At 38.4% G+C, this 246614-nt stretch overlaps 1 protein-coding gene and 1 long non-coding RNA gene across 3 annotated transcripts; one reads left to right on the top strand and one right to left on the bottom strand.

The window, feature by feature from the left end:
* Positions 1 to 84789: 84789 nt before the first annotated feature.
* Positions 84790 to 160267, bottom strand: LOC308609011. 2 transcript variants are annotated; one of them, XR_014014259.1, is made up of 3 exons: positions 160139 to 160267; positions 157082 to 157244; positions 84790 to 85120 (listed from the first exon to the last, which is right to left on the bottom strand). It is a non-coding gene; the product is annotated as an uncharacterized lncRNA (long non-coding RNA). The 2 variants fall into 2 exon arrangements; XR_014014260.1 differs by lacking the exon at positions 84790 to 85120 and adding an exon at positions 119206 to 119374.
* A 2192-nt stretch (positions 160268 to 162459) lies between these two features.
* On the top strand, positions 162460 to 245973 carry WDR44 (WD repeat domain 44). The gene is made up of 20 exons (XM_081222889.1): positions 162460 to 162906; positions 185666 to 185699; positions 190804 to 190878; positions 195207 to 195837; positions 196326 to 196456; positions 198071 to 198166; positions 200346 to 200482; positions 201591 to 201674; positions 207588 to 207694; positions 208451 to 208602; positions 211602 to 211740; positions 213022 to 213086; positions 224014 to 224127; positions 232608 to 232730; positions 235538 to 235729; positions 235928 to 236029; positions 236246 to 236361; positions 237218 to 237345; positions 241517 to 241651; positions 244875 to 245973. The coding sequence occupies exons 1-20, from the start codon at positions 162830 to 162832 to the stop codon at positions 244967 to 244969; spliced, it is 2733 nt and encodes a 910-aa protein (XP_081079015.1). The 5' UTR covers positions 162460 to 162829; the 3' UTR covers positions 244970 to 245973.
* The last annotated feature ends 641 nt before the right edge of the window (positions 245974 to 246614 follow it).

Below are 246614 nucleotides of genomic sequence, written 5' to 3'. Positions count from 1 at the left end.
CAAAGTTGTGAACTCAACTTCCCCTTGCTTCTTCAAACTCCTCCCTCAAACCCCATTCCCTGCCAACATGTGACTGAGGTCATATGGATTAGTTACCCCTAAATTTTACAAATAATTTTTTTAAAGTAGTTATGTATTCAGTATTTTATTTATTTATTTTTGGCTGTGTTGGGTCTTCGTTTCTGTGCGAGGGCTTTCTCTAGCTGCGGCAAGCGGGGGCCACTCCTCATCGCCGTGCGCGGGCCTCTCACTGTTGCGGCCTCTCTCGTTGCGGAGCACAGGCTCCAGACGCGCAGGCTCAGCAGTTGTGGTGCACGGGCCCAGTTGCTCCGTGGCATTGTGGGATCCTCCCAGACCAGGGCCCGAACCCGTGTCCCCTGCATTGGCAGGCAGACTCTCAACCACCGCGCCACCAGGGAAGCCCACCCCTAAATTTGAAAACAAATAATAAAAATGTTCCTCAGCATTACTACCTTTTTTGTTATGCTAGATTTTTTTTTTTAGGGCTGAGCTTTAATTTTTGTTTTGTTGACTTGGGAATTTTATTTTCTCCATTGCCTGATACCTAAGGCCTTGTCTGTCCTAAGCAGTGTACATGCAAGGAGTCATCTGAGTTTCAGCAATCCTTCCCTCCAACCTCTGCCTTGACTTGCACTATGTGGTTTATAAGCAGGATGCTAGTTTAAGCGCAGGGCTTTGGCAGCAGCTAAGATGTGGTTTCAACTCCTAGGTCTATCCCTTACTTCCCAGCTCTGTGCCTTTAAGCAAGTTACTTCACCTCTTTGTGCCTAAGATTACTAATCTGTAAGATAAGAATAAAAATACCTACCAGTGGTACAATAAAAAATATATTTGAACTTTGTCCCTGATTCCTGTCACAAAGCTCCTAAAACCCTTGGAATTTTGTGAGGGACAGGAGTGTCTTTGTTTTTCCTAATGAGCCCTTTTCAACACCTGAGTTTATGCAAATGACTGACTCCAGGTGGGGGCCCCTGAATAGCTTCAGGATGGAGGCTGGTCACCAGAAAAACCAAAGTGATTGGAGGGTTGGAACTTCCAGCCCTACTACCTGGCCTCCAGAGATGGGGGGAGGGACTGAAGATTGAGTTCTATAAAAACTCTTGGAATAACCAACAAGGACCTACTGTGTAGCACAGGGAACCATACTCAATGCCATGTAATAACCTGTAATGGAAGAGAATGTAAAAAAGAAAAAAATATATATATACACACACACACATATATATATATGAAACTGAATGACCTTGCTGTACACCTGAAACTAATACAACATTGTAAATCGACTATATTTCAGTAAAATTTTTAAAAGATAAAGTGTTGATAGAAAAAAAAAAAACTCTTGGGAAAGGAAACTCAGAGAGCTTCCACACTGGTGAACACATTGATGTGCTTGGAAAGTGGCACACCCAGAGAGGACATAGATGCTCTGTGCTCCCCCATCCAGCCCTTGCCCTATGCATCTCTTCCATTTGGCTCTTCCTGAGTTCCATCCACTATGATAAACCATAATCATAAGTAAGGTGCTTATGTAAAGTAAGGGGCTTAAGGTAAGTAAAGAGTTCTGTGAGTCATTTTAGTGAACTATCAAACCTGAAGGGGGAAGTTGTGGGAACACCTGAATTGGGTAGTCAACCAGGCAAAAGGGCCGATCACCTATGGACCCCATCTGCAGCTGGCTTCTGAAGTGAAGGCAGTCTTGTGGAACTGAGCCCTTAACCAGTGAAGTCTGGGCTGATTCTGGGTAGTGACTGTCAAAATTGAATCCAATAGTTGGACACCCAGTTGCTGTCAGAGGATTAGAAGAATGGTTGGTGTTGGAAAAGATACCACATATTTGATGTCAAAAGAAAAAACCACATAGAGTCGTTGTGAGGATTAAATAAAATGGTCTGTGACATACAGTGCGTGATTAATAAAAAGCAGCTCTTACTATTACTTGCATGTCTGTGCTTCTTCAATAGGTCCTAAATACCACTCGATGTCTTCTGCTGGACCTGGAATCCCACCTGGAACACCAGCCAGCTTGGCTAGGTCCCTCAGTCCCCATCTAACTCTAGCAACTCCTTTTCCTCTTGGACTAGACCTGTCCCTCTCTCCCTAGTTAGTAGCTGAAGTCCTGCTGAAACTGGACAGACATCTCTACCCACTCATCTATAGCCATGTGCCTACCTCTTAGTTCTATCTGTGCTACTAAGCCCAAACCAGCAGATGAGACCCTCTGGACATAAATAACTGCCCAATTCAAGATGAAATTTGCCCCATCTTCTTGGACGCTGGGACTTGGATAGCTGGCCGCCCTCCTTGGATGAGAGTCTTAACCCTGCTTCAGCTCAGCCTTGGCCTCCTCCCCATTCCTGCTGAGTCTCAGCATGCCTCACAGCTGAGTACATATGGGTTTGACTTAAAAGGCAGAACAAGACAGTAAGGTAAGGATGGTCTCATGACTTTCAGAGCTACTTACACTCCAAAGGGTCTTAAAATTGACTTCAAAAAGAATCTAAGATCATGTACTAATCTTCCTGGGATGTTCAAGAAGATCAGCTTTTGTCTAAAAAATCACAGATCTTTTCCATATGATTCACATATTACCAGAATTTTCTGACTCCTTTTGAAAGTCTAGATATTCCAGCTAAAAATTTAAAATACCACACTTTCTGCTAACACCCCCAGGGAAGAAGTGCATAGAAAGGACCATTGAGACCATTATGACTCCCCTGCAACAAGAATCTGCTTGTCTGAGACCCCACCACAGGAGGCAGGATGAATGGTACTTCTCTGTTGATTTTTTTAAAGAATCCTAATCCAATTACCTTCAGCTTCCAAAGTCAAAATAAGACTTTCCTGGACAAAGACAGAAGTGAATTCATTTGGACAAGTGAAGTCTGTTCAATTCGAAACCAAACCTCAAACCGTCATGCATATGTATCTTTCTTTATATAACAGACTTGTTTCTAAATGTGCTGCACGTGAAAAGTCTTTTTAAAAATAAATTGACCCATATTTAAAGCACACCAGAGGACCTTGCTATTTAAAGGAATTTCTGTGAGTCATTTTGTAGAGCAAATAACCACCCATTAATTTATTTGTGAAATCTGATGTCCACACATCGCTTTCACTTTAAGAGAAAAAATGGTAACATATTTTCTACTGATTCCCAGAAGCACAAGATCATGACCAATAGATTATGCCAGAATTTTGCCATATCCACATTGTAACTATAATCAGCTGAAAGATCTGTCTCAGTTCCTGGTCACTGACTCATAGTGCCAGAGAGTCTGAAAGGGCCTTGGAGATCAGAATCCCACCTGCGACGTATCAAAATAAGCTTCCATCCCATGGTCAAGATCATGAAAAATGACCGAGCTGGCCACAAAGATATTTTTATGTCTAATTATGAGCACAGAGATTACAGATCACATACCAGATAAAGGTATATATTCTAATCCAGGAGATAAAATGCCAGGCACCTGCGCCAAAGGTGGCATCCAAGATGGCTTCGGGACACTCAGGTGCCAGTGTAATCAACAACGTGTGAGCAGGCAAACACACCAGAGTCCACAGGAAACTGCAGCCAAGGTATCTAGAGGAGGTGTCCTAGAGCCAGTAGGGAGAGAGCTGCAAGCTAATTTAGGGTTGCTGAGCTGGAGGGCATTTAGAAGGGGTAAGATGGGGGGAGAGTTTTTGCCCCGCTTTCCCAGGAAGCCAGTACCCTGCCACATTCACAGCCCTAAGCTTTTCTGTTTCTCACAACTTCTTTGTACTTTTTGACACTTCAGAAGCCACAGGTATCCAAAAGTCCCTTATTTCCCTACAACTCTCTCCCAGCCTGCTCCCAGCCTACCCAGTAATCAAACACTGCAATTTCCTCATCTTCATTAACATATACTACAAAACTCGAATTATGGGAATGATTTTGCCCACTCTAAACAGGATTTATGTATACGCTCCCTCCTTCCATCATGGATTTAGGATAACTTTCACTTTAGAAACACGATACAACAAAAGGAAAATATAAACACAAACTAACATTTGTGATGAAACACAATTTTATAATGGCAATTTTAAGGGGTGAGGAAGAGACCAAAGCAATATGGCTCCTTATATAGCTTATCTACAGTTACAGTTGTAACTATATATATCCTTATATAGTTATTCAGTTATGTAGCTTATCTGGTGATCTGGGTACAGGGATGTAGCTGAGAGGATCCTGGGGAATAAATGGTTAACTTATAGCTGGGACTCTCCCTCTCAAATATCAACTGTCTCCTGTGGCTTTTGCCTGGAGAACAGGGGCACTCTGGATTGGGCCTGTAATTGGGGAGGGGAGATTTCCCCTTAGGCGGTATATAATGAAGTGCCAGACTGAGTGGCAGTCAGTGCTAGCAGGTGATCAGAGGCAGAACCATCAGAGGGAGCTGGGTTTCCTGGTGCAGCCACAGAAGAGGCTGGGATTCTGCAAGTCTCAGTTGCCCTCTGACAATGAAGGGGGAGCTTCTCTTACTTATTTTCCACCACTCTTAGTGATCACGCTTACCCTCCCAGAGCCTTTGCAAAAGGGAGGCCTGCTTCCCATCCAGTCACCCAGGAAATGAATGAACATCCGCTGTCATGAAAATTTCAGAAAATTAAATATAAATCTTTACACATGAAGATTGCAAACATTTGGCCCTTTTGGGTCCAGAGGAGCATTGCTCTATCATGTCTTCAGTGATTAGAATTACACGTTGTTCACTGGGAGGGAATCAACTGCTCCTAAAAGGAGCTACTGTTGTCTGTGGCCCAGGTAAACTACACCTGTAACTTGCTCAGGTGCACTGAGTCTTGGCAGAACTGATATTCAAGAGTCCTGAAGTGCATATGGAGTCATAGGCTGGTTTCCCTGCATAATCCATGTATCCGCCTAAAGGTACCATTTCTCACCCTACCTGTGACCCTACCTGAGACCACTAGCACATGTATCCAACACAGTTCTCTCCAAAAAGACATATCATAATACAATACTGCCAATAATAAAAAAGTAACACTTCTGTAGCACTTCCTATATGCCAAGAACTGCCTAAGCTCTTTACATACATTAAATCATTTAATCCTTACATGAGGTAAATACTGCTATTATTGCCCATTTCATAGATGAGGAAGCTGAGGCACAGAAATAAACAAATTGCACTGGGTTTCACAATTAGTACATGGCAAAGCTGAAATTCCAACCCAAGCTATCTGGCTCCAGAGTCTCTGCTTCTAATATCTATGCTATACTCTCCAATCTGTACAGCAAGAGGCAAAGGACTAACCTGTGTCACTCACATTGCCCCAGGTAGCGTGGAATATACAGCCCAGATAGCAGGGCTATTCTCAGGAGAAGACAGACCAGGACACCAACTACATGGTATGATTTGAAAAGAACTGGGCAGAATCTCCTGCCCCAAAGTATCTCCCAACTCTTGCAAAAATATCACAAGTTTCCACCATTAGAAAGTCACTTCACTACTTCTTAAAGGCTTTTCCATTTTTAAGAAACCCCTATGAAAAGGTAAATATCACTGGGCAAGGTATCCCTTAAATCATTATCAGGCATCTACAGTATGATTTTTTAAAAGTTCATTGAACTTACACTCATAAGTGTTGGGTTCTAGTTCTGACTGCCAATTTCTACCTGTGTGACCTTGGGTACGGCACATAAATTCTCTGGGTCTTGGTTTCTTTATCTGTTAAATGGCAATGCTAACATCTGATACAACTCCCTCATAGGATTGTTGCAGGAATTTAATGGATGCAAAAGAGTTTAATGAATGCAAAAGGACAACACAACTGTAAGGTATTAATGTGATCAGCTAAACTTCTGGAAGGATTAGATAAATTAGTTGACAACCAGAGAAATGTATGCAGCCAGTTTAAGATGGACAGACAGAAAAGGCATGGTGCAAAAAGAATTCTGGCCCAGGCAATTCAAAACTATCCACCTGGGCAGAAATGACTGCCACCTGACTGGGTCTCTTTCAGGCATGCTCATACCTTCCCATGAGTCTCCACTGCCTTGGCCTTGGCTCTTCTTGTCTTTGACTCCTGTAACTGGACACTCTTTGGCTCGGTATTTCAGGCCCCGGGGCCCCCGGGCTTGGCTGTAGCTCTGGCCCTAGTGCTATTTCTTGACTTTCTCTGCTCATGTGTTGCTCCTGACAGCAGATGTACTCCACTCCATCCGCACCTGTGACCTAGCATGCCTTCCCGCTGACTGACTTCTTCAACTCAAGGAGACCGCAGTTATACCAGGACCCTCGAAGCTTGCTTCTCTGCCTCAACCGATAAGAATCTATTAAGTGCCTACTATCTTAAAGGCACAGTGCCCTTTCTACCAGGCAAGTGGATCCTATAGCTACAACAGCAGGGAGCTGGAAGTGATAGGTAGGGCAAAGGGGCACCAAGATGGAGGACAGGAACATGGAAAAGTATGACAGCAAGTAAAAAAAGTAAAAGATAGTCTTTGGGGTTTCCCTGGTGGCGCAGTGGGTGAGAGTCCGCCTGCCGATGCAGGGGACACGGGTTCGTGCCCTGGTCCGGGAAGATCCCACATGCCATGGAGTGGCTGGGCCCGTGAGCCATAGCCGCTGAGCCTGCGCGTCCAGAGCCTGTGTTCCGCAACGGGAGAGGCCACAACAGTGAGAGGCCCACATATCGCAAAAAAAAAAAAAAAAAAAAAAAAGATAGTCTTTGTCTGCTTTACTCTTTTTCAGAAAACACTATAACTGTTGTAGAGGTAACTATTAATTAAGCACCTACTCTGTGCTACACACTTGGAATATACAGATGAAAGGCATGTTTCCTGACCTCAAAAGGTTTGCAATACAATGGGGGAGGTGGGCAAGCAAAGAGACAAGAGTCTCCGCAGGGGCCCAAGCACCTCTAAGGAAATACTGTTTTGAAAGAAATCTCTCTTTGGTCACTGGTTTGTCCTATAAAGGCCTTAAGTAAAACATGATTATAATATATCAGTTTAAATTTATGTGCCAATGCTTTGTTTGAAATATAAATTGTGATGGGCTACTTTTTTTCTGCTATGTACATTTTCCCCTCATTTTTAAAAACTTTTTAATTGGGATATAGCACGCATACAGTAAAGTGCACAAATCTTAAGTGAATGGCTCAGTAGACTTTTACTTATATGTATACCAAAGTAACTACCACCCAGATCAAGTTATAAAATATAGTAACACACCAGAAGCTTCCCTTGTGCCACAAGATCAATCACAACTCTATCACAATGAGGTAAACCACTATTTTGATTTTCATGTAGTAGGCTTTCTTTAAGCACTGGTGAGTTATATTTGTTTGGAGAGCTCTACCTTCTAAATCCTGGATCTCCCTTGGTATACTTCGACAGCCCAGTCACTAAATATTGGGTTGGCCCAAAAATTCTTTCGGGTTTTTCATACGCTGTTATGGGAAAACCCGAACGAACTTTTTGGTCAGCCCAATATTGTGTCACCCTTGATGTGCTTAGGCTACCCAGACCCTAATTCTCTGGTTATGCCTCCTCCCCATAACCATTAGGACAATATCCAGTATTCACCAAAAGGAGGAACATCCCAAGCAACAGAACATAAATAGGGCCTGTACCATTATTGGAACCCACTGACAAAGAGTTATTACTTTGCTAGATGGCCACGAAAGGACGCATCTTCATTGACAGTCCATGGGCTATTATTAGGACTACTCCACTTAATCTGTTACTCTGCTAACAGCATGCCTTACTTGGAGCAGAAATAAAATGTCGCCCTTACTCCCCATCTTGGTTAGGGAATGTACCCTTGTTTTCCCTGCTGGAACTCAGGAAAATGGAAGGTATCATCAAAGCCTGCTTGTCCTCTATCCATAGGCTGGGAATCTGTGCCTTACTCTAAAGGTACACTCACCTAACAGGAAAGACTTCTCCTTGCTTCATCTCTAAAACTAGGAAGTGAGTACTTAATCAAACCCAATACACAACAGAGGCAATCATTGCTATAATGAAGGTCCATATATGGCACAATGGGAAACTAAAGGAAGGAGAATCGGAGTTATGGAAGACTTCCCAGAGGAAGCTAGGCTTAAGTTGACTTAAAAAAGGGAACAGCCACAGCAAAGGCTTGGATATATCAAAGGACATGGTATTATCAGGCCATTCATGTAGCTCAGTGCTGCTGATTAAAAGGATGGACAGGCAGAGAGATGAACCTAGAGAAGAAGGTAAAGATCATGAAGGGACTTATATGCTCTAAAAGAAGTTTAGATTTATACAATAAGCAATGAAGAATCACTAACTCTTTTTGAGCTGGAGAGGGACCCAATCAGATTTATATTTTTAAAAAAATTATTCTGCCAGCAGTATGGAAAACTTAATAGGATAGGGGTGAGATTGAGGACTACTGGAATGATCCATGTGGGACATGGTGAGGTACCTATAGGATATCCAGGCAGAGAGATTACAGAGGCAGTTGAAAATGTAGAACTAGAACTTAAAAGAGCGATCTTGGCTGAAGGTAGGGTTGGGAGGGGGGGTCATCTGTATATAAATGATAGTGGTTTAGACTGCCTAGGAAGAGAATACAGGACAGAGTACATGGTCAAGTACAAAGTTGCCTTGGGAAACAGCAACAATGAAAATTCCAGCCAAAGAAGAGGAGCCAGAGAATGAGATAAGAGGTAAAAGAAAAAAAACAAGGACAGAGAAGATTGTCACAGTAGTCAAAGGAGGGAAGATTTTCAAGGAGGGAGTGGTTGATATTTCATATGCTGTAAAGTGTTGCAAGACAAGAGAAGTATACATTGGTCTGGCAGTATGAAGGTCACCGGTGACCTCAATGAGAACAGTATCAGTGCTAGATCACACCACACTGAGGAGTGAATAGGGAGCAAGGAAGCAGAGGCAGCCAGTTTAGAAGCTTAGCCAGAGTTAGGAAGAAAAGAAATAGAATAACTGGAGGGTGAATTTGCTACAGACTAAATGTTTGCGCCTCCTCGCAAATTCCTATGTTGAAATCCTCACCCCTAAGGTGATGGTATTTTGAGGTGGGGCCTTTGGTAGGTGATTAATCCATGAGGGCAGCCCTCATGAATTGGATTAGTGCCTTTCTCATAAAAGAGGCCCTAGAGAGCTCCCTTGACCCTTCTGCCATGTGAGGACACAGCGAGAAGACAGCCATGTATGAACCACAAAGCAAGATCAACATAAAGGTTTCTCTCAGGTTCTAAGGAGCTCCCTGAACTCTCTAGGTGGAAGAGAAAAAGTAAATATATAAATAATGCATTTATCATTTGTTATAAATGTAGAGAAATGGATGGAAAGTTAGAATGCTACAGAAATCATTTGTGTAGGCCTTTGTTTTATATATCCATAAAGTTAAACAAAAACACACAACCTATGCTAAGGTAAGTTACAAATTATTGCTGTCCCTAGGATTTTACCTAATTGATATATAGATAACATTTTAAAAATCCCTCGTGGTAGTAATTTACTAACAGAGAAAAATCAAGTCAATTGTAATAGCCTATAAATTAACACATTACTTATTAAGCAAATTTTGCCTCCAAGTATATCAAAACATCTCAAACATCTGCACAATGCGGGTTGGGAAGTTTGGTAATTAAAATTGAGAACTAAAACACTCATGGAACAGTCATATGGTTGGCCAATAAATGTTTATTGAGCATCTACTATGAGCCAGCCATTGCTCTAGTCACTGGACACTGACAAAAAATAGATGTGTCGATTTGTGTAATTCCTTCTGGAACCTGATCAACACGGTTAGAAGAACTGCTGCCATTTCCAAACTATTTGGATTTGTGGCCATGTCTATTTTAAGGCCATATTTACCTTACTATACTAAAGACATGGAATATTAGAGCTGAAGGGACCTTAAAGAATCACCAGCCTATCCTATCCCATTTCACAGATGGCAAACTTGAAGGGTTGAGAAGTCTAAAATAAATTTTTAGAGCCAGGACTAGAACCCAGAACCACAATTCTGATTCAGTGCTTGCTCTACCAATGAAAATCAATCAATAAAACCACATGTCTCCCCCAACACCCCCACTTGCCTCCATCTCTTTTGATCAGTTTTTCGGTGATCAGTTCTGCATTTTTCTCTAAAATAAACAGCAAAGTTTCTATGACCCATGGGCACTTGGCCCAGATTTAAAACATGGAGCTTAACAATTGCAAGCATCTCTCGTCAGTGGATGGGGCGGGGCGGGGCGGGGCGGGGCGGGGCGGGGGTGGGAGACACTTGGCAAAGATCGCCTAGCTTTGGGCATTTAGCTGAAACGTCTAAAATTCCAGGAAGATGCTGGGGATGTTTTGTCTCTGTTGTCTGGCTGCTAGAAAGGAGAATGTGTCGTCTTAAAATTTCTATTCAGAATTTTAATTAAATTGTGTCCTGTGGCAAAATAGAAAGACATTAAAATCAAACGCTAGTATTTCTTTGTTTATTTTATGGCTCTCATCTCTAACTAGTTCTCACTGAAATAATTAAATGTCTTTTCAGCAAATGGACTGTTCAGGCTGTTTAGTTTAATGTTTCTTATAACCTGGCAAGTAAGTGCTTTATAATTCAGTTGATTTCTGCTCTTCCCCGCACTGCGCCCCCCCCCACCATATATGTTCTTTTCTCCTCTCTCCCCACACAGGCAGACTTGAAGGTTTCTGCAGATCAGAGCAGCATTAATGCACCTATGGGCCAAAGCATCCTCAGACAGACTGGAGGAGATTGTAGAAGGCTGAGCACATTGCATTTGACATTAATGGGTCAGAGATGCTTCTAGATTGAAATTGGGGAAGGTGGTGAGGACATACAATGTAGTCAATGAGGCCTCTTGGTCCGAGATTGATGCCTGAAATCTCTTATTTACTGACCCACTGTATTGCACGAAGGGAAAGCTGCTTTTTAAAAAGTATAGGATCCATATGGGGAAGGAGACAATTTACCTGGAGAGTGTGTGCGTGTGGTGGGATGCTGTTTTTCTCTTTAGTAAAACACTATTATGGACACTTTGGGGATAAAAGACAAAGCCCCAGGGCACAGGCTGAAATGGGGATATTTAGCCAAAGGAGGTCTAATTGCCTACATTATAAAGTTAAAGTAGGTCTTTTAGGGGTAAAGAGATTGTTCTTAGGCACAATTATTTTATCCTTTCCCTGAACAGAGCCCCACCCCAGGAAAAAGAGATGGAAAGGGGGAACAAGAAGAGAGGTCAGAGATGGTAGAAAACTAACTTTGTAATTCTGATGGCTAACTTCTAATGAGTGTTTACTGTGTTCTTCCAGGCACTGGGCTAAGTGCCTTTCCCCATTATCTCATGGAATATTCCCAACAGTCTTATAAAATAGGGACCATTAGTCTCCTCACTTTACAGATCTGAAAATTGTGGTTTAACAATATTAAATGACTTACTGAAGATCTCATAACTACTAAGTGGTAGAGTTGGCGTTCATATTTGTCATCCACGTCCTCCTACAAATGAAAAGGGAAAATGGTGTGAATATTTAAAATCTGGGCCTACAAACAGTTAGGCTCACTTAATCTGAATAATAATGATGGTGATAATGATGGTGATAATGCTGGCAAAAGGTGACAGACAGTGGGTACTTATTATGTGCCACCCATTGTGCTAAGCACTTTATACAGCCAGTTCATTTAATCCTCATAACAACTTTTTGGGGAAAATATTTATATTCACTCCACTGTGCAAATTAAAAAAACAAAATCTTCGAGGCTAAATAACTTGCCCAGTTTTACATAGCTAGGTAGTAGAAAAGCTGGAGAGTAAAAGCAGACTCCTACTGCGTGGTAGGACTCCAGGGCCTAAGGAGAGATGGAATTACCAGTATGGCACTCCCTCTAGTGAGATGTGGCTCAGAATCTTTTGGAATCCTGATACTTAATTGACAAATTTTACACTGCTCCCCATTCTATGCTATGATCTTTTCTGAAAAAAGTAAGTCTTGGGACACTTATGCCTCACACAGTAGAGACTTAAAGTCAAGAAATATTAGGTGAATAAATGGATGAAGGAATGAATGGAGTCTAATCAGTAGTTTTCAGGTTTTTCATTCTGTGGCCCTGTAAGCTCCCTGTCTCTATGATGAGTCGAAACCTTGCACTTGAGTTTTGCATGCACCAAAGATTTGAATAATAAAAGTTAATGAATAAGAGAAAGGACTTATTTGTCCTTAGATAAACGAAATGTGGAAAAACCGAAAAGGAAATAGCTCTCCCAAGGCCCTCATTGCCTTGGGAGGGAGAAATCTGCTGTGGGGACCAGGCATCTAGGGAAGGAAGAATACAAAGAGGAAGCATAGTATGGGAGCTAATAGGGAACTAACATTTTCTATATCTACTAGGTACTGGGTCTTTTTATATACCATAACTCATTTAATCCTCACAACTATCCTGGGAGGCAGGTGATGTTATCTCCATTTTATAAATTAGAAGATCAAGGCTCATAAATTAAGTAACTTCCACAAAATCTCACATGTAGGAAGGGGTGGAGTCGAGGTTCCATCTCTGTTCTGACTCTTTCTAGAACACTCACTGCCTCTTCAAGTAGAGAGCTGAAAATACAAGGGCATTTTAATTGACTGAGGAAAATAAAATGCTTCAGGTTTAGAAAGACAAAAGATATGGTGAAGAACTTGTGGAAAGGCCCAAACCCAGAAAAATGAGATTTTGGGAAGCTGGAAGACAGACCTTGACTGAATGAGGTAATCTTTAGGAAAGAGGTAAAACCTCGATTCCAAATTCTCTACTGTGTTACCCGTATTTCCTCACCTGGTAATTGTAGCAACTCAGTGTGGAGCAAAAGAGTGACAACTGTACCCAGGTAGACAAACTAGAGGCAGCAATGCAAGATGGTGGGAAGTAAAGATACTAGTGTCCCCAAGACCCCTTGCTCAGAGACCTTTCCCCAGCCTTTGGATGGCAGAAGGCAATGGCAGGGCCCGCTGCCAGCCCCCAACATCTTCCTCCTCACCCCTCTTGACTTCATTCCTGATAATCTGGTCTTGCACATACAGCTACCAACAATTCAGTTTTTTGAAGCCTCACAGCTTTTGGTTTTCTTATCAAGTCACGTGAGTCAAATCTAGGCCTAGGAAGTAAACACTGTTCCCTGCATCTCAAATAGCTACTCTACTTACATTATTCCATGTCTCCAAGAAGCACGTGTCAAGACAAGATTAAATGTGGAAAGCTTTTATTAGGAGAAATGACTGTGTGAAAGAAAATAGAGAGGGAGCTGTGAGGGAAGCCTGACCCTGAGGGAGAGAGATAGGAGAGGTTGGATGGAAGCAGTCAAGACTATCAGGCAGTCTAAGGAAGCTTCTGCAAGACCTTGAACCAAAGTCTGCCTTAGTACCCCACTGTATTCAGTCATGGGAGGGAACAGCCCAAGGGAAAGTGCCAGAACACAGCAGCTGAGGCCCTCAGTCAATTTTGCTCCCTATTATAGATAGTCTGCCAGGCACACTCTAATGGGCCCCCAACAAAACCCCTGCCTCCTCAATTCATAAGTACTCCTGCAAATCCCAGCTCCAACTTCTTTTTTTAAGGGAAGCCTTTCCTGATTCCAACCCCACCCCTAGGTGAGGTAAACTTACTTTTTGATACGCTCTCATAAAAATATGTTTCCTTCACAGAACTTGGATCAGTTTGTACTTATATATTCATTACTATGATTATTAATGACTATCTCTCTTGCTGAATTTTAAACACCATGAGAGCAGGGACCATGACTGCCTTGTTCACTGCTTTATCCTTAGTACCTACCATAGTGACTAGCAGTAGATACTCAATGAATATATTTTGAACGAATGGATGTGAGTGAAGAAATGTCAAAGAATAGATAAGAGTCATATAATCAATTCTAATCCCAAACCTACTGGAAACTATATAAGGCCCAGGACTAGGATAAAGGGAACATAGCTTGAAATGGTGAGAGTGAATAGGTAGGTTCAAGGTGAGGATGGTAACAGAAGATTCTTAGGTTGACATAAGCAAATACCAGCTGTGGCTGGTGCCTGCTAGGCCAAACTAACTGAGACTCATGACTCATGTCAGGTAAATCAAGGTAAAAAAGAAAGAGTGAATGTGCTTGGGGGAGGTGAGACAGATCATGAATGTAAACCAAATGAACAACACCCCCTTACTTGATAAAACAGGCTGGTCCAGGAAATGTGGATTGGGGCTGTAGCAGACACACAAAGAGCCAGGATAGCAGAAACCATGGCAAGGCAGGAGCCCAGTCACACACAATAGCCTCGAGGAGTTCTCCTGAGAACTGAGGTTGTATCAACAAAGTCTGTAGATCTTGGCCAGGTTTTTAGCTCAGTTCTTCCCTTGTGGCCTCTCCTAGCCTTAGAGGGCCTATCTTCTCTGATGACTAGGGCTGGGATTATGTGGTGTTAGTCACTGTCTAACAACTGCATCTGTTGACAGCCCTACAGTTGCCCAGGACCACTTGGAATTTTACCTTTCTAAGCCTCGGCTTTTTCCTTTCAAAAAGGGGGATAAAATTTAATCTTGAAGGATGAGTAGATTAGGATTAGAAAGAATAATATTAGATTACTTATAATAATATGTAATGGGGTCTAATGTGGTTCCATACAAACTCTCATTATTTTTATACCAAAATATAAAATTAAATTTAAACCGAGCAAAATTTTCCCTATGACTCCACTGCTGAAGAAAAATGGCTTTGGATACACAATATACACAAAATCTTTAGAAAATCTTGTTAAAACTGACAATCCCTGATCTAGTTGACTCAGTATTGGCCTGTATGTCAGAAGATGTAGAAAATCATAGAATTCTAGGATCTCTCAGCTGAGGGAGTCCTTCAAGATTAGTCCTGTTTGCATTAGTGAGCTGTGAGAAAGCTGGGGAAAATCATTGATTGTCAAGATCCTGTGTGTCTGGGATTCCTCACAGAATTAAGTGGGACATTGGAAGACCATTGCTAGAATTCACTGTCTTCTCACTAGCTAGAGCAAAATGTGAATTTATTCCACAGCCAGTGTAACAGGGATAAAGCTAATTTCAATCTGGGACTAAGGTATAAACTCATTTATATTTGTTAGAAGAGTCATGCTGTATCATTAGGGTAATGAGTCAGCCAAAGCTACTGAAAATCACATAGTTAATCTGCTCTAATTTTTGATTGTAGTTGAGTGGTTATATGGTCCTAAAAGTCCAGAGTCTTGTTCTATTCTTATCTATTTTACTGACTCACTGAGTTGAGGGCGCTAACTCAACCTTTCTGTGTCTCTTTCATCATCCGTAAAATCTGAGCTACAAATATTTAACTGTTTACAAAGCCATTTTTACTTCATCAGTGTCATTCACAGCATAATATACCACCTCCTCAGTCAAAACAATAATGCTTTTGTTCAAATGCATTAACTCCAAGGGTAGACTTCAATTGAATTTGATGATTATTTCTTGGAACCTAGCACAGTGGGAACACGAGTCAGAATAAAATACAGAATAAAATTCCCATCCTAAAATGGTGATTCACAAACACCAGTCCACAGACTTTGACTAGTCTGTGACAATGTTTCCACAAGGCAAGATGTTAAAAAAAAAAAAGCCCAAAGAAAGTTTCATGACTCTAAATTTATATTCAATTTAAAAGAATTTCCTTTACTACAAATTTCTTATATTTCTGTTCCAGTTTTTTTTCCCTTGGCACTGGAATGTTCCTTATTTTATGGTGCCAGCTTGTCTCTTTTTAACACCCTCACTTAGCAAAACAAAAAAGTGGCAACTCTAGGTCATTCAGTTTTTTTCTTTCAGTTTTGTTGGCCCATTAACTCAAAATGCATGAGAACCAGGCTTACCACCTACTTAAGGAATGTGATTAATCCGGTTTACAGTTTAGTCAAGAAAATTGCTTAAATTTGTTATGTAAAAGTTGCTGTTCTGGGAATTGTTTGTGTTTATAGTTAGAAGCTCCAAAAAAGGAAAACAGATTTTGAGCTCAAGCTACTGCTAAAAACAAGACAACAATAAAAGGAGCAAAGCCAATAATGACCAAATAGTGCCTGGCACATAGAAGACCTTCAATAAATATTTGTTGAATAAGTAAATAAAGTATCAAATGAAACAAACATAGTTTCAAGCAATACCTAGCCAGCAGCTACTGGGGAGAAAAAAAAAAAAAGAAGACTGATAAGCAAGAGGAGGATTTTCACTCTTTGGTGAGAACAACATGGAAAATTTTCTTTTTAATTTTTCACTTCATTTAGTGGTAATTCCTGAGTATTATGCCCTCAGCCTAGGAAAGGCCTGTATCTCATTTTTCTCTCTCGCCAAGAGGAAATAAAAGAGGTGGTCAGAGGAAACTGAAAACATTTAGGAAATTATTTAAACTCATAGTAGTTAGAGACAGAGACTTTAGAAATCACCCAACCCATTCCCTTCTATTTACAGATCAGGAAACTGGCTCAGAGAAACTCGCCCAAGTTGCCCAGGGTTGGACCATGAGAACAAAACTAAGATACTTCTGCCACCTAGCAGTAGTATACACCCTAACTGCAGGGGGAAGATAAGCATCCTTTCAAAGGCCTCTTGAATATATAAACTAAAAACTTAAAAGTTCTACAATAGTTTCAAAGATCAGAGGAAACAGGCATAAAGATAGTAAATGTTCAAATTAGAATCCCTGAAGGAGAGATAGTATTCTGGGGCTAGAGTGTTGTGGAAGAGCAAAGGTCCAGAGACTGGAGAGGGTATGATGTGTTTGGGGAATGTTGAGGGGCAGTGAGTTAGAAATGACTTGTGAATACATCTGCCATCTTCAGGATTTCTCCTTTTATAGCACACATCAACTAGATTAAGCAAGGAGCTCTTACTATTGACCAGCCACTAGCATGTGGAACTAGTCTTGCTCAACTGAAGCTCACATTAAAAATTATATCCATGCTATTACCGACAAAGATACACTGACAAAATATAAAATAGCATATTGATTCAATGGAGTGTTGTTATTTGTACTGCAAAGGACTGGAAACAAAACAAATGTCCATAAATCAGGGACTGCTTGAATAAACTATGGTACATCCACACAATGGGTACCATACAGCTGTTTAAGAAAATAAAAGAATGAGGAAGACTTCTATATACTGACATGGTTTATCTCTACAAGTGATTATTATGAGAAAAATCAAGGGTAAAACAATGCTTGTAATATGCCACCTTTTGAGTAGCCAACTCTGAAGGGAAACACACATCCACACATCCACTTATATTTTCAAAGAGAAACAAAGGTTGGACTAAAACAGTAACTAATAAAGATGCTTATCTATAGGGGGAGGGAGGGGCCAGGGTAGAAGAGGCAGGGTGGCCTTGAGACTTCCTTGAATATACCTTGTTATATACTTTGACTTTGGAACAAAAATAATCAAAAAAAACCCCCACAAACCTTAAAAGTAGAAAGCAAATTGAGACAAGCTTAATTTTATACTAAATTGGTAACAAACCCGTATAGAGAAAATAATTATTTCAACTTGACTTTGAAATACAGAATTTTGACTGCACACCCCTAACTGGATATATTCCCAGGACTACAAACAAATGCTAAACTGCATTCAGTAGTTTTATTGTTAAAGGTAATATTGTTATTTTTATTTCAGAACAATTATAGGTAACTATGTCAATTCTAAGAACCAAGATGTTTAAAATAAGAGAAAGGAGACTGAGTATAAATTCAAAGAAGTAAAAATTGTTATCTTAAATTTGAATTGGAAATACCACTATAACTAATTTTTTTTAAAACAAAAAGGTAATTTCTAGCCTGACCACTGAAAAGACCTAGAAAGCAATGGCCATCTAATAGCAATAAGCACCCTGGCACACAACTGTAATCTCTGAATATCATTCCCCACTAAATAAAACCAAGATTCCTTAGAGAAATGGCTGGCTCCAGGTCTGGGGCAGGAGCTGTACTAGAATGAGCTTGGGATGTCTCCTTGTGCTAGAAAGCAAGTAAGTTATCAGCAACTACTATGGTCACGTCAAAAGGCCTCAGAAGCCAACTTTAATGGGGCTCCCATTGGCTTAATATGGAACAATTTGGGTATCAAAGTGAAAAATCACTATGATTTGTTGAAGCACAACAAATATATAAAAATCCATGAATTCATAATAAAAACACATTAGATAATAAAAAACACATTAGTCACCAGTGGAGCTTACTAGGACACCAAATCATTCTGAAAATTGATAAGTAAAAGGGAAGAGCCAGGTAGCTGTCCTACCTTTCCTATAAGAACTGTACTTCAGGGTAGCTACATAGTTGATGAGGGAAATTTCTTCATTAGTATATTTCTAGCGTAAAAATTCAGAAGGGAATTCCCTGGTGGTCCAGTGGTTAGGACTCTGCACTTTCACTGCCGAGCGTCCATGTTCAATCCCTGGTCAGGGAACTAAAATCCCACAAGCTGCACGGTGCAGTGCAGCCAAAAAAAAACCAAAACAAAACAAAATGCAGAAGAAATGACAGCATTGGAAAATCACCAATCTCCTACTTCTAATGAAATAATGGATCTAGGCAATGAGCATCAGTTGATGCTGAAATCATTAGGTTAAAGGTTGATGGGTCACTTCATAATTCAGGAATCAGGCTGACACTACCTGACCCGAACTGATCAATCTTAATATTATAAAAAGTGAGATAACCAGACACTATATGCCTCCTGATGTGCTCCAATAAGGGATAAACAACACCACCCATGAGGGATTCTAAACTTAAAAAGTAAACCCGAATCAAATCAAATCTTTAGGGGGAAGAAAATAATAGTCATGAAAACAGAGTTTTATTGGTATTTGATTAAGGAGTGAAAGAACAAAACAATTCTCACAGCTGGGGACACTTCACTGCCCCCAACACCACTCCTGTAGACTCAGTCTGCTCCAAGCTCTGGAACAAATCCTGTTTACTCATTAAGGGGAAATTAAGGAGCCCGAGTTCCATAAGTCAAAATGACTGCATGCAGTCAATCTGGCTGTTGACCCTGCTATAACATTATGCCTTGTACCCCGAACTGAACTATGGCTGCTTGCCTTAGTTGCTATGCCCAAGTTTCTAACTGGTTAATTTTACTTCTGCCTCAGTTGCTTTGAAATAGGGGATCTGCTTTGCTCTTACCAATATTACTAAAGACTAGAGCCTTGACCTTGAATCCCAACCCACGCCCTGTTGCTGACCACCTACTAGTACCCTCTGTCTTGCCCACTCCCAGGCTGCCTGATTTGAACTGCTTCCCAGCTTACTAAGTGTTTCTTGACTTAAAAATCTTGTGTAAAATTGACCTATACTGTTAAAATTCAGATTAAATATTACACCATGTATTGTTAACTCAAAACATCTTGAGGGAGGTTGGTGATATTATTCTGGTTTTTGTTTTGTTTTGTTTTTCTTTTTAGCTCTTAGCTTTTATTTAAAAAAATTTTTTTTACATCTATATTGGAGTATAACTGCTTTACATTGCTGTGTTAGTTGCTGCTGTTTAACAAAGTGAATCAGCTATACATATACATACATCCCCATATCTCCTCCCTCTTGCATCTCCCTCCCACACTCCCTAGCTCACCCCTTTAGGTGGTCACAAAGGACCAAGCTGATCTCCCTGTGCTATGCGGCTGCTTCCCACTAGCTATCTATTTTACATTTGGTAGTGTATATATATGTCCATGCCACTCCCTCACTTTGTCCCAGCATACACTTCCCCCTCCCCACGTCCCCAAGTCCATGCTCTACGTCTGTGTCTTTATTCCTGTCCTACATTTAGGTTCTTCAGAAACATTTTTTTTATTCCATATATATGTGTTAGCATACGGTATTTCTTTTTCTCTTTCTGACTTACTACACTCTGTATGACAGACTCTAGGTCCATCCACCTCACTACAAATAACTCATTTTCGTTTCTTCTTATGCCTGAGTAATATTCCATTGTATATATGTGCCACATCTTCTTTACCCGTTCATCTGTCAATGGACACTAAGGTAGCTTCCATGTCCTGGTTATTGTAAATAGTGCTACAATGAACATTGTGGTACATGACTCTTTTTGACTTATGGATTTCTCAGGGTATATGCCAAGTAGTGGGATTGCTGGGTTGTATGGTAGTTCTATTTTTAGTTTTTTAAGGAACCTCCATACTGTTCTCCATAGGGCTGTATCAATTTACATTCCCACCAACAGTGCAAGAGGGTTCCCTTTTCTCCACACCCTCTCCAGCATTTATTGCTTGTAGACTTTTTGATGATGGCCATTCTGACTGGTGTGAGGTGATACCGCCTTGCAGTTCTGATTTGCATTTCTCTAATGATTAGTGATGATGCGCATCCTTTCATGTGTTTGTTGGCAATCTGTATATCTTCTTTGGAGAAATGTCTATTTAGGTCTTCTGCCCAATTTTGGATTGGGTTGTTTGTTTTTTTGATATTGAGCTGCATGAGCTGCTTGTATATTTTGGAGATTAATCCTTTGTCAGTTGCTTCATTTGAAAATATTTTCTCCCATTCTGAGGGTTGTCTTTTTGTCTTGTTTATGGTTTCCTTTGCTGTGCAAAAGCTTTTAAGTTTCATTAGGTCCCATTTGTTTATTTATTTTTTTAATTTCCATTTCTCTAGGAGGTGGGTAAAAAAGGATCTTGCTGTGATTTATGTCATAGACTGTTCTGCCTATGTTTTCCTCTAAGAGTTTTATGCTGTCTGGCCTTACATTTAGATCTTTAATCCATTTTGAGTTTATTTTTGTGTATGGTGTTAGGGAGTGTTCTAATTTCATTCTTTTACTGGTAGCTGTCCAGTTTTCCCAGTACCACTTATTGAAGAGGCTGTCTTTTCTCCATTGTATATTCTTCCCTCCTTTATCAAAGATAAGATGACCGTATGTGCGTGGGTTTATCTCTGGGTTTTCTATCCTGTTCCACTATATTTCTGTTTTTGTGCCAGAAGCATACTGTCTTGATTACTGTAGCTTTGTAGTATAGTCTGAAGTCCAAGAGACAGATTCCTCCAGCTCTGTTTTTCTTTCTCAAGATTGTTTTGGCTATTCGGGTTTTTTTGTGTTTCCATACAAATTGTGAACTTTTTTGTTCTAGTTCTGTGAAAAATGCCACTGGTAGTTTGATAGGGATTGCACTGAATCTGTAGATTGCTTTGGGTAGTATAGTCATTTCCACAATGTTGATTCTTCCAATCCAAGAAAATGGTGTATCTCTCCATCTGTTTATATCATCTTTAATTACTTTCATCAGTGTCTTATAGTTTTCTGCATACTGGTCTTTTGTCTCCTTAGGTAGGTTTATTCCTAGGTATTTTATTCTTTTTGTTGCAGTGGTAAATGGGAGTGTTTCCTTAATTTCTCTTTCAGATTTTTCATCGTTAGTGTTTAGGAATACAAGAGATTTCTGTGGATTAATTTTGTAACCTGGTACTTTACCAAATTCATTGATTAGCTCTATTAGTTTTCTGGTAGTATCTTTAGGATTCTCTATGTGTACTATCAATCATGTCATCTGCAAACAGTGACAGTTTTACTTCTTCTTTTCCAATTTGGATTCCTTTTATTTCTTTTTCTTCTCTAATTGCTGTGGTGAAAACTTCCAAAACTATGTTGAATAATAATGGTGAGAGTGGGCAACCTTGTCTTGTTCCTGATCTTAGAGGAAATGGTTTCAGTTTTTCACCACTGAGAATGATGTTGGCTGTGGGTTTGTTGTATATGGGCTATATTATGTTGAGGTAAGTACCCGCTATGCCTACCTTTTGGAGAGTTTTTATCATAAATGGGTGTTGAATTTTGTCAAAAGCATTTTCTGCATCTATTGAGATGATCATATGGTTTTTCTCCCTCAATTTGTTAATATGGTGCATCACATTGATTGATTTGCATATACTGAAGAATCCTTGCATTCCTGGGATAAACCTCACTTGATCATGGTGTATGATCCTTCTAATGTGCTGCTGGATTCCATTTGCTAGTATTTTGTTGAGAATTTTTGCATCTATGTTCATGAGTGATATTGGCCTGTAGTTTTCTTTTTCTGTAATATCTTTGGCTTTGGCATCAGGGTGATGGTGGCCTCGTAGAATGAGTTTGAGAGTGTTCCTCCCTCTGCTATATTTTGGAAGAGTTTGAGAAGGATAGGTGTTAGCTCTTCTCTAAATGTTTGATAGAATTTGCCTGTGAAGCCATCTGGTCCTGGGCTTTGTTTGTTGGAAGATTTTTAATCACAGTTTCAATTTCAGTGCTTGTGATTGGTCTGTTTATATTTTCTATTTCTTCCTGGTTCAGTCTCAGAAGGTTTTGCTTTTCTAAGAATTTATCCATTTCTTCCAGGTTGTCCATTTTATTGGCATATATTTGCTTGTAGTAATCTCTCATGAACATTTGTATTTCTGCAGGGTCAGTTGTTACTTCTTTTTCATTTCTAATTCTAGTGATTTGAGTCTTCTCCCTTTTTTCCTTGATGAGTCTGGCTAATGTTTTATCAATTTTGTTTATCTTCTCAAAAAAACAGCTTTTAGTTTATTGATCTTTGCTATCATTTCCTTCATTTCTTTTTCATTTATTTCTGATCTGATCTTTATGATTTCTTTCTGTTTGCTAACTTTGCGGGTTTTTTGTTCTTCTTTCTCTAATTGCTTTAGGTATAAGTTAGGTTGTTTATTGAGATTTTTCTTGTTTCTTGAGGTAGGATTGTATTGCTATAAACGTCCCTCTTAGAAGTGCTTTTGCCACATCCCATAGGTTTTGGGTCATCGTGTTCTCATTGTCATTTGTTTCTAGGTATTTTTTGATTTCCTGTTTGATTTCTTCAGTGATCTCTTGGTTACTTAGTAGTGTATTGTTCAGCCTCCATGTGTTTGTATTTTTTACAGCTTTTTTCCTGTAATTGATATCTAGTTTCATAGCATTGTTGTCAGAAAAGATACTTGATATAATTTCAGTTTTCTTAAATTTACCAAGGCTTGATTTGTGTCCCAAGATATGGTCTATCCTGGAGAATATCCCATGAGCGCTTGAGAAGAAAGTGTATTCTGTTGGTTTTGGATGGAATGTCCTATAAATATCAATTAAATCCATCTTGTTTAATGTTTCATTTAAAGCTTGTGTTTCCTTATTTATTTTCATTTTGGATGATCTGTCCACTGCTGAATGTGGGGTGTTAAAGTCCCCTATTACTGTGTTACTGTCGATTTCCCCTTTTATGGCTGTTAGCATTTGCCTTATGTATTGAGGTGCTCCTATGTTGGGTGCATAAATATTTATAATTGTTATATCTTCTTCTTGGATCGATCCCTTGATCATCATGTAGTGTCCTTCTTTGTCTCTTGTAATAGTCTTTATTTTAAAGTCTATTTTGTCTGATATGAGAATTGTTACTCCAGCTTTCTTTTGATTTCCATTTGCATGGAATATCTTTTTCCATCCCCTCACTTTCAGTCTGTATGTGTCTCTAGGTCTGAAATGGGTCTCTTGTAGACAGCATATATATGGGTCTTGTTTTTGTATCCATTCAGCCAGTCTGTGTCTTTTGGTGGGAGCATTTAATCCATTTACATTTAAGGTAATTATCGATATGTATGTTCCTATTACCATTTTCTTATTGTTTTGGGTTTGTTATTGTAGGTCTTTTCCTTTTCTTGTGTTTCCTGCCTAGAGAAGTTCCTTTAGCATTTGTTGTAAAGCTGGTTTGGTGGTGCTGAATTCTCTTAGCTTTTCTTGTCTGTAAAGGTTTTAATTTCTCCGTCAAATCTGAATGAGATCCTTGCTGGGTAGAGTAATCTTGGTTGTACATTTTTCCCTTTCATCACTTTAAATATATCTTGCCACTCCCTTCTGGCTTGCAGAGTTTCTGCTGAAAGATCAGCTGTTAACCTTACAGGGATTCCTTTGTATGTTATTTGTTGCTTTTCCCTTGCTGCTGTTAATATTTTTTCTTTGTATTTAATTTCTGATAGTTTGATTAATATGTGTCTTGGCATGTTTCTCCTTGGATTTATCCTGTATGGGACTCTCTGTGCTTCCTGGACTTGATTATTTCCTTTCCCATATTAGGGAAGTTTACAACTATAATCTCTTCAAATATTTTCAGTCCCTTTCTTTTTTTCTTCTTCTTCTGGGACCCCTATATTTCAAATGTTGGTGCATTTAACACTGTCCCAGAGGCGTCTGAGACAGTCCTCAAGTCTTTTCATTCTTTTTTCTTTATTCTGCTCTGTGGTAGTTATTTCCACTATTCTAGCTTCCAGGTCCCTTATCCGTTCTTCTGTCTCAGTTATTCTGCTACTGATTCCTTCTAGAGAATTTTTAATTTCATTTACTGTGTTGTTCATCAATGTTTGTTTGCTCTTTAGTTCTTCTAGTTCCTTATTAAATGTTTCTTATATTTTCTCCATTCTATTTCCAAGATTTGGGATCATCTTTACTATCATTACTCTGAATTTTTTTTCAGGTAGACTGCCTATTTCCTTTTCTTGTGTTTGGTCTGTTGGGTTTTTACCTTGCTCCTTCATGTGCTGTGTATTTCTCTGTCTTCTCATTTTGCTTAACTTACTGTGTTTGGGGTCTCCTTTTCGCAGGCTGCAGGTTCATAGGTCCCGTTGTTTTTGGTGTCTGCCCCCAGTGGCTAAGGTTGGTTCAGTGGGTTGTGTAGGCTTCCTGTTGGAGGGGACTGGTGACTGTGTTCTGATGGATGAGGTTGGATATTGTGTTTCTGGTGGGCAGGACCACGTCTGGTGGTGTGTTTTCAGGTGTCTGTGACCTTATTATGATTTTAGGTAACCTCTCTGCTAATGGGTGTGTTTGTGTTCCTGTCTTGCTAGTTGTTTGGCATAGGGTGTCCAGCACTGTAGCTTGCTGGTCGTTGAGTGGAGCTGGGTCTTAGCGTTGAAATGGAGATCTCTGGGAAAGCATTTGCCATTTAATATTACGTGGGGCTGGGAGATCTCTGGTGGACATATATCCTGAACTCGGCTCTTCTACCTCAGAGGCACAGGCCTGACACTCAGCTGGAGCACCAAGACCCTGTTAGCCATACGGCTCAGAAGAAAAGTGAGAAAAAAAGAAGAAAGAAAGAAAGAAAGAAAGAAAGAAAGAAAGAAAGAAAGAAAGAAAGAAAGAAAGAAAGAAAGAAAGAAAGAAAGAAAGGAAGGAAGGAAGGAAGGAAGGAGGGAAGGAAGGAGGAAAGAAAGAAGGAAAGAAAATAAAATAAAGTTATTAAAATAAAAAATAATTATTAAAAATTAAAAAGTAATAAAAAAGAAAAAAGAAAGAAGAGAGCAATCCACGAATGATAACAAGCGCTAAAAACTATACTAAAACAAAACAAAGCAAAACTAAAAATGGGCAGACAGAACCCTAGGAGAAATTATAAAAGCAAAGCTATACAGACAAAATCATACAAAGAAGCATACACATACACACTCACAAAAAGAGAAAAAGGAACAAAATATATATATCGTTGCTCCCAAAGTCCACCTCCTGAATTTGGGATGATTCGGTGTCTATTCAGGTATTCCACAGATGCAGGGTACAACAAATTGATTGTGGAGATTTAATCCGCTGCTTCTGAGGCTGCTGGGAGAGATTTCCCTTTCTCTTCTTTGTTCCTACAGCTCGTAGGGTTCAGCTTTGGATTTGGCTCCGCCCTTGCATGTAGGTTGCCTGCAGGCGTCTGTTCTTCGCTCAGAGAGGACGGGGTTAAAGGAGCAGCTGATTCGGGGGCTCTGGCTCACTCAGGCCGTGGGGAGGGAGGGGTACGGATGTGGGGCGAGCCTGCAGCGGCAGAAGCTGGCGTGATGTTGCACCAGCCTGAGGCGCGCCGTGCGTTCTCCTGGGGAAGTTGTCCCTGGATCACGGGACACTAGCAGTGGTGGACTGCACAGGCTCCCAGGAGGGCAGGTGTGGAGAGTGACCTGTGCTTGCACACAGGCTTCTTGATGGCGTAGCAGCAGCCTTAGCGTCTCATGACCGTCTCTCAGGTCCACGCTGATAGCCGCCGCTCGCGCCCGTCTCTGGAGCTCCTTTAAGCGGCGCTCTGAATCCCCTCTCCTCGTGCACCAGGAAACAAAATGGCAAGAAAAAGTCTCTTGCCTCTTCGGCAGCTCCTGACTTTTTCCCGGACTCCCTACCGGCTAGCCATGGCGCACTAGCCCCCTTCAGGCTGTGTTCACGCAGCCAACCCCAGTCCTCTCCCTGGGATCCGACCTCCGAAGCCCAAGCCTCAGCTCCCAGCCCCGCCCGCCCCGGCGGGTGAGCAGACAAGCCTCTCGGGCTGGTGAGTGCTGGTTGGCACTGATCCTCTGTGCAGGAATCTCTCCGCTTTGCCCTCCGCACCCCTGTCACTGTGCTCTCCTCTGTGGCTCCAAAGCTTCCCCCCTCCGCCACCCGCAGTCTCCGCCCGCGAAGGAGCTTCCTAGTGTGTGGAAACCTTTCCTCCTTCACAACTCCCTCCCAGAGGTGCAGGTCCCGTCCCTATCCTTTTGTCTCTTTTTTCTTTTGCCCTACCCAGGTACGTGGGGAGTTTCTTGCCTTTTGGGAAGTCTGAGGTCTTCTGCCAGCGTTCAGTAGGTGTTCTGTAGGAGTTGTTCCACGTGTAGATGTATTTCTGATGTATCTGTGGGGAGGAAGGTGATCTCCATGTCTTACTCCTCCACCATCTTGAAGGTCCTCTATTCTGGTTTTGAAATGGAACAAAAACAATATGTGAAACACTTGTTTTGGCCCCAGATCATATTTGGGGCAGCACTGCCACAGGCATCCTTAATCTATGTTCCTTAGGTGAGGAATAGTAGCCTCATCCCAGAATTCTGCTGCAAGCTACTTAGCACGTGTTGCCATTCTCTCCAAACCTTGAGTCCTTCCCTTTTTCTTTTGTCACTGCTATAGCTTCCCTTCCATCTCTTGCTTCTCCAGTCCCTTCTACCCATGCTCTGATGGGAATGCTTTTTCCTCTTTCTGCCTTTAAAAGCTTCAGCAACCATGTCAGTCTCCCAGCAGTTGCTTAGTGCTTTGACTCCATGGGTATGCCCTTCTTTTATTTATTTTTATGATTTTTATTGTAAAGTAAAACAAATAAGGAAGCTACGCAGATGTGTGGCTTAACGGATTCACATAAAGCAACACTTATAAATATTATCAGTTCAAGAAATATGTAGATCTTTATCAGTTACCCCAGAAGCCCCTCCATGTGCACTGCCCAGATTACAAGCCTCTTCCTTTACCCATAATATGTAACTATTCACTTTTATAGTAATCACTTCCTTGTCTTAAAAAAATAGTTTTATCATCCAAATGTGCATCCCTATATTTTAGTCTTCCCTGTTTTAAAAATTAGATATACTTTTAAGTCTTTTTAACCTATAGGTTCTCCCCCCATTCGTCTCTTTTCCTTATCATTTATCTGTTGAAACATCCAGGCTATTTGACTAATAGTGTTTCTCAGTCTGGATTTTGCTGGTGGTGTGCCAATCAGTTGGTATCTTAATGAACTTAACTTTGCCTTCCTCACTTCCCTCCCATCTTGCTGGGGCTCCTATGCAGCTGCAGGAGCTCTGTGGGAGCTTTCCTCAGTCCACACTCCAGCATGACTGATTGAAAAGCCAGCTCCCCTGCTCCCAGCTGCTCCCAGCTAGGGCTCCATCTGGCTGTTTAAGTGGCTAGCTGATATCTGGAGCTCATCGACGTGCCTCCAGTGTCCACCTCGTTCTTTCCATTAATTTTCATGGGAGGCACATTTTGACTCCTGAGACAGGGAAAAGTAGAAACTGAAGAATTCAGAGTTTCACTGCACCTTAAGGTTCAGGGAACTCCATTCCCTCCCATTGCTGGCCAATTTCTAGTGGTGCATTTGGGGGATTAAGCAATGTACAAAGCCTCAGCTGAGTTCCTAAATATGGGCTAGGCTGGTTAGAATCCTGTTTGGTATCTTTTAAAGGTATTTTGTATGTTTAAATATACTTTGTAAAGCTTAAAAGAAAAAATCATAAATGTAACCGTATTTCAGTCACACTCTGAGTTAAGTTGGGGTTTTGTAGGCCCACCTGATGCCTAATCAAATATAGCATTGTTTGTGTGAGAAACCAAATGCCAAATTCCAAACATGCCACTTACAAAATGTGGGAATAAATCCCTTTTATAAATTTGAAGGTTGCCTGAATGGTCAATTATAACATTTTAGATTCCGGTTGATGCAAAGCTGGAACCTGAAATTATCTTCCTGAGGCTTACATAGTCTTATCCCTAAGCATCTCCTCAAATGACTTAAAGTATCATTTCTTTGTCTATATCCAAATAACAGAAAATAATGATTCTCTTTCTGTGATGTAAAAGGAAGGCCAAGAAGATTATTGCTTCAGGAAACTAATGTCCAAAATTTTGACCACCACAGAGAAGGTCACAGTACTCACCAACTCCCTAAAAACTAGAAGCCAGCACTGTTATTATACAAACCGAGCAGCTCTCTGGGGGAAACAACCCCTCCCTGCAAACGTTCTAAATTTCAGAGCAATACTACATGGAATTATTTAGGACTTAAATGTCAATCAGTGGCAGCTGGGAAATTTTTAGATTTTGAAATGTGATAGTCTCCATTTGCTTGCATCCGGTTAATAGTCTCTGTTCCACTTTAAAAGCATCACATCAAAGATAGAGGCAAAATGTAATAATAACAGAAAAAGATTGATTTCATTCTGGAGCTTCATGGTAATAATTCTTTAGTTTCTTAGACTCGTTACAAATTAAATTGGGTCCAAGAACACCAACTCATTTTTTAAGGCCTTTCAAATAAGCCAAATAAGGGTATTCAGCCAAGACTCATTCATATTCACACTTCTAGGACACTCTGATTTGATAATACATGTTCCATACAATGCAGTAATGGTTAAATCAGAGGTCTACAGAGGCTTGAGCCTCATGTAACAGAGCTGCAATTTAAAGCAGCATGGCCTTTGAGCACTATAGCAATAGCACCTGCTATCTTATTTTAATAAGACCCAGGAGATGTTCTGGAGGTTTCTATCTTACTAAATTTTCACTTCAAGTTCTAGCTCTGTTTAATATTCTTGTAATGTGAGAAGGGAGCAAAAGACTTTAGCAAAGCTAGGAAGATTCAAAATTTGCTACGGAAATACCAGACAGTCCAGGAGAAAATGTTAGGATGGAAATATAAATATGTTATGCTCTCCCTATCTTAGTGTGTTATTTTAAGAAATAATACAAAGTGTAGATAGTTAAAAGACCACTTGGCATGTGTACTTAATTATCTCTTGCATTCATTAAAAGAAAAACATTTAGTAACTTAAATAAATTACATACTTTGTGATCAACAGAAGTGACATGATGTTTATATCAAAATATAAAGAAGGCTTCAAAACTAGAGTTTTATAATTTAGTAATTATACAGAAGTTGAACAAAAAAATACAGTTTTTCTAATAGATATTTACAAATTTTGCACATAATTAAAAATACACACTTATTTCAAGTACAAATGGAATTATTTAAAAATTGATGCTGCAGTAGGTAATAAAGCAAGTATCAGAACACACCAAAGAATCAATGTCCTACTGACCTCATTAGAAAAGAATAATAAAAATAACTTTAAAAGTACAATGGAGGGCTTCCCTGGTGGTGCAGTGGTTGAGAGTCTGCCTGCCGATGCAGGGGACACTGGTTCGTGCCCTGGTCCGGGAAGATCCCACATGCCACGGAGCGGCTGGGCCCGTGAGCCATGGCCGCTGAGCCTGCGCGTCCGGAGCCTGTGCTCCGCAACGGGAGAGGCCACAACAGTGAGAGGCCCGCGTACCACAAAAAAAAAAAAAGTACAATGGAAATGAAGAACACTTGTAAATGACTTATTGGCCAAAAGGAAGAAATCATAATGGAGATTAGTCAATGCACAAAACTGAAAGTGAAAGCACTATGAATCACAAACCAGGGGGATATAGCTAAAGCAGTAGTTATAAGTAAATTTATTCCTCAGATACTAATCTCTGAAAGAAAGATTTAAAATAATTAGTGAACACGTACAACTCAAAACGTTAGAAAGATTAGAAATTAATAAAGATTGCAGAAGTTAATAAAATAGTTTTTATTTAAATATAGTAAAGATATACAACAAAACTAAAAGCTTATACTCTGGAAAGACTAATAAACTTTAGGAAGAGACTTGGCAGAAACTTTGACCTCCTCAAGCTGATTTTGTCCTCAGGACATTTTATGGTATCTGTTAAGCCTGTGAAAGGTAATATAAAACTCACTATATAAAGATTAGTTTGGGACCCGCCCAGGAGAGTGTCCCAAGAATATCTGTCATGAATACATTTAATAAGATAGGGGAAAAGATGGAGAAAACAGATGAAAAGAAGGAGAATTTCACCAGAGTCAAAACACACACACACCTTTAAATGACAATTATAAGATTGAAAAATATAGTATCTGAAATTAAAATATATAATGGTAGGGAAAAAATATTGTCATTATATTCAAATGACATGATTGGATTGTCTGCATATAAGGAGCTAAGAAGAGATATCAGCAAGTTGTTGGAAAAATGTTTAAAATAAAAATATCTGTTGCATTCCTATACACAAAAAGCAGATAGAATATATGAATTAAAATGAAGTTTAAACTTTAAAAATAGCAACAAAATTATAATATATGGTTAATTTTATATGTCACCTTGACTGGTCCAAGGGATGACCAGATAGCTGGTAAAACATTATTTCTGGGTCAGTGTATGAGGGTGCTGCCAGAAGAGATTAGCATTTGAATCAGTAGACTGAGTAAAGAGATCTGCCCTCACCCAATGTGGGTGGGAATTTTCCAATCTGTTGAGGGCCCAAACAGAATAAAAAAGGAAAAGAAAGACAAATTACCTTTCCTCTTGAGCTGGGATGTCCATTTTTTTTCCTGCCCTTGGACTTCAGAGCTCCTAGATCTTGGGACTTCAGACTCTGGGACTTACACCAGCAGCCACCCCATTCTCAGGCCTTTGGCCTCAGATTGGGAGTTAAACCATCAGTTCCCCTGGTTCTCAGGCCTTTGTACTCAGACTGAATTATACCACTGGCTGTCCTGGCTCTTCAGTTTGCAGACAGCAGACTGGGGGACTTCTCAGCCTCCATAACCATGAGAGCCAATTCCTATAACAAATCTCCTTTTATCTACATATATTTATGCATATGTATATCTATATCAACATAGATACAGATATAGATATATCCTATTATTTCTGTTTCTTTGGAGAGCCCTAATACAGTATCTAGGAATAAATCAAACAAAATATGTACAAGACCTTGGTGGGGGGGGAATAATAAAACTTTACTGAAAAACAAAAGAAGAACTTTAAAAAGAGAATACTATACCATGTCCGTGAATGAGATGACTCAATGTCATAAAGATGTCAATGCAATCTTTATCAAAATACCAATGGCATTTTTCAAAGAACTAGAACAAATAATTCTAAAATTTGTGTAGAAATAGAGAAGACCCCAAATAGCCAAAACAATCTTGAGAAAGAAGAACAGAGCTGGAGGTATCATACTCTCTGACTTCAGACTATACTACAAAGCTACAGCAATCAAAACAGTATGGTACTGTCACAATAACAGACACATAGATCAATGCAAGAGAACAGAGAGCCCAGAAATAAACCCACACACTTATGGTCAATTAATCTACAACAAAGGAGGCAAGACTATACAACAGAGAAAAGACAGTCTCTTCAATAAGTGGTGTTGGGAAAACTGGACAGCTACATGTAAAAGAATGAAATTAGAACATTCTCTAACATCATATGCAAAAATAAATTGGATTAAAGACCTAAATGTAAGACCAGAAACCATAAAAATCCTAGAAGAAAACATAAGCAGAACACTCTTTGACATAAATCGCAGCAATATTGTTTTGGATCTGTCTCCTAAGACAAAGGAAACAAAAGCAAAAATAAATAAATGGGACCTAATTAAACTTAAAAGCCTTTGCATAGCAAAGGCTACCATTGACAAAATGAAAAGACAAGCTAACGAATGGGAGAAAATATTTGCAAATGACATGACCAATAAGAGATTAATATCCAACATATATAAATAACTCATACAACTCAATATCAAAAAAAAAACCCAATTAAAAAATGGACAGAAGACCTGAATAGACATTTTTCCAAAAAAGACATACAGATGGCCAACAGGCACATGAAAATATGCTCAACATCGCTAATCATCAGAGAAATGCAAATCAAAACCACAATGAGATATCACTTCACATCAGTCAGAATGATTATCATCAAAAAGATCACAAATAACAAATGTTGGCTAGGATGTGGAGAAAAAGGAACCCATGTACACTGTTGGTGGTAATGTAAATTGGTGCAGCCACTGTGGAAAACAGTATGGAGGTTCCTCAAAAAAATAAAAATAGAACTGCCATATGAACCTGTAATTCCATTGCTGGGTATATATCTGAAAAGAACCCACTAATTTGAAAAGATACATACACCCCAATGTTCACAGCAGCATGATTTACAATTGCCAAGATATGGAAACAACCTAAGTGTCCATCAACAGATGAATGGATAAAGAAGATGTGGTACATATATATACAATGGAATATTACTCAGCCATAAAATGAATGAAATAACGCCATTTGCAACAACATGGATGGACTTGGAGAGTAATATGCTTAGTGAAATAAGTCAGACAGAGGAAGACAAATACTGCATATAATCACTTATATGTGGAATCTAAAAAGTAAAACAAACTATGAATATAACAAAAAAGAAACAGACTCAGATACAAAAAACAAATTAGTAGTTATCACTGGGGAGAGGGAAGTGGGGAGGGTCAAGATAAGGGTAGGGGATTAAGAGGTACAAACTACTATGTATAAAATAAGTAAGTTACAAGGATATACTGTACAGCACAGGAAATACAGCCAATATTTTATAATAACTATAAATGGAGTATAATCTATAAAATTTTTGAATCATTATGCTGTACACCTGAAACTAATACAATAATGTAAATCAACTGTATCTTAATAAAAACTGAAAAAATGATAAAAGACTGGGATTGGCAGAGTGGTTTAAAAAAAACTTAACCCAGCTATTGGCTGTCTACAAGAAACTCACCAAAAATAGTAAAAAAAAAAAAAACAAAAATAAAACTAAATGTCCATCAACAGGAGAAAAGATCAACTGTGGCATATTATATCGTACAATGGAATTTCATTTAACACTAGTGACATGAATGAATAAAGCTCAATGTATCTGCATGGATGAATTTAATAACAGTGTGGTGATTTATAAAAAAATAGCAAGTTGCAGAAGGTTAAATATAGGGTGGTACCATTGGTAATGTTTGAAACCTGCAAAAGAATATTGTTTATGGATACAGTCATAGGTGTTAAAACTATGACAGCATACATAAGAATGATAAACACTGAATTCAGGGTCCTGGGCTGCTGTTGCACAACTCCAGGGAGCCTAATCCACATTATATGCCAGAGAATTGTATTCCACGGAGAGGCATTCATAGACTGGAAAGGAGGAAGAAGTATCCAGGGGGCTTCAGTTGTACCTATAATGTATAATTTCTTAAAAATAATAAATAAAAAGAAATGAAGAAAGCAAGGCAGAATGTTAAGATTTGATAGAACTGGGTGGTGGGCACATAGGTGTTTATGAGGTTTTTCTGTATGCTTTTCTGCATTCTTGCAATTTGTCAGAACAAAACATAAATGGGCATGGAGAAGGCACTCACTCAGCAGCACAATTGCTAAAAACAGAGCCAAACTGTGAGACACACAGAAAGAAAGAGCAACAGTGAGATGGGAGCACTCATCATTGATTGAATTAATTAAAAGAGATGATTTTCCCTTGATTTTCTTCCAGGAACTTTGTTCATTTCATTCTTCCTACAGACTTACCCTTACTTCCAAGAGCAACCCAGATGTTTCCAGCCCGGGTGTTCCCAAGACCTCCCTCCTTCTGGCCTAGTCCTTCCTTTCAATTGTTAGAAAAAAAGTGTTTTGAGCCCCCATTCCAAGTACTGCTGGAAGTCCCTTGGTCCCTCCCACAGCTAATATTTATCTCGCACTTAATTATGTGTCTGGCATTGTTCCAAACATTTCACAAACATTGTCTCATTTAATCTGCACACATAGCAACCTTATGAGATGGGTTCCATTTTTTTTCATTTTTAAAATAAATATTTATTGAAAATAATATACACTATGAGAGGAGTACAAAGGTTCAATATTTGTCCCCACTTTCACAATGAGGAAATTGAGGCTTAAGAGGTTAGTTGACTTCCTCAAGGCTACACTGCTAATAAGTAGTGGTCCCCACTTGGCCTAATTCCAGAACTCTGAGACTTCAATTTCTTTTTTTAAAAATTAATTAATTTATTTTTGGCTGTGTTGGGTCTTCGTTTCTGTGCGAGGGCTTTCTCTAGTTGTGGCAAGCGGGGGCCACTCTTCATCGCGGTGTGTGGGCCTCTCACTATCGCAGCCTCTCATTGTGGAGCACAGGCTCCAGACGCGCAGGCTCAGTAGTTGTGGCTCACGGGGCATGTGGGATCTTCCCAGACCAGGGCTCGAACCCGTGTCCCCTGCATTAGCAGGCAGATTCTCAACCACTGTGCCACCAGGGAAGCCCGACTTCAATTTCTTGTTTCCACTAAGCTCTTGTCTCAGGAACATCTTGTCTTCTGTAGTCATTCTTTTCTTTTTACCATGTACACCTAACTGAAGCATTCAGCTCTTTTTTCCATTAATCTCCCCTAAACATCACTATCAAAAGGATCTTACATGTAGAAGCCTTTTGAAAGTAGGGCAGCACATTACTCAAATATAATAAACAACTTAAAATTGAATATTATACATCCCTGTCCACTCCCATCATATCGAATTGTCCAACTTTATTCCTCATGTTTCCTACTGTCCTGTTTTACTTCTCCTTCCTCTTCCCTCCCCCCACCCACTTTCCTTTCTCCTTACATAATCACCACCCGATTCCCATTTTTCAAAGTCAACCTTTAGTATAATGAGAAATTTAATCCTTCCTTTGTTTTATTCTCCCATTTCCAACAATGCCCAGGGCTGTGGTGAGGGATATGGGGTTCACCATTCAAACTCAAATATGCCATCAAGACATTTTCCTAAACAAAGAGGCATCTCCCTGGACATGAATAATGCCCTTTTTCTTGACGTAAAAATGTCTGAGTTCGGTTCTTGTTTTAAATAGAAAGATTTTCTTTATCTTCTCACCACCCTGATGCCTCTGAAATGTATTACCCTCTTTGTTTCATATGATTTATATCACTTGATTTTATGTACCCAATTTGAAAGTCTGACATTAAACAACAGTTTTCTCAAAATAGACTCCTTAAAACCACTGAACCATCTGCCTGACTAGTGTTATAGGTTGAATTGTGTGCCCCACCCACTACAATTCATATGTTGAAGTCTTAACCCCTAGTACCTCAGGATGTGACGTTATTTGGAGATATGGTCTTTTTAAAAAAAATTATTTTATTGAAGTATACTTGATTTACAATGTTGTGTTAATTTCTACTGTACAGCACAGTGATTCAGTTATACATATATATATGTATATACATTCTTTTTCATATTCTTTTCCATTATGGTTTATTACAGGATATTGAATATAGTTCCCTGTGCTATACAGTAGGACTTTGTTGCTTATCCATTCTCTATATAATAGTTTGCATCTGCTAATCCCAAACTCTCACTCCATCCCTCCCCCACCCTCCTCCCCCTTGGCAACCACAAGTCTGTTCTCTATGTCTGTGAATCTGTTTGTTTTGTATATAAGTTCATTTGTGTCATATTATAGATTCCAAATATAAGTGATATCATATGGTACTTGTCTTTCTCTTTCTGACTTACTTCACTTAGTATGATAATCTCTAGGTCTATCCACGTTGCTGCAAATGGCATTATTTCACTCTTTTTATGGCTGCGTAGTATTCTATTGTATATATGTACCACATCTTTAACCATTCATCTGTCGATGGACATTTAGGTTGCTTCCATGTCTTGGCTCTTGTAAATAGTACTGCTATGAACATTGGGGTGCATGTATCTTTTTGAATTATAGTTCAAAAGTATATGCCCAGGCTTGGGATTGCTGGATCATATGGTAACTCTACTTACAGTTTTTTGAGGAACCTCCAAACTGTTTTCCATAGTGGCTGCACCAATTTACATTCTCACCAACAGTTTAGGAGGGTTCCCTTTTGGAGATAGGGTATTTATAGAGGTCATTAGGGTGGGCTCTAATCCAATCTGACTTGTATCCTTATAAGAAGAAGAGATTTGGACAAAGACACAGACAAAAGAAAGACAATGTGAAGACGCAGAGAAAAGATCATCTACAAGTCAGAGAGAGAAGCCTGGTTCAGATCCTTCTCACAGCTGTTAGAAGGAAACAACCCTGCCATGAACACCTTGATCTTGGACTCCCGGCATCCTGAACTTTGAGACAATAAATTTCTGTTCTTTAAGCCATCCAGTTTGTGGTACTTGGTGGCAGCCCTAGCAAACTAATACAACTACATAGTACAAATTCTTCAGCTTGCAATTCAGAGACATTCAAAGTATGGTCCCAACTGCTCTCTTCAATCTTCTCTTCCCCTCTAACTCTTCAATCAACCGAAGCTCCAGGCAAATTATACTACTTTCTGTTCCTGCACTCAGCTCCATGCCCTCCCACATGTACACCTCTGCTCAGGCTCTGCCCTCTTGCTTAGGACAATCTCTGCCTGTGACCACCTACCTATCCTTTAGGGTCCATCTCAAATGCCTCCTGCTTCATAATGACTGCCCTGAGTCATCCCCTAGATATTCTCTGAGGTCAGCCAGACAAATCTGGGCTTGAATCTAGCTCCACTGCTTACTAGCTGTGTGGCCTTGACAAAACACTGGACTTCTCAGAGTTATCCATGGCATGAGAAAAGATACCACTTCATAAGGTAAGTGTTGTGAGGACTGAGCGAGATGATGCATGTAAGGCACTTAGCACAATGCTTGGCACAGAGAAAGCATTCTGGAAATGTAAGTTTTTATTCTTATTTTGTATTCTGTGAACCCCAATGGCATTTTATATAAAGCTCCTCTATGCCACTTACCACATTCTGTCTTATCTTGTTTGTTAGTGGGATTACTCATTTAAATTACTATTGACTTAAAACAATCATTCACCATCTCCTGCAGAATCAAAAGAGAGCTATCAATCTGTCAGTCCTCACTATATCTGGGCCAAGTGAAGTTTCCACCCATGAGTAAAATTCAGCCTCAGGCTCCACACCTGGTGATGCCCTTCCATCAGTTCTGTTGAGTGTCAGCTCTGCAACCCTACTCTCTATCCCCCCATCCCAAGGCACCCACAGCCTTTGGTTCCTTGGAGGCTACCCAGGAGGTTTTCATACCAGAGTCACTTTAATAAACTTTGCATTATAGTCTTTTGTCAGTCAAGAACTCCAGCATCAGACAGACCCGGGGTTTATCCCGCACGCCACTGCTGTAAGCTCTGTGGCTGACCACTTTATTTGACCTCTCTAGGGCTCACTTTACTTATATGTACAATTAAGATAATAATACAACGACTTAATAGGTTCCTGTGAGGACCAAAGGAAGTCATCTGGGGAAAGGGTGCTTGGCACTAGTGAGCACTCAATAAAAGATGCCATTATCATCACATTTCTTGTAATTCTTAGTAGATTATAAAGTCCTTGAGACAGGAAATATAGTAGACTCTATAAAAGTTTGTTGAATAAAATTTTGAATTTTGAGGTGAACTAACCTGAAATGCTTATATCTACAACATTTATCTTGAACAAAATTTCCATCTGTATGAAATTAGAACAGAGAAGTATAATTTTTAGATATAAACAAGTTTAAGCTAACAAATAAAATGAGTTGGTATTTTTCAAGGTCATTTTTGCTATTCATGGAAAAGACTAACAAAATAATGAAAAGTATTGAATAAACAATTCACTGGGTTCTTTTATTCGAGCTTCCTTTTCATAGTTAGGAGAAAATATGATCACTTGAAATTTGAAGTCTTTTCCAGGTGATCTGTGGCCAGATCTGGTAACATGCATTAGCCTCCATTTTTAACAACCTTTTTTTTATATTTGGCATTGTGAATGCACCTTCCCTCTCATAGGGCTTTAAGAGCAAAAAAAGTCTTTATGATCTAATGGTACAGTTTCTCCAGGGGAGAAACTGAGCCAGGGCAGTTGGTCGGTAGGTATCATGGCAGGCAGGGCGGGGCTGTCTATGGGCTACAGTGTTCCAAAGAGGTCCATGTGGGTTTCCGTGGTGGCGCAGTGGTTGAGAGTCTGCCTGCCGATTCAGGGGACTTGGGTTCATGTCCCGGTTCGGGAAGATCCCACATGCCGCAGAGCGGCTGGGCCCGTGAGCCATGGCCGCTGAGCCTGCGCGTCCAGAGCCTGTGCTCCACAACGGGAGAGGCCACAACAGTGAGAGGCCCGCTACCGCGGGAAAAAAAAAAAGAGGTCCATGTGAACATCCAAAGCCTTAAGATATATTCTTAAACCTTAGTAGATAAAGCTGGGGAAAAAGAAAAACAGCAACAACAAAATGTCATTTCTGAGCTCCAAGCAGTTTCTTTCTAGTAATTAATTGGCAGAGATGCCAATGCTCCACCAATTAAAGCAGACTCTCCCTTTGTTCTGGAGGGGGAAAAATACCCAAATGGACCCTTTATGTAGACATTAAACTAAGACAGTCCTCTGAAATGGAGATGAGAATCTGATTTCCTCATTTAGGGGTGATGATGTTAAAGGGACCCTCTACTGAAAGCAGAGCTGCATCTCTGTAGACCAGGATACTTTGGGAGAAAATGTGTCTCTGGAGGAAGAGGGAGAGACGACACAGTTTTGGTTACCTGCCTGGTCCTCTGGACTAATTTTAGGTCTTGTAATTAGAGGAGTGGGTCAGAAGTGTATTGCAACTTTTTCAGAAAAGATTTTGTAAAATTCTACGCTTAAGACAAGCTGCTTTGGGACCCAGATGACAAAATGTGAGAGAGTTGAGGAAACGACAATTCTCTTGGCCTTTTCATTCATTGATTCATTCATTCAAAAAACATTTATTGAAAGCCTGCTTTGCACCGCGCTCTGTGCTACGTGCTAGAAAGAGAGAGAGTGGTGGGAACCAGATACCCTCAGTGCCTCTCTTCACATCCCTTACATTCTGGTTTTGTATTATTCATCTAGTGCTGCATTACAAATTACCTCAAAACTTAATGGCTTAAAACAACAAACATTTATTATCTCACAGCTTGTGTGGATCAGAAATCTGGTTGTGGCTTAGCTGGATGCCTCTGTGTCGAGTCTCTCCTAAGGCTGCAGTGAGGCTGTCAGCCAGGGCTGCAGTCACCTCAGGGCTTGACTAGGGAAGGATCGGCTTCCAAGCTCTCTCATGTGGCTACCAGCAAGGCTTCAGATTCTCCTTGGCTGATGGCCAGAGACAACAGTCCCTCGCCACACAGACCTCTCCATGGGGTGACTAAAAAGTGGGCAGATGGCTTCCCCCAGAATGAGGGCTCAGAGGCAGGAAGGAAGTCACGATCTTTTTGTAACCTAATCACAAAAGTTACATCCATCATTTTTGTGAGGTTCTGTTCATTAGAAGCAAGTCACTAGGTTGAGCCACATGCAATGGTAGGAGGTTACATAAGGGCAGTAATACCTGGAAGCTGGGATCACTGGCTGCCCCCAAATCACTGACCTTTGTGAGTGCATCTCTTCCCGTTTTATCCCCGAATTGGTTTTGCCGGTAGAGTAGAGGAAATCTACTTTTGGGAGGGTATAGGTATCATTCATTATCAGAATCTATTCAATACCTAAAAACATGCTGATTAAGAAACTTTATAAAAGCAGGAGCCTACAGCAGATTTTTTAAAAGAAAAAAAAGTGTGTCCCCAGCCCTGCCAATAATTCCACTCAATTTCCACAAATATCACTACAGCACTCTTACATATCTATGTAACCATCCACCAAAGATTTCAACATAATATAAAGCATTTAAAACAGTAATTACTTAATAATTTAACCCTTAGGACCTCATTAATAGATATGTTTGCATGTAATATACAATGATACTATACAATATCACATGCAATTATTTTCCTTCTATGGGGCAACAACCACATACTTTAACGTAAATAATAATATGTTAAAGATTTGTTATTGTTACAAACGACATTTAGGAGAATAAAGTAAACTTAGCAGTAAAGTTTTTTTTTGTTTTTTTTTTGCGGTATGCGGGCCTCTCACTGTCGTGGCCTCTCCCGTTGCGGAGCACAGGCTCCGGACGCGCAGGCTCAGCGGCCATGGCTCACGGGCCCAGCCGCTCCGCGACATGTGGGATCTTCCCGGACCGGGGCACGAACCCGTGTCCCCTGCATCGGCAGGCGGACTCTCAACCACAGCGCCACCAGGGAAGCCCAGCAATAAAGTTTTTTAATGGTGCCACATACGGGTCCATTACAGCAGGTTTAAGAATCATATAGTAAAGTTTGGTTATAATTTTTTCATGTCAATCGAGCAACTATCTGGATAGCGAGAGTGAGGACTACCTATATTTATTTTGTACTTACCACATTTATAATATCTATAATTAGTGCTAATTGATTCTCAGTTCATTCTCATAGCTTACAGAGAGAAATCAAAGTGTCGGCAAATAATGACCACTTTTGCCTTCACTTTGTTCAATAACTAGATCTCTTATTCTGACTGTTGGCTTATAACATTGGCTAGAATGTAAGCCCTGTAAAACTTAGTTTTTTTTTTTTTATTATATATGAAAATTTTAATAACTAGCACATAAGTTCATCATGACATTATTTTAAAGAGAAAAATCGAAAATAACATAGATACCAGGTAATATTAAACCTTTAAGTGAATAGTGTCACATCACTAGGGTAGACTATTCTGCATCCATTTAAAATTATGTTTGTAAATTCTTTTTTTTTTGATTAAAGTTTTTTATTGATTTATTTATTTATTTATTAATTTTTTGCTTTATAACAAATTTAATCAGTTATACATATACATATGTTTCCATATCCCCTCCCTTTTGCGTCTCCCTCCCACCCTCCCTATCCCACCCCTCCAGGCGGTCACAAAGCACCAAGCTGATCTCCCTGTGCTATGCGGCTGCTCCCCACTAGCTATCTACCTTACGTTTGGTAGTGTATATATGTCCATGCCGCTCTTTCACTTTGTCACAGCTTACCCTTCCCCCTCCCCATATCCTCAAGTCCATTCTCTAGTAGGTCTGTGTCTTTATTCCTGTCTTACCCCTAAGTTCTTCATGACATTTTTTTTTCTTAAATTCCATATATATGTGTTAGCATACAGTATTTGTCTTTCTCTTTCTGACTTACTTCACTCTGTATGACAGACTCTAGGTCTATCCACCTCATTACAAATAGCTCAATTTCATTTCTTTTTATGGCTGAGTAATATTCCATTGTATATATGTGACACATCTTCTTTATCCATTCATCCGATGATGGACACTTAGGTTGTTTCCATCTCCGGGCTATTGTAAATAGGGCTGCTATGAACATTTTGGTACATGTCTCTTTTTGAATTATGGTTTTCTCAGGGTATATGCCCAGTAATGGGATTGGTGGGTCATATGGTAGTTCTATTTGTAGTTTTTTAAGTAACCTCCATACCGTTCTCCATAGCGGCTGTACCAATTCACATTCCCACCAGCAGTGCAAGAGGGTTCCCTTTTTTCCACACCCTCTCCAGCATTTATTGTTTCTAGATTTTTTGATGATGGCCATTCTGACTGGTGTGAGATGATATCTCATTGTAGTTTTGATTTGCATTTCTCTAATGAGTAAAGATGTTGAGCATCCTTTCATGTGTTTGTTGGCAGTCTGTAAATCTTCTGTGGAGAAATGTCTATTTAGGTCTTCTGCCCATTTTTGGATTGGGTTGTTTGTTTTTTTGTTATTGAGCTGCATGAGCTGCTTATAAATTTTGGAGATTAATCCTTTGTCAGTTGCTTCATTTGCAAATATTTTCTCCCATTCTGAGGGTTGTCTTTTGGTCTTGTTTATGGTTTCCTTTGCTGTGCAAAAGCTTTTAAGTCTCATTAGGTCCCATGTGTTTATTTTTGTCTTTATTTCCATTTCTCTAGGAGGTGGGTCAAAAAGGATCTTGCTGTGATTTATGTCATAGAGTGTTCTGCCTATGTTTTCCTCTAAGAGTTTGATAGTGTCTGGCCTTACATTTAGGTCTTTAATCCATTTTGAGCTTATTTTTGTGTATGGTGTTAGGGAGTGATCTAATCTCATACTTTTACATGTCCCTATCCAGTTTTCCCAGCACCACTTATTGAAGAGACTGTCCTTTCTCCACTGTACATTCCTGTCTCCTTTATCAAAGATAAGGTGACCATATGTCCGTGGGTTTATCTCTGGGCTTTCTATCCTGTTCCATTGATCTATCTTTCTGTTTTTGTGCCAGTACCATACTGTCTTGATTACTGTAGCTTTGTAGTATAGTCTGAAGTCAGGGAGCCTGATTCCTCCAGCTCCATTTTTCGTTCTCAAGATTGCTTTGGCTATTCGGGGTCTTTTGTGTTTCCATACAAATTGTGAAATTTTTTGTTCTCGTTCTGTGAAAAATGCCAGTGGTGGTTTGATAGGGATTGCATTGAATCTGTAGATTGCTTTGGGTAGTAGAGTCATTTTCACAATGTTGATTCTTCCAGTCCAAGAACATGGTACATCTCTCCATCTATTTGTATCATCTTTAATTTCTTTCATCAGGGTCTTATAATTTTCTGCATACACGTCTTTTGTCTCCTTAGGTAGGTTTATTCCTAGATATTTTATTCTTTTTGTTGCAATGGTAAATGGGAGTGTTTCCTTGATTTCACTTTCAGATTTTTCGTCATTAGTATATAGGAATGCCAGAGATTTCTGTGCATTAATTTTGTATCCTGCAACTTTACCAAATTCATTGATTAGCTCTAGTAGTTTTCTGGTAGCATCTTTAGGATTCTCTATGTATAGTATCATGTCATCTGCAAACAGTGACAGCTTTACTTCTTCTTTTCCAATTTGGATTCCTTTTATTTCCTTTTCTTCTCTGATTGCTGTGGCTAAAACTTCCAAAACTAGGTTGAATAAGAGTGGTGAGAGTGGGCAACCTTGTCTTGTTCCTGATCTTAGTGGAAATGGTTTCAGTTTTTCACCATTGAGGACGATGCTGGCTGTGGGTTTGTCATATATGGCCTTTATTATGTTGAGGAAACTTCCCTCTATGCCTACTTTCTGCAGGGTTTTTTATCATAAATGGGTGTTGAATTTTGTCGAAAGCTTTCTCTGCATCTATTGAGATGATCATATGGTTTTTCTCCTTCAATTTGTTAATATGGTGTATCACGTTGATTGATTTGCATATATTGAAGAATCCTTGCATTCCTGGAATAAACCCCACTTGATCATGGTGTATGATCCTTTTAATGTGCTGTTGGATTCTGTTTGCTAGTATTTTGTTGAGGATTTTTGCATCTATGTTCATCAGTGATATTGGCCTGTAGTTTTCTTTCTTTGTGACATCCTTGTCTGGTTTTGGTATCAAGGTGATGGTGGCCTCGTAGAATGAGTTTGGGAGTGTTCCTCCCTCTGCTATATTTTGGAAGAGTTTCAGAAGGATAGGTGTTAGCTCTTCTCTAAATGCTTGATAGAATTCGCCTGTGAAGCCATCTGGTCCTGGGCTTTTGTTTTTTGGAAGGTTTTTTATCACAGTTTCAATTTCAGTGCTTGTGATTGGTCTGTTCATATTTTCTATTTCTTCCTGATTCAGTCTTGGCAGGTTGTGCATTTCTAAGAATTTGTCCATTTCTTCCAGGTTGTCCATTTTATTGGCACAGAGTTGCTTATAGTAATCTCTCATGATCTTTTGTATTTCTGCAGTGTCAGTTGTTACTTCTCCTTTTTCATTTCTAATTCTATTGATTTGAGTCTTCTCCCTTTTTTTATTGATGAGTCTGGCTAATGGTTTATCAATTTTGTTTATCTTCTCAAAGAACCAGCTTTTAGTTTTATTGATCTTTGCTATCGTTTCCTTCATTTCTTTTTCATTTATTTCCGATCTGATTTTTATGATTTCTTTCCTTCTGCTAACTTTGGGATGTTTTTGTTCTTCTTTCTCTAATTGCTTTAGGTGCAAGGTTAGGTTGTTTATTCGAGATGTTTCCTGTTTCTTAAGGTGGGATTGTATTGCTATAAACTTCCCTCTTAGAACTGCTTTTGCTGCATCCCATAGGTTTTGGGTCGTCGTGTCTCCATTGTCATTTGTTTCTAGGTACTTTTTAATTTCCTCTTTGATTTCTTCAGTGATCACTTCGTTATTAAGTAGTGTATTGTTTAGCCTCCATGTGTTTGTATTTTTTACAGCTCTTTTCCTGTAATTGATATCTAGTCTCATAGCATTGTGGTCGGAAAAGATACTTGATACAATTTCAATTTTCTTAAATTTACCAAGGCTTGATTTGTGACCCAAGATATGATCTATCCTGGAGAATGTTCCATGAGCACTTGAGAAAAATGTGTATTCTGTTGTTTTTGGATGGAATGTCCTATAAATATCAATTAAGTCCATCTTGTTTAATGTATCATTTAAAGCTTGTGTTTCCTTATTTATTTTCATTTTGGATGATCTGTCCATTGGTGAAAGTGGGGTGTTAAAGTCCCCTACTATGAGTGTGTTACTGTCGATTTCTCCTTTTATGGCTGTTAGTATTTGCCTTATGTATTGAGGTGCTCCTATGTTTGGTGCATAAATATTTATAATTGTTATATCTTCTTCTTGGATCGATCCCTTGATCATTAGGTAGTGTCCTTCTTTGTCTCTTCTAGTAGTCTTTATTTTAAAGTCTATTTTGTCTGAAATGAGAATTGCTACTCCAGCTTTCTTTTGGTTTCCATTTGCATGGAATATCTTTTTCCATCCCCTTACTTTCAGTCTGTATGTGTCTCTAGGTCTGAAGTGGGTCTCTTGTAGACAGCATATATATGGGTCTTGTTTTTGTATCCATTCAGCCAATCTGTATCTTTTGGTGGGAGCATTTAGTCCGTTTACATTTAAGGTAATTATCAATATGCATGTTCCTGTTCCCATTTTCTTAATTGTTTTGGGTTTGTTATTGTAGGTCTTTTACTTCTGTTGTGTTTCTTGCCTAGAGAAGTTCCTTTAGCATTTGTTGTAAAGCTGGTTTGGTGGTGCTGAACTCTCTCAGCTTTTGCTTGTCTGTAAACGTTTTAATTTCTCCATCAAATCTGAATGAGATCCTTGCTGGGTAGAGTAATCTTGGTTGCAGGTTTTTCTCCTTCATCACTTTAATTATGTCCTGCAACTCCCTTCTGGCTTGTAGAGTTTCTGCTGAGAGATCAGCTGTTATCCTGATGGGGATTCCCTTGTGTGTTATTTGTTGTTTTTGCCTTGCTGCTTTTAATATGATTTCTTTGTGTTTAATTTTTGACAGTTTGATTAATATGTGTCTTGGCGTATTTCTCCTTGGATTTATTCTGTATGGGACTCTCTGTGCCTCCTGGACTTGATTAACTATTTCCTTTCCCATATTAGGGAAGTTTTCAACTATAATCTCTTCAAATATTTTCTCAGTCCCTTTCTTTTTCTCTTCTTCTTCTGGAACCCCTATAATTCGAATGTTGGTGCATTTAATGTTGTCCCAGAGGTCTCTGAGACTGTCCTCTGTTCTTTTCATTCTTTTTTCTTTATTTTGCTCTGCAGCAGTTATTTCCACTATTTTATCTTCCACCTCACTTATCCGTTCTTCTGCCTCAGTTATTCTGCTATTGATCCCATCTAGAGTATTTTTTATTTCATGTATTGTGTTTTTAATCGATGCTTGATTCATCTTTAGTTCTTCTAGGTCCTTGTTAACTGTTTCTTGCATTTTGTCTATTCTCTTTCCAAGATTTTGGATCTGGGAAATAGAATCTTGGATCAACTTTACCATCATTATTCTGAATTCTTTTTCAGGTAGACTGCCTATTACCTCTTCATTTGTTAGGTCTGGTGGGTTTTTATCTTGCTCCTTCTCCTGCTGTGTGTTTTTCTGTCTTCTCATTTTGCTTATGTTACTGTGTTTGGGGTCTCCTTTTTGCAGGCTGCAGGTTCGTAGTTCCTGTTGTTTTTGGTGTCTGTCCCCAGTGGCTAAGGTTGGTTTAGTGGGTTGTGTAAGCTTCCTGGTGGAGGGGACTAGTGCCTGTGTTCTGGTGGATGAGGCTGGATCTTGTCTTTCTGGTGGGCAGGTCCACGTCTGGTGGTGTGTTTTGGGGTGTCTGCAGACTTTTTATGATTTTAGGCCACCTCTCTGCTAATGGGTGGCGTTGTGTTCCTGTCTTGCTAGTTGTTTGGCTTAGGGTGTCCAGCACTGTAGCTTGCTGGTCGTTGAGTGAAGCTGGGTGCTGGTGTTGAGATGGAGATCTCTGGAAGATTTTCGCCGTTTGATATTATGTGGAGCTGGGAGGTCTCTTGTGGACCAGTGTCCTGAAGTTGGCTCTCCCACCTCAGAGGCACAGCACTGACTCCTGGCTCCTCAATTTGGGATGATTTGTTGTCTATTCATGTATTCCACAGATGCAGGGTATATCAAGTTGATTGTTGAGCTTTAATCCGCTGCTTCTGAGGCTGCTGGGAGAGGTTTCCCTTTCTCTTCTTTGTTCTCACAGCTCCTGGGTCTCAGCTTTGGATTTGGCCCCGCCTCTGCGTGTAGGTCGCCGGAGGGCGTCTGTTCTTCGCTCAGACAGGACAGGGTTAAAGGAGAAGCCTTTTCGGGTACTCTGGCTCACTCAGTCCGGGCGGGAGGAAGGGGCACGGAGTGCGGGGCGAGCCTGCAGCGGCAGAGGTCGGCGTGACATTGCACCAGCCCGAGGCACGCCGTGTGTTCTCCCAGGGAAGCCGCCCCTGGATCCCGGGACCCCGGCAGTGGCGGGCTGCACAGGCTCCCGGAAGGGCGGTGTGGGCAGTGACCTGCGCTCGCACACAGGTTTCTTGGCGGCGGCAGCAGCAGCCCCAGCGTCCCACGCCCGTCACTGGGCTCCACGCTTTCAGTCGCGACTCGCGCCCGTCTGTGGAGCCCCTTTAAGCAGCACTCTTAATCCCCTCTCCTCGCGCACCAGGAAACCAAGAGGGAAGAAAAAGTCTCTTGCCTCTTCGGCAGCTCCAGAGTTTTCCCGGACTCCCTCCCGGCTAGCTGTGGCACATTAGCCCCCTTCAGGCTGAGTTCTCGCCGCCAGCCCCAGTCCTCTCCCTGCGCTCTGACCGAAGCCCGAGCCTCAGCTTCCAGCGCTGCGCGCCCCGGCAGGCAAGCAGACAAGCTTCTCGGGCTGGTGAGTGCCGCTCGGCACCAATCCTCTGTGTGAGGATCTCTCCGCTTTGCCCTACCCAGGTATGTGGGGGGTTTCTTGCCTTTTGGGAGGTCTGGGGTCTTCTGCCAGCGTTCAGTAGGTGTTCTGTAGGAGTTGTTCCACGTGTAGCTGTATTTCTGGTGTATCCGTGGGGAGGAAGGTGATCTCCGCGTCTTACTCTTGCGCCATCTTACCCGGAAGTCCAAACTTAGTTTTCTTGAATAAATTAAAACGCATACCATGTTTTTGGATGGAAAGCCTAACTATAATAAAAATTGTAATTCTCCCAAAATGACTATATAAATTCAATGCAATTACAATTAGAATCCCACAATTTTTGTATTACTTTGTTTTATAACAGAGTACATGAGCTTAATGCTTAGAGGGAAAAACAAAAGTCTAAGAATAGCTAATAAAGTTATAAAAAATAGTATGTGAATCTGCATATACCAAATTTTAAATATATCATGAAGCCACTGTAAAGAAAATAGTATGATACTGGCATAGGAATAGACAAATAGATCAGTGAAACTACTACAGAGACTTTGGGACTTTGATATATGACAAACGTGGTAATTAAATTCAGTAAGAAAGGGGCAATTTATTTAACAAAAAGTCTGGCACAATTGGCTACCCATCTAGAATAAAATTAATTTTAACCCTTTACAATACCCCACTGATAAAAGTAGATTTATTTGAACTTAAAAACATAAGTTTCAATAATAAAACAAGAAAAATTACAAGAATGCTTAGACAAATGTATGTGTAACATTGTGGTTTTGGAAATCTTTTATGTGAGATAGAACACCCAGAAACTACAAAGGAAAACTTAAACATATTGACTAAATAATTTTCTTTTTAAACATTTCTATGGAAAAATTCCATAAAGAAGTTCAAAAGACAAATGATTCATTGAGAAATATTGGGCTGGCAAAAAAGTGCCTTCAGTTTTTAAATAAAAATAAAAGACACATTTTTCATTTTCACCAAGAACTTTATTGAACAAAGTATTCACCCTTTTGTTCTACTACCTTCTGCCATTTTCCAGGCAACTTCACAATTCCATCTTCCCAAAACTTTTTATCTTTTGGAGCAAAAAACTGTTCCAGGTGCCTTTTACAGTCTTCTAGGGAATTGAAAGTTTTTCCATTAAGACAATTTTGTAAAGACCTAAATAAGTGGAAATCCGAAGGTGCAATGTCTGGTGAATATGATGGATGAATCAGAACTTTCCAGCCAAACCGTAACAGTTTTTGCCTGGTCATGAAAGAAACATGCGGTCTTGTGTTATCCTGATGGAAGATTATGCGTTTTCTGTTGACTAATTCTGGATGCTTTTCGTCAAGTGCTGCTTTCAGTTGGTCTAATTAGGAGCAGTACTTGTTGGAATTAATCGTTTGGTTTTCCAGAAGGAGCTCATAATAGAGGACTCCCTTCCAATCCCACCATATACACATCACCTTCTTTGGATGAAGATCGGCCTTTGTTGTGGTTGGTGGTGGTTCATTTCACTTGCCCCACGATCGCTTCCGTTCCACATTATTGTACAGTATCCACTTTTCATCGCCTGTCACAATTTGTTTTAAAAACAGAACGTTTTCATTACATTTCAGTAGAGAATCACATGCAGAAATACGGTCAAGAAGTTTTTTTTCACTTAACTTATGTGGAACCCAAACATCAAAGCGATGAACATAACCAAGCTGGTGGAAATGATTTTCAACGCTTGATTTGGATATTTTGAGTATGTCGGCTATCTCCCGCGTGGTATACAGTTGATTGTTCTCAATGAATGTCTCGATTTGATCACTGTCAACTGCAACTGGTCTACCCGACCATGGAGCATCATCCAGTGAGGAATCTCCAGCACGAAACTTCGCATACCACTTTTGACATGTTCAATCAGTCACAGCACCTTCTCCATACACTGCACAAATCTTTTTTTTTTTGCATTTCAGTTGCATTTTTACCTTTCTTGAAATAATAAAGCATAATATGCCAAAAATGTTGCTTTTTTTCTTCCATCTTCAATATTAAAATGGCTACACAAAAATTCACCAATTTTAAGTCTTTTTTTTTTTTTTTTTTTTTTTTTGCGGTATGTGGGCCTCTCACTGTTGTGGCCTCTCCCGTTGCGGAGCACAGGCTCCGGATGTGCAGGCTCAATGGCCATGGCTCACGGGCCCAGCCACTCCGCGGCATGTGGGGTCTTCCCGGACCGGGGTACGAACCCATGTCCCCTGCATCGGCAGGCGGACTCTCAACCACTGCGCCACCAGGGAAGCCCTTAAGTCTTTTTTTAAATGCACACTGATATGACAGCTGTCACAATACAATTTAACAAAATTATTTCGAATGAAGTTAAAGACAACTAAGGGCTGCTAGAGCCATCTTACAGAAAAAAACGAATGAAACTTTTGGCCAACCCAATACAACTTACAAATACATATGCCAGATAAGAGGTTAAAATGTGTAATACTCAAATACCTCCTTCAAACTGATAAGACAAAAAACACAGTAGGAAAATGAAGACTATGAAGTGCAAATCCAAATGGTCGTTAACAATAGCAGTTTGAGAATACGCAAATTAAAAAAAAATACCTAAGGTCATTCTCACCCATTAGATTGGCCAATATTTAAGCAGTAACAACTACTGCTGGCAGGATGGGAAGGAAGTGTGCACAGTCATCAAGCTGCTTATATTAATATGACTATTCACAGCCTTTTGGGAAAGCAATCTGGGAATATCTATAAAAATGAAAACCACATACCCTTTATCCCAACAATTCCACTGGTGTGAATCTATCTCAAAGAAATAAAAATGCCAGTATAAGGAGACTTACACAAATCCATACACAAGGATGTCTACAGTAGCACTGTTTCTATCATGGCAAAAAAAAAAAAAAAACTAGTAGCAAAACGAATGCCCTTCCACAGAGAAATAAGTGAATAAATTATATATCCATACCATGGAATACTGTGCAGACATTCAAAGGAATTAATTAGATCTGTTTCAGTAAACTTGGAGATTCCACTGTTGAGTAAGAAAAGCAAGAGGCAAAGGAAAGTATATAACACAATGCTTCTTCAAAAATGATTAATGGTTTTTAAACCCCTACATGTATATATGTCTATCTATTTTTAACATAGTTATATGAACCTGAAGAAAGAGATGAAGGATGTACACACCCTGTTGTTAACACTGGTTATACAGTGGAGGGTGACCAGCAAACGACCAAAATTGTAAAATTGCATTTGTGTGTAAATACATACAAGAGATGAATGAAGGGATGGTAACCAATATATAGCGGTAGTTATCTCAGGGTGGTGAGATTTCAGGTGATGTTTTGCTTTGTTCCTTGTATTTTTCTGTATTCTATTTTTGTACTTTTAATAATAAACATGTGTTAGTTATCTAATCAGAAAAAGAATAAATCTATTTTCATTGAATAAAAGACAGTTGGGAAGAAGAAAGCAGTGTTCAGTTTTTGAACAGTTATGCAGGAATAGATTTGAAACCAGTTAGAAACAGAGAATAATGGGATGGGATATAGTTTAAAATTATTTCAGATAAAGGACTGAGAAGGCTTGACAATTTGGAGGTCCATACATGTGCACACACACACCATTTTAAAGTTTTTAACCAGTGGCATATGGGGAAGGTTTTTTTTCACTTTTTTTCAGCTTTATTGAGGTATAATTGACAAAAATTGTATGCATTTAAGGTGTACAACTTGATGCTTTGATATATTCATACATTATGAAATCATGGCCACAATCGAGCTAATTAACATACCTGTCCCCTCACAGTTAAACCATTTTCTTTTTTATTTTCATTGGTTTGTGTGTGTGTATGTGTGGTGAGAACACTTAAGATCTACCTTCTTAGCAAACATCAGTTACACAAACAGTATTGTTAACTATAGTCACCATGCTGTACATTAAATCTCCAGAACTCATTCATCTTGCATTACTGAAACTTCATACTCTTTAGCCAACATCCCCGCCATGGAGAGATATAGGGAAATTCTTTAGCTGTGTGGTCTGTTGGTAGCACTGAGGTTTCTGCCTCCTAATATTTGCTGTTTGTTCCCATCAGCAAAGTGGGCAGGGTTCTGTCATTTTTCTTTTCACTAACAACCTCATCAGTCCTTAGTCAAACATTTTCTTTGCCCAAAGGAGAAAAGGGGGAAGGATTTTTGTTTTTTTAAGAAAGGTGGGGAGCTACTATAGTAGACTGTGTTTTGGGGTCATTTTTATCAATTAAGCTAATACACAAATTTCTAATTAGTTAACTACTCATGTATACATATATGATACATGATAGATAGGTTTATAGATATATGCTTTTTCAATCCTCTACCTGTATACCTACCTATTTATTTAAACCATCTCTTTTTGAAGAAAGGATTTAAAATGGCTATTAAATATCTAACATTTTGTACTTTCAAGAGAGCTACTTCTTGAAAAATAAGTTCTTTCAGCTTTTACTTTCAGGCCATGTCTCTCTGTCTGTAAGGACCAGGAAACAGCATCATCAATCTGGTGACTTGGCTAACTGAAGAGCTACAGCAAGTCTTCTGAGAATCATTCCAATCTATCACTGTACGAATGACTGTGAAGATGGTCAAACAGCCCAAAATCCCTTGTGCTTCAGTCAATTCAGTCAATAAATGCTTGCTGAACTGAATGTTATAGTGGATGTAAGCAGACACTCAACAACTCCCATTTCAAAAGCAGGTCTAAAAGGAGATAATCATCCCTAAATTGCTCCAAAGTCAGGCAATCACCATCACAGCTGAAGTGAGACCCTGTTGACCCAAATTCTCTCAATTTCCAGCAAAACTTTTGCTTCTGCCTAGCATGTCTTTCCACATCCCCACTGGCCCCTACTTCTTCCTCATGAAGGCAGCTTGGTATAGTAGAGCCAACAGAGGCTTGAATTCAAAGCCTAACTCGGACACTGACTAGACGCTGACTAGCTGTGTGGACTCAGATGAGTCACTTAGTCTGTCTAGGCCTCAGTTTCCTCATCTGCAAAATGGAAACAGTAATACCTGAATCACAAATTTCACTGAGGGTTAAGTGCAAAGCTCTTGGTTCTGATTAATGTTAGTTCATTCTCTTTCCCCTTCTCTGCCTTGAGAAATCCTACTTATTCTTCAAGGCCCACAAAAAACATCACCTCCTTTGTGACACCTTCCCTCACCTTCTCTACAGAATTAGTTAATTACTCCCTCCTTTGCAAATTCATAGCACTCTGATCAGACCCATTTTAGACTACTTACCACAGTGCATAGTTTTCATATCTGACTCAATAGATTAGAGGCTTTTTTAGGGCATAGCCTGTATCATATTCACTTTAACATGCCCCAGTATCTTGCAACAGGGCCAGTGCCTGGCGTATAACAGATGCTCAATAAGTATTTGCAGGATGTGTTCAGCTATAAGCAAAGAAATATCGGTTCAGTAGTTCAAATATCATGGTATCATGACCTAGTTAATGTCATACTTTGGGGGTTTAGTTTGCTTTTGCATCATTCATCTACAGAGTTCTCAAAGAGGGTAAACAGACCTCTTGGCAAAAGGGGAACCAGTCTGTCTGCTTTATTTAGACTTGCAAAAGGCCTTTGACAACGAGGCACAATTCCAAGGGAAACATTTCATGCAGAAGTAGAGCTGCCTCTGCAGGCTGTCCATCTCTACATACCGAAATCTTATCCTTTTCAATGCCATCTTTGGTGTCACCTCCTTCAGGAAGCCTTTTCTGATTCTTCCAACCTCCTGGTGCTCCTCCCTCAAAAATAGCAGGAGCATTCTGTCTATCCTCTTTTGTGGAACACAGAATAGTTTGCTTTGTGTATATTCAGCCCCTTGATTATGTGTCCAATCCCCCTACCAGGCAAAGAGCAAGAGGAAGGAACTGGATCTCACCTCTGGTATCCCTGCAGTGCCTACTACAGAGCTGTACACATGAACAAAGGGCTCAGGACTTCCCTGATGATGCAGTGGCTAAGAATCCGCCTGTCAATGCAGGGGACATGGGTTCGAGCCCTGGTCCGGGAAGATCCCACATGCCACGGTGCAACTAAGTGCACCACAACTATTGAGCCTGCACTCTAGAGCCTGCGAGCCACAACTACTGAGCCTGCACACCACAACTACTGAAGCCCACACACCTAGAGCCCGTGCTCCTCAACAAGAGAAGCCACTGCAATGAGAAGCCCGTGCACCGCAACAAAGAGTAGCCCCCGCTCACCATAACTAGAGAAAGCCCGCGTGCAGCAACGAAGACCCAACACAGCCAAAAATAAATAATTTTTTTAAAAATGCTTAGAATGTTGTATAGGCCAAACAAAACACACATACCAGTTTGTGCTCCTTAATACAGGCAAAGCGACACAAAAATATTACCTGACCTGCACTTGACCTCAATGTACCGCACCTGCTAAAGCTTTCTTGGACTCTGCATATGTAAGCACTGCCATCATCACTTCCTGCTATCCTTATTCTTAACCCTGGTACCAGTGGCGTCCTTTGAGACAAATCCAGGGCCTTTTCCCAGTCCTTATATGCCTTGACCTCTAGAGCACTTAGCTAATACCGCCCTTAGACCCAAGTTGCTACTGCCTCAGCAGAGCCAAGTTTGAATCGCTATCTCCACTGCTACTGCCTTATATTCAACTGCCTTGCCATATCCTGGTTGGAAACTGTGGGTTTCTGCCACAGTATTCTCTTGTATTCTCTTTCAATACTGTATTCTCAAAAACACAGACCCGATCAGGTTGATTCTCTACTTAAAACCCTTCACTGGTTTCCTGCTCTCTTCCAGCATGATGTCCAAGGTCCTTCGTGATCCAGCCTCTGCTTATCTCTCCAGCCTCATCTCCCCTCACTCCACCCCTTAATCCCTATTCCTGAGTCGACAAAGCTATTGCAGCTCTCTATAAACGTCGTGCTCTCCTATGCCCCAGTGCCTTGGTGCACTGCTTCCTCTGCCTGGAAAATCCAGGGAAGCTCCAACTACCCCTGTCACCCTCAGTTCAGATGGCAGCCTTCCTTGAACCAGCCCCACCTGCACCCCCAACTCTGCTGGGAACTCCCATGGCACCCTCCATGAAACTATCGAGCACTTATCTCATTACTTTGTTTGGCTCCTCTGCTAAACTCTGAGTTCCTAAAGGATAGTAACCTATTTTTAAAACTCTGTATCCTCGCTCTCCAGTTTAGTGCACTGCATGACACAGAGCCAACACTTAATAAATATTTGCTGAGTGACTGTGAATTTCCTGCATCGATTAATGAAGGTCCTAATACAAAGAAAGCACTTTTCCCAGAGCAGCTCAGTATGAGACAAAAACAGCATGGCACACAAAGAAGAGGATCTGTACGACTTAGACAAAGAGAAAAGTACAGAAACCCAGAACAGCAACAATTTCTAAATAACACTGAGCTAAATGTTTCCCCCAATTCCTTAGTGAAGGGGAAACTGGAAACTGACATTAGAACTCAACAGTATAGGATCTGTAGTTTGATATAGATAATTATGCTTCAGTTTAAATTACACTAAATTCTATATAATCCTTGCCTACATTGAGGTTTTTCAGTTAAGTCTTTCTGTTGTCTTCAAGTACTGCTGGCTGGACTGCACGGATGCTACCTGGCAGATGCAGTTAAGATTTTGGTGCCCAGTGTGGGAAGGCCAGGGAAGGAACAGATTTTCGTGCATGGAGCCTGAGTGTGGCTTATTTCTGCTTAGGAGTGCTACCAGGACCACATTTACAGCATTTTGCTCTTCACAGCTGCCCTGAGCACTAAGCAGAGTAGATATTATTATCCCCATTTCAGAAATGAGGAAACAAGAACCGCAAGGTCAAATGACTAGGTTTTTTCCCCTCCTGCTTGGGACCCCCAAGCATAACAGCAGCAGTGTCAGCAATATTCCGGCACATCCTTTAACCCAGTCTCTCCCATGATAATCCCCAAATTTGGGAGCTAAAAGGCATCAGAAATTATCTGGCTCAAGTCGCTGTGTTTCAAAGAGAACTCATCTTTCCAGAACTTTTATCAGCTTGAGGGAGGAAAAGCAGAGGGGATTGGCTAGAGACCAGCTCCTTAAATTATTTGCTTTCCCCAGCGGGGGCCCCAGGGGCACCATATACTCTTGCTGGTTTCCATCTGCTCCACTCGTGGCCTTAACAGAGCTCTGCTGCTGCGGCCTCGAGCATGCATGTATTCAGATGACAGAAAGTGACACCCAGAGCAGTGACGTGACTTTCCCTATGACTCTAAGGAAGCGAAGGTCAGATCCAGGACTTGACATCAGTTTTTGGACTGCCAGTGCAGAATTCTGTCTACTATGCCATGCTCTCCCAAAAGGTGGCAGATGCTGGGGACACAGAGAACAGTATCTTATCACATTAAGAGCTTTTGCTGCTGCTGCTTTGAATATCAAATACTCAAATACATCACCCTTTGTCAAGCTGTAAAATGGAATCTCAACATCCTTAGAGCATGGAGAAATTTTAAAATCAAAAGGATTGTATAAAAAGAAAAATTTAAATACAACCACACACTCAAAAAACAAAATTAGAGGCACTGTGATGCTCTGGAAAGAGGGTGTTAGACAAACCACAAAATAATGTATCAGCAAAACCACTTCTCTTAATTCTAGCTCCGGCAATCATTTGCAGCAGAAACAATGCACATGCTGCTCCCGTGGAGAGCCCGGGTGAGCAGTCAGCCTAGCTCACGGAAAGGGCAGGCCAAGGAGTCACAAGCTCTTAACTTGAAGGGAACTAAGGACTACAAATCTAAGCAGGAAGTGACAGAGCCCTTAGTAAATCTGGAAAGATTAACTGTGTCCTCATTAATTTCTCTTCGTTATAGTCCAGTAAGCACTGTCAAATGTTTTAAAGTGGATTATGACAGTGGCTCTGGGCCCTGCAATGCTGCAGAGACCAGGTGACTAGGCAGTGTGTCAGGAACAGAAGGTAGGGCTGACAGCAAGTTCCAAAACAACCCCAGAACGTGTGTGTGTGTGTGTGTGCAGTGTCTACTGTGAGCTAGGCCCTACAGGGCTATTTAATGGATATTTTATGGATATGTCTGTAGACGATTGTGTGTGTATATATATACATATATACACACTATATGACATAACGTATACTTGTGTGTATATATACACAATACAATATTGATATATTGTGTGTATATATGTATGTGTGTACAGAGACACATACACATATATATTTATAAAATCATCTACAGGCATTTTATCTATAAATTATCCATTAAATAGCCCTGCAGGGCCTAGTTCACAGTAGACACTAAATTCAGTTGATACAATATTAATAAGGCCAATATTTAATGAGCATTTTTATGTATTATCTCCTTTAATCCTCCCAATAACTCTGTGAAGTATACACTATCATTGTACTCATTTTACTGATGGCACAGAAAGGTGAAATGACTTGCCCAGTGTCACGTAGCTAATAAGTACCTTGGTTGGAGACTTGTCCACTGGCTCCAAAGCTGAAGCTCTAAACCTCAATGCTAGAAGGCCTCTCCATCTCTAGGTTTTACTTCTGGCCAAATACATACCTCTCTACTTCTGAAAGAGACAGAAACACAATAAGTTTTTCTTAATTTTTTAATAGTATCACTTCCATTTATTGAGCATGTACTATATGCCAGGCACTGTTCTAGGTATTACATTATTTCATTTAACCCTTATGACAACCCGATGAAGTATGTACTATTATTATCCTCAAGTTACAAATGAGAATACTGAGGCCTAGAGTGGCAGAGTAACTAATTGTTCAGAGTCACAGAGAAAATGGTAGGCCTGCCTGAAAGTAATGTGAGAGATTGCGTAAGGTACAATCAGCCAGTAGTGTGCTGACTAATGTTTAACAGCTGGATCTCAGGGGAAAAACAACGGGCCCTCAGCTCCAGGAAGGCAAGACAGACTAAGCACAGTCCACCCTGTCTCTCCCACTTAATGAAGCTATAAAACCTGGACAGATTCATGAAGCAGCTATCTGAAGACACTGAAAAGTCAGTAGTAGCAGGCAGATTGAGGAAGAAAACCAGAATCTGAAGTATCATGCCACTGATGGTGAGTTTACCATTTTCCCCCTGTGGTATCCCCCACGCTAAGCACAACATAGCCTAAAATCCAAAAGTAGGCATCAGCATAAATATAGAAAATTGCAGGAGAAACTCTAGTCCTGGCTCAAAGACTGGGAAAAGAAACTCCTAATGATCAAAGAAGTTTTCTTTTCTCTCTCTCCATTCTCTCATGGCCCAGAGCCCAAGCAGCCCAGAGGCAGTGGTAGCAGAGCAAACCTGCATGGGCCAAAATCTTACTTTTTTTTTTTGTGGTACGTGGGCCTCTCACTGTTGTGGCCTCTCCAGTTGTGGAGCACAGGCCCTGGACACACAGGCTCAGCGGCCATGGCTCACAGGCCTAGCCGCTACGCAGCATGTGGGATCTTCCTGGACCGGGGCACGAACCCGTGTCCCCTGCTTCGGCAGGCGGACTCTCAACCACTGCGCCACCAAGGAAGCCCCAAAATCTTACTTTTTGATCAGTATAGCTGTGACCCCAATGGGCAAACCCCCATTCCTCTTTTGTTGTTGTTCTCTCCTCCCATTGCTTGGCCTGGGAAGTGGACATAGGTACAGAAGTGCGTAGCAGAGCAGGGGAAGTAAAGTCCCTAATTTCTGGCTTGAAAACCAAAAAAAGGAGTCCTGGGAGACAGAAAGTATTGAGGAGATTACAGAGAGGGTGGACCACAGGAAAGTGACCCCATGAGGTTGTTTATAAGCTCCTGGACTCACCCCCAAGCTGAGCATGTGTGGATCTGATCCTAATCACCCTGAACCCAAGGACCATGCCAAAAATTTTGAGAACTGAACCACAAGAGAGATTACTGTCCAGGTCCTACACTGACCACTGGGTGGCACACAATTGGGACAGATCCAAATAGCAATATGAAGGCTTTGAAAATCAATCTGAAATTGGAACTACTAGCCCACAGAGGTGGATTAGAAATTGCATCCCAAACCTAACCAGGTTGATTGTCTGCTAAAGTATTAGCATCTTTCAAAGGATTTAAACAAGACACAGGGTCTTATAACATAATAGTCAAAATGTCTAGTATACAATCCAAAAATCCTAGACATACAAAGAACCAGGAAAATATCAATTCACATGAGAATAGACAATCATCAGATGCCAGCGTCAAAGTAACACAGATGTAATTATCTGACAGTAACTTCAAAACAGCTACTATAAAGATGCTCCTGGAAGCAATCATGAACATTCTTGGGACAACTGAAAAAAGGGAAAGTCTCAGAAAAGAAATAGAAGATATAAAGAACTAAATGTAAAGTTTAGAATTGAAAAATACGATAACCAAAATTAAAAGCTCCATGGGATCAATAGCAGATTGGAGATGACAGAGGAAAGAGCCAATGAACTTAAAGATAGATCAACAGAAATTATCCAATCTGAACAAAAGAAAGAAAAAACTAAAAAAATAAACATCCCTGATTTGTAATGTTTGCAGATTTCCATAGTGAAAATAATTCCACCCTGGCCAATGTCCAGGTATCAACTCGATATCACTGAATGCAGAGTTGGGGAGAGATGCACATAACTGGCTCTTATGCACAAACATCTCTCATCCCCCAGGGAAAAAACAGCACAGCAGTACTGGAGTCTACGGAATCTCAGCCTTCTGACCACACACACACACTAAGGCTGTTGATCTTCCTTTTAGGCACTCCCCACCCCATCTGAGCTGTCCCTGGTGTTCTCCTCAACCTGATTTCAAATAGATAAGGATGTGCAGAGGGCATTCAGTGAGACTGCCAGGGGCCAGTTCCTCTGGCTCTAGGGGAGGTCCCTAGGTGTGAGACAACATTTCCCCACAGGGGAAAGGAGCTAAATGAGCCCAGCTTAAATCAACAGAGTGTCTCTCAAACTAGCAGCCTGATGGCTGACACAGATAAGAGGTGAAAAACATAACCTAGATAGGCAAGACCAAGGTAGGAGTATACCCTATATGGAGTAGCAAAACTGGGCTTAGAATTGATCTTGCCATTCTTAAGCTTTTCACCAAAAGCTGCCAGAGCATTCTGAATACAGCCCCATGTTAGGACTATGCAGCACCCTCAAGAAAGGCTGGAAAGCAAGGTAGGCTGGAAGTCTCAAAGGCAGGGATCCTATTTTGCATAAGAGTTTGTTATTTGGCAAGGAGCCATTTCAGGGTAAGGACAGTTCTGAGATTCTTACACAGGGTTCCAATTGCATCCAGGACCCAAGTCCAGAGTTGCTGAAATGGTTTAAGAGTAGTAGAAACCCAAAGCCACAAATAGCCCAGAAAGGCCCTCTCTAACCTAACCTTCTTAATTGCACACATTAAGATGCAAAGTTCTGGAGAGAACAAACAACTTTCTCAAGGTCACGCAACTAATGAGCTAGAACAAAAAGGGAGGTCTCCTGATTCTAAGTCCCGTGCTTTTTTCCTGACATCACGCTTCCTCTTATGCTTCCTTCCCCGGGCAAGATTTATCTGGCCAGTGGCAACAGGGATGAAAAGTCTTTGTGTGGTTTAGAGGGGAATTAAAAAAAAAAAAAGCTAATGGACCAGTCGCAGCTGACACTGATAGCATCAAGGAGGAGTTCAAGCTAGTGGGATTGTTGTTGTATAAGCTAGAGAATGGAAACTCATTATGAATCGAGGAATTTGAATGGTCCCCTCTAAGAAATTAGCAGGCTCAGTGCTTTGAGAAGTGCTCAGGGCACAGCTGCAATGTGATTACGGAGCTGATGGGAAAGCTCAGTGCCCAAGGTGGTGAACATATCCTGGGTGCTCCCTGCCACCAACCACCCGGCCTCTGCAGCGTGCACTGCCAAGTCTGGCCAATTGTTTGACAAGGCAGCTGTGTGTGTGCCTGTTAATTACACTGTGGGGCACCAAAGTTCAGTGTCAGGCAGCTGCCTAGAATATCAAATGGCTTCTAGTGGAACAGGCCAGCTATAAGGGCTCTCTTCAGAGAGGTCAGTACAGCAGCTGACTTCCCCTCCTCCCGCCTCCGTCAATGCAGCCCCCTTTAAAGTCCTATTGTGAAGGCTGCAATGATTTATTTTCACAGAGTTAGGTTAGAATCCATAATAGAACCCGTGTTGATGATCTTTCTGACATGCCTGGATGGGATGAATGTAAATGCCATCTTATATTTCTACGTCTCCTAATGGTAATATTCCCTTGAAACCGACATATCCTTTGAATTAACATATTTAGCCCATCTGATTAGAATTAGCTGTAAGTACTAAGGCTGCTTTCAAAATAATGACAGCCAACACTTACATGGGGCTCCCTATGTGCCAGGTACTTAATACAGATTAATCCACAATTCCGGGTAGGTGCTATCAATATTGCCATTTCACAGATAAGGAAACTGAGGCTTCGAGGTTAAATAATTTGCCCAATTTAACAGCCAGTACACCGCAGAGCTGGTATTCAAAACTAAGTAAAGTGGCGCCTCCATGCTATTAACCGCTACACTGTACGGCCTCAAACAAAGCTAATGGTCAAGGCTCATCAATCAACATTTCTCCAGCATCTGTAATATGCACATATTTGCTCTTTTATTCTACTTCCTGCCTTTGGAGTTAATGCAATAAGCATTTTCTGCAACTCTACTAAATACGAGGAGGGAAAATTCACTCATAAAGGGAGTGATTGATCACGCAGGAGGCACGTTTTGAGTTGGATCTTGAAAGATGTATTTTGCCTATCAGAGATTAGGGGAGTCAAAGTGGGTATATCAAGCAAAGGGACCAATGTGAGCAAATTCACACTGGTAGGAATATTCATGCAAAATAAGTAAAGCTGTGAGACTGAGCTATAGGTTGTGTGCCTGGATCACAAAGAGATTTGGCTCCAATGTGAAAGATGGACTGATAGACTGGCCTACGATGATGAGGAGGGAGAGGAATAAAAGGAAAAAGTGGAGTGTAATTCATGTGTGTGTGTGTGTGTGTGTGTGCATGTGAACTAAGGAAAAATCAGAGAAACTGATGATCATTTTTCACGATTGGTTTTCTCTCCTCCCTTCTTCCACCATGATTATGTGTCCATCACATGAATAATTCACTGCTAAGCAAAGGCCTGATGTTGCTGCATTTATAATGCCTGCAAGTTCAAATTCAACTAATTAAAATTGTTTGTATTCCCCTAAAAACAGGATTAAACTTTTTATAGAATTCTAATGACTAACTGAATACTCTAGCTTACTGAACAGCCCCTGAAATGTAGCCATAGTAGTGTATCTTCCACAGCTTTGAAGTTTACTTCCTTTTGATACCCCAACTCTTCCTTTTTAAAATCTGAGGTATAATTTATATAGAGTAAAAGTCACCTTTGTCATGTTAGGTCTATGAGTGTTGACAAACCACCAACAAAATCAATATAAAGAATAGTTCCATCACCCTTCAAATGACCTTCCTGCTGCCCTCTTTGTGGTCAACCCCTGCCCCCATCCCCCAGCTCCTGGCAACCACTGATCTGTTTTCTGTCATTATAGTTTGGCCTCTTCCAGAATATCACGTAAGTGGAATCATACGGTATATAGCAATTTGAACCTGGCTTCTTTCACTTTGCATAAGGCATTGGAGTTTCATCCATATTGTTGTCAGAATCAGGTGTTTGTTCATTTTCATTGCTGAATAGTAGTCCATTTTACAGATGTACTACATTTTTTAACTATTCACCAGTTGCAAGATATTTGGATTGTTTCCAGTTTTCAGCAATTATGAGTGAAACCACTATAAACATTTGTATACAGGTTTTTATGTGAGTGTAAGTTTTCACTTTACTAAGGTAAATACTGATCTGATAAAAGGCTTGTACCCAGAATGTATAAAGAACTCTGAAAACTCAATAACGGAGAAAAAAGTAACCCAATTTTTAAAAAGGCAAAATATTTGAACAGACACTTCACCAAAGAAGATAGCAAATAAGTGCATGAAAAGATACTCATAAGTTGTTAGAGAAATATAAATTAAAACCAAAATAATATACCACTATGTATCTATTAGAATATTAAAATGCTTAAAACCTAACAATACCAACTGCTGATGAGGCTGCAGACCAACAGAAGCTCTGAAACATTGCTGATGGAAATGCAAAGTGGTACAGTCACTTTGGAAAAGTTTAGCAGTTTCTTATAAAGTTAAACATAAACCAACCATAAGATCCAGTAATCCTGTGCTCAGGTATTTACCCACGTGTTTTTAATTACATTTTTTAGGATGGAATTTTTTTTCCTGCCTTCTTAATCAGAGTAGAGTGAATATAATCTATTTTATACTATCTTATGGGCTAAATGCTGGGAATACATATAGAGAGGAAAAATAGTTCCTACTCTTAAAGGTGGAGACGTACTCTAGGCTATGGTGGCCCTTCATGGCTGTTTGCCTCTTCATTCAATGGCCTCAGACTGCTGAGCTTTTCTCAGTTTTTGTATATGTCTTTTAAAATTCTACTCCTCCCTTGCATTCAAACTTTTGGCTATTATTTCTCCTGGCTCTCAATGGACCTGCTGCTAATAGCCTCTCATCTAATTTGCTGTGGGCCAGCAAGCCAGATAATGAAGTCTATTAGAATTGTGTACAAAATAAGGTTACTGATTAAAGTAAGGATCTGACTGCCTCTCCTGATTCTTCTCCTACAGGGTAAAGTCCGTGGCCTTTGTGATAGTTCTTTCCAACTCTCAAAGGCCTTCTTTGTTTCCTTCCAGGTTCTGGCCATCTTCCAGAGAGGCCAGTTAAGATTGCTAGAACTCCAAACTATAGATAAAGGGGATGTTACCACAGTTTACATCTATCTAGTCTAATCTGGTGAAATTTTGCTCATCTCCATGCTAGACAGAAGGACAAGTGAGCCTTATCAGCTAAAGGAACTAGGTTTGCATAAACTTAATGGAGTTAGCAACAGAATAATAGAGAACAAGCCGTAAGCCAAAGAGCAAAAGCAAACCCTGTTAGAACATGAAAATGAGAAAAGTAAAATATATGCCAAGTTCTGCCTCCTACGCTCAGAAGTCTCTATTTCTCATTGGGACTACAATATTTCAAAGAAAGGGTAATTTTTTTAAAGTACGCATATCCCACTTCTAACCGTCTTGAATTCAAAGTCATTCAGCACAAGCATCAGCATCTCACTATAATGTCCAATTGTCCCCTTAGATTAGAATGGCTTTGTGACCTCACAGAGGGTCTGAAATACACCTAAAATTTAGCAGTAGAAACAGTTTTAAGAAATGCTTTTTTTTCCCTCTCCCATCCTGTTACAGAAGAGTAAGTCTTCAGAAAATAAAGTTAAAATAAAGAAACCATTTACCTTCTAAAGCAAACTCTGCTCTACCAAACCCATTCAGACCTCCTGTTGTCTTAAAAAAACAAAAACAAAAACAACAGGCTTTGGGCAAGGTCTGTTATAAAAAGGAATATAAGACTCATCTTTGCTTTGTGCCAAATACGTTGTCTCAAATACATCAGTGATTTCCATTCCAAAGAAGGGTTCAGTCACTTGCTGAATAAAATAATTTTCCACAGCACAGGAAATGAGGAGATTGGATATTCTATCAGATGGGCAACTGAACAAACAGGGCTCCAGGTGGCTAATGTCACAGGGATGAAGACACACAGGGGAATAAGGAGGCTTCTGGGTTTCAGTGGCCTTCTCTTCATCAACATCCAACACAATGTAATTGCATTTCCACCACTATAGCAGCACTTTTCTAACCAACCCCCCAGATAATAATCTATTCTAATATAATGCAGTTTCCTTAGGAGGACACAATTTATTGGGATACTGAGCTATTTAATTTCTTCCTTTCCTTTAATTATCTCTCTTTAGCCTTAGTCTTTAAAAAATTGCTCTCTTTCTTGGGCAGTTCCAGGCAAAGGTGCCAAAGGTGGAAAGAAATAAAGCCCTATTATTTCTGTGAAAGAATTTAAAAGGTTGAGAAAATTATTTTGTCAGTTTTATTTCAATGAAAATTGACTATGCCATTTTCCCTTCTGAGAAACATCATTTCCAAGCTCTGCTTCTGACGTAATTGCACGCTTTTAAAAAAATCTCTAAATGACTCTGTGTCAGTGAAGTGACTTATTGTATTCACCACTCATAAAAAATGGTTCATTTCTGTTATCTGCATTTAGGTAACTCTCTACGCAACATCAAGTTCATTCAATTAAATAACACAATATTTTATACTTGGGGAGCAGCCATATTTTTTTCTGGGTCGAGCACTGCGCTGGTCATGGCATGCCTTTCTTAAATCATTTTAAGGATATATGTACTGTCAGTTCTCTTAGGTGTGGTTATGTTTTGGTATCATGATTATGTTTTTGTAGAGAATCCTTATATTTTAGAGACACATACTGAAATATTTATGTATGAAATGATAGGATGTCTGTGATTTCCTTCAAAATAATATGGTGGAAATGGGGCATGTAGATGAAACAAGAGTGGTTATAAGATCACAAGTGCTGCAGCAGGGTGATGGCTACATGAGGAGTCAGCATATTGCTCTGTTTACTTTTGTATATGATTAACATTTTTCATAGTAAAAAGTCAAAAACCTTTCATCACTCTAATGCCTAGAGAAGTAGCAACTCCTCAGTCTGTCTTTCAAAGCCTTCATTAAGCTTTGCATTTGCAAAGTTAACTTTTAAACCTAATCTCTCCCTATTCCTACTCATGTAACCCACGCACCAACCAAACTGGACTGACAATTCAATGAATATACCTGGTACATTACCACTTTTGGATTTTAGCACATTTTATCTCCTCTGCCACAAAAGTCTTGCCCTTCCCACCTCTATCTCCACCTGTCAAATTCCATCCAGTCCCATAAATACTACTTGTTCCACAAAGACTTTTATTACTCACCCATTAGAAATCAAATCTCTCCCCACTGTATTCCCTTCACATCGTTGGTTGAAGTAATTATTAAATGATTACCCCATTAAGAGATACATAAACTTAATAGTAAATTGTTCACAGAAAATAAACTCTTGGTGTGGTTCAGTATCAAAATGGTATTATATCAAAATATTATTGAATAGCTACCTGACATACAGCACTGTGATTCATTCTTGGAGCACTGTACAGAGAATAGAAGTTGGTCCCGTATTAACTATGCACTTAGCTTTTAATCAAGAATTAGAATAATGAAAGGAAAAGCATGATATTGTCAATGATATCCATCAAAAACTGAGACGTCCGTTTGTACAGAATTGGTTTCTATCACTCTAGAGCTTTTAAACTAAGCCTCAAAATAGATGTAGATGGGACAGACTCAGATAGACAACAGAAGTACTCATATTTCAAGAGTGAGCATATTTGACATGGGAAATTTTCTCATGATATAATATTAAGTTAAAAAAAGAGCAAGATATTGAACTGTATATATAGTATTATCCTGATTTTGTAAGAAAAAAACCCTACATTTCTATATATACATAGAAAAAAAGAAAAAGGAAATATGTCAACAGTAGTTATCTCTAGGTAATGGAATGATAGGTGATTTTTCTTTTCTTTTCTGTATCTGTAACTTTTTTACAATGAGCAGCTATTATTAACATAATCGGGGGGAAATTATGGTTAAAAAGTATATTTGGAAAATTAAATCACTATGTCATTCCTTATACCAAATGAATTAAATTTTTAAATCTGAAATGATAGAACCATAAAAATACTAGAAGAAAGTATGAGTGAAATCTTTAATAATTCCAGGGAGGGAAAGACAAGATGCCATATAACGCAGAAGCCATAAAAGGAAAGATTAATTTGACTATATAATCTAAAAATACTGCATCACACACACACAAAATCATTAACAGGAAATCAAAAGACAAACTGGAAAAAAGCAACACAAACTAAAAAAGGGCTACTTTTCTTAATATATAAAGTGCTCCTGCAAATCAATAAGACTAAGGTTAACAACCTTGATCATTGTCCAATTCAATTGGGCAACAGATAATTCACACAAAAAGGTAATACAAATTTCTCTTAAACATATGAAATATGTTTAACCTCATACATGAAGGAAATGCATACTAAATCTAGAATATATAGATCTATGATATATATATATCATATAAAGAAAGGTAAAAAATTTTGATAACACAGTCTGTTGCAAGAATGTGAGGAAATAGGCACTCCCATACATTGCTTATGGGCTTAATATTTTTATCCCAATGAAAACAATTTAGTAATTTCTGTCAAAACTAAAAGTGCACCTACCCTTTGACCCAGCAATTCCCTTTCTTGGGATTTATGTTACAGATATACTCCAACATATGCAAGAAAAAGGCTTTAAAAAGATATGTATTAGAACAATGTTTGTAACAGCAAAAGATTGAAGACCATGTAGATGTCCATCAACAGATTATGATTCATTCAAACAATGAATCAAGCATTTCTATATGCACTGATATTAACTACCTCCAAAATAACGTTAAATGAAAAAAGTTGGGCGTAGAAGAGTATATAAAGTATGTTACTGTGTATATTGTATAAATGCTTAGAATACCTTTGGAGAATAGACAAGAAATTGGTAGTAGTTATTGCTTCTGGGAAAGGGTATGGAATGGCTGGGGTTATGATGGGAGGACAACTTTTCACTTCTTGCGGTTTTTTCAAAAACGTATTTATTTATGTATTTTTAGTGTTTGAGTTTTCACCATATGCATGTACTACTTATTCAAAAATTAATTATTTTACAATGAATAAAAATAAAAGTTCACTAAAAAATGTAGATATAGGGGAGGATAATAGCTCAAAATATCCACATCTCGACAAGCTTTGGATGAATGGATGAAAACTTAAGCATGCTGATGGAGGGCAGGGTCACTGATTCTTTAGAATATAGGAAGAGAATGTTAAGCTATCATAGATGATCTGAGAGCATGTGTAAGTTAAGAAGAAAGAAAATCCAGAAAGCTTTACAGATACAAGGTAAGAAATATTCAGCAAGATTCATGAATAGAAAAAAAAACTTAGCAAATTATACTGTCAGTATATCATAAGAAGGCCTAAAAGTATGGTATGTTATCTGAAAAGACCACATGATACTAATGACACTGAGATATAATAATAGGAATTTAAAATGTCAGCATTTGTATTTGGCATAGACATAATCCACTTAGGAGCTCTGGTCCAATTTATTGATCCAGGCTGTTTCTATAACCAATGGGCAGTTCTTCGGTGATTTGTGATCAGGTAGGCCATGGAAGAATCTGTGACTTCTTCTTTTTTGCCCTGGGAATCAACCCAACCCATGTGCACGCGTGCGCATGCGCACGCGTGCACGCGCGCACACACACACACACACACACACACACACACATACAGACACCTCACAGTTAGCAAGAAGTGCTCTACTTTTTTTGGTGTTTTTGCTTCTGCTCTCTTGACCCCAATTGCCATGCTGATGAGTCATCTGACATCAGTGCCTTTAACCTTTGCTATTTACGATCTTTATTAGAGTCTAACCCCTCTGTGCTCTGCTACTATATCCACCCAGTCCGACCCTGGAGCAAACCAAAAGAAGTGGAACTTAAAGAGAAAATTGTAGTCAGTCAGAACCAAGCTAGTCAGTTTGAGAACAGAGAGCAGACAGGATATAGGACAAGTTGCTTAAATCTTCTGAGAAAGCAAATTAAGTTTTACTGAAGACACAATGGCTTCTCTCACGGGAACACTGAGAGCCACAAAATGATCTAACTTACACAAAACCAATAAATAAAATTTCCTTGTGCTAGGCTGCTGAGAAGCCTTCTAGGTGAAGTGATGTTTGAAAGGGCAAAAAGTACAGGTTAAGCCTCAGGCCAGTGGGAAATGCCCAGAAAACCCTCTGTGAGCTACCACAAACTATTTAAAAGAGCTGGCAATATCTCATTTGCACCATGAGAACACAGATTCTGTGTCTATGTTGTTGTACATATTCCAAGAAATAATTTAGAATATTTATTGTATCCTGTCTGCATTTTACATGTCAATTACTACATAGTTTCTGCAATTGTCTGCTTTTCAGTTTCATCAGGAATGCTACCCCAGTAGAAGGTTGAAGCAATCAGTACGAGCCTTGACATTGTCTCTCCTGACATCTAGTGGATGGATACCAGATACCACAGTAACTGTACTTTTTCCAAAGCATCAGTTTTGGGTAAAGTGAATCTCTCTTTCTCTCTCTTATACTTTCTAAAGATGATATAAGCTTCTGATCATATTTCAAGGTGAAAAGCAAAACTAAGTATCTCCTACTGATGAGTCTTGAAGTTCATACACAGTCTAAAAGGCTTTAAGACCTATCCGGACTGGAGTTCTGGGACAATTTAAATGGGAGAATTGTAATTTCAGAGTATCCAACTTTTTTATAGGCCAACAGTCAGGCCCATTAGTGTAAGAAACCAATCAACACTGAACGGGTAGTATGGATTCAGTCTTCACTATTATTCATCATGACATTCATTATTCAACAAACTGCTAACGACTCTACATACAGTCCAGGAGCAGAGCCAGGCTTCTAGGTGGTAAAGATGAACAAACTGCCCTCAAGGACTAAAGGACAGAAACCCACAAACACAGTAAAAAGTGGTAAGTGCCATAAAAGCAGTATGAATGATGTACTACACAATGTCAGACAAAGAAGAATTTATTTCTGCCTTTGGAAGGAGAGGAAGAGATGCTTAACTCAGGAGGAGGTTATTTGGAGCTGGAACATTGAAAGGTGGGAGTACTCTGTGTGAATAGGGTTTATTAATTCTCTTTTGTTATTTTACTTGATTACTTTGGTGAATGTAGCTCTGAGCCAGTCCCAATACCTGGGCCACTCTGCTATGCATTCTGCTTAGAGCCTTCAATTCTCCTCCTCTTAATCTGTTCCCATCTGCTATTACTGCCAGCGTCCCTGACTCTCACCTCCCTCACACCTTTCCTATGTTTTTCTTGATGCTTAAAATCACCTGTTGCAACACTAACTCTTTGGCACATTAGAATGACACATAATGCAAGCTGCTTATATCAACACTCAACAATTCCCTCTGACACGATCCTGGTCTTCTTCCATCAGACAAATTTTCTGTAACTGAAGGTGAGTTGACAATGAAAGAGTCCAAGTTTAAAGATGCAACAACAAACTACCACCCCCCCCCGCAAAAAAAAAGAAAAATCTTTGCTTCATTTTAGACTTAGAAGCCTGTAAAAGTTGAGTAAAATATCCTTCTGCAGATTGAGATGCCCAAGTCAAGAGTTTAAGAGCAGCAGTACAGCCAAGTATCAAATACATGTGATAAATGGTTAAGTAAACGTCACTTCACACTAGAAAAGGTCTGGTTTGTTTGTCTGTTTTACATTTATTTATTTACTAGTTATAGCCTACTTGCTTCTAAAGAACTTGATATAATATATAGTAAAACTAAATAAATAAATGTGAGGATTTATGCACCACGGATGGTGAAAATAAAGATATAAATTATATAAATTAAAACTCTAACAGAGATAGGAAAAGAGAATTTACTAGGAACCAGGGGTGAAATAATGACCATAATTGAGCATTCAGTTGACTTCTGAGCATCCTGAGAACCAAGAACAGCCAAGCCAAGCCAAAAAAAAAAATGTATAGCTCCTACTATCTCAACTTCACTTCTTCCAAAGTACCAAGCTTTTGCCTGGTACTATATTCTAGATGGCATTTTTCTTAAGAGTTCTTAGTTAAAAGACAATGGATACTGCAATCATTTTCAACAAATCATTCTCTGAAAGATGCAGAATTGCTTCATGTGACCATTTCTTAATACTATCTCTCAGAAAAAGGTCACAGGTACTGTGTCTAAATGTATTTAGACATTTAAATGATTGGGATTGACATATATACACGAATATGTATAAAATGGATAACTAATAAGAACCTGCTGTATAAAAAAATTAAATTAAATTAAAAAAATAAATGTATTTAGAGAACCTGAGGGAGTGTATGCTTAACATTTTAGTGACTAGCTCTCAAATACCTTCAACTATTTTTTGACGTAAGCTGACTAGAAGCCATTTCAAGATGGAGGTCTCTGGCAAGGGCCTCAAACACAATATTGGTGCGGGCTTGGGGAGGATGGTGTGCTTTATCTAACAGAAAGGTGGGGGCCAGGATGGTGAAGATTAAGGAACATGATATGCATCTTATCACTTGATGCTGCTGGTTGGAAGGGCCAACTTGTGTGCATGTATGTATATTTCTTGTATAGCAAGAGCGACGATTCTGCTCAAAATATTAAGAGAAGCTGGAACCTCCCAGGTCAAAACTGTATGTACCCCAGGACTCCGTTCTCCAGAACTGTTCTATTTCTGTTAGTGCAATTCTGCTTATTAACAGTTATCCTGTATAAATAGTCTTAGTTGTTCAATAAAGATTCAAACAGATAGCTATTAATCAGTATCTCCAGAAAGCAGATTCCAATGTATTACCACACAGTAAAAGTACTATCAACACCTTGACTCCAAGTAGATAAACTAGGAGAGTCTTTGGGTCAACATTCCCTGCCTTAGTAATATACATTCAGCTTAACCTCGAGAAGTGACTAGATATAGGGCTTTCTGTCGAGCAGTGTTTCCTATCAACGAGGGTGAAGTACAGAGTGTAAATAGCAGTGGTGTAAGGATGGTACAGGGGTGGTAAGTCTAATTGTGTTTTCTGTGAATGAAATTTCACAATGATTCTGTTGACTCATATCTCCAGCAGTTGTTTGAAGGCTCATTCCTATAACTTACCTTGCCTTTCAATCTTCCAAACAGAAGATAAAATTGGATTCATTCCTCATACCACAAACCAGGATAAATTCCAAATGGATGAGAAATTTCAATGTAAAAATTAAAAGCATTTATTAAAAATTAATTCTTTCTCACCCCCTTAGATGAAAGTGTGTTATAACTTTACTTTCTTTTTCTAATAAAGAAAACTAACATTAGGTTGCTTGTAAGATGGTTAAACATACTTTATTTAAAAAAAAAACTGTAATTAGTAATTACAAAGTTCATCTGGAAGAACAAGCAAGTAAAAATATGCAAAAACCCCTGAAATATAAGAGCTCATGGGAGGGGACACTAGCCTCATCTGATAATAAAATATACCATAAGGCCTCTATAAATAAAACAGAATGATTAGACAGACCAATCTGTCTAATCAATAACAGAATAGAAAATCCAGAGATAGACCCAATTACACATGCAAACTTAGTTTAAAATAAAAGTAGCAACTCAAATCAGAGAGGAAAATATGGGCTTGCTAATAAATCGTATTTGAATAACTAGATAACCATAAGGAAAAAAAGATAAATTGGATCTATTCTTCATGCCATAAACAAGATAAATTCCAACAGGATCAGAAATTTAAATAAAGCAAGCAAGCAAGCAAGCAAACATTTATCAGTACTAGAAAATATTGGTGAATTCCTCGAGGAAATCTCTCGATTTCCTCTTCTATTAATCTCTTCTATGACTCAAAATCCAAAAGCAAAAAAGGAAGATAAATTTAATTACACAGAAACTTTTTTAAACTTTTGCATGTCAAAAAAAAAACCCATAAGCAAAGTAAAAAGATATAAGATAGAAGTTTGAGAACGGAACAACTTATACTAGACAGGAAGGCAGCTAAGACTACAAGGATCCTGTCAGGCTGAAAGGTCCCAATGGCCAAAGATGGGATAATTATAGTCAGTGAAAATATTAGCTGCAGTAGATGGAAATCCATCAAATATATTTAAATCCAGGGGTTCATTATTACGCTAAGGAAAAAAAACCTGGTCATTGTTGAAGGATGCTAGTAAACCAGTTCATTATTTTGAAAGATGGTAAATAAGGGGAAGAAATCAAATATTTTATCTTGCTTTTCCCACATATACTGGATCTCAGGGTAACCAAATAGGAAATATGAGGCACTTGTATTCTCTGTAAAAATATTCCAGCTAATAAATGAAGAAGGGATGTTAGACCATCATCATTTTGCAACTCTTTTTTTTTTTTTCGCTGTACGCGGGCCTCTCACTGTTGTGGCCCCTCCCATTGCGGAGCACAGGCTCCGGACGCGCAGGCTCAGTGTCCATGGCTCACGGGCCCAGCGGCTCCACGGCATGTGGGATCTTCCCGGACCGGGGCACGAACCCGTGTCCCCTGCATCGGCAGGTGGACTCCCAACCACTGCGCCACCAGGGAAGCCCTTGCAACTCTTAATGAGTTAATATACCTAGGTATTGATCATCAATGGTGGGTGGCTAATATTCTAAAAGAGACAACCAGATCTTATGTGCTTTCTGATAAAAAAAAATCGACAAAATCACACAGTGGGAAACTCTTCAGAACACAGGATCCAGTTTCTTCAACAAATAAATTACAATAAGCTAAGAGATGGAGAGGAAACCTATAAATTAAATCAATGAAGACACCTAGAAAATAATCACATTGTATGGTCCTTTTTTGAATCCTGAGTCAAACAAGCCATGCAGAAAAAGGGTACTTACAAGACAATTGGATATATGAACACTGATCTGATATTTGATTATATTAAGAAACTATAACCTTGTAGGTGCAATAACAGTACTGTGGTGATTTCGTGGCCTTATCATTTAGAGATACATAATGAAATTTCTTTCATCAAAATATTACTTGCCTTGAAATAACATAGGTGGGGAGAAATAGGTGAGGGTAGAAATGAAACAAGATTGGCCTTGAGTTGATAATTGTTGAAGCAGATAATGAGTACACGAGGGCTCATTATACTAGCAGTGGTGTGCTGGAACTGGCTAGGACCTGCTCAGGAGAGCCCATTTTTGAATCTTCAGGAATTCTGACATCACACTGGTATCTTGAAACTGGCCATGGTAGAAGTATTTACATCATGAAAATGAGCACATGCTACAAATCAGCTCCCTCCCCAAGAGCTGAATGTTAAAATGTTTATGAGCACACCACTGTTATACTACTTTTGTACATGTTTTTTTTAATTCAACAAATATATTTATTGAGCACCTACTATGTGCCAGACCCTGGGTTAGATGCTGAGCATACAGCAGACAGCAGTGAACAAAAAGACATCATCCTGTTTGTATTAATTTCCTAGAGCTTCTGCAACAAGCTACCATAAACTGGGTGGCTTGAAACAATAGAGATTTATACTTTCACAGTTCCAAAGCCTAGAAGCCTGAAACCAAGGTGTTGGCAGGGCCATGCTCCTTCTGAAACCCATAGGGGAATCCTTTCTTGCCTCTTCCTAGCTTCTGGTGGTGGTTGCATGGCAATCCGGTGTTCCTTGGCTTGTAGCTGCATTAACTCCCAGCCTCTGCATCCATCATCACACAGACTCTTGGTGTGTGTGTCTCCACATGGCCGTCTTCTCGTAAGGACGACAGTCATATTGGATTAGGGGCCCACCCTACTCTAGTAAAACTTCATTTAAAAAGTTAAAAAAATTTTTTAATTGTGGTAAAAAAAACCCCACAAAACATAAAGTTTAGCATCTTAACCACTTTTAAGTGTACTCTTCAGTAGTGTTAAGTATACCCACCTTGTTGTGCAACAGATCTCTAGAACTTTCCATCTTGCAAAACTGAAACTCTATACCCATTTTCCCTTCCCCTCAGCCCTTGGAAACTATCATTCTACCTTCTGTTTCTATTAGTTTGACTACTTTTGATATCTTGTGAGTGGACTCATACAGTACTTGCCTTTTTGAGGATGGCTCATTTCACTTGGCATAATGTCCTAAGGGTCCATCCGTGTTGTAGCATGGGACAGGATTTCTTTCTTTTTTAAGGCTGAATAATATTCCCTTGCATGTATTACCATATTTTGTTTACCCATTCATCCACCCATGGACATTGGGTTGCTTCCACCTCTTGGCTATTGTCAATAATACTGTAATGAACATGGATGTGCAAATATCTGTTTGAAATCCTGCTTTGAATTTTTCCTTTTGTACATGCTTTAATATTCCAATAATAAAACTTTAAAAAATATGTAAAGAAATAGGAAAAGGGCTATAACTCAGGGAATAAAATACATGAAAAGCATAACCAAATTGTTACAAATGGTATTTCCATAAATATCATTTAAATCCAATGTTTAAATAGTCAATCTTCTCAACAATTAAGTATCCATATTAACTAGAAACAGAAGGAACTAGAACTAAATGAGATTTTCTAGGTGAACATTGCTTTTTGCAAAATAAGTGTAACTGATGTACAGGTGTCAAATAGCAATTTTGCACTCTAGCACATAAATCAATGAATGAAAAAATTCCTCTTGGACTTCCCTGGTGGTGGCAGTGGTTGAGAATCTGCCTGCCAATGCAGGGGACACGGGTTCGATCCCTAGTCCAGGAAGATCCCACATGCCGGGGAGCAACTAAGCCCGTGCGCCACAACTACTGAGCCTGTGCTCTAGAGCCCGAGAGCCACAACTACTGAGCCCACGTGCCACAACAACTGAAGCCCACGCGCCTAGAGCCCGTGCTCCGCAAAGAAGAGAAGCCACCGCAATGAGAAGTCCGCGCACCGCAACGAAGATCAGCCCCAGCTCAACGCAACTAGAGAAAGCCCACGCACAGCAATGAAGACCCAACGCAGCCAAAAATAAATAAATAAAATAAAATTTAAAATTTTTTTAAAAAGAAAAAATTTCTCCCATATTCATTTCCAAGCACATGTTTGTATTCTCTATTATGTGTAAAGGAACAAACACTTGAATTGGACTCCTAATGTTTCTCTTGATTGTGAACTCTGAATTGTAATTAAGATGCTTACACTTAGCCCCAGCATTTGTGTTGTCTCAATATTTGTAAGGATGTAAATTCAGACACTTTTCGGTTTCAAGGTAATTGTGATTATTAGACTTGAAGTGGCCCTTTTAGTCTTTGCACTTTGCCTGGCTTTATGTCAGTATAATTAACATAAAATAGGTATTTAGTTATAGGTTTGAAATATGGTTATTCTTTTCATTTAATGCATTACAATGGAGGAAAATAAAAAATGAAACAATCATTAGTGGGTGAATGGGAAATCAGATGGAAGAGAAACCTGTGCTCTGTGTTTCAATAGTTGAGGACCAGATGTATGCTTCAGAATTGCGAATATTTGTTTCCATGGAGAGTTTTTCAAGGCTGCCCTTTGTTTAAATGACTTGGCTCCACATTTGTTAATTTTCTACAAATTGTAAGTAATAGTATAATTCTAGAAATGGCACTGGTTTGTTATTCTTGGTCTTGCATCCCTTTAAGGTCTATGCATGCCAATCACATGTAGGTCTAGAGTTCACGGAATTGGTATTAGAATTCATGCCTTCATTAAAGTTTTTTTTCATAGGTCGGACTACATATTTGGTCCATATTCCATTGGAAACCTATTAGGATTTGGAGCTACAAAATGGCTGCAGCGATCTAAAAGCTTAATAACCTATATGGGCAAATACAATTCAGCAGGAGCACACAGGGAATGATCACGTCAATACATCCTCTGTATCAGTAACATGGCCAGGGGTCTGGAAACAACCCGGAGCATGCTGGAGGCACTGAGTCAGCCACTGGGAGAACAGAGCAAGCTGATGGGGATGTGTCACGTACCCCTCGAGTCTTTGCCTGCTGGCTCACCCTAACCCACTGAGGAGCACTGCCCTCCACTGCATAGTTAATGGCAGGACTAAAATTAAAAAGTAAGGCGGGGGCAGCAGCAGCTAGAAGCTAGAGAAGAGAATCGGGACCCTTGTGGATCTGGCCTGGAGCATGACAGCTTATAATTTTTCTGGGTGCTGTATGGTGGAAACTAGCTCTAATTCTTCTCCCAGGCGACAGACTTACCACCTGTGCTCTCATCTAATTATCTTTGATCAGGCTTATGCGGTAGGAAGTTATGTTTCAGCGGCTGTGATTGGGCCCAGGGCATAGCTAAGTCTATAATTACTAGCTGGTTAAATCAGAGCTCTTCTGGAATTTAGCAGCCTTTTGTGTAAACTGCCTCAATATTTTTAGACTGTAAACTTGTCCTTTTACACTTCTATGAGAACTCAGAGATGAACAAGTAATAGTTAAGGAAAAGCAAATTTGTCAGTGAATTTTAAAATGTGCAAAATGAAGACAGCTAGCCACAGGCAGGAAAAATGAGACTCTATAAAGAGAAGGTACACACTTGCCCAATAACCTTTCATGAGGAAGAAAGATAGGCCTTTAGGGGGACTTCCAATTTTGGAACACCAAAACTTTAAAATGTGTTCCTCCAGTTAACCACTGAGAATATTAGGTGAGGGATAGATATCAGAAAACCTGGGTTCAAATCCCAACTCTTTCACTTATTTTCTGGCTGCATGATGTTAAGGGAAATCATTGAATCTCTGTGATTATCAGGTTTCTCATTAAAAAAATAATAATAACTTTCCATTCATCCCACATGGCTGTTGTGAAAATCACATGAGTTACAGAAAGAACATTTAGACCCACCTTTTGTACAGTAATGGCATTTAATAAATGCTTGGTAATAATAATAATAATTCCTATTATTGAGGTAAGTAGGTTTTCTGAGCTCTCTAGGGGAAAAGGGTGATTCCGTTGCCTATATCCCCTCTCAGCTCCATCCAATTGCTAATTAGAATTACATGGCAGAGCTAGTAAAGGGAACTCTTTCAGGTTGAAGTGAGAGAGCCATACTCCTCTTGAGATGGAGAAAGGCTATTCCCAAATGATGCGCTTTTTACCCCTCTCTATAATGCCCCTGAAATGGTACAGCCATTGATGAGGTTAAAGAAAATGGGGCATAAACAAGCTTATTATTTCCAAAGGAAATGAATATGCATATAATTTAATGCAGGTGGTGCTTAATAAACAATCCTTTCACTGAGTAAACAAAAGAGGGAAACTATGAGTAATTTACAGGCATCTAAGCGAAATTGCTTATGGTGCCTTATGCATGTATGTCTTAAGACCTGTATTCTGTTTTACTGCTCACCTCTCAGATGTGTGTCACTGGAAGAGCCTGGCAACACAAACATGAAAATATCCTTAATCAAGTGCATATGTGTAGATCCTGCACTTTGCTTAGAGAGGTGGATGAAAAAGAATTAGAGTCACTTGTTTATGCACTTGGGCAGCTGTGCTGTTGGACCAATGCCACCCTGATTCCCCACTGAAACAAAGGAAGCAAACTCTGTTTTCAAGAAAATAACGCCTAACACTTTGGCTAAACAGTTGTCTCCAAATGTTACCCTCCTTCAAGAACACTGTAATAATTATGAATATATGATTAAACAACGTTTGGAAAGATTACCTGTGGGCATGTGAGTTGTTTAACTTTTCTCATTTTAAGCCACCAGTAGTACTGTGGTCATTTACTTGGGCTTTAAAGGGCAACCCCTGACATTTGGTCTTTGGTAGATTTAACAGGCCACTAGCAAGCTTAAAGGTTTTGCCTGGTTAAATCAGGTTTTATCACAGAGGCTATTTGTAACTTCATGCTCCATCTCACAGAAATGTCAGTGTTTGCCTTTGCTCGGAACTGGGCGTAGCAACTCAAGGTTTGTCCCTGAGTAGCTCTGAAAATAGAATATGGTTGGCTTTAGGTCTCTGTTCTTAACCGCCCACAAACAAACTGTAGGAGCGTTCATTTTCACTCAGGGTGCTGTAAGGCTTCCGGGTGACTGAGCAACAACAGACTTTTGGGAAAGACTAAATGCTCATAACTCTGCCACATTGTAAATTGCCAGTGTGTTTTCCTTTATTCTCTTCCTGGTGGAAAGAAAAAAAAGACTATTTTGATAATAAGCTTGAGAAATACATTTTCTCTGGATTCTGTGGAAATAACTATCTCACTCGCTATGGGAAGTTGAAACTCAGCTGGGCTTGCACTGCAGCTTGGCAGGCCTCTTGTTGACTCCCTCGAGAATTTCTTAGAACAGTTGTTCTAAATCCAAACTGTTTCCACTGCTCTCAAGGCCTCAGTCCTACTCCAGCTGTCTGTCCTCTCACAGATGACCTCACCTCCTACTTCACTGCAAAGACTGGCCATGTAGGCTCCCTCGTTCCCCTTTTCTTCGAACTGCATGACGCATGGCGCTTTTGCCTGTACCACAACGCTTGAGTCTCAAAGAAAGCCACGTCTCTCTTCTTCTTGTCTAGGCTATGTCCTCTACTGGGACACTTGATCCCATCCCCTCTCCGCTTGGGAGAGAAACTGTTCCATCAGCTATTTTAATGGCTCCTTCCCCATGGTCTATAAACCCATTCAGGGCTCCTCTGACTTTGATTACCATCCTATTTGTCACCTTCCTTTCACAAGTCAAACTTCTCACAAATGTAGTCAGTGCTCACTGACACCTTTCTCACCACTAACTCCTCACAACCTAGCTTTCACCCCACCACTCGACTACACTTTATTGAAACTTCTGTCTTGAAAGTCAGCAATGACCTAATAATTGGCAGATTTGCTGGCTTTTTCTTAGAAATCACCTTGCTTGACCTAGCCGCAGCTTTTACCAATGCTGACCACTTCATCCCTCTTAAAACTCTCTCCCTGGCTTCTGTGACATGACCCCGATTTTTCTCCTCTCTTTTTGACTCCTTTTGATTTGTCTCCTTGGCTGACACTTTTCCTCTACGCCTTCAATGTAAGCATTCCCCATAGGCCAGGTCCTTGGCCCTCATCTTCTGTATTCTCTCTTTTGATGAACTTACCAGTTGCACACATTCAATTACGTTCTCTATGTGGATGGCTCCTTAATCCCCATCATTTATTCATGTATTCATCCATTAATTACTTACTGAATGAATATTACATAGGTAGAGTGACTATACAATTTATCATTCTAACTGGGACATTTTGAGTGTGAAAGGGGTCACTATTAATACTTATGTCAGAGCAATAGGCACAACCCAGACTGGCCTAGGCAAACTGAAACATATGGTAACCCCAAGGATAAGGTACTCTGCCAAGTATTATGAAGCTATAGAAGTAAATCATAAATGCAACTGCCCCTGAAGAGCATTAAGTCTAGTAGAGTGATCAGACACGACTGTAAACAGAATATGATTAGAAAGTGATACATACCCCAAGAGAGGTCCAGATAAAATATACTGGGTTTTCAGGGTGAGAGGAGATTTATTTTCACCTTGAAGAATCAGGAAAAACTTCGTGACAGTGGCATTCGAGTAGCCCTTGGACATATGAAGATGGTGGTGGGTGGAATTTCAGGTAGAGGGAACAGTATGAGCAGGGCCCCACTCATGGTTCTTCAGTCTGTATGCTACAAAAGAGTGCCATATCTAAGGGGGGACTGTCCACATTGTTGACATCCCCATTAGTTGAAAATGTTCATTATTAATAACTTTCTTGTTACTCCAAAGATGAGTGACTTGTACATTTATTATAAAAATTTTCTAGTAGATAGCAGGAAAATGCCATTTTCTCCCACTCAGTATATTACAACGATTTTCTGACAGATGGAAGTAATGTATCTCTTGAGGAAGAGATCTTTTTCTACTTCACACCAAAATGGGCTAGAGATGACCCTGAGTGTGTGCAAAGGCATAAAAGAGAAAATTGCGGAGCATAAATAGGACAGAGAGACTACATCAGTCTGACTAAAGCATGGGGTGCATGGGAAGACACAATAAAAACAAATTGGAAACGTAGATTCAGTCCAGATTGTGGAGGGCCTTGAGTGTCACCGTAAGAAAATCAGACTCTAGTCAGTAGGCATAGATCAAAACGGTTTCAAGAAGTTACCTTGGGAACAATGTATAAAATACTTTCAAAAGGCAAGGACTAGAAGTGACTGGAAAACCAGTTAGATGGTTACTGGCCTTCTACTGTAGGCCAACATTTCCCAAAGTAGCTCTGTGAAACTAACTCTATTTCCTCTGGATTTTAATAACAACACCAGACAGCAGGAGAAGAGAAGCAGAGAAAGTTGCGTGGTTTAATTCAGCCCTACCATCTCTCCACAGCCCTGTACAGACTCTGTACATTCCTCCCAGAGTGACCTGCCAGTGCTTCATACTTCACATGCCCCAAATCAAACCTATTATCTTTCTCCTCAAAACTATTTCTTCTGTGGGTACCACCACAAAATAAGGGTGGCTTAAATAAGAATTTCAGAACTAGGTAGGCCAGGACTAGTATGGCAGCACCATGAAATCTTCAGGAATCCAGATTCCTAGGTGTATACTCTGCCATTTTTAGGGCATGAAGATGAATGCTGGAATTCCAACCATCGCATCCTTGTTCCAGACTATGTGCTGGAGGAAGAAGACAAGAAATGTGTGATCACTACCTTTTCAAGGAGACTTCCTGACATTATCACATAATATACCCACTTTTATCTCATCAGCAAGAACTTAGTCACATGGACACGTACAAGGAAAGCTGAGTGAAAATATGCCCAGCTAAAAGTCCAGTTTCTCTTATTTAGAAAAAAAAGGAAGAACGGATTTGGGGAGGTAACTGGCAGGGTCCACCACAGAAGGTGAAATCGAAACCTATAAGATTGAGAAGGAGAGCAAAGGAAAGGAGAGGGTGTCAAGGAGGGCAAGTTTTCTAGTCTGCGTGGTTGGGAGAGGAACTGTTCTCTTATTTGCAACTGAACCAATATACTCTAGTGTAGATTTGTGTATTTTAAGGAAGAGCTTTAAAATAGTTTCCCCATTTGGTACAACTCAGAAGACACTAATATAGTTCTACTAGCAGATTTGGTTATAGCTATGCATATAAATTAGAACTAGAAAAGAGCCATTTGGAGTCCTGACTATTATAGACTGCATTAGCAGGAATCACCATCTATATCACTAGACCTTCAAATAGATGTTATAATACAGTAACCCTGTTTTATTATGATTATGCCTTGAAATTATATTTCCAAGAAGTTCAAATATATTACTGTTCTTATAATTTTTTTTTTTTTTTTTTTGTGGTACATGGGCCTCTCACTGTTGTGGCCTCTCCTGTTGCGGAGCACAGGCTCCAGACGCGCAGGCTCAGCAGCCATGGCTCACGGGCCCAGCCGCTCCGCGGCATGTGGGATCTTCCCGGACTGGGGCACGAACCCATGTCCCCTGCATCGGCAGGCGGACTTTCAACCACTGCGCCACCAGGGAAGCCCTGTTCTTACAATTTTTAATCTAATATGCATGATATACATATGGCAAGTAATTTAATACTCATTTTATTGATAGGGTCAGGAATAAATTGATGTTTATGGTCATAGGGTTTCTCAGACGGCTTCAAGCACCAAGTCCTCTTCTGGGCTTTCTAGCAAGCAAGCTTGTTTCTCCCAAGCAGATTGGTGACCCCAGCCTTCCCTTCTGTTACCCCTCAAAAGGGGCTTGAGTGCACACTGTTAACAATGGATGGAACTGAGATTAGGCCTAGATCCTTCAACATACCCAGTATTGATCTGCATGGGCCATATAAGATGATTCAAAACAAATTTTTATGTTTTCCCAAATAGAACTCCCCATTTGCAAAGACCAAGTACCCAAAAGTACACGCAAAAAGATGCTGCTGGACTGTTTAAGAACCCAAAGGCGGATGAGAGACATCTTGAAAAGGGACCATCTCAACTCTGGACTTGATCAGCAGATATGGGAAGGGAGGGGAACAGGGAGTAAGAAAGGGACAGGGAGTAAAAATAATGGGTTTATTTTGTGCTTTGCTTTAGTTTTTGGTAAAAAAAAAAATGTACTGGACCTAAACAATATCTTAATGAGGCAGGTCAGTATTTACAGTCCTTCGAACCCCATTTAACCTTTCTGTGCCTCATCTGTTAAGCATATTGGCCAGGATCACATACCAAATCAGTGACACAGTCATCATGAGGCCTCAAGTGCCTGATTCCCACTTTCATATTTTAAATAAGCCAAGTGACAGAAGAGAGGGAAAAACTGGGTCAGAGAAACAAAGTTGGCCTGAAAAAAATTTGTGTTTCAAAATAAAGCCAATTACACAAAGACATGACATTTCTCATCTAAACAGAAAAACAAGTTGGGACCTTAATATCTTTCTTTTCCAATGGATACACAGAGGCACTTTTCAATGGTGAGAAAGGCAAAATGATGGATCTACCGTCATTGTCAATTCTTTTATCTGATGAAACTCTATTTCTTGTAAAATTTTAGTAGAGTTAGGGAAACAAATAAGTCAAGTAATTGGCTAATACAACACAGCTATAAAGATCCACCTAAGTAAAAAAGGTGTATATGCTGACCAAAACATGCCTAACACCAAAGACAGACATTTAAAATATCAGTCGTGGGACTTCCCTGGTGGTCCAGTGGGTAAGACTCCGTGCTCCCAATGCAGGAGTCCCAGCTTTGATCCCTGGTCGGGGAACTAGATCCCACATGCATGCCACAACTAAGAGTCAGTATCCGCAACAAAGATCCTGTGTGCTACAACTAAGACCCAGCGCAACCTAAATAAATAAATAAATAAATAGTTAAAAATAAAATATCAGTTGCTAGTATCTGTCCTTTAGATTCCTGGTCATCTAAATTGTTTTCCACCAATTTTCTTTGTTTCTTTAACTTTAGATTCCTAAATGTGCACTCCAGACTTGATAGCTGCCTCTAATCCCATAAATCATAGTGCCCCATTCATAGTAATTTTTTGAATCTTGGCTTTCTGGTCCAGATATCAATTTTTTTTTTTTGGCTGAGCGTATGTGGGATCTTAGTTCCTCAACCAGGGATCAAACCTGTGCCCCCTGCTGTGGAAGGACAGATTCTTAACCACCGGACCGCCAGGAAAGTCCCCCAGATATCAATTTTGCTGGCTCCTTTGACTTTTGTGTTTTTTCCCTCATTCTTTCCCTCTGTCTCTCTCTCTCTCTCTCTCTCTCACACACACACACACACTCACACACACACACTCACACACACACACACACACACAGAGCAAAGGGGAACTCCAGCAAGTTAGGCAGCTTTCCAGTGCTTTCCATCAAGCACCTGGGGAATATGGAAGAGGCACAATTTTCCTTATTCCTGGGGCAAAAGTACTGTGAGAAAAAAATGCAGTGATGGGACCAAGTAGCTTTACTTAAGGCAAAACTGACTAACAGGACTCACAGCTGGTCTGGGGTTGGGGTGGCAGATGAATATTCTCAGATTCTCCTTTAACCAAAGTGATTCTTCTTCACCAACCAGAGATTCCCTCTGGAGTACTATGCAGCATTCCCAGCTGTTGTATATCATGAATGTAACATCATTGCATGACAGGACAGGAATGCTGCTGATAAATGTGTAACTCTAGAGTGTCACCTGTTAAGAATGGCCCAGTAATCCAAGAAAAGGGAAGGGCCTGCATCTGGCCCACAAGACCCAGCCCTGAACCACCCCAACACCTTAGACCAGGAAACTGAGTACAGCTGTCCCTCAGTATGTGTGGAGACTGGGTCCAGAGCAACCCCACCACCACCTAATGGATGCTCAAGTCCCTTAAACAAAATGGCTCAGTATTTGCATATAACCTATATACATCCTCCTGTGTACTTTAAATCATCTCTAGGTTAATTATGATGTATAATACAATGTCAATGCTATGTAAATACTTGCCGGTGCACGGTAAATTCAAGTTCTACTTTCTGGAACTTTTCCCCCAAACATTTTCAATATGCAGTTAGGATGCAGAACCTGCAGATATGGAGGGCCAACTCTACTGGCCTCCCATACACAATTCAGGGGCTGTGGACCAGAACCCAAGTCAGGGAGCTTACCTCTCACCTCATGCACACCACAGAAATTGTCAGGCACCCAGATGACCCTGGGAAGGCTTGGCCTTGCTCATCCTGAAGGGGTGGATTCCTTTCTCTCTAAGCACTTGCTCAGAATTACCCACCACCACCATCCACATTGTTCTCCGGTCAACTTATGTTTGTTCTCATCACTCAGCACCTGGGCTCTTGGCTCCATACCCCAATGTCAACACCCATATTTAGCCCATATTTTAGTTTTGGTGATACTCTGGGCTCCCCTCCAAGACCAGAGGTTTGGATCTCATCTAGTTTTCGACTTCGCATATTTTGTTTGTTTGTTCTTCCAAAACTGAGACTGGGTTATTTTAATTTGATTACAAAAATACTATATATTCATTGTAAAGAATTTTTTAAAAAAGATCAGCCAATAGAGAATGGTTGTAAAAGATTTTTGATTCACATCAGAATATATATAAAATATATATATATATATACACACACAAAATTATTCATGATCCCACCACCCAGGTGATGCCCTCTTCAGACTCGGCTAAGAATTTCCTGATTAAGCCATGAGGAACCCCACCCATCCAAGTTGTACCAGCCTCTGATACTCCCTGCAATTAGATTTGGTCCACTAGGCACAGAATGAGGATCCAGAACCTTGGTCATGAACAGGGTGAAAATATTTGGCATTCTGTCTCTCATTATGTGCTGGTCACAAGGTGTATAGGTGGGTCCATCATCCTCATCAGCATTGAAGGCCTACAGCCATGTTAGACACCTGGGGCAGACACCTGCAATATGTAAGCAAATGACTTCAGACAACTGACCTAGATTTACCCAGTCCTCCCAAGAGCAAGCACGTTCAGACATCAATTTGAGACCCTTTAACAGTCTTTAGGAGATTGAGATGTGTAACACACACACACATACACACATACTAGGCTTCATTATGTAAAGTGCTTTATATTATGCAACTCATTTTAGATTGCCTGATTTTTTAGAATTTCTCATGTTTTTGATTTGAATCTAAAATCTTCAAATAGATGTTTTGATTTTTCTAGAAGCAAGTGTTTGTCTATTGCGAGATATTTAAAGTTCAAACTTTTTGCTTTATTCTTTTAAAAAACAGGACTACTTTTAGTGTAGCAAAACCACAATTTTAAGTTGCTTTCATTACTCTATCCAAGTCTTAAAGTTCAAGCCACTTGTGATTCTAGAGTAAGGGAAGAGCTCCACCTTATGGTACTGTTTTGAAGTACACCAAAGAAAATGCCACGATTTTTAGAATTGTCCTAGAAACTCACGGGGAAAAAGGATTAAAAAATACAGACCACCTCCTCCAAAAAACTGTAAATCCTCTTCCATGATATGCCCAAAGTGCCAAAATGGCCAAGGATAAGTTAAAATTAAGCAAAACCTTTCACTTGGTTATTGGACTGGGTACTGGTAAGAAGCTACACCTAAATCAGTAAAACTGGAGACTTTTTTACTTAATACCAAACATCATCATCATAACTACTGATTATTGAGTTCTTATTATGAACCAGATTATGGTCCATATATATACATATATATATATATATATATATATATATATATAATAATTTAATACACAACTCTATAAGGTAGGTACTATAATGAACTCCATTTTACAGATGAAGAAACTGAGGCCTAGGCCTAGAAGTTACAGAAATTGCTCAAGCCCACACAGCTAATAAGTGGTAGAGCCAGGACTCACTAGCCCAGACTCTAAACCACCGTGCCATACTGCCTCTTTCTAAAGTTCAAATTCAATATGGTCCCTCTCAAAATAAACAACTTGAAGCCATGGTCTTATCCAGTCTTTCTCAAAATAGATGAACGCAAGACAAGCTCTCTGGTTCAACTTCTTTTCCTCTCATGGCTGTCCAGATTTGTAACTCTTTGGATTACCTCCTATGTTCCTTCCCTACTTTGGCAATGATTCTCTTTGTGATTTTGAGGATAAGTATTGCAGTGGAGTGCTATACGCTGAATGTTTGCATCCCTCTAAAATTCACATGTTGAAACCTGATCTCCCATGTGATGGTATTAGGAAGTGGGGACTTTGTGAGGTACTTAGGTCATGAGGGTGGAGCCCTCATGAATCAGATTAGTGTACTTATAAAAGAGACCCTTGAGAGCACCTTTGCCCCTTCCACCATGTGAGGACACAGCCAGAAGCTGGCCATCTGTGGGCCAGGAAGCAAGCCCCCATCAGATACTGAATCTGCCAGCACCTCGATCTTGGACTTTCCAACCCCCAGAACTGTGAGAAATAAATGTTTGTTGTTTAAGCCACCCAGTCTATGGTTTTTCTATTATAGCAGCCCAAAAGGACTGAAACACTGAGAGCTTAGATTTTGTGTTCCTTTACCATTTATTTTCTGCTGTCTCTTCCCCCTGTTTAACCCCAGGCCCCTCATACATCATTTATTTAAAATCATGTTGAAAATGACACATTTCTATAAAAAACAAGGTCCTACCAGAGAGCACAGGGAACTATATTCAGTATCCTGTGATGAACCATAATGGAAAAGAATATGAAAAAGAATATGTATATGTATAACTGAGTCACTTTGCTGTACAGCAGAAGTTAACACAACATTGTAAATCAACTATACTTCAATAACACTTTAAAAATGACATATTTCTAAAAATTCACCAATGTTAATACAACTCAAATCACAATTTTTCCTAAAGCATTTATTTCTTTAAAAAAATGGTCTCCTGTGGTACTTTTTAAAAAGTTGGTAAAATCTATAGGTCCCCCCCACCCCAGTTTGAGCAAGCTCTAGTTTTCTTGGAAAATCTGAAATAGTATTTTCCAGTACTTTCAGCATTAATACCTAAGTCATATTCCATTAAGGGAAAAACCATTTCTTATTCATCTAACAAAAATTTATTGAGCTTTTACTACTCCTAGGCTCTAAGGACGCAACAATGAAAAAGCCAAATATGGTCCCAGCCCTGCTGGAACTTATGGATCTGAATATTATTCAAGATAGAAAGAAAGAAGAAGATGACTCTGACCCAGGGATACCTTCTAGATATATTTTTAAAACTTTTTTAAGATATATTTTTAAAATAATGTACTACCTTCAAACAAGAGTTACCAGCATGCACATGTGACCAAAAAGTAAATTTACAGTCTTTATAATTTCACTGACAGAAAGTAAAACCCATGAATATTCCAACGGGGGAAAAACAGGATTGTATTCTATATTCAAAAATTACCAGATGACATTTTTCTCAGACTGCCAAAACAAGGGAATTAGAGAGGCCTAGGGCTGCCCTGGAAGCCACCCTGCCATGGGCAGCTTGCCTTTGGAATTTGGAACTACTTGCTAAACTAGAGGCAATCTGGAAGTAGCTCAGCCTGACCCAAATGAGAACCTTGGGTAAATTCCTCCTTGCCTTTTTATGCCTGTGATCCTTGGGCACCACCCAAATTGCAAACTCTGGCTGGACAGCAACAATCCAACAATTTTCTCAATGCCAATCCTCTCTTCTTCTCTTCTCTATCCAGTTTCTTAACTCCTTGTCTCTCTTCCAACACTTCCACTGCACAGTCTGGAACTCATATTCCTTGGTAAACACAGTCCACTCCTATGTGTCCACTTCTTCCCTGAATACTCACTCCATCTCCTGTTGCTAATTGAAAGGCAGTTCTCTACCTACAAGACCATATGCCATAAAGCCATCCCAAGGCTGTATTTTCTTCCACAGCCTACATGTTGGGCTGAGGTGAGGGTTACGGAGAGCTATGTCACCATTCACCTTACTCCCCCACTGCATTTTCTAAACCAGGGTTACCAAACTTTTTTTTTTAAGTACCAGATAGTAAATATTTTAGGCTTTGTGGGGATATACTGGGTTTTTTGCAACCACCTGACTCTACTGTTGTAGCTTGAAAGCAGCCATTGACAATATGCAAACAAATGGGCATGGCTGTGTTCCAATAAAACTTTATTTACAAAAACAGGCAACAAGACCAGATTTGACCCATGGGTAGTTTGCCAATCTCTAAACTATTAATATTTCACACTGTGTGAAAAAAGATAAATCCCTTCTTATTTGAAAATCACACTAACTATATATACAGCATCCTACCTCTCCTTGCTCCTGTCATGTACCCAACTCCTAGTTCAGCTGCGTTTATTGAGAACTCTGCCATCTGGTTCACAGTCCACCTCTAGTCCCATCATCATCCTGGATGATTTCCAAATCCATAAGGGTGATCAATATACTGCCATGGCTTCACAGTGCCTTGACTTCCTCAGTTCCAGTGATTTCCACCTCCATTGCATTTTGACAACCCACTCCTTTGGGAAATATTACACCTTTAATACCTTCAAACCAATTTCCCACTCTCACTACAACTGTTATCCTACAGGCTTTCCAACTCTTCTCTCCCAATAAATCTGATCTTTGACCTCAGAACCCTTCCATTTTCTCCCTATTAGTTTGCCTCCACCTGGCGTCACTTTCCCCTACCCAGTCTGCACGCCGGGGTAAATCACTGTACTCTCTTGTATCCTCAATCCGCTTGCTCCCTTTTCTTTCCATTGTACATCTGTGACTATCAAAACCATACCCACTATGGACCTAGAGTCTGTCATACAGAGTGAAGTAAGTCAGAAAGAGAAAAACAAATACTGTATGCTAACACATATATATGGGATCTAAAAAAAAAAAAAGGTTCTGAAGAACCTAGGGGCAGGACAGGAATAAAGAGGCAGACATAGAGAATGGACTTGAGGATACGCGGAGGGGGAAGGGTAAGGTGGGACGAAGTGAGAGAGTGGCATTGACACATATACACTACCAAATGTAAAATAGATAGCTAGTGGGAAGCAGCTACATAGCACAGGGAGATCAGCTCAGTGCTTTGTGACCACCTAGAGAGGTGGGATAGAGAGGGTGGGAGGGAGACGGAAGAGGGAGGGGATATGGGGATATATGTATAGCTACAGCTGATTCACTCTGTTATACAGCAGAAATTAACACACCATTGTAAAGCAATTATACTCCAATAAAGATATTAAAAAAACCACATACCCACTCCTCAATCAATTCAATTACCAGACTTCTCTGATCCTATAGCCAAATGGCTGAACACAGCTGGAGAAATCTGTACCACTGGTATAAATCTTAGCCACTATAAACTCATAATTTTAAATCTAGCTGGGCCCTCACTACTTCAAGTCTATCCTTTTTAACAGTCTTCCTTTAACTCCCTATCACATTTATATTAGGCAAGACAACATAGTGCTGTAAAGAGATTGCAGGCTTGTAAACCAGACAGACCAGACAGACTCAGGTTTGATATCTGGTTCCACCATTTACTAGCTGTATGGTCTTGAGCAAGTTATTTAACTTCTTTTAGCCTCAGTTTCCTCATGAGTAAAATGGGAAAAATAATACCTACTTTATATGTTAAATAAGATTATGTATGCAAAACAATTAACACAGTGCCTGACACCCAGCAGTTGCTGAATAAATGATAGCTATTAATAATAGCTCATGTTCAGTAGGTGACTATACCTCCTACTGCGATAAGACCATTAAGTGTTTCTTAGCCTGAGTTCCCCAGAAGGCAGAGCAATGGTTTATGTGCTATTTGGTTGAATCATATGAAAGTGCTGAAATTCGGCAATTTGACATACAAAAACCATAAGATTCAGCCTAAATATGTTATTAGAGTGCACTCCCAGGGAAGCAGGAGGGAGGGAAAGGAGGGAAATGAAGGAATGAGAGAGTCAATATGAAGGTTTTCTTCGTCAAAGGTTTGCAGCCCTGGGCTGCGTTAACTCCTCTGCATTTCCAGGCTATTCCAGGCTACGCTTGCTGTGCATAGGCGCCCCAGGCCGTCCCACGCTGTCTCAAGCCTCAATGTCCGTGGGAAAACGGCAGAGCCCAGCACTGAGAAGCTGTGGGGTTTGCACCTTGTCAGTCTGTCCGAGCCCGTTGAGAGAACGGGCTGAGACAAAACAGTAGCCAAAGGCCCCTGAGACAATAAGGCCCAGAGGATCTGAACTGGTGAGTAAGAGGTGGCTGATAGAAAATGTGCCTCGATTTCCTTTCACTTTGCAAACTTTCCTGTAACTGTAATCCACTCTTTTGGTCAGAGGAAGGGACGTGGCTTCTCCTATTCAGGGCTATTACCCACCCCTCCAGCTCCCCCATCCTCCCGACTCATCCTGTGCTCCTATTTCCATCCCTCCTACCTCCTCCAGCCCACCCACCCTGGATTTTTTTACCTTCAGCTCTCTCACTCCTCTGATCCCTTCCCCTCTACTAATATACCTGCTTGGGGATTTCCTTTCTTTTAAATATCCTTCTTTACTTTGCACAGGCTTCTAGCCACTTCCTTTTCTTCTCAGCAAAATACCTGAAATGAGTAATCCAGATTTACTCTGTCTACTTGCTCACCACATGGACTGATCTCACCACTCTACCCAAATACCTTCACCGAGGCCACCACTGACCTCTGTATGGCCATATCTGGTAGACATAATTCTAGCCCCATCTATCTTGGTTTCTCTGCAGCATTTGGTCCTGTGGACCCCTCCCTCCTTACTGAAACTCCTTCTCAGTTCAGTTACCACACCACCGTTATTTGCCACTTCTCCTACTGCTTTTGCTGGCCTCTTTTTCTCTCAGCCTCTATCCAGTCCTTAAGTGTTGGTGTTCCCCAGAGTTTTTCCCTTCTCCTATTCCCCCACACACTCTCCATGGAGGATATCATCCATTTCCTGGATTTCAACTATTACTATGTGCTGGTAACTACCAAATTCATCTCCAGCCAGACCTCTCCCTCCACACTCATCTCGGAAATGCCTGCCAAACAGCTGGATATATCAACCAAAGCACAATTGTTCATAAAAAGCTCTTAAACTCCTCCTGGCACTACTAAGGTCAGCTGAAGTATCTGGACCAGAGTAGAGCTACAGTCCAAAGGAGCACATCCTGCACACTCCCCAGCACAGGGCATGGGGGATACAGATGAGGATGACAAGGAATACTGACTTGCTCAGTGTGGCTCCTTTAACGTGCTCTACTATTCCTACCAATAGGTACTAGGCACTACATAAAATGTGTTGCCAATAATTACTATCATATTTTTAGTTCAATTACTAATTCCTGAACTTCCCTTCCCAGGCTGACACACACCTTCCACCCCATTCTATCTCTCTTAAGTCTTCCATACAGAGACTTCAAATAGTCTTTCTTTGTATTATGTTTTGGAACTGGATACACATAGTTGAATCCCAGGTCATGGTTTTGGAACTTTCCAGTTAAAACTCAGCTCTGGTCCAGCAATATTCTGACCTAGCTGTCCTGGCCCAATGGTGGACACTCAAGAACAAGTGGATGAAATGGGAGTTTAGGCAAGATTAAGAAGGACGTTGAATATCAGATTATGAACTATGGACTTAAACTTGTAGGAAGTGGGGAGTCTGTGAAGTTTCTAAGCAGGAAAGCAAGAGGCTGAAAACAAAAGCCATGTTTTAGATTCTGGTAGAGTGAGAGTAGTAGTAGTGAAAATGGACTGAGAAGGAAAACTGGAAGCATGGAAATCTATTAGAAGTATGTTTCAGGAATCCATAAATGAGGTAACCAGCCCAGGCCAGTCAACCACACCTGCCTCAGCCCTTCACACTTAATCCCTTGTCAGATCAAATCTAAATGGGGAAGCCTCAGCCAACACTGGAGGACAGATGGCTGTATTTGGAATAATTTCAGAACATCACAATAACCAGTAGTGAAACTGATATCACTACAGGACACTCTTTTGATGGTTTAAATTTTTAAAGAGAGGTCCTTTGCCACTTCAACATAAGTGTCTGAAGTGTCCCCTTTGCTTTGAGCACTAAAATTTGGGGTTATTTACTAAGGCAGTGCCAATAATAAAGGATGACTATCTCCTAGATTGCCCATTCCTTGTTTTGCAAATTGCCCTTCATTAGGCTTTCATTTTAGAATCAAATTACAAGATTTATTTTTTAAAACTCTCTTTAAAGGCTCACACAGCTTTTACAGGTGTAGCCCTGGAAAGAGGGTGTTAATTAGCGATACCTCTAGATCTGACAAAAACTAATATGAAAACTGTGTGTAATGATCTTTGGCCGATCAACTCTAGCTTTACTTACTCAATTAAGGAGAGAAATTGTACTCATTTGTCCCTATATATAACTGACTTCTCATTTGAATCCTACCACCAAAGCAACTGTAATAAAAATATAAAATGTAGTGGTGCAAAGAAAGAGTGGTAGACAATCTCATAGTCAAAGATTATGAGCTTTTATTTTAATAGTTACAGGAAAACCAATTCAATAAACTAAGACTAAGAAGATGATTAGAATTAGGAAAGAAATACCCATAATTCACCAAAATAAAATGTCTTGTACTTGTGAGACAATGGAACATATTTTTTTACTTCAGCTGTGATGTATATACTATACATGATATCTAAAAGTCTCAGAGATACTTTACATTATCTACAATAAATTAGTATGAGATTCAGTTTAATAACAACTGGATATGGATAGAAATAATTTCACTTCAAATTTTAAAAAATAAGATCAGCTAGCACATTTCCCTTGATCACTACACTGCAGAATAGAGTAAGGCTGTGCCCAATCCAACAAGATAATTTTGTAATCAAATGCCATTTAAAATAAAGAGTTATGCAAATGGAATCTTGGATGGTCATAAAACCATTAAATTATTACAAAGTTGAAGAGGAAATCAAAATCCAAAGCATAATCTATGATTTTTCTGTCCATGCTAATGCATACTATTAACTATTTTAAACTTCATTCTTCTTGAATGTAAGGGAAGACACATCTCTGAACATTGAGCCTGTTTCCTATCAGTGCCTGTTTCCTATCAGTTTTCTGAGATTTCTTCAAGATTAGCTGCATATAAATTTGACCTGCCTCTAAGATGTCAGTGGTGTATTTTGATCTGAGGTCGTTGACACTATTTCTAATGCTTGAAATATTTAGGTCAACCAACTGATATAACAAGTGATATGAGTGGTGGATAAACCATATATCTGTGTCTCATGGTAAGCAACTTTCTTCTTCATGTAGCTTGTGTCCATACTTGTATAAAAGAAACTCAGGACTTTGACTTTCATTTTGGGATGACTAAAATGAAGTCAAAAGAATAGGTGATGTCAGCATGGACAAAGTGAGATCAGAGGTTTCTTAATAATTATTTGACCTTTATTTTTCATCAATTAAAAATGTATTGAGGGGTCAGACTATGCTTAGTGCTGGAAGGAAGTTGAGGAGGACAAAACATAGTCCTTTCTCCCATTTTCGACTACAATACAAAATAAGTGTCATAACAAGTATGGAGTCTCATTAGATTTCGGGGATGGAAGTGGATGGCTGCCATTTGAAGAATAACATGACACACCATTGAAAATACAAAAATCGGGCTTCCCTGGTGGCGCAGTGGTTGAGAGTCCGCCTGCCAATGCAGGGGACATGGGTTTGTGCCCCGGTCCGGGAGGATCCCACATGCCGTGCAGTGGCTGGGTCCGTGAGCCATGGCCGCTGAGCCTGCGCGTCCGGAGCCTGTGCTCTGCAACGGGAGAGGCCACAACAGTGAGAGGACCGCGTACCACAAAAAAAAGAAAAAAAAAGAAAAGAAAATACAAAAACCTTTGAGAACATCAATATCCTCTATTAGAGGAACAAACCACGGTCATTAACATTCCATTAAGGGAGGATGAAAGATTAGTCACTGGGAGGAGGATGAGTATGACTTCAACATCAGTCCCTCATTAGGAGCAAAATCTTTCAGATTGGGCCATCCTAGAGAGTAGGTGACCACTTGACACGGAGTACTTTCAGAGTCACCAGAAAGGTCACTCAATGTAAAAAAAATTCTCCCTGGAGACCAACCTCCAAGACGCTTCAGAGATTCTTTACTCTGGTTTAAGGCACTGCATTTCTAGGAAGCAAAAAGCAAATACCTCTTAGAGGAGTAATACACTAGCTGTTATGAATAGAAATTAGCTTTTTTTGAACATGATAGGCAGCTGGGTGAGAATGAATACTTGACACAGATATGGGAGAGAGTTTTCAACTGTGCAGAGCTCTTAAGAAAGCTAGATGATGGCATAAGAGTACTGGGCGATTGGACCAAAGGGCATCTAATGGCAGGAGAGGAGGTCACACACTAGCTTCACAATTTTGCCAAAGGCCAGCCTGCTTCCAGACAACCAAAACAGACAAATTACTGCCTAATTATAACAATTCTACACACTTTTCCTAAAGATGTTCCCGGTATTGGAATCATTTATATCTTTAGCTCAGCAACATCAGGCAGGATTTAAGTGTTAAAAACAATGAAATCATATGTGTACTAGAAGAAAATGTGGGTGAATATTTTTCATATTTTTGAGTGGGAAAGGTCTTTCTAAACATGGCACAAAACACGAAGTCATTACATAAAAGACTGATCAATTTGACCACCCCAAAATAAGAAACAAACTTACAGGACTAAAACAACCACAAAATAAAAAATAAACTAGAACTTAAAGCCAGAATATATGGATAACTCTTCCAACTCAATAATCAAAAGACAAAAACCCAATTTTAGAATGGGTAGAGACACTTCCAGTCAGGCACATAAGGAGCTTGGAAGGCATCACTCCCTCCTAATAAGTAAAATGTTGACTAAGCCAAAACATCAATGACTCTTTTAGATCCATCAGAGAAATGAGGTCACAGGCAGCCAAACTGCTGCCCCAGAATTAGAGAGACTAACAGGCAAATACAGATAATGACAACTTACTGGAGCAGGAACCCATAAGCAGAAACCTCCATGGGAACCATTACCAGGGTATGAAAATCTGTACTATAACTGACAAACTGCTGGAGGCTAGTCTAAGAGTTAAAAACTCCAGAGGGGCCCAGGCATAGGGGAGCCCCCACACTTTGTGAGTTTTACTTCCAGAAGCTCTAGCAGGTTCTCTCAGTGAATATCAGAGAAAAATCTTCTCATGCTTCCAGCAGGAGGAGAAAAGTAACCATTTTGAAATATACCAGATAATACTATTCTTCTTAACAAGGTCTGCCTTCAAAATAAACTATTTTGCCATCGCAAAACCTATTGGAGTCTTTGATAATAAGAGTCTAACCAAACCAGGGGAAGGGAAAAACCCAACTCCAGCCTACTCTAGACATCCTGTACCACTTAAGGGAGAACAAAACTGAGAAGCAATTGTGAAGTTCACAGCCCAGAACATAGGCTCACTAGAAGCCTGAGACCTAATCATAGTTCCAAAGAACACTTCCCCTCCCCCTACACCTTACCACCACACCACTAAAAGCCTATTAATTAGAGATCCTTATATAACAAACCCACAGCCAGCATCGTCCTCAATGGTGAAAAACTGAAACCATTTCCACTAAGATCAGGAACAAGACAAGGTTGCCCACTCTCACCACTCTTATTCAACATAGTTTTGGAAGTTTTAGCCACAGCAATCAGAGAAGAAAAGGAAATAAAAGGAATCCAAATCGGAAAAGAAGAAGTAAAGCTGTCACTGTTTGCAGATGACATGATACTATACATAGAGAATCCTAAAGATGCTACCAGAAAACTACTAGAGCTAATCCATGAATTTGGTAAAGTTGCCGGATACAAAATTAATGCACAGAAATCTCTGGCATTCCTATATACTAATGATGAAAAATCTGAAAGTGAAATCAAGGAAACACTCCCATTTACCATTGCAACAAAAAGAATAAAATATCTAGGAATAAACCTACCTAAGGAGACAAAAGACCTGTATGCAGAAAATTATAAGACACTGATGAAAGAAATTACAGATGATACAAATAGATGGAGAGATGTACCATGTTCTTGGATTGGAAGAATCAACATTGTGAAAATGACTCTACTACCCAAAGCAATCTACAGATTCAATGCAATCCCTATCAAACTACCACTGGCATTTTTCACAGAACTAGAGCAAAAAATTTCACAATTTGTATGGAAACACAAAAGACCCCGAATAGCCAAAGCAATCTTGAGAACGAAAAATGGAGCTGGAGGAATCAGGATCCCTGACTTCAGACTATACTACAAAGCTACAGTAATCAAGACAGTATGGTACTGGCACAAAAACAGAAAGATAGATCAATGGAACAGGATAGAAAGCCCAGAGATAAACCCACACACATATGGTCACCTTATCTTTGATAAAGGAGGCAGGAAGTTACAGTGGAGAAAGGACAGTCTCTTCAATAAGTGGTGCTGGGAAAACTGGATAGGGACATGTAAAAGTATGAGATTAGATCACTCCCTAACACCATACACAAAAATAAGCTCAAAATGGATTAAAGACCTAAATGTAAGGCCAGACACTATCAAACTCTTAGAGGAAAACATAGGCAGAACACTCTATGACATAAATCACAGCAAGATCCTTTTTGACCCACCTCCTAGAGAAATGGAAATAAAGACAAAAATAAACACATGGGACCTAATGAGACTTAAAAGCTTTTGCACAGCAAAGGAAACCATAAACAAGACCAAAAGACAACCCTCAGAATGGGAGAAAATATTTGCAAATGAAGCAACTGACAAAGGATTAATCTCCAAAATTTATAAGCAGCTCATGCAGCTCAATAACAAAAAAACAAACAACCCAATCCAAAAATGGGCAGAAGACCTAAATAGACATTTCTCCACAGAAGATATACAGACTGCCAACAAACACATGAAAGGATGCTCAACATCTTTACTCATTAGAGAAATGCAAATCAAAACTACAATGAGATATCATCTCACACCAGTCAGAATGGCCATCATCAAAAAATCTAGAAACAATAAATGCTGGAGAGGGTGTGGAAAAAAGGGAACACTCTTGCACTGCTGGTGGGAATGTGAATTGGTACAGCCACTATGGAGAACGGTATGGAGGTTACTTAAAAAACTACAAATAGAACTACCATATGACCCAGCAATCCCACTACTGGGCATATACCCTGAGAAAACCATAATTCAAAAAGAGACATGTACCAAAATGTTCATAGCAGCCCTATTTACAATAGCCCGGAGATGGAAACAACCTAAGTGTCCATCATCGGATGAATGGGTAAAGAAGATGTGGCACATATATACAATGGAATATTACTCAGCCATAAAAAGAAATGAAATTGAGCTATTTGTAATGAGGTGGATGGACCTAGAGTCTGTCATACAGAGTGAAGTAAGTCAGAAAGAGAAAGACAAATACTGTATGCTGACACATATATATGGAATTTAAGAAAAAAAATGTCATGAAGAACAAAGGGGTAAGACAGGAATAAAGACACAGACCTACTAGAGAATGGACTTGAGGATATGGGGAGGGGGAAGGGTAAGCTGTGACAAAGTGAAAGAGCGGCATGGACATATATACACTACCAAACGTAAGGTAGATAGCTAGTGGGGAGCAGCCGCATAGCACAGGGAGATCAGCACGGTGCTTTGTGACCACCTGGAGGGGTGGGATAGGGAGGGTGGGAGGGAGACACAAAAGGGAGGGGATATGGGAACATATGTATATGTATAACTGATTAAATTTGTTATAAAGCAAAAAATAAAAAAAAATAAAAAAATAAAGACTGTTACAGGAGACAAGGAAGGACACTACATAATGGTCAAGGGATCAATCCAAAAAGAAGATATAACAATTATAAACATATATTCACCCAACATAGGAGCACCTCAATACATAAGGCAACTGCTAACAGCTATAAAAGAGGAAATCAACAGTAACACAGTAATAGTGGGGGACTGTAACACCACACTTACAACAATGGACAGATCATCCAAAATGAAAATAAATAAGGAAACAGAAGCTTTAAATGATACAGTAGACCAGATAGATTTAATTGATATTTATAGGACATTCCATCTAAAAACAGCAGACTACATTTTCTTCTCAAGGGCACATGGAACATTCTCCAGGATAGATCACATCTTGGGTCACAAATTAAGCCCTGGTAAATTTAATAAAACTGAAATCATAACAAGCATCTTTTCTGACCACAACGCTATGAGATTAGAAATCAATTACAGGGTAAAAAACGTAAAAACACAAACACATGGAGGCTAAAAAATACGTTACTAAATAACCAAGGGATCAGTGAAGAAATCAAAGAGGAAATCAAAAAATACCTAGAGACAAATTACAAAGAAAACACGACAACCCAAAACCTATGGGATGCAGCAAAAGCAGTTCTAAGATGGAAGTTTATAGCAATACAAGCCTACCACAAGAAACAAGAAAAATCTCAAATAAACAATCTAACCTTACACCTAAACGAACTAGAGAAAGAAGAACAAACAAAACCCAAAGTTAGTAGAAGGAAAGAAATCATAAAGATCATAGCAGAAATAAATGAAATAGAAACAAAGAAAACAACAGCAAAGATCAATAAAACTAAAAGCTGGTTCTTTGAGAAGATAAACAAAATTGATAAACCATTAGCCAGACTCATCAAGAAAAAGAGGGAGAGGACTCAAATCAATAAAATTAGAAATGAAAAAGGAGAAGTTACAACAGACACCGCAGAAATACAAAGCATCCTAAGAGACTACTACAAGCAACTCTGTGCCAATAAAATGGACAACCTGGAAGAGATGGACAAATTCTTAGAAAGGTATAACCTTCCCAGACTGAACCAGGAAGAAATAGAAAACATGAACAGACCAATCACAAGTAATGAAATTGAAACTGGGATTAAAAATCTTCCAACAAACAAAAGTCCAGGACCAGATGGCTTCACAGGTGAATTCTATCAAACATATAGAGAAGAGCTAACACCCATCCTTCTCAAACTCTCCCAAATAATTGCAGAGGAAGGAACAATCCCAGACTCATTCTACGAGGCCAGCATCACCCTGATACCAAAACCAGACAAAGATGTCACAGAAAAGAAAACTACAGGCCAATATCACTGATGAACATAGATGCAAAAATCCTCGACAAAATATTAGCAAACAGAATCCAACAGCACATTAAAAGGATCATACACCATGATCAAGTGGGATTTATCCCAGTGATGCAAGGATTCTTCAATATACTCAAATCAATCAATGTGATACACCATATTAACAAATGGAAGAAGAAAAACCATATGATCATCTAAATAGATGCAGAAAAAGCTTTTGACAAAATTCAACACCCATTTATGATAAAAATTCTCCAGAAAGTGGGCACAGAGGGAACCTACCTCAACATAATGAAGGCCATATACAACAAACCCACAGCAAACATCATTCTCAATGGTGAAAAACTGAAAGCATTTCCTCTAAGATCAGGAACAAGACAAGGATGTCCACTCTCATCACTATTATTCAACATAGTTTTGGAAGTCCTAGCCATGGCAATCAGAGAAGAAAAAGAAATAAAAGGAATACAAATTGGAAAAGAAGAAGTAAAACTGTCACTGTTTACAGATGACATGATACTATACATAGAGAATCCTAAAGATGCCACCAGAAAACTATTAGAGCTAATCAATGAATTTGGTAAAGTTGCAGGATACAAAACTAATGCACAGAAATCTCTTGTATTCCTATACACTAAGGATGAAAAATCTGAAAGAGAAATTAAGGAAACACTCCCATTTACTACCACAATAAATAGAATAATATACCTAAGAAGAAACCTACCTAGGGAGACAAAAGACCTGTATGCAGAAAACTATAAGACACTGATTAAAGAAACTAAAGATAATACAAACAGATGGAGAGATATACCATGTTCTTGGATTGGAAGAATCAACATTGTGAAAATGACTATACTACTCAAAGCAATGTAGAGATTCAATGCAATCCCTATCACATTACCAATGGCATTTTTTACAAAACTAGAACAAAAAACACAAAAGACTCTGAATAGCCAAAGCAATATTGAGAGAGAAAACAGAGCTGGAGGAATCAGGATCCCTGACTTCAGACTACACTGCAAAGTTACAGTAATCAATACAGTATGGTACTGGAACAAAAACAGAAATATAGATCAATGGAACAGGATACACAGCCTAGAGATAAACCCTCGCATATATGGTCACCTTATCTTTGATAAGGGAGGCAAGAATATACAATGGAGAAAAGACAGCTTCCTCAATAAGTGGTACTGGGAAAACTGGACACCTACATGTAAAATAATGAAATTAGAACACTCCCTAACACCATACACAAAAATAAACTCAAAATGGATTAAAGACCTAAATGTAAGGCCAGACACTATAAAACTCTTAGAGGAAAACATAAGCAGAACACTCTATGACACAAATCACAGCAAGATCCTTTTTGACCCACCTCCTAGAGAAATGGAAGTAAAAACAAAAATAAACAAATGGGACCTAATGAAACTTAAAAGCTCTTGCACAGCAAAGGAAACCATAAACAAGATGAAAAGACAACCCTCAGAATGGGAGAAAATATTTGCAAACGAATCAACGGACAAAGGATTAATCTCCAAAATATACAAACAGCTCATGCAGCTCAATATTAAAGAAACAAACAACCCAATCCAAAAATGGGCAGAAGACCTAAACAGACATTTCTCCGAAGAAGATATACAGATTGCCAACACACACATGAAAAGTTGCTCAACATCACTAATCATTAGAGAAATGCAAATCAAAACTACAATGAGGTATCACCTCACACCAGTCAGAATGGCCATCATCAAAAAATCTACAAACAATAAATGCTGGAGAGGGAGTGGAGAAAAGGGAACCCTCTTGCACTGTTGGTGGGAATGTAAATTGATACAGCCACTATGGAGAAAAGTATGGAGGTTCCTTAAAAAACTAAAAATAGAACTACCATACGACCCAGCAATCCCACTACTGGGCATACACCCAGAGAAAGCCGTAATTCAAAAAGCGTCATGTACCATAATGTTCACTGCAGCACTATTTACAATAGCCAGGACATGGAAGCAACCTAAGTGTCCATCGACAGATGAATGGATAAAGAAGATGTGGCACGTATATACAATAGAATATTACTCAGCCATAAAAAGAAATGAAATTGAGTTATTTGTAGTGAGGTGGATGGACTCAGAGTCTGTCATACAGAGTGAAGTAAGTCCAAAAGAGAAAAACAAATACTGTATGCTAACACATATATATGGAATCAAAAAAAAAAAAAAAAGGTTCTGAAGAACCTAGGGGAAGGACAGGAATCAAGATGCAGACATAGAGAATGGACTTGAGGACACATGGAGGAGGAAGGGTAAGCTGGGACGAAGTGAGAGAGTGGCATGGACATATATACACTACCAAATGTAAAATAGATAGCTAGTGGGAAGCAGCCGCATAGCACAGGGAGATCAGCTCGGTCTTCTGTGACCACCTAGAGGGGTGGGATAGGGAGGGTGGGAGGGAGACGCAAGAGGGAGGGGATATGGGGATATATGTATATGTATAGCTGATTCACTTTGTGATACAGCAGAAACTAACACATCATTGTTGAGCAATTATACTCCAATAAAGATGTTAAAAAAGAAAAGTTAAACCACTTGGGATTCTCTTTTGAATGGAAAATATCTCCCAGAAGATTTTATTTTTGAAAATTAAAGGTAATACCCAGGCAAAATAAAATATGTTTAACAAGAAAGAAGAGCAAGGCATAAAAAAATCATGTATATAGGAAACGAACTTATGGTTACCAAAGGGGAGGGGAGAGATAAATTAGGAGTTTGGGATTAACATATACACACAATTATATATAAAATAGATAAACAACAAGGACCTTACTGTATAGCACAGGGAACTATATTCAGTACCTTGTAGTAACCTGTAATGAAACAGGATCTGAAAAAGAATATATATATATATATACACATATATATATAAATATATATGTGTATATATATATATATATATATATATGTATATATATTGGGTTGGCCAAGAAGTGTCTTAGGTTTTTAAGTAAAAATAAAAGAAACGTTTTTCATTTTCACCAAGAACTTTATTAAACAATGTATTCACTCTTTTGTTCCACTAACTTCTGCCATTTTTCAGGCAATTTCATAATTCCATCTTCCCAAAACTTTTTATCTTTTTGAGCAAAGAACTGTTCCAGGTGCCTTTTACAGTATTCCAGGGAATTTAAAGTTTTTCCACTAAGACAATTTTGTAAAGACCTAAATAAATGGAAATCCGAAGGTGCAATGTCTGGTGAATATGGCGGATGAATCAGAACTTCCCAGCCAAACCGTAACAGTTTTCGCCTGGTCATCAAAGAAACATGCAGTCTTGCATTGTCCTGATAGAAGACTATGCATTTTCTGTTGACTAATTCTGGACAGTTTCGTTGAGTGCTGCTTTCATTTGGTCTAATTGGAAGCAGTACTTGTTGGAATTAATCGTTTGGTTTTCCAGAAGGATCTCACAATAGAGGACTCCCTTCCAATCCCACCATATACACATCACCTTCTTTGGATGAAGACCGGCCTTTGGTGTGATTGGTGGTGGTTCATTTCACTTGCCCCACGATCTCTTCCGTTCCACATTATTGTACAGTGTCCACTTTTCATCACCTGTCACAATTTGTTTTAAAAGCAGAACGTTTTCATTACGGTTCAGTAGAGAATCACATGCAGAAATACGGTCAAGAAGTTTTTTTTTCACTTAATTTATGTGGAACCCAAACATCAAAGTGGTTAACATAACCAAGCTGGTGTAAATGATTTTCAACGCTTGATTTGGATATTTTGAGTATGTTGGCTATCTCCCGCATGGTATAACGTTGATTGTTCTCAATAAATGTCTCTATTTGATCGCTATGAACTTCAACTGGTCTACCTGACCATGGAACATCGTCCAGCGAGCAATCTCCAGCGCGAAACTTCGCAAACCACTTGACACATTTGATCAGTCGCAGCACCTTCTCCATACACTGCACAAATCTTTTTTGTGTGTGTGTGTTTCAGTTGCGTTTTTACCTTTCTTGAAATAATAAAGCATAATATGCCAAAAATGTTGCTTTTTTCTTCCATCTTCAATATTAAGATGGCTGTATAAAAATTCACCAATTTTGATGTTTTTTTTAAATGCATGCTGATATGACAGCTGTCACAATACAATCTAACAAAATTGTTTCAAATGAAGTTAAAGATAAGAGCTACTAGAGCCATCCTTCAGAAAAAACTGAACAAACCTTTTGGCCAACCCACTATATATATATATATCTATATATATGTATACACACACACACACATATCTGGATCACTTTGCTGTACACCTAAAGCTAACACAACATTGTAAATCAACTGTACTTCAATTTTTTTAAATCATTTAAAAAACCATGTATATGTATATATTTATATGAATAATTAAAATAACATATATGTTGGAAGAAACAAGCAGAAAATATACACCTAACTCTTCAGAGTGTCTCTAGAGGAGAGGATTGCAACCTACTTCCACTATCTGTTATATATTGCAATTGTTTATTTTGTTTTATTTTACAATGAGCAAGTATTACTACTGTAAGCAGTAAAAATATTTTTTAAAAGTAGGGACAATAAAAAAGTAATCAAGGGAATCTGAACACAGTTTTAGCCTTCACTAGGAAAACTCAATGCAACAACAGTTAAAAGAAAAAGAATATAGCAGAAAATGCTGTTTTCAAGCAAGCCGCCTCTGAATTTAGTGTTATGCTACACTATGCCAAAGGCTGGGAGAATTGATGAACAAATCAATGCAAAATGTACATATTTTTTTGTATTCTTGCTCAGCATTTCCATCACTGCAATGGGTAAAAACGAAAGAATAAGATGTTATAATTTTGATTAAAGATATGCCTTTGCCATCCTGCGGCAGCTGGTCTGGAAGATTAGGCCATTCTTAGGCTGTAATTGGATAATGCTGGCTTGGTTGATTTGAAGTAGAAGGCTAATCTAGGCAGTTTACAGTGACAACAAAACTGTTAGATTGCTGGCATGGTAACAGGAAAAGAAAATGTAATGAGAGACTGGAACAGTCCTCTTGCCTGTGTCTTATGCCAGTGGCAGGTATCATTTATTGTACATTGGGTTGCAACTATGTTTATATTTAATATAAATACTGTATGTTTGCAAATATAAAAATCTTAGCATAGATCATGAATGAATATATGATTACATGCATATTGTGTGTGAAGACTAATTTTAAACAGAAATCATAGTTCTGAGATGTAAACTTTGTGCTATGTGAACATATTTTGAACAGAAATATATCATACATAACAGAGATAGAGAATAATTATACTCTTTCAGCATTATGGGGCAACATCATTGTGAACATGTTTTATAAAATGTAACCAGGAGTGGGTTCATTATCTTTAATGGAAAAGGAGAATTACCATAATCATAATTCAGAATCCTATGGCTGAGATGGAAATGAGTCATATGCTAGTTGTTAGAAGGGAAGACCAAAAGGAAAAAAAAGAGAATTTACATCAAACAATGCAATGTTAAATACATAGGTTCTTCCAACATGGGTAGTACACTTCTCACTAAAAAATGTTTAAGCCTAATGGCCAAAGTTTAAAACATAATTTTATATCAGAATTTCCCAAAAATATGGATATGGAAATTACCCAAAATGGGCCCCTCAAAAAGACAGGACAGAAGAGGGTCCACCATGGACCTCTAAACACCTCTTTGATTCACCGGGAGGAAAAGTAGTCTCTACCGACATCCTTCACCTCCTATAGTAAATGCCTCTAAGTCAAAAAGTGCTATGAAAAAACATTCATAATCTTTAAATATAGTTTTTCAGCTTCTAGAAAATTATTCTGCAGAATCCCATAAGAGTACAAAGATTAATGCACAAGGATGTTCATTGCAGTATTGTTCATGGTTTTTTGCAATAGCGAAAAGTTGGTACCAATCCAAATGTTCATCAATAGGGAGGTATTTAAATAAATCATGTATATGCACACAACAAAATGCAACATACATATATATATATTTTAATGACAGATTCATCAGTACCACCATGGGAAGATGTGCGTGCTATACTAAGTGAAAAAAGTATGCTGTAAAATGCTATGTTGCACCCTGCTATATATAAAATAGGTAACAAATAAGGACCTACTGTATAGCACAGGAAACTGCTCAATACTCTGTGATGACCCACATGGGAAAAGAATCTAAAGAACAGTGTATATACATATACGTATAACTGATTCACTTTGCTGTACACCTGAAACTAACAGAACATTGTAAAGCAACTATACTACAATAAAAATTGTAAAAAATGCCATGTTAAATATGATCCATTATCACAGTTGGTATCAGTGTGTCAGGAAAAAAAACTAGAGGAATAAGCTGTAAACTATTGATAGTGGAGGCTAAAGAAGACTTTCACTTTTCGGTTTATGCATTACTGTAGCATTTGAATCTTGTATAATGTACATGCATTAATTTTATAATCAGAGAAAATGATTTTAAATTTTTTTTTCTTTTTTTTTTTTTTGGTACGTGGGCCTCTCACTGTTGTGGCCTCTCCTGTGGTGGAGCACAGGCTCCGGACGTGCAGGCTCAGCAGCCATGGCTCACGGGTCTAGCCGCTCCACGGCATGTGGGATCTTCCCAGACTGGGGCACGAACCCGCATCCCCTGCATCGGCAGGCGGACTCTCAACCACTGCGCCACCAGGGAAGCCCTAAAATTATTTTTTAAGAGACAGATTTTGTACACACAAATACACACACACACAAACTGAGCATTTTGACTGACTTAGGTCAAATTGATTAAAAATAGATGTAGAAACAGACTAGGCTATACAGGCTTGACTTTTTTCTTTAAGATGGTATTATGGACTAAATTGTATACTGACAAAATTCACATTTTGAAGCCTTAATCCCCAATAATTCAGAATGTGACTGTATTTGGAAATAGGTCCTTTAAAGAGCTAATTAAGTTAAAATGAGGTCATTAGGGTGGGCCATAATCTTTATAACTGGTGTCTTTATAAGAAGAGATTAGGACATAGACACAGAACAATGACCGTATTAAGATGCAGCGAGAAGGTGCTATGTACAAGCCAAGAAGAGATGCTCAGAAGAAACCAATCCTGATGACACTTGATCTTCCAGATTTGTGAGAAAATAAATTTCTGTTGTTTAAAATATCACCCAGGGCTTCCCTGGTGGTGCAGTGGTTGAGAGTCTGCCTGCCGATGCAGGGGACACGGGCTCATGCCCCGGTCTGGGAAGATCCCACATGCCGCGGAGCGGCTGGGCCCGTGAGCCATGGCTGCTGAGCCTGTGCGTCCAGAGCCTGTGCTCCGCAACGGGAGAGGCCACAACAGTGAGAGGCCTGCATACCGCAAAAAAAAAATAAAAATAAAATAAATAAAATAAATAAAATAAAATATCACCCCATCTGTTGTATTTTATTATGGCAGCCCCAGCTGATTAATACAGATGGTAAACAAGGAAACTGTAAAAACCACTACAGATCTACATTTTAAAATTTACTTTATAACAACAAGGATGACCCTTGAAAACATGCTAAGTGAAAGAAGTCAGTCACGAGAGACCACATACTATATGATTCCATTTATACAAAATGTCCAGATTAGGAAAACCTATAGAGTCAGAAAGAGCTTAGTGGTTGCCTAGGCCTGAGGGTCTTGGAGTGAAATTAGAAATAACCACTAATGGCCACAGGGTTTCTTCTGAGAGTGTAGAATATGTCCTAAAATGGATTGTGGTGCTGGGTGTAGATCTCTGTGAACATACTAAACCTACTTAAGTGTACACTTTAAATGGATGAATTGTAATATGAATTATGTCATGAAAGCCATTTTTAAAAACTCATTTTATACAAATAAAGAGAAAAATCACAAAATTGAAAATACAGAAGTAACCATAGACAGTTGAAGTAGAAAGAATTATTGTACAGTAGGTTACTCAACTCTATACAGATAAATTTGAAAACTTGGGTCAATGGCCTATTTCCTAGGAAAATCTGAATCACCAAAATTAACTCTTCGAAGAGAATGAAAACAAACCAATAACTATGAAAGAAAATGAAAATGTTGTTAAACACTACCCCCACGTTCTATGAAGCCCAGAAATTTCAGATAAATTCTACCAAATCTTCAAGTACTGAATAACTCCAATGTTATTTCACCTGTTTAATAGCACAGAAAATAATCCAAATTATCTTCTTTGAATTTCAAAGAAAGCTTGAGCTCAATCTCACTTATGAATATCAATGCAAAAATACTATACAAAATAGAAACAAATAAAATTAGCCCATTGAAAGAATAACACACCAGTGACCAAGTGGGTTTATTTCTAGGAGGAAATTTTTTTTAATGTTAGGAATTCCATCAATATAATTCACTATATTAACAGATCAAGGGAGAAAAATAATATGATCATTTTCATAGATGCTGAAAATGTATTTGACAAAATTCAACATCCATTGCTGATTTAAAATACTCTTAATAAACTAGGGATAAATATTTGCTTAACATTATGGTATTTAAAACAGTTTGATACTGATGCATAAACAGACATAGCAGTAAAACAGAATACAGTCCAGAAGTAGAGCCAAATATATACAGGACTTTAGGAATAAAACACACATTTCAAATCAGTAGAGGAAATGGCTGTATTTAACAAATGGTGTAGCAACAACTGGCTAGACATACTCTAGATCCCTACCACATTCCTTGTACCAAATTAAATTGCAGATAGAATTAGTTTTTAAGAAACAAAAACATACTAGAAAAAAAATTAGTTGGATACATTTATGACCTTGGGTTAAGAAAGGTCCATTTAAACAAGACACAAAATAACAAAAGCCATAAGAAATTTTTGATATATTTTACTGTATTTAAAAATTAAAATTTTCTACAGGGAAAAACACTTCTTACCTCAAAATAATTCTAAATGGATCAAAGATTTAAACATTTTTTTAAGTTATAAAAAAATAACGTAGGAGTGGGACTTCCCTGGTGGTCCAGTGGTTAAGACTCCATGCTCCCAATGCAGGGGGCCTGGGTTCCATCCCTGGTCAGGGAACTAGATTCTGCATGCCACAACTAAGAGCCTGCATGCTGCAACTGAAAGGTCCTGTGTGCAGTAACTAAAAAAAAAAAAAAAAAAAAAACGATTCTGCATGCCGCAACAAAGATCTCGCACGCAACAACGAAGATCCTGCGTGCCTCAACTAAGACCCAGGGCAACCAAATAAATAAATAAATAAATAAATAAATAAATAAATAACGTGGGAGTTTTAAAAAAAAATAATCTCAAAGCAGAGAAAATCCTTTCCAAACAAGGCATAAAATCCAGAAGCCATAAAGAAGATATGGACAAACTTGAATACATAAAAATTTAAAAGGTCTGCATGGAAAAAACACTATAACCAAAGTCAAAAGACAAGCTGGACAATTATTGGCAATTCATATCACAGACCCAGCCCTAGTTTCCTTGATAAAGAGCTCCTACAACTCAAAAAAGAAAAAAAACAATAGAAAAATAGGCAAAGGATATGGACTAAGAGTTAACAAACAAAAAAAAAGAAATAGTTTTTAGAATGTCAGAATTACTGAAGTTCACTCATAATTAAAGAGATGCACACTTACAGTGAGATAACATTTTCTCCTATTAAATTATCAAAGACCCAAGAGTTTGATAACATTATTTTTGATTCAGGTACAGGAAAATATGCACTCTACATTTCTGATGGGAGTGTAAATTGGTACAATCAGCATAGAGATCAATTTAGCAATATCTATCAAAATTTAAAGTAATTCACAGCAATTTTTTTTCAGAGAATTTATCCTGTTATACTCCCACATTTGCAAAATGACATAGGTACAGGGGTACTTATTGCAGCACTGATCGCAATAGCAACAGTTGGAAACAACCGAATGTCCATCAAATAGGGGACAGTTTAAATAAATAAAATATCTATATGATTATACAAGTAATCTCTATAGGATACATGAAAAATGGTAAAAGTGGCTATTTCTGAGGAAGCAAACTGAGGGACTGGGGATCAGTGATTAGAAAGAGATTTACTTTTCATCATACTTTAAAAAATATCCCTTGAGGTTTTTTACCATGTCCATAATTTACCTATTTTTTAGTGAACATGTAGAAATCAGTATGTGCTAAACACTATCAGCTTTCCAAATATTAACTTAGGTGTTTTTCATAACAACCCTATGCAATAGGCACTATTTTTATCTGTATTTCAAGAAATGATGAAACCCAGGCACACAGGGTCACATAATGACTTCCATGGGCCCTGAGCACTTTGGTTGTTGTGGGACACTTCCACCATAAGAAAATGTTGTCAATTATATTTTACAACTGCTTTGGTATATAAAGACAAATAAAATCCAGCCTGGATTCATTATTATATATTCATTAGTTTTATATTTATTTTTCTTCTGATTTTAAATGAAAGTAAACTTAAAACATTTTCATAAACTCTTAAAAGTATAATAGGTCCTAGGCACTGTGTCTCCTGCAAGCACAGAGAGGTTATGTAACTTGCCCAAGGTCACACAGCCAGTAAGTATTAGAGCTGGGAATTGAACCCAGGTAGTGTGGCTTCAGAATCTATGCTTTTAATCTGTATGCTAGATAAATAAAGCAAATCACAGGGAGAAAATTATGTAGTTATATATGTGCTGACATGGAGCTACCTACAAGATAAATTAAGTGAGAAAATCATGGGAGAAAATACTGTACATATTATGCATTTTTTAAAAAAGGAAGTTTTATACACACGTACACATGCTATTTCTGGAAGAATTTTTTTTAATATCTGGAGAAAGGGACTGGGGAACTGGAGGTCTGGAGGTCTGGAGGACTTCCTTTTCATTGTATTTCTCTTTGCGCTACTGGATTTTTTGTTTGTTTGTTTTTTTACCATGAGCATATATTTACAGATGAGGAAACTGAGACTAAAACAGGGTTAAGTAACTTACCCAAAGTTATATAGGTAGTAAAGAAACCAATAACATATAAATATGAACAACTATTCTGTCAATTAATAATACATCACCATTCCTAAGTATAGACCTGTCAATGTATTCCTGTCAAATTTCATCATTTTAACCCAGTCGGCCAAGCTCTTTTTGTATCATGATTCTGGATCTACTGCATTCATCTTTATGACGTACTTAAATCTGGCAAGCATGCTTTCTGTTTCCATCCAGGTTGTCGATGAAAACGTTTAACACTTGATAGGGCTTAAGTAGAACCCTGCTGATGAGACTAGGGATCCCTCCAGGATCACATTAATTGATCTCTTTGGGTAATGAGTTACCAATCCAATTGATTGTACTATCATTCCACTCACACCCCCTAATTTCCCCTTGCCCATAAGGATAACTGAAGATCCCAATGTTTTCTGCAAATTGTCCATAGCATTCCCTTGTTTGCTAAGCTGCTCTGAAACCACTTGCACAGAAGGTATTTAAAATTAATAAATAATTGGTTTCTTTACTACGTTCTGCAGGTTTCTAAAGTTTACAACCTGGCCAATTCCCCAGAATTCAAACAAAAACTGTTTCAGAAAGACTAGGTTTTCTAGCCCCCAATGTTTTCATAATGCAATTGAACAGAACATTTTAAAAAGCAGAGATATACAGCCGTTTCCCCAGTGGAATCAACCCACTGCCGCCCAAAATAGCCCAGACAACTGAACAGAGCAGCTGGCAAAAGGACAGACGTCTCTAGCCCTGGGGAGAAGGAAGCTAAACGCACACCACAGGGAATTTCCCAAGAAGCACTCTCTGTAACAACCCCTTACTTTTCTAGCTACAACACACAGGCTATATAGTCTAAGTGTTGGAAGAAGAACATATTTTCTGGTTTCCCCTATAATCACACAGTATGGCATTGAATGTTTACATAGGTAACCCTAACTGAACACAATTGCTAAGTTTCTGAAAAGTTTACTGTAAAGCAATAAACAAGGAATTCATTTTTTCATTGACTTGCCCTAGCAAACTGGGAGCCACAGTGCCCTGAAAAAAATTTTGTTCTCTGGTTATTTAAAAAAACAATTATAACTTACAAATGCTACAGAATTTTCAATTATATTTTAGAGGAAACTGTGATTAACACTAAAATAATAGATAACATGTTTAACTCGAAATGTCACAGAATAGAATGATTAAAAGCAAAAACATAGTAGAATGTCAGAGATTCTGGTAATAGGATTACTTAGCTAATATTGCCTCACATATTGTTCCACTATGAAAGCTCAGTTGTGAACCACTACTAGTGTTTTCCTGTTTTAGATGTACCATCCCCTTTTCAGACCTCTCTTCATCAGATAAAGTCTATATGGCTCGTTCAAGGAATTGTTTCAATAGGAGAAGAACAATGCACAAAGTAGGTCTGTTTAGATATATGCAGTTGACTGGCAGCTGGTTAATGTCCACAAAATGATAAGTAACTTAAATTATGACTATACTATTCCCAACCTAATCGTTAAAGTGGTGGTACTGCTCTCCTATGTTACTTTATCAAAATAGTATTTGTTGAGATTGACAAAATGCAGATCATAGATATTAACTCTTTGCTGTCATTTATCATTCCAGGATAGAGCAGTAATAGCTAACTTTTACAGATATTCACTATATACCAGATACTGTGATAAGTGTTTGACATTTATTATCACATTTAAGGCTGATGACAACCCTAAGGTACAAAGCATTGTTATTCACATTTTATAGAAGAAACTGAGGCACAGAGGAGCTAAGTAATTTGACAAAGATGGTATAACCAACAATGGTAGAACCTGATATGAAGTCAGACTAATTTCAGAGCCTGAACTCAACCACTACTGGGAAAGGAATTTGGCATTTCTGTTGACGATAGATGGGGGGAGTAGATATAATAGCAGCAACTTGGTTTTTTTAAAAAACTGAGGTTGCTGTTTGTATCTTACTAAATGAATTTCTTGATTTCAGAGTTTCTCTAAATCAATCACTGATGAATGAGAGACACCTACCCACTTAGGCTGGACTCTGTCAATAGTCTGTCTCCATAAATGGCTTTTAATTAGATTGCAAAGGAATTCCACCCTTCCCCCCTAATATTGCAGCTTTGATGCCTTTAGGATAAGTGACAGAGTGCATTGCTAAGAGAAGGGCTAGGAAGAGAAATGGGACAGCTTTTTTTCCTGAGGCTTGACTGAGGGGTATGGCAGGAAAGGCCTGGAGGTATACTTACTAGCAGCACATTAGTCCAGTGCTCTTAAGACTCAACTCTCTTTTGCATAATAAATTATTAAAAGTTCTCACACAGCTAAGAATAACAATCCTCATTCTATACTATACTCAATAGATCACTACTCTAACTAAATATGTTAATATTCCTAATACTGATATTTCAGATTATTGTTTTATAGTTAAGAAGTCATAATAGTAAATATAGATTCTAAAACAATGATCCTGACTTTTTTGAGTGATGTACTAAAAAGATATAAACTAGCCAAATGAGCTGCATCCTGACCTCCTCTGAATTTACACACAGCTCCCCACCTCACCCTGTCAGTTTCCAAAATAATCTCTCTTTTCTCAAAGTCTCCCTTGAATAACAATTGACTGATTATCACAAAACCATTCCTATATCTTTTCCCCTAAACTATATGCAAATTACCTATTTTTCACACTCACTCCAAAAGAAATAAATTTCCTGTCCACATCCCCAAACAGCTACTGCCTTTATGCTGTTTCTCTTGATTTAGGGGTGGTAACAATTACTATTACTTCTAGCATTAGTCATGGTCTTCCAGAGAATAGCAAGGCTAAAATTCATGCTTTACTGCAATTGGTAAATCAGGCAAGTGAAAAACAGCAGAAGCACATAATTTAAATCCTCTTTGGGTTCTTAATCTAAGACTCTGACATTTGAATTAGGATCAGTAATATATGGTTAAAATTAAACCATGAAGCAAGCCTATATAAATTACCATAAAATCTATCACCCAAAAACTCATAAATTAAGAATTGAGATTGAAACTCTGCTTTGAATCCTTAGTATTATACCTTAAAACTACAGCACATACCATGTTAAATAGATGTATATTTTGTTTTCATTTATTTTGCCTGTTACTTAGGTTACTGCCTTTTGATCTAAACTAAAAGCCAGTCATTTGCAGATGACAAGTTATTCCTTTGAAAACATATTTTTCCAATTAATGAAATTCCAGAAAGCACTTTTATGTCATCAAAATCTACACTCCGTTTATTCTAAGTAATAGGAATTATATCCTATTTTCTCTTAGTTGTGATTTAAGTCTATACTCTCTTCTTTCCCATCTTCTCCTTTTTTCCCTTTGACGCCTGTTTTCTAAGAATCATGGATAAGCTACAATTGCATGAGATTGAAGTATTGTTTATAAACAGAAGAATGACAAATCTACTGCAGGTGATGCAGAGGGAGGTGCTCTTTGATTCTGTCCCCAAATTATGTAAGAATGGCTGCCCCATTGGGGTGGAAGTCAACATTTCCATTTTCTTTCCCATATCACTAGGGCTTTCCTCTTCTGGTTATCCTTCCTCCACTGCTACTTTGACAAACACTACCTAGTATCTCCTCTTCCACCCAGTCCTAGTCCCATTTTGCCTAAGTGCTGGTTGGCAAATGGAGATGGGAAAAACAAAGTGATGCTACTGAAGAGAAAGGGAGTTGAACACCTTTTTTGTGCCACGCACTGAACCAAACATTTTACACGTGGCATTTCACTCAATTCTACAACAGGCCTATAAAATTGGACCTATTATTCTCAATGGAAGATGATGAAATTGAGGCTAAAAGACCTTTTAAAAATGTGCCCAATACTTATGCAGCTAGCAAAGGTCAGAAAAAAAACAACGGAAATCAAAAAACTTAAGAGAAGGCAAACTCTGCTCACCTTACTCCTTACCACCTCTCTCAAGCCCTCAACCCTACAGCTCAGCTCCACGGAACCATGCATGCCAGTGGCCTCCAGCTCAATATTCTCAGTAGCCTTCAACTGTAACTCTCAACGTTACCTTAAGTTTAACTCTTAAATGTTACCTACAATAAAGTCAGACATATAGTTTTAGAGACAAATAAAGGGATAGAAAGATCTTTGTGAACTTCCATTTCCAGGAATATGGAGAACTAGCTCTCTTTTAAAAATCTCCTGCTACAAAATAACTAGAAATTCTGTAGGTTTATCTTTAATCTTTTTGATGCGTAACAAAACATCCTGCAAGAGAAAAGAGTAAATCTCCAGAGGTCAAAAACAAAGAAGTTGATAGCAGAACAGTAATCAGATGTTAATGCTTCAACAGCCCTGGGTGTGTTTGCACTCGTAGGTAACCAACATTCAAAGAGATATTAGCAGACAAATTTTCATAATTTATGAAAGTTAATAATCCTCAAATTCTGAAACCATAAACCATAAACAGAATTAAAAAAAAAAAAGAAATTCCAGGGCTTCCTTGGTAGCACAGTGGTTAAGAAATCCACCTGCCGGGCTTCCCTGGTGGCGCAGTGGTTGAGAGTCTGCCTGCCGATGCAGGGGACACGGGTTCGTGCCCTGGTCCGGGAAGATCCCACATGCCGCAGAGCGGCTGGGCCCGTAAGCCATGGCCGCTGAGCCTGCGCGTCCAGAGCCTGTGCTCCGCAACGGGAGAGGCCACAACAGTGAGAGGCTCGCGTACCGCAAAAAAAAAAAAAAAAAAAGAATCCACCTGCCAATGCAGGGGACACGGGTTCGAGCCCTGGTCCGGGAAGATCCCACATGCCACGGAGCAACTAAGCCTGTGAGCCACAACCACTGAAGCCTGCGCACCTAGAGCCCGTGGTCCGCAACAAGAGAAGCCACTGCAATGAGAAGCCCGCGCGCCGCAACAAAGAGTAGCCCCCACTCACCACAACTAGAGGAAGCCCACACGCAGCAACGAAGACCCAATGCAGCCAAAATAAATAAAATAAAATAAAATAAAATAAAATAAAGAAATTCCAAATTGTAAAGGAAAAATTCAAGATTTTTCCTTCCTATGTAGGGATAAAAACCTCAGTTCAGTCTACCTCCCATGTGGGAAAAAACGCAGTTCTTCCCTCCTGCTTCTCCTTTCCTTTACACAGACACCTTACTCACAAAGAACACTTCACTTCTGACACCTCCAGTTACCAAATATGTGGAGGTTTTCCCCCACACTAAGCAATTCTCTGTAAAACCAGCTGGGTGTCCTATAATTTAATTTGAATCTAACACTATCTACCTGGAGATAGTGTCAGGTCCCATAGGTTAAGGGCTCAGTCCCACAAGACTGCTCCCACCACACTTCAGATGCCAATTATAAGTAGTAAGTCTCCATGTTACCCACAACTTCCGTCCAATTTAGCTAAAATCAGAGGTTCCCATGACCCCCCTCCTCAGGCTTGATTAATTTGCTATAACAATTCACAGAACTTAGGGAAACACTGACTTACATTTACCAGTTTATTAAAGAATATAAAGGCTACAGATGAACAGCCAGATAAAGAGATACATAGGGCAAGGTCTGGGAGGGTCCCAAGTGCAGGAGTTTCTGTCCCTGTGGAATTGGAATGTGTCATCCTCCCGGTATGGATGTGTTCACCAACCTGGAAGTTCCCCGAACCCCCTACTATTGGGATTTTATGAAGGCTTCCGTAAATACTATGGGCATGATCCATGATTAACTCCATTTCCAGGCCCTCTCCCCTCTCTGGAGAATGTGGGGGGAGCTGAAAATCCCAAGATTTTAATCATGGCTTGGTCTTTCTGGTGACCAGCCCCCATCCAGGAGCCATCCAAGAGCCCACCCAGAATCACCTCAGTAGAACAAAAGACGTTCTTCATTGCTCTTATCATTCAGGAATTTACAAGGGTTTTATAAGCCCTGTGTCAGGGATGGGGTCGAAGATAGACAGAGGAAGAGGTGCTCCTAGTGTTTTTATCACTTAGAAAATTGCAAGGGTTTTAGGAGTTCTGTGACAGGAACCAGAACAGAGACCAATATATATTTTCTATTATCTCACATAAATGTAAACATATTGCTGTCAAGTATCAAAAACAAAAAAAATCTTAGGGGCTTCCCCGGTGGCGCAAGTGGTTGGGAGTCCGCCTGCCGATGCAGGGGACACGGGTTCGTGCCCCGGTCCGGGAGGATCCCACATGCTGCAGAGCGGCTGGGCCCGTGGGCTGTGGCCGCTGGGCCTGTGCGTCTGGAGCCTGTGCTCCGCAACGGGAGGGGCCACAATGGTGAGAGGCCCGCGTACAGCAAAAAAAAAAAAAAAAAATCTTAAAGTGGCCAGAGAGAAAAGATAGATTATTATAAAAGAATAACAAACTGACAGCAGGCATCTCAAAAGCAACAATAAAAGCCAGAAGAAAATAAATAATATCTTCAGAGTGTTGAGAGAAAATCGTTGTCAACTTGGAATTGTGTAACCAGCAAAACTATCTATCAAAAATAAGAGCAGGGACTTCCCTGGTGGCGCAGTGGTTAGGGATCCATGCTCCTGATGCAGGGGGCCCAGGTTCATTCCCTGGTGGGGGAGCTGGATCCCGCATGCATGCTGCAACTGGGAGTTCACATGTCGCAACTGGGGAGCCTGCCTGCCGCAACTACCACCCAGTGCAACCAAATAAACAAATAAATATTTTTTTAAAAGAGCAAAATAAAAACATTTTCAGACAAATGAAAATTACAAGTTTTACCAAAAGACCTTCACTAAAGGAAATTTCTAATGAATAAACTTAAGAAAGAAGAAAACTGAACCCAAAAGAAAGGGCTGATATTAAAGAAGAAATTACTTGTTAGGAAGTTAGAAAATATGTGGTCAAAGCCAAACAAGCAATGGCTGTATGAAACAATAATAACAATATATAATTTGGATAAGGTGGAGGTATAATACTGGACAAGTACAACTGCGGGGGTATGGGGTTTCAGAGGAGTTAAAGCATTCTAAAGTTCTTGTTTCAATTTGGAAGAGGGTAGAAATGTTCATTTTATTAGTAAAGATATTTTGTTTAGTCAAGATGCATGTTAAAAATTCAAGAGTAACAGTAAAAGAAAAAAATGCTTAAATCTGAATAAATTAGCATCCCCAAAACTACAATGGGTGCAAACACAAAAAGCCCTAAGAAAAGATTGCTCTCTCTATCTAAAGGACCAGGAAAGGAGCAGGCTAGTAAGACAGAAAAACTTTTAAACAATAACTACTCTGCAGCAGCCAAACATCATAGAAAAAACTGGCCCTATCACCACCCCCGTTGGCAAAGGGCAAGTGGCAAACCTAGACTTCTATCCTCTTGCCAGGCTGTAACAAAGTTTCACAATACTCTCTCCAGGGTGGTACCAGAGAAGGCTGAGTAGTATGGCAGGACTTTCATTTCTGGTAGGTGATAATGAGAGAAAGCCCCCAAAAGGTATAAGTAGAGACCATAGGGGGAGCCTGGCAATAACAAAGCATGTCTCCTCCTCCTTGCTGGGGTAGTGTCAAGAGGCTTGGCAGAGGGACAGGACTTTCACCACTGCCCAGCGGTAATGAAGCCACTCATTACCCCTACCACGGTGTCATTGGAGACCATGTGGTGAGCAGCTAATGAGGTATGAGTAGAGACCTAGTGGGCAGCCAGAATTCCCACACCCACCTAGCACTAGCAAGGAGCAAACTCCCCTCCCATGATTGTCAACAGAGGCCAAGTGGGGAACCTGGACTCCTACAACCCACCTGGCAGTAACAAAGCAGTGCCCCTCTTCCCTTGCCGGAGTGGTGTCAGAGAAAGCCACTTAAAAGAGGAAGTTTAAATAAGATACGGTGTCTTATAACATAATACCAACAATGTCTAGGTTTCAATAAATAAATAAATAAATAAATAAATAAATAAATAAATAAATAAATAAATAATCTCTCCACATACCAAGAACCAGAAAGCTATCAAGCTGAATTAAAAACAGAATCAATAGATGCCAATAACAAGATGACAGAGATATTAGATTTATGTAACAAAAAGTTTAAAGCAGCTATTATAAAAATGATTCTACAAGCAAATATAAACAGACTTGAAACAAATGAAAAAAAAAAGAAAACCTTAGCAAAGAAATAGAAGAATAAAAAAGAACAAAATGGAAGGGCTTACCTGGTGGCGCAGTGGTTGAGAATCCGCCTGCCAATGCATGGGACACGGGTTTGAGCCCTGGTCCGGGAAGATCCCACATGCTGCAGAGCAACTAAGCCCGTGCACCACAACTACTGAGTCTGTGCTCTAGGGCCCATGTGCCACAACCACTGAGCCCATGTGCCACAGCTACTGAAGCCCATGTGCCTAGAGCCCATGCTCTGCCACAAGAGAAGCCACTGCAATGAGAAGCCCGCGCACTGCAACAAAGAGTAGCTCCTGCTCACCACAACTAGAGAAAGCCCGCACGCAGCAACGAAGACCCAACTCAGCCAAAATAAATTAAAAAAAAAAGAACCAAATGGAATATTTGGAACTGAAAAATACAATAATTAAGATTAAAAATTCGATGAATGCGCTATACAGCAGAATGAAGGAGACAGAGGAAAAAATATCAGTGAACTCGAAGATAGAACAATGAAAATTACCCAAATTGAACATAAATGGAAAAAAAATTAACAGAGCTTCCTAGGACTATAACAAAAGCTATAACATTCATGTCATGAGAATCCCAGGAGAGGAAAAAGAGGACAAAGCATGTCCTTGAAGTACTTGAAGAAATAATGGCTGAAAACTTCTCAAATTTGGCAAAAGATATAAACCTACAGATTCAAGAAGTGAACTCCAAACAGAATAAACTCTAAAGAATTTCACACCAGGACACATCATAGTCAAACTTCTGAAAACTAACAACAAACACAAAGTTCTTAAAAGCAGCAAGTGAAACAAGACCTTACCTATAAGGAAACACAATTTGAATGACAGTAGATTTCTCATCTGAAGCCATGCAGGCCGAAGGAAATTGCATGATATATTTCATAGGCTGAAAGAAAAAAAAAAACAACAACTGTCAACCTGAATCCTATATCCAACAAAAATATCCTCCAGGAATGAAGGGGAAATCAAGGCATTCTCAGATGAAGGACAGACACTAAGAGAATTTGTCCCCAGCTGCCCTTCCCTAAAGAATGGCTTAAGGAAGTTCTCTAAATGAATAGGAAATGATTTTTTTTAAAGAAATCTTGGAACATCAGAAAGAATATGGTAAGGAAAACTATGGATAAATAGAATTTACTTCTCCTTTGGAGCCTTCTAAATTATGTTGGATGGTGGAAGCAAAATTATTACCCTGTGTGATGTAGTTTTAAATATATGTAAATACCTAAGACAAATATAGTGTAAATGGGGAAGTGTAAAAGGACATAAAGGGAGATAAAGTCTGTATACTTCACTTGAACTGGTAAAATGAAGACACCAACAGTCTGTAATAAGTTATATGTATATAATATAATACCTAGAACAATGACTAAAAAAGCTACACAAAGAGATACACTCAAAATAGCCATACATAAATTAAGATGGAATTCTAAAAATGTTCAAGTAACCCACAAGAAGGCAGGAAATAAGAAATCAGAAGAAATAAAAAAGAGAGAAAGAAAACAAAAACTAAAATTGCAGAATTAATTCCAAAATAGCAATAATTACATTAAAGTTAAATGGTATAAATATACCAATTAAAAAACAGAGACCTTTGTATGGTGACAGATTGTAACTAAACTTATCACGGTGATTATTTTGTAATATACAGAAATATCAAGTCACTATGTTGCGCACCAGGAAATAACATTGTGTTGCAAGTTAACTATACTTTAAAAACAAACAAACAACAAACTCATAGAAAAAGAGATCAAATTTGTGGTTACCAGAGGCAGGAGGTTGAGGGAAGGAGAACTGGATGAAGGTGGTCAAGGGGTACAAACTTCCAGTTACATGATATATAAGTACTAGGGATGCAACATATAACATGATAAATATAATTAGCACTGCTGTGTGTTATATATGTAAGTTGTTAAGAGAGTAAATTCCAAGAGTTCTCATCACAAGGAAAAAAATTTTTTTCTCTTTTATTTTGTATCTATATGAAACAATGGATGTTCACTAAACTTATTTTGGTAATCATTTCATGATGTATGTAAGTCAGATCATTATACTGTACACCTTAAATTTATACAGTGCTGGATGTCAATTATATCTCAATTTAAAAAAACAGGGAAACTGGCAGAGTGAGTTAAGAAACATGACCCAACTATATGCTATTTACAAGAAACTCATGTTAGCTATAATAATATAATTAGGTTGAAAGTAGAAGGATGGAAAAAGTTGTATCGTACAAAAACATTAATCAAAAGAAAGAAAGAGTGGCTATATTAATATCAGAATATATATAAAGAAAATATGTATGCTAATATACATTAGCAATATACACATTATATATAATAGACAATTTTATTATTTACATATTATATATTAAATTAAATATATACCAATATATAAATAAATAATAATAATACATATATAGACAGAGTGAAATATAAAATAGATCCAAAAGATTTAACTGAAACAGAGGATATTATATAATGATAAAAGGGCCAATCCATCAAGATACAGCATTCCTAAATGTGGATGCACCAAACAATAGAGCTACAAAACATGTGAAGCAAAAACTTATTAAACTAAAAGCAGAAATAGACAAATCTACAATTATAGTTGGAAATTTCAACACCCCTCTCTCAGTGATTGATAGAACAACTAGACAGTAAATCAGCAAGGATATAGAAGAACTCAACAACACCGTCAACCAATCGGATCTAATCAACATCCATAGAACATTCCACCCAACAGCAGGATGCACAATTTCTTCATATACCCATGGAACATATATCAAGATAGGCTCTATCCCAGGCCATGAAACAAACCTTCACAAATTTAAAAGAACTGAAATCACAGAGTATGTCATCCAACTGCAGTGGAATCAAACTAGAAATAAGTAACAGAACAATAACAAGAAGATCTCCAAACACTTGGAAACTAAGCAACATACTTCTAAACAGTTCATGGATCAGAGGGGAAGTTTCAAGGGAAATTTAAAAATATATTGATGTTGAGGGACTTCCCTTGTGTTCCAGTGGTTAAGACTCCATGCTCTCAGTGCAGGGGGCCTGGGTTCGATCTCTGGTCAGGGAACTAGATCCCACATGCCGCAAATAAAGATCCTGCATGCCGCAGTGAAGATCAAAGATCACGCATGCCATGACTAAGACCCAGCGCAGCCAAATAAATAAATAAATATTTTTTAAAAATAAAGGATTGTTGTAAATATATATATATACATATATATATATATATGTTGAAATGAATGAAAATGAAAACACAACATATCAAAATCTGTGGGACACAGCTAAAGCAGTGCTGAGAGGGAAATTTGTAGCACTAATTGCACATAATAATAGAAAATGAAAAGTCTGAAATCAGTAACCCAAGTTCCCACCTCAAGGACCTAGCAAAAGAAGGACAAAATAAATCCAAAGCAAGTAGAAGGAAAGAAATAATAAAGATAAGAGCAGAAAGCAATGAAATGAAAACAGGAAAACAATAGAAAAAAATCAATGAAACAAAGAGCTGGTTTTTTAGAAAGATCAAAATAATTGGCAAACCTCTAGTAAGACTGACAAAAAAAGAGAAGACACATATTATATTACATACCCTACAGACATCAAATGGATAACAAGGAAATATTATGAACCAGTCTACACACAAATTTGTTAATTTAGGTGAAATGAACCAATTCCTTGAAAAACAAAAATTAACACCGTTCTTCCAATATGAAGTAGATCATTTGAATAACCCTATTACTATAAGGAAATTTCATTGGCAATTAGAAGACTTCAATTAACAAAAAAAGAAATCTCCAGGTCCAGATGGTTTCACTAGACTATTCTACCAAACACTTAAGGAAGAATTAACACCAATTCTACAGAATCTCTTCCAGAAAAAAGAGAAAGGGGCATTGCCCAAATCATATTGCCCTAATACAAAAACTATATATAGTACAAAAAGAGAAAACTATAGGCCAATATTCTTATTACTATAGATGTAAAAATTCTAAAAAATGTTAGCAAATAGAATTCAATAATATACAGAAAGAATATAGAATTCAATAATATACAGAAAGAATTATAGAATTCAATAATATACAGAAAGAATTATACAGTGTGAACAAGCAGAATTTATTCCAGGGATGCAATGCTGACTCAGTATTTGAAAATCAAGCAATGTAATCCTCCGTACAAACAAGTTAAAGAAGAAAAATCACATGGTCATATCAACAGATGCAGAAAAAGAATTTGACAAAATCCAACACCCATTCATGAAAAAAAATCTCAGAAAAAATAAGAATATAGGGGGACTTCCTCAACTTGATAAAGAAATCTACAAAAACCCTATGGCTGATATCATACTTAATGGTGAGAAACTAGATGTTTTCCTCCTAAGATCAGGAACAAGGCAAGGATATCTGCTCTTAACCACTCTTATTCGTCATGGTGCTGGAAATTCTAGCCAGTGAAATAAGGCAAAAATGGAAATAAAAGGCATACAGATAGGAAAGGAGGAAATAAAACTGTCCCTATTTGTAGACACGACTGTCTACATAGAAATCCCAAGGAATCTACCAAAGAACTCTTAGGACAAATAAATGAGCTCAGCAAAGTTTCAGTATACAAGATAAATACATAGAAATCTACTGAATTTCTATATAATAGTAATGAACACATGGACACCGAAATTCAAATACAATACAATTTACAATCGCTCAAAAAATAATTAAATGATTAGGTATAATTCTAACAAAACACGTACAGGACTTGCATGCTGAAAATTACAAAATGCTGATAAAATAAATCAAAGATCTAAACAAAACTTCATGGATTGGAAGACTCAACATAGTAAAGAACTCAATTCTCTTCCAAATTGATATACAGATTTAATGCAATTCCTATCAAAATCTAAGAAGAAGGATTTTTTATAGATATAAACAAGATTATTCCATAAATTATATAGAAAAACAAAGTAACTAGAATAGCTAAAACAATTCTGAACAAGAATAAAGTAGGAAGAATCAGTCTACGTGATTTCAAAACTTATTATAAAGCTACAGTAATCAGGACTGTGTGATATTGGTGGAGGGACAGACACATAGATCAATGAAATAAAGTAGAGAACCCAGAATTAGACTCACTCAAATACGCCCAACTGATTTTTGACAAAGGTACAAAAGCAATCCAATAAAAGAAAGACAGCCTTTTCAACAAATGACACTGGAGCAATTGGTCATCCATCAGCAAAAATGAAACTCAATCTAAGTCTCATGATTTATACAAATATTAACTCAAAATGGATCAGGGATTTAAATGTAAAACTATAAAACTTTTAGAAAAAACACATAGGAGAAAATCTTTGCGATCTGGAGTAGGCAAAGAGATTTGACACTAAAAGCAGGATTCATAAAAGGAAAAATTGATAAGTTGGGCTTCACTAAAACAAAAAAATTTTGCTCTGTGAAAGATACAATTAAGAACATGAAAAGACAAGCTGCAGAATGGGAGAAAATATTTGCAAACCACAAATATGCCAAAGGACCAATATTCAGAATGTATTTAAAAAAAAAAACAACTCTGAAAACACACACACACACACACAAAATCCGTTAGAAAAATGGGCAAAAGACATTGAAGAGACATTTCACCATAGAGGATATACCTATGCCAAAGAAGTACATGAAAATGTGTTTAAACTCATTAGCCACTAGGGAGATGGAAATCAATATGGTGAAATATTACTGCTATCAGAAAGGCAAAAATAAAAAAATAATGACAACACCCAAATACCAGCAAGGATGTAAAGAAACTATCATTCGGACATTGCTGGTGGGGATGTAAAATGGTATAGCCACTCTGTAAAACACTTTGGTAATTTCTTAAAAAACTAAAAATGCAACCATTATATGACTCAGCAGTTGCACTCCTGGGCATCTATCCCAGAGAAATGAAAACTTATGCTCACACAAAAACCTATACAAGAATGTTTATAGCAGTTTTATTCATAATAGTAAAAAACTGGAAATAACCCAGACGTCCTTCAATAGGTGGATAGTTAAACTGTGTTACATTCATACTATGGAATAATACTCAGCAGCAAAATGGAACGAATGTCACCTCACATCCATTAGGATGGCTACTATAAAAAAAAAACAGAGGTGTTGGTGAGGATGTGGAGAAATTGGAACCATAGTACAATGTTTATGGTATTGTAAAATGGTGCAACCGCTATGGAGAACAATATGGAAGTTCCTCAAAAATTTAAAACTAGAACTACCAAATGATCTAGCAATCTCACTTTGGATATATATCCAAAAGAATTGAAAGCAGGGTCTCAAAGAGATATTTTCACACCCACATTCATAGCAGCAGATGGAAGCAACCCAAATGTCCATCGATGGACAAATGAATAAACAAAATGTGATATATACATACAATGGCGTATTATTCAGCCTTTAAAAAAAAGGGAGGAAATTGTGGCACATGCTACAACATGGAAGAACCTTAAGGACATTATGATAAATAAAATTAGCCAGTTACAAAAGACAAATACTCTACAACTCCACTTATATGAGGTATCTAAAGTAGTCAAATTCACTGAAACAGAAAGTAGGACAGTGGTTAACCAGGGGCTTGTAGGGAGGGGGAAATGGGGAGTTGTCTTTTAATGGGTATAGAGTTTCAGTTTTGCAAGACAAAAAGAGTTCTGGAGATTGGTTGCACAATGTGAATGTACTTAACAAGGCTGAACTGTACACAACACTGGTTAAGGTGGTAAATTTTTGTTATGTATATTTTACCACAATTAAAAATTTTAAAAAGACTTACATCATATAACTTTAAACTTGTGTCTCATTTCCAATACCTGCCTACCTAATATACTACAAATCCTTATTTTGTACAAACCCAGCAATTATTCTGAACAATAATATTGCACAATATTGTCCATGTTAAGAAAAAGCATTTTGTTAAATGTATACACTTTAAATATACCACAGTTTTTAACCCTTGCTTGGCATTTATTTTCTAATATATCCTGAAGATTAAAACTGGCCATGTTTCTCCTCTTCAAACACCTCTTTTTCAACCACCTTTCCCTTTCCCCAAACTATGTTCTAATAACTATGTTCTGATTCTTCACCTGTCTATTGCCCCCATCCCACTTCTTTGTATAGAATCCTCACCCTAGGGATCCTCAACTCAGGACCCTGTCATTTCTGTCTCCCATCCCTACTCAGCCTGCATTCATCTGATTGAGCCAGAACTGAAGACCAGGGAAGCCACTAGCTGCTTGGACCTGGGGAATTTCCAGTCCTGCTTGTCAGGAACTGGCATGGAATGCTCTAGAACTGGGGTAAGGAGTGCTGAGTTAGAAGGTAGCAAGACTCAGAACAGACTTATGTATGAGGCTGAAGTCAAAGCTTAGGAACTACCTCCAAAGTGAGGAGGAAAAAGTTGATGATAGAGTTGGCTAAAGCTCTCAGTAAACATTGGTGGGACAGGTCCCTTTGTCCGAAACAGAATCATAGTCACTGTTAGGAAACCACATAGCCTGCAAATAAAGGGACAATTGGTTGGGTCAATGCTGTACCCCTAATAAACATGAGTCCTTAGTAGAGGTCAGGATAGATAGAAATGGATTCCAAATATACACTTAGATAACTATTAGCTTTACAAAGCAGAGGCTGTACCAGAGAAGCCTGATCTGAATCCCATCAAAGCATTTCACTCCAAATTGTTCTGCAGCTGGTAGGAAAAGACACAGCCATAGTTTCATGGGTGTCCCTGGCCAATTACATCCAGAACCAGCTCCCCATCTCTTTGTGATCACAAGGCCAGCTTCAAGGGAGTACAACTTGTGAGGTCACACAGGGCCCCCACTCAGAAGGGGCTTGATTTAATGCTACACTACTGCCATCTTGAAATCCTTAATAATTTTATCTTTGAATTTATGTTTTGTAAGTGTAGTTCAATGGGACAATAGATCATGCTCATAAGCGGAGTAGGTATGTGGGATAAAGAAAAACAGCTTTATATTTTAGTACCTTTAACAGCAATTTTTTCCTTGCTTTTGAAAAAAGCATTTTCATTCTGCAATGGGCCTAGCCAATCAGGCAGCCAGTCCTCCATGACCACATTTTCCCTGCAAGACACATCAACTGCCTCAAATCTGTCAACTAGATACTCTAGCTCTCCTTCAAGGAACCTAGAACTTTATGGTACTTTGTGCTTTTTTTTCCCCTTAAATTCACAAAATATATTTATTAGAGGAAAATTAGAAAATATGTTAATCAAAAAGAAAAATACATAAAAATCATTGCTAATCCCAAGATCCAGAGATAACCACTCTCAATATTTTGGTATATATCCTGTTTATATGCACATGTACTCATTTTTATAAAAACAAATGTTAAGTCACAAGTTTTTAGTAATCTGCTTTTTTACAATATTAATATATTAAAAACATTTTTATGCCACTAAATATATACATATTTATTTTCAAAAGGAAATAAATGTTAATTTTTCTAATCATAGAAATAATATTAGCTCATTGGGGGAAAACATCAGGCAACAGAGAAATGTATAAATAAGAGTGAAATTTCTACTTAATCTCACCATCCATAGATAATCACTGCTAACAATTTGCTGCAGATACTTTGAGACTTCCTTCTGTGTGTGTGTGTGTGTGTGTGCACGTGCACACATGTGTGTGAGTAAATACACACATATACGTTTTATATGATATACACATATTTAAACAAATATGGGATCACACTGTGTACAGTCATATAGTCTTTTTTATTTTCCTATAGAATATGGATATATTTCTATGTGACTATAGATCACTATATACTTTTACATAAATGAGATTATCCTATATATAATACTTTTCATCCTGATTTTATCTCCTAACAATATGACTTAGATGTCTTTCCCATTCCAATACATACAGACTTCTCTTATTCTTTGTAATGACTGAAGAGTTATTAAACTAAGAGTTGTTAACACTCATTGTGTACATTTATTATAATGTAACCATTCCTCAGGTGATTAAACATTCAGCTTGTTTCCAGTTCTTCAATTTTTAAAACAATACTATGATGAACATTTGGTTACATATATGTGTGTATATGAGTGTGTATGTTTGGACCTGTCCAATTATTTCTTTAGAATAAACTACTAGATGTGTAATGGCTGGATTAAAGGATATAAACATAAAATTTACACTTTACAGTTCATATTAAGCAACTATGTGTAGCCTCTTTATTGTTTTCTTTTTCTTTTTTTTTAATTTTTTTCTTTCTAAAGTTTCTTTAAACCCCTATCCCTCTGGATGATACAGGAGGCATACAGACATAAACTTGCCAATTAAAGATATCCTTAACTCTTCAAGTTTAAAAAATAATATTTTTCTATTTCAAATAATCTCCTTTGGTTAAATGCCCAGACTTTCAAGGTTTCTCTCCCTTCTCCTTCCCAAGATGTCTTCATGGCAATTGAGTGTGGGACCTTGGCCGCTGGCTGTCCTTTGAGTCTCAGCTGGTCCTTTATTCCATGTTGTCTGTGGGTACCTTCCGAAGCTCATGGGGGTTGGTGCTGATATCTTTACCTAGTCTGGCTTTTGAAACTAATGATGTCTACCTTCTTGGTTCTACCATGTGGCACCCCCATCAGAGGTTATTGGTATAGGACATTGGTATGACAGGCATGACTATTGTCCCTACAACTCATCTCTAGAGGTTGGTCACCCACAGCCTCTGCTTGGTGTCATCTCATCCTAGTTTCATTTGGGAAGCAAGCTGGCCCATATCCCAGTAACTTTTCAGAGCCTTCTCCAGGTCCCAGCTATGCCAATCTTAGTGCCATGGGAAACAAGGGAATGCCTTTTTCCTTTTTCCAACTTACTATGCCATCATGCCATTTTAAACTTCTTATCTGGGTAGCATCATAATGGACACAATACTTCTCTAGGGGAATTTACCATTTTCCAGTCTGAACCTGGGGACACAAAGAGCTGTCTCTACTGCTCTAATAACCTCTCAAACTTATTTGGGACCACCCCCTTCTCCTTCCTAGGCAGTCCCCTCTAGGAATCAGAAAGGGCTATATTTTACTTCTTCCTATCTGGACGAGACAAAATGTCCCTTCCTTCTCAAGGTGGAATTTACTCTCTCCATTCCCTAGGAACTTAATGATGGAAAGCTATCAGATTATCAAAAAGGAAACACACTGAGAGGTATTTCAAAAAATATCCATGTCACATACATTTTAAGGCCTTAATACATGCTACCAAATTACCCTACAAAATATAGTACCCATCTAAACTCCAAATAGCAGTATATGAGATGTCCTTTCCCATAATCCTTCAATAGTAGGCACTAAACTTGGCCAACTGTGCAAAATCTTGTTATCCTAATCCTTTAGTTTGCATTTTTTTGAGTATTAGTGAAATTGACAGTTTTTGATGTTTATTTGTTCTTTTGTGAATTTCTCATTCCTGATCTTTGCCCATTATTCTACACATTTTTAAAATATTTTTCTTATTGATTCATGAGAGATCGGTATATAATAAGAATATTAACCCAAGTTTGCCATTTGTCACTTAATTTATGGTACTTTTTGCTCTTCAGAATTTTTAAAATTTTTATGAAGTCAAATCTACCTTTTTTTTCCTTTTTTGTTTTCTGTTTTTACCTTCATGCTTAGAAGGACCTTCTACACACTGATTATATGAATACATATCTACATTTTATTCTATATTTTATGTGTTATTGTTTTCATTTAAGTATGTAATATATTTGAAATTTATGTTGGTGCAAGATGTGAGGTAAGGCTCTTTATTTCCCAAATGATTAACAAGTTGTCATAATGTCCTGGTGATCTTGGTAAAGAAGAAAAATATCGTGCTCTTGATTTTCCACAACACTGTGGCTTCAATGTAGTAACTGTAAGTAACCACCATAAACTTTATTTTCTGACATTACAGCAACTCTGAGGAACCTAGGTCTAACCAAAGTTCTAACCTCCTAGGCAAATACTCATCTGAACTTGTGTTGGTGGTAAATAGAAAGGGACCGTCCATATGTATTTAGGAGAGGTAGATTATCTGATAATGCCCTCTGCCTCTGTCACACACCCTGACCATTTTCTAAGACCAATCACTGGGATCCCTCACAACTTTCCACCCAGAGTTTCACTAGTGATAGAGGACTCCCTGCTGTCTTAGCTGTCACCATAACATTCCTGAGCCAACCCAGAGATGTTTATTTTAGAAAACTTAGAAGCACAAAGGACAAGTTCTCTTTGGCTGAGACATCTTCAGGATGCTGGACAAAGTATCAGTTATCTTGGAGTGGAAAACCCCCTGAATTGTTATTAAGGACATCAACCAATTACTGGAGTTCCCCCAGTTTTCCACCCCCACCCTAGTAACCCTACTAACAGGCCTTCTCAAGAAGAAGGCAGGCTTTTACCTAGTCCCTGGCTGTAGCTCCTCTGCCTTTATCCTTGCCTACCCTACACCAACATGCTCCTAAGTTATTAAAACCAACCGCAGCTCAGGTATCATCACCTCCAGGAAATCTTCCCTGGGACATTCTCCCCAGAGGCTGGATTAAGCGTCTTTCATACATCCTCCTATAATACAGAATATAAAGTTTACCACAGTTTTTCACTCATTGTATTTTAATTATATTTCTGTGTGCCAGTGAACCCTCTGATTGCAGCACTCTCTTAGGGAAGGACTCTGTCTTATCTCTCTGTGTATCCCCAAGGTCCAACAATATGTGGTACACAACAGGCCCTCAATAAATTCTTGCTGGTTAAATTAACAAATAAATGAACCGTGTCCTATCATCTGATTGCTAAACAATCTCCCTGCCCCAATCCAGAAATGAAGCAGTGCCCTGAAGAAGAAAAAATCTGGTACAACCCAGTCATACATACATTTTGAGAAATTTATCAAATTTGGCTAAGGCTGTTTAGCATTGTGTATATATTGCTTCTATATCCAAGTATTTGGCCAAAGGGAAATCTTCATTGAGTGAACTGACTATTCTAATAAAGAATAACCTATATTCTACATAATTTCTTATTGTGATTATCTGTTTAGGTATACATATCTCCCACAAGACTAAGAGCTTCTTAAAGCTCCACACCCAGTACAACGCTTGACACGTAGTCAACACTCAATAAATGCTAGTTGAATAATATATAAGACATATATTCATGCTATTTCCTCTACCAAAATTGCCTCTTCTCCCGCTCCTTTTGCACCTGAAAAAATTACACTTGTCCTTCAGGGTTCAGCTCAAATGTCAACCCTTTCTGATTCAGCATAAAGCAGAAATAATCACTTCCTCCTCTGGGCTATCATAGCTATTATATATGTAGTTCTTGTAGCATCTACTATGTTTTACTGTAGTTAGTTAAATTTAAGAACCATCATCCACTCCTCATGAACTCAAGAGCAGGAACTTTGTGTTATTTACATTTGCATCTCTCTGTACTGTACCTAAAAATTGAAGGCCCTAAATAACAGTCTGTAAATTAGATTGAAGGGGGTAACAATAAGAATAGAGAGGAGAAGATGTGTGTTATAACAAGGGGTAGAGACCAAATCAAGAGAATTTTCTGAACAAAATAGTGAGAGAAAGGAAAGATGTAGGGAGAAAAATCAAGGATGATTAAGGTTTTGAACCTGAGTGACTAGAATAACTGAGTCATTTAAACCTGAATAACAGAAATAAAGAAATGAATACTAGGCACAGGTTTGGGCAGGTGTGGGCAATTAGGACTTTATTTAATTTTAGACATGCTGAGTTCAAGGTTCCAGGAAACATCCAGTCAACATTGAAAACCCAAATCTGAATTTAAGTTGCAGAAGATACAGGCTTAGCATTCATCTATCATTGGAGCTATCAGGATTAAGTAACAAGAAAAAGGTATCTATTTCCCCACATCGGTCTTAGTAAAAAAATAAAATAAAATGAAAAACAAGTGAGTGCTAAATACTGGAATTATTTGCTTATGATATGACGGTCTAACTGGAAAAGTATAAAATAGAAGCCAATAAAGTTATAGAAGTCAGGATAAAAGATGAATACACAAAATTCAATTGCTTTCAATATAATGAAAATAACTAATTAGAAAATGCAATTTTAGGACTTCCCTGGTGGCGCAATGGTTAAGAATCCACCTGCCAATGCAGGGGACACGGGTTCGATCACTGGTCCAGGAAGATCCCACATGCCACAGAGAAGCTAAGCCCATGCACCACAACTACTGAGCCTACACTCTAGAGCCCACGAGCCACAACTACTGAGCCCACACACCTAGAGCCTGTGCTTCACAACAACAGAAGCCACTGCAGTGAGAAGCCTGCGCACCACAACAGAGTTGCCTCCACTCGCCGCAACTAGAGAAAGTGTGCGCACAGTAACAAAGGCCCAATACAGCCCCCCCAAAAAAACGCAATTTTAAAAACCTATTCATGATAATAGCAAAACTATGAAATACTTAGAAAAAAAATGTGTAAAACCTATATGAAGAAAATCATAAAACTTCACTGATGCACATAAAAGAAAATCTTTAAAAACAGAAAAGTATACCAAGTTCCTGGGTGGGATGATGCAGTATTCTAGATAAAACAATTCTTTTTAAATTAATATATAAATCTAATGCAATTTTAATCAAAAACCTAAAGAAATTTTTGGAAATGTTAAAAGTTAATTCTAAAATTCCTCTGTAAGAACATATCCTAGAAATTTTTGAAAAAGAATAATGAAAATGGACTTGCTCTACCGGAAACCAAAATTTACATAAAGGAACAAAGAATGCAGTCTAGGAGCATATTTATATACATCTGGGGATTCAGTATGTGATAACAGTGGCATTTCAAATCAGTGGGGAGGAAAATGATTATTCCATAAATGAAGTTAGTACAGTTTTCTATTCATTTGGGAAAAAAAATCAGAATCTCTACTTTATACCATATACAAAAATAAATTCCAGATGGATTGAAGATCTAAATGTAAAAAAGAAAATATAGAGGAATAGAAGAAAATACAAAAGACTCATGTGACAATATTGAAATAGGAAAAGCTTTCTAAGCAACTCACAAAACACAGAAGCTATAAAGTGAAAAAATGATAGATCTGACTGCATACAAATTTAAAATTGTAAAACAAATGACAGCATAAATAAAAATCAAGTGTTTTTATTTAAATATAATAAGTACAACTGGGATAAAATATACTAATAAATTAAAGGATTAATATACATAAAGAATAAAGAGCTCCCTCAAATCAACAGAAAAAGAGAATCCAAAGGAAAAAAATAGGCAAATAGGTAATTCAAAGATAAGTACAAATTTCCAATAAAACATTTTTAATGTTCAGCCTCACTAGTAATCAAAACATGCAAATAAAAACAATGAGATCTTTTCTTTTTACTCAGGTTGGCAAAAAGGAAAACAATCAAATACTTGTTAATGCATATCCAATGCTACGGATAAGGGTGTGGAGAAATGGACTCTCTTAAATCCTATTGGTGAGAGTGATTGTAAATTGCTTCAAGCTTTTCAGAAGGCAAATTGTTATTGTCTATTAAAGCTCTACATTAAAATCTATAAAAATGCTAATTATATATTTAAGTATCTATTACAATTTTACAGGTATATACTCCATCATCCAGTAATTGCATAGTGTGCCTTACATACCCTATTTCCTTCTGTCATACCAATCCAAACCTCTCCTTTATCATAATCTATATGTTATTTCTCATACAGCTCTCTTCCTCTTCTAAGATAACCAAATCTCTCACTCTCGTTACCCTCCCTAATTCTTCGACTGTGTCCTCTGGAACGCCATTTGTATCAGTATTAAAGTCTGTCATATCCTCAACCTCTTCCCTAAATGTTCCCTTCACCTTCTTGTTCTCACCAAAACCTCACACTTCCCTGAGCACACTGCTTTCCCTGTAGCCCTCTCAAGTGGAGGTTGTATCTCTTCCACACAAGTCACACCACTAGACTTGGACGTAAAGTGGCCTCCTGTTGCCCCTGTCCTCACAGCCATTTCTAATTCATTCCTCCTTAAAAATAATTGCTGTCATCTAGCCCCAAGACTGATGATTTTGCCATCAGTCTTACACTTTGCTCTCTAAAACTACTGCTGTCATTCTTGGTGACTTTGATATCCATGTGGATGATCACTGAACCCCCTCTGGTCAATCAGTTCCTTGACCTCCATCACATCCATTGATATTTTTCTCCAGGCTGCCTCAGCTTCTCACTTCACTGCCATAACCTAAACCCGTAATCACTATCACTGGATCGCCTTTCAATGTAACAGTGGCAATTCAAAGACAATAGAGCAATGCCTTCAAAACTGTGATGGAAAATTATTTTCAAACTAAAATTCTACATTCAGCCAAAAATCAAGTGACAGGGTAGATTAAAGACATTTCAAACAGGTAAGATCTCAAATAATGCTCGAGATTCTCATCCCCCATCCCCAACACACACATAAACACACACATGCAATGTTATGCTCTGACCTATTCTTTTTTTGAAATATAGTTGATTCACAATATTGTGTTCATTTCATGTGTACAGCAAAGTGATTCCGTTATACATATATATGCATATATATATTCTTTTTTATTCTTTCCCATTAGAGTTTATTACAAGATATTGAATATATTTCCCTGTGCTATACAGTAAATCCTTGTTGTTTATCTATTTTTTTTATTAGTTTCTGCTTTATAACAAAGTGAATCAGTCATACATATACATCTGTTCCCACATCCCTTCCCTCTTGCGTCTCCCTCCCTCCCACCCCTCCAGGCGGTCACAAAGCACCAAGCTGATCTCCCTGTGCTATGCAGCTGCTTCCCACTATCTATCTACCTTATGTTTGGTAGTGTATATATGTCCATGCCTCTCTTTCGCTTTGTCACAGCTTACCCTTCCCCCTCCCCATATCCTCAAGTCCATTCTCAGTAGGTCTGTGTCTTTATTCCTGTTTTACCCCTAGGTTCTTCATGACTTTTTTTTTCTTAAATTCCATATATATGTGTTAGCATACGGTATTTGTTTTTCTCTTTCTGACTTACTTCACTTTGTATGACAGACTCTAGGTCTATCCACCTCATTACAAATAGCTCAGTTTCGTTTCTTTTTATGGCTGAGTAATATTCCATTGTATATATGTGCCACATCTTCTTTATCCATTCATCCGATGATGGACACTTAGGTTGTTTCCATCTCCGGGCTATTGTGAATAGAGCTGCAATGAACATTTTGGTACGTCTCTTTTTGAATTATGGTTTTCTCTGTTTATCTATTTTATATATGGTAATGTACATCTCTTAATCCCATACTCCCAATTTATCCCTACCCCTCCCCCTTTCCCTTTGGTAACCATAAGTTTGTTTTCTATGTCTGTGAGTCTGTTTCTGCTTTGTAAATAAGTTCATTTGTACTATTTTTTAGATTCCACATATAAGTGATATCATATAATATTTGTCTTTCTCTGACTTACTTCACTTCATGTGATAATCTCCAGGCCCATCCATGTTGCTGCAAATGGCATTATTTCATTCTTTTTATGGCTGAGTAATATTCCATGTACCACATCTTCTTTATCCATTCATCTGTTGACAGACACTTATGACACTTCCATGTCTTGGCTCTTGTCAATAGTGCTGCTATGAACACTGAGGTGCATGTATCTTTTCAAATTAGAGCTTCTGTCTTTTCCAGATATATGCTCAGGAGTGGGATAGCTGGATCATATGGCAACTCTATTTTTAGTTAAGGAACCTCCTTACTGTGTTCCATAGTGGCTGCACCAATTTACATCCCTACCAACAGTGTAGGAAGGTTCCCTTTTCTCCACACCCTCTTCAGCATTTATTATTTATAGACTTTTTAATGATGGCCATTCTGACCAGTGTGAGATGATACTTCATTATAGTTTTGTTTTGCACTTCTCTAAAAATTACAATGTTGAGCATCTTTTCATGTGCCTATTGGCCATCTGTATATCTTCTTTGGAGAAATGTCTATTTAGGTCCTCTGCCCAGTTTTTGATCAGGTTGTTTGTTTTTCTCTTATTGAGCTATATGAGCCATTTGTATATTTTGGAAATTAATCCCTTGTTGGTCACATCATTTGCAAGTGTTTTCTCCCAGCCATAGGTTGTCTTTTCATTTTGTTCATGACTGCCTTTGCTGTGCAAAAGCTTATAAGTTTGATTAGGTCTCATTTGTTTATTTTTTAATTTTTTTGCGGTACGCGGGCCTCTCACTGCCGCTGCCCCCTCCGCTGCGGAGCACAGGCTCCGGACGCACAGGCCCAGCGGCCATGGCCCACAGGCCCAGCCACTCCGGGATCCTCCCTGACTGGGGCACGAACCCGCGCCCTCCGCATCGGCAGGCAGACTCCCAACCACTGCACCACCAGGGAAGCCCTCATTTGTTTATTTTTGCTTTTATTTCTATTGCCTTGGGCTAGTGACTGTCTAAGGAAACATTGTTATGATTTATGTCAGAGAATGTTTTGCGTGTGTTCTCTTCTAGGAGTTTTATGGTGTCATGTCTTATATTTAAGTCTTTAAGCCATTTTGAATTTATTTTTGTTTATGGTGCAAGGGAGTGTTCTAACTTCATTGGTTTACATGTGGCTGTCCAGCTTTCCCAACACCACTTGCTGAAGAGACTGTCTTTTCTCCATTGTATATTCTTGCCCCCTTTGTTGAAGATTAATTGACCGCAGGTGTGTGGGTTTATTTCTGGGCTCTCTATCCTGTTCCATTCATCTTTGTTATTGTGCCAGTACCACACTGTTTTGATTACTGTAGCTTTATATTATAGTCTGAATGCTTTGACCTATTCTTGAATACTGAAGTTTGGCCATGGTGAGCTTTAAAAGTATAGTGCAGCCCATTCCCTCTGGTCATCTTTCTGCAGAATGTTCAAAACCTGGTCCACACTACAACAGCCTTGCCAAATACCCTGACTGTTCTGAGCCCTATGTTTCTCAGGACAAGTGGTTTGCTGGTTTTCTGGCTTTCCAAAATATTTTTTAACCAAAAGAAAAAGCCCTGAGTTTAGATTTTTGTCAATTTTCATGACACAAATATTTCCCTTAGGGCCAATTTCAAGCTGCCAACATGAGATCAATTTCCTGAAAATGTAATCATCAGCCAGTACAAGCTGACTCCAGCACACCACTATGTAACGCAGCAGCACTCACTTTACACTTTGCCCAAGAATTCCCACAGAAAGGATTCCTATAAACTCTCAGGAAAGCTGAACACAGGCTATGCCCCAGAGACTTCCTATGAAAGCCTTTATTTAATAATGGCAATATTACCCTTTCCTAATACAGTGAAATTAGTGCTTACTACTCAATTTTTCAAAATTAAACCGAATACATTACACAAAGGTGGTTAATATGTAAGAAAAAACCAAAGAAATGTTTAAAACAAAAGGCAAGATAGTGATTACATCTGGTGGTGAGGGAAGGGTACACAAGTGAGGAGGATCCACACAGGGGCCTTCTAAGGTATTGATGATGTTCTGCTTCTTAAGTCAGATGACATGTATCCAGGTGTTTATTTTATTACTATGCTTATGCTATTTTTTAATGTAATATATATTTAATAGTTTAAAATGTTTAAGTAATAATAAAATAGAAAAAAGAAAGAAAACACAAAAGAAAAATTATGTACTAAAATAAAATACAGTAGAATATTTTTAAATAATCTTCAATTGGGAGGGCCTTCTTTAGCAAGACTCCAAACCCCAAGTTCAAAAGATTGACAAGTTTGATTACATCAAAATTTTAAATTCCTGTACAACAAAAGATAACATAAACAAAGTTAAAAGACAAGTAACAGAGTAGGAAGGAAAATTTTCTAGTATGTGAGGAAAGGATTAATACTTAAAATATATGAAGGGTCCCTACAAATCAATGAGAAAAAGACAAATAACCCATCAGAAAATTGAGTAAAGAATATCAACAGACAATTCATAGAAAAAAGGAAAATATTAAACATATAAAAATTTTCTGATATCACTAGTATTGGGGGAAAACAAATTAAACAATAATGAAATGCCAATTCTCACCCATCTTGTTGGCAAAGATAAAAAAGATTGATGATACCCAGTGTTGGTGAGGGTGTAGGGAAAGAAAGCCTCTCAAATACTACTCGTGAGAGTGTAAATGAGTACATTCTTCTTAGAGGACAATTTGGTTGTATATCTAACAAAATATTAAACGCATTTTTCAACCTTGCAATTCCTCTTCTAGAGTACTAGTCTTCAGACATACTTTCATAGGTGTACAAAGTACAAATGTAAAAATAAAAAGAAATGCCCATCAATAGGGACTGATTAAATATATCACAAGATATTGATATAATCGAATATACGCATCTGCTGAAATAACAAGATTCACTGACATGGAAAGATGCCTCTGGTTTATTGTTACATTAAAAAAAAGCAATATTCAGATAAATACGATTGATTGATATGATATTATTTATTTAAAAACTATTATGTGTATTTATATATAAATAAATAACATATATAAAATGTCATATATATGCTTTTTTCTTATATATTCTTATATATTTTATATGCTTATATATTTTTCTATATGCTTTTAAATAATTTAACTATAATATATAAAAGCATATATATATATATGCAAAAGCATAGAAAATATATTGAAAGAAACTTACTAATCTATTCATTATGGTTACCTCTTGTCAGGTCATGTACCTGGGGAGCAGCTGGAGGAAGACTAACAGTTATAACATTTAACTTCTGTATTGTTTGAATCTTTATAAGCATGTATCTGAAGAGTTTTTACACAATTATAATATAAAAATGTTAATGTTTACATAGTTGGTGTGGAAATTTTTACAAAAAAATATATTTGATAATGTTTAATTTTGTATAGCTTTGATTGGGACTTCTTTTAAAATAATCCTGATTACTTCTGTCAAAGCAGCTTATGGATAATATGGGCTCACAAGCATAATAACAAAATGGTATATCTCTGACTTCACTCCCATCTGCTCTGCAGAAGTTAAAAATAACTCTTCTTAAAATTTTCCCAAATATTTCTGGCATTAAGTCCCCAGAGGCTATCTCACATATGCTCTGTAAATGATTCTGCTTTGCTGCCATGTGGTGCCTGCCATTTTTCTCCAGTAATGATGTCTCCGTTCCTTTCACCACCAAGGGTGGCTAGTATGCCAACATTGTCCATGAAGGCCACATGAGCTGATGTCTGCACTGAAGGTGCCAATGCTGTTTGTCAGAGGCACTGAAGGTACCACTGCCGACAGAACTACTGCCTTCAACAATGCCACTGCTAATGTTGCTGCTACCATCACCATCATCTTGATACCACTCTTTCCCTCAACCCCACGTCCTATTTATCTATAAGTCCAATGGATTCAAGTTCTAAAGCATATCGCCAATATGCCAACTTCCTTCCAAGTCCACTATTAACACCCTGGCCCAAGCTACCACCATATTTACTTGCACTATTGCAAATACCCTAAATGCTCTCCCTGTTTCCATTCTTACACCAATCCGACCCATTTTCCATGACAGTAGTAAGAATGATCCTTTAAAATATAAATTAGGTCTTATCATTTCCCTGCTCAAAATCATTCAATGACTCTTCATCACACTTAGATTAAAATTCAGAGTCTTCACCATGACTCACTAGATTGTATAATACATGATCTGGCCCCTGACTACCTCTAGAATCTCATCTTTTTAAAAAAATTTTATTTATTTAATTTATTTATTTTCGGCTGTGTCAGGTCTTCATTGCTGCAAATGGGCTTTCTCTAGTTGCAGCGAGCAGGGGCTACTCTTCGTTGGGTGCGCGGGCTTCTCATTACGGTGCGCGGGCTTCTCATTACGATGGCTTCTCTTATTGTGGAGCACAGGCTCTAGGCGTGTGGGCTTCAGTAGTTGTGGCTTGTGGGCTCTAGAGCGCAAGCTCAGTAGTTGTGGCACACAGGCTTAGTGGCTCCGTGGCATGTGGGATCTTCCCGGACCAGGGCTCGAACCCGTGTCCCCTGCATTGGCAGGCAGATTCTTAACCACTGCGCCACCAGGGAAGCCCTAGAATCTCATCTTGTCCTACTGTCTCAATCAAACTGGCCTCCTTTCTGTTCCTCAAATATGCCAAGCTTCTCCTGCCTTCGGGTCATTATATCTGCTGTTCTCCTTGCCTAGAATATTCATCTCCCAGCATTTCATATGGCTTGCCTCCTCCTTGTCATTCATACCTTACCTTAGATGTCTCCTCTGCAGAGAGCAAACTTCCCTGACCTACCAATCCAAATAAAAGCCACTCATTCTATACCATATGACTTTATTTAATATTCTGCACAGCACTTCTCACTACCTGATGTTGTTTTGTTAGTCCGTTTTCACCAACAAAAGTACTAGAATCCATGATCCAAGAGAGAAAGGACTTTGTCAATCCTGTTTGCACTGTTTCCTTAGTGCCTAGTCTAGTGCCTGGCACATAATACAGGCTCTCAATAAAATTTTGCTGAATGAAGGAATCACCATCACCAATACTGCCAGTGTTGTTGCCAGTACCAAAGTTGTTAACTCCTTGTGCTCTTACTATCCTACTGAGTTTTAGAGGACACCATTATTTTAGCTTTTACTCTTTTGCAGCTCCTTACACCTAGTCTCAAGTATGGCAATCCAGGTATGACCACAGGTATGACTCCCTGGGGGCTGAACCCAGGGGCAACCTGATTGATAGAAACATGCTGCACCCAGAACCACTCTTCCCCTGCTGCACTGGTCAGTATTCTTGACTCAACCCTGTGTATCTCTAGGCTCTCATCCTCTGGAGCTGCAGTTCTTGATTTTGGCTGCACAAAGAATTACCTGAGGAAGTTTGATGCCTGGCCAGGTCCCACCCTCAGAGGTTCTGATTAATTGGTCTGAGATGCATCAAGGGCATTGGGATTTTTTTTAAGCTCCCCGGGTGATTCTGATGTGATAACTGCTGCTTTGGAATAAATTCTTTCACAGGGGCCTCCTTGATTCCTCATATAAATTAGATTCCTGGTAGGTCAATTTCAAGTCCTCTTGAGTCTCCCAGAATTACAACGAATGACAACTTTAGGCTCAATCTGACACCCCTGAGGCTCTTGCTACATGGATGTGCTGCCACATACTGATACTGAAATAGTAATACAATAATATTTTGACCAAATCAGGGTTCTGAAGATACAGTTCATGATCACATTAACTGAGTTGAGGCACTGTTGAGAAATGTAGTATGTGCTTGTTGTCACTAGAGGGCTGTCAGGTAAGGTAAGCAAAAGAAGAAAAGAGAAAGAAAAATTGTCAAACTTCAGAGAATCAATTTACTCCCACAGTTCCTATCATTTTGATGAGTACAAAGCTAAGCTTTCTATCACTTGCTCTGATCACTTTTCAAATGTCCAGTCCTGTATATTCAAGTGGATCCTAGCGATTTCTTCCTGATTGTCCACCACCTCACATTTAACTAAACACTAAAATCAAACACATGCCTCCCCAAACTGACTTTTCTTTCTGACTTCTGTTTCTGTACATGACGTTTTTATTTTCCCAGGCACCTAACAAGAAACTCCACAGTCCCATGCTTCCTTTTCCCATATGTCCCCTCCCTCCATGCTCTACACTGATTTGCCTCCTAAATATTTCTCACATCTATTTCTTCCACTTTATCCCTATTGCCATGGCCTTAGTCCAGACCCATAGGACTTCTCACTTGGATTTTTGTAATAACCTCCGAAAGAGTATCTCTGACCCAGTTTGGGGTTGTCTACTCCTTCCTTAACACTGCCACCAGAATGAGCTTTCAAAACCAAAAAGCTGACCATGATCATGGCAGTCCCCTGCTTAAAACCCTTCAGTGGCTCTACACATAATAAAGTACAAATATCTCTTTAGGGCTCTTTAAGATCTGGCTCCTGCCTACTTCTCCAAAAATGTTTCACAGCCCCTTCTCTTGCATGCTAAGATCTGATGTCTACAAACTTGCAGTTCCCCCATCTGTGCCTTTGCAAGTGTTATTTCCTCTGTCTACAATGCCTTTCCTCCTCTTTTTAACCTTTTTAAGCTACTCATCTCTCAAAATTCAGCTATGGAGTTTCCTTCTTTTTCCAGGCAAAGGTAGCCATTCTGGTGCTGCCTGGGCATCAGGATTTTTCAAAGCTCTCCAGGTGATTCTGATGTGTACCAAGGCTGAGAACCACTGCTGCCATATATCTCTAAAACTGCAATGTATTTCAACTAGTTTTAGGCATATCTGTCCTCCTTTCTAAACTCTAAGGTCTTTGAGGGAAGAAACTATGTCTTATTCAATTTTACAGTCCTAGCACCTGGGGAGAAGCAATGAATGAATGAGTGAATAAACCCTCCCAATGATATAAAAAATACAAGTTTCCACTAATATTTTTGTCATATCATAACCACATGTAAGTCTCTTCTGTAAAAATATGATGGAGCATTATCTTATAGGAACGTAAGAATTGCCTTGCTGATTTAGACTAAATATTGTCACCAATAGTGTAAAAGAACATGATTGTCCTCATTGACAACTACCTTAACCTGCTCAAAGATACACCTATAATAATTTTAGCTTCCTGAAATAATTTATTATAAAACCATTTAGAAGTTGTTTATAATTTTAGCTAGTCCTATTTTGTGGGGATAAATTTACTATTGGCATGCAGCAGCATTCCAGGGCCCGCTAGGAGACACAGAGTACAATGAAGCCACCTAAAATTTTCTTTTTTAGATAGAACTCGATCCTATGCCCAAGGACAATTTATCCCCACAGCAGCTTCCCTAGATGCCTCCATTACACCATCACATTCTTATCAACAGCTGCTTAGCTAAAAAGTCCTGAGGACAGCTCATCCAGCCCAGCCCAAAAGACTTGAAGATATTTCTGGGATTAGAAGAGAGATAGTTGAGAGACCATGGAAATAGAGGACAGCTGCTGTTGTCATTCCACAACAAAGAAGACACCAGACAACTTGGGCCTTCGTCCTAGGTAGGAGTGCCTAACCACAGTTTGGAGGTTTCTGGCCCATGAGGAAATACGAAGGCCTAACCTGAGTTGGGTCTGGGACATGCATTCTTCTAACCTGCACCCTGCTTTGGCAGGGGTGTCCTGTCAAAGGCTCTCTCAACTTCTTTCACGTCATTTATCTAGACACATAGAGGGTATTTAAGGGCCGGAACCATTACCCTTATCCAAAAGAACAGGGACCTGAACAGGCCATGGGCTGGCAGCAAAAAAGTACCTTCGTACATAGGTAGTCAGATCAAGAAAATCAGGGTTCGAAATTAGTTGGAGCACATATTCACAAACTCTCATGTGGGAGCATAGTCTAAAGCTACAGGCAGCCAGGAGGCTGGTTATCGCCTCAGCTCTAGTCTAAGGAGGACTGTTCAACGATAAAAGTGGCAAACATTCTTCCTATTTTCAGGACTTAAAGGGTGAGCATTTCGTCCTTTAACTGAAAGCTCGATTAGCATTGCAGATGGGATGAAATGCATCTGGACACCCTCTAGCTGGGCTCCTTGTTTTTTCGCTACTGACCAGCTCCCTTGGTCTATTCCAGACATGAGTAAACTTAAAGCGCTGAGAGGAAAATTTGGAGAAAAGCTATTTACATTTGTGGTAATGGCAAAGTATTGCTCAACTTTGCAAAGGCTGAACCACTAAGTAGGTCCTTGCAGTACTCATTGCTAATATTCCCTATAACACAGAGGAATGACAACAGTCACTAGACCCCGACCTTGAAGTCCATTTTTTCTCATTAGTTTTCCCTACTTCCACCTTCCAGATCCAGATTACAATATAAGCTTTAATTTCCTTTTTGGTCTTTAGAGGGATAAAGTCCTTTGTTATCTGGCCTTCAACAGACATGGGTTTTGGCTTCAGCTTGAAACAGCATTAACTTCCTGACCACCTCACATCACCCACTTGGTTAGTTTCCCTCTGGCTGCTCCCAGGATGTCCTGTTTCTATCTCTTCCTCCCTGCTTGTGACAGAGGCCCTGCTCCCGCGCTGTTCCTGGTCCCTGCCCCCAGGATTATAGCATCCTGAGTGGTCTGCCATTTGTCTCTATTGCCTCTCTCCAGACTCTCCCTGGCTGCCGTACTTTCCGGCTTCCATCATATATTCCACACCCAGTGCTCTTGAGCTTCTTTCCGTCCCTGACTCTGGTCATCCCATGTTTTCTGTCTCTTCTCTTTTTTTCCAAAGAAACACTTTTGGATTTTGGATTTCTTTTTCACAAGTTTACCCCTAGGTATCACCCACCCACTATGTAGGGCTCCATTTCCTTACCTCCCTGTAGTTCAATCTTTCCCCCATTCAGGCTTGAACAATACACACCTTCAAAAGTACCCCCCAACACACACACACACTAATTGCCATTAAGCATTTACATATACTTAAGATTCTTACATTTAGATTTTAAGAGTCCCACTTTTAGACCTCCTCTTCCCAATTTCACAGTCACTTTGAAGAAGGAAGGCCTTTTTTTTTCTATAGATGTCTCTGAGTATTTATGGCTGGAATCCTCAATCTGATGGCCAAATGGCAGCATGAAAATATCATGTGAAACTCCCTCAAGTAAACCTTGCTTAAAGTGTTATCTAAGGACCACCTGCATCACAGTCACTTGGGGGAAGCTTCTCAAAATGCTAATTTTAGGGGCTTCCCAGAAATACGAATTCAATAGGTCTAGGGTGAAGTTCTAGAATCTGTATTTTAACCGGCTCCCTAGAAGAGTGTATAGTTTGAAAATCACTGCAGTAAGACATGCTGCTGACATAGCTTTCCTAACTTTAGGTGTTAGGTTCTTGGCTGTGGTCATCAGATTATACATCCATAACAGTATGTGGAGAGTTCTTTAACTTGGGACTTTATGAAGACAGCAAAAATAACTGAACCTGAACTGAACTCTAATAACAAGAACCATATACCTACTCATACACACACACACACACACACACATACACACATACTGCTTATTTACCTACTTCGTATATTTAGATAAAACCAACTATAAGGGTCTATGGTGGGTTTTGTTATCAATCTCCATATCCTCCTTTCTAAGGAAGTGACCTGTGTACATTTTCCTTCCAGGATCTGAGGATCACTATCTGTCTGCCAAGTTGTTATTAACCCGTGCTGACTGAGCTGGGAGATCCAATTCCTGCTTCAGAGTGCTTATTAGGAATACCATGCACTTGCTCTAAGTATCGAGAATTAAATGATTTCTATGTTAAGCTTTACATCCTTCCAATATGTTCTGCAAACAGCTGACTACCTATTGTACTAGTTAATTGGAATTGTTCCAAAAGAGAGCCAGCGGGGAGGGAAGGTAATATATGAAAATCAACTGAGGAGCTTTTTCAAGTGACATGTGCCCTCTGTCCAGGATGCCTGAGATTTTGGCAAGATTCATGCTCATGGATGGGGTAGGAAATTCAGCTTGAGAATTACGCTCTGACCAGCATTCTGCATCTATGTTCTCTGGAACAGGTGGAGTCTCTTATTTTTTCTAAATCAGCATTTTTCAAGGTGAGACAATGGGAGGTGCATTTAAAATACATTTTGCTGGGAAAAGCCACTCGTGGTTTTGAATCTAAGCTGAAAACAAATTCTCCTGTTTCTCTCACTACACAAGTCCATAAGACAACTATTCCTCTATACACCATAAACATCCTCCACAACCATCCCAACACTTACTCCTGGGGCAGCATCAGCTCAGGGTATTACTACCTAATCACTTCTTGCTTTCTATCCATTGATCTACAGAATGACTTTTACATTTACAATGGGCATCCTCAGAGACTGACAGTATCTACAGTCTTTCCCAGGGCTGGTATGAGATACGGCTTATATTTTGAGTTTCCCACATACGGTATATGGCCAGAGGGAATGTGTTTCTGTCACTAGCTCCATTGACCTTCATCCCTCAACCAAAATAATGGACATCGAATAGCTGTCCACTAACCAATGTATACCCAAAGGAGGAAGACTTAGATTCCACTCAAAAAAATCATTGAACCCTTCTTACACAAAAAGGTTATGGCTCCTCAGTAAGAAAGTAGCTCAGTTTCAAATAAACTGAATCTCCACACGTCCTAGGCAGACCAGATATCTTTATGCTATTATGGAAAGAAAGGATTCTCACCTTCTACCCAAGCAGTGCTTGATCTACTTTCTGCAATTCTCTAGGCCAGAAAGTGTCTGCTTCAGGACCTGCTGCTGGTAGAAGTAGTTATATCACACTACCTGATCCAGGACCTCAAACATCCTTAGTTTTTCAAAGACACGATAAATCTGGTAAAACATATCCACCACAACAACTATGCAATGGCCTAATCAATATAAACCTAAAGGCAGAGCTTCTGTATAATCAGTTTTACTTTTTGCCAAAAAGACTGCCTCCATGACAATTGTACACATATTAATCCACCTAGCCAAACATCTTTCTGTGGAATAGAACTGAATTGAGGGACATTCACAGAAAGATAGACAAGATAAAAAGGCAGAGAGCTATGTACCAGATGAAGGAACAAGATAAAATCCCAGAAAAACAACTAAATGAAGTGGAGATAGGCAACCTTCCAGAAAAAGCGTTCAGAATAATGATAGCGAAGATGATCCAGGACCTCGGAAAAAGAATGGAGGCAAAGATTGAGAAGATGCAAGAAATGTTTAACAAAGACCTACAAGAATTAAAGAACAAACGAACAGATGAAAAATACAATAACTGAAATAACAAATACACTAGAAGGAGTCAATAGCAGAATAACTGAGGTAGAAGAACAGATAAGTGACCTGGAAGACAGAATGGTGGAATTCACTGCTGCGGAACAGAATAAAGAAAAAAAGAATGAAAAGAAATGAAGACAGCCTAAGAGACCTCTGGGACAACATTAAACCCAACAACATTCTCATTATAGGGGTCCCAGAAGGAGAAGAGAGAGACAAAGGACCTGAGAAACTATTTGAAGAGATTATAGTCAAAAACTTCCCTAACATGGGAAAGGAAATAGCCACCAAAGTCCAGGAAGCACAGAGAGTCCCAGGCAGGATAAACTCAAGGAGAAACATGCTGAGACACAGAGTAATAAAATTGACAAAAACTAAAGACAAAGAAAAATTATCAAAAGCAGCAAGGGAAAAATGACAAATAACATACAAGGGAACTCCCATAAGGTTAACAGCTGATTTCTCAGCAGAAACTCTACAAGCCAGAAGGGATTGGCATGATATATTTAAAGTGATGAAAGGGAAGAACCTACAACCAAGATAACTCTACCCGGCAAGGATCTTATTCAGATTCAATGGAGAAATCAAAAGCTTTACAGATAAGCAAAAGCTAAGAAAATTCAGCACCACCAAACCAGCTCTACAACAAATGCTTAAAGAAACTTCTCTAAGTGAGAAACACAAGAGAAGAAAAGGACCTACAAAATCAAACCCATAACAATTAAGAAAATGGTAATAGGAACATACTTATCGATAATCACCTTAAATGTGAATGGATTAAATGCTCCAACCAAAAGACACAGGCTCGCTGAATGGATACAGAAACAAGACCCATATATATGCTGTCTACAAGAGACCCACTTCAGACCCAGGGACACATACAGACTGAAAGTGCAGGGATGGAAAAAGATAGTCCATGCAAATGGAAATCAAAAGAAAGCTGGAGTAGCAATTCTCATATCAGATGAAATAGACTTTAAAACAAATACTATTACAAGAGAAAAAGAAGGACATCACATAATGAGCAAGGGATCAATCCAAGAAGAAGATATAACAATTATAAATATATATGCACCCAACATAGGAGCACCTCAATACATAAGCCAACTGCTAACAGCTATAAATGAGGAAATTGACAGTAACACAATAATAGTGGGGGACTGTAACACCTCACTTACAACAATGGACAGATCATTCAAACAGAAAATTAATAAGAAACACAAGCTTTAAATGACACAACAGACCAGATAGATTTAATTGATATTTATAGGACATTCCATCCCAAAACAGCAGATTACACTTTCTTCTCAAGTGCACATGGAACATTCTCCAGGATAGATCACATCTTGGGTCACAAATCAAGCCTCAGTAAATTTAAGAAAATTGAAATCATATCAAGCATCTTTTCTGACCACAACGATATGAGATTAGAAATCAATTACAGGGAAAAAAACGTAAAATCACAGACACTTTGAGGCTAAACAGTACATTAATAAATAACCAAGAGATAACGGAAGAAATGCAAGAGGAAGTCAAAAAATACCTGGAGACAAATTACAACGAAAACACGACAACCCAAAACCTATGTGATGCAGCAAAAGCAGTTCTAAGAGGGAAGCTTATAGTAATACAAGCCTACCTCAAGAAACAAGAAACATCTCAAATAAACAATCTAAACTTACACCTAAACGAACTAGAGAAAGAAGAACAAACAAAACCCAAAGTTAGTAGAAGGAAAGAAATCATAAAGATCATAGCAGAAATAAATGAAAGAGAAACAAAGAAAACAACAGCAAAGATCAATAAAACTAAAAGCTGGTTCTTTGAGAAGATAAACAAAATTGATAAACCATTAGCCAGACTCATCAAGAAAAAGAGGGAGAGGACTCAAATCATTAAAATTAGAAATGAAAAAGGAGAAGTTACAACGGACACCGCAGAAATACAAAGGATCATGAGAGATTACTACAAGCAACTCTGTGCCAATAAAATGGACAACCTGGAAGAAATGGACAAATTCTTAGAAAGGTATAACCTTCCAAGACAGAACCAGGAAGAAGTAGAAAATATGAACAGACCAATCACAAGTAATGAAATTGAAACTCTGATCAAAAATCTTCTAACAAACAAAATTCCAGGACCAGATGGCTTCACAAGTGAATTCTATCAAACATTTAGAGAAGAGATAACACCCATCCTTCTCAAACTCTTCCAAACAATTGCAGAGGAAGGAACACTCCCAAACTCATTCTATGAGGCCACCATCACCCTGATACCAAAACCACACAAAGATACTACAAAAAAAAGAAAATTAGAGACCAATATCACCGATGAACATAGATGCAAAAATCCTCAACAAACTACTAGCAAACAGAATCCAACAACACATTAAAAGGATCATATACCATGATCAAGTGGGATTTATCCCAGGGATGCAAGGATTCTCCAGTATATGCAAATCAATGTGATACACCATATTAACAAACTGAAGAAGAAAAACCATATGATCATCTAAATAGATGCAGAAAAAGCTTTTGACAAAATTCAACACCCAATTATGATAAAAACTCTCCAGAAGTGGGCATAGAGGGAACCTACCTCAACATAATAAAGGCCATATATGACAAACCCACAGCAAACATCATTCTCAATGGTGAAAACTGAAAGCATTTCCTTTAAGATCAGGATCAAGACAAGGATGTCCACTCTCGTCACTATTATTCCACATAATTTTGGAAGTCCTAGCTACGGCAATCAGAGAAGAAAAAGAAATAAAAGGAATCCATATTGGAAAAGAAAAAGTAAAACTGTCACTGCTTGCAGATGACATGATACTATACACAAAGAATCCTAAACATGCCACCAGAAAACTACTAGAGCTAATCAATGAATCTGGTAAAGTTGCAGGATACAAAATTAATGCACAGAAATCTCTTGCATTCCTATACACTAATGATGAAAAATCTGAAAGAGAAATTAAGGAAACACTCCTATTTACCATTGCAACAAAAAGAATAAAATACCTAGGAATAAACCTACCTAAGGAGACAAAAGACCTGTATGCAGAAAACTATAAGACACTGATGAAAGAAATTAAAGATGATACAAATGGATGGAGAGATATACCATGCTCTTGGATTGGAAGAATCAATACTGTGAAAATGACTATACTACCCAAAGCAATCTACCGATACAATGCAATCCCTTTCAAATTGCCAATGGCATTTTTTACAGAACTAGAACAAAAATCTTAAAATTTGCATGGAGACACAAGAGACCCCGAAGAGCCAAAGCAGTCTTGAGGGAAAAAAACGGAGTTGGAGGAATCAGATTCCCTGATTTCAGACTATACTACAAAACTACAGTAATCAAGACAATGTGGTACTGGCACAAAAACAGAAATATAGATCAATGGAACAGGATAGAAAGCCCAGAGATAGACCCATGCACCTATGGTCAACTAATCTATGACAAAGGAGGCAAGGGTATACAGTGGAGAAAAGACAGCCTCTTCAATAAGTGGTGCTGGGAAAACTGGACAGCTATATGTATAAGAATGAAATTAGAACACTCCCTAACACCATACACAAGAATAAACTCAAAATGGATTAAAGACCTAAATGTAAAGCCAGATAGTATGAAACTCTTAGAGGAAAACATAGGCAGAACACTCTATGACATAAATCACAGCAAGATCCTTTTTGACCCACCTCCTAGAGAAATGGAAATAAAAACAAAAATAAACAAATGGGACGTAATGAAACTTAAAAGCTTTTGCACAGCAAAGGAAACTACAAACAAGACGATAAGACAACCCTCAGAATGGGAGAAAATATTTGCAAACGAATCAATGGACAAAGGATTAATCTCCAAAATATATGAACAGCTCATGCAGCTCAATATTAAAAAAACAAACAAGCCAATCAAAAAGTGGGCAGAAGACCTAAATAGACATTTCTCCAAAGAAGACATACAGATGACCAAGAAGCACATGAAAACCTGCTCAACGTCACTAATCATTAGAGAAATGCAAATCAAAACTGCAATGAGGTATCACCTCACACCAGTTAGCATGGACATCATCAGAAAATCTACAAACAACAAATGCTGGAGAGGGTGTGGAGAAAAGGGAACCCTCTTGCACTGTTGGTGGGAATGTAAATTGATACAGCCACTATGGAGAAAAGTATGCAGGTTCCTTAAAAAACTAAAAATAGAATTACCATACAACCCAGCAATCCCAGTACTGGGCATGTACCCAGAGAAAACCATAATTCAAAAAGACACATGCACCCCAATGTTCACTGCAGCACTATTTACAATAGCCATGTCATGGAAGCAACCTAAATGCCCATCGACAGACGAATGGATAAAGAAGAAGTGGTACATATATACAATGGAATATTACTCAGCCATAAAAAGGAATGAAACTGGGTCATTTGTAGAGACGTGGATGGATCTAGAGACTGTCATACGGAGTGAAGTAAGTCAGAAAGAGAAAGACAAATATCATATATTAACACATATATGTGGAACCTAGAAAAATGGTACAAATGAACTGGTTTGCAGGGCAGAAATAGAGACACAAATGTAGAGAAAAAACGTATGGACACCAAGGGGGGAAAGTGGTGGGGGGTGGAGGGGGGTGGGGGGATGAATTGGGAGAATGGGATTGATATGTATACACTAATATGTATAAAATGTATAACTAATAAGAACCTGCTTTATGAAAAAAATAAAATAAAATTCCAAAATTCAAAAATAAATTAAAAGAAATAAAAAGTAGATTAAATTTTTTTTTTTTTTTTTTTTTTTTTGCGGTACACAGGCCTCTCACTGTTGTGGTCTCTCCCGTTGCGGAGCACAGGCTCCGGATGTGCAGGCCCAGTGGCCGTGGCTCACAGGCCCAGCCGCTCTGCGGCATGTGGGATCCTCCCAGACCGGGGCACAAACCCGTGTCCCCTGCATCGGCAGGTGGACTCTCAACCACTGCGCCACCAGGGAAGCCCAGATTAAAATTTTTTTAAAAAAGAATTGAATTGAGGAAATATGGCAGAAGAGATAGCCAAAGAAATACCTCCAGTTTAGTACATCTTAAAATGATAGGTAGATAGATAGATATGATAGATAGGTATGATAGATAGAATATATCCTTTTAAATGCAGGGTTGATAGTTGAGATAGTGGGAAAATAAGAACCCGTAAGGACATGTCAGCAGTAATCCAGAATAAAGAAGAAGCTCTGGAGGTGGCAACTACCTTTGGATAGCTACTGGTTCCTAATAACCCTAGAGTTAAAAAAATCCTAGTAGTTTTAATGGGCTAGTTGAGTGCAAGGGACCAAAAAGACAAATCCTGGGGCCCAGGCAAGGTTAGAAGTTCGATCAGGCACACACCATCCCTTTCTTTCTCTGCTTAAAGTCAGACCCCCAAAGGGTGATGCTCTTCATGGATGAATGGGGGCAAAACTACCACCCAGAGGCGCATGGTAGAGATAGGTGCTTGTCCTGGTTTTGGCTCTGGGTAGGAGAGAGAGAGAGAAATTTCCTTTAGACATCATAACCCCAGGCAGGTCTGGGTCCAGAAATCACATTACCTCTATGGCCAAAACACCGCATACCAGAAATTTAGCTTAAAATAGTCCTGGACTGGCAGTATTCCCAGGTGAATAGTAGGAGCAACTCTCCCCTAGAAGTGTTCACTTTTTTTTTTTTTTTTTTGCGGTACGCGGGCCTCTCACTGCTGTGGCCTCTCCCATTGCAGAGCACAGGCTCCGGACGTGCAGGCTCAGCGGCCATGACTCACGGGCCCAGCCGCTCCGCAGCATGTAGGATCTTCCCGGACCGGGGCACGAACCCGTGTCCCCCTCATCGGCAGGCGGACTCTCAAGCGCTGCGCCACCAGGGAAGCCCCTAGAAGTGTTCACTTTAAACCCAGATTTCAATCTCCAGAGAGAAAGTTCCAATGAAATGTGTGCTCACAAATAAATACCAAAATACACACGAGGGAAAATATGAAAGACAGGTGAATACATATGGAGGATATAATGAGAGGGATCAACATGCATCTAGTGGAAGTTCTAGAAGGAAATATCAAAGAGAATAAGAGAGAATGGCTATGAATTTTCCACAGTTAGCGAAATACAAATCCTCAGGTTCAGGCCACATTTAGCGAGCTTGCTCACTTTGTCTACTAAACTTATTAGGCGAATATCAACCTTTCATTTGCCCACATGAGAATCCTGGATTGACCACAATCAGGGTGTCCATTCATGTCATCTTCAAAAGGAGCAAAGGGCAATGAGCACAGTTGCTTGAATAAGACTTATGGTTTTTTTCAGAATACTAGAAATGCGATTCTGTATAATCAACACAGACATTTCCTTCAGAGTCTGAAGTGGTATCTGGTAGGTGAGCTCTATTAATTCTAACTCCTAGCTTGACCATTCTGCAATCTCCAAAAGGAAAAACAGAGAGAAAAGTATGCATTTTGATGCAGTATACTGGGAAAAGTGTGCATTTAAGGGCCAGGTGCACCTAAGTTCAAATTCTGACCCTGCTACTGTGCTTCAGGTCCCTACATATAAAAATTTTTTAATAAACACAGTGGGGGAAGGTTTGAGAACTGAATGACTGAGATAACATGTAAAAAGCCAGCCAGATCACTGGTACAGCACAAGTGATTATTCCCTTTTCATCCCCCCATCCCTCTTCTTAGGTCATGACTTTCAGACTTTTGTCCAAGACTGAGGTCAGATCCCTGATTAGTTTTTAAACAAATTGTCTACTTTTGACAAAATGGCCATTTTAGGTATAAAACTTTGCTAAAATTTTGAAAAACTAAAATTATGTCTACTATTTCTCAACTTCAAGATGTATATGGTCAAGCTGGGTCTAAAGATTGAAGAGATACTGACCAACAAGAATGGCCAGCCAGTGTGACCCAGATGGATAGGATGACTGAAGTAGGAGAAAATATTTGGCATGACAAGCTAGATTTCAAGTCCATAACTAGCCAGGGAACATTGGAAGACTGATGTCAAGGTAAGCTGGAGAAGGCTGGTGACCAGAAGTTTAGGCTTCAAAGATGAGGAACATAGGCAAAAGCCATAAATGAAAAGCTAGGCATTTAGTTATTCAGGGTGATCTGGATTACATGTGTCAGATGCCAGGCACAGAGTACTGAAGCTATAAGTCAGAGCTCAAATTAAGAGTTTAGGTGACAGGGATGAAAAGCCCAGCCCAGAAGGACTAAGTTATACCACTGTTAACCCACTACTAGTACAATGCCTAGCATATAGCAAGCCCTCTGTTGAATGAATGAAAGAATGAATGAATGATCAAGCAACCACCGTGAAGCTATATAAAAATACCAGAAGGTCAGTAGTAAGATTAACAGTGAGACTAAGTCTAAATTCTAAAGGCAGGCAGGTTCACTCAATGGTTAAAGACCACAGAAGCAAGGGAACCAGAGAGTCCCTAACATCACACGGGTAGCAGGATTGCTGCGGTTCTGGAGAATATTTTGCAAATGGGGTTGAATTTTGGGTGCACTGTGTGTGAGTGTGTATGTGAAGCAAGATACTTCTCTCATATCTTAAATGCATGTTAGGTAATTTTTTCTGATCTGTTTTTTCTTCTGTTATATTACACCTTAATGTTCACTCCCAGTGTTACATTTATTCCCAAGTGCACTCAAGGACTTCAGAAAGCAAACAGCACCTGCTGATGTATCACACTTGTTTTGCCATGACCTACCTAGATTCACGGTTCTTAACTAGCAGAGGGAAGATAAGGATATGTACCCCTGGAGTCGTTTTCTATTGTTTCATACAAATTACCAATTTTTTAGTGGCCTAAAAAATACGAATTTGTTAGCTCACAGTTCTGTAAATCAGAAGGCTGGGTAGTATGGCTGAGCTCTCTGCTCAGGGTCTAAGAAGGCTGAAATCAAGATGTCAGCTAGGCTGCTTTCTCATATGGAGCTTGGGATCCTCTTCCCACCCCATTCAGGTTGTCGGCAGAACTCAGATCCCTGCAGCCAGAAGACTGAGGTCCCCCTTTCCTTACTATCAGCAGGAAGGTACTCTTGGTTCCTAGAGGCCACATTCCACACCCCTTGTCCCCCAAAGGCAGTATACAGCATAGATGTTTGCTTTCTTCTTTTTAGATGTTTGCTTTCTTTTTTTTTTTTTTTAGACGTTTGCTTTCTTCCAAGCCTGCCAGAGTGTATTTCTCTGACTTCCTTTTCCCACCAGTCAGAGAAAATTCTGCTTTTAAAGGGCTCATGTGATTAGGTCAGATCCACAGGTATAATCTCCCTATCTTAAAGTCAACTGATTTGGGACTTTAACTACATCTGCAAAATCCCTTCATAGCAGCACCTAGATTAGCATTGAATTGAATAACTGGGAGATGTGTGTATAGAGGAAGCTAGGAAATCTTAAGGGTCTATCTTAAAATTCTGCCTACCATAAACGTCAATGTTGAGATGTTCTTATTTAGATAAATACCATAAACGGTGGGAAAAAAAGAAATATCAACCAACTGCTTTAATTTTTTTGTTATAATATTATTATTTCAGACACTTCACTCATTAATATGGCTCATTTGCTATAAGTTAGTCAAACTAGAGGAAACTCTGGGAAGATAACAAAAATTAAATAAAATTAAATAGAATAAAATAAAAAAAGTGTGACCTTGGGCTTAAATCTTCACCACTAAATGCTAGCTGTAAAACTCTGGGTAAGTTACTTAACTCTTCTAAACTTCAGTTTCCCTACCTATAAAATGGGGAGAATAGTAGTATATTCCTCATATAGTGCATGACGGATTAAGTGAAATAATATGTGCAAAGCACTTAATACAGTATCTAGCACTAATTTAATGATAGCAATTATTATTTTATCATTGAATGACATAAGACATGTAAAACTGTCTCAGAAAGCATAAAGAATGATTCTGATGTAACATATTATCACTAGGTACACAGAGGGCACACCATTAGACAGGTATCCTGTACATAAGATGAATATGTTTAGTATGTACACATATTATCACATACTTATTTAATGTAGCACTTTAACTGTGCAGTTGAAATTCCCACTTATCTTTGTCTCTGAACACATTCAGCATAAACAAATCAGCATACAGTTGACCCTTGAACAACACGGATTTGAACTGTGCAGGTGCACTTATATGTGGATCTTTTTCAATAAGTATGTACTACAGTACTACATGAACCGAAGTTGGCTGAATCCAAAGATGTGTAACCACAGATACGGAGGGCCAACTGTAAAGTTGTAAGTGGATTTTTTGACCTCTAACCCCCACATTGTTCAAGGGTCAACTGTATGCTCCCAAGATGAAGAACATAAAGAGGACTGATAATCATCTTTAAATAGATCAAAGGTTTTGTATGGATTTAGTAGCCAGAATTATAACCAGTGGAAGGAAAATACAGAAATGAAGATTTGGGCTAAATACAATGAAGAGATTTGTTAACATTTATCAAAAAATGGATTGGGTAAATAGTAAGTTCCATGTCCCTGAGTGACCACTTATCGGGGAAGTTTGTAAAAAGAATTCATGCATTAGATATGAGGCTTACACTAGTGATCTTTAAAGTCCCTTCCAATGGTAACAGCACACACACATGCATTAGCCTGATTGATATTTCTATATAAATGTTTGCCACTAGATTGTTTCACCAATTAAAAAATACATATGTGTATGTGTATATATATGTATGGATGTATATATTCCTTTTCTTCCCGGAAAGAAAAATAAAAGATCTCTTCCTCAGATTTTGACCTGGAGTGAAATTTTGAAGCATAAATTTCATATGTCTTACTTTTTCTCTCTTTAGATCAGGTCATATATACTGCTTATTGTTTTGAAAAACAAAATTATGCTTAGTCCATATTATTTACAAGTGAACCTCTAATATTATACTTTGCTTCTAGAAGCTCCATATCAGTGCATCATTTCACAGTTGCTTTGGAAATTACCGTTACCATTCTCTTTGTGTGTCAAGCCTGCAGTGCAGAAAATATGACTTTTTTTTCCAAGTTCATTTTCTCAGTGGCCCTTATTAAACTGTTCCAGAAGTTAAGTGTGACACCTGTAATAGGCCCAGGACTCACAGTCATGCACTATATTGGGAATGAATCTCAGATCTTCATTTTGTGTGTAAGTCTACCTTGTATATGATTGCTTATATATTTTCTTTTAACATTTTCCTCTTGTTTACAAAGTAATACATATTCACCGTAGAAAACTGAGTCATTATATAAAGGTACAAATAACCAAAACTTTCATTATTATTATTATTATTTTTTTGCAGTACGCGGGCCTCTCACTGTTGTGGCCTCTCCTGTTGCGGAGCACAGGCTCCGGACGCGCAGGCTCAGCAGCCATGGCTCACAGGCCTAGCCGCTCCGCGGCATGTGGGATCTTCCCAGACTGGGACACGAACCCATGTCCCCTGCATTGGCAGGCGGACTCTCAACCACTGTGTCACCAGGAAAGCCCTCATTATTATTTTAATCAGCAACCAAAGACAAACACCATCAAGCATTTATGAATATTCTTCCAGAATTCCCTATGCTTACATACACATATAGAGACACAGATAAATAATTTTATATAAATAGGATTATTCCTCATGCAGTTATTTCATGACATCTGTTTTCATTTAATGCATCATGAGCTCCTGTCATGTCAATGAATATAGAGACTTACCCCTTAACAGCTGGTGGTTAGCACATTGTTCCTGTCTGCCAGTGACCCTTTCTTGAAAAAAACATCCATTGCATACTCCGTGTGGTCCTAGTGAGGAAGATGATCACAGTAGTCTCTCCCCACATGGTGTGTGGTAGGGAATCAGTTGACCCAGAGAGGTTTCCTAAGACCAATCAACATAGACCCTGAGATTTAATATATCAACACCAAGAGAAAGTTTTACTTCCTTTGGGATTGAGAATTATTAAGACATTATAAACTGAAGTTGCTTGCAGCCATCTTTGCTGAGTACAAAAAGGAAGCTGTCTGTGATAGGAAAATTGAAGCCAAAGCACAAAAAGAAGCGGAGATAAGCAAAGAAGAGAGGCAGACAGAAAGAGAAAGTTTTGATATATCTTAGACCCTGGATCCAGCCACGCCTAAAGCTACTTCATCTGGACTATAGTCTGTGCTGCTATAAGACAACATATGGGGACTTCCCTGGTGGCACAGTGGTTAAGAATCCGCCTGCCAATGCGGGGGGCATGGGTTCGAGCCCTGGTCAGGAAGATCCCACACACCGTGGAGCAACTAAGCCCGTGCGCCACAACTACTAAGCCCACGCGCCACAACTACTAAGCCCACGCGCCACAACTACTAAGCCCGCATGCCTAGAGCCCATGCTCCGCAACAAGAGAAGCCACCACAATGAGAAGCCCGCGCACCACAACAAAGAGTAGCCCCAGCCGCCGCAACTAGAGAAAGCCCACGCGCAACAACGAAGACCCAATGCAGCCAAAAATAAATAAATAAATTTTTTAAAAAGACAACATATGCTTTTCCACAAAATTACTGCGCTATGCCAAGTTGCTCAATAAAAACCACAGGGCTTATGGGGGAAATGGGGCTATGAGTGCAACATTCAAGAACTGTCAGTGACACATACACAAAAAGATACAAACCTAATGAAAATGGTAGCAGTTTTACATGTTAAATGGTTAAGAAATACATAAATACTACAATAAATATGGTGCTTTATTTTGAAAAAGAACTGAAGTTTGCTTGTGGAAATGGGTTATCAGAAGGGTTGCAACTTGTGAATTATTGTGAAGTGGTGGAAGGAGGGTTATCTGAAATCAGATGGAAAGCTGTAACACTTGATGTGGATGGGTGTGACTCAAAACACACAATGAAGTGAGTTAACTGGTAGACGTCTGAGGTCTGAGTGCGTGTATTTTGTGTATTCCTATGCAACTTGATTCATCTGGGTGTAGTTTTGTTTTCACCTGTTTCTGGCTGACAAAACTGCACATAAGCAAATGCAAAATTCACCTTCCGCTTAAATTGTCTCTAATATATTAGTCACAAAGGAATAGACAAGTGTTAGAGCAGTCTGTACTTGACTATGTTAGCGAATAAATTCCCTTTTTTTGTTTAAGATCATTCCAGTTAGCTTTCTTCCAGGGTCCTGAATAGTAATACATGGCTACAAAACATTCCATTGCACAATACTAACACATTTTAAGTGTCAGGCTGGCTTTTCTGTGTCTCTTGACACATTCTAGACTACCATTCTCCACTTTCAGTTCTTGTGTGCTCAGAGATTGAAAATTCATTTTAATATGAACATAAGCCATCATTAAGAAGGTGGAGTAGACCTGAAAAAGATGTAAAAATTCCAAAGCCAAATAGATTTTTTGAATTTGTACTATTATAATCTGTAACACAACTGACTTTTCAAACAGATAATTGAAAGTTGATGATTACAGAATTTAGTCCTGGCCCTGACAAACTGTGGCCAGTTTCAGAATGATTTTTTTCATGGATTCTGATACTTCAAAATCCACAAAAACTCTCACAGAGATTACAATATTAAATCTTTTCATGTCAATATTCTATCTCAAATCACCTAACCCTGTACATAAAAAGTTTTCCCCTGAGTTATCATGTTAGCTCTTGTTTATAACAAAAGCCTACATGCATTACAGTTTTGTTACTGATGTTTTGAGTGATTATCCTTGGGGTTGGAGCAAAACTGGCTCCAAGGATACCGCCATTTTGTATTATTCTTGACAAGAGGAGAGAGCGAGTATCCCACAGACAAGCTGTTCTATACACTGGCTGTGACCCTAGCCTTTGAAACTCCTAAGTAGAGTTTATGCTGTGCAGATAAGGAGGCATAAAAAGTTTCCTTAAACCCACCTTGGCCTTAGACCTGTACAGTTTTTATAGTCATTGGAAATGAGCCAGGTGGTAAAATGTTTTATTCTCATTTTTATCTATACGTATAATTTTGTGCCATTATACAATTCTGTTGTGAAACTAATTCAAACAACCATTTAATTTGAGTGTAATCTCAGTTCTCAGTTACCCTAGAAAATAGTATCCTCTGGATCAGGGGATGGCAAAATTTTTCTGCAAAGAGCCTGAGGGTAAATATTTTAGGCTTTGAGGGCCATAAAGTCTCTGTCCCCACTTTTCAACTCTGCTCTGAAAGCAAACATACACAATATATAAACAAATAGGGCTGGTTGTGTTCCAGTAAAACTTTATTTACAAAAAGAGACAGCAGGACAGATTTGTCCAGTGTACCAGTACCATAATTTGCCAACCCCTGCTTTGGACCAATAGCTTTCTTTCTTTTTTTTTTTTTTGATGGAGCCTTGCAGCAGTCTCTTGAGACTCAAGGAAGGCCAAGCAGGCAGGAACCTGAACTACCCCTGCTTCAACTAAAATAGTTTTTATTTTTATGATATGTGGACTTTTGCATGAAATTAGGTTTGATTAAAGGGTTCCATTTCTAATAAGGAGAAAGGCTTCAAAACCACTGCCTTGGACTAAGCCTAAAACCTGCTGCTTTAAAACTCAAGAACAGATGTTTCAGGCAAAACAAACACATCTTCTGACATCTTTAAAAATGATCATAGGTGGTACACATGTGTTTTGATGTTCCCAGAAATTCACTTTCTCATAAAATTGATAAAAGCATTTACATAATTTTAACAGCTCTAAAAATGTTATCAGCTTAATCTTTCCTATTTCATTTTAACTTTTTTCTAAGTATAATGTTTAAGGTACCTTAAAAGGTCCAAGAGAGGTCGTATGGTATAGTGAAAAAAAGCACCAAATTAGGACTCTGCTTTCCTCCATTGCTAGATTGTGAGCTTCTGGAAGAGAGGAACTAAGTTGTCTTTTTCATCTTTGAATTATCCTCAGCACCTAGAATAATACATGACACCAAACTTTAATTTTTAAGGCAAATGTAAATTCACTATCACAAAGCTAGGAAGAAAATAAATTCAGGTAGTTTATTTACTTGTATCTTTCCATAATCCATAAGGAAAATAGCATATCTCTCCTAGTGAGCAACAAAATAAAAAGTTAGTACTTTGAGATATATTTCCATACCTAGGAAATTAACATGTTTAAAACACATAAAAGCTAGGGACTTCCCTGGTGGTCCAGTGGCTAAGACTCCATGCTCCCAATGTAGGGGGCCAGGGTTCGATCCCTGGTCAGGGAACTAGATCCCGGATGCCACAACAAAGAGCTCACATGCAACAACTAAAAGATCCCCCGTGCCACAACTAAGACCCGATGCAGCCAAATAAATATATTTTTTAAATAAATTTATTTTATTTATTTTTATTTTTGGCTGTGTTCGTTGCTGCTCCTGGGCTTTCTCTAGTTGTGGCAAGCGGGGGCTACTCTTGGTTGAGGTGTGCAGGCTTCTCATTGCGGTGGCTTCTCTTGTTGCGGAGCACGGGCTTCAGTAGCTGTGGTTCACAAGCTCTAGAGCGCAGGCTCAGTAGTTGTGGCGCATGGGCTTAGTTGCTCCGCGGCATGTGGGATCTTCCCGGACCAGGGCTCAAACCCGTGTCCCCTGCGTTGGCAGGCAGGTTCTTAACCACTGCGCCACCAGGGAAGCCCTAAATAAATATTTTTAAACAAAAAAAAAGCTAATAATTATTGGACAGTGCCAAAAGTCATGTCCTCACAAGGATCCACAAACCCCTCATGTGCAATCCTTAAATCCCAAAAGCTCTGGAAACCAAACATTTTTGTTTTGTACTTTTAGTAACTTATTGACAGTCAAATTACTCTAACCTAAACTTACTTGACAGTAGTAGCTGATCTGAACTGAAGGAGGCTATTTACTGGTATTTGTTTACCACGTATGAATAATCATATGGTTTACTGCAAAAAATATTACCCTATTTCATTATGCAGCATTTTCCCTGAACTTCTAGGGTGTTAAAGAATACACAATATATGACATTTGGTTTTACACAACTCCAGATATTTTCCTGGTTGCTTTCCGGAGGAATCTAGAGCCCCATTCCAGCCTGAGGCCATGCCCCTGGTCCCACTTGTCTTTTCTGCGACCATCTTAAGCAACAACTGAGGCTGCAAACGGATCAGAGTACCTTCCTGTCATGGCAGTGGGAAAAGTAAATGTGCTTCCCAATCACATAGAAAGTCAGTATTATCACTTTGATGGTCCATGATGCATTAAGAAAGAACATCTTGGTCTTTTAAAAAGCACCTTTCTATTTTCATCACTGGACATTGGGCAGTCGAGGATTAGAATTAAGTTACTAGCTCTTAGCCTTGCAACGGAACCTGCTCAATATATATTTACCATTTGACTGACGCACATCTTGGCCAGTATGTAAGAATTTCTCTCGCATTAAGTGTGGGCAAAACTGCATATTTGTAGGGAGAAAGTAACCGGAGGCCCTACAGTGGCTCAGCTCCAGCAACAAATCCATCATTACTCCACACAGCTGGCACGCTCCCCACGTATCTCTCTTGGACCCCACCCTCTGGCCGGCAGGATCGTATCTAGGGATCTCAATTAGAGAGCTTGTAGTAAATAGGACGGGTTATGCCCGTAACGCTAGAGGAGGTGGACCTGCCTACTCCCTAGGGTGGGATATTCCGCGCTTGGATAAATTAAAACGACGTAAATTCAAACCACAATGCCAACTTTTCCCGACAGCATTTCCGTGTAAGAAAAAAAGCAGACCCCAAATCACCCCTCTAAAAATGCCTCTTTGGAACTACAGAGTTAGTGGGTAGGACACTCTGCCAGACCCCACGTACGTCGGGCGCGCTCTCACAATGCCGGGGCACCTCGCCGCTCCTGCGCGGGTTCTAGACTCCTCCCCTCAGGACGCTCATCCCCACCCTTCCCCGCTACTTCCGGCTCTCACCGAACGCCCTCAACGCGCTTGCGCCGTTTTGATAGGCTTCTCGAGTACAAGAAATCTGAGCGCTGCTTCCCAGGAACCGCCCCCGCCTCCTCTTCGCCCCGCCTACGCTTTACTTGTCCCTCCTGAAATCTCGCGAGGGTTGGTGAGCGTCCGTATTTTGCAGGCAACTAGCTTTCCCAGCTGCTGTAATTGCAGCTGCGGGAGAAATTGGAGCTGCTGTCGTCGGCGCGCCCCCCCTCCCCCACTGAGGAGAGCCACCGCCTCTTCTCTCGCTCTCCTCATACACCTATCGCCGGGAGCGGCGGCAGCAACAGTCCCTGAACCCACCGGCGCCTCCTCAGGCGGCCGCACTGCTGGTCATTCCCTCAGTCCGGCAGCTGCCGGCGGCCCCCTGCCACTGTCCGGCTCCTCACTTCAGATCGTCTGCTCCCTCCTCATCCTCCCCCGGGACCCACCTCCCCACGGCCTCGCCGGGGTGGAGGACGACGAGGAGGAGACGAGAGTCACCCTCCCTCCAGGCGGCGCCGGCCTCACCCGCGGGTGTGTCCTATAAATGGCGTCGGAAAGCGACACCGAGGAATTCTTTGATGCCCCTGAAGATGTGCACCTAGGGGGCGGCTACCCTGTAGGGTAAGTAACGGGAGCCATGGCCCACAAGCCGGGCGTCCCTGTCCCCCGGCTTCCCCTGTGCCTTTCCCCGTGCCTTCCCCCCTACACCCCTCCCAGGGCCCGCTGTGTCTGCCACCGCTGCTCCTCTCCGCCTCCCTCGGGCACTTGAGAGAGAGTCGGGGGAGGGCGATTGGCCACTTCGGGCAAACCCTCCTCTTTTCCCTGGTGAACGGCCCCAGGGGTTCCTTTCTTGTCTTGTCCAGCTTTCTGCGAGGTGGGACAGTTTACGAACCTGAGAGCCGGAGATTTGTATTTGTGGGGTTCAGAGCTTACTTTTGAAACATCCGTTTTAGCCTTGGGGGCCATAGTTTAAAGGAGCAGCAACAGGAGAAATTGCAGTGCCCAGTTTTTTTTTTCTTTTGCCGCTAACTTACCTATTCGTTTCAGAGGTGGCTGTACCTCTCCCTATTTTGCCTTCTTCTCTTCGTTGCACAAAAAGAAAAGGAGCGGAGCGCGGGGTGTGGGGGGGGGAAGATTGGGTGTTTACGTAGGAAAGTCCTCTACGTGATGTACTCTAGATCCACGGTGTTTTATTAAAATAGCACCTTGCCGTGAGGCAAAGGAAATCGAAGACAAGGTCCTTTGCCATTAGGGAGAATGCGGTCTTAAAAGGGTAGCCGGACATAAATGTGCACAACGGACTACAGAGATACAAACAAATGCTGAGTAATCTGTGGTTAGAAGGAGAGCCACAGCTTTGTGCTCTTTATCTAATTCTGCAAGATGTTTTAGTGGTGATTAATATGGGAGATTCTGAGTAGGAAGTAGAGTAGTTGGAATGCTTCGCTTGCCTGGGACTTCTACTTACCCACTCCTCCACTTTTCAAAGTTGGAATATGTTTAAAGCGATTTCACCGAACTCTTCTACTGGGCTTTTGTGGACCTAGAGGCAGTGAAATACATTTTCATGCTATAAGAACTTGAATTTGTATGTTAATGTAAGTCACTAATATGGTTCCAGGAGTCAGCTGCCTTCAATTTGCAAGCTTACCCGTGGAAGAAATATCTTAATGCAAATAATGTTATCTGTACATTCTAGAAGTCGTTCTAAAACCTAATATGTATTATATATAATATATACCTCAAAAGTTACAGCAACAAAATCCGAGAGAACTTTCTACGTTGGTAGATCGCTGATGAGTGTGTTTCCACCAACCTTCAAATCACTGTTATGGGATTTGGGGGCTGCAATGGCCAATCTTGAGATGGCATTGTATCTCCTTCAAGTTCAGTATATGAAACAAGTTCATAGCTAGATGTCAGAGGATAGAAAATTCACTTGGATTTCCAAGTACATTGGAGCCCCCTGAAATTAAATTTTGTCTTTGTGGTATTCCCTTTAAAGTAATGAACTGTCAATTCAGGTTAAATAAGAGACCTAATCCTTTAGTTGGGGGGTGTGTGTGTGTGTGTGTGTGTGTGTGTGTGTGTGTGTGGAGGGGGAAGGGAAATAACCGTCGACATGTATGATTTAATCAATTTAGAGCTATGTGAATATTGTTCCTTTTCAATGAATATAACAAATTTAAGTTTGAAGGGCAGCTACATCAGGACCTGTGTAAATTGCCTAGTAGTCCAGTACCTGGCACAGAGAAAGAACTGCAATGTTCATTCCCTTCTCCTTACTTTCTTGGAATTAGCAAACTTAACTTCACACAGTGCTTACTTTGGGAGGAAGTATGCAGAATTTGGAGTTATTTAACGTATCCAAACCGAATGAGTCATTTTGATAGAATTGATAGAGTCACTTCTTCCCTCATGGGATAATATAGTTTCTCAAGCACTTTGATCCTTTGATATGCTAGGTTAAAAGTAAAAACATCTCTTGGGACCCAGCCTTCTGATTTTAACTCTAACCTGCCCATATATTGAGAGTGTTGAGCTCTGTGGATAAAACTGCTGTTAGTCTGTGAATTTTACAGCTCCATCCTGGGTTAGTGAGGGGATTTGGAAGAGAATTAGACTCATCTGGAGAATTGCATCTGAAAAGAACTAGCAGTACTGGGAGGACTGCACAAGGTTGGCATCATTAGCATTTCCTCTGTCCTCTGTGACAGTTTTTGTCATTTTGCATAAGGTGCTGTGAGGAGACTTGGCTGGGTAACTAACAACCTAGAAATGCAGTGAGAAATCTTGATTTGTGGAAACACATGGTATCACTAGATATCTGGTCATTAGAAATATCCTCTCTGCCTTGAGATACACTTGGAGTAGCACACCGTACAAACTCTAAGAGGTTAACAGACTGAGTCTGGGCACTTTAAGAAATGTTCCTTGCATTGCGCGTTCTAGAGTACACAGACCATTTCACCAAATTGTAGTAAACTGAGCAGACTGTTGAGAGTTATCTCGTGTTTTGTTAATCAGCAGAATCCAGATAAACAATCCATTTCCTAAAATTGATTTATTTCTTCTTTTCCCCCTCCGGTGGTGTCTTCAGCTTTGTTATTCTACTCTTTGAAAGCAAATTTAATAAGTTAAACATAAGCCCAGTTGTTTATAGAAAGGCTTGATTCGAATGCACCCTACTATAACACAGTGGCAGATCATCTCCACTTGTACAGCTTTGCAGTGTACGTCACTTATAATGCTTTATTTTGATTGGTATTTTAAGTCAGGTTTCCTTATTCTTATCTCCATTTTAATGAGGAACCTTAGACTCAGAGAGGTTAATGAATTGGCCTAGGAGACACAGCTTATAAGTGAAAGCTGGGATTTGAAACCAGTTCTTCGGACTCCTACTCCAGTATTTTTTCTAGTACATCATAGCTGCCCCATACTGGGTGTGTGCTGTGTGTGTGTGTGTGTGTGTGTGTGTGTGTGTGTGTTTATACAGGGTAACCTCATGCTGGAGTAAAATGCTTTAGGACTAACTTGCTAAATTGAACTGATGCATCTATTTAGAACTAGCAGCACAAACTTTTCAGTTCTCTTGGCTAGAAATTCCCACTTTTTCTTTCAAGAATGTGTATCTTGTTTTGTCAGATAGGAATGTTATAAGCTCATAGCATGTTACAGCTGGAAGGGACATCTAGTTAAACTCCTTCACGTAAAATGTTGTGAAAGCCAAAGCCTGGAAAGAGTAAAGTGACTTGTCCAAGGTGCCACAGCAAACTAATGGCAAAGTTAGGACTAGAATCCAGATCAGTTTCACAGTCTAGAGTTCTTTTCTGCTATCGTGCTGTCTTTTGATAAAGCAGGAAAGGGAGGAGGAAGTTTAGTATAGTAGAAAAAAGCCCTGGACTATGAGTCATTTCATTTCCTCATCTTTAATTCGAGGAGAGTTTAACAGACTGGATGGTATTTGGTACATGATTCAAGACCCGTAGATTTGAAATTAAATATTTACTGGGTAAATTATATATGAAATGAATGTTCCTGCTAATTTGTGTGGATTATACATACACATACTAAAGGCTGGCATTGAAACATGTTATAAAATTAAATGTGACATTTTGAGCATTCTTTATTTTTGTGTTGGCAACCAAAATATTTGTATTTTGGCTATACTTGTAATCAGCTATACATATACATATATCCCCATATCTCTTCCCTCTTGCGTCTCCCTCCCTCCCACCCTCCCTATCCCACCCCTCTAGGTGGTCACAAAGCACCGAGCTGATATCCCTGGAGTCACAGTATATTATTTTAGATTGGAGTAATGACAAAATCTTGATTTTTAAGTTATGAGAACTGAGATCAAACTGCCCCAAAGAATTGTTTGGTCTGAAAAATAAAAACTTGCATAGCTGCCTTTGTTGAAAACTCAGCTTCTCACTTAGGCATCAGAAACATTTCTCTCTGAATTGAAAATTGATTCAAGTTTCAATTAAAAAGGTATTTGTGTGCTATGGGTTACTTAAGGAAAGAGTCCTTAAAAATGGCTGTTCATGGGTTAGCATTTAAGCATAAATTGTATTTAATCATGGATTATATTTGATTGCTATTGGCTTTGTGGATGATAGAAATATATTTCCATATGCTGTTTTATCACATCCATGTAGCATCATATAGAAGTGGGGGAAAAACCTTCTGCATATTAATTAGTAAATTCAAGCTCTAAATTTAGTGGCCTCAAACTGTCAGTTTGGTGACCCATTGAGGTGGGACAGTCCAAACCAGTACTGCAATTTGGGGGCTCAATTTGAATCTGTACAAACTCCTGTAAACTGAAAACTTTATTCTGTTCTTTTGATCACCTACTTCATAAAATAGGGTAGATAAAATTTGATCTTTAAAAATGTTAAAAACCTAATAGTTTTAGGATGTTGACCATTCAGTGGTGATCCTACAGAACAAAAAATAACTTCTAATTGTTGATATTTGAGACTTGTGTAACCTTTACATTACATGACAATCCATGTGTTCTCTTTAGTTCATTGCTTTGATTTTGACAAAGTCAGGTGAATTTGCCAGGCAAGCACCTTGAAGAGGCTGTTTGTTTCCTCCTCACGCTCTGCCTGCAGTTCTGGTAATTACTTCCTGGGGTATGGAGGAAAGGAGTAGTGGTGGTGGTGGTGGTGGTGGTGGTGGAGGAGGAGGAGGAGGAGGAGGTGGTGGAGGAGGTGATGGAGATGGAGTAGGTGGTGAAAGTAGCCCCAGCAGCCAAGATAGAGAGACCAGGTTCTAAGGCTGCTTCTGGGGCATGGGTAACTGAGACCAGACAAATCATACTATTTAGCATTGTTTTAGGTACATGCCTACACAGTGAATTAAACAACCCTTTCTGTAAGAGATTAATAGCCTATAAGAATTCCCTCAAACAAAATTTAAAGTAATAAAAATTGTAGGTATTTAACCTGAATTGATAATTAACCTACATTTGTTTTCTACCCAGAGCTAAGCTAATTTCTACAAACTTTCACAAGGTTTATTCCTCCCTAGCTGTCAGATATTATTCTGCTAACAGGCTAAACCTTTAATTGGGTGCTTTTCTTACTCTTCGGAGCGGAACCTTATCTATTCTCTTATTTCAAACTGAGCAGTCTTTGTGTTAGTCTGTCATCTCGGGATTCAAGATTGTGGAAAAAGCACATAAGACATAATGTGGGCCTCATACCTGATGGCAACCCCAATGTTTTTCCCCATTCAGTATACAAATTTATCTTGGTTACTATAGCAACCAACCTATCAGTTATTCTTCTAGCTCTTTTGCCTTCTCAGATACTAGGATTACCATATAATCAGGTTCTGCTAAAGCTCTTCAGGTCTTAGCATTTTATTACCAGCCGCAGCTGTCTGGCAGTTTACAGCTTGGCATTCCATTAGTGTCAGTCGGTTTTAAGTCCACAAAACCTTTTTGCCTCCAAACATTTTAAACATACAGAATTTAACAGGAACATGTTTAGGCAACATTTTTCTCATACTAATTTTCTCAGTTCCATTGTTAGTCATTGTCTTGAAGATTGAATGCATTACATCACTGGCATCCAGTGGCCATCCATTTGTCATATCAGCTAGAATAAACTTCAAGATCAAGAGTGACCATTTAAGAAATATATGCAAATGTGAAGTGACTTAAAAGTACCTTGATTCATCAGCAACTACCAAATAAATAATCTGGCCTCTAGCAAAAATGATTTCTGTAGGTTGTAGAAAGAATGTTTGGACGTTTCATTCTAATTTGAGAGAACAGTTTAGAAATTTAATAGGAAAGGTTATCTTTCTTTTGCAGCCTTTGAATAAATGGGAAACGAAAGGTAAAGACTGCATAGTTGTATGGGTCTTTATTATGTCCTTCTATTTTTTTATCTCTTAAAAACCTCAGAATTCAAACAACTAAAATAGTTTTAAGTTATAAATATGTTTGTTTTGCTAAAAATAAGGATGTTGAAGAAATATTTAGGATATATAAACTGGTAGTTTATATATTAATGTTTGTGTTAATGTTTGTTTTTGGTGCTCATGCTTGTTAAATTGTATGGTATAGTAATAACTTCTAAATATGCATAATTAATCTCAGTTTAACTGAGGTGGTTAATCTTTTAGTGATTTAGCCAATATTGGTATCCGTTTCTGTACACAACTATAACGTAAGTAATTTTTACAGCTGCTGCTTTGGGCAGCACAGATCTAGAATGTTCTGTCACCACAGGACGTTCTCTTGGGGAGTGCTGCTGATGCCTCCTGGTGGGGGCGGCTGGAGAGATGCGGGTTGGGCTATGTTGGCTATCCTAGTCTAAAAGGCAGGCAAAAAGATATTGGAACCGCTCTCTGCATTTTATGCCATATTTCGCCAGGAACTCAGTCTGTTTTGTTTTACCAAACCTCGAGCTGGAGCACATGGTTCGGGCAAGGATAGTTCTTACATATTTGTAAATTGATTTATAGAAGTCTTAAAAGACATAAAAAATGAAACCACATTTGGTTAAGCATTTAAAAAAATAAATATCAAAGTAGAATTCTCTTAAGATATTGTGTGTACTTTTCAAAAAGTGTTTGTCTTTCTGAATTAGAATATTATGTAGTGAGCTTGTAAGTTTGTGAAATGATTAAATTAAAATTTCCTGGCTTGAATTTTTATTTAAATCATATTCGAACGGTTTCATTTTAATATTAGTTTATCCTATTCGGAACTCTGGTTACCAAATTCTGATGATGCCCCAAGGAGAACTTTATGTTCATTGCATAAATAGGCTTAAGAGCAGAAAAGGTTTTACTTTATCCACAGGATCCTAATCCTTAAAATTTTTAAAAAGAAGGGGGAGGGGAGGATAAAATTTTTTTCACAAAGGGCCAAGGATGAAGCATAAAAGTTTTGGAAACTACTGACAGAAAACTTTAACAATGTTTTCCAGTAGGCAGCCTGTACAGAGCAAGCCATACCTGTTTAAAACCTACTTGACCACTCACTACTAGTTGTAATAGACTATTCCAGTACAGACTCATTGAACCATGGGCATTCTTATGAACCACAGGTCAAGCTCTCTAGAGGACCAATAAATAGAATATAGAGCTGTATTCAAACCCACTTTCTCAGAAGCAGGCATCCTGGTTACTAAGTAGGCTCAAGAGAAGAGGTAGGAGTGTTCTTTCTGGCATTGCTCTTGAACTGGAAAGACTAGCCATGGATGAACTTAATATCCATATTCCTCTTTTAAATTTGTTTCTGCAAGTCTTTATTTAAATTGGGAGACTGAGGAAATTATCTTTCTAGTTATTAGCAGTACTATTAACAATTTGTGTGGTTTTTAAAAAAATCATTATTTTAAAATATACCTATCTACCCAAATGGCAGGTGGTTTGAAGGTTTCCTCCTGACCCCAATTCCACCCCATTCACCCCCAGCTTTCTCCTTCCTAGCTTACCTCAAGGACATTAGTACAGAGATTCCCCAGCATGATGACTTGCTGTTCCTTACAACTGAGAAGGAACAGTGATGGATGAAATACAATGAATGGGTGGGTCTTTGGGAAGGAATAAGGGAAAGATTGGTTAAATTGGATATAGTGGATGCATTGGTAAGTGGGAGGTTAAATTGGATATAGCGGATGCATTGGTAAGTGGGATTGGTTAGTGTCACAGGTGGGGTAGGTCATTGGATTAGCAGAAGATAGGTGAGCGGAATGAATAGGTAGTTTGATAAAACTAGTACCTTTGTGAGTGAAAGTGAGTGGGTTTGTCAATATTTTGCAATTGGTATTTTATCTTTATTGGATTGGCTTTAGAGATTAAGGCTAATGACTGGAATCAGTCTTTTTTCCTTTAAGTGAAAAACTTTACTATGCCTATTTTTATCCCGGGTCATAGCTCCTGGTTGTTGACTTTTAACCTTTGCCTTACTTCCCAGCGTAGACGAGATGTCTGCAGTCGATGTGTAGCAGCTACAAAAGGTTTACGTGGCGATAGGATGCTCTATGGTGTTCCACTTCTCTTCACAATTTCTTCTACTTTTGAACTTCCTGGTTCTCTCAAATCTTCACTCCCTTCCCCCATCCCTATACAGTTCCTATAAAAGTGAAGGGAAGAAATGGAGGGGGCTGAGACAAGGACAGTGGTTTGGATTTATGGGACCTTTATCACTTGGGGACATCCTGTACTCAGTAAATATTAAGTGTTAACAGTGAAGCTTTGGGAGGTGTTGCCAGTTATCCTGCAGTCATATCAATTCCTTGTTACCAACTTTCTTTTTTCCAAGAATGAATGTATTCCCAATAAGAAAGAAAGAATATAGTACTGCATGTTGTTAAACATGCAAAGAATGGTAATGCCATACTCTCAATTAATGTTGGGCATTCATTTTCAAAGTATTTTTATTTACATTATCTCTTCTGATTTATCCTGCAATTCTGTAAGATAAGAATTTTTTTGAGCTAGGTAGGGCAGTTAGGCTAATTTTGCAAATTAAAAAAACAGCTCAGCATAAATGGGGGTCAGCCAGCAAAAGTGGAATTCCACTAATTTGTGGTAATTAGATGATGGTTTTGAATGGAGATGTAAAACATTAGGTTCCTCCCACTTTACTTTTCTAAACTATAAACATTTTTCGATGTTATATTATAAATGTGAATTATTAGAATGATGAGGCTGACTCTCCTGCCATTTGGGTATGTATAATTCACTGTTGAAAACAACAAAAAGCAGTATTTTTTATGCTTTTCTTTTTAAGCTTCGATGGAATTGATTATGGTACGGTAGCTAGGTCAGAAAATGACCTTGCTACTGAAAGAGCTGGAATCCCAGACACTGCTAACTCCATTTCAAAGGGTATGTTCTTTGTTCCTAAGGGAAAACCCCTCAAGACGTGAGACACTGCTGATTTGGGCTTCTGTGCCTCATCAAAAAGTCTTGAGCACAGATTGTTTTTTTCTGTAATTGTTTTGTAGATTGTTGTCAGTTGTTTAGTTACGCCACATTTTTTTTCCTTTCTTTTTTTTTGCTGTATAACTCTGATTCATATTTTTGGCTACAAGCCACTAATTGGAAACACAATGTTTCTTTATTTTTTTTCCCTTCCCCTTCAAAGGTATTTTCTAGCATTCACAATGAATGCATGTGGTAGTTTTTAATATTTTCCAGCTAATCAGACCTCTTTTGGCTATCAAATTAATGGGAAAAATACATTCCTAGTAGCTAATTAGAAAAATTACATTCTCAGTAATTACTATTTAAGATGTAAATAAGGATGAATAATCTCTTTAATAATAAACTTGGCCTACAGATTGTTTTATGTAGGTAAGCATTCTGGGTAATCTGAGATTTTTCTAGAATATTTATGAAGTTTTTAATATATGTTAAAGAATGCAGAAGTAGAAATTCATATACATAAAGCATAGAAGTAGAATTTATAACCTAAAGTGCTTAATTACTGAAATATGTCCAGTTTTCTATTATTCATGATATTGAGGGAGAACATGAATAATTAAATGTTACCAGTTACACCAAAACCTCAGTTCAGTCATTAGTTTACAACTTCCTTTCCCATCAAACCTTTTATCAGAGATAACAGTAATTTTTTTTCTGTAATTTAAAAAACAAAATAAATGGTTTAGTTTGAATTTTTGTTCCTCTGCCCATCTTTGGTGATAAGTAGTGAACTCAAAAGGAGAAAAGCAAAGAATCTCAAAGTCTGAATAATCAGTTCATTGATAATAGAATTGATTTATTTAAATTTTTTAAAAAGGGGGGCTGTGACAGGTTCTCCCTTGGTGGCGCAGTGGTTAAGAACCTACCTGCCTACACATGGGACACGGGTTCAATCCCTGGTCCAGAAAGATCCCACATGCCGTGGAGCAGCTAAGCCCATGCGCCACAACTACTGCGCCTGCACTCTAGAGCCCCTGAGTCATAACTACTGAAGCCGGCGCGGGCGCTGCAACTACTGAGCCCACACGCTGCAACTGCTGAATCCCGCACGCTCTAGGGCCCGTGTGCTGCAACTACTGAAGCCCACGTGCCTAGAGCCCATGCTCCGCATCAAGAGAAGCCACCGCAATGAGAAGCCCATGTACCACAACAAAGAGTAGCCCCTGCTCGCCACAACTAGAGAGAGTCCATCCACAGGCAGCAACAAAGATCCAACGCAGCCAAAAATAAATAAATAAAAATTTAAAAAAAGGTTAGTACACCATTGGATGTTTTAGATAACTTACAAAATCATATTAGCACGTTAACTTGATAAAGCTGCTGTGAAGTGGCCTGTAGCCCAACATCTTGTTTACTTTTTAAAAAGTAAGTTACAAAGTGATTTAGTGTAATTGCATTAGTATTGACTTTTCTAGACAGTCATAAATTTAGTTATCTGTTTCTGTTGTGATTTTACTAGAAATTATTTTAAATCATTAATAGATGTGACTTTCATCTAACCCACTTTGACAAATTGGGACATTGTGATATAGCTGCCCTACCCTGGAGTTACTGCTTGAATGTGGGTATTTATTGAATGATTGTAAACGTGCAGGGTAGAATGTTTTTAGTTTAGAATTCTTGAGTAGGCCCAGGGAGCTGATATATTTTTCTGTTTATTTTGTCAATAAATAGATTATCAAGCTATTCTTTCAGGAATATGGCATAAAACTACATGAATTACATAAATCAGTTTGGAAATATCAGCTTGTCATTTTAGACAAGATAAAGCTGCTTAAGTTCTACTTTAAGTTTGTAATTACTTTCTATATGAATAGAATTATATTTCATTATAAAGTTTCCTTTGATTTCATTATAGATCACTTAAAAAGGTTGTCACAAAACCTATATTCAGAAAACATAGAGCCATTGTGCCAAATTTTCTCTCCCATCTATTTCTATTAATATCAATGGTAAAATAGTCATTAGGTATTTTAGACATATTCTGCTTCTTGGCTTTCATAGTATTTAAAACCTAAAATGGCCTTTCAAAGGATAATAAAAGTAGTAATTCACATCTTGAGGATTCAGTTAATTCCCTATTAGATAACTGTCATAACTATATTCTCCATTTTTTGTTAATCTTGTTAATAAACCAGTATTGCCATGTATCAAGGGAAACCCCCTTCTGTGGGGGGTTTTATGCTTAGCATGTAATCTAGTAAAACTTGCCATAACAACGTAATTAATTAATGAATACATTCATTAATGATATATATGCATCAGTATATACATTTTAATTCCAGTGAACAATGCTGTATACCAAATTTTTAAATACTATGCACTTAGAGCAAGATTTAAAAAATAAAACAGTATCTTATTCTCTAAATTTGAACTGTTCTTAATTTTTCTTCAACCTGAGGTTTGGTTCTGTTTTTGATTTTTGCTTTGTTTTTGTTGTTTTCCTGCCTGGCCTAAGTGAGGGAAGAAATCCTCATGTCAGTGTTTTGTGAGCACCAGAACCTTTCTGATTACTAGTTTAGACTTAGCACTTTTGTGTTGGTCTTAGTTTGCCATCAGATCTTCCTATTTCAGTTTGCTGGGCTTTAGAAATCAAAACCCTTTAATTACCTGCTTAGTTTAATGACTAGCTAGGGCCTTATCTGCGCTCACCTCCTGTTCACCTCAAGGACCTTAGAATCCCAAACCTTTGTACAGGCAAGCTGTTCTTTGCTCTGCTTGATTTCGTTTGTTGATGTACTGCTTAAACTTATCTTACTTTTATAGTTTCCTGATGGCAAAGGCAAAAAGAGGTGGATAAAAACAAAATCAAGCTATAGGACAATTCTCTGTTAAACCCTTGGTAGTCATCTTTTATAAGAAAAATGATTGCCAAGCCACCAGCTTTATTCCAGCCGACTCACTCTATACTTCCTCCTTCCATGTCATTACTCTTTTTTACCTCCTTAGGAGTCTGTCAGGAATTTTGCAACCTGACAAGAGGCTTCTTCAGAGCCAACCATCTTTTTTTCCTCAGAACCTAAAATGTGAGTCCTCTTACTGACAAAAAAAAGAAAAGAAGACCTTGTTAGTCCATTTTTCTGTGTGTTGCCCAATTGTTTTGGTATATTCTTTTCGCCCAGTATAATGAGTAGTCTGGAAATGGAAATGTTAAATGTGAGATCACTCTTATATTTTGTGTAGTGGATCTTTGCGTTCCTAGTTGTTTAGTTGACTGTGAAGCAGGTGGCAAATGTAGGTTTAGTCTGCACATTCCTTCCACCCTGTTCTCAGAAGGCTTACAGGTTGTGTTTGTTTGTTTTTCAGATAACCCTCAGGTAAGAGGTAAGAGAAACACCAAACCCAAAAGACAGAAGGATCTGTCTATAGCTAAAGGGTGAGAAACTAGAGGTAGGATGGCTTATGGGATCTGACTCTTTGAAACTACAGAAATTCAGTGTTCTTTTTTAAAGTAGACTTAAGCACTGATTACCCTAAAGCCATAGTGCATGAGTGATGAAGATGGAAAAGATGATTCAATGATTGCCTGGAGAGAAACCACTCGCTGAAACTCTGAAAAACCAAGTTATACTATTACGGTAGTCAGCCATGTTTATACCTGATTTCAAAATGTGGGTTTTGCAGTAAGACAGGCAAGGGAATGCAACTGGCTTCTATTTGGGGAATCTAATCTGTACGGGTTCTTAATACACACTTGTATTGACTGCCATTCAAATTGAGGAGCCATTAGTGCTTCAGGTTGTGGGAGGATGTTGAGACAATTGAAAAGCAAGTTCTACCTCATATTGTAGAAAGCTCATCAGTTTTTTTGATTGAAAAAGAAATAATGTATCTGAAATATTTCTGATATCCCTTTTATAAAGTGAAGTGTCCTAAAATGACTTTGTAAATACAGTAACCAAATCCATTTTTAATGACAACGTAATTTTAATTGATATTTATCCAGAAAGTTGGCTATTGATCTTTATTTGACCTATATAGGTTAACTTCATTTTTAACACGAAGACAAATGAAGTAAACGTTTTTATAAATAATGGTTATAAGTCAGTTTACATATCTAGAGATTTATCAGTTTGTTACAGTAGCCATCTTCTTTTTGTTTTTTTGAGGGGTTCAATCTAAGCCAAAATAATGAAGCTGTTAATAGACCTTACTACTCTGTTTCACTGAGTGTTTTTGAAAAGTATACATAATAGCATATATACAGTATTTGCATTTGGGCATATCCACTGAATGCATTGCCTGGAAAAGCTTTGACTAAATTCACACATGTGCAGTTTTTTTCCCCAGTCAGTGAATGCTGTTGAATACTTAGATTAATATTTATACAATGACATTGGCCATACAATTCCTCCCACTTTGTCCCTTTATCACACACGAACAGATCATAGAATTAATTGTCCACCTAATTATTTTAGGGGTAGGGTAGAGTTGCCAGATAAAATATAGGACTCCCAGTTAAATCCCAATTTCAGATAAACATACTAAAAATAGATTTGTTGTTTATCTGAAATTGGAATTTAACTGAGCAGCCTATATTTATGTTGGCTAAATCTGGCAACCCTAGGTGGGGGAGAAGCAAAAGAAGACTAGTAGGTATGGGCACAGTTGTGAGACTTAAATACAACTGAGTATGCAGTGACAAGGATCGCCTTTTACTCTGACGGGAATACTGAGATTTTTGAGTGCAATGTTAATTTTAAGAGTCCAACTCTTTTTTTCTTTGTAAGTGCATTCCTGAAAACAAAGCTCAGAAATAACAAAACTTAACGATATATTGTTTAGAGATACATGGCATTTTAAAAATAAAAAAGTAAGGGAACAATAAGTCAAATCTGGGCTAGTGGTTCCCTCTAAGGCAAAAGCAGCAGAATAGGGCAGACAGTAGCTGCCCTGGTCTTGATGCTCTTCTCATTCTCAGGTGACCTAGTGAGTCACAGTTCATTTTATTTGTTGTGCTTCATAATTACATGTATATGCTACATTATACTCTTGTACATATCAAATATACAATAACAGTTTAAAAGTTAAAACATAGGCTTCAGTAAGAATATTAGCCTATATGCAAAGTTTCACTGCTTGTACTTTCCAAAATAAATCCAAAAGGTAAAGAGACGTTCATTTCTCTCTTCTCTGGGTTAGCCATCCTTAGTTCTTTATATCATTCTACTCAGTTTCTGGAACATTCACCAAATTGGTTTCTGTCTTTTGGATATGTTCTGTTTTTTCAGTGTTTCTTTTAAAATGTATCCCAATGATACACGATAAAGCGTGCTCTTATCTATCAGTGGGAAGTAGAGTAGAATTTACCACTCCCCTTGCCCTGGACATAATGGTTCTGTTAATTCAGCCTAAGATCACACTAGCTCTTTCAGTAGTCATATCACAGCCTTTACTCTGTCTGAGCAATCAACAAAAATACCTAAATGTTTTCACATGATTTGTTAAGTCATATCTCCCCAATCATGCATTTTATATTTATCCCTATTACATTACATTCTGTTAAGATTTGGCCCATCCTTCTAACTTGTTGAAATATTTTTGGATACTGTCAGCCAGTATATTCCTTATCCCTCCAATTTTGTGCCAACTGTAAATTTGGTAGATATACCATCAGTTTCCTTATTCAAGACATTCGAATGTCAAGTGGGACAGAACATCACGTAGGATAGAGTACAATAAAAATTATTTAATATTTCCTTATGGTTTTTCATTGATCCATTAATCACACCTTGAGTAATGTTCAGCCAGTTACAAACCCACCTAAGTGTATTCTAGCCTACATTTCTTTGTTGTCTAAAAGGACATCACGAGAGAATTATAAAATTTAGTGCTTAAATCCAGATTTTTCTCTGTGTGTACAGTATTCCCTTTATATTCTAGGCCAGTAACCCTATCAAAAAAGGAAATTAGGTTAATCTTGCATGTTTGGCTTTCTGTGAGTGCTTACTGACTCTTAAATTAGTATCTTTTCCCCACGCCTAGGGCCCTTAAACCATTTCACAATGTGTTTAAGAATTTTGCTTGACATTGACATCAAGTGAATCTGTTTATAGTTTGTAGCATCTACTACTTTCCAGTGTTGACTACCAGAGTTTTCCTTAACATCCTCTTCCATCTCTGATTCTTCAGAGGTTTTAGAGATTGAACTCTATAAGTTCTCAGAGTATGCTGGGATATAATTTGGGACAGGAGAACTGAAATCATTTACAGTAGCTAGGTACTTTTATCTCCTTGAATGCTCTGGGATTCAATTTCCTCATTCTGTAATTTGTTTTTCCCTTTCTGGTTTAACTATCAGTAATCGTAATTGGAAAAAAAAAGAATTGATGCAGGCTTTTACTTTATATTCATCCACATGTAGGCCGACTGCAGTTTCTTTTTGTTGTTCTGAATATAAATTAAAATAATGAAAAACTCTGTCTCTGGTATTTTTTTAAATCCTCGCACATTTTGAGCACCAGTCTTTTCTGATACTGTTCCTATAGGTTTTTGTACTTTTCCTTGGATGTGTGCCCATTCCATCCCTCCAATCTCTTCTGCATGTTCTCCTTTAAAATACTTCTTTTGACATGTCACCATGGAGATGCAATCAACGAAATTCAGACAATGAGAAATTCTACAGGATGAACAACCTAGTGTCTTTGTTTAAGACTTTTTTTTAAGAGCAGTTTTAGGTTCACAGCAAAATTGAGAGGAAGGTACAGAGATTTCCCATATACCCCTTCCCCACACACATGTATAGCCTCCCCCATTATCAACATCCCCCACCAGAGTGATACATTTGTTACAGTTGATGAACCTACATTGACACATCCATAATCACCCAAAGTCCATAGTTTACCTTAGGGTTCACTTTTGGTGTTGTAGATTCTATGGTTTTGGACAACTGCCTAATGGCATGTATCCATCATTATAGTATCATACACAGTAGTTTCACTGCCCTAAAAAATCCTCTTCAGAATGAACAGCCTTGTTCCTCAATACATGAGCTGCAAGAAATAAAAAAAATGAAAGGAAACCTACTGATTGAAAGAGACATATCAACTGATTATAGCACATGGACCTTATTTGGATATTGATTGAAATGGACCAACTGTAAAAAAAAATTGAGACAATCTGGGAAATATTAATGTTGACTGTGTATAATAGGGAATTGTTAAATTTGATAATAGTGTTGTGGTTATGTTTTAGATATGTACTGAAATTTTTATGGGTAAAAATGAAATAGTTCCTGAGATTTGCTTCAAAATAATCTGGCAGGGGAGTGGAGGGAGGGATATTGATATTGATCACTATTGACCATGGTCAACATGTTGTGCATGTGGGTTCATAATATTATTCTCCCAATTTTGTACATGTTTGAAATAGCCATAATTAAAAGTTGGAAAAAGTCCCCCAAAATATTTTTTATGGTCACATACATTGTTACTAGCAGATTCAGAACTAAAACTCAGGTCTCCTGATTCCAGCTCATGTTCTTTTACTATGTAGCTAAACTTACAGACCTTCTACTTCGAGATTGGTGTCATGGTGCCCTTTCAGTCTTTGGGACCCCCTCCCCAAGCCTTCCCTGGGGAATTTGTGGTGGCACTCCTAGATAAGTAAGGCTTTAATAAATGGCCAGTTTCATTTGACCGGCTACCTACCCATGTGAAACCAGGAAAGAATATTAGACTTATTAGGGTAAATTGACAGGCTGCATGTGTTGTTAGAATCAGCAAAGAGACTTGGGTCCTATGCCTAATTATTATTAGGCCCTTGATCTTCACATAAGCTCTAGGAGATCAGTGCCCATGTCTGCTTTGTTCACTACTTTACACCCAGTGCCTAGCACGGTGCTGGTACGAGGTAAGCAGTAAGTAAATGTTGAATGAATGGATTAATTTAACCTTCTTTGGCCTTATTTTCCTCACATGTAAAATGAGATAGTTGGTCTAAATGATTCTTACTTCCTTCAAACATGAAAAAAATACATATTCCCTTCCTACTGAGTTTTTAAAAATCCTTTTAGGACTTTGTAAAGAATTACTGTAAATTTCTTTTTAACACTAGGTAACATCATTATGTAGAATGCTCACTTCTAACACCCGTGACAGAAAACCCACAGTTATGTTGCATCAAAACCTCTTAAAAATAGCCTACTGCTATGCATCTTCTTTTGGATTGATTTTATTTCTACTAAGTAAATGAATACTGTTCTCAACATTACTAAATTAGAGAGTCAGGTTTAGCAAGTTCCAAACTCAAGCTAAGAGGGTTATTAATAAAATGTTGCATCGCTTGCATATTTTTACCTTTCACTGAAATTGTATTGAATGCAGTATTATTATGTCAGAGTTTATAAAGGATTTGACATTTTGCTTACTCCAGAAACTTAGTGAGCAACTTTTGGATAAGCTGTAATTATTGTCATCAGATCCAAATCCCAGTGATTAGCACCTACCTTTGGAAGTAATGACCTTATTATTCTAATGAAATTTTACCTTAGGTGTCTGAAAGTTATCACACTGGATCAGGTCAGAGTTTATAAAAGAAAAAATAATTCCTATACTGCCCTGCAAAGTGACCAGAGCAATGTTTTGATGCCATGTAACATTTTAAAAATAATGAATGTTGTGTAGATACTAAAGTGCATTGGTACTGAACACAAATACCCTAGATGCAAAAGGAAAACTACTATAATTAAAATGCTAAATGGACAGGGACCGGAGAAAGCTTCAGCCACACATTATTTTATACTCAACGATGAGGTTCCTTAGTATAAACTCAGCATAGCGAGTGCATGAAAATAACTTTCTTACAGAAAACAGGATATAATGAATTAAAATATTCTATCTGTATAAGTTGCTGAAATACTAACCTTAAAATCGCTTTTATATTCAAAACCTGAGTGCCACACTAAAGATAAATATTTGATCTATAAGCCATGTGGGTTTTTATTTGTTTGTTTGTTTGTTTGTTTGTTAGTAGAATACCAATACTTGTTTAACTTAGACTTTATGGAGCTGTTTCAGAAATTGTTTTTCATGTTTAAGTTTAATAATACCGTTGATAGACATTGTCTTCAATTTCAGAAACTATGCTGCAAAATCAAAGATTTACTGCATTTTTAATTAGTATGAATATGTTGAAACTTTTTTTTTATGCTATTAGGTGATGAAGGAAGTTTCTCCCATTAAAATTATATTTTTGTTCAGCTTTGTAAGAAGCACATTTCTTATTTCAATGAAGCTTTGTTAATCATATATTTAAATGTGTCAAAAATATTTGATTTAAAAATATCCTATAATAAAAACTTTTGAAATGAAAATTGAACTTTTGAAGTTCTCATTTTGGTTTGTAAAGGTTTTGTTAAAGTGAGATAAACTACCAATACTTAAATATATCTACCTGTTAACTTCAGTTTTCTTATAGATCTCTCACTTGTGTGGGGTGTAATAAAAGTTATTTTATGTGCTTTTTATGGGAAAAATTTGGGCTTTTTATGGGAAAAATTACTGACCTTAACCTTTGAACAGGAGGAATCTAATATTTAGTATCTACAGAAAATTTTGAAAGAATATTTTTCTAGTAAACTAGATGTATCAGAGTATTACCGGACATTTCTGGATGTGTGTGTGTGTACTGGATTATGTCCATGTTTCCTATAATATATCTCAAATTTAAGGGAAGTCAGAGGTATAAAATTTAGATCATTAATCATGGTAGAAAAATTACATCTTCACTCCCAAACTAATGAAGGGTCTTAAAATAAACTTTCCTAAAATTACAGAAACTCTGAAAACCCTTGCTTAAAGGTCTTGCCCCTAGTTGGTTGGGAAAGCCAAGAGTAGAACTTAATTTTCTTGACCTAGTCCCCTATTTCTCCTGTCCCCAAACTCCAACATGAATAGCTATTTTCTTTAGGCACATAATCACTCTGAAATAGTATGTTATTATCTCTACTTTGAAGTTAGAGACTGAGTTACGGAGAAGAGTTGAGTGGTTGTCTGGGGAGACCCTCAGAAGCTCTGGATTCTTCCTTTACCATACAATTCCAGTTTTAAAAACCGGATTTCCCAGCTCGGTGCAGACTAGAAGCAAAAATTAGAAGGGAAGGGGGAAGAAAGCTTTTAAAGGCAGGCACATGGCCAGCTGTAAGAAGTGACCACTTCTATTGAGGAGGGAGATGCAAAACTATAAAACACAGACATTCCAAGCATAGTAGCCTAGGGTCCGGTAGTGTGAAGGCAAATAAATCCCCTGTACCTTAGGGTCCGTGGAGGGCATTACTGTATTAAAATATAGTGTAGTATTTGAGCATGATAATTACTCTGAGTAAGGAAGGGAAAATTGTATATCCTTTGTTTAAGAAGGTATTTTCAAGGGAAAGATTACTGAAACGGCAAGGCTTAGCCTATAATGTACTTATTTACAAGCTGCTTTTGAAATTTGAAATTCAAAAGTACTTAGAACACTTTCAGAAGTTTGGCACTCAAAGAGAAACTTCATCTCTCTGGCAGTTTTATATATGGAACATTTCATTATTTTATTTCCTAGCAGTGCCAAATCAATTAGGCATTAATTGTAGTTGTTAAAGGCAGATCAGGATTCAAGCCTTTGACTTAATTAGTTTAGTACAACCCAAGAAGCAGCGCTAATTACCTTTACTTTGGTGTTCATTCATAGCACCGCTTAGAATATTCTCATAACCGTCATCTTTTAAGACCTTACACAGAAAAGAGGCAATATTGCAATGTAGTTGAGAGAGTGGACCCTAGAGCCAGACTGCCTAGGGTCAAATTCTGGCCCAGTTATTCACTAGCAGTGCAATTTAAATTACCTCATCTGACCCAAGCCTCAAGTTTTTTTGTGTGTAAAATAGGGAAGGTAATATAACTACCTCATTGGAAAGTTGTGAGGACTAAAGAAGCAAAAGCAAGTCAAGTCTTAGCACATTTTTGGCACATGCTTATTAACAAATGATGGCCATTGTATAATTATTATTACAAGGCCCCTCTTAAGAACATTTCCTGTGGGAATACTAAATAATGATTTACTGTTTATTATAGTGAAATGAATTGTTGTTTTCTCATTTCGGCACATGATACAAATCGTTTTAGCCAACTTTGCAAATTATAAATATGCTTTCACTTTTTACTAGATGCTAATGTCTTATAAATGGATGAAAAAATGTATCACAAAAAATTCCAGTCTTACAGACTACCCTGTTAAAGACAATTTTAGGCTTAATCAGACTGGAGGAAGCTATGAAATGTTTTACTGCCTACCAAGACCTTAACAACTTTGTAACATTTAAATTATGTTTTGAACATGAGTGGCTTTTGTTATTAGTTTTTTGTTTAATGATATCACAAAATGCAAGCAGGATCCCATTTTAATCACCAGCTCAGTATAATCTGGTGTTTTTCTTGTTCCCTGTTGTTAAATAGCCTGGAGCTTTACAGGCTGTAGGGTATCTTTCCTGTATCCAGAAATTGGTCTCAGGCTCCCCACTACTGACTAAGTCCCTTGGAGAAACTTGGTGCACTCATTATTTGTGAGTTTCAATGGAGCAGTTCAAAGCTGCTGAGGAAACTACAGCTTATTGTGTATGCCCCATGTGCTCTCTCACTTAATCCTTATAGTAGTCCTATGAAGTGTAGATGTTTTTACCCCTTTTCCAAAGGAGGAGATTGAGGCTTGGATAAATTAAATGAATTGATCAAGATCACACACACGGTAAATGGCAAAAACGGTATTCAAGCAAGGTCTATCTGCACATATTCTTTTCACTGCATTCCCTTGGCTCTCAAAAGGAAGTAATAAATTACTCTTTATAGTTTGTACACAGCTGTATGTAAAGCCCCACCAGAACCAATCTGGACTATTTCCATGTGTGTCAACAGTTGGTCTATAACTTAGATCCTGTGAATAATCAGCTCTTTATGAAACCAGTTACATACAAGAGATAAATGTGGCGCCCTATTCTGTTTCTTGGACAGCTAAAAAACCTGATCAGATTTCTCAAAGTGGGAGTCATGGGGAAGGCAGATTTTCTTTTTCTTGCCTTCTCTACCTCATATGGGGCTTAAGTTTTTTGAAAAAAATCTTATTTCCTCTTGTCGCTACACCTCTGTGGCAGGTGATTTTTTTTTTCTTGATTGACATTCAGAATATGTGCCACACGGAAATTTGAGCCTCTTCAAGGCTTTTTTGTTTATTAAATTTTTGTTATTGTTTTGATTGCACTTGTATTATTTTACACATCCTTTTTGTGAAATATTTATTCCTTTTTTAAAAATTGGAATAACCTTGGTCCTAATCACCTCCGGATAAACAGGATTTTGTTACAGAGCAGTATATGTTTGCCAGGGAAACCAAGTAATTGGGGATATAAAAATTTTCATTCCTGGAAATTGTCCTTTATTAACATGAAATTATATCGTCCAGGCACTGCAATTAAGTGGGCAGGCACTCTTTTATACAGCTATCTTTTTTGTTTTTTAAACAAGCTTTAAAAAAACCCTAAACTGGGGTTGTGTCTTAATCATCTTCCTATCTCTAGTCCCTGGTACATAGTAGATGTTCCATAAATGTTTGTTTAACAAAGGGGTTGATTTTATGTTGAATGGCAAAAGTAATTTTTTTTTTTTTTTTTTTTTTTTTTTTTTTGCGGTACGCGGGCCTCTCACTGCTGTGGCCTCTCCCGCTGCGGAGCACAGGCTCCGGACGCACAGGCTCAGTGGCCATGGCCCACAGGCCCAGCCGCTCCGCGGGCATGTGGGATCTTCCCAAACCTGGGCACGAACCAGCGTCCCCTCCATCGGCAGGCGGACCCCCAACCACTGCACCACCAGGGAAGCCCAAAAGTAATTTTTTTATCACACTGTTTTGATTAGAGGTCAAGGATTACTCAATTTGGCACATGAAGAACATGGTAGTAGGACTCGATGCTTCTCTTGGTTCTGCCCCTAACTTAATTTGTGACTTTGGGGAAAGTCACTTAACCTCTCAGCACCTTGGTTTCTTTATCTGTAAAAAGAGGCGCTATGACTAGATGATCTTGAAGGCGCCTTTCAACACAAAGTTGTATCATCTGTGATCACTGCATTTAAAAAATTTAGGAATGGCATATGAATCATTTAAAAGCTTCTTACTGCATAACCCTGATAAGTGGCTGTAAGGGTATGTCTCTCCTTTGTGCTTTGAAGCAGATATGAAATTGTTCCTATTTGAAGAAAAATGTAAGGGGTGTGTGAAAATAATTGGTGAAAAGTTACTTTTTAAAATTATTATATCTAGAGCACTCTGTATTTAAGAATAGAGTTTTGCTCCAATGAAAAAAAAAAAGAGCTGCAAACAAAAATAGGTTATCTCTCTTTAAAAGTAACGTAAATGTCTATGCATATGAAACTTTTCATCCATACTGTAAATCAAAGAAGCACAAATTAAGACAGCAATAAGATATATTTTCCTATCAAATTTGTAAACATTTAAAAATAACACTCATTTTTGGCAAGGGTATTAAAAATCAGGGACTCAGAGCAATGGGAGTGTATTTAAATTGGTACAACTGTTCTGGAGGGCAATTTGAGAGTTTCTCAAAATGCTGAAAAGTGTGTATACTTTTGACCTGCAATTCCACTTCTAGAGAAATTTATTTTAAAGAAATTTATCATGGAAGAATACAAAATTTTATTCACATTAATGCTAATTATAGTGTTATATATCTAGGAAGACAAAAGATACAAACTCAAATCTCTTGGTTGTAAGACTATGGGTCACTTTAATTTTCTTCTTTACTTTTTTATGGTTTCTACATCTTCTGTAAATGTTTTTTAAAATATGGGCTTGTCTTTAATGAGTGTGTAGAAGTATTTCCCTTCTCATCTCCACTATTCAACACTTTCTTGCTTTTATTTCTGAACAGGTCTCCAGGAAAGGTGGTGATTTCAACATTAAAGGTGAGTTGTGCTTTCTGAAAGTGATAAGTATATTTCTACAAATTGTATGCAATTTTCATTCATTTTTCTCTTTTATGTAATTCTTCATTCTCTGCTTTGGCTTTCTATTACTTATTTTTTGCTAAGTAATATTATCATTGTATCTTACTCTAGGTGTGATTAGGTACTCTAGAAATACCTAATTAAATATTGTACTGTAAGGAAGGGACTATAAGTATTTTTTAGATTTCTGCTAATTTTTATTTGGTTTACAATTTTTAGAATAAAAGAACACTATAAAATACTTGTATTTGTGTGTGTGTGTGTGTGTGTGTTTAATTGAAAAAGTAATACTTGCATGACAGAAATATGGAGTAACCAAAACACTTGTATACTTCTTATGGGCACATGTATTGGTATCATAATTATATATAAAAATCAATCCTAGCCTTATATTCAAGCAAAGAAGTTTGATATTGAGACATTATGCCAATGAGAACCATTTTAAATACGAGAATATCACGAAACAACTATTTACATCAAATAGAATATATACTATATGTGTATGTTTGTGTATGGTTGTGTTTGTGTGTACGTCTGTACATATGTATGTATAACCTCAAACATGCTGTATTTTTTTTTCAGTTTCAGTGTCCCTACCTTCTATTTATACACATTGGATATTGATCTGTTTGATAAATTGTGGTGTATTCATATGGAATACTCTGTAGCAGTGGCTATGAATGAATTAGTTATACATAATAACATGGATGAATTTCAGCACCATGGTGTTGAGTGGGGGAAATAAAACAAGTCACAGGAAAATACATGTAGTAAGATTCCATTTATATTAAGTCCAAAAGCATGCAAAACTAGAGAATATATTGTTCAGAGTTACAAGCATAGTAAAACTATAAAGGACAGCAAGGGAATGATAAACACAAAGTTTAGGATATCAGTCATCTCTGAGGGGGAAAGAATGGAATGGAAATGGAGAAGGACATACAAGAGACTTGAAAGCTAATAGTAATACTGTTCTTTTTCTTAAACTGAGTACTTAAGAAAGGTTATATCATAATTCTTTATTCCTTATATTTTATAAAAATTCTTTTATATTAACTATTTAATAAAACCATTTTACAAAACAACTCATGGACATGGTTAAAATTCACTCAGTGTGAAAAGTAGATGGTTGAAAATGTAGCTTCCCTCCCATTCTTCACCTTCCACTTCCCAGTCCTCCTATCCAGAGACTATTGCTGTTTATGCTTGTAGATTTTAAAAGCCACTTAGGTCTTAAGATATTTTTAGGTTATAACAAATAGGTTTGGGGAATTTATTTTATCCCAGTAATTATAGATTGTCCTTAACTTGAATAAAATTAGATAGAAAATGTACATATTTAGTAAATAAATATGAAGTTGGATATAGTTCTTTTTTACTTTTTATTTTGAAATAATTACAGAGTCACAGAAAGCTGCAAAGATAGTACAGAGAAGTCCTGTTATCCTTCACCCACTTTCCCCAGTGGTTATGTCTTAATTATAGTACAATGTCAAAACCAAGAATTTGATGGTGGTACAGTGTGAGTGTATAGTTCTGTGTCATTTTATTACATGTGTATATTTGTATAACCACCACCACAATCCAGATGAGATCTAGTTTATCACCACAGAGAGCTTCCTTTATAAAGTCACACCCACCACCTCCCCACATCATCCCTAACCCTAGGCAGCCAGCCACTAATCTGTTTTCCATCTCAATAATTTTGTCACTTGAGAATGTCCTATAAATGGAATCATATAGTGTGTGACCTTTTGAGATTGGCTCAAATGATTGAGATCCATCCAAGTTGTTGCATGTGTCAATGGTTTATTCCTTTTTGTTGTTAAGTAATATTCTATGATGTGGATGTACATGGGTTATTGAGTGCTTATTGTATATAACAGCATATCTATTGATACCTTAAGCAATCCAAAGAAAAGTTTGATATAGTTCCTATTTTTGATGACTTTACAACCTCACAGAAAAGATACGTATATATAAGAAGGGATGATACATGTGGTATTGATGTTTGTAGACTAGAATAGACCTTAAGAACTACAGGGAGTTTGGAGGAGGAAAGGGGACATAGAGCAATCGTGAGAGCTCTGTTGCCTGGAATAGGAGAGAAAATTTTTCGGGAGGAGGTAGAACTTGTGTTAGGCTTTGAAAATTGGGAGAGATTTGCATAGGTGGATAGAGAAAAATTGGGAAAGCATTGTATGTTAGGTAATAGTATGAACTAATTAATATGCAACGGCAGAGAATTTGCTGGGCGCATTGAAAGACTGGTGTCTTACTAATGTAAACATTTCAGTGGTGGAATGTTGGTAAAGTAAATTGGGGCCAGATTTCCATGAGCCTTGAATGTCAGGTTAAGAAATCTGGGCTTTAAAATTTTGAAGCAAGATATTTAAAGTCAATTTTTATATGTCTTACAAGATTTTTTGCTGGGGAATTAACAAAAGATAAGTGGTAGAAGGGTGGAAGAAAGTTCGCGGGAAAGAGACTAAGTGCAGAGAGAGCTACTAAGAGATTAGAATGTCAAGACATGAGACTCCAACAGAGGGATGGTGTTGATAGGAATGGATGGATGCATATGACAACTATTTAAGAGTTGTTTCCTGGTTTTTGTTTATTGTTTTTTTTTCTCTCCTCAGCAAAAAAGAGTGGCGGTCACATCTCAAACATTTTTTAAAATTTCACTTTAGTCACAGTTAATTACTCATTACACAGTTACTTCCTCATTACTAAAAACCAGAAGTGACCTGAATTTTTTAATAACTAACATTTTTAGCTTAATGTTCTTTAGTAGATAATAATGAAGATTTCTTTGAGTGTAGATCACTTTTGTACAAATGATTTGTGAAACTGGGTCTTTTGTTGGATGTGCTTATTAAAATTAAAAAGCTCAATTCTTATAACTGAATACTATGAGGTGGGTACAAACAGCTCTCCAATATCCAATACAGATGGAGGGAAACAGTGGTGTGAATTGCTAGAAATTGAACGCTCTATCATACCTTTTAAGAAAGCATGTATCTGAGGTTGTGATAGGTAGGAGTTAGAGAAATGGCCTAATGGTGGGAAGCTGGGATTTAGTAGGTACTGTGCTACAGTAATGGGGCAGCCCATCTCCAGAAAAAGGTAATAATTGAGGACTGTCTCAAGTCTAGCTAAGTTGGTGTTGGTTGTCTGTAGGTACATGCTTGGCTTCCATTGCTTTGTCCTCAAAGCCTGTTAGAGGTGCTAGGGGAAGGACCTGGACCTTAAACCTCACTAAGGAGAGAATCATAGATGACTATATATACTAAATCAGGTTTTACTAAGAAATCTTCCAATTAACCTCTCTAGAGATCAGATCCTCTGGTAGGTGCCATATCACTCCTTAAAACTAGGACTTAACAGCAGTTTACCTTATAGGAGTTGATATCTTTCAAAAGTTCAAAGTCTAAGAGAGTTTTGTTAAAGCCAAATAAAATAGAAGCCTAATCATTGCTTGGCAGTTTTGGTCTGTGATCTTTGTAAGTATTAAAACAAATTAAATTGAGGTACAGGAATTATTAGTATGTATTTTTCTTAGGTTAACTTGGGGAAAATATCCATGGAATTAAGGTTGTACAGTGCTTCTGATTTCCCTACTAATGAACAGTTATTGGAGGGTAATTGGGTAAATACAGTTAATTTGTAGGACAGTTGAAGGCGTTTCTTTAATATGCATTAACCGTTCTTAATTATCATCAGCTTTCAAGAATTCTCTCTCATCTTGTCAAGATGGCTATTTCAGGGTGGTCAGGGAAGGCTTTTCTGATGTAATAATGCCTGAGCTATGACCCTAAGGATGGTAAGGAACCATCCAGTTGACCAAAGTATAATTGTGTGGTTGTGATGGGAGAGGGAGGTGAGAAATATAGATGTCAAAGATGTAGGCAGGAGCCATATCATGTTAGGTGCTCATGGGCTGTGGTAGAGTTTAGATTTTATCTAATACTTCAAATTCCATGAAACAACTTTTCTCTAGAAGAATCTATATAAGAATTGGTAGTATTTCCCAAATGCTGGGAGGAATTCAATGAAACGACTTTTCAGCTTGAAGATATTGGAAGTCCTGCAGAAATTTCTCTAGCACATTAAGTCTTTAGCATTATAATAATCTCTGGAGTAGAGAGATTATTGGAGCCTATCCTGATGCTTGTATAATTGCTACCTTAATACATACATACATCCTTATGTATCTTAGGTCACTTATCTGTCAAAAATGGTTATAGTGACTCTCTGACAAGCTCTGTGATGTACACTAAGAATTATGAAAAGTTTTTTTTCTCAGTATTAGTAGTAGCATTCAAATTACTGTACTTCTATAAATGTAAAGAAAACTTAAGATGGAAAAGAATATTGTGTTAAGATTTGCAAATGTATGATTATCTTAATTTACCCGAATTTTTTTTCCAACAGAAATGCAGCATCCATTTTACCTTCTCTAACCTCCCAAATATATATATATATGTACGTATGTGTATTTGAATGTATACGTAGATATATATGTATTTTTGGTGGGTTTAATTTTTTTCATCTGTTACTGTTTTGGGGACTTCATTTAATACTGGTTAAATCTTGATTCCTTTTATCTAAAGTGTATAAAGTTTTTAAGGCAATGATTCTCTGAATATGGTCTTCCTCATTATGTACTTTTGTGTTTATTCATATTTATGAAGGGATACTTTGGGAAAAATAACAATTCTAATTCAACCCTTTGCTTAAGTCCTTAATCTTTTTAAGCTACAAAGGTACTTAGTAGTTCTTATCTTCCTGCACAGTTTTTTAATGTTAAAAAGTTGGGTACATGTAAAGGAAAATATCCTATTACAATAGAAAAATCGAAAATTGCTGATTGGTAACCTTCCTATGCAAATTAAATTGTCCCAATTGGCATAAAAATCTCTGGGCATCTATCAGTATATAAACATCTAAGCTCTTTATGGGCCTTTGATTTATTAATGCTATAATTTCTAATTTATACCCATTTTAAACAAAGTTTTAAAGAAAAGATATTTGGTCTTTGTTTCTTTTCTTTTTAAAATAGGAAGCAGAGAACTCTGCATACAAAGTTGGAAATGAGTCCCCTGTACAAGAATTGAAGCAAGATGTGTCTAAAAAGGTTTGTAAGATAAAATGTCAATATTAGTTTAGCAGATGTCATATTTTTATGGTATATTTAAAGTGGAAAAATTTTTATATTCTTTTAGTATAGTGCCCTGTACGTGGTGGATGTTCAGTAAATGTTCCTGAATCTGTTGAATTTGTGATTGAAGGCGCATCAGGCTTTTTAGAAGGCATTTTGTAATCGAACTAATTGGTAATTTATCCTTGAATCAGTATTTTGAAAAATGTTTTTTAATGTGTTTTTACTTTTTATACTTGTATTTTTATTAGAGTAAGCTATAGCTACTCTTGAGGTTAGTACCAAGAGGTAAAGGTACTGAAAAACTCAGTGCAGCAAATTCTAATGTCTTGAGGAGTTAGAGGTTACAAGAAGTCATTACTCTTCTAGTACCTTTGATAACTTTTAAGGAATTGATCATATGAAGCTTCAGGGTTTGGTTTACTGGAAGAGACTGAGCGTAAGATAAAAATTTTGGCAATGGGTTGTTCACAGTATCAGGATAAAACCCAAGGAGAAAGAATGGTGTGTCTGTTCATTTATACCAGTTTTGAGTGTTTTCTGTGCCCCAGGCACTGTTTAGAGAGTGGATTTCCAGAGACCAATGCAACGACACATCCTCTATCCCAGAGTTTCTCAACAGCAACACCTTTGGGGTGAATAATTCTTTGTTGTGGGGGGAAGGAGAGACTGTTTTGTACATGGTAGAATGTTTAGCAGCATTCCTGGCTTTGACTCACTAGATGTCAACGTCCGCCTCCCCCCCCCCACCAACCCCTACCCCATCTTGACAACCAAAAATGTCTCCAGACATCACTGAATGTCTGGGGGAATGACACTGGGCAAAATCACCACCAATATAGATTCATTGTTCTACCCTTATGGAATTTAGAAATTAATGGACTACATATTTTAATATTGATAATACTTTTTCCTTTAAAAAGAAAAATTTCCTTTTTGGGAAAAATGGTTTTGTGTATCAGCATGAATGAGATAACAAGAGTGGTACCCTTCTTTTTTTAAATCAGAAATTTCCCACAATTCTACACAAACAAACAGCTGTCTTGATTTTTTGGCATTCCCTTCTGGTTCTCACTCATTTGCTTTTTTTTTTTTTTGGCCTATTTGTAGTGTAGATGGAATTTTGTTGGTGATGGTGTTGTTTTGTTTCTGACAGAATTTTATATTCTACCTTTTCCTCTTAACATTTTTTGATTTTTATCATATTTCTACATGATTTTAATACTCAGTTTTCATTTGGTCTATTAGCTTCCATCAAGCAAATGGATTATTATGTATCTAGCCATTTTTATTGTTGAAAACTTGAAAAGTTTCTGTTTTTCCACTAGAGCTTTTCTTTCCCTTTTAAAGATTTTTTTTTCTTGGGATAAATTACAAATGGGTAAGTATAGTTAGTAGCCAAAAAAAAGTGATTTTTAAGGAGAGTTTAGAAGCTGAAAAAATAGTAAACACTATGGAGCCATAGAGTGAGTCTTAAGACTCTAGGTATTACTTTTTAAGTTCTAGCCTTTTCAAGTGAATTAAGTATCCAACATTAATTATAAAGGCTGTGGAGTTATACCCTGGATCAGAACACAATCCCTGTTCCCAGTAACTTACATTTTAGTAGAGAAAATTGGATAAACACAAAACTGAGTGTAATAAGTGTTCAAATAGACTTGCAAACTTTATAAGAGCACAAAGGGAGGCTTTACTTTCTCTTTGAGGATAGGAATGGGGAAGGAGGAAGTAGCATCTGAACTGGTTCTTGATGAATGGATAAGATTTGGGCAGGGGGCTTCCCTGGTGGCACAGTGGTTGAGAGTCCGCCTGCTGATGCAGGGGACACGGGTTCGTGCCCCGGTCCGGGAAGATCCCACATGCCGTGGAGCGGCTAGGCCCATGAGCCATGACCGCTGAGCCTGCAGGTCCAGAGCCTGTGCTCCGCAACGGGAGAGGCCACAACAGTGAGAGGCCCGCGTACCGCAAAAAAAAAAAAAAAAAAAAAAAAGATTTGGGCAGGCAGAGATGGAAGAGGAAAGGCATAACCAAAGGCGTGGAGATGAGGAATGTGCAGAATGTTTGTCGATGAGTCTAGAGACCAAAGTTAGGGCCAGATTATGGGAATGCCTCTTATGTCATACTAAAACATCTGGTTTTTATTTTACAGTCGCTGTGAAAGCAATGATTTTTTTGAAGCAGGGAGGTGATAGGAAACAGTTGCTTTAGCATGATCATTTCTATGTTAGTCTTGATTCTCACTGTTCTCTTGTTCTTTCCCCATTTGCTACCTCCTGAAACCCGGCAGGGAACGGGGGTGGGGAAACAGGTCTAGGTACTGTAAATAGGTGCTATGGGGGCATATCAAGAGGTAGAAAACATGGGCCTTGTTTTCCAGGTGTGGAGAAAATATTTATATAGAGCTAGCTCATGTACTACACTGTATTTATATTCTAGTTCATATTATAATGAACAGTAAGAGTGTTAGGAGTTCAGAAGAGGAAGAGATTGTCCTCAGTTAAGGGATTAAAGAAGGTTTAAGATTTTCAACCTTGTTTTAACCCCTCTGATGGCATAGGCCTTTTCACTCTGCATAGTGATTATTTGAAACCTTTACATTCACCTCATGCTCACTGTGCCCACCTGCATCTGTTTACTTTCATCAAATAACCTTGCTTCCCACACTGCATGTAGGTGTTAGAGGCTAAGAAGCCTGAATTCAGTCCTTTTCATCATCTCTCACTTCCCTCACCTGCAAACTTGTTTTCATCTTTTACCTCTTTTTCATGCCATTCCTGAGAATTTAGTATTCTTTTTTTTTCTGTCCAAAGTAGAATGATATAATATAAAGAACACTGGATTTTTTGGAGAAAAACCCGGATTTCAGTTTTGACTTTGTAGTTTACTAGCTGTGGGACCTTAGGCGAAATACTTAATGCCTTTACCTCAGATTCCTGCTTTGGTAGAAGGGAGATAATCTAGCTCCCTCACAAGTCCTGTGTAAAGATTAAATGGCAAATGTGTGTACTGGGTCTAATACACAGCAGACCCTCTTTCCTTTCTTCTCCAGAACTTGTTATCTTCCTTTCCATTGGCTCCTTCCCCTCTGCTTATAAAAATGCTGGATCATTTTCTTGCACCCTCTTCCATGTATAGCCAAGCTTTTTGAGAACATAGAGTGTGCTGGCTGTTCCTATGTCTTCACCTCTTATTCATTCGTAAATTTACTGTAATCTGGCTTCTGTTATTGCTAAAGTACTCAGAACTCAGAAACTACCTAATTGACAAATTAGGTGGACTCTAGTTAATATTTCTCTGGTAAAAGTAAGGTAGGTCTAGGATAAAAATTAGAAGATTGAGAAAAATTAATATGTAGAATATGCTGGGAAATCAGGGATGAATATTATTGAACGGCTTAATATCCAGTTCACTTGGCATGAATTTGTAGTAAACCACATCAAGATAGTTCCATAGCACATTCTGTTAACTTTCTGGAGCCAAAGAATTGAGAAAGCAGAAGTCATCCATGTCTCCGTGGTGGGAAGATAAGTGAGTGGGCTGGGAGATTTATTGTGTTAATAATGACAGGATTGGGTAGAAAATATATTTTCTTCTAAATGTTGGTAGGAGACGCAGAAAGCCTGCCTGTAGTTTTCAACTGTAGATAAGAAATAAAAGGGAAAAAAGGCAAGATGAGCTGGGTATTTGAACTCTTTTCATGGTCCTGCCATCTCTCTGCAGAGCAGGGGATTAGATGTAGCCTGTTTAAGAACATTAATCTCCCTGCATCTGCTGGCTTTCCATGTCAGGCTTGAGTTCAGAGCTGAACAACTTAAAATCTTGTACAAGGTGGTTTTGATTCTCATAGTTTTGTTAACTAGGCTCAAACCAGCAGGCAACTAACTTGGCATAAATATGTAAATGAACTATGACATGAAGCATCTGAATGTAAATTTAGGTTTAAACTTTCTTTTACAGGGTTGATTGAATTTTTGTGATTACACATACTAACACAGGTTCCCTATATAATGGTTAAGAGTACAGTGTCTGGAACCAAACTCCCTACGTTTATGCCAGCTTCATCACTTACTAGCTTTGTGACCTTGGACAAATCACTTGGTCCCTCTGTGCCTTAGTTCCCTCATTTGTATAATGATGATAGTAAGAGTGCTATCTTACAAAGTTGTTGTAAAGATTAAAATATGTAAAGTGTTAAGAACATTGCCTGGCACATAGTAAGTACTATATAAATGATTAGCTGTTATTTTGTTCTTGTAAATAGCTTCATTGTTTTTTTTTTCAACTGCTTTTTAACCTTTCATCAGATTATTGAAAGTATTATTGAAGAGAGTCAGAAAGTACTACAGCTTGAAGATGACTCTTTGGATTCCAAAGGAAAAGGACAGTCTGATCAGGCTACTGCCAGTCCTATCATGGCTGGAACAGATATACCTGGATTGTTAGCCGTAGATCAAGTACTGCAGGAAGATTCCCAAAAGGCAGAAAGTCAGGATGTATCTGAAGAAACTAAATTAGAATCAAAAAAATGTTTTCCTTCTGATGACACATGTGACAAGCCAGTAGATGAAACCACTAAGTTAACTGAAATAAGTTCAACTGAACAACAGCTTAATGTGCCTGAAACTGAAACAGAAGTGTTGAACAAGGAAGCAGTGGAAGTCAAAGAAAGTGATGTTCTAGAACCTGCATCCTCACACTCCTTATCTACTAAAGATTTTGCTGTTGTGGAAGAAGTTGCTCCTGCCAAACCACCAAGACAGCTTACTCCAGAACCTGATATAGTAGCTAGTACAAAGAAGCCTGTTCCAGCACGCCCACCTCCTCCAACTAATTTCCCACCTCCTAGACCCCCACCTCCATCTCGACCTGCTCCACCACCAAGAAAAAAGAAAAGTGAATTGGAGTTTGAGGCTCTTAAGACACCTGATCTAGATGGCAAGTATTAATTGAGAAATAGCTATTTTTGTGGGGAGTTCTTGGAGTTGAAACTTGAACTTTCTGATTTTTTTTTTCAGTTTATGCTGTAGACAACCACATTGATGACCAAGTTATAAAACTTATTTTAGTAATAGAAAGTCAAAATGTTTACATTGGTGTTGTTACATTACTGTAATTAAACATTTCAGGAGACTTTCAAATCTGTTACCATTGGAGAGCCAGTGTGGCATAGTGAAAAGAGCATAGGATTTGGAGACTTAAGATTTGAATTTAAGTCCTAGTTCTCTTCATGTGTAAGTTGTGTAGCCTTGAAGAATTTAACATATTTGAACCCTGGTTTTCCCATATATAAAACGAGAGTAATAAAACCACTTTTCTCAGAGGATTGTTCTAAGCATCAGCCAGATAAAGGTTAAAGCACTTTTCAAGCTATGTATAAGGTCTTATATAAATATTAGTTGTTGTTGTTGTTGTTATTATTGCAGTTCCCAAAGAGAATATTACATCTGATACTCTCCTAACTACAAACATGGCTTCAGAGAGTACAGTCAAAGATTCTCAGCCTTCTCTTGATTTGGCAAGTGCTACCAGTGGAGATAAAATAGTTACTGCCCAGGTTGGTGAATTTGTGTTATATTTGATACAGGCTTTCTCAACTTTCTGCAACTGGCTGGTTTGTTGATTTTGGTTTTGGTTTTGGTTTGTTGATTGTTGAACCTTCTTTCTTCTCCAGGCCAAATATTTCCTTGTCCCCAAAACCTGGCTACCTTACATCCCTTGTCTAGCTCTGCTACTTAAGTAGCTGGCTGATTCTGGCAAGCTATTTAACATCTGAGTCTGAGATGGCTCATTGATGAAATGAGGGGAAAACCTTCCTTGAAGGTTTCTTGCAAGGTTGAAATGAGCTAGAGTATGCCAAGTACCTGGCATGTAGTAGGTATTCAAAAAGTGATAGATGCTGCTATATGTAATATTTATTAATAAATACCAACTATAATCTTCATTTGTCTGACCTATAGTGGTCAAAATTAGGGACTTTTATTTTTTATAATTTCCTTTTCCTAATCATGAAAAAAAACCTTCATACACTAGGCTATGTATCCATATATGAGGCAATAGAAAGGACTTGATTACATGAATTTCTACCACCGTCAAATTCTGGGATTCAAGGGGGTTACTTATGTGGTAGCTGTGGTTAGGGCAGGTTAGCCAACTGGGAGATACTATCATACTAAGTGAAGTAAGTCAGACAGAGAAAGACAAATATCATATGATATCGGATATCATATGATATCTAAAAAAAAGATACAAATGAACTTATTTACAAAACAGAAATATACAGACTTGGAAAACAAACTTATGGTTACCAAAGGGGAAAGGTGGGGGGAGGGATAAATTAGGAGGTTGGGATTAACATATACACACTACTATATATAAAATAGATAATCAACAAGGACCTACTGTACAGCACAGGGAACTCTGCTCAATATACTGTAATAACCTAAAAGGGAAAAGAACTTGAAAAAGAATTGATACATGTATATGTATAACTAAATCACTTTGCTGTACACCTGAAACTAATACAACATTGTTAATCAACTATACTTCAATATAAAATAAATTTTTTTTAAAAAATCAAGGATTCTGTGGCCAATGGAACTTGGAATAAAATTCAAAGCACATACATGCAAAAAAAGACACTATAGTCTTTTCAGAACCTTAGAGCAGAGGTCAACAGTGGCCTGATTTTGTAGGGTCCCCAAGCTAAAAATGGTCTTTATATTTTTAAAGAGTTGTTTTAAAAAAAAAGAATATGCAACAGACACTATATATGAAGCAAAAGGCTTAAAATATTTACTATCTGGCTCTACAGAAAAAGTTTGCCAACCCCTACCCTCAAGATATCCATGTGTATAGCTCTGATTAATGGCAATATTAGTGCTGGCATTTTACTGGTAGAGAACTGCTTTTGGGCCAGGTTCAAATAGAACATTTATTTGCTTTCAAGACTATTCAGACATTATTTCATGAGCAGCAACACTTTTGGTACCTAATGTTTTTCAGCATGCTGGGAATAATAAGAGACTGAAATGGAGTGCTCCATTTAAATTTTCAGTAGGCTCCATTATCTGTATTCTGGAATTCTTTAGAACTGTGTGTGGTAATGAATAATTGAATATTTATAGAAATTGATTCAGTCTACTTTCTGTTTATAAAATTATAATTTCAGGAAAATGGAAAAGCACCTGATGGGCAGACAATAGCAGGTGAAGTGATGGGTCCTCAGAGACCTAGATCCAACTCTGGGAGAGAGCTTACTGATGAGGTATAATTAGATTTTTTTGTTCTTGAAAACATAAAATATAAAGGTCATGATGAGAAGATGAAAAAATTCTAGAGATGAATGGTGATGATGGTTGCACGACAGTGTAAATGTACTTGATGCCACTGAACTATACAATTAAAAGCGGTTAAAATGGTAAATTTTGTATTATATATATTTTACAATGTTTTTTTTTTTTTTTTGGCTGCATTGGGTCCTCGTTGCTGCACGTGGGCTTTCTCTAGTTACCGCAAGCAGGGGCTACTCTTGGTTGCAGGGCGTGGGCTTCTCACTGAGGTGGCCTCTCCCGCTGCGGAGCATGGGCTCCAGGCGCACAAGCCTCAGTAGTTGTGGCACACGGGCCCAGCAGTTATGGCTCACAGGCTCCAGAGCGCAGGCTCAGTAGTCGTGGCTTATGGGCCCAGTTGCTCCGCGGCATGTGGGATCCCCCCGGACCAGGGCTCGAACCCGTGCCCCCTGCCTTGGCAGGCGGATTCCCAACCACTGCGCCACCAGGGAAGCCCCACAATGATTTTAAAAAATTAGCTTTATTGCTATTAGGCAAAAAAATCATAATGTAGAGGAAAAAATGAAAATTGAAGATTGTCTTAGTTTTTTTTTTTTTTTTAATATGCTGGAGTTTGACCTCTGACTTACACTTGCCCTTTCACATAATTATATGGTGGAATAAGTGTATTGAAAGCAAGGCCTGGGGCTTCCCTGGTGGCGCAGTGGTTGAGCGTCCGCCTGCCAATGCCGGACACATGGGTTCGAGCCCTGGTCTGGGAAGATCCCACATGCCACGGAGCAGCTGGCCCCGTGAGCCTGCGCGTCTGGAGCCTGTGCTCCGCAACAAGAGAGGCCGCGATAGTGAGAGGCCCGCGCACCGCGATGAGGAGTGGCCCCCGCTTGCCACAACTAGAGAAAGCCCTCTCACAGAAACGAAGACCCAACCCAACACAGCCATAAATTAAAAAAAAAAAAAAAAAAAAAAAAAAAAAAGAAAGCAAGGCCTATGTTTTATAGAAAGTGGGCTTAAAAAAAACTTGATATTATAGGTATATGTTTTTTTTTTTTTTTTTTTTTTTTTTTTTTTTTTTTTTTCTTTTTGCGGTATGCGGGCCTCTCACTGTTGTGGCCTCTCCCGTTGCGGAGCACAGGCTCCGGATGCGCAGGCCCAGCGGCCATGGCTCACGGGCCCAGCCGCTCCGCGGCATATGGGATCCTCCCAGACCGGGGCACGAACCCGTGTCCCCTGCATCGGCAGGCGGACTCTCAACCACTGCGCCACCAGGGAGGCCCAGGTATATGTTTTTATACATATTAGATTATGTACAGTGTATACAGACTCAATGTTTAATCCTTACCTTAAAATTTAGTATACATCTATTGGCCAATTTATTCAGAATGAAGTTTTGAAGCAAAATCTTAATCTTTGTTTCTTTTAAACAGTACATTAAAAAAATTATTGTACTTTGGAAAATGGTTTGATAGTTCCTCAAAATATTAAGCATCGAGTTACCATGACCCAGCAATACCAATCCTATGTATACAACAAAGAGAAAGGAAAACATACATCCACACAAAAAATATACATAGGTGTTCATACTAGCGAAAGTGTGGAAACGACACAAATGTCCAACACTGATGAATGGATAAATAAAATGTAGTATATCCATCCATGTGGACTATTTTTTGGCAATTAAAAGGAAAGAGATACATGCTGCAATATGGATGAACCTTGACAGCATGATGCTAAGTGAAAGAAGCCATTCACAAAAGACTACATGCTATATGATTTAATTTATATGAAATGTCCAGAATAGGCAAATCCATAGAGAAAAAAAGTAGATTCGTGGTTGCCAGGGACTGGAAGGAGAGGGGAATATGGCATGACAGCTAATGGGTATATGGTTTCTTTTGGGGGAGGTAGAAAAGTTCTAAACTTAGATAATGGTGATAATTGCACGACTCTGTGAATGTACTCAGAACCATTGAATTATATGCTTTAAATGAGTGCATTTTGTGGTGTGGAAATTGTATCTCACTAAAAATGTTTAAAAAATTATTGTACATTGTACTGAATGTATCTAGAAAGTTCTTAGCTTGAATTTTTGAGGATTTTGTAGATTCAAAAAGATAATTAAATTATAGGTACTCTCGGTGTTATTTTTTACTTCAGGAAATTTTAGCCAGTGTAATGATTAAGAATCTGGATACTGGAGAAGAAATACCTTTGAGTCTTGCAGAAGAGAAACTGCCAACAGGTATTAATCCTCTCACTCTACACATCATGAGAAGGACTAAGGAATATGTAAGGTATGGCCTAATGTTATTACTTATCATTTGTAGTATTTCATTCAGAGTGGTGAAAAGTTCTCTGTTTATGAACTATGAGAGTCCCTAATTTGGTTTCATTCAGTCTTCTTTTTTTAAAGTTAGAATTAAAATTAGAGTTAATGTATGTATTCTTAAACTTTTTTCTCTCTCTTTTTTAAAATGAGCTTTTTTTTTAAGATTCCACATATAAGTGATATCATAAAGTATTTGTCTTTCTCTGTCTGATTTATTTCATTTAGCTTAATGCTCCCAAGGTCCATCCATGTTGTCACAAATGGCTGGATTTCCTTCCTTTTTATGGCTGAATAATATTCTTCTGTGAGTGTGTGTGTGTGTGTGTGACATTTTCTTTATTCAGCTTTGTTCTTCAAGATTGTACAATTACTTGGGGAAAAAAAATATATATCTTAAATCTCATAGTATTTGGTTTGTCTTCTTTTAAAATGATTTCTATTGGGTTGGCCAAAAAGTTTGTTCGGGTTTTGCTATGACATCTTACAGAAAACCCGAACAAACTTTTCAGCCAACCCAATATTATACTAGAGACAATATTAGAACACATGAAGCTAAAAAGCCATGTGGGATAAACACCTGGTCTTCTGAAACCTTGCTTTAAGGATCAGAAATTTTATAAATAATTGTATTGTCTTTTTAGGGTCAGAAAGTGTCTTTAGAGTGAGGTGATTGACTTTACTGTGAGATGTATGTAGAACTAAGAAGTAATTTCTGTGAAAGCAAAGCTTTCACATGATATGCCTGGTAAGTAAGGAGGGAGATATTTATAAGTTAATGTGTCATTTCTGTGCAGCATGTTTTGCCCAGCAAAAAGCCTTGTTTGTGTTAGGTTTTCATAAATTGCTAAATTGCATTCGTTTGCATTTTGTACATTGCACCTTGCTTAAAGATTCTACTCTATGATCTTTCAAGTCTTTAAATTCTCAGGGTCATCATTTAAATTAAACTTATATAAAGCATGTTAACATATTTTTCTTACACTGATTAGCTAATTGTATACTAAGTACACACAGAGATTTTTGAGAAGTGTAGGGGAAATGGCTTCTTATAAAATGACTACTTCTTCTTGTAGTAATGACGCAGCACAGTCAGATGATGAAGAGAAGTTACAGTCTCAGCAAACAGATACTGATGGTGGAAGGTTAAAACAGAAAACGTGAGTTACAATACATCCCTTTTCTTCATTTTAGACTTTTATTTAAAAATATATATATATATGAGAGCTGCCATATTTTAAATCTATACTCTGTCCAGTTTATATGTCCATCCGCCACTACCACTCCCTGCCCTCGGGCAATGGATTATGAGTTCCTTGAGGCTGTCTTGGTCATTTTTATAGCATCTGACATACAGTAAATGATCAATACATTTTGCATCATGCTTGTATTTTTCTGATGGTAGGCGCCAGAAGTGCTGGTAGAAGAACATGATTGTCCTTGAAGTTGTTTTTTTCCATTTCTCATCTCTCCAAATTCTATTTGTCCTTCTAAACCCAACTACGTGAGATTCTTCCTGACTACTCCAGTACATAGTAAAGTTTTTCCTGTTCTCAATTTCAATGACACCTATTGTCTACATAACTTACATTTGCTGTTATATTTTATATTATCTTAAACTGTTTTCTGATTTTAAAAAATAAGATAAATACATGTTAAACAACTAGACCATATGTTGCAAAAGGATTTTGATCACACCATTCTTCTTTTTCCCCTATAAAAATCTAGCACAGTAGCGGACATGTATGTTTTCCTTGATTATACACAAGTCACTTAATTGGCAATAATTCAGTCTAAGGCCTAAAATGAGTTCTCCACTCGTCTGATCTTTTCCTAGTGTGGCAAGTATAGCAAAGAAATCATTGAGATTTTTTAGAGCAGGTATGCCCACAGTGGAGGTATATGATAACACCTTAGCTATTTGGACCTTGGCCTTCTAGCAATGGCAACTATCGGGAACCGGAGAATTAGAATTATTCAGGAGACATACAGACATCCAGGAAAGATGTCACTTGCTCCATGAACTAAAGCTCATTATTTTTTTAAAAGAAAAGCTCCTCGGGTTTATTCAAAGCCTTTATACTTACTTCTTACATAATTTCTAAAAATCTGGTCATCTGGTATCTGATCTCAGAGCAAAATAGAAGCAGCAAACTGACATGTAAATCAGCACATAAGAATGTCAGATAATACTCTGATTGCAAGAGAGGAATCAGGAAAATGATAAAAAAGGACTCACACATTGCACAACCATTTCACATGGCAGTGCTTTCAACTTCTTCTCATGTTGTGACATACAGAACATGGTATTATTTGCACTGAACCCTGGGGTGGGCAAACTGATGAGGCAGCTGATGGCCAAAAGAGACTGGCCCAGGGTTCTGGTTTCTCTGGGCCCTACCCTGTTGCCTTGAAGGCTGAGAGGGAAACCAATATTATGGCTCACTTGCAAACCATTTGAAAAGCCTTGAATGTATTAAAGAATAGTAAAGATGGTAACTGACCCTATTTATTAAAGAAAGAAACTTATCGAGCATTAAGTGCCATTAAAGAAGGCACAAAAGTATGTATTTTAGAAATGTTCTCATCCAAAATGATTAAAATATCTGTTTTCCTGCTTAAAGTAGTACTAAACCTATAGTTAACCAGAAAATATAACTTCAGAGTTATAGGTAGCAGAGACCTTATTGTGATTTTAAAAATGGTTTATCTGTTTTTAACCTCTATATCTGTATTTAATCTCTGTAGCACAGATATAGAGAACAAATTAATGGTTACCAGTGGGGAGAGGGAAGGGGGGAGAGGCAAGATAGGGGTAAGGAATTAAGAGGTACAAACTACAATGTGTAAAATAAATAAGCTACAAGGATATATTGTACAGCATGGGGAATATAGCAACTATTTTATAATAACTTTAATTTAATTTTTATTTTATATTGGAGTATAGTTGATTTACAATAGCATGTTAGTTTTACAGGTGTACAGCAAAGTGATTCAGTTATACATATATCCATTCTTTTTCAGATTCTTTTCCCATATAGGTTATTACTCAATATTGAGTAGAGTTCCCTGTGCTACACAGTAGGTCCTTGTTGATTCTCTATTTTATATATAGTAGTGTGTATATGATAATGCCAAACTCCTAATTTATCCCTCCCCGCGACCACCTTTCCCCTTTGGTAACCATAGGTTTGTTTTCGAAATCTGTGAGTATGTTTCTCTTTTGTAAATAAGTTCATTCGTATCCTTGTTTTTAGATTCCACATGTAAGTGATATCATGTGATATTTGTCTTTCCCTGTCTGACTTACTTCACTTAGTATGATAACCTCTAGGTCCATCCATGTCACTGCAAATGGCAGTATTTCATTCCTTTTTTATGACTGAGTAATATTCCATTGTATATATGTACCATATCTTCTTTATCCATTCCTCTGTTGATGGACATTTAGGTTGCTTCCGTGTCTTGGCTATTGTGAGTAGTGCTGGTATGAACATTGGGGTGCATGTATCTTTTCAAAGTATGGTTTTCTCCAGATGTATGCCCAGAGAAGTGGGATTGCTGGATCATATGGTAGTTCTTTTAGTTTTTTAAGGAACCTCCATACTGTTGTCCACAGTGGCTGTACCAATTTACATTCCCACCAACAGTGCAGGAGGGTTCCCTTTTTTCCACACCCTCTCCAGCATTTATTGTTTGTAGACTTTCTGATGATGGCCATTCTGACTGGTGTGAGGTGATACCTCACTGTAGTTTTGATTTGTATTTCTCTAATAATTAGTGATGTTGAGCATCTTTTCGAGTGCTTTTTGGCCATCTATATGTCTTCTTTGGAGAAATGTCTACTTAGATCTTCTGCCCATTTTTTGATTGGGTTGTTTGGTTTTTTTTTTTTTTTTTTTTTTTTTCGGTACGTGGGCCTCTCACTGTTGTGGCCTCTCCCGTTGCGGAGCACAGGCTCCGGACGCGCAGGCTCAGTGGCTATGGCTCACGGGCCCAACCGCTCCGCGGCATGTGGGATCTTCCCGGACCGGGGCACGAACCCGTGTCCCCTGCATCGGCAGGCGGGCCCTTAACCACTGCACCACCAGGGAAGCCCTGTTTTTTTTGATATTGAGCTGCATGAGCTGTTTTGTATATTCTGGAAATGAATCCCTTGTCTGTCACTTTGTTTGCAAATATTTTCTCCCATTCTGTGGGCTTTCTTTGTTTATGGTTTCCTTTGCTGTGCAAAAGCTTTTAAGTTTAATTGGGTCCCATTTGTTTATTTTTGTTTTTATTTTCATTACTGCAGGAGGTGGATCCAAAAAGATCTTGCTGCGATTTATGTCAGAGTGTTCTGCCTATGTTTTCCTCTAAGAGTTTTGTAGTATCTGGTCTTACATTGAGGTCTTTAATCCATTCTGAGTTTATTTTTGTGTATGGTGTTAGAAAATGTTCTAACTTCATTCTTTTACATGTAGCTGTCCAGTTTTCCCAGCACCACTTATTGAAGAGACTGTCATTTCTCCAGTGTATATTCTTGCCTCCTTTGTCATAGATTAATTGACCGTAGGTGGAGTATAATCTATAAAAAGTTTGGATCACTACATTATACACCTGAAACTAATATAATATTATAAATCAACTATACCTCAAAAAAAAAAGGTTTACCTGGGAATTCCCTGGCGGTCCAGTGGTTAGCACTCCACACTTTCACTGCCGAGGGCCCAGGTTCGATCCCTGGTTAGGGAACTAAGATCCCACAAGCCGTGTGGTGTGGCCAAAAGAAAAAGGTTTATCATCTGTGTTTTATGATTATCAAAAGTAATACAGAAATGGGTAAAAAAGAAAATGAAAGTCTCTCATACTCTCACCCCCAGAAATAATCTTTAGGTATGTTCACCATAGATTTTTTTTTAACTTACTTATTTTTGGCTGCATTGGGTCTTCATTGCTGTGCGCAGGCTTTCTCTAGTTGCGGCGAGCGGGGGCTACTCTTCTTTGCCGTGCATGGGCTTCTCATTGCGGTGGCTTCTCTTGTTGCGGAGCACAGGCTCTAGGCGCGTGGGCTTTACTAGTTGTGGCACGCGGGCTCAGTAGTTGTGGCTCGCGGGCTCTAGAGTGCAGGCTCAGTCGTTGTGGTGCATGGGCTTCGTTGCGCCACGGCATGTGGGATCTTCCCGGACCAGGGATCAAACCCGTGTCCCCTGCATTGGCACGTGGATTCTTAACCACTGTGCCACCAGGGAAGTCCCCACCATAGAATTTTTTTCTCACAAAAGTGAAGTTATACTGTGTCTATAGTTTATTGACTTTTTTTAAAAAATACCTATTATGTAATGGACATTTCTTCATATCAGTACCAGTTGTAACATATTGTATAGTCTTTCTGTCAGTTAGACATGGGAGTTTGGTGCTGCAGATAAAATAGTTAGGAAGACAATTGTAGCCTCTGCCCTCACAGAGCTTCCAGTTAAATAAGAGAAACAGACACTAAACATGTAATTACACAGGTAAATCTAACTATGTTTGTAGTAATTACTATAAAAGAATATATGGGGTGCTATGGGAGTGTATAACAGGAAAATCTGTTCTAAAGAGTCAAGGAGGGCTTTTTTAAAAGAGAGCTATTTGTTCTGAGACCTAAAAGGTGAGTAGAAATTAGCCAAGGCAGAAGTGTTCCAGACAGAAATAACCACCCATTCAAAGGCCTTGAGGTGACTAAAAGCTTGGTACATTTCAAGAACTGAGGTTAGGGCTTCCCTGGTGGCACAGTGGTTAAGAATCCGCCTGCCAATGCAGGGGACATGGGTTCGAGCCCTGGTCTGGGAAGATCCCACATGCCGCGGAGCAACTAAGCCCGTGCGCCACAACGACTGAGCCTGCACTCTAGAGCCCGCGAGCCACAACTACTGAGCCCACGTGCCACAACTACTGAAACCCGCATGCCTAGAACCCGTGCTCCACAACAAGATAAACCACCACAATGAGAAGCCTGTGCACCGCAACAAAGAGGAGACCCCGCTCGCCGCAACTAGAGAAAGCCGCGCACAGCAACGAAGAACCAAAGCAGCCAAAAATAAATAAATAAATAAATTATTTTTTAAAAAAAGAACTGAGGTTAGTCTCATTTATTTTACTGCGTTCCATTGTAAGGATATACCATAACTTATTTATCCATTCCTCTGTTAATGACAATTCAGTTTATCTCTACTTTTTATCTATTCTAAACAATATTGCAGTGAACATCTTTGTATATATGCTTGGCAACTTTTTCAAATACTATCCTAAATTTCATGAGCTCCCGTGAATTGGTAAAAAATTTACCCCTGGTTTGTAAATTATGTTCGGTTTTAAATATCATGTATGGTGCTTTGTTTTTTATAATTTTAATATATGAAATTTGAGACTTAGATAATTGAAAAAGCAATAAATAAGTCCTATTTATGGAAGCCTGAGATGCATACTTGCATTACATTGTGTTTGGGAATACCTACTGGGAAAGCTCAGCCTAACTATATTGCATGCTGATACCCAAATGGAAAGGGAAGGGACAAGGGGCATCTTAGGCTACCAAAGCATTTTATTTTATAAGTAAATACCTCTTTACAGTTTCTTTGTATTGGTAAAATATGTTCTTAAGGATGACTCCCTAGAGCAGTCTTCTCAAAGCAATTCTCTTGCAGATTCATGGCCTCACCCCCAGACCCTCTAAATCACATGGTCTGGGGATGGAGCCCAGGTATCTGCACTTTAAAACACTCCCCTCCCACTCCATTCCCACCAAGTGATTATTATCCACCACTGAAAACTAGTGTTCTAGAGGATATGATATTGTACATTGGGGGGAACTGCCTATATTTCCTTTGTAGCCATATTGATTTGAGTATATTGATTCCATAGAACAAGGGATTTGGGAACTCAAAGACCTACTATGTATATAAAAAAGGAGTTATTTCAAAATGATACACTTTACCAGTCACAGCTCATGAGATTATCTGTGAATTGTTGAACTTTTACAATTAGTTGAGTTAATAAGAAGTAATTTGGGTTGGGTTTTTTGGGGGGTTTTTTTTGGTATTTTTGTTAAGGACTCAACTAAAGAAGTTCCTAGGAAAATCAGTAAAGAGAGCAAAGCACCTTGCTGAGGAATACGGCGAACGTGCTGTAAATAAAGTTAAAAGTGTTAGAGACGAAGGTAAGTGAAATAGAACATTTCAACTGAATACTTAATTGATTTGTAATCATTTAAATTTAGCCTGTAGTTTGTAAGAAGCATTCTATTTTATTGAAAGTAATAAACCTTAATAGCTAATATCTTAGCATTTCAATAAATCATGTTACTCTCACTATCAATTTTATGAGTGGGAAGAAAAATGAATTTATGCATCTTAAACATGAATTTGTACATACTTTGTGACTAGGAACCTGGAAGAGTTGAGTGTTCAGTAATCAGTTGTAAATTCGTTTTGTAAGGCTATTTAGTGTTTATAAATATTCTCAAAATTAGGTAAATTTTCTGAATTTCCACCCCTTAACTTCCTATGCCTTTGTTATAATTGTGCTCATTTGTTTTATTTAATAAACACTTATATAGTATTTATTCTGTGCCAGACACTGTTCCAAGCACTTTCACCTGTGTTAACTCATTTAATCCTCTTAAAAACTCTATGAGGTAAGTACCATTATTATCCCCATTTTATAGGTGAGAAAACTGAGGCACAGAAAGGTCAAATACCTTGCCCATAGTCACACAGATAATAAATGGCAGAGCTGGATTTGGACCCAGGCAATCTGGTACCAGACTCCATGCTGCTAACCAACATGCTATTTAGTAATAGACAGATTTTGCTTTTCCAATTAATGAATTTTCTTGGTAAGCAGTAGATATGAAAATATGACAGTAGCAATATCTATATTAGCTAGTGATGATTTCTATTGCTTTTCTATTCAGTGTTTCATACTGATCAAGATGATCCTTCATCAAGTGATGATGAAGGAATGCCATACACAAGACCAGTTAAATTCAAAGCAGCACATGGCTTCAAAGGACCTTATGATTTTGATCAGATCAAAGTGGTACAAGATCTTAGTGGTGAACATATGGTAAGCAACCTTTTTTATTTTTCAGGATTGATTCTGTTTTCATTGAGAGAAATACTTTGGTTTCTATAAAGCTGATGTCTTATGTATATAATTTCGCTAGCCTGAGCCATGAAAAGTGAATTGATAATAATATGATTTAATGAATAGGCAATGAAAAGTCTGTCTCGAATCATTGTTCAAGAAGTGACTTATTGAATAAGTAAACTCTAGGCCTGTATTATTAAGAAAGCTATGCAAACTTTCTTTTACCAGAGAAAGGTACCAAACTTTAAAGCAGTTAATGGTGATCTGTCAGTTTGAACAATGTTTAAAATGCTCCCTAGTATATTTTAAATAATTTATACAAATATTTCAGAAGCTCAATATAGTTTGTAAAATGACAGTTAGAACAAGGAGAGAGGTAGAGGTACAAGTTGTCTATCAGAGTTAAAATGTACCAAAGTAGGTATAAATTTCACAAATACATTACAGTTACCCTCTGAAAATGCTAGGAATGCAGGGAAGGCAGTAATAAACTCAGAACTGGGTAAGTGATACTGTTGGTCTTTGATCAGGGAATCTACTTATCTATTTAGATTTTAAATCTAAAAGTTGGCTTACACATATCAGTTGGCAGCCAGATTTGAATTTACTTTGGTGCTTATAATCTACACATAAAACGTTTGAGTTGTATAGCACAGGGAACTATATTCAATATCCTGTGATAAACTATAATGGGAAAGAATATGAAAAAGAATGTATATGTATAACTGAATCACTGTGCTGTACAGCAGAAATTAACACAACATTGTAAATCAACTATACTTCAATAAAATAAATTTTTTAAAAAGTTTCAGTTGAGGGCTTCCCTGGTGGCACAGTGGTTGAGAGTCTGCCTGCCGATGCAGGGGACATGGGTTTGTGCCCCGGTCTAGGAAGATCCCACATGCCGCGGAGCGGCTGGGCCCGTGAGCCATGGCCGCTGAGCCTGCGTGTCCGGAGCCTGTGCTCCGCAACGGGAGAAGGCACAACAGTGAGAGTCCCGCGTACTGCAAAAAAAAAAAAAAAAAGTTTCAATTGATTATAGTAACTTCCTTAAGGAATCTGATGAATTTCCTTGTACTGTATTGATTCTTTTTCATTATTTCCAGTTTCTTTTGTTTTTGTTTTTGTTTTTTTGTGGTATGTGGGCCTCTCACTGTTGCGGCTTCTCCCCTTGCGGAGCACAGGCTCCGGACGCGCAGGCTCAGCGGCCATGGCTCACGGGCGCAGCCGCTCCACAGCATGTGGGATCTTCCCGGACCGGGGCACGAACCCTCGTCCCCGGCATCAGCAGGTGGACTCTCAACCACTGTGCCACCAGGGAAGCCCTATTATTTCCAGTTTTAAGTAAATCTCATTGCAGTAGGCTCCAAATGACAAATTTCTTAACATACTTGAATTTTGTGGAAATGAATGTTATTCCAGTAAATAAACTGTTACCTCTAACTTGGATGATCTTTTTGACCTGCATAGATGTGTGTTATAATAGTGGTTATAACAATATTTATTGTAATAGGATTTGGCCTTTCCAATTTAAGCGTTCACATTCTCTACCATGCCTGCCGACCCCCCTCCACACTCACACACACACACACTTCCGCACTGTTTTTAGCACTGTCTATCTGGGAATTTTAGCCATATGCTGCAAAACCTTTTTTCTGGGGAGGAAAATAGAATGAGACCACACCATCCCAACACTTCTAAATGACCAGTGCTGTGAGGGTCACTGCTAAGCTGGGCCTTATTCTTCCCTCAGCCCTGGTCAGGAGTTGTTATTGCTATTCTGAGGTCTGTGCCCCCTCCTATCCCACTCGCCCTCATGTTCAGCTAGGAGACTGAGACCCCAGACTAGGATTTGTTCTTTTGCAATGAACGTTTCTGGCCACCTTAGATCTCCCATTTCCATTAATATGTGGACAAGGTTTTGGGTCTTGAAGTAGTTAACTTTTATTTTTTTATAAATTTATTTATTTTTTTGTTTTATTTTTGGCTGCATTCGGCCTTCGCTGCTGCGCATGGGCCCTCTCCAGTTGCAGCGAGCGGGGACTACTCTTCGTTGAGTGCACGGGCTTCTCATTGCAGTGGCTTCTCCTGTTGCGGTGCCCAGGCTCTAGGCACACAGGCTTCAGTAGTTGTGGCTCACCGGCTCTAGAGTGCAGGCTCAGTAGTTGTGGTGCATGGGCTTAGCTGCTCCGTGGCATGCGGGGTCCTCCTGGACCAGGGCTCGAACCCATGTCCCTTGCATTGGCAGGTGGATTCCTAACCACTGTGCCACCAGGGAAGCCTGAAGTTGTTAGTTTAGATTATGCAAACTGCAACTGTCTTCCCTCTCTTCTAAAAGTCCCTTTTTGTGGTATTATAGCATCATTGGACTATTGGCCTTAAGTGGTGTTAGTTATGTGAGCATTATCTTAGTGTATAGTAAGTCCCCTACATACAACCCTTGAAGTTGTGAACTTTCAAAGATGCAAACGTGCGTTCACATGTCTAGTCACATAAGTTAGTTCACGTGTCTGGCGTACATTGTCATGTGTGTGCATCCTCTACAAGTGGTTGTGTTTTTGTGTACTTTACTGTAGAGTACTGTATGTAGTACAGTAGTACAGTATCTTTATTTCAAGCCCATGATGTCTGGAAACAGGCGTAAAAGTAGCTGTGATGTAGCTGGTACTGTACTATGCTTTTCAAGGTGTACTGTACTGTAAGATTTTAAATGTTTTCTTTATTTTTTGTGTTTGTTGTTTTTGTATTATTTGTGTGAAAAGTATTATAAACCTATTACAGTACAGTACTGTATGGTTGATTGTGTTAGTTGGGTACCTAGGCTGACATTTTACAAACGCACTCTCGGAATGGAACTTGTTCATATATGTAGGGGATTTACTGTATGTGTAATTTGGCATAATTTTTTTCTTTGGCTTAAAAACAGTGTCTCAACTTTTAAAGTAATAACTTTGAACCTTCCTTTGTTTTCACAGGGAGCTGTTTGGACCATGAAATTTTCTCACTGTGGCAGATTACTTGCCTCAGCTGGACAAGACAATGTAGTAAGAATATGGGCTTTAAAAAATGCTTTCGACTATTTCAACAATATGCGGATGAAATACAATACTGAAGGTATTTTTCATTTATTGGTGGGTTTTAAAAAATCTGGAGACATCTGGCATTTTTACATTTTAGGTATAATTATACCCTCTTATCTGGCAATCATTTGCAGCAAGCACTACTTTCCATAAAAGCCGCAAACTTAAAACAGAAGTCAACAGCAAAAAGCATCTAAACCCAGTAAAAAAAGCTACCACAAAGTTTTTGACTTTATCTCTTTTTAGGTGTACTGCAGAGTTAAATTCATCAGCTACTGAGAACAAAGTTATTTGGTTTCCCCTGGTAACTTTCAGTTCTATCTTAGGTTAAAATGAAATATCTGATTAATCTAGAAAAAGAATGAGAATAATGTTTACATCCAGTAAGTAAAGAATGATTAAGGAAACATAGCCATGGAAAGTAAATGTGACTTGTCAGTACATCAAAGGGTATATGAAACTAGGTTAAATGGAAAAGAGAAACCCCAGAACATGATGTGTATACGCAACGATTACAATTATGTAAGATATTTCTGTATCGTATTATCAGCAAAGTGTGTAAAATTGATGTAAATAGGAGCTTTAAGTTTATGGGATTCTTTTCTTGTAATTATTGTCATTATTTAACTGTAGTACATTTTCTCCACAAACCCCTCACCACCCAGTCATCCAAGGCTGAACACAAGAAGTTAAGGGATGGGAGAAAGGAGAACAGAGGTAGTATGGGCAGGAGTATAGAGTGTAGTTGAAGCAGCAGTTTGAGGAACATAGAAATCTAGGGAGAGCCACTAAACTGGCCAGCGAGGCCCATACACTCTAGTAGCCCCTTGGGGTTGTTTGCAGTATGTTTTAATACATAATTCAAGATGATGATGAGTTGACAAAAAGTAAAACTATGTTTATTATACATTTATTGCCCTGCCTGGAGCAGAAAGACTATTTTCAGTGGCCATTGAGACTTACCCCAGCCCAGACCCTTCCTGTCCCTGTATTCATCTTCCTAACTGTTACGATTGGCAAGAATGTCTTCACGATGAATGATGAGGACTTGACAGTATTTTTTTAATTGGGGAAATGGTTAAGCCATTTTATAAATATTTTATATAAAAATGATAAAAATAAATATTTTGGTGCCTAAGAGTTAACACTTCGCTTGTTTAGAAAAATGTATTTTTCCAGAATGATGTATTCTATGACTTTTAATTAGGTGTTACTGTATTATTATTTCTGATTGATGTGTGTGTGTGTGTGTGTGTGTGTGTGTGTGTACACTTGTATATATACGTGCCTTTTTACAATTATTATGTTGTTTTAGGACGTGTGTCCCCATCACCTTCTCAGGAAAGTCTAAATTCATCAAAATCTGATACAGATACAGGGGTATGTTTGTTATTTTATGGTTACTATTGTTACATACTATGATTTTTTACCATAAAGTACCTTATTGTTTATCAGATATTACAGGTACATGAAAACATTTAAAATTGAGATGCATTAGAAATGAGAGTTTTTTTCTATTAGAATTGGTAAGTGAAAAATTGTGATGTTTAAAGAGTGTCAGACAGTAACTAATATTACTCAAGCTACTATACTAATGTAAACTTAAATTTAAAAATTCCCTCCCCTCAAATCCATGTTAGATATTTAAAAAATAATAATAGTAACGGACACCTGAATTAAAGATAATTAAGGAAAGAAAAAAGATATTGAAATATTTTCATTTTTTCATCTTCTTGGTTTAATAAATGTTTTATCCCAGTGTCAGGTAGTTTAAAATATCTTAATGATTTTCGTTTGGTTTCAGAGCTGGAAGGTTAAATATAACTAGTTTTAAACCTAAAAAGTGGAATGCAAAATATTATTGTAAGCTGTCCCTGTGCTTCTTGTATATTTAGCAAGGCAAGGGTGATGTAAACAAAGAGAACCTAAAATGTCCACCTGCTCAACAGTATTTTCCTGGGATTTCATTGGCTCTATAGTATTTGACACTAATTTTTCCCTACTCTAAACATACTCCTCTCAGCTTTCCATGATTCTGTTTTTCCTTGTTTTCTTCCTATATCCCTGCTGTCTCTTCCTCTTCCACCCCCTAAAATGTTGCTGTTTCTCTGGGTTTTGTCCTTTGGCTATTCTCAGTTGACATATTCACTCGCTACCTCTAATCCTGAACTGGCTTTAGCTCCATAATTCTTGTTTCCTTTCAATAGCTTTATGTTTTTTAAACAACAATGCAATCTTATTGTGCATGCTGCCCTTTTCACATAATAATATATATAGGCTCTCTCCACCTACACGTTCTTTAAGCACATCAATTAATAGGTCTGAAACTAAACTCCCTCAACAAATGTTTTCTGAGTGCCTGTTACATGTGCCAGACACTGCTAGATTCTGCAGAATCAAATGAGACTTATTTTCTGGCCTCAGGGACCTTGCTAACTAGTGAAATAGATATATCTGCAATTATAGTAGTATAGTATACCATAGTATAGTATAGTATAGTATAGTAATACTCTATAGAAGATACTACACAAGTATACAAGTTAGCCTTATGAATCAGGGTGTCAGGAAAAGCTCCCTGGAGGCTTTGAACGAGGAATCAACTATGTGAGGGACGGAAGGGGCGTATCAGAGCAAATAGTAAGTGCAAAGGCATGGAGGCTGAAACGACATGGCATGTTAAAGGTACTGCCTGGCTGGAGCAAAGGGTGCGTGTGTGAGAGTTGTAGGAAAGGTAGGCAGGATTGGTATTTTCAGTGGCTTTTTGTGTTAAACCAAAACATATGAACTTTATCCTCAAGGTACTAGGGGAAGATGGGCTTTGAGGGGTTTGGGTCAGAAGCTGAATTAAAATGTTCAGATTTTTGTTTTGGAATGAGCATTCTCATAGCAGTGTAAAAGATAGATTGGATGGGGGCTCCTGGCTAGAGACAGGGAAACCACTTAAGAGGCTCTCAACCCCAGAAAGAAATGGGTACTTCAATTATGGTAGATTATGATAGCAGTGAGTCTAGAAACCATAAAGAGGAGCTGAATTTGAGAAATATAAAAGAAGGACTTGATGACTGGACTACCTGGGGTAGTAAGTGAGTAGCCTAGGATGATTCCCAGGTGTCCAGCTTGAGCAACTGGCTAGAAATTAATGGTCATTCACGGAAATAGTTTTATTATTATCTACCCACAGCCCTGCTTCTCCTGTTTTGAGCCTTCTTTAATGGCATCAACATCCATAAGTTACCTTTTTAACTCAGAAACACTCTATTACTTTTTCTTCCTTACCCACATACCAAATTAGTTAAAAATTCTATCCACTCTACCTCCTCCTACAAATGCCCATGGAATCTGACCCCTCATTACTCACCTCGTCTAGGTCCTTGACACTCATTTAAATGCTTGCTGTAGCCTCCTAGTTGGTTTTTCTCTCGCTGGTCTCTACTGCCACCAGCTTTTTTTTTTTTTTTTTGGCTACACCACATGGCTTGCGGGATCAAACCTGTGCCCCCTGCAGTGAAAGCATGGAGTCCTAACCACTGGACCTCCAGGGGATTCCCTTTTTTTTTTTGTCAAAATACAGATCTGGGGGCTTCCCTGGTGGCGCAGTGGTTGAGAGTCCACCTGCCGATGCAGGGGACACGGGTTCGTGCCCCAGTCCGGGAGGATCCCGCATGCTGTGGAGCGGCTGGGCCCGTGAGCCATGGCCGCTGAGCCTGCGCGTCCGGAGCCTGTGCTCCACAACGGGAGAGGCCCACGTACAGCAAAAAATAAAAATAAAAAAATACAGATCTGTGCCATTTTGTGATTTAAAGTCTTCTGGTGGCTCCTTGTCACCATTCTTCCTGATATTACGTCATCTTACCTTTTTAACTCAGTTCTAATTCCCTAGTACCTGTGCATCCTAACTTGCCATGCCAGATATAGGTCTGTATCCTAAACACTCTTTCACTTTCATGTCTTTGTTCATGTTGTTTGCTTTGCCAGGAATTCCCTCCTTGTCCCCTTTTCTTCCAGGGCAAAGCCCTACTCATCCTTCAAGATTCAGCTCAAATATCTTATCTTCTCTTATTATTTTCCCTGAATCAAGCAGACAGAGTTGTTCCTCACTTGTGTTCTGACAGTACATCATATGTACTTTGACATTGATATTATTTACCATGCCTTCCTTGGCAGTTTGTCCCTCTGGCTAGGCTCAGGGCTGATTTAAGGCAAAGAACTGTACTTCACAGATCTTAATATCCTTGGAACCTAACCCCATGCCTGACTGTGGTAGACCTAAATCAGTGTTGAATTCCTGCTTCTGTGCCTTTCATTCATTCCTATTCCCCTTATCTGGATGCCTGCGGTCTCCCTTTTTTTCTACTTAAAACTTGCCCATTCTTGAAGGCCCACTTCCTCCATAAAGCCTTCACTGACTAATGTAGCAGTGAAAATTTTAACCACTTTGCTTTAGGGGAAAAGGATTTGCTTTTATTAGTTTAATTTACCATAAAGTTTCCAGGCCTTGATTACTATTAGAAACAGAGACTATTTGTACTATCTTATATTATGCTTATTTTAACAGTCCTACTTACAGATTCTTAACTACTTCCATCCTCGCCCCCCACCCCAAAACCCTAAGTAACTCCCAATCTTGTTTGAATAGAAGACCTTTAAATTAGGAGCATAGGGACTTCCCTGGAGGTCGAGTGGGTTAGGACTCCGTGCTTCCAACGCAGAGGACATGGCTTCTATCCCTGGTCGGGCAACTAAGATCCCCCATGCCCCGTGGTGCGGCCACAAAAAAAAAAATGTGCGTAGTAGTTCTTTGACCCAAAAAGTACTGAGCCCCTGGAGTGCTGAGGCTTTTTTCTGGAGTAGTTGAGTATCGTTTATATCTATTGTTTTCAGGAAAAGATACTTTGGGGTTCCTTTCACTTCTGTCATTCTATATGGGGACAGTTAAAAGAAGCCTCTGTTTCATATGCCTTTGTCTTTAACCTAGTACTCGCTGCAGTGAGGCACAGTAAGCACAGTGGAGTTTATTTCCCTGATATGTGTGTTCTTTTTTCCTTTTTTCTCATGATAGTGATATCATATATATATATATATTTTTTTTTTTGATATGTTTTTACTCTTGCCTTCTTAGCATCCATGTAAAATAGAATACATAAAAGTACCTATTGTACAGTTGGGCATACAAAGTGACACACCCAAGACCACTCACCTACTCGTTGGTCAGGCCAAGCCTAGAATTCTGGCTCTTATGCTCTCTGTTTCTATTGATTTCCAAAAGTAGCTCAGTAAATGTAAGGAAGAGCAGCGTATTTAGTTTGCTCCATTATGCTACAGACTTGTAACATTTCTTCTTGACACTAGAAGTTGTAAATATGCTATCTACCTAAAACTTAATGTTTTCCTTGGATAAATCTGTTTGGTACACTTGATTAGTGGAATATCAATATGGGTGTTACAGCATTTAACTTCTGCTTAGAATTTTTGAGAGTAGATTGTAGGGGAGGAAAAAAATTTCCTCTACCCTCTTAGGTTCTGTGGCTGGGAACTACGAAATAACCTAACAAAAGACAGATTAAGAGGAGAAACGGTTTATTACGTATGCATATGGAGGCCTTCCTAGAGGAATAGTGAAGACCCAAAGAAGCTGTTAGACTTAGGCGCTTATATATCATTTTAACAAAGAGCAAGAAATTTGTGGAAAAGTGACAAGATAAAGAAAAAGAAGTTTAGGCTTTTAGGGGTGGTAAATTGTGGGAAGGTAAATCTACTGGGGGAAACTAATGGAAGATAAGGGTAATTTAGTAAGGTTCTGTTTAGGCAGTTAAGATTGATTCTCTCCTTCCTGGTAAGGGAGAGGTGAGGGGGAGACACCTTTACAAAGGGCATTTTATGCTCTGCTTTCAGGTAGAAAGGGGGAGGGCAGAGACTTTTTCTTGTGTCTGTTTCCTCTTAGTTGCATTCAGCTCAAAATAATCCTTAGGCAAAGGGGCATATTTGGGGGTGACATATTCTGATCCCCTTCAAAATCATTAGAGTCTAAAATGGATGAAAGGCCTTAACTGTAAAGGAATGAGAGGGAATTTTTATGAAATTGTACATATACGGTATTTATTAAAAATATGCACTGATTTAGATTTGGTTCAATCAACAAGCAATTTTTAAACATCTACAGTGTGTTAGGCACTGAAAATATAAAGATGCAGTGGATAATTCGTACCAATGAGCAATGCATGGGAGAAGACAGACATCAACAATGATATTGCACTGGCCAAAAAGTGCCTTCAGTTTTTAAGTAAAAATAAAAGACACTTTTCATTTTTACCAAGGACTTTATTGAACAACGTATTCACCCTTTTGTTCCACTACCTTGTGCCATTTTTCAGGCAACTTCATAATTCTGTCTTCCCAAAACTTTTTATCTTTTTGAGCAAAGAACTGTTCCAGGTGCCTTTTACAGTCTTCCAGGGAATTGAAATTTTTTAATTTAACAGAATTTTGTAAAGACCTAAATAAAAGGAAATCCAAAGGCACAATGTCTGGTGAATATGGTGGATGAATCAGAACTTCCCAGCCAAGCCGTAACAGTTTTTGCTTGGTCATCAAAGAAACATACAGTCTTGCGTTATCCTGATGGAAGATTATGTGTTTTCTGTTGACTAATTCTGGACGCTTTTCGTCGAGTGCTGCTTTCAGTTGGTCTAATTGGGAGCAGTACTTGTTGGAATTAATCGTTTGGTTTTCCAGAAGGAGCTCATAATAGAGGACTCCCTTCCAATCCCACCATATACACAACATCACCTTGTTTGGATGAAGACTGGCCTTTAGTGTGGTTGGTGGTGGTTCATTTCACTTGCCCCACCATCTCTTCCATTCCACATTATTGTACAGTATCCACTTTTCATCGCCTGTCACAACTTGTTTTAAAAACAAAACGTTTTCATTACGTTTAACTAGAGAATTGCATGCAGAAATACTGTCAAGAGGTTTTTTTTCTGCTTAACTTACGTGGAACCCAAACGTCAAAGCGATGAACATAATCAAACTGGTGCAAATGATTTTCAACGCTTGATTTGGATATTTTGAGTATGTCAGCTATCTCCCGCATGGTATAACATTGAGTGTTCTCAATAAATGTCTCGATTTGATCGCTATCAACTTCAACTGGTCTAGCCAACCTTGGAGCATCGACCAGCGAGGAATCTCTAGCACAAAACTTTGCAAACCACTCTTGACACATTCGATCAGTCACAGCACCTTCTCCATACACTGCACAAATCCTTTTTGGCGTTTCAGTTGTGTTTTTACCTTTCTTGAAATAATAAAACATAATATGCCAAAAATGTTACTTTTTTTCTTCCATCTTCAATATTAAAATGGCTACACAAAAATTCACCAATTTTGATAAGTCTTTTTTTAAATGCACGCTGATATGACAACTGTCACATACAATCTAATAAAATTGTTTCAAATGAAGTTAAAGACAACTAAGTGCTACTAGAGCCATCTTATGGAAAAAACCAAATGAACCTTCTGGCCAACCTGATAATATATGCCCAAAACAGAATTAAGTATCATTTTCCTGAGAAAACCACTCTTTTGATGGTATGCATACTTGATATCAGTTCATTATTTAGCACCCATACCATCTCCTGAGTTAGAAACTGTGATCACTTTTCACTCTCTCCTCTCCCTTCAGTGTCTGTTCATTTACCAGATCCTGCCCGCTTGATCTCAGAAATGTCTTTGGAATCTGGCCATTTCTTTCATTTCCACTATTACAATCCAGGCCTTTATCTCCTACCTGGACCACTATAGCTGTTCTCTCAGATTCCAGTCTTTTATCCACAGAATTATGGATAAAATTATGCCAGCAGAATTACTTTTCTGTAAAACAAATCTCATCATGTTACTCTCCTGTTTTAAGCACTCCTTTTGGCTCTCTTTTTTCCTATAGAATTAAGTCTAAATTCCTTAGATGACTCAGTCTTTCAGAGATCAGCCTGACCTCAGCTCTCATTGTTATTTCCCACCCTTCCGTCTCTCAGACCTTATGTTCTGAGCCACTTGGTTGTTCATGCCCCAACAAAGATGTCAGACCCTTTGTTGATGCCTGTACTTAACAATACATGTGCAGTTCCCCTTTGCCTGGCAAATTCATTTAAGACTCGTCCCCTCACTGAAGCATTCCTTGCTTCACCTAGTAATTTACTCATGTGCTCCCTCACTGTTCCCATGGTACTTTGCCCATAGTTCTGTTAAAAGCACTTACTGTATACTATATCAATTTATGTAACAACAGCTAACATTTTATGAGCCCTTACGATGTGCCATGTACTTTGCTAAGTACATTTTATGTCTTCACCTCACAACAGCCCTGGTAGTGTTGTGAAGTACTATTAAGAAACCCTATTTTACAGATGAAGAAAATGCTTAGAGATATTGAGTAACACACCAGTTTCACACAGTTGGTAGATACAGCAAGAGAATTAGAACCCAGCTCTGATCTGTCTTTAGAGCTTATGCTCTTAACCATTATGCTCCGCTAGTTGGCATCTGAAGGTCTGGCACTATGTCTTCATTTAGTCCACAAATATTTATTGAGTGTCTACTGTGTATTTATCATTGTTCTAAGAGTTGGGGATATAGTAGTGAACAGAAGAAACAAAAATATATTGTTATGAAGCTTATTCTAGTGGTGGGAGACAGAGAAACAAAACAAGTAAATTTTGTAATATATTAGAAGGTGATAAATTTCGTGGAGAAAAAGCAGATAAAGCGGGGTGACAGGAGCTAAATATGGTGGACAAGCAAAGCTTCACTGAGAAGTCATTTGAGGAGAATCTGAAGGAGGTGAGAGAGAGATCATCTGGCTATCTGGAGGAGAATAACATTCCAGGTGGAGGCAGGTGAAACTGATAAGGCAGGAGTCCTGGTATGTTCAGGAAATAGCACTGAGGCCTGGGTAGCTGGAGCCAGTGAGCAAGGAGATGAGTAGTAGAAAATGAAGTCACGGAGGTGTAGATGGGCCAGTCATAAGATGTAGGACACTGCAAGGACTTTGGCTTTTGCTCTGAGAAAGAAGCCAATGGAGGGTTTTTGAACAGAGGATGACAATCTGACATATTTTATTCTGGCTTTTAAATACTGAGAATAGATTATAAACAGATAAGAAATATTTATTTCGGTATTTCAAGTAGCGTACCATATCTGGTATATAGTAAGTGTTAATAAATATCAAAAGGCTTACAAGTTTTCAAAGCAATCCAACTTTAAATGACATTTTTAGGTAATCTGGATATTTGGATATGGATTTGATATTTGATGATACAGATGGTATTTTTTTAGGTATGATAATGTAATGGTAGTTAAATTTAAAAGATTACTAGTTAGAGATACATATAGAATATTTACTGATAAAATGAATGATGTTTAGATTTTGCTTTAACTGCTCCAGCAAAAATAAGCAAATACATAAAAGTGGGAGGATTGAAAAAACAAGGTGAATAAAATGTTGATAATCATTAAAACAGGTGATGGATGCATGGGTTTCATTATACTGTCTACTTCTGTGTATATTTGAAATGTTCATAATAAAGTTTTATATATACATTATATTTACATAGAGATATAAATATCTCTCTACATATAGATATCCAGAGAGATATAGATAAAATATATAACATTTCACTTGGTAATTCTACCTTTAAAAATCTATCATAAAGAAATGATCATGTATGCCCGAAGATGTAAGAGGATTTTCATATTAATATTCTCACAGTAGCTAAAATTTAAACAAACTGAATTTTTAATAGTTGGAAAATAAAAACTATGGTATAATCCATACAGTATAATACTATGCAGTCCTTAAATTCTTTTCAAAGACTACTTGATGACATTTAAAATATTCTAAATAAATTGTAAAGTGAAAATAGCAGAATGAAAAAGTAGATATATATTATCCTAATCTTGACTAAAAATATCTATAAATATAGATTTTAAAATTTTAAAGAAATACACTAAATTATAGCTAGTAGTTGTCACTAGCTGGTAGGGTTTTAGCTCATTTTTTTATTTGACTCTTTATACTTCTCTGTATTTCTAAAATTTTCTTTAATAGATTTACCTGATTTTATTAAGACAAACAACAGAAGATACTATAAAAGTCTATGGTTTAAGCCTTTGACCCTTCTATTAGGATAAACAAATAATAAAATAGGGATAAAAGTTCATGCTCCAGGATGTTTGTTGAATTGCTATTTAGCAAAAAATTGGAAATGTCTAAATTACCAACAAATTGGAAATGATTAAATTATGGTGCATCCATATGCAGCTAGTAAATGTTTCCAAAGAGTGAAATACAGAAAGTGCTCATGTAAAATAAAAAGGAAGATACTGAATCATGTGTACAATGTGATTTCAATTATGTTTTTAAAAAATGAAAGATTGAAGATGGCCAAAATTTTAGCAGATTATAGGTGGTTTTAATTTTAGTTTTTCTACTTTCTATGTTTTCTGAATTGTCTATACTGAGCATGTATATTACTTTATAATCAAAAATACATTATTTAAGTATTTTGAAAATATGTAGAGTACAATGAAAAGAAAATGGATGATTAAGGAGGAAAAAAAAAGATCTGGGATCGCAGCTAGGGGAAATATGCTGAGGAGTTAATAAAATGAAAATGATTATTAAACAAAAAGTTGAATTTTATGTAACAGGGAAAGAAGCCTGTTTAGTTTTGTCTTCCAGCAGTACTCACTAATCTAGCAGTAAAATTAGGGGAAGTAGCTGTAATCATCTAGGATTAGGAGTGTTTGGCAAAGGGTCAGGGCATCTGTGTTGCTGGTCTACCTCCACAGTGAATGTGAAGATGTTTTTATAAACTGTAAAGTTGTTAACAGATAGCAGTGGTAGTTTTTATCTATCCCCATGGCCACTGTCCTATTTAAGCCCTCGTTATTCTTACTTAAACTTACTGACTGCTTTTCCTGCCCCGACTCTCTTTCCAAACCATCTTTTACATTATTGCCCAGCATTCTCTTTCTAAAGCCCCAGTCAGATTGTGTTATTTTTGCTTTTCAGAAACCTGTGTTGGCTCTCCATCACCTTAGAATGTCTGAATTTTTAAGCCACAAATCCAAGGCTCTTTATGATCTGGTCTCAAAGTACCTTTCTACCCTAATCCCCTGCTTTATCTCCATATACGTTTTTCTCCATCCTCACCATCCTACCTACCCTTCCCTAAATATGCAAGGCTTAGCTAACATTCCGTATTTCTGCTCAAGTGACATCCCTTAAAACATTTGAGGAACAACCTCTGGACTTACAGTTAGATGACTTGTACCTTTGCTTTGGTTCTGCTGTTTACAGGTGGCTGCTTGACTTTTAATATGTTATTTTGACCTCTTTGATTCTCAGGTTTTTTGCTTAATTTCTTCATCCTCATAATGGTAATACCTACCTCACAGGGTTGTTAGGATTCATTCAGATAATGAATACAAAAGCATGTTGTAAACTAAATGCACGGCACACGTGTATGGCATTATTTTCTACCTACCTCTACCTGTCAGGATGCTTTTGACTTCAAATAATAGAAATCCAACTGAAAATGGCTTAACAATGAGGAAGCCAGTCTGGAGGTAAGGCGGCTCTAGGGTTGGTTAATTCAGCAGCTCAGTAGTGTCATCAGGAACACAAGGTCCTTCCATCCTCTTGCTTTGCTGTTCTTTCTCTGTTGTTCTCCTGGGCTTGGTCCCCTCATGGTAGTAAGATGACTACTGCTGTCTTAGGTGTCACATGCAGACAACAATGTTCAGAAGCAGGAAAGAGGAAGGTCCCTTTAGTATACCCCTTTTTAAGAGTGAGGAAATCTTTCTAGAAGCCTCCCCTATCACCTCATCCCCCAGATGTACTTGCCCTCATGTCACTTGATGAAAATTATAACATATGCCCATGCCTAAACCAGTCATCACTGGAAAGCGGAGTGAGCTCATCTTAATTAGCTTAGACCAATCATGATCACCCCCTGGTGCTGGCTCCCACCTCTCCTAAAGGAAGAGATGCTCAAAAAAGGACAAAGTAGGGGCTCTGTTAGGTAGGGAAAGATTGTGATAGCATGATGTCTTCAGGGATGATCCTGGTTTATTAAGACAAGGAGGTGAGGAAGTAATAAGTAGTAGATTCAGCATAAAGGGGAGTCAGCTTTTAGTGGATCACGATTTCAATCAGGCATCATATAAAATGAGAGAACAAATGGGGTGGGAAGAGTATGAAGCTTTTGTTTTTCTAGTTTTAACATTTGTTTTCATGTCTAAATAGGTATGCAGTGGAGCTGATGAAGACCCAGATGATAAAAATGCACCATTTCGACAACGGCCATTTTGCAAATATAAAGGACATACTGCTGATCTCCTTGATCTTTCATGGTCTAAAGTAAGAAATTCTTTTTTTTTTTTTTTTGGCTGCGTTGGGTCTTCGTTTCTGTGCACGGGCTTTCTCTAGTTGCGGCGAGCAGGCGCTACTCTTTGTTGCGGTGCATGGGCCTCTCTTGTTGCAGAGCACAGGCTCTAGGTGCACAGGCTTCAGTAGTTGCAGCATGTGGGCTTAGTAGTTGTGGTACACGGGCTTAGTTGCTCGACGGCATGTGGATCTTCCCGGACCAGGGATCGAACACATGTCCCCTGCATTGGCAGGTGGATTCTTAACCACTGCGCCATCATAGAAGTCCTAAAGTAGGAGATTCTTTTTTTTTTTTTTTTTTTTAAGTAGGAGATTCTTATTTGAATTTTGTATTCTATGTAACTATTTTAGGATAAAAGCAAATGTTTTATTTGTATGATTGTCACAGTCAGGTGTTTGAATGTTTGTATATACTTTGTGGTAGTTACAAATTAATCAAAGTTAAAAAAGAGAAATGTCAGATTAGGCTAATAAGAAAATGTTTATATTACTTAACAGCTTCTATCTGGATCTGTCTATACACTTGTATTTGCTTCTTTTATAAAATAGTTTTGCAAAGTAACTATCCTCAGCAAAATGGATATGACTTCAGCTACAAAGGTGAAGTCTGACCTATCTAATCAAGACTGTTTTGGGGATAATCTGCTACATTCATGAAATTATTAATTTAGGTTTAATAATTATATTCTGCAGATCAATGGTAAGTCTTCATTTTGTGATTTGTTTTCCTTAGAGCAAAATTTTAGAAGTAGAGGGGCTATTTTGCCACCGATCAAATATCTTAGCAGTTTGCAAAATTTTTAAGAGATATTTTAAATTTTATTTAAGGTGTTTGAAGCATAAAGTAGTTTTTAGAATTTTTGCATGATTCCTTACACTTTCTTTGTATTAAAATTTGTCAGTAATCAAAATCTAAAATATATTAAGAATTTGTGGGGGAAAGTAATATTTAAAAGCTTTAAATTGAGAAAAGTCATCTGAGTTAACAAAATACTAGCAAGGATACTGGTGATGCCCATATATTTTAACTATATCACAAAGATATCACTGGTATATATTGGCAAGTCAGCCTTTCCCTGAGCTCCAGCTTTGAATCACTCCATTTATGAATTATGCTCCTATCATATTTGTTTAGATGTGTTATGGATGCATTTCATAACATTTTTCTCTAACCTCCTGGAACAAGCTTGGGCCTCACCTGGTAGTCTGGTTTTAAATTGAGCCCCAGTTGTATCCTTGTACTCTCTCCCCACCCTGTGTGAAATCTGAGTTGTCGGAAGATGGAAATTTAAAGTGTCCTTAATCTGATAATCGTATTCATCTCGAATAAAAAGTACAAAGCACCTTATTGGGAACCCTGCACTCATTTTACTTTCTTAAAGCAAACCAATCTTTTTTGTGAAATGTAACACCAACTGAAGATATTAATTCTCCATTGATGACTGTATCGGTCAGTGTTCTCCAGAGTAACAGAACCAAGAGGAAATACATACATAGGAGGTTTATTTTAAGGAATTGGCTCACACAGTTGTGGGGGCAGGCAAATTTGAAATTTGTAGGGCAGGCATTGAAAACTCAGCCGGAGTCATGCTGAAGTTTTTTTTTGTTTTTTTTCCCAGCTTTATCGAGATGTAATTAAAACATTGTATAAGTTTAAGGTGTACACAGTGATGATTTGATATACTTACATATTGGGAAATGATTACTACAATAAGGGTAATTAACACATTCATCACCAAAAATAGTTACCTTTTTTTCTGTGGTGAGAACATTTGAGATCTACTCTCTTAGCAACTTGCAAGTATATAATACAGCATTGTTAACTCTAGTCACCTTGTTGTACATTCATGCTGGACTCTTAAGGCAGAATTTCTTCTCCAGGAAACCTCAGTTTTTGTTCTTAACGCCTTCATCTGTCTGTGTACTCTTTTCTTAAACTTTCTTTTTTACACAACTGTTTATCTATGTACATTTCTACGTCTTATTGGCAACAAGATTCTAAGCCCCTCAAGAGTAGGGATCAGCTCTTACTTCACTGTTGTTTCTCTTGAGTATCTAGCACAGTTGATGTTTATAGTGGGTTTTCTGTTTGTTGAAGACTTGTTTTGTGCCACGTAATAAGAATTACCTTGTTAATACTGAAAATAACAATGCTGTGAGGTAGTTGATATTCCATACTGTGGATTAGAAGACTGGGCCTCTGACCCATCCAAGATCAAAAAACTAGTTATGGGTAGAACTTAGATCTGAATCTCATTTTTTTGACTTGTAAGATCATGCTTGGTTCAAAAAAGCTATTTAATTTCATTTATTTAATAAATATTTATTTTTGGATTGGGTTGTTTGTTTTTTTAATATTGAGCTGCATGAGCTGTTCATATATTTTGGAGATTAATCCTTCATCTGTTGATTCATTTGCAAATATTTCCTCCGATTCTGAGGGTCGTCTTTTCATCTTGCTTGTACTTGCCTTTGCTGTGCAAAATCTTTTAAGTTTCATTAGGTCCCATTTGTTTAGTTTAGTTTTTATTTTCATTTCTCTAGGAGGTAGATCAAAAAAGATCTTGCTGTGATTTATGTCAAAGAGTGTTCTTCCTATGTTTTCCTCTAAGAGTTTTATAGTGTCTGGCCTTACATTTAGGTCTTTAATCCATTTTGAGTTTATTCTTGTGTATGGTGTTAGGGAGTGTTCTAATTTCATTCTTTTACATGGAGATGTCCAGTTTTCCCAGCACCACTTATTGAAGAGGCTGTCTTTTCTCCACTGTGTATTCTTGCATCCTTTATCCAAGATAAGGTGACCATATGTGTGTGGGTTTCTCTCTGGGCTTTCTATCCTGTTGCATTGATCTATATTTCTTTTTTTGTGCCAGTACCATACTGTCTTGATGACTGTAGCTTTGTAGTATAGTCTGAAGTCCGGGAGCCTGATTCATCCAGCTCCGTTTTCTTTCTCAAGATTGCTTTGGCTATTTGGGGTCTTTTGTGTTTCCACACAAATGGTGAAATTTTTTTTTTTTTTAGTTCTGTGAAAAATGCCATGGGTAATTTGATAGGGATTGCACTGAATCTGTAGATTTGCTTTGGGTAGTATAGTCATTTTCACAATATTGATTCTTCCAATCCAAGAACATGGAATATCTCTCCATCTGTTGTTAACATCTTTAATTTCTTTCATCAGTGTCTTATACTTTTCTGCATATAGGTCTTTTGTCTCCCTAGGTAGGTTTATTCCTAGGTATTTTATTCTTTTTGTTGCAATGGTAAATGGGAGTATTGCCTTAATTTCTCTTTTAGATTTTTCATCATTAGTGTATAGGAATGCCAGAGATTTCTGTGCATTAATTTTGTATCCTGCTACTTTACCAAATTCATTGATTAGCTCTAGTAGTTTTCTGGTGGCATCTTTGGGATTCTCTATGTATAGTATCATGTCATCTGCAGACAGTGACAGTTTTACTTCTTCTTTTCCAATTTGTATTCCTTTTGTTTCTTTTTCTTCTCTGATTGCCATGGCTAGGACTTCCAAAACTATGTTCAATAATAGTGGGGAGAGTGGATATCCTTGTCTTGTTCCCGATCATAGAGGAAATGGTTTCAGTTTTTCACCATTGAGAATGATGTTTGCTGTGGGTTTATCGTATATGGCCTTTATTATGTTGAGGTAGGTTCCCTCTATGCCCACTTTCTGGAGTTTTTATCATAAATGGGTGTTGAATTTTGTCAAAAGCTTTTTCTGCATCTATTGAGATGATCATATGGTTTTTCTTCTTCAGTTTGTTAATATGGTGTATCACATTGATTTGCGTATACTGGAGAATCCTTGCATCCCTGGGATAAATCCCACTTGGTCATGGTATATGATCCTTTTAATGTGTTGTTGGATTCTGTTTGCTAGTATTTTGTTGAGGATTTTTGCATCTATATTCATCAGTGATATTGGTCTGTCATTTTCTTTTTTTGTAGTATCTTTGCCTGGTTTTGTTATCAGGGTGATGATGGCCTCATAGAATGAGTTAGGGAGTGTTCCTTCCTCTGCAACTTTTTGGAAGAGTTTGAGAAGGATGGCTGTTAGCTATTCTCTAAATGTTTGATAGAATTCACCTGTGAAGCCATCTGGTCCTGGACTTTTGTTTGTTGGAAGATTTTTTTATCACAGTTTCAATTTCATTACTTGTGATTGGTCTGTTCATATTTTCTATTTCTTCCTGGTTCAATCTTGGAAGGTTATACCTTTCTAAGAATTTGTCCATTTCTTCCAGGTTGTCCATTTTATTGGCATAGAGTTGCTTGTAGTAGTCTCTTAGGATGCTTTGTATTTCTGCAGTGTCTGTTGTAACTTCTCCTTTTTCATTCCTAATTTTAATGATTTGAGTCCTCTCTCTCTTTTTCTTGATGAGTCTGGCTAATGGTTTATCAATTTTGTTTATCTTCTCAAAGAACCAGCTTTTCATTTTATTGATCTTTCCTATTGTTTTCTTCATTTCTATTTCATCTATTTCTGCTCTGATCTTTATGATTTCTTTCCTTCTACTAACTTTGGGTTTTGTTTGTTCTTCTTTCTCTAGTTTGTTTAGGGTAAGGTTAGATTGTTCATTTGAGATGTTTGTTGTTTCTTTAGGTAGGATTGTATTGCTATAAATTCCCTCTTAGAACTGCTTTTGCTGCATCCCATAGGTATTGGATCGTCGTGTTTTCACTGTCATTTGTCTCTAGGTATTTTTTTATATCCTCTTTGATTTCTTCAGTGATCTCTTGGTTATTTAGTAACGTGTTGTTTAGCCTCCATGCGTTTGTCTTTTTTACACTTTTTTCCCTGTAATTGATTTCTAGTCTCATATCGTGGTGGCGAGAGAAGATGCTTGATATGATTTCAGTTTTCTTAAATTTAGTGAGGCTTGATTTGTGACCAACGATGCGATCAATCCTGGAGAATGTTCCATGCACACTTGAGAAGAAAGTGTAACCTGCTGTTTTTGGATGGAATGTTTGGATGATCTGTCGATTGGTGTAAGTGTGGTGTTACAGTCCCCCACTATTACTGTGTTACTGTCGATTTCTTCTTTTATAGCTGTTAGCGGTTGCTTTATGTATTGAGGTGCTCCTATGTTGGGTGCATGTATTTTTTTGTGTGTGTGGTACGCAGGCCTCTCACTGTTGTGGCCTCTCCCGTTGCAGAACACAGGCTCCGGACGCGCAGGCTCAGCAGCCACGGCTCACGGGCCTAGCCGCTCCGTGGCGTGTGGGATCTTCCTGGACCGGGGCACGAACCCGTGTCCCCTGCATCGGCAGGCAGACTCTCAACCACTGCGCCACCAGGGAAGCCCCATGTATATTTATAATTGTTATATCTTCTTCTTGGATTGATCCCTTGATCATTATGTAGTGTCCTCCCTTGTCTTTTGTAACGTTCTTTATTTTAAAGTCTATTTTATCTGGTGTGAGTATTGCTACTCCAGCTTTCTTTTGATTTCCATTTGCATGGAATATCTTTTTCCATCCCCTGACTTTCAGTCTGTATGTGTCCCTAGGTCTGAAGTGGGTCTCTTGTAGACAGCATATATATGGGTCTTGTTTTTGTATCCATTCAGTGAGCCTGTGTCTTTTGGTTGGAGCATTTAATCCAGTCACATTTAAGGTGATTATCGATATGTATGTTTCTATTACCATTTTCTTAATTGTTTTGGGTTTGTTTTTGTAGGTCCTTTTCTTTTGTGTTTCCCACTTAGAGAAGTTCCTTTAGCATTTGTTGTAGGGCTGATTTGGTGGTGCTTAATTCTCTTAGCTTTTGCTTATCTGTAAAGCTTTTGATTTCTCCATCGAGTCTGAATGAGATCCTTGCTGGTTAGAGTAATCTTGGCTGTAGTTTCTTCCCTTTCATCACTTTAAATATGTCATGCCACCCCCTTCTGGCTTGTAGAGTTTCTGCTGAAAAGTCAGCTGTTTACCTTATGGGAGTTCCCTTGTATGTTATTTGTCATTTTTCCCTTGCTGCTTTCAATAATTTTTCTTTGTCTTTAATTTTTGCCTATTTGATTACTATGTGTCTTGGCGTGTTTCTCCTTGGGTTTATCCTATATGGGACTCTCTGCACTTCCTGGACTTGGGTGGCTATTTCCTTTGCCATGTTAGAGAAGTTTTCGACTATAATCTCTTCAAATATTATCTCTGGTCCTTTCTCTCTCTCTTCTCCTTCTGGGACCCGTATAATACAAATGTTGTTGCATTTAATGTTGTCCCAGAGGTCTCTTAGGCTGTTTTCATTTCTTTTCATTCTTTTTTCTTTATTCTGTTCCGCAGCAGTGAATTCCACCATTCTGTCTTCCAGGTCACTTACCCGTTCTTCTGCCTCAGTTATTCTGCTATTGATTCCTTCTAGTGTACTTTTCATTTCAGTTATTGTATTGTACCTCTCTGTTTGTTTGTTCTTTAATTTTTCTAGGTCTTTCTTAAACATTTCTTGCATCTTCTCAATCTTTGCCTCCATTCTTTTTCTGAGGTCCTGGATCATCTTCACTATCATTATTCTGAATTCTTTTTCTGGAAGATTGCCTATCTCCACTTCATTTAGTTGTTTTTCTGGGGTTTTATCTTGTTCCTTCATCTGGTACATAGCCCTCTGCCTTTTCATCTTGTCTAACTTTCTATGAATGTGGTTTTTGTTCCACAGGCTGCACGATTGTAGTTCTTGCTTCTGCTGTCTGCCCTCTGGTGGATTAGGTTATCTGAGAGGCTTGTGTAAGTTTCCTGATGGGAGGGACTGGTGGTGGGTAGAGCTGGCTGTTGCTCTGGTGGGCAGAGCTCAGTAAAACTTTAATCGGCTTGTCTGCTGATGGGTGGGGCTGGGTTCCCTCCCTGTTGGTTGTTTGGCCTGAGGCCACCCAACACTGGGGTCTTTGGTGGGGCTAATGGCAGACTCTGGGAGGGCTCACGCCAAGGAGGTCTCCCCAGAACTTCTGCTGCCAGTGTCATTGTCCTCACGGTGAGACACAGCCACCCCCTGCCTTTGCAGGTGACCCTCCAACACTAGCAGGTAGGTCTGGTTCAGTCTGCTATGGGGTCACTGCTCCTTCCCCTTGGTCCTGATGTGCACAGTATTTTGTGGGGGCCCTCCAAGAGTGGAGTCTCTGTCCCAGTCCTGTCAAAGTCCTGCGGTCAAATCCCGCTAGCTTTCAAAGTCTGGTTCTCTAGGAAATCCACCTCCTGTTGCTGGACCCCCAGCTTCAGAAGCCTGACGTGGGGCTCAGAGCCTTCACTCCAGTGGGTGGACTTCTGTGGTATAAGATTTCACCAGTTTGTGAGTCACCCACCCAGTAGTTATGGGATTTGATTTTATTGGTTTTTTTTTTTTTTTTTGCGGTACATGGGCCTCTCACTGCTGCGGCCCACCCCGCTGCGGAGCACAGGCTCCGGACACGCAGGCTCAGCGGCCATGGCTCACAGGCCCAGCCGCTCCGCGGCATGTGGGATCCTCCCGGACCGGGGCACAAACCCGCGTCCCCCGCATCAGCAGGCAGACTACCAACCACTGCGCCACCAGGGAAGCCCCTGATTTTATTGTGATTGCACCCCTCCTACTGTCTCATTGTGGCTTCTCCTTTGTCTTTGGATGTGGGATATCTTTTTTGGTGAGTTCCAGCGTCTTCCTGTCGATGATTGTTCAGCAGTTAGTTGTGATTCCGGTGTTCTTGCAAGAGGGAGTGACCTACAAAATCTGGTCTCGCACCCCTGCGCAATGGCACGTCTGGTACCCGGCAGGGCTGAGCGCCTGGTTATCCTATCCCCTTATGTATCAATCTGGAAGCTTTTGACAGATAGATGTTTGGTTTATGGGTGATGGGCCATCATAATGCCTAAATCAGTTACACTACCCTCTTCTAGCTTTGAAAATTCTATGATCTATTCTGAGACATTTGACAATTTCTATTCTCTAATTTTCTTGCCTAAGGTGTGGCAGGTGCACAATAGCTTTTCATTTCCATGCTGCATTATAGCATAATCTTTTTGAAGGCATTTTAAATGACAATTAGGGAGTTCATGTGAGTTAAAATTCACCAGTGTTATCAATGTGAAAATAACTGAAGTGACGATTAAATGAACAGATGAGTTACATTCATAACTAACTTCTAGTATATGTAGGCTCCAACAACCAAGGCACACCTTAGTCCTCTGTTGGCACCTGGCAGATTTCTTTCAACAAAAGTCATAAGATTCATCCTCATTTCAGAATGGGTAATGTGAAAAAGTCTTAGAATCAAAGAAATATGGTATTTAACTATTTGGAAAAAAATGGGATTGTCCAAGTGAATTGGATATCTTTGTGCTTTCTGATGCTGCATGTAACAATAGTAATGACAAAACTATTGAGATACCTAAAACTAAAAGTTCACTTTTATGGTGTAAGTACTTTTTTTCATATGGTGATAAAATAATCAATGTCAATTTCTCCGTAGAACTACTTTCTGCTTTCTTCTTCAATGGATAAAACAGTCAGGTTATGGCACATTTCCAGAAGAGAATGCCTTTGCTGTTTTCAGCATATAGATTTTGTCACTGCCATAGCTTTCCATCCAAGAGTAAGTATTTACATGTTTTTCTGTTATACTACAAGGAAGGTGAGGGAACCAGGTTTCTCTGGAGGGTAATTGGACTACAGGAGAAAAATTATTAATATCCACATAGTTAAGAGCAACTTAATTTAGTGTTTCATTCTGCTTTAAAAATAAGAAAGGAAATATTGTGCTAATCTTCATTTGAAGAGCTGGAAATATTATAGTCTAAATATGACAGTGAAAAGTCATCCGAAATCTTTAATAAGACCTGCAGGGTATAAATAAAGAAATAAAATATCCTATTAAAGAGGAGAGAGGTTGGAGACAGTGGAAGAAGAAAAGACGGCAGGTAAATAAATGAGAAAGGGAAGCATATAGGCAGGAATAGTTGTAGGAGGGTCAGGAAGGGAAGAGACAAAGAGGAAAAGGTTGAAAGAGGCAAAGACCAAAATTCATTACAAGATAGACTGAATTCCTATTTCAGGTCTGAAAACATTGTTAAACTTGAGATCCCTTCATACTCATTTTCAATGTAGAAAATCCTTTAATATCTTTCCTCTAGAAAGAATTTCATATGATTTCAACTAAATGAGAAAAATCTACCGTCATGGACTCCAGACCTATCTTATGCCCTTATAGGATAGAGCCACCAAATGCATGAGGCTAGAATAGTTTTAGTTCTTTGCAGCTGTAAGCACAAGGGATGTCACGTGTTGGCGCTGCTTCACTAGCTAGGTTGAAATAAGTGGAGGGCTTGAGCTGACCCTCATTGACTTTCCCTCCACTACATTTGTGTATTTACATTTCCAATCATGACCTCATCTCTATGTGTTTAGTACCCATTGTCTTTTTAATGCAACCTTTCAATTATATTGACATTTCTTTCTCTCCTTCCCCAAATTAAGGGAGAAGAATGACTTTTTTTTTCTCAATATAATTTCCCTCCCTGGACAGGCTTATAACATGGGCAGTAATAATTCTGAACCCTTAGAGAAGATTTTATTAAGAACTTTTGAAAATTGAAAATGCTTAATCTGGGCTTCCCTGGTGGCGCAGTGGTTGGGGGTCCGCCTGCCAATGCAGGGGACACGGGTTCGTGCCCCGGTCTGGGAAGATCCCACATGCCGCGGAGCGGCTGGGCCCCTGAGCCATGGCCACTGAGCCTGCGCGTCCGGAGCCTGTGCTCCGCAACGGGAGAGGCCACAACAGTGAGAGGCCCACGTACTGCAAAAAGAAAAATGCTTAATCTATGTTAATACTGTATCAGTTTTGACCATCAAGCTTTCGAGGCTTCTTTCTAAATAATACCCCCATCCTGTCACCTAAGGGTGCAACAAAAGGATAGATTTTACCCCTGTCAGCACCTGTGAGCAAAATCCTCCCACCTCTATTTTAACTATAATATATCAAGATGGAAGGAGAGGGGTATTAGGCGGTAATAGTTATCTATGTAGTACTTTATTATTAAGGTTTCTGTTTAGTCAATAATTTTCCTATACTTTTATTTGGTTTTCTTTTGGAAACTGAAAAGCCTTATTTCTAAAAATTCTACTGACCTGGAGAATTTATGAGAGGGGCTAGGGAAGAATGGGGTGGTGTTGACATTTTCCTAGGAAATATGACTCTATCAAATAATGTTACCTAGAAGAAAGCAAGCAGAGTTATAAAAGAAATAGCAAAATGGAGATACATACACACGTGTATATATGTATGTAAATAAAATTCTGAATTGTAAGACCAAGATGAAGTATTTTTATTTGTTCAGCACTTCTGCTGGTAGACATTGAGTTGAGCCTACTGTACCATAGCCATAAAAATGCCTATTCTATGAAGGTTATCCTTGACGGGCTTGAGAAGTCGGTAAGAATAATAATCTTGAGTGGAGAGGAAAATCTGTTTCTTGTTTTGGCATCCCAATTATTTTATTTTCTTTTTAATTTTTATGTTACCAAAAATTAGAGCAGCTTCATGGTAGGCTTGGTTTAGTTTAGAACAGGGTTTCTAAACCTTGGCACTAATGGCATTTGGGGTTGGATAATTCTTTTTCGTAGAGAGAGGAAAGGCTGTCCTGTGCATTGTAGGCTGTTTAGCAGCATTCCTGGCCTCTACCCACTAGATGTCAGTAGCGCCCCACCCTCTAAATTGTGACAATCCAAACTGTCTCCAGACATTGCTAGATGTCTCCTGTGGGGCCAGGTTGCCCCCAGCTGAGAACCCCTGGTTTGAGATTGAGAATTTAAATAGTGAAGCAATTCTCTGCTGACAGGGTGTCAGAGGTCCAAAAATTGACTGGTTCTGTGGGCTAACTGGCATTAATTACTCTTTTATCCGTCTGTTACATGTATCCCAAGGAAGGTATGGGCAAATGTACCATTTTAGGATAGTGTTTCCCAAAGCATGTTCCTTGAATTGCTAGCCCTGCTAGATGTCCCTACCTGACCCCCGAAAAAGTCGCCCGTTAAAGATTCAGAGTGCGTGTTAACTGAGAATCCTGTTTAACTTTCTGTAACCCAGAATTTCTCAAACTTATTTGACCACAGAACCCTTCTCCTACACAATGTATACTCAAACACATTATCTATTAACATCTATACCTTGGGAAAAGCAGTTTAAGGATATGATAAAGTGATTAGAATGTCATTTCTCCAAAATGAATACTGAGGTTTCTAATTGTTGTTATTTTTAGTGACTGAAGTAATGCTTACTTTAATACTTTTAAAATGAAATCTATATATTTTAACATTATTTCTAATAGACTTAATGTATTGATTTGCTAATGAGTTTTTCTTCATGTGATAAAATGAAAGCTTCCTCTTTCGTCACATTTTTAGGATGACAGGTATTTTCTAAGTGGGTCATTGGATGGAAAGCTCCGCCTTTGGAACATACCTGACAAAAAAGTGGCTTTGTGGAATGAAGTAGATGGTCAAACAAAATTGATCACAGCTGCAAATTTCTGTCAGAATGGCAAATATGCAGTGATTGGGACATATGATGGCAGGTGTATTTTCTATGATACAGAGGTAAATGACTTGTATAAATTACATACTTGAATACTTAGATACTTCTGTGGTTTGGAATAAGTTGGTGTATCCTCTCTGGGCTTTAACTGCCTTATCTGTAAATTAGGACAAATAATACCATGTTTGTCTGTGAGTTGGCTCAGATGATCTTTGAGTTTCTTTCTAATTCTGATCTTTTTAAATTGTGATTTTTTTTAGCATTTGAAATACCACACACAGATACATGTCCGATCTACCAGAGGGCGCAACAAGGTTGGAAGAAAAATTACTGGCATTGAGCCTTTACCTGGAGAAAATAAGGTACTAGGTATTCAAAACCATCTGTCTCCACACTATATATAGACTCCTGAAAGTAAGTTCTTCAAATCTCAGCTAAGAATATATTTCCTTTCCTATGGAATATTGCTTTTTCTAGTTTTGAGATATATTCTGTATGTGTCTAACACCCTTTTTTCGTTGTACCTTAGCACAGATTAAAAGATGGTATTTTTAACTTTTCCTTTGATTTGTTTTTAGATACTGGTAACTTCAAATGACTCCAGAATCAGACTATATGATCTTAGAGATTTGTCACTGTCCATGAAGTATAAGGGTTATGTCAACAGCAGCAGCCAGATCAAAGCAAGTTTCAGGTAAATTGGCAATGAGGAATTCCCAGAAGAGATCAGAACATTTCTCTTCTACTCCCATTTTTCCATTGATCTATGGCTTATGTTTATATGGTTCTGATAGTTACTTTGCAGTTTTACAACTGGTGTCTCATATTATCAGGCATACTTACATTATCCCGCTGTTTGGTAGAGTTCGAATTGCCCCTGCTCTGCGGATGAAGAAACCAACACCCAGAAAATTAAGTAATTTGCCTAAAGTCACACTGGTAGTTGCAGAACCAGGATTAGAAGACCCAGCTCCAGAATTTGTGCTTTTGTACTTTCATGTATGCTTTCTAAGAGGAAATTTACCCCACCACCGCCCACCCCACCCATGGTCTTGATCCTTTTAGATACAGAAGCTAATAAAGCATTTTGAGACCCTAAAGTACAGTGTCCTGTACTTACACCTTTGCATATCATTATTATTTGAACTGTTAGTTTGGGATCTGCAGGCTCTCCTGAAATACCTACCTTTTCTTCCTTTATAGCCCTCCTTATTTCAGCTCTTTTCTTACCAGTTCTCCTTTCTTCTTGAATTACCCAGTAATTTATTTGGTAAAGTATTCTGCTTCTCTCTTTTATCTCTTAAGTAGGCACTCATCCCAGTGTGGGTTAACCCAGCAGCAGTTACCTAGAGCTTCGATGAAAATACTAATGCCACTGGCCACCCATGTCAAACCTACACGTTCAGAACCTCTGGAGTGAGAGTAGGAGTCTGTATTTCAATAAGTTCTCTTGGCTGTTTTCTTAGGTATTCCAAACTAGGAAGCTCTGATAGAGGGAAACCTCAAAAAACCCACAACTTTGATTTTTTTTCTTTCTTCCCTAAATGTAGCCATGATTTTAGTTACCTCGTTAGTGGCTCAGAAGATAAGTATGTTTATATCTGGAGTACTTACCATGACTTAAGCAAGTTTACTTCAGTGAGGAGAGATCGTAATGACTTTTGGGAAGGTATTAAAGGTAAGTAAATGCCTACTTTTATGTGTCTTGTAAGTGAATAAAGTTAAAATGGAGATGTATTATAAGTAAATTTGTATAGGCTTTATTTCAGAGACAGTTTGGCAGTTTTAACTGCTTTCACGTTGTATTGGCTTTGTTTGATTTTCCTGTACCAAGGAAGAACTTATACTTGTCTAAAATTTGAGAAGTCATGGAATCTCAGAACTTATATGTGGTTTTGGTATTTTTTTTAACATCTTTATTGGAGTATAATTGCTTTACAATGGTGTGTTACTTGTTGCTTTATAACAAAGTGAATCAGCTATACATATACATATATCCCCATATCTCCTCCCTCTTGTGTCTCCCTCCCACCCTCCCTGTCCCACCCCTCTAGGTGGTCACAGAGCACCAAGCTGATCTCCCTGTGCTATGCGGCTGCTTCCCACTAGCTATCTGTTTTACATTTGGTGGAGTATATATGTCCATGCCGCTCTCTCACTTCGTCCCAGCTTACCCTTCCCCGTCTCCGTGTCCTCAAGCCCATTCTCTACGTCTGCATCTTGATTCCTGTCCTTCCCCTAGGCTCTTCAGAACCATTTTTTAAAATTTTTAGATTCCATATATATGTGTTAGCATACGGTATTTGTTTTTCTCTTTCTGACTTACTTCACTCTGTATGACAGACTCTGGGTCCATCCTCCTCACTACAAATAACTCAATTTCATTCCTTTCTATGGCTGAGTAATATTCCATTGTATATACGTGCCACGTCTTCTTTATCCATTCACCTGTCGATGGACACTTAGGTTGCTTCCATGTCCTGGCTATTGTAAATAGAGCTGCAATGAACATTGTGGTACATGACACTTTTTGAATTATGGTTTTCTCAGGGTATATGCCCAGTAGTGGGATTGCTGGGTCATATGGTAGTTCTATTTTTAGTTTTTTAAGAAACCTCCATACTGTTCTCCATAGTAGCTGTATCAATTTACATTCCCATCAACAGTGAAAGAGGGTTCCCTTTTCTTCACACCCTCTCCAGCATTTATTGTTTGTAGACTTTTTGATGATGGCCATTCTGACTGGTGTGAGGTGATACCTCACTGTAGTTTGGATTTGCATTTCTCTAATGATTAGTGATGTTGAGCATCCTTTCACATGTTTGTTGGCAATCTGTATATCTTCTTTGGAGAAATGCCTATTTAGGTCTTCTGCCCATTTTTGGATTGGGTTGTTTGTTCTTTTGATATTGAGCTACATGAGCTGCTTGTGAATTTTGGAGAATAGTCCTTTGTCAGTTGCTTCATTTGCAAACATTTTCTCCCATTCTGAGGGTTGTCTTTTCGTCTTGTTTATGGTTTCCTTTGCTGTGCAAAAGCTTTTAAGTTTCATTAGGTCCCATTTGTTTATTTTTGTTTTTATTTCCATTTCTCTAGGAGGTGGGTCAAAAAGGATCTTGCTGTGATTTATGTCATAAAGCATTCTGCCTATGTTTTCCTCTAAGAGTTTGATAGTGTCTGGCCTTACATTTAGGTCTTTAATCCATTTTGAGTTTATTTTTGTGTATGGTATTAGGGAGTGTTCTAATTTCATTCTTTTACATGTAGCTGTCCAGTTTTCCCAGCACCACTTATTGAAGAGGCTGTCTTTTCTCCATTGTATATTTTTGCCTCCTTTATCAAAAGTAAGGTGATAATATGTGTGTGGGTTTATCTCTAGGCTTTCTATCCTGTTCCATTGATCTATATTTCTGTTTTTGTGCCAGTACCATACTGTCTTGATGATTGTAGTTTTGTAGTATAGCCTGAAGTCTGGGAGCCTGATTCCTCCAGCTCTGTTTTTCTTTCTCAAGAGTGCTTTGGCCGTTCGGGGACTTTTGTGTTTCCATACAAATTGTGAACTTTTTTGTTCTAGTTCTGTGAAAAATGCCACTGGTAGTTTGATAGGGATTGCACTGAATCTGCAGATTGCTTTGGGTAGTAGAGTCATTTCCACAATGTTGATTCTTCCAACCAAGAACATGCTATATCTCTCCATCTGTTTTGTATCATCTTTAATTTCTTCCATCAGTGTCTTATAGTTTTCTGCATACAGGTCTTTGTCTCCTTAGGTAGGTTTATTCCTAGGTATTTTATTCTTTTTGTTGCAGTGGTAAATGGGAGTGTTTCCTTAATTTCTCTTTCAGATTTCTCTTCATTAGTGTATAGGAGTGCAAGAGATTTCTGTGCATTAATTTTGTATCCTGCTACTTTACCAAATTCATTGATTAGCTCTAGTAGTTTTCTGGTAGAGTCTTTAGGATTCTCTATGTATAGTATCATGTCATCTGCAGACAGTGACAGCTTTACTTCTTCTTTTCCGACTTGGATTCCTTTTCTTTCTTTTTCTTCTCTGATTGCTGTGGCTAAAACTTCCAAAACTATGTTGAATAATAGTGGTGAGAGTGGACAACCTTGTCTTGTTCCTGATCTTAGAGGAAATGGTTTCAGTTTTTCACCATTGAGAACGATATTGCCTGTGGGTTTGTCACATATGGCCTTTATTTTGTTGAGGTAAGTTCCCTCTATGCCTACTTTCTGGAGGGTTTTTATCATAAGTGGGTGTTGAATTTTGTCGACAGATTTTTCTTCATCTATTGAGATGATCATATGGTTTTTCTCCTTCAGTTTGTTAATATGGTGTATCACATTGATTGATTTGTGTATATTGAAGAATCCTTGCATTCCTGGGATAAACCCCACTAGATCATGGTATATGATCCTTTTAATGTGCTATTAGATTCTGTTTGCTAGTATTTTGTTGAGGATTTTTGCATCTATGTTCATCAGTGATATTGGCCTGTAGTTTTCTTTCTTTGTGACATCCTTGTCTGGTTTTGGTATCAAGGTGATGGTGGCCTCGTAGAATGAGTTTGGGAGTGTTCCTCCCTCTGCTATATTTTGGAAGAGTTTGAGAAGTTTATGTGTTAGCTCTTCTTTAAATGTTTGATAGAATTCGCCTGTGAAGCCATCTGGTCCTGGGCTTTTGTTTTTTGGAAGATTTTTAATCACAGTCTCAGTTTCAGTGCTTGTGATTGGTCTGTTTATATTTTCTGTTTCTTCCTGGTTCAGTCTCGGAAGGTTGTGCTTTTCTACGAATTTGTCCATTTCTTCCAGGTTGTCCATTTTATTGGCATAGAGTTGCTTGTAGTAATCCCTCATGATCCTTTGTATTTCTGCAGTGTCAGTTGTTACTTCTCCTTTTTCATTTCTAATTCTGTTGATTTGAGTCTTCTTTTCTTTCTTGATGAGTCTGGCTAAGGGTTTATCAGTTTTGTTTGTCGTCTTAGAGAACCAGCGTTTAGTTTTATTGATCTTAGCTATTGTTTCCTTCATTTCTTTTTCATTTATTTCTGCTCTGATCTTTATGATTTCTTTCCTTCTGCTAACTTTGGGGGTTTTTGCTCTTCTTTCTCTAATTGCTTTAGGTGTAAGATTAGGTTGTTTATTTGAGATGTTTCTTGTTTCTTTTGGTAGGATTGTATTGTTATAAACTTCCCTCTTAGAACTGCTTTTGCTGCATCCCATAGGTTTTGGGTCGTGGTGTTTTCATTGTCATTTGTTTCTAGTTATTTTTTGATTTCCTCTTTGGTTTCTTCAGTGACCTCTTGGTTATTTAGTAGTGTATTGGTTAGCTTCCATGGGTTTGTATTTTTTACAGATTTTTTTCCTGTAATTGATATGTAGTCTCATAGCGTTGTGGTCGGAAAAAATACTTAATACGGTTTCAATTTTCTTAAATTTACCATGGTTTGATTTGTGACCCAAGATATGGTCTATCCTGAAATATGTTCCATGAGCACTTGAGAAGAAAGTGTATTCTGTTGTTTTTGGATGGAATGTCCTATAAATATCAATCAAGTCCATCTTGTTTAATGTATCATGTAAAGCTTGTGTTTCCTTATTTATTTTCATTTTGGGTGATTTGTCCACTGGTGAAAGTGGGGGGTTAAAGTCCCCTACTATGATGGATTTGGGTTTATTTAAGAAAATATTTTGGGGTTTTAAATAGTTCTTAGTTACTTATATGTGAGTTTTTAAAGGTACTTGCATATAACATACACTATTATGTTTTTTGCTATATTATACTTTTTGTCTTGATGTTTAGAATCAAGTTTATTAGTTGTCTTGAAGTAAATTTTTTTTCCTAGCACATAATGCAGTTGTTACATCAGCCATCTTTGCTCCAAACCCAAGTTTGATGTTGTCTTTGGATGTGCCACCTGAAAAATCAGAAGGGAATGATAAAGGTGAAGATGCTGAAGTTTTGGATAACATGCCCTCTGGTAGGTATTCATATTTTATTTGTCCTTCATTTTCTCTAGTCAGCCTTTAGTAGCCTCATTGACCTGTGAGTATTATGAGGTCTTCATGAGTATGAAGAATATTTCTTTTATGCAACATAATGGTTGTCAGATGTTCATTTCTGAACATTTTGGTAATATAGTTCTTGCAAGTTTTATTTCTTTTAAATTCACCTGGGAATTAAAACTGAAAATTTTGAAAGTTGATAATTTTTTTTATGGACAACTATTCTCTTTAGAGAAATGCAAACCAGACATAAATATATATGAGATAAATTATCTGTCTCTACTGCACTATAATCTCTGTGAGGGCAAAGACTTTATGTGTTTTGTTTATTGTTGTAGGGCCAGTGCCTAGCACAGTGCTTGCCTGCATATAGTAGGTGCTTAATAAACATTTATGGAATAAGTGAATTAAACCAAAATTAAAGCAGTGTTCTTTTCTAATTGCCACAAATTTACAGCTTCTCATAGATAGCTATTTACAAGCCAGTAATTCTTGCCCTTTGCAGCAAATACTTTGAGAATGAATAGTACTTTCAATTATATAAAATGCTCAGATTAGGAAGTGAAAAGAAACCATCAAGTAGTATTGAGTGCCAATTATATAAAAATGGTCCCTGTTAATTCTTAAGAGTAAGATAAAACCATGTAAACTTGGACCAGTTGTTAATGAAAACAAGTTTGTATTGTTAAAATCTATTGCAGAATATTTTATTAAATGTGTTTTCTCACTTTAGAGACTATACCCAGGCCTTGTAGAGAGTTATAAAGTCACAACAATAGATACAATGTAGTAAGAGTGCTTCTAAAAGTATTTGAATACTAAAAAGTTCTCAAGCATTTTTATCTCATTTAATATCAAGTAATTTCCCTTGTGGTATTATTTGCACTATACACTATACTAAATACACTATTTCTTCTGTCTGTGAAGAAAAATTTTGATAGCAAAGATGAACTTCAGTCTAGCACTTCTTTCTTTTTTTTATTTAAATATTTATTTATTTATTCATTTGGTTACACTGGATCTTACTTGTGGCAGGCAGGCTCCTTAGTTGTGGCATGTGGGATCTAGTTCCCTGACCAGGGATCGAACCCAGACCACCTGCATTGGGAGTGTGGAGTCTTATCCACTGTGCCACCAGGGAAGTCCCTAGCACTTCTTTCAATTACCAGACTTAAAAATCAGCCAACTCAGAATTATTACACCTTTACTAAATGCCTGTTTGGAAATATTTCTTTTCATTTTCTTTTTCTTTTTTTCTCACAGTCAAATCCTACTTCTCTCTTCTAAATTAGGTCATTTGGTTGGGTTTTTTTCCTTTTCTTTTTCCCCAATACCTTTTTACACTCCGCACATTTCCCCTACACATTGAACAGAAAATTCTAGCTTTTTAAACCATTTGAGGAAAAATGAAAAGTACCTTTTTTAAACTTCTCAAAACTGCACCATATTAACATGGTTCAGTTATTACTTCACTGGGTCCTTTTTAAAGAGGCACAACTTTGGATCATACTTAGATTTGTGTTTGCTGTTTTGTACCTGTGTAGGTATACTCTAAGAATAAACTCTTAAACTCGGGGTATGAGATCATAAAATATATCTGATTGCCTTCCTCTTTATTCTGACATATTTGGCAACTTAAGCTTCAGTTTTCCTCATGTTTAAAATGGTGATAGTACCTCATTTAAAAGGTTGTGATATGGGCAGAAGACCTCAATAGACATTTCTCCAAAGAAGACCTACAGATGGCCAACAGGCACATGAAAAGATGCTCCACATCGCTAATTATTAGAGGAATGCAAATCAAAACTACAGTGTACACACACACACACACACACACACACACTGGAATATTACTCAACCATAAAAACGAATGAAATAATGTCATTTGCAGCAATGTGGATGGACCTAGCGATTATCATATTAAGTGAAGTAAGTCAGAGAAAGACAAATATATCACTTATATGTGGAATCTAAAAAATAGTACACATGAACTTATTTACAAAACAGAAACAGACTCACAGACATAGAAAACAAACTTATGGCTACCAGTGAGGAAGGGGGGAGGGATAAATTAGGAGTATCTCCGAATCACTTTGCTGTACACCTGAAATTAACACAATATATTAAATCAACTATACTTCAATTAAAAAAAAGATACAGCTGAAAACTAAAGAAAAAAAAGACAAAACAAGGTTGTGAGAAGAATTAAAGATAACACATGTAAGGTGTCTAGCAAAATGCCTGGCATGTAATAGACATTATCATCTTCATTATATTGTATCTTATAAGGCATTTATATATATATATATATATATATATATATATATATATGATGAATTATTTTCTTCTCTAGCCTTTCTGATATCCCTCAGTTGTTTGCTGCTGCTTCTGCTGCATAGCACTACTTTGAGATATACCAAAAGTGTGGCTAGGAATGTTCAGCAGCTTAGGATATGTTTTTAGCAAATCTAAGTGAAACCATTTTGTCTAACTCATCCTGTACACAACTTCCCAGTTTGGATAATTTTCTTCCTTACTAATCAGTCCTTCTTAAATCCACAATTTTTGCCTATGCATAATAGTTAACACTGAATTTTGTTTTTTAAATGTTTTTACCAACAAATGTAAGTGGTAAGCGTTTTTGCCATTCAGCGTAGGAGCTACATGGTTCTTCAGTATGGACTGGAAAGGCAAAAGGTTCTCTCAGCATTCACAGAGTGATCGTGTGTACTTCATTTCATGGCAGTTCCAGTATGTCTACTGTACAGTAAACCTTACTGTCAACCTCATTAGTGAACCCTGTTGGCAAAAGACTTGCCCAGCTGATCCCATCCTGCCAACATTCCAGTCCTGGGGCTGAATAACACGCTAGCCTCTTGTCGCAAAATGAAGAATTAGACAACTTAGAGGCCTTGGCTGCCTGGGAGTAAATCCAGGCATCCTGGCCCCAAGGGACCATAATCTCTCCTTAGCTGCCAGGAAAAGAGCAGCTAAGACAAGGTAAGTGGAAGTGAGCCTCAGAGAGGAGAGGTACAGGAGGATGAAAGGATCACAGGAGCAAGCCAGAAAAGAGAGACTGAAAAGGCTGGAAGAGGTTCTTCCGCCCCAGAGGTAGAGGGTCATGGGCATGTGACAATTGTGGCAGCAGGCTTCATATTCCTTTAAAATCAACTAAAAACTTTCTTTTATGCCCTTAAGGTATTATGAAGACAGATAACACAGAAGTTCTTCTCTCTGCTGACTTCACTGGAGCAATCAAAGTGTTTATTAACAAAAGGAAAAATGTATCTTAATTTGAAATGACATTTAAAATAAACATATCAGTAAGTTTCTATATGTATCAGAACTGAAAAAAAGTTATAGTGTTTCAGGTCAATATCCTTTTTTTAATTTTTATTGGAAGTTGTTCAAATATAATATATTTTTTGAGAGGCAACGTTAATGATCTAGTAAACCCGGGACTGATAGAGTAGAAAGGAATGTAGCTAGAATAGCATTGCCAAACATTAGGCTTTACGTTTTGTTATGTTTGTGTTTTTGTTATATAATTGTGAACATGCACAGGTTTCTGCATGAAAATATATTAATATATTAATCACATGTGTGTGCCTTTTGGTTACATGCACTAAATCTAACAGAGTTAAATTATTTCAGTGGCTCTTTTGGCCTCTTACTGAGGGGGAGTGTCTTGTTTCTAGCTTAAATAATTTCTTTTGCACAAAATTTCATTTTTAAGAGAAGTGGTATCTTTTGACTGAGTTACTATTTTTAAAATGTTATATAGGTTTTCAGTAGGTCAACAACCATGTGTAAATGGTTTTTATAAATTTCTCAATTTGGGGACTTTTTTTGTGTGTGGTCTAAATTGTGGACTTAAGATTCTTTTCTTTGTATGTGTGTGTGTGTGTATATATATATATATATATACATATATATATTATTTTTTTTTTGCCACACTGGAGCACAATGTTTCCTATGTAAAGAATTCTTTTCATTCTTTATCCATGAGCACCAGGCTTTGCTCACTTAAAAAAAATTAAGCCACATTAAGGAGTGAGTCTTCTTTTTTACAATAATGTAAAAAATGGACAGTTTACATTTTTTAAAGCATTGTAGTTTTAAAAATTAAGCTGTTTTGTTTTGTGTTGTTGAATTTGAAAGCCTTTGTAAATATTGATATAATGTACCAATGAAATAACATCTGGGGTGATGGAACCCTGATAATGTTGTTGATGGTTAGCATATGTTTCTGAAAATTAAATATGTATTATTAAAAGTTGGTGGCCAAAACTTGTTAGACATATGACTTTATTTTCAGATGACTTCGGTAAATTGAGAAATGTAAAAAAACCAAAATCTTGTTTCATAATTTGATTTTTAGCAAGCAGAGATCAAATTTTGGACCCCTAAATTATAATGCATTAGCTACATACCTTTAAGAAAAAAGTTTTTAACTCTAGTTCTAAAATGAACACTGCTAACAGTTCATCTGTATGCTTATATGTTCTTTACTGCATTTGTTTTCAGTATATAGGTGAGAAGCTGGGGAGCCGTGATCCCATCCTTATTAATCAGCATGGTCTTTTTTTTAAATTTATTTATTTATTTTTGGCTGCGTTGGGTCTTCGTTACTGCACATGGGCTTTCTCTAGTTGCGGTGAGCGGGGGCTACTTTTGGCTGTGGTGTGTGGGCTTCTCGTTGTGGTGGGTTCTCTTATTGCAGAGCATGGGCTCTAGGTGCACAGGCTTCAGTAGTTGTGGCTCACAGGCTCTAGAGCACAGGCTCAGTAGTTGTGGCGCATGGGCTTAGTTGCTCCGCGGCATGTGGGATCTTCCCGGACCAGGGCTCGAACCCATGTCCCCTGCATTAGTAGGCGGATTCTTAACCACTGAGCCACCAGGGAAGCCCATCAGCATGGTCTTGAGGTGTCGTGGATT

Source organism: Mesoplodon bidens (assembly GCF_964165515.1).
Source record: "Mesoplodon bidens genome assembly, chromosome: X".
NCBI lineage: Eukaryota > Metazoa > Chordata > Mammalia > Artiodactyla > Ziphiidae > Mesoplodon > Mesoplodon bidens.
This window is presented reverse-complemented; position numbering and strand designations above follow the sequence as displayed.

Bases quoted from the DNA above. Each gene is read 5' to 3' on its own strand.
- WDR44 (XM_081222889.1), top strand. From the start codon at position 162,830: ATGGCGTCGGAAAGCGACACCGAGGAATTCTTTGATGCCCCTGAAGAT. The intron at 185,700-190,803 runs GTGAGTTGTGCT...TTTTTAAAATAG, and splicing joins TGGTGATTTCAACATTAAAG to GAAGCAGAGAACTCTGCATA. The intron at 241,652-244,874 runs GTAGGTATTCAT...TATGCCCTTAAG, and splicing joins TTTGGATAACATGCCCTCTG to GTATTATGAAGACAGATAAC.